The 288,358-nt window shown below is 40.4% G+C and overlaps 5 protein-coding genes, 1 long non-coding RNA gene and 1 other non-coding gene across 27 annotated transcripts; 5 read left to right on the top strand and 2 right to left on the bottom strand.

Annotated features, from left to right (window-relative positions):
- Positions 1 to 11,192: 11,192 nt before the first annotated feature.
- Positions 11,193 to 67,725, top strand: ESRP1 (epithelial splicing regulatory protein 1). 6 transcript variants are annotated; one of them, XM_004768554.3, is made up of 16 exons: positions 11,193 to 11,651; positions 12,165 to 12,293; positions 13,544 to 13,657; positions 17,059 to 17,173; positions 30,957 to 31,055; positions 31,193 to 31,247; positions 32,548 to 32,658; positions 32,774 to 32,906; positions 33,001 to 33,043; positions 35,244 to 35,545; positions 39,189 to 39,407; positions 41,547 to 41,745; positions 45,325 to 45,493; positions 57,155 to 57,305; positions 61,667 to 61,776; positions 66,257 to 67,725. In XM_004768554.3, the coding sequence occupies exons 1-15, from the start codon at positions 11,520 to 11,522 to the stop codon at positions 61,739 to 61,741; spliced, it is 2,046 nt and encodes a 681-aa protein (XP_004768611.1). In that variant the 5' UTR covers positions 11,193 to 11,519; the 3' UTR covers positions 61,742 to 61,776; positions 66,257 to 67,725. The 6 variants fall into 6 exon arrangements, with proteins under 6 accessions (XP_004768611.1, XP_004768607.1, XP_004768608.1 ...); XM_004768550.3 differs by having other exon boundaries at positions 11,296 to 11,651; positions 41,547 to 41,733; XM_004768551.3 differs by lacking the exon at positions 61,667 to 61,776 and having other exon boundaries at positions 11,296 to 11,651.
- Positions 67,726 to 71,255: 3,530 nt separating this feature from the next.
- On the top strand, positions 71,256 to 71,441 carry LOC123391494. Its single transcript, XR_006606212.1, has one exon. It is a non-coding gene; the product is annotated as a U2 spliceosomal RNA (small nuclear RNA).
- Positions 71,442 to 80,005: 8,564 nt separating this feature from the next.
- DPY19L4 (dpy-19 like 4) lies at positions 80,006 to 149,196 on the top strand. 9 transcript variants are annotated; one of them, XR_006606117.1, is made up of 21 exons: positions 80,006 to 80,183; positions 86,951 to 87,061; positions 95,366 to 95,476; positions 95,685 to 95,809; positions 99,105 to 99,195; positions 100,002 to 100,123; positions 100,228 to 100,373; positions 110,095 to 110,218; positions 112,593 to 112,727; positions 116,358 to 116,489; positions 116,585 to 116,683; positions 117,229 to 117,302; positions 121,494 to 121,652; positions 122,801 to 122,920; positions 125,118 to 125,238; positions 127,058 to 127,114; positions 131,443 to 131,525; positions 134,665 to 134,797; positions 141,787 to 141,945; positions 144,837 to 146,606; positions 146,650 to 149,196. XR_006606117.1 is itself a non-coding variant. In XM_045077945.1 (20 exons), exons 1-20 carry the CDS (start codon positions 80,168 to 80,170, stop codon positions 144,999 to 145,001), a joined length of 2,244 nt encoding a protein of 747 aa, XP_044933880.1. In that variant the 5' UTR covers positions 80,006 to 80,167; the 3' UTR covers positions 145,002 to 149,196. The 9 variants fall into 9 exon arrangements, 6 of the variants coding, with proteins under 6 accessions (XP_044933880.1, XP_044933879.1, XP_044933883.1 ...); XM_045077945.1 differs by lacking the exon at positions 95,366 to 95,476 and adding an exon at positions 87,678 to 87,749 and having other exon boundaries at positions 144,837 to 149,196; XM_045077944.1 differs by having other exon boundaries at positions 144,837 to 149,196.
- Positions 149,197 to 166,748: 17,552 nt separating this feature from the next.
- INTS8 (integrator complex subunit 8) lies at positions 166,749 to 220,781 on the top strand. Of its 3 annotated transcripts, XM_004768544.3 has the most exons (27): positions 166,749 to 167,051; positions 168,350 to 168,524; positions 170,738 to 170,878; positions 171,394 to 171,465; positions 172,411 to 172,462; positions 173,324 to 173,506; positions 174,983 to 175,090; positions 176,419 to 176,574; positions 179,991 to 180,091; positions 180,509 to 180,650; positions 186,411 to 186,481; positions 186,844 to 187,019; positions 188,144 to 188,277; positions 190,140 to 190,250; positions 192,199 to 192,400; positions 196,431 to 196,552; positions 201,626 to 201,810; positions 202,227 to 202,260; positions 203,144 to 203,200; positions 203,290 to 203,351; positions 206,042 to 206,160; positions 208,361 to 208,464; positions 209,201 to 209,251; positions 210,771 to 210,844; positions 210,920 to 210,984; positions 211,139 to 211,182; positions 214,919 to 215,110. In XM_004768544.3, exons 1-27 carry the CDS (start codon positions 166,922 to 166,924, stop codon positions 215,033 to 215,035), a joined length of 2,988 nt encoding a protein of 995 aa, XP_004768601.1. In that variant the 5' UTR covers positions 166,749 to 166,921; the 3' UTR covers positions 215,036 to 215,110. The 3 variants fall into 3 exon arrangements, with proteins under 3 accessions (XP_004768601.1, XP_012920000.1, XP_012920001.1); XM_013064546.2 differs by lacking the exons at positions 211,139 to 211,182; positions 214,919 to 215,110 and adding an exon at positions 220,763 to 220,781; XM_013064547.2 differs by lacking the exons at positions 210,920 to 210,984; positions 211,139 to 211,182.
- CCNE2 (cyclin E2) lies at positions 215,106 to 229,561 on the bottom strand. Of its 4 annotated transcripts, none has more exons than XM_004768545.3 (12): positions 229,281 to 229,561; positions 227,048 to 227,087; positions 226,865 to 226,961; positions 226,733 to 226,786; positions 225,643 to 225,794; positions 224,625 to 224,760; positions 222,268 to 222,414; positions 220,990 to 221,085; positions 219,569 to 219,703; positions 217,789 to 217,900; positions 216,869 to 217,026; positions 215,106 to 216,507 (listed from the first exon to the last, which is right to left on the bottom strand). In XM_004768545.3, the coding sequence occupies exons 2-12, from the start codon at positions 227,059 to 227,061 to the stop codon at positions 216,394 to 216,396; spliced, it is 1,215 nt and encodes a 404-aa protein (XP_004768602.1). In that variant the 5' UTR covers positions 227,062 to 227,087; positions 229,281 to 229,561; the 3' UTR covers positions 215,106 to 216,393. The 4 variants fall into 4 exon arrangements, with proteins under 4 accessions (XP_004768602.1, XP_004768604.1, XP_004768603.1 ...); XM_004768547.3 differs by lacking the exon at positions 229,281 to 229,561 and adding an exon at positions 228,271 to 228,405 and having other exon boundaries at positions 215,107 to 216,507; XM_004768546.3 differs by lacking the exon at positions 229,281 to 229,561 and adding an exon at positions 228,023 to 228,108 and having other exon boundaries at positions 215,107 to 216,507.
- An 18,900-nt stretch (positions 229,562 to 248,461) lies between these two features.
- Positions 248,462 to 251,851, top strand: LOC123391484. Its single transcript, XR_006606200.1, has 2 exons — positions 248,462 to 249,165; positions 251,598 to 251,851. It is a non-coding gene; the product is annotated as an uncharacterized LOC123391484 (long non-coding RNA).
- A 7,955-nt stretch (positions 251,852 to 259,806) lies between these two features.
- TP53INP1 (tumor protein p53 inducible nuclear protein 1) lies at positions 259,807 to 278,795 on the bottom strand. 3 transcript variants are annotated; one of them, XM_045077951.1, is made up of 5 exons: positions 278,567 to 278,795; positions 270,171 to 270,429; positions 269,244 to 269,601; positions 265,869 to 265,906; positions 264,591 to 264,725 (listed from the first exon to the last, which is right to left on the bottom strand). In XM_045077951.1, exons 2-4 carry the CDS (start codon positions 270,280 to 270,282, stop codon positions 265,885 to 265,887), a joined length of 492 nt encoding a protein of 163 aa, XP_044933886.1. In that variant the 5' UTR covers positions 270,283 to 270,429; positions 278,567 to 278,795; the 3' UTR covers positions 264,591 to 264,725; positions 265,869 to 265,884. The 3 variants fall into 3 exon arrangements, with proteins under 3 accessions (XP_044933885.1, XP_004768597.1, XP_044933886.1); XM_045077950.1 differs by lacking the exon at positions 265,869 to 265,906 and having other exon boundaries at positions 259,807 to 264,725; positions 278,567 to 278,794; XM_004768540.3 differs by lacking the exons at positions 265,869 to 265,906; positions 278,567 to 278,795 and adding an exon at positions 278,037 to 278,431 and having other exon boundaries at positions 259,807 to 264,725.
- Positions 278,796 to 288,358: the final 9,563 nt, after the last annotated feature.

Raw genomic sequence — 288,358 nt, forward strand, 5'->3', positions numbered from 1 at the left:
AACCTGAGCTAAGACCAAGAATCGGATGCTCAACCAATGGAGTCACCCAGGTACCCCAATTTGATGTATATAATCTGCTTTTTCTTCTATGTGGTAGTTGCTGCTATCATTTTGAGAATAGCAAAGGTAAAGAAGGGCTTTATGCCAAAGAATAACAGAGCCACTGACCGCACCATGGACGAAATTTTGCTAGCCAACTCTCGGTCAATAAAGATGACACTTCAGGGTGAAGAATGTAGCCGAAACCTATGTGTCCAATAAGGAAGGTGGGGAGCTGATGGAGTAGGTACAACAAGTTGGAAGAGATAACAAAGCATAGAAAATGGGCTAGCCATATTGGTGACCCAGGGGTTTAGAAAAGCATTCTAAATGCTCTTAAGTTAAATTCTAAAAGCTCCTGGGGGAACATCTGGATGGCTCATTCAGCTAGGCGTCCAACTATTGATTTCAATTCAAGTCATGATCCCAGGGTCATGACACTGAGCTCCAAGTCAGGCTCCCCAGGGAGTTTGCTGGAGATTCTCTCCCTCTGACCCTCCTTCTGCTCACTCTCTCTCTCTCTCTCCCTCCCAATAAATAAATAAATAAATAAATAAATAGATAAATTTTTAAAAATTTAAAAAGGAAAGAAAGTAAAGCATTCCTGGGGCACCTGGCTGGCTCCATGGGTGGAGCATGCAACTTTTGATCTTGGGGTCATAAGTTCAAGCCCCACGTTGGGGGCAGAGATTAAAAATAAATTCTTTAGGGGCACCCGTGTGGCTCCGTGGGTTAAAGCCTCTGCCTTCAGATCAGGTAATGATCCCAGGGTCCTGGGATCGAGCCCTGCATCAGGCTCTCTGCTCAGCAGGGAGACTGCTTCCTCTTCTCTCTCTGCCTGCGTCTCTGCCTACAAATGATCTCTGTCTATCAAGTAAATAAAATCTTTTTAAAAATTAAATCTTTAAAAAGAAAAAGGAGGGGTGCCTGGGTGGCCCGGTTGGTCTACATTTAGCTCAGGCCATAATCCCCGGGTGCTGAGATAGAGCCTCAAGTCAGGCTCCCTGCTCAGTGGAGTCTGCTTCTTCCTCTCCCTCTGTGATCTCTCTCGCTTTTATTCTCTCTCAAGTAAATAATAAAATCTTAAAAATAAACAAACAAACAAACAAACAAATAAATAGAAAGAGAAAGAAAAACACTCCTGCCTAGTCTATTTCCATATCATTTTTCTTATGTTTGCTCTGGGTCAAAGCCATGCTCTTAATAGGTCCACACCACAGCAGTCCGCTGAGCTGTTGGAGCTCTGCCTCTGTCATCACAGTTCAAGCTCCTTAACAGCAGAGTTCGTGTCCTGTGTATCCGCATATCCCACAGACAGATTTACCAGTATCAAAAGCATACCTCCATTAAAATTTCTTTGGACAGTTTTAAGAATGACTCATCCAAATTCCACACCCCACCTGCTGCCTCCATACCAACTCTTCTGAGTTCTCAGTGCGTCAGGCAGTAGCTCTGGAGTCAGACTCCAGGATAGCAAGAAGAAATGGGTTAGCATTGGAGGGGGGCGCTCACGTACTCTTTCTGTCCTGTACATTGCATGAGGAAGAGCTCTCAGCCAAGATGTCTTTTCCCTACCTAAACCTTAACGAGAGGTCATTTTCACTAAAACCAGCCATCCGGGCATCTCTGAGTCCCATGTAGGAAGGCTGTCACACTCTCAGAGGGAGCACACTTTCTGCGTAGTCATGGACACAACAGGGAAAGAGCATTGGACTAGGAGCCAGGAGACCAGAGCTCTGAGAACAGCCCTGCTGCTAATTAGCCAGGGCACCTGGTTTGGGCAAGTCACTTATTTCTTTGGCCTCTTGTGAAAAGAAGGAGCTGGAATAAAATGTGCAAAATTCTTTACCAAATATGAACATCATAATCTTTAATGACAGATGTAATGTTTATTTTTTGACTGCCATGTTATTTACGGTATGTTGTAGAATCTTATATCCTTCACGGGTCTCAAGGATACCTCATAATTCATGGTTATCTTGTAAGCAAACTGCGGTATAAAATGCAGGCTACTTGATAAAATTTAAGGTGTGCTATTACTACAACTATTAAATCAGCTTACTGCAGCCTGCTTTTGTGGCTTATTATTGGTCATGTGTATGTGTTGCAACCCACCTCTCACTGGGAGATAGGTTTTGCTTTGTGACAGTCTGCCCTGTTTTCGTTTATTAGTAAGATTTCTAGAGTCTAAACGTGGTTCATGTTAAGTACAGCATAGTGGCTGCATGGTCTCTGGAGTCGGACTCCCTAGGTATAAAGCCCTGCTCTGCCGGTGCCTCCGCTGCTGTTGTCACCAAGTTATTCTTAACCTCTGGTTTCATCAGTTAGTAAAGTGGGGGTTAAAATATTTTTACCTGATTTGGTTGTTGTGAGAATCACATGAGATATGTATAGTGTCAGTTTAATAAAGCAAGCTACTTTATTATTGTTATTTATGTTTATAAAGAGAAAGATCTCCCTTCTGCTCTCTCTCTCATCAACTCGATGGGCCACACCATAGAGGAAGTGCCAATGGTTTTGGGGGGATGCCTTTCAGAATGAGTAAAAATATTGTTTGCAGAAACGGATGCTGATTCAAATTAGATTCTAAAGCAGGGATACAGACTCGAACCAGAAAGGGATGTCCTATTACCGGGAGCAGTTCTATTTTGGAAATGTTATTCTTCCCTCTAACGTCAGTGTAATTGATGGATACCCTCACCGAACCTCTTTCCCAAGCTCTAAGCATGAGTAAGTACTACTGGTTGTCAAAGTTCAACAAGGGTGAACTGGTTGACTCCGTGACTGGAGTCACGGACGTGACTGGGCTGGCTCTGTTGGAAGAGCTTGTGACTCTTGATCTCTGGGTCCTAAGTTTGAGTCTCACATTGGGTGTAGAGATTACTGCAAAAAATAAATAAACTTAAAAAAATAATAATAAAGTGCACACAGTATTAACAAAAGCAACCATAAAGTGACCATTAATCGAGAGTCTAGGAATTTAAAAAAAGAAAGCTGTTGCCTATTTGAAATAAATAATACAGGGAAGCATTTTAAGTACATAATCTATAGTGGTAATCACCGAGGCTCTGGGAAACATCATAGATGTATTTGAGATTTCAGCTAAAGAATATATAATTTATTGCATCCTTCCAATTCAATTTGAAAAAAGGAACAAGACTAAAGTAGGCTTGGACCTTTGGCCGTGTGAGTCAGGGCAGCCTTAGTTGGTGGTGCTGTGCTGAGATGCCTCAAAGCCTTATTAAAAGTGTTTGGATCCCCATGAAACCCCACTATACCCAAGTTTAGCATGAGATTTGGGTAAGAATGGGGCTGATGGGCTTCAAGGTTTATAAAATGAGGAGTGCTGATTAAAAAAAATCAAGCTTTGAAAACTTCGAGTCCTGCTCTTGTGCACGGTGACTTTTTTTTTTTTTTTATTATTTGACAGAGAGAGACACAGTGGGAGAGGGATCACAAGCAGGGGGAGTGGGAGAGGTAGAAGACAACTCCCTGCTGAGCAGGGAGCCCATTGAAGGGCTCCATTCCAGAACCCTGGGATCATGATCTGAGCCGAAGGCAGACGCCCAACAACTGAGCCCCTGCACAGTGATCTTTAACCAGCTTTACTTGGAGTGCACACCCGATGGAATGTCAGCCTGGCTGGAAATTTCAGCAAGTTCTGTTGGATGGGGACATGGAGCATCGCTGCAGCCTTGTAGAAGTGTTGTTTCCTTTGTGGTACAGATACATGTACCTGTGAGATGCACTTTCACCAAAGAAAAAAGATTGAGGTAGGCAATATTAGTAAATGCATGTTAGTTGCAAATGAGGTTATAAGAACAGAAAATAGCAGAAAGTGGGTAGATGCCTCTAGGAAGCAGGAATCAGAATTCAGGGGAGAGACAGGTAACTACAGTTTTTTATTATAAAACATGTAGAATAATTAGACTTATAAGATGACATACTTATACTACTTTAAGTAAATATATATTAATTTTATTTTTAAGATTTATTTATTTGAGAGAGCATGCACAAGAGCATGAGTGGGGGGAGGGGCAGAGGGGCAGAATCTCAAGCAGAGTCCCTGTTGAGAGCAGAGCCCAATCCCATTACCTATAAGATCACGACCTAAGCTAAAATCAGGAGTCAATGGCCCAACTGATGGAGCCACCCAGGTACCCAAATACATATGAATTTTAAAAATACAAGTGAGTCTCAGGGAAATCAATTTGTTAATAATTTTTGGAAGGGATCAAGGCAGTGGCTTCAAAATTCTGATATATTTTTTTTTCCAATGGGAGACTGAATGAGACAAAAAAAGGACAATGTGGAGGGGTGCCTGCCTGGCTCAGTCAGTGGAGTGTATGACTCTTGATCACAGGGTTTTAAGTTCAAGCCCCAGTTGGGTGTAGAGATTACTAAAAAATAAAACCTTTAAACACCACTCCTGTTAACAACCCTTGACTGAAAAGATAAGGTTTGTTGCTGTGCTTCCCTCTCTAACTGGATTTTGGGTTAGGCAGGGATGTACTCTTGGGCAAAGAGCAGGAGGCCAGGAATAAGGAAGGGGGAATTCTCTGGGTGGAATCATTTCCTGTATGCCAAATGAAGTACATCTGTAGTTCTCAAGGAGAAGGTGTATCTTGTCCGATTCATGGAGCATTTCTCTATATGTAATTTTTCTGTATATTTCCCTATGACATGATAGTAAAGTCTTGATTAAATGTTTCAGCCTGCCTTGATGGTGTCTTTAGTCTAAGCTAACTAAGGTCAGAGGGTTAGGCCTTTGTGGTTGTCTGAAGAGACCCCCTCCCCACCTGGAGACTGCTCTAGAATAGTAAACTTTCTAGTTCTCAGGTTTGTTTTCTTTAAGGAAGATACTTCTTTATGCATTTCTTCTCCCCTGAAAACCAATGACATATACATTGTCATCACACCCATTTTTACAGGTGAAAAACTGAATTCTTATGAAGTTAAGGGACGCATTCAAGGCCATGAGGTAGCAAATGACAAGACTGATTAATAAATCCATACTTTATCCAGACCATCCATAATAATTGCTATAATAAAGGTTCAGACCAGCAATTTGTTTAAATATGTGGTGCACACAGTAATCCACAGAAAATTATGATGCATTTAGTTATCTTGACCATCACCTCCCCTTACCTTCAGAGAGGTTGGATTTGTCCAGGGAGTAGAAAATGTGATCTCTTTGGCAACCACATCTAAAACAACGAACAAGAAATATCAATGGCTTGTGGCAGCCTCAGAACACAGGATTTTACGCTGATTAGCTTTTTTTTTTTTTTTTAAGATTTTATTTATTTATTTGACAGAGAGAGAGGGCACAAGCAAGCAGAGGGAGAGAGAGAAGCAGGCTCCCCACCAAGCAAGGAGTCCCATGGGGGACTCAATCCCAGGACCCCAGGATCATGACCTGAGCTAAAGGCAGCTGCTTAACCAACTGAATCATCCAGGCGTCCCCATTCATTCGCTTTAAAAAAAAAAAAGTTGATCACAGGGCGCCTGGGTGGCTCAGTGGGTTAAGCTGCTGCCTTCAGCTCAGGTCATGATCTCAGGGTCCTGGGATCGAGTCCCGCATCGGGCTCTCTGCTCGGTGGAGAGCCTGCTTCCCTCTCTCTCTCTCTGCCTGCCTCTCTGTCTACTTGTGATCTCTCTCTCTGTCAAATAAATAAATAAATAAATAAAATTTAAAAAAAAAAAGTTGATCTAATTCTCATTCACCTTTTTCAAGTGTACGATTCATCCTTTTCAAGTGTACGATTCAGTGGTTTTTAGTATATTCACCACTAACCATCTCCACTCTAATTCAAGAACATTCAATTCACTTTATTACTAAAGTTGATTTAACAAAAAAGTTCAATATTAAAAGGGCACATGACCTGGTTTTATTTTTGCAGTAAAACGGGTGCTATGTAGAGGGGACTTGTAGCAGCAGCTGATTTCTTCCAATGAACACACCTATTGCTTATACCTGTTCCAAGGCTTCTAATACAATAATATTATTTCATTGTATTACCACTATTCCAATATTCTTGTTCCCCCATGAGTTGCCATTGCCACACTTACATCACAAGATTTATAAAGAGGTCAAATCCCCACAATATTCATTGGACATGTCTACCGCCATTTAATCTCAATGATAATTTCTTATCCATAAATTTTTTTCAACTTCGGAAGGTGAGCTTTGCTCATGATGACTATTCAGAATTCAAAGACCCATACTTCGATTTACTTTTTAAATCTTTTTTAAAGAGATTTATTTGTCAGAGACAGAAGGCACAAGCAGGGGGAGCAGTAGACAAGAGGGAGAAGCAGGCTCCCTACTGAGCAGGGAGCGTGACATGTGGCTTGATCCTAGGACCCTGGGATTATGACCCTAGCAGAAGGCAGATGCTTAATGAGCGAGGCATCCCTTGAAAACTCTTTTCTTACGTGTATAAGAGAATAGCTGGGTATGTGTGTGCAATTGAGAACTCCAAGAAAGATCTAGAGATCTCAAACAAAACTGGAGCCAACAAATGTAGTGCTACTACTATAGTCTTTAAAAAGGAAACTGCAGGGCGCCTGGGTGGCTCAGTGGGTTAAGCCGCTGCCTTCGGCTCAGGTCATGATCCCAGGGTCCTGGGATCGAGTCCCGCATCGGGCTCTCTGCTCAGCGGGGAGCCTGCTTCCCTCTCTCTCTCTGCCTGCCTCTCTGCCTACTTGTGATCTCTGTCTGTCAAATAAATAAATAAAATCTTTAAAAAAAAAAAAAAAAAGGAAACTGCATAACTTATAAGAAAGTGCCATAGAGCAGTGCCTGGGTGCTTGGTCAGTTAGGTATCTGAATCTTGGTTTCAGTTGAGGTCATAATCTCACTATTGTGAGATCAAGCCCCACTTTGGGCTCCACAGTTGGCAGAGTTGGCTTCAGATTCTATCTCTCCCTCTGCTTCTCCGCGCCCACCCCACCCCTGCACCTGCACCCCCTCTCTCTTTAAAACAAACAAACAAATATCTTTTAAAAAAAAAATTGACATAGAGATACCATTGTGTTAATGGTCAGCCATGGTAGAGACATCTGAATTTTGTCCAGTTCAAGAGCTGTTCTCTAAAAGTGACAAAAAGAAAAGGGTCCAAGGAGTGTAATGAAGATAATTAAAAGTAGAAAAGGTTCACAACAAAAGCTTCAGGATCTTGCAGTAATTTAGTCTAGGAAAGTTATTTAAGTACAACTTTAAAGGACTCAAGAGGATTGTTATACCAAAAAATGTGATGACCTTTATTTATTTCCTTCTTTCAGCAAGGAAAAGACAAAGAAAATTGATTCATTCTAAAGGAAGAAGGGTTAGATTAGCATAGAAAATCACCAGCCAAAGCCTTGTTAAAAACCAAATGGTGGTGGCAGCAAAAAGTCCTCTAAAATTTTTTAAAAAGCTTCTAAAAGTTGCAAAGATCAGTTTAAAAAATTTCTTCACTCAGATTCACCAATGTTAACATTTTGCCACATTTGCTTTATTTTCTCTCATATATATATGCATTTATATATTTATAATCATTTGAGAGCAGAATTATATACATAATTTCCTTTATTTCTAAACAGTGGGTATTTCCTAACACAAAGGATATTCTCCTGCCAAACCACAGTAATATAAAAATCAGGAAATTAACACTAAGACAATGCTATTATTTAATCTACAGACCTTACTCAAATTTTTTAAAAAAGATTTTATTTATTTATTTGACAGAGAGAAATCACAAGTAGATGGAGAGGCAGGCAGAGAGGAGAGAGAGAGGGAAGCAGGCTCCCTGCTGAGCAGAGAGCCCAATGCTGGACTCGATCCCAGGACCCTGAGATCCTGACCTGAGCCGAAGACAGCGGCTTAACCCACTGAGCCACCCAGGCACCCTCAAATTTTCCTATTATCTCAACAATGCCCATTTTTTAAAAAAAGATCTTATTTATTTATTTGAGAGAGAGAGAGTGCGTACAAGCAGGGTGAGGGGCAGAGGGAGAAGCAGACTCCCCACTGAGCAGGGTTCCGAATTAGGGGCTCCATCCCAGGGCCCTGGGATGAAGACCTGAGCAAAAGGCAAAGGCTGCACCCACTGAGCCACCAAGGCGTGCCTCAATAATGTCCATTAAAGGGGGGGGGGGATAAAAGTTCCAGGTCCAGGATTCATGCATGCTGCATTTAGGGGTCAGGTCTCATAAAGTCCTTTCCTATAGAACAGTTCTTCAGTCTTTGTCCTTCATAACCTTAATTTTCATGAATACAGGCCAGATATTCTAGGTCTCAGCTGCTAAGCACGCCCACACACACCACAAAAAGATTCTCATTTGTTAGGGGAGTTTTATGTGTGATCTTGAGTGAAGACCATAGGTAGAGTGACTCACACCCTTCAAAGTCCCTCCCAGAATTATTACTGTGTGCATCACATATTTAAATGTTAGAATTATTCTAAATGGTGGGACAGACAATAAATCATTTTTGTATTCAGAACTGCAGTGTTGCATAGATCCCCCCTTGGCATTCTTGCATTTTACGAGTTTATTTAACAAAAGTAGGTTTATCCGTCGAAGAATTAGCACCTCTCTTTTTAAACACTTGAAACTTAAATTACCTGTAGACTCCCATTTTCAGAATTTCGCCTTCTCAGTGATGAACTCTGCCCTCGCTAGGAAACAAGAGCTGCAAAAATGGGTGGGTGTTACTCATTAAAATCTTTCAACAAATATTTGTTGAGTGCCTAGTGTACGTCCGGCTCTGTTCCAACCCTGGGAATACGTTACGGAACAAAACAAAATCCCAGTCCTTGTAACCTAGTTGCACACATTCAAATTTAAATGAAAAACCTCAGAACCCGGGGATCCGACTTCCTTAAACAGGAAGACGAATCTCTGAAAAGGAGCGGCTCTGGGATTGGATTCTCACATGGACAGCGCCGCGGGATCCCTGATAAACGAGCGGAAAATAAAGTTCTCGGTTGATCCAAACGCACTACGCAAATGATTAATCCAAGTACCAGAGGCCACAGAGGACCGGCGACGCAGGACTTCCCGAGCGGCTGTAACCACTTTCTCAGCCACCGTCGGCCGCCGGGCGTGGGCCCTCCTCGCAGTCGTCGCGAGCGCTCAACCTGCCGGGCGTGGGCCACCACGTAGCCGAGCCCCGCGTCCCCGCCAGGCGGAACCTCCCGGCCCAGGCAAATCCAAGCACCTGGGAACCGCGCTCCGCGAACGCCCCGCGGGGAGGCGGCTCCGGGGAACCGGCTCCTCCGGGCGGCCTCGCCCACTGCAATGCAATCTGGGTGGTTTTTCCAGGTCCCTCCCAACCTCACTCCGCGCCCAGTCCCTGCCCCCGCGGCGCCTGCGGGCGGGGGAGCGTCGCACGCGGACCGGGGGTGGGGGACGAGGCGGCCGCTGGACCGCGGGGGGCCCCTTTCCCACCCTGCATCCCGAAGCCCGGGTGCGGAAAGCACGCGCCGCTGGAGCTCGAGCTGCAGACGGGGATGGTACCGAGCACCCTCGTGGTACCTTGAGCGCTGCCCGGCCCCGCCAGAGCCCTGCCTCCGCCCGCTCTCCCGGGACGCGAGCTGCTACCTGCGCCGCCGGCCGCAGCGCCTCCGCCCGCACGGTCCTGCCGGGAAGCGCCGCGGCTCGGCCCTGGGCTCCTCCAACTCCGCCCCGCCCCCTCCCGCCGCCCGAATCCTCGGCGGCTGCCCGCTCCGCCGGCGCTCGCTCCTGGTGGGGCAAGCGCGATCCTCATCCTCCCCAGACGCGCATCCCGACAGGTTCTCAAGATCCGCACCCGGCTGGGTTCCTTGCGGGGTGTGTGCTTGCCTGATTTCACACCATGAATATAAAGGGTGGATACCTGGGGCCCGACTAGTAATACCTCAGACGGATTTCGGTTTCCGAGAGTAGATAAGTTTGAAACCTAAAACTCGAGGAAACGTCACCTCTGGAGCTTTTCTCACACACGTCTAAAGGCCCTAACACGTCACCTTCCGACCTGGTGGCTGGGGGGGGGGGCGGTCATGGTGGGCGTCTAAGCCTCGGTGCAGACATAGCTTAGCTAGAGGAGGGGGAGTGCTTGCGGGTTGGCCAAATAGACATAGAAGTACAAAGGAAAAGGTGTGAGTAGGGGGCGTGGGGTCAGAGCGGGAACTGAGGAAAACATTGGCTTTGGCCAGTTGAGGAAAGCGTTAGTGTGTACGTTTTCTTTAGAGCCTCGGGCAAACCAAAGGAAGTGGGCCCAGCCATGGAGAAGGTTCTAGTCCCCAACTAGCAGCCAGGACCGAACAAGACATAGCAATGTTAAGGGAGTAGTTGGGAGACAAGGAAGTGGGGTCCATTGTGCCTCAATCTCCTCGTAGCGCGCCGCACCTGCGTCTTTGAGCGAAAGTTGGCGGCTGAGTGGGATCCCCGGGCGCCCGGCTCTGTCTCCTGAACGTGGGCAGCGTCCCGGGGTTTGGAGCAGCGAGCGTGCGCCTGGGCTCCGGCCCGGCGAGGGGGAGGGCCCACGGGGTTTCGCTTACAGTTTGCACTTAAAGGTGTGCTGGGGTCGGGAGCGGTTTTTCCGGTGTTTGGCAACGGCCCCCGCCACCGCCCGGCTGCCGTTGGCCGGTAGCTACCCCCGCGATTCGCCCTCCCCGGGCGCCGCGCCCTGAGTAGCTCCGCACCCAGGGCTTCACCTCTGGCCTCCTTTCGCTTCCCGGCGCCAGGCCTTTTCCCTTGACCCTTTAAAAGAACCTTCGGCGTCGCTCCCCACAGCAGGCGTTTTTCCCTGCCCCTCCATCCCTCTCCATTACCTTCAAAGAAGGGGTGCCCCCCCCCAGCCCACCACCACCAGCGACTCCCTCACTGCCCTCCGCGCCTTTCACCCCTCACCCTTTCCCCGTCCGGCCTGGGCTACCCTTCAGGTGGCAACCGCCTCTTCCCCGCCCCTCACGTCTCCCCCTCCTTCTTTCTCGCCCTCTCCTCTCCATTCATCCAGCCATTGTCTCCCGCCCCCTCCTCCCCTTTCCCCAGGCGGCCTCCTCCCCCACCGCTGCCACGTCGTGGTTTGAAGGAGCCAATGGGCCGGCGCCGCCAGGTGTCTCTTACCTGCACCACGTGGGGGAGGGGGAAGGGGCGGGCAGGTAGAGCCACATCCCAAAACAGAAAAGCTTTCAGCCATTGCGCGCTCCACCCGGGGTGCAGCCCTGCTCCTGGCTTTTTGCATAGACGCACCGGCCATTGAATACAAAAAGGGCAGGCCTCCGGCGCCCTCCTTCCCACCCCCCCTTGCAGCCCAGGGTGGGGAGCACCGGCCAGGTGTGGGCTTGGGTGGTAGGTTGCCGCCTTTTGCAGCAGCCGCGGCGAGGAGGGGGGGGTGGTGGGCACCCTTTCTTTTTCTCTTAGAAGAGATTTTTAGCACAGGTTTTCTCGTTCTCACTTCCACCCCACTTCACCGCCTCCCAACCCCCCTCTCCCCCTCCCCACCTTTCGTCATGACGGCGTCTCCGGATTACTTGGTGGTGCTTTTTGGGATCACTGCTGGGGCCACCGGGGCCAAGCTGGGCTCGGATGAGAAGGAGCTGATCCTGCTGTTGTGGAAAGTCGTGGATCTGGCCAACAAGAAGGTATTTCTCCAGGTTCCTGTCCAAATGATAGGAATGGGGCAAGAAGTTTGTTGTAGAAGTTTGGGGAGTCGGTAAACAAGTGTTCTTGTTTGGCCACTTGTGAGGCTGGACCCGAGGCCTACGGAATCCAGAGTAAAACCAAACGCGGTGGCCACCGGCTTTGGAACCGTTTCACTAATCCGAAATCTGGCTCAGGTGGGGAGGCCCGGCGCAGCCCAGCCAGGTTCTCTGCCCGTCCGGGGACGCCCGGCGGAGCCGGAGTGGAATCCCTGGAGCCCGGGTTCCCACTTCCAGGGCCTTTCTGACCTGATCCGGGTGGGGGTGGGGCCGGAGGCTGGGCCGTGCCGACCTCTCTGCCACTGGAGCCGCTCGCGACATGTGAGCTTTGATTCTGCGGCCAGACCCCACGAGGGGCGCCGGCCGCCGGGGCAGGGAGCGAGGGAGGAGGGTGAATATGGAGGCTTCCAAATTGAGGAAGGGGAAAACTGACCCCAGCTTCTTTCCCCTCTGGAGGTGGGACAGTTGCATGAAGTACTAGTTAGACCGGATCAGTTGGAGCTGACGGAGGATTGTAAAGAAGAAACTAAGATCGACGCGGAAAGTCTGTCCTCCGCTCCGCAGCTGGACCAAGCCCTCCGACAGGTGACAGCCCTGGGCCGTGCCGCCCACCCTTATGCAGGCCGCTCAGGTGTCCCCTACCCCACCCCACAAGGCAGCCGTACCAGGTCCCACGCCCTTGCCGGCGGGTCCACGAGCATCCCTGGGCAGGGTGGTGAGACGCGCGGCCGCGTGGGTGGAAACCCGGCCTTGAGGCCCGGGTGGACCTTTTGGGAGGCGGTCGCTGCTTCTCCAAGCTTCCCAGCGCCTAGTTCGTGGGCCTAAAGTTCCTAGTTCTCGAGATATTCCTGGGGTCTCGGAATCAGTCGGGTTTTACCAATTGAATGATAAGCGGAGTTTGAATCCTAGCGCCCCAATCCCCAGGGCTAGACCCCAGACGCTCCTGTTCTTTGAGGGGGTTTGGGTCTGTGGTTCAGCCTTAGGACAGAGGGCGCTGTGGCTGCGGTGTAGAGGAGCGGGTGGTCCCCGCGCGGCGTACCAGAGGTGGCCCAGTTTGGTGGGGGACCTGAGGGAGTCTACTTGGTTTCAGGCTTCTGGACTCGGACAAGCCGGGTTCTGGTTGCCTTCTTTGTTCTTCAGTGGCCTTGGTCGTAGCGCCGGGGAGGGTTTGCAGGCCGGAACATGTAGAACTGCTCGTTGGGTCACTGTGAAACTGGTGGAATCCACTTAATGGAATTGAGGTGACCCCAAAACCGGCTGCTTCGTGGTTCTGACGGGTACTGGATCAGGGGTAGAGCGAGGCGCTACACACCTGTGCAGGTGAGAGTCAGAGCTCGCAAGGCCCTGCCCTAGCAGGCAAAGTGCGAATTAATAGGGGTAAGTTACCATTTGGGGGGTTCTGTTCCAGGAAACGTGTTGCCAGACTTTCCAGAGGTCCTTATACCCATTAACCACATTTGTTTATCATAAACTGGCATCTTTCTTAATCTCAACACATCCAAACATAAAGTAACACCAGGGAATGATGTAATCTGAAGGCAACCTGCTGATGAAATGAGACCCGACTTAAAAAGTCTTGAATGTGGATTTATTGCAAAAATAGAAGAGGGGATGGAAGGAAGAATGTATATACTAAATTCTCCTGTCTGTGAAATGTGGGTTGATTGGAAAGCTTTCCTGTATAAAGGAGTCTAGATAGGAGCCTTTCTAACATTGCTCCAGCACTGGTGTCCCTTTATATGGCCTTTTGGTTTTACATGGTTATCAACACGTGGGGCCACTTTGCCAGAGTTTGGAATTCCTGCATCAGTTGCCTCCCTGTGTCTTGTTTTCAGTTTAACCAGTCAGTAAGCAATGAACTGAATATTGGGGTTGGAACCTCCTTCTGTCTCTGTACTGATGGGCAGCTGCATGTCAGGCAAATCCTGCATCCTGAGGCTTCCAAGAAGGTAAGAGTGCTGGCTTCTCGGAGAATGATTGGACCTTTGGTGGTGACTGGAGGCTGCCCTTTTTTTTTTTTCCTTTTTTTAATGGTTTATCCAAGTTTCTCCATTTTTAAAAAAGATGCCTGTCGGGAGTTACTATTTGATGGCAGAGTTTCAGCTTGAGAAGATGACAAAGAATGGGTGGTGATGGTTTCACAACAATGTGAAAGTACTTAATGCCACTGAACTGTACACTTACTGTTAAAATGGTAAATACCATGCTATGTGTATTTTACCACAAAAAAGAAAATTCATGACCCTTCAGTAGAGGTGTTTGACATAGCAGTAATTTTATAGGTACTCTCTGATGACTTAATAAAAGTTTCTCTTTTTGTTTAAGTTTTTGAGATGGTTAACATTCTTACTTTTCCAAAGTATATTAGCTGAATTTTTGACTTTTAAATGAATAGCAGTAAGCAGGAGAAAACATTTACTTTTAAATTTTAAGACATTGTGGTATTTTCATCTGTGTGGAAAATGCTTTATCTTAGAAAGGAAGGAGCAAAGAATAAGGTTGAATTAAACCCTTTTAATTGTAACTGATTTCACTTAAGAGCTTTGTACTGTGTAAAGAGAGCCATATAACTAGTGAAACATTAATTACAGCATACTGCACTTTGACTTAAAGTAAATGTTCAAAACTGATTAAATTTTGTATCATAACAGTAGGTTCAGCCTCATCTTTTATCTTTGCTGGTCTTTCTGCTACGGAAAAGCATATGGGGGTGAGAAAAATATAGCCTAACTATAGATACGTGATTTCTCTCCCTGGGAAGAATACTGAGGGGCTGAGGGAAAATGGAGAGTATAGAGGGCAGACCCAATGTAGCCAATCATTGCTAATATAGTTGATCTTATCAACCTAATTAGTTTGAGCTGTAACTTTTTATTGTGGTAGGCAAATACTGAACTTGAAAAGATGAAGTGAAATATTTTTTTAAAGAAAGTAGATGGGGCAAGTTTTCAAAGAAAGATTTAGACTGATATTGATGTCACAAGTATAGTGGCTAGGCAGTGCAAATTTTTCTTTTTACCTCACTAGGGAAGAAATGGAAAGATACAGATTAAATATGTAATGACAGTTTCAAAAGTCTGAAAGAGAAATTCAAGTTCCTCTATCAGTCGAGAAACCACTCCTTTTGTAGCAACTTTAGTAATTATTCAATTAAAAAGGGGCAGTGGTTTTCATTAATAGATGCTAGACCAATTGCTACACCCTTGATCCAGAAATAGATATATGAGGATATTTTTCTTCCCCTCAAACTCCTATAGAGAGGGATAAAACTTAATCCTTTTTCTGTTGTGCTGAGGGAAAACAGCTGTTTTATTTCAGATAGACTGCTGTAAATGTGGGAAAACCTCCAGAGAATAATTGAGACATTTTTCTGAGTCATTTCTGCTAGGATTTAGATAGAAACCTAAAAACAATTAATATTCTTAAACTAATTTAGTATCATAAGGTAATTCTATTTATTAAGAAAAAATAGAGAAAATCATAAAATAATCTTGCCATTCAGAAAACTATATTGAAGTGTTTTTCTCTAATATGAATATATTTGAAAATATTCTTCCAGGTACTTGTAGAAAAGCCCATTTTTACAAAGAGCACTCATACCACACTTTATAGCCTACTTTATAGTTTAGTATAACAACAGTATCTTTTTTTAAATTTTTTATTTTTTATAAACATATATTTTTATCCCCAGGGGTACAGGTCTGTGAATCGCCAGGTTTACACACTTCACAGCACTCACCATAGCACATACCCTCCCCAGTGTCCATAACCCCACCCCCCTCTCCCAACCCCCTTCCCAGCAGCCCTCAGCTTGTTTTGTGAGATTAAGAGTCACTTATGGTTTGTCTCCCTCCAATCCCATCTTACAACAGTATCTTTTTTAAGACTTAAATGTTCTGTATTTTAAGTGAATACAACTATTAAATCTTTTATTTTTGAACATGTAAGTTATTCTCATCATAATTAGCTTTTAAATGAACATTCTTGTAGGTAATCTTGATTCACCATTTTCTTAGTAACTGTCTAAAAAACTGACCATGTACAATGATACCTATTTTATTTATTTATTTTTGAAAGATTTTGTAGTAATTCCTACACACAACGTGGGGCTAGAACTCAACAACCCTGAGATCAAGAGTCACATGCTTTACTGACTGAGCCAGCTGGTGCCCTGATACCTATTCTAAATACAGGAGGAGCAGGTCTCTATCTAGTAGAATCCAGTTAGGAAATCAGGATAGAAAGAGTTATCATTGCATAAATGTTAAATAGGTTGCAAACATTAAAAAGTCTTTATTTCCTTGACTTTCTAATGTGTAAATGAGTAGAAATTCCCAGTGAGTGAAGAGAAACTATTTTGAGATTGTAAGAAAAATCTAAGTTCAGTTTTTTTTTTTTAAAGTTTTTATTTATTTGACAGATCACAAGTAGGCAGAGAGGCAGGCAGAGAGTAGGGGAAGCAGGCTCCCTGCTGAGCAGAGAGCCCGATGTGGGGCTCAATCCTTGGATCATGACCCAAGCGGAAAGCAGAGGCTTTAACCCGCTGAGCCACCCAGGCGCCCCCCTAAGTTCAGTTTTTAAAAAAATCATCTTTCAAAGCTATTCAATGTGGGTTTCCCTGCCCCAGGGGAAACGAAAACATAATAGTGTATACTATTTTCCCAGACCATTGAACTAGCTTAATAACCACAAGAGTGGTGCTAGTAGCTAAGAACAGCAGGTAACTTTCTCCTGTGCTCTTGAGATTTGTGATTTTTCTTTTCTTTCCTTTAAAAAAAAAAAGTCTAATTTGAGTTCTCAGGTATAGTCAGAATCTTGGCCAGGAAAACTAATGTGGCACTATAACTTGGCACAAAAATCATCCTTTTTAGGCAGTCAGGAATTTATTATCTTACTCTGATTTCAATACAGAAAATATTTATTATATGAAACCAGTATTTAAAAATACTGTGTTTTGTAGCTGAGTCCTATGTCTAGGTAGATATTGTAAAAGGGCTAATACTGCTGCCTGAAAATACGGGTGGTCTGAAATGATTATGGTTGAAAAGAGTGTAGTTTTATCACTCAGAAAATACATGACAGCCTGAATGTACTATAACTTCAAAGGTGTTTTAAATGAGCGCATATGGAACACAAATGTAATCTGTTACCTTAAAATAAGGTATTTTTTCCATGACACTTGTCTATAGGATGTAATACTGTACCAGAAAATAAAGTCACTCTTATATTTGATTTAAAAAATTCAGTTGTGGTAAAATATACTGCCATTAAGTTCTTAGGTTTCTAGTTATTAGAGAAGCATTAAACTAAATTCATCTAGTTAACAGTGTCTACTTTTGTCCTTCCTCAGAATGTATTATTGCCTGAATGCTTCTATTCCTTTTTTGACCTTCGAAAAGAATTCAAGAAGTGTTGTCCTGGTTCACCTGATATTGATAAACTGGATGTTGCAGCAATGACAGAATGTATCCTTTAAGTGATTACCCAAGAATCATTTGAAAAGGTAGCTCTAGATAAAATGGCAATTCAAGAAAGTATAAAGTATTTTTAAAAAGATTTACTTACTTGAGAGCAAGAGCTTGCGAGCATGGGAGTGGGGGGAGGGGCAGAGGGAGAGAATCTTCAGCAGACTACCTACAGAGCAGGGAGCCTACAAGGCTTAATTCCATGACCATGACATGAACTACACCGAAACCAGGAGTTGGAGGTTCAACCAACTGAGCCACTCAGGCACATCTAAATTTTTTTTTTTTAAGATTTATTTTTAATTAAAAGACATTTATTTGAGAGAGCGTGTGTGAGCAGCGGTAGGAGCAGAGAAAGAAGGCAAGAGAGGATCTCAGGCCGACTCCAGACTGAGTGCAGAGCCAGATGTAGGGCTGCATCTCACAACCCTGAGATGATGACCTAAGTTGAGATCAAGAGTCATTCGCTTAACCGACTGAGCCACCCAGGCACCCCATCCCTAAAATACTTCTAACTTTGTTAGTGTATGAATGAAATTTATTTTTCCAAAATTTGTTTATTTTACTAGAAAGACCTAATCGTATAATTAGAGGCAACTTTCTTGAAGTTATGATTTACTGAATTTGAGTACTGATTTAGTTAGATGGACCTAGAATTGGATTTTTATGAGCTGAGCACATCTAAAATAGAATTCAGGTTCACATTATTGGAAGTGTCTGGATTTTTTTGGTTGAAGAATTGTAAGACTACCTTTTTAATTTATTTATTTGGCAGTATGTGTGAAAGAGAGCACAAGCAGTGGGGAGGGTTAGAGGGAAAAGCAGGCTCCCTGCAGAGCAGGGAGTCTGATGGGGGACTCAGTCCAGGACCCTGGGATCATGACCTGACCCGAAGGCAGATGCTTAACTGCTCGAGCCACCCAGATACCCCTTTACAAACATTGGTACCCCTTTTAACCCTCTTGGGTTTCTCAAATACATCTGAGATTGTGGTGATGATAGTAAGTCATCTTTTGAGATGATAAAATGATGTTGGGACTTTACCCCCCAAATTCTTTCATTACCAAGATTGTATCCTTGATGCACTATGTATTGTAAAAGTTTTATAATCACAAATCTTGTAGTCATGACTGACCCATCATTTTCATCCAGTAAGACTTTAAAGTGCTAACTAATAAGTAGTCATGTGCTAACATCAGATGTGAAATTGAGTAATAGAAGAGTTGGGCAACTGACCCAAAGTCACTATGAGAGCCAACTTGAAGTCAGATTTAAGTTACTTTCAGGAACTTAATGGGCCGTAGATGTTTATTCTTTTTCTTTTCTCATTCTTTTCAAGAGCTAAAGCCTGATTCTTGTTTTATTTCAAAATTTCCCTTCCAGGGTTCCTGGGTGGCTCAGTGGGTTAAGCGGCTGCCTTCAGCTCAGGTCATGATCTCTGGGTCCTGGGATCGAGTCCCGCATCGGGCTCTCTGCTCAGCAGGGAGCCTGCTTCTCTCTTTATCTCTCTGCCTGCCTCTATGCCTACTTGTGATCTCTCTTGGTCAAATAAATAAAATCTTTAAAAAAGGAAAAAAAATTTCCCTTCCAGATTGGAAAATGTTTGCATGTTTTTCCTAACCCCTTATAAGCAGGGAAAACCCATTGTATCTCCCTTCTTTCTAGAAGTAGTTAGCTAGAAATTTGCTTTCATGTTCCCACTAGTACTGGGAGGTAGGCGTGCAGTAAGTTTATTTGGAGGGAATTCTTGGAAGAATTAAAAAATTGGGACAGCAGAAAAATTGTTACTAATTGTTCTGTTGGTTTGAAAGTGGTATTAGTCTGCTAGGACTACCATAACAAATATATTAGACTATGTGGCTTAAACAACAGAATATAACTTGTTCATAGATAGGGAGTCTGGGAAGTCTAAGGTAGACAAAAGAGAAAACCAAAGAAATCTGGAGGAAAAAAAAAAGATGAGGGAAAGTCTAATTTAAAGTTACCTAATTTAGAAAAAGACAATGTGAGTAAAAAAGGCAGTATATTAAGAACTGTTTATTTTTGACTATTCAGTATCCTCTTTTGGCAAAGACAATCTTCCCCTAGTGATGATAGGTCACATGCTAGTAAAAGTTTCCCTAGATACAAGCAACAGGTTCTTATGTTTGGGTTTTTCAGTTTTCTCAATGTATTGACAGTTTAGAGAGAACTTCCTAGAAATTCACATTTTCTTTTTTCCCGTTGGTTTCTTCTTGAGACTTCATGTATATAAAATTTGGGGTTATTAGTAAACATTATCAGTGTAGTAATCTGGACTTTATACTCGGTTTGTACTTTTTTTTTTAAGATTTTAATTTATTTGACAGAAATCACAAGTAGGCAGAGAGGCAGGCAGAGAAAGGAGGGAAGCAGGCTCCCTGCTAAGCACAGAGCCCGAAGCGGGGCTCGATTGGTTTGTACTTTATTACCTACATACCAGTATACAGTAATTTTTTAAAATAACAAATTGAACTATCTGGCATTTAAGTGAAGAAATAGGATGCTTTGCTGATTATTTTTTGTCATTCAGTTTAATCCTAGCTCTAAAATTTATTTATTTGAGAGAGAGAGAGCGCGCGCATGAGCAGGGAGTAAGGGCAGAGGAAGGGAGAGGATCAGGCTCCCTGGGAGCCTGACGTGGGGCTCAATCCCAGGACCCGGGGACCATGATCCAAGCCGAAGGCAGACGCCTAACGAGTGAGCCACCCAAGTGCCCCTTGGTGGTGGTTCTTTTTTCAAGTTCCATGAAGATGAAAATCAGAAATATTTGACTATAGTAAACAAATGAATTGTGAATAAAGCTAACTTGGGCTCCATTTCAGACACAGGGCACTTGAAATATGAAGAAATTCATGGCCATTTAGTAATGCTTCATTGGAATAACTAGGGTATTTTCTATTTCTTGAAAATTTTGATTATAAAAAAAATTTTTAAAAATCTTGATTATATCCTACATTCTTTGGGTTTATATTGGAAGAGTCTTAGGTTTGTAGTTTTCTTCCCAGTTAGAAAGTAGAATTTTAATCTTTTTTTTTTTTTAAATATTTTATTTATTTGTCAGAGACCGAGGGAGAGCGAGCTAGCGAGCAAGCACAGGCAGACAGAGAGGCAGACAGAGGCAGAGGAAGAAGCAGGCTCCCTGCCGAGCAAGGAGCCCGATGTGGGACTCAATCCCAGGACCCTGGGATCATGATCTGAGCCGAAGGCAGCTGCTCAACCAACTGAGCCACCCAGGCGTCCCTAGAATTTTAATCTTAACTGTTCTTATTAATGTTCTATCTGCATATTTCCTTACCGTTTAATAGGTAAGAAATCTCGTGCGCCTGGGTGGCTCAGTTGGTTAAGCGACTGCCTCTGGCTCAGGTCATGATCCCAGGGTCCTGGGATTGAGCCCCACAGTGGGCTCAAGTTGCTCAGCTGGGAGCCTGCTTCTCCCTCTTCCTCTACCTGCTACTCCACCTGCTTGTGCTCTCTCTCTCTCTGTCAAATAAATACAATTTCAAAAAATAACAATAGGTAAGAAATCTTAAGTTTTCCCGACAGTGGTTTTTTTTTTTTTTTAATTCTATTTATTTATTTTACAGAGAGAGTCACAAATAGACAGGCAGAGAGAGAGGGGGGGGGGAAGCAGACTCCCTGCTTGAGCAGAGAGCCTGATGTGGGACTCGATCCCAGGACCCTGAGATCATGACCTGAGCCGAAGGCAGCAGCTTAACCCACTGAGCCACCCAGGCACCCCCGACAGTGGTTTTTTACACTGAAGCTGTGATCGGTTATTTTATGACTCCAATTGGGAGGAAACATTATTGGCTTTACTGGGCCACCTAAGTCCTCAGGTCAAAAACAGTCATACCAGATTTGAGTATGTACTTGTCCTTATCTATACAGAGGCTTTCCACGATCTCTGAAGAGTTGTGTTCTTTCAGATCACTAAGTATTTCCCTTTCTCGTATGGAAATGACACTGAATTTGGAAACGGTAAAGATGGTCATTACACATCCTTGATGGTTTTGCCAAGTAGATGGGGAGTCATTTGCTCCTGAGGGATTACCTGTCCAACCAGGTAAACGAGGGGAGGGAGAGGCTCTTGCCAACCCTTGGAAAGGAACAAGTAAGGGAATACCCAGCTTCACTTTCCTGGGAAAGTTACTTGAGTTTTCTAAGCCTCACCTTTTATCTCAGGTGTTCTACATGAAAGCTTTGTAAAGTACCAGGAGCAGTGTAAATGAAAAAGTAAGACTACTCTGATAAAATAAAGGGTTTAGGAATTCTTGAACACAGTGCTGGTCCTTATTTTAGCACTTACTTCCCTCTTTTGTCTTTGCGTTGGTTCTAAGACCACTTCTGGTGTTACTGTTGAACCTTTCTGAGTTCTTCAAGTTGTAGTTTTGTTACCTGCCTTTTATAGTATGCAGTCTCCGAAGAGAAGGCCTCATTTTGCAGGTGAACTGTGGGTAAGCATTTTGTAAGCTTTTTATTTAATCAGGTGAGGTGGTAAGAGTGTGAAAATAGGAATCGGGTCCTCTGATTTTTGGGGGGTGCAGTGGGGGGGGGAGATTATCTTAGATATTTAGAGGAAATTAATATAAGCTTTCTCCTGTGAAAAAGATATTTTGATTGTGGGACTGTTTGTATAAATGACTTCTTTTATCCATTTTTAAAAAGAGCAACCCTATTTTTTCCCCAATGGTGGATGGAATTACTTCCTCCCAGTTTCTTAACCTGTGTTTTCTTAGCTTTGTTATTCATGAACTAACTTATTCTCATTAACCAAGACCTTGTCCATTGTGTTTACTTTGCCAAGCCTTTAATAAGAACTTCTTTTTTTTTTTAAGATTTTATTTATTTGAGAGAGAGACAGTGAGAGAGGAAACATAAGCAGGGGGAGTGGGAAAGGAAGAAGCAGGCCTTCCACTGAATAGGGAGTCTGATGTGGGGCTTGAACCCAGGACCCTGGGATGGTGACCTGAGCCCAAAGCAGACGCTTAATGACTTAGCCACCCGGGCATCCCTAATAAGAGCTTTTTAATAAAGTCTGGCCTTGTAGGCAAGCAGGTAAAAGGTTTGTGAATAAGTGCTTATGTGTATGCTCCAGCAGCCCCCTCACAACCAGTGGAGGAGTGTCACCCCCTTTTTACAGCTGGGGAGACTGAGACAGGTTTTAGCTAGAGGTGCCAGCACTTTAGCCAGAGTCATTCTCATATAAAAATTGTGCTCCTTAACTAGGAGATAATACTCTAGAATTTATAAAGCCATTTGAGGGTGAGATTGGCTATTTATAATAGATTATGTCCCTTCTAGGTTTACGTTCCCATTTCCTGAGCACATACTTGAACTGTTCAGCAAGAAAGAGGAATTAACTTCGTAAAATTTCTTATCCAGTTCCATCCATATGTGCTGTTTATTATTAGCAAATACCATTTCACTAGTGCAGTTTTCCACTGTCAGGATGAAAACAATAATCGCTAAACCACTCCTGTCCGCCCGTCCAAGGGTTAGTAGGAGTGTGTGTGTCTGTCTCACCACTTCTTGATGGGGTGAAGGATTTATGTGTGTGCATGTGCTAATACAGTGACATTTGCCTATTTTTTCCCATATATTAAAGATGGAGATGGGTGCCTGGGTGGCTCAGTGGGTTAAGCATCTGCCTTCAGTGCAGGTTGTGTGTCCCAGGGTCCTGGGATTGAGCCCTGCCTTGGGTTCCCTGCTCAGCGGGGAGCCTGCTTCTGCCTCTGCCTTTCTCTCTCACTCTCATGAATAAATAAAATCTTAAAAAAAAGAGAGACAAAAACCTTAACAGCAGAGTGGTTAAGAACAGGAGCTTTGGAGTCAGATTTATTGGGGGTGAATTTAGTGTATCCCTCAGCTTCAGTTTCTCTATCTTAAAATGGGCATGCCTATTGTAAGGAATAATAAGATACTCTATGCAACCACTTGGCCAGTACCTGGCCGGCCATACACTTTCCTGTGATGACTATGATCCTTTGAGCTTTACCAGGTTGGGGGTGGGGGTGGGGGTCCTCAGATGAAGAAAAATAGCTTCCAAGGACTTAAAAAGGACTTGATTACTGATTTAGGAACTTATTTAAACTATTTTACACTTAAGATTTTTTTTTTTTAACTTTGAGTGAGATTGGATATAGACCTTTTAAACATCGAGTGTGTTAGCTGTGTTAGTACAGCTAATCTTCAAGGTTAATTTTGCTTTCCATTTGTAAAATTGTATGTGTGGTTAATTCTGCACTTCCGTCCTTCTTCTGATAAACTGAACGGGGCCTTGACAATTGCATAAATCTTCATTGCCTTGCTTAAAAAGGGGAGGGAAGTGCTGAATCCTCCTTGGTACCTTTCTGCGTATGAAAGGGATTTTAAATATCTTCAGGTGTACAGTTAAGCTAGGTTAGTAGTTGACCTTGTTAGCTAGTGGGGGGAAGAAATTATCTTTGGCATCAGGTTGGCATGATATGAGCCAAATCCGTAAATACTCTGGTTTGTGGTCTGTAATAGGTGACTAGAAATACTGTATATTTTTGGCCAGCACTCAGTTATGTTAATTTTTTTTTTTTTTTAAAGATTTTATTTATTTATTTGTCAGAGAGAAAGCGAGCGAGATCGAGCACAGGCAGACAGAGTGGAAGGCAGAGTCAGAGAGAGAAGCAGGCTCCCTGCGGAGCAAGGAGCCCGATGTGGGACTCGATCCCAGGACGCTGGGATCATGACCTGAGCCGAAGGCAGCTGCTTAACCAACTGAGCCACCCAGGCGTCCCAGTTATGTTAATTTTTTGTGGTTTATTTTAATTATAAAATAATTTTTAAAAAAATATTTATTTGACAGATCAGAAGTAGGCAGAGTTAGGCGGGGTGGGGGAGGAAGCAGACTCCCTGCTGAGCAGAGAGCCCAGTGTGGGGCCTGATCCCAGGACCCCAAGATCATGACCTGAGCCAAAGGCAGAGGCTTAACCCACTGAGTTATAAAATAATTTCAAAATGTGCGTTTGGGAATTTCAGGGTAATTTTTTGGTTTGTTTTAGAAGGACTGAGAAGACAGTCTCCCTTTCCTATTTTGCTTACCCCACCCAAGTGTCTTTTCCTAAAATAAAAATACTCACTTTCACTCTTTTATTGAATTACTGAAGTCTGTCTTATTTCTTTGACAGTATAATTGATTTGTCAGTTCTGATTTTTGTTAAAATAATATCTCCTGAGGTAATATTTGTTAGGATGGGTCTTACTGTTTTCCCTGTTGGAAGGAGTAAGCCCTCTTGGAAGAGTTAAAACTGTGGTTTTGGATTTTTTTTTTTTTTTTACCAGCGTTTTATTCTAGTATGAAAAAGTTGTTGCCTTGACTCCTAGTTGTATTTTATAGTGGCCTTCTTGATTTGTTTATTTCAGAGCTTACTTTAAAATATAAAAGGTTATTTAGAGAATCTATTTTTTAAATTATGCAAGTCATTTAAGGGTGGTTTATCACTTCTTTCCCTTCTTTCCTTCACATACTTGTAGGAAACTTGAATTCTTACTTGGGGTACTAATTCCACTTCTCTTTCCATATTCTGTTGGTTATCCCTTTGTTCATTAGCATAGGCATTTTGTTGTAGTATGTCTGGCCATTAAGCCATTGTGTTCTAGATAAAGGAGCGGAGTAGAAGTGAAGGAAACAGACTTGTCTGCTGAAGGGTCTGTGGCAGGGAAGAATGGCTTGGAGTTAGAATTTTTAATTGGGATACAGTTATAGTGGAGCTTAAACTTAATCATTCCACTATGTATTTGTTTTATATATGTAATTCTCCTAATATAAACTACAAATTTAGTTTAAAAAAGATGTTACTTACAAGTGAAAATTTATAATCAAATGTGTCCATTTTTAGGCAGTCAGAAAAGGTAACTTTTTTAAGTGGATGAGCTAATACTGGCGAGCTTTGTTTAAAGGTATTTATTTATTTGTTTGTTTGTTTATTTTTGAGATGGTGAGTTCATATAGCTGGACTCTGTAAAATCTTGCTCTCTAAATTTCACCCTCTGCTAATACACATTTTGGGCTAAATCCTGAAATCCGTTTCACTGAAGGAAGCACTAAGGAAATGTTCCTCCTATTCAAATAATGGCAAAGTCTGGACTTCTGAGCTTGGCATAAATGTGGCACTTTGCTCAATTGTAGCTTCAGATGTTAGTGTTGTTCCCACCATGTCTGGCTTTACCCTTTCTCATTTCCTCATGGCATTTCTCACTGTAAAGCTGGCTAAGCCTGTTCGTGCTGTTGTGGCTGCCTCGAGGGTAGAATGAGTAAGTTGCGTGATGAGCCATAAATCAGGAGGCATAGACTCATCTTTCCTTCCCTCAAGATCAGACGTGCAGCAAGCCATTCAATATGTAATTAAAATTGATAGGGGAAAGAATTGGTACTAAACTTTTTTTTTTAACCCTCCTTTGTTACTCATGTTAAATTCTGGTAAGGATTATGAATTGAACATGCCTTCTGAAGAGGGTGTGTGTGTGTGTGTGTGTGTGTTTGTGTGTGTGTGTGTGTGTGTGTGTGTAAGTAAATGTGTGTAAGTTTTGGTTTTGGTTTGGGCATGCAGGAGGTTGGGTGACTTGAAAGTTGTCAGGAGCTCAGAGCTGCTGATCCTTAGTGTGTGATGTCTTGAAGGGAAACGTGTTGGGACGTGTCCTGTGGAACCAAGTTAGCCAAATGTCTAGAACATATTCCTACTTTAAAAGCAGAGTTCAGTAAATAATTCTTCATCTACTAATCCATGTCTGTCTTTTATTTTTTATTTTTTTAAGATTTTATTTATTTATTTGACAGAGATCACAAGTAGGCAGAGAGGCCAGCAGAGAGAGAGAGGAGGAAGCAGTTTCCCTGCTGAGCAGAGAGCCTGATGCAGGGCTCGATCCCAGGACCCTGAGATCATGACCTGAGCCAAAGGCAGAGGCTTTAATCCACTGAGCCACCCAGGTGCCCCACTTTCAGTCTTTTCCACTTGACTTTTATATATACATTTAGAAATCTTCTGATAAAGTATTCTCAGAATGAATTAAGCAAAGCTTCTTATCTTGGTGCAGGGAATTATATACACATAGTCAAATCAGAGATGTATTGTAATTCCGGTTCTTACCTACCAGCTGGGAGCCTGGGTGAGTTAGGGAACTTACTAAATCTTGGTTTCTTCATCCATTTGGTTTTACCATTATCTGCCTGGTGGGGCTGCTGTGAAAATAGAAGGAAACAGATGGTGTTTGGCATGAAATGGTGTTTAATGCCATCGTTTATGTCAATAGATTCTGAGAAATGATAGGTGCTGTCGTAGATAGCAGAGGTATCTACATGCTTAGGAAATGTCTAGTACTGTTGAGAGAGTATTTTATAGGAGTAGTAATATCTAATCAATTCTTAAATTGATGGTTGCAGCCTAGAGCAGCCAGAAAGGTATTGGTGATGGATGGGTAGGAGTTACCTATGGTCTCATTTGGTTAGGGGATTATGAAGATAAACTTCATAGAGGAATTACCTGAGCAAAGGTGAGAAAGCTCGACACCTTATGTGTAGAGGAGAGAAAACAGTGGTTAGAATGGAATATCCTTTTTCCCTCCTACTCCTCCAAAGCTTAATTTCCCTCCAATATTCCGTTTGGGGACAGGACGGTAAACATACATTCCTGTGTGGCATTCTGGTTTTGGCCATCTCCAACCGATCTCTCTTCCTTTAGGCCAGAGGTCAGCAAACTTTGAGTAAGGGGCCAGGTGGTCAATAATTTAGATTGTGTGTGTGTGTCTGTTGATACGGGTTTTGACAAGCACTGAACTGGGTTCATCAGTGGTGTTTCTTTGGCCGGTTTTCTTGAAAATCTGTTCCATAATGGTCTCGTATATAAGAGCTTTTTCTGATGGTTCAGTAGATAGTTAGGGGTGAAGTTGGAACAATTGGGAACTCTTAGCCTATGCTGGTGGTTCTCAACCTGGGTTGATTTTTTCCCATTCGGAGACATTTGGCATTGCCCAGAGATACTTTAAGTCAGAACTGAGGTGGATAGAGGCCAGTATGCTAGTAAAAATCCTATAGTATGCAGGACTACCACTTCCATCCTCACCCTCAACAAAGAATTATCTGGCCTATTGGTCAGTAGTGGCAAGGTTGAAAAACAGTGATTTATACAATGGGATTGGTTTCCACTTCTTAATGCCTTTCTCTTGACTCCATTGCACCTAGCCCCTGACGAGGCTAAAAGCGTTACTAGAATTGCAGCGTTCCAGAGGACTGTTTACTGGCAGAGTTTGTGTGATCGACTATGGCTAGTCATAGCTAATCCTTCTTAGTTCTGTAAGGATTCTTAAAGTCCTCCCACCTCCACCCCTGCCTTCCCAGAAAATTTAGGGCAGTTGTCTTCCCAAAGTATTTTCATCATTTGACTCTTGTTTTTCTGTCCTGTCATCATATTCCTTGAAAACAACACTCGAGGGGCGCCTGGGTGGCGCAGTGGGTTAAAGTCTCTGCCTTCAACTCAGGTCATGATCCCAGAGTCCTGGGATCAAGCCTCGAGGCTGCTGAGGACACTCTCTGCCGGGCAGGGAGCCTGCTTCCCTTTCTCTCTCTCTGCCTGCCTCTCCGCCTACTTGTGATCTCTTTCAAATAAATAAATAAAATCTTAAAAAAAAAAAAGATTAAAAAAACCCCACTCAATTAATACTTTATTGTGTACTTTCCATGGATAATCATTTCATTTTATTTATCTTTTTAAAGACTTTTTTTTTTTTTTTTTTTTGAGATTGATGCGGGGCTCCATCCCAGGACACTGGGATCATGACCTGAAGGCAGACACTTAACTGACTGAGCCACCCAGGCATCCCTAAGACTATTTTTGAGTAATCTCTACACCCACTGTAAGACTTGAATTTATAACCCTGAGATTGAGTCACATGCTCTACTGACTGAGCCAGCAATGCCCCCCAATAATCATTGCTCTTGTTGCTTGAGCATCTCCTGGGACTGTTTCTCTAATCTCTTAGTGGGCAGGGCATTTATTTCATCACTAGATGATGTAAAGGGTTGGACTGGGGGTTGGGGAAGTGCAGAAATTATCTGTCATTTCAGTTTGATTATTATCCTGTTAGTATACAAATTAGCATATGGTGAATGACCCTCAAAGTGATTATCATGGGTTATGAAAGTTGGCCACCCCAGGGCTCTAGGAAGAAGGGGAGGACATCACTTTTTATAATGCCTGCTTTGTGCCCTGGACTTGTTTTATCTCCTTTAATCTTCACAAAAATGCCCAGGGAGGCAGAGATTATCACAGCTTTGGCTTTTCAGATAAGCTGAAGTTCAGTGCGGTTGAGTAATTTGCCAAGGAACATATGGCTGCATTTCTACATGTGGTATGTTTAAAGGGCTGAGAAATGTAGCTGGGTGAGGGACAGCAGGAAGTGAAGGAAGTGAAATTGTCCAGCATAGTGAAAAACAGTAGCTCCTTATGGAGAAAGAACGGGGAGGGGAGGGTGTGTAGGAATGAAATGCAAAAGGATTTTGGATTGAATGGAGAAGGTTATTGCTCATTGAAGTAGCTCTTCAGATTATTGGTTTTTGTTTTGTTTTGTTTTAAAGATTTTATTTATTTGACAGAGAGAGAGATCACAAGTAGACAGAGAGGCAGGCAGAGAGAGAGGAGGAAGCAGGCTCTCCACAGAGCAGAGAGCCAGATGTGGGGCTCAATCCCAATACCCTGGGATCATGACCTGAGCCGAAGGCGGAGGCTTTAACCCACTGAGCCACCCAGGTGCCCCAGATTATTGGTTTTGATGCTTTGTAGACCGAGCTCTCTGAACTGTTTTAACATTTTATCCTCTTTGATTGCCGTGAAGTAGTGCCTTGAACTTAATGTCTGTCTTCATTTTTCACCCTTATAACAAAATACCAGTTAGAAAACTAAAGGCAGGGGCGCCTGGGTGGCTCAGTGGGTTAAGCCGCTGCCTTCGGCTCAGGTCATGATCTCAGGGTCCTGGGATCGAGTCCCGCATCGGGCTCTCTGCTCAGCAGGGAGCCTGCTTCCTTCTCTCTCTCTCTGCCTGCCTCTCAGTGTACTTGTAATTTCTCTCTGTCAAATAAATAAATAAAATCTTTAAAAAAAAAAAAAAAAAGAAAAGAAAACTAAAGGCAAACATTCTAATAACCACCCACCAGATGGCTGTTTTCGTTTTAAGCTCCAGAAAAGACAGAGTAGTGTAATGTTATCTATTATACGCATCACACTGCATTATGAAATCTGCAAATTTATACATAATACCTAGTGTGACTATAGTATTGAAACTTAAAAATAACAGAATTAACCATTGTAGTAGCTGTTAACTTCTTGACAAAGATAAAAGTTTATTTTAGAAAGATAGTAAATGGGGTGCCTGAGTGGCTCAATGGGTTAAAGCCTCTGCCTTCAGCTTAGGTCATGATCCCAAGGTCCTGGGATCGAGCCCCACATCGGGGCGTTCTGCTCGCAGGGAGCCTGCTTCCTCCTCTCTCTCTGCCTGCCTTTCTGCTTCTTTGTGATTTCTGTCTGTCAAATAAATAAATAAAATCTTAAAATAAAAGAAAGATGGTAAGTCTGTAAAACTTGATGGAAATCTTTTCTGGTCTCACCCTGTATCACAGTTTAAGGCACTGTTTCTTTCTTTCTTTTTTTTTAAGATTTTATTTATTTATTTGACAGAGAGATCACAAGTAGGCAGAGAGGCAGGCAGAGAGAGAGAGATGAGGGGAAGCAGGCTCCCCGCTGACCAGAGAGCCTGATGTGGGGCTTGATCCCAGGACCCTGGGATCATGACCTGAGCTAAAGGCAGAGGCTTTAGCCCACTGAGCCACCCAGGTACCCCATAAGGCACTATTTCTTAAAAGCCCTGTTTCCTGGCTTACCCAAAGCATGTATTCACTTGATCCAGAGCCACATTGGCCATTGTTAGCTCTGAGCATTTGAATTGTTTCTACAAATTGACTCTAAAAGGACAAGCATTTGCTGACATCTAAGACAGCTATACTACAGGGTCTCCAAAAATCTCCTAGTAGGGAAGTTCCCCTTAAAAGTGGCATCGTAGAAATAGTGTTATCAGTAATATGAAGTGTCTTTTTCAAACAGCCTAAAAAAGCCATTTGATAGATACCTCATGGTCTTGACTATATGTCTTTCAGTCCCCATATTCATTGCCTTGCATATGCTGTAAAGGTAATAGGGTGAAGGAATTCACTAATTCTGGTGTATACTTCATGGTTTGACACTAAATGGAAGTGTTTAGTATTCATGCATTTGCTACTACTCAATAAATTTTATTACTGGTAGTGCCTCAGGACAGGATTGTTTGGGCCATTTTACTATATATTTACCCAAGAGGGTAATTAGAGACTCCAGGAAGTATGGGTGAAGTCCAGAGTGACAGGAAGCAACTATTCTGTGATTTCAAATAATTTGCAACCTTAGATGCATTTTACCTGGCTTTTTGGCTCTGTGGGAGTTTAATCTTGGGCTAGAAGCACCTCATTTTACTTCCTCAAAGTGTTTCCTTAAGGGGCGCCTGGGTGGCTCAGTGGGTTAAAGCCTCTGCCTTCAGCTCGGGTCATGATCTCAGGGTTCTGGGATGGAGTCCCACATCCGGCTCTCTGCTCAGCAGGGAGCCTGCTTCCTCCTCTCTTTGCCTTCCTCTCTGCCTACTTCTGATATGTCTCTGTCAAAGAAATAAATAAAAAAATCTTTAAAAAAAGTGTTTCCTTAACTTAATATCCCAGGCTTAAACTTTGAGAAGACTGGTTCAGTCTCCCGGTATGGAGCCTCTCAAGTTGAAGATATGGGGAATATAATTCTAGCAATGATTTCTGAGCCTTATAGTAAGTATTGCTGTGGTAACAGTTGTGGACCTAGAATTTGGTCTTGCCGTGTTTACCTCATACACACTTTTGAATGTCCTCCCATAGCTTTCTCTCCCTAATAGCTAAAATGATGACTTCTGTGTTCTTATTTTTAGATCACAGGTTTTCAGATCCAGAGAGAGTAAATTACAAATTTGAAAGTGGCACTTGGTAAGTCATAGAGTGGTATTCCATTTGAGTCTTTTGATATGTTTTATTCATATTGTGATACTTAACACCCTTTGTGTTTCAGTAACTTCACTAAACCTTTTGGCTATCCATTTTTTAAATATTAGGTTATTTATAAAAGAAGGTTATATCTTAAAGTGAGCTTGGACGTTGGGGGTTAAACTTAATGAAACTTAATACTTGCAACTTCAGTCACTGTGACCCTTAGGTATCCTGTCTGTGCTTCTTTTTGCCTCTCTGAACTATTCATCCTCTCACAGGAAAACTTACAAAGGAAGAATCATAGGCTTTAAGAGTTCACAAGATTTTTACTGAGATAATTTAAAGTATGTTCTATCAGCTTCTACTTTAAAGCAAAGGAAATAAGTGGTAAGAAGTATGAAATGGTGGTATCTCTGTGATCACAGGCAGACCTGTTTGCTTGTAATCACTGCAGTGAATTCCTGAGACTGCCTGGTGCCTGAAGTGAGCAGAAACTTCTGAGTTCATTGCCCATAGAGAGACTTTGGATCTGTTTAGTTGGGGAGAAAGTGATTCATTTAGGAAGTGTCCTAGGACTTCTGGAAATAAGAATATGGGAGGAACAGAACATCAAAATATATAATATTAAATATTAAACAGTATGTTATATAAATACATATAAATATTATATAAATAATATTTATATACATATAAATGTATAATGACGTCAAAATATATACTAGGTGATTTGCAAGTGACTCATTAAGGTGTGGGAACTCCTGTGCATTTCCATAAACACTCTGTGATGGCTCCCCTGTTTGATGGAGGAGATATTTTAATGTCAGAGTTCTGACTGCATGTATATATTCCTGACGTGGGTTAATTGCCAGCTTTATGCATATCTTAAGTTTTGCTGTCAAACTGGATTTCAGCTCCACTGGTAATACTGGCCGGATCTGAGAGTAAATATAAACCTCTCCTTCTTAGTTCTGGGGGAATTTACTGGCCTTCAGGATATTGGGAGAACTTTGCTTCCTATGAGCTGAATGGGTCCTTTTGCGTGTATGCCCAGCAGGCAGCAGCTCAGCTGATGGATGGTTTGCTGAGTGACCTCAGCTTGGCTTTCTATAGTGAACTAGCTAAAGAATAATTTGAACTGTGCCTAGGTAATCTTTGAGGTTATGAAATAAATCAGGCAGTATTACAAGTCTGTCTGGATACCAAATAATACCTTATATGTAACTAGGAAAGTGGTAACTTGGAATAGGTCAGATCCTCTAGAGCTAATTAGGCAACATGAAGTTTTTTGCTTGACCCACAGCAGCAAGATGGAGCTTATTGATGACAACACCATAGTCCGTGCGCGGGGTTTACCGTGGCAGTCTTCAGATCAAGATATTGCAAGATTCTTCAAAGGACTCAACATTGCCAAGTTGGTTTTCTTTAATCTCTATTTTACTTAGTAATCCCAAAGAGATAATGGGTGTCCTATCATTTTTCCTCACTGTGCCTTTTTTCCCCCCCACTGCTATCTGTCCTTTTCAAAGGGGAGGTGCAGCACTTTGTCTGAATGCCCAGGGTCGAAGGAATGGAGAAGCTCTGGTTAGGTTTGTAAGCGAGGAACACAGGGATCTAGCATTACAGAGGCACAAACATCACATGGGGACCCGGTACATAGAGGTATGTCCTCACAACTTGAGATCCTTGACATCTTGAATTAGTATTCATGTTGGAAGGCTCAGAACCTGTACTTACTTCTTCTTTCTTTTTTTAGGTTTACAAAGCAACAGGTGAAGATTTTCTTAAAATTGCTGGTGGTGAGTGCTTTTTATATAATACATCTATAAGAAGAATCTGAAATGTATTTATATAACCAGGGTAGATAAGTGGGGTATGAATAGTTTTTATTACCTAAAGAAACATAGGAGTTGACTTTTTAATTAAAAAAAAAAGTGTGTGTGTATATATATATATATACACACACACACACACACACACATACATATATATGAAACCATACAAAGGTGAAAGGGTCCTTTAAAGTCATGTACAGTGGGAGAGAGTAGTTCTTGAAAGAAGTTAGTCTGAAAACTACTTTTTTTTTTTTTAAGATTTTATTTATATACTTGACAGAGAGAAATCACAAGTAGATGGAGAGGCAGGCAGAGAGAGAGAGAGAGAGGGAAGCAGGCTCCCTGCTGAGCAGAGAGCCTGATGCGGGCCTTGATCCCAGGACCCTGAGATCATGACCCGAGCCGAAGGCAGCGGTTTAACCCACTGAGCCACCCAGGCGCCCTGAAAACTACTTTCAAACAGCCACACCAGAGTACCTGGAATTGTTGGCTATGTGCTTGTAGGTTTGCTCTCAAGCTTCTGTAACTCCTCATTCAATGGCCAGGAACACAGTAGTTTTCTGGCTCTAACATGTTTGAGTACATAGTGTTTGCAGTAATAAGGTCAGAAAAAAAATGGGACCAGATACTGTTTTTATCTCATTATTGAGTGATTTGTTACTTTAAAACCTATAAGGAACAGATGCATAATAAATGTTGATTATGGTTTGAAAGGTTTTTTTTTTTTCCTATACATAAAACTATCTTGTAAGTTTCTATTGCTGTTACACAGCTTTATAACTATCTCCTTTTAGTATATTGTGAATATTTTCCCATGTAACCAAATTTTCCTAAATGTTAATTAATATACAGTATTATGTATCATACATTTTTTAAACACCCTGCTGGACATTTATAACTCATTTCCAATTTTTCACCCTAAATATGTTTCAGTGAATATTCTTGTATCTCTGTAAGTGCCACTTATTAGGATAACTATAAAATTAGGATAGCTAAATCTAAGAATGCAGGTAGACCTTTTAAGAGACTTTTGAAAATACTCTGTTGCCAAATATATGCTAGGGTGACTTTCAACTTAACTGTAGAGAACATTTGTATCTTGGTAATACATAGCCCAGGTTAAAATCCCTGGAACTGTTGAACTTGTAACAAAAACATCTTGTTTGCACAATTTGCTGGTATATTTCCGTTTTGACACTTAATTCGTTAGATATGAAGGCTTCCAAATTTGTACAGCTTCAAGATTGCTTCCAAAATCATAAAGTGATGTTTGATATTGTTTGAGGATGAAATATATTTGGAGTTGCTATGGTTCTGAGGTTCCATGATAGATGGCAAAGTTAACTCCTGCATTAATCCTGGGATCTCATAGTATGTGGGTAGTATGAGAGTTTGCTTCTTGAAGGAAAATGTTATGGGGGCATCTGGCTGGCTCAGTAGGTAAAACATGCAACTCTTGATCTAGGGTTTGTGAGTTCAAGCCCCATGTTAGCAATAGAGCTACTTAAAAATAATAAAATGTTGAGTATATGAGCTTGAAGGATATGCTTCTAAATATTTGCTACATGGCAATATTATACAAAAAGCTTGATGATAGAATGGTAATGAATCTCAAAACTGGCTGCTGTGTTCATTATACTCCTCTTACATTTGAAACTTTCTTAATAAAAAGTAATCAGGAAAATAATAAATTGCCAAAGTGAGTGCTTTGTGTGTAGACTTATTATCGTAAGTCTATGAGGTAGGTAGTTTTACTCCCATTTTACAGATGAAGACACTAAAATAATAGAGGTTAAACTTGATTAAAGTCATAGCCTAGTAAATGGCAAAGTCAAGATTGGACCCAGGCATTCTAGGTTCTTGACCTGTGCTCTTACCTAGCATGATGATTTACTGCCTCTCCATGAGAAGAGTACAGTGATTGGTCCATGATTTGATTGTCTGGCCACCTTCCCAAGTTAGGTGTTTTATGAAATTGTGGGGGCCCAGGGTTTGAATTTGTGGGGAGAGAAATCCGATTCCTGGAATGTTGTCAAGAATTCAGTGGGAGAATGAGTTTTAATGATAAACACAAGACATTGCCAAGAATTTTACCATTTTAAGCTGGGTGAAGTCGATGTCTTAACCATTTCTCCCCATGCTTCCTGGTATTTGTGTTCCCTAGGTACATCCAATGAGGTAGCCCAATTTCTCTCCAAGGAAAATCAAGTCATTGTCCGCATGCGGGGGCTCCCTTTCACAGCCACAGCAGATGAAGTGGTGGCCTTCTTTGGACAGCATTGCCCCATCACTGGGGGGAAGGAAGGCATCCTCTTTGTTACCTACCCAGATGGTAGGCCAACAGGGGATGCTTTTGTCCTCTTTGCCTGTGAAGAATATGCACAGAATGCATTGAGGAAGCATAAAGACTTGTTGGGTAAAAGATACATTGAACTCTTCAGGAGCACAGCAGCTGAAGTACAGCAGGTTGGTTTTTAAGCCCGTTTTGGTGGCTCTGGGTGATTTTCTATTTATTTCCAGGAACAACTCTACATTATTGTGTTAAAACTTAAAGAATACAAAAAGTATAGGTGCATTTTAAAAAATTTCATTCTGTGATTAGAAGATAGCCACTGTTATTTTCTATGCATCCAGAGAAAATGTGTTTGTTTTTATGTAATTAGACTGTTACTATAGATACATTTTATATATTTTTTAAAACTATGTATCTTGCAAGTTTAACCATGTCTAAAAAATTTCATTTTTAATGTTACGTACATAATTTACTGCGAAATTCTATTACACATTTAAATTGGCCTTTTTTCATCTATAAGAAATTTCTAGATAAACATGCTTATGAGACTCTCAATTCCTGATTGAGTCTTTAGAACTGGATGGAGTGAGCTTTTAAGGTTTGTTTGTTTTTTTAAAGATTTTATTTATTTATTTGATAGACAGAGATTACAAGTAGGCAGAGAGGCAGTCAGAGAGAGGAGGAAGCAGGCTCCATGCTGAGTGGAAAGCCCGATGTGGAGCTGGATCCCAGGATCCTGGGATCATGACCTGAGCGAAGGCAGAGGCTTTAACCCACTGAGCCTTCCAGATGCCCCAAGGTTTTTTATATTTTACCAATATCTTAATATCCCAAAAGGCCTGATCAGTTCTATACTGCTGGTAATGGTATAAGGTGTCCTTTTGTCCTGTTACTCTCCCAGAATTCAAAAATGTTTTTGAGGCACAGGTGGACAATCATTTGGCCCAAAATGATCCAGACATGAAGCCATCTGTAGGGTTTCAAACCTTTTGGCTATTCTTGACTTACCAGCTGAAGGGTCTTTAAGGGTCTACATTTTTCTTTTGTATCTGAAATCATGCAGTCTGCTTCACATGTGGCTCTTCCAACTTAATCTGTTTGGGTCCCCTAGTAGAATAGAGCAACTTTAATGATACATTCCATTTTTTAAAAGTAGTTTAGGACACTGACTTGACTATCATTCCTATGAGTTCATAAAATGATTTTGTCTAGCTTCTTTTCTGCAAAGCCCATTGTGTATTGTGATTTGAAACAATTGCTCAGAGTTGAAAAGAACCTCTCACCTGGTAGGATACTGACATGATTTTTATATCTTGAATAAACATACATGATATTTTAAGCTAGTTCTGCATCCTGATGTACTAGTGCTCTTGAACCCTAAACTGTGAACATCCTTAGAATTTAAACAATTCTGTACCTTGTTGAAAAGGAGTATCATATAGGTACCTGGGTGGCTGAGTTGGTTGGACGACTGCCTTCAGCTCAGGTCATGATCCTGGAGTCCCGGGATAGAGTCCCACATCAGGTTCCCTGCTCAGTGGGGAGTCTGCTTCTCCCTCTGACCTTCTCCCCTCTCATGCTTTCTCTCTTACTATTGCTCTCTGAAATAAATAAAATCTTTTTAAAAAATGAGTATATAAATTCTGAATTTCTAAAATATGCTAAACATGCTTGAGGCTTCAAACATTAAACACATCAGTGCCAAACCAGAGGAGGGGAAAATAAAATCTTAGATCTTTAACTGGAAGAACAGTTTTATGGAAACTTGGCCTAGAAGAGACTACTTCAGGGCCTTGGCTACTGTGTTTTGATTTGGTTTAGGTATACTGTATGCTGCCGCTATGTGACTTCACCTCAGTGAGGTTTGGGTGATAGATGAACTCCCGTTCCAGCCCCCATCCTACTGATTTATTTAAGAAATGCTGAATCAGGGGCGCCTGGGTGGCTCAGTGGGTTAAAGTCTCTGCCTTCAGCTCAGGTCATGATCCCAGGGTTCTGGGATCGAGCCACACATGGGGCTCTCTGCTCAGGGAGCCTGCTTCCCCCTCTCTCTGCCTGCCTCTCTGCCTACCTGTGATCTTTGTCAAATAAATAAATAAAATCTTTAAAAGAAAATGCTGAATCACATGCTCTGCACTGTCATCTTTTCATTTCTAATAATCATTTCATTCAGTAACTCCCTGCTCATCTCCTATTTGGCAGGTATCGGAAGGTGCTCGACCATTTCTGTGCTGTTTGTCTACAGCAACACTTACTTTGCGTTCATGTTCATTCCATAATGTTTGTGCTGTTTATATAATTTAAAAAAAAAATCCTGCTGTCTCTTAGGTTTCTTTGGCTGTTTTGTATTTGTTCTTTGATTTCAGTTACCTCTTAACAACTGAACAGGGTGGGAGTGAGGAAATTAGGGCATTTTGGGGGAGGGTTTTGATTCTGTATTTTCAGTTTATGGCATGATGAAGGTTACAGAAGTAAGTTCAGAAAACAGGGTTGTCATATATGCTGTTTGCACAAGGACCTCCTAGTAGTATAAACTGGTAGGTATGTTCTAAGCTAAGGCAAGAGTAAACAAGAACCTTATATGTATTTTTTAAAGATTTACTTATTTGAGAGAAAGAATGAGTATGAATGAGGGCGGGGGGTTGGGGGCAAAGGAAAAGGGAGAAGGAGAACCCTCCCTCACCCCCCATGGAGGGCTCAATCCCAGGACTCTCGGATCATGACCTGAGCCAAAGGCAGACACTTAACCAGTTGAGCCACCCAGGTGCCCCTTTATAATTTTTTCAATTTTTTATTTTTTATAAAAATAGACCAGAACTTTATAATAGAGTTTTGCCTGGGAGTAATCCTTTCTCCGAAGTATACCGAGCCTCTCATTCATTTTCAAGATAGTGGAATTCCAGGACTTATTTATTTATTTATTTTTTTAAAGATTTTATTTATTTATTTGACAGAGAGAGATCACAAGTAGGCAGAGAGGCAGCCAGAGAGAGAGAGGAGGAGGAAGCAGACTCCCTGCCTAGCAGAGAGCCCGATGCGGGACTCGATCCCAGGACCTCGAGATCACGACCTGAGCCGAAGGCAGCGGCCCAACCCACTGAGCCACCCAGGCGCCCTCCAGGACTTTTTTTAAAAAAATTAAAAAAGAGCAACTTGACTGTCTTTCCACTATCTCAAATTCACATCAAGACTGATTATTCTGTGGTCACCAAATAGTTTTTTTCATTCTTACATTACCAACCATTCAGTCTTGGGCTTTATACATTGTTATAAATGTAGCATTGTATTCTAGTATAATACAGAGTCACTGTTTGACCTGTGGTTCCTTTACGGTGTCATTCTCTTGCTTGGGTTTGGAGGTAGAATGTGATAACAATATTAAGGGGAACACCGTGCTTCATGAGATGAAATCTAATAGATTGCTACAGAAGTTCACATTTAGCCATATATCCGGAGGGTTACCCAAGCAGCATACTTCTCAGGATATTTGTCCTGAGACCGTGAGATGCTTGTCCAGTAGACCAGTCCTTGATCAGAGCTCATTGTATTGTGTGTGGCAAAAGCCGGGGGGAGGGGGGATGTCTCCTGCTTCCTCCGCTGAACAGTAGGAAACCCTTTCCCCATTGGAGCGTCTCAAACTTGAATATGCTTATGAATTACCTGGGGCTCTTGTTAAAATGCAGGTTCATGTTTCCTAGGTCTGGGACAGAACTGAGACACTGCATGTCTAACAAACTCCACAGTGCTGTGTTCTGGTTTGCAGATTGCATTGGAGGAGCAGGGCTCTAAATCACTTCTCTTTTGCTTTGAGTACAGGTGCTGAATCGGTTCTCCTCGGCCCCTCTTATTCCACTTCCAACCCCTCCCATGATTCCAGTACTACCTCAGCAATTTGTGCCCCCTACAAATGTTAGAGACTGTATACGCCTTCGAGGTCTTCCCTATGCGGCCACAATTGAGGACATCCTGGACTTTCTGGGGGAGTTTTCCACAGATATTCGAACTCATGGGGTTCACATGGTATTGAATCACCAGGTAAGGAGCAACTTACTAGAAAACTGATTTGCTTGTTCTGAGGGGCAAAGGTCCTCTTCCAGTTTAAAAAAGAGGAAAAAAATGTACAGGTGTTCGTCAGTGGTATCCTAAGCCTTTAAGGAAAGCTTTAACCGTAGATGCCTGAGGTCTTTCAGATGAATGCTGAAAGAAAAGAGTGCTGTCATCGGCATGGTAATTTAAATTCAGCTCTGATTGCACCATCACTTGTATCCACCAGGTTATCCGTACTCTCAGGAATGATGCAAACACATTATCTGTCTAATACGACATTTTTACTATCGCACCCACTGAGCTTCGCTATTGTAGCTTGAAACCAAAGAGCGTGTCTGTGCTTCAGAGTCTTTTTTACTTATAGATTGGTTAGAACTCGCTTATTTTATATATATGACATTTCGTGATATTTAGTAGAGTACAGACTTAGTAAGGATTTTTATCTGTGCCACCTGAAACGAAGTGATCATAACAGGCGCTCAAACGTGTTAATGAATTGTTGGGAAGCCTCCATCAAAGGATAACCGAATTCTAATGGTACACAAGTATATATTCTAGGCATATAAAAAGTAGTTCTGTCTTGGTGTCTCCTGATTTTTGGTTAAATGAAATCAATCCTATTACTTGCTAAATAAGTCACCAGCATTGTATGCTGTGGTGAGCGGAGAAAAATTTTTAAAAACCTGTAAACCACAGGGAGTCCCATTAAAATTTTGGAATTCTTAAAAGCAAGGCTGCATTGGTTTTTAAAAGTGTTCTCTGAGCATTATGGGTTGGATATAGGCGTGTACTGGAAATACCAACATTTTTCTAAATTCCTAGTCTTGGTATGAGGAACCAACAAACCTGCTGGGTCCCTGGCTTGGTTTTCCACACCAGCACATGCTAGTTCTAACTCTTGTGTCAGTATTAAACTCTGCAACTTTTAATCTATGTACCCTCTCAGCATGCTTCACTGGTGGGAGTCCTTTTGAATAAAACTTCCCTACAATTCAGCATTGCCAGGAAATTGTTTGGTTTCTCTTTGAGCACCATTTCTAATAATCTAGGGGCTATTTTTGTTCTTTGATTAACCACAGTGGACATATTTGCCTGTTATTGACCCACGTGACCTGTTGTGATTGCATTTGGGAGAAATGCTTCTCGAATGATGGCCGAGCTTTTAGCTACCTTGAAGATGTTAGGTTTCCATCTTGGATTGGGTTTCCCTGGTATCCCTGATTTCCCTGGTATGGTAACTCTTATGGTAACTTGCATGGTTATAATTTGCACAAAATAGTCCCGTAGAGACTTTTAATTAAAGAAATCCATAAGAAAAGGAAGGGAGTCTTAAAAGCTGATGATGTCTTTTTCTCCCCCATAAAATGTCCATGTTAAAGAAAACCAACATGTTCTGATTCTGTGAAATAGAGGTCAGCTTGGTTTTAAACAGGATTTTTAGCAAGCAGTTAGTAATAGAGGAAATGTCTATAAACACCTGTCTGGCTAAGGTTTAAGGTGGAGGTGCCAGGGAAGAGGTGAGAGGAAGACTCCTAAGCAAGGCTGATGATACAGCTTTCACCTACCTTCCCTGTGCTTTGCAGTTCCCATTTCCTTCTCCCCCTTCTCTGTTCCTATACCCACATCCCAACCTAGGCTTCAGGGAGAAGGGAAAGGGATCTTGCAGGTCAGTGACGGACAGCTGAGAGCCAACACAGAACACTGGTTTATTCAGCTTCATGTAGGAGCATACATAAAACTCTTAACCTGGTGTTCCTACTTGTCAATCAAATAAAATTTAATTGGATTTTTCAGAAAGTCAAAACCCAATCTATAGTCCTATACTTTGAAACCAGTTCTAAGGAGACCCTTTCAAAACCCTGTAAATCTGATACTAATTAGCGGAAATGAGAAATGATTGTTTTCAGCTATGAGCTCTCAAAACTCTCTCCAGAGTTTTGTGGGCTGTTCTGGTGATTAGGTGATAAAATGCAAGTTAGATTTCCGTAGACTACACTTGTCACCCAGATTTTGTGGCTAAAATGTCTGTACTGTGGGTGATTGTCACTTTGCATGTTTTGTAAGCAACCATTTCCTTGTTGAAGGAGACAGTCTCCTTTTGTTTTTATTCTTCCCCCACACGCTCAGGGCCGCCCATCAGGAGATGCCTTTATCCAGATGAAGTCTGCGGACAGAGCATTTATGGCTGCACAGAAGTGTCATAAAAAAACCATGAAGGACAGATATGTTGAAGTCTTTCAGTGTTCAGCTGAGGAGATGAACTTTGTGTTAATGGGGGGCACTTTAAATCGAAATGGCTTATCCCCACCGCCATGTAAGTTACCATGTAAGTTTTTCTTGGGTCTTGGCGCTCTTCTACGCTGTATGCTGGTAGGTGCTTAAGCTGCTTTCATAACTTTCTGTGCCCCTGGTTCTTTTCTCAGGCAGGTGAGGGGTTATATAAGGCTTTCCCATCTGAAATCGGTAGTATCTGGTAATCATTTAAGACCTTGGTTGTGGACACCCATAATTAGAGATGCTACGAATACCTCCTTTCAAATTATATTCTTGCTTTTCCAGTGATAAGCACTTGATTTCTGAAGCTTAGTGTGCTCAAGATAAGCACTGACTCTGGGAGGCAACCTGGCTATGTAGATATTTTAATACGCATTTAAAGGTAAAATAAGTATGGCTAGATCATTTTTCTTTTCTTTTCTTTTCTTTTTTTTTTTTGGAAGGGTGATTTGCTATCCATTTTGCATTTTTAATTTTTCGAGCATTAAGTATTGCTTTGGAGAGGACAATCTGGGGAGCACGTCTCTTGTCCTCCAGGATATCTTGAAAGAGCTAGTTAGTAATAAAATACAAATGCGTAAATAAATTAGCCAAAGTTTCCATTGGGTCGCAGGATCAGTGCTTAATTTCAAGCCATGCTCTTGCTCATTGGCACCTGGGTGCAAGCCATCTGGAATCCTGTGTGAGAGGAATAAGCCCTTTAGTCTGGACACCATGTTGTGGTTCGTGACTAAGGAACATTTGTGGATCTGATGTTAAAACTTCAATCTTTTTGACACAATATTCACTTTTGAGTAAGACATACCTTGTTAGGAGCAATGCTGGGTATGTTTAAAGAATGTAGCACTTGGGATATAGTCCAAAGATAATGGAGAAAGCTAACTGGATTATGTATTTGATCCCAATAAAATGGAGTGTGTTAGGACATCACTTTCTGTAAAGAGGGATCTATCGCAATAAAACTATTTGATAAAGTATTTTTCATATAGAACATTCAGTGGGGCTTAATCCTTTTTTTTCCCCCTTGGACTTCCTAAATGCTAATAATTCCATTCATCTGCTGCTTGCTGTTGGTGAATATCTAAGAGTTTATGACTAATGAATGTCAAGTTCTGGAAACTTAGGATTGGGTTTAAGTGGTGTCTTAGAGTGATCTTAGTCCTATGTATTCTGTCCATAAACAACTGATATTATCAGTAACATTTATGATTTCCTTGAGTGATAATCTTATCAAGCATTGTGAGATAAGGGAATTTCTTCATGCTGTATAACCCAATTTATTCTGCTATAGTATTCTTTTACCTCTGTCTCTTCCTGGTGAAAACTGATCATTACAGACTTTCTTCACAAAACTTTGATTTTTTTTTTTACCCCTTTCCTCTCACAAACCCTAAGGTAATAGAAGAAACTTAAAATGGTTTTCCATACAAAAATAGATGTCCATGTATTTTAATATCCCCAAAAAATCTTAACCAAAATTGACTGCTTGCTACTTTAGCAGAATTCACTCATTAAAAAAAAAAAAGTCAGAATTCCAATTGACACATGCTAATATTATACATATTCAACTGGACTTTTTTTTTTTTTTTTAACCTACAAACTCACTTGAGGTGATTTTCCATTTTTACGGCAACCAAAAAACTTAGAGAAATTGCATATTTTTTTTTTATTTGCTCTCAACAACTAAAAAAGTTAGAAGAGTTAAAAGTTAAAACGCCCCTGAGGAGTTTCTTATTAAATCTGGGAAAGAAATGCTGCTGTAGTCTCAGTGTTTTTCAAAGTTTTAAACTTTGTTTATTGAAATTTTAACTTTTTCAAAAAGTTGAACATTTGAAGGTAAACTCTACTTTTCTAAAGTAATCTATAAATATACACATCTGATTCTTTAAGAGTATAAGAATAGCTGTCCTTTCATTTGAGGAATATCCAAACATGGGCAGCCTAATCTATATCAAAAATTTCAACCTTTTTTTATATTGTCCTGTAACAAATTACTTGATAGTTTTGAAAGCAAGGTACAGGCAGAGGCTTCATAATTTTCTCTATTACTTAGATGCCTCAGTTTTCTCTGTTTGCCCTTTTGTGGAGTCTTTAAGCTCAGGAATCTTCATTTTAAAACTTATCTACATTAAGTATCGAAAATGCAGCACAGTTTTGGGTAGATTATGAAGGAGATACCTAAAAGTTGAATATGAGATTGCTGTGTTGGTCTTTGGTTTATGTAGCCCTGTGCAGCAGACTGTCTTCCTTATCTCCATACATATGTAGAAACTCCTAAGAAACACACGAGACAGTAGAGATTTTCCTGTGAAAAGGTATCCCTTGGGCCTCTGCTATTTGCAAAATATATTAGATGGTTCTAGGTAAAAAAAAAAAAATTGAAGAATTCTAACTTCAGGCAACCATTCCATGACCTGTTCTGTTCTGTTGAACACGATGGCCTGGAAAGTTGTGTTCATCCCACGTGTTACAGCTATTGAGCAGTAACTAGTATGACTTAAAGAGTTATGGGGCTTGGAAGATGTTGAATAGAAGATAATAGAATTTCATCCTTTCTGTTTTCTCTTCAACCACAGTCAGCTTTTTTTTTTTTTTAATGATTTTATTTATTTCTTTGACAGACAGAGATCACAAGTAGGCAGAGTAGCAGGCAGAGAGAGACGAGGAAGCAGGTTCACTGCCAAGCAGAGAGCCCGATGCGGGGCTTGATCCCAGGACGCTGGGACCATGACCCGAGCGAAGGCAGAGGCTTTAACCCACTGAGCCACCCAGGTGCCCCCGCAGTCAGCTTTTTATCAGCCGACTCTCAGGAAGGCTTGAACCTGTTTTTCTTGAGTTATTTTTCAGGCTGGGTAGTGGGGTTTTTTGGGTGGTTGTTTCTTTTTTAGAACAGGTCCAGAGATGGAGCTAAGCTTCAGAGCCCATCTTCTGGGGTTCATTTAGGTGGAAATAATGCAGAGTTAATCTACTCTTAGGTCAGTTCACTCTGGCACCCATTTATGCCTTGGCATAGGACTCGTGAAATCATTTTTATCCTAAGCATTTTCATCTTAATTGTACTACAGAGTAGATAACAAGGTGAAAGAGAAGCATAGCTCTCATAAAAGCAACAAACTACCCAGCTTTTATTGTGAAGTTATACTAAATGTCAGTCCTGTGTTTCTTTCCTCAAAGGGTTAGTTTGTGGTAACTGGCACTTAGGAGTAGAAAACAAAAAATCACATGTCACAAAATGGTTTTTTCACCAATTTCTATGTCTTCAGGTTTTGAGATTATATTTAGGTGTTAATCTATATAATCAAAGGATGTTGCTTGGAAATTTTAATCAAATATCTCATGGAAGATTAGGATTCAATGATTGATGAATTGAAAATTTACCAAAAAATTACCCACTATTAAAAAAAATTGTTTTCAAACTTTTAAGAAGATTACATTTGAGAAATTCCACATTGTTACAAAAATTTCAGAAAATATGAATTATGTACAATAAAGAGAAGTTGTTTGGGATGATAAAGAACTGGTGTCTTTAAAATGTATGTATGTGTGGAGCAGTGACATCATGACTTGAGAGCTAGCAAAAATTGTCCTTTGGGAACAATATATCTCAAAGTCTCTCTCTTTGCTTATTTAGGCCTGTCTCCTCCCTCCTACACATTTCCAGCTCCTGCAGCAGTAATTCCTACCGAAGCTGCCATATATCAGCCCTCTGTGCTTTTGAATCCACGAGCACTGCAGCCCACCACAGCCTACTACCCAGCGGGCACTCAGCTCTTCATGAACTACACTGCCTACTATCCCAGGTAAGGCTCTGATGGAAGTGGAAATGAGGGACAGAAACAAAGGACTCCTTTGATAGGCAGTAGCTGAGTTCACAAAAGAATACTGTTTGCCACGGAAGATTCGGATGGCAATCTTGCTTCTGTCCTACCTCTCTGACCAAGAAGGCTGTTTCAGGACCAAAATAAGTTTGTTTTTTAACCATATCTGGACAGCAGAATCTCTTAGGTTACATATGTATACAGCTTTCTTTTTTTCCTTCTCCTGTCACAGGGCCATAAGTAGGCATTGTAACAGTGTGGCAATATCCTGTGAACAGATTATAAAACAGGAAAATCCATAAGATCAATTATAGTCTAAAGTCACATCAATTCACATATTCACCCATAATAAATAGTTTTAAATTTTACAGAACTTCCATGCTTCCCCCCCAAATCAGTTCTAACATATCCAAGATGAGATTATTCAGTACTTTGTTAGAATCAATGTATTTTCAATCTGATTTATTCTTTCTGGTTATGCTCAATTTCTGGAAAGCAACAGGTATGATGGAGAGAAAGCTGTTGGTCTGAAAGTTGGGAGACTTGAGATTTACTCTCAGCTCTTAGTCTAACTGGGACAAGTCACTTAACCTTTCTGGTTCTTATAAAATGAGGAGATGGGCCAAATTTTTGGAAGTCCCTTCTAGGTCTGATTGCTTATAAGTCTAACTTGGATGTAGAATGCCCTCATTTTCAAATTTGCTTTTCAAAAAGATTTGTTTAGCCAGTGACTGGCTCATTATTAAAATAAAAACTTATTTTATTTTATTAAAATTCAAACTTTATTAAGATGCATTTTTATTAAAACACAATTTTACTTTGGTGCAAGCCGTATTGCTCAAAATTTTAAAAATTATACCAGGCCTGGGGCGCCTGGGTGGCTCAGTGGGTTAAAGCCTCTGCCTTTGGCTCAGGTCATGATCCCAGGGTCCTGGGATCGAGCCCCACATCGGGCTCTCTGCTCTACGGGGAGCTTGCTTCCTCCTCTCTTTCTCTGCCTCCCTCTCAGCCTACTTGTGATCTCTGTCAAATAAATAAATAAAATCTTTTTTAAAAAATAAATAAATAAAATAAAAAATAAAAATTACACCAGGTCTTATTTTTCCTTCCCCAGCTATTTTGACTACATGTTTTGAGTACATCCACCAATATGCAAGTGAGGTTTTGGGGTTTTTTTTTTGTTTTTTTTTAAAGATTTTATTTATTTATTTGACAGAGAGAGATCACAAGTAGACAGAGAGGCAGGCAGAGAGAGAGGGAAGCAGACTCCCCGATGAGCAGAGAGCCCGATGCGGGACTCGATCCCAGGACCCTGAGATCATGACCTGAGCCAAAGGCAGCGGCTTAACCCACTGACCCACCCAGGTGCCCGGAAGTGAGGTTTTTTGATGAATGATCTGGAAGTAATCTATCCAGTCACCACAGTTGCTATATCACATTGTAGCTTTTCTCCCCCTCTCCATTTAGTTTTCTAGAAGGGAGCAGAAACTGTAAAATCTCAGTAGCAGTGAAGCTTGTGGCCTCTGTTAATTACATTTGTTACTTTGTTATGTATTTTTAAAACATTCATAAATGCTGTTGTACATAGTCTTTTTTTTTTTTTTTTAAGATTTTACTTATTTATTTGACAGATAGAGATCACAAGTAGGCTGAGAGGCAGGCAGAGAGAGAGGGGGAAGCAGGCTCCCTGCTGAGCAGAGAGCCCGATGTGGGGCTCTATCCCAGGGCCTTGGGATCATGACCTGAGCCAAAGGCAGAGGCTTTAACCCACTGAGCCATGCCGGTGCCCCTGTTGTACATATTCTTTATTCTCCTGGGGAATAATAGGAAGAAGGCCATAATAATTGTCAGTTGGCCAATTTTGAAGGTTTATAAAGGCTCAGAAGCATGAATCATTTTTCATGATTGAGCACTCTGTCAAGCATCTGGACCAGTCCCAGTCTATCACCTACTCTGGAACCTGTGACAGTCACTTGCTACTTGTGGGCTCTGGTTTAAGAAAGATCTTTGATTACCCTTATACCTCACAATGTCAGGAGTGAAATGGCATTGATCCTCTGGGTGCCTAGTGCTTTTTTCCACTCAAGAATACATTTTCTGAATATCCAGCTCCATCACTGCCTTGTAATACAGACCCTATGAAAAGAAGGAATCCCTTGGGGGTTCCTGGGTGGCTCAGCAGGTTAAAGCCTGTGCCTTCCGCCCAGGTCATGATCCCAGGACTCTGGGATTGAGCCCCTCATTGGGCTCTCTTTGGGGAGCCTGCTTCCCCCTCTCTCTCTCTGCCTACCTCTCTGCCTACATGTGATCTCTGTCTGTCAAATAAATAAAATCTTAAAAAAAAAAAGAAAAGAAAAAAAGAAGGAATCCCTTAGAAATAGCCAGCTAACATGGTAAGATGGGAATTTGAGTCTTGAAGCCCCAAAGTCAAGAGGAACTGACATTTATGGTTTAACAGCTCCTATCATTTTGGGCCCTTGGCTAAATATTTTCTAGTAGTTTTAAAGTTTTTAAGGTCATCGCTGTTCCATATAAGAGTATAGAAGCATAGTGAAGGGTGGCTGAGTGGCTCAGTCATTAGGCATCTGCCTTTCTCTCAGGTCATGATCCCAGGGTCCTAGGATTAAGCCCCACAGCTGGCTACTTCCTCGGGTAGTCTGCTTCTCCCTCTCCCACTCCCCTTCTTGTGTTCTCTCTCCCACTGTGTCTCTGTCAAATAAATAAATTTGAAAAAAGAAAAAGTATAGTGAGTAAAAGCAGATTACCATTTTATACACCTCTGAGTCTAGAAGCAGTCGCTATTACTGGTTTGGTAATAAAGACATACATGTGTACTTCTGAATAATGTGGCATACTTAACATGTACTGCTCACTTGTCCCTTTTGTTTTGTGTTTTCTTTTTTTTTCATTGACATCTTCCCTAATGAATATATATTCACCTCATTCTTGCAACTTCCACATGATGTCACAAGGGTGAAAATACATCAGAATTTAACAATTCCTTTATTTTTAGACCTCTAATATTTAAAAAGTTTTTTTCTACTAAACAAAGCTCATATTGATCTTTATGTACTTATATTTCTGTGGACAATTTCACAGAAAGGGATTTTTAAAAAAATGCTTATTTTTAGAGAGTACAAGTAGGGGGAGGGAGATGCAGAGTCCCCGATGAGTATGGAGCCCAATATGGCGCTCAGTCTCATGACCCTGAGATCATGACCTGACCCAGAATCCAGAGTCAGGTTACTTAGCCGACAGAGCCACCCAGGTGCCCCAGAAATGAAAATTTTAATTGGAGGTTATGTGTATTAAATTAAAATTAATACTTTCAAATAACCCCTAACATATTTCATTATTTTAATTGACATTTCCCTAATTGTAGTGAGATTATCCACACAAAGTGTTTAAACACGGGAATGTCTTCTTATACTGCAAAATCTAGAATAATTTAAAAACAAATTCCAAACTGTAAAATAGCAGAATACCACTAATTTTCTAACCTGACCTGACTAACAGGCATTTGAGGCTATTGAAAAATTCCTGTGTAAGTTTTCAAGTATATTTTGACCATATTCCCTCATAATGGGGAAGACTTAAGAGAGTGTCTGTGAGGCAAAAAGGGATATTAATCAGACACTCTAGAGTTCTTGTCTCTTCTAAGATTAAAGGTTTTAAAATTTCCTCCTTTTTAATGAAATATGTCATTAAGAAAGATCTTTGGTTACCCTTATACCTCAGGATGTCAGAAGATTAAACTTGAGATTAATTCAGTGTGTTCTTTAAGAGGTTAAGATGTTAATGTATTTTACAGATATTTTTTTGAAAGATTTTATTTATTTGATAAAGAGCAAGAGCACTAGTAGGGGGGAGGGGCCAAGGGGAAGGGAGACAGACTCCCTGCTGAGTGCAGAGCCCTAGGATGCAGGTCTCCATCCCAGGACCCTGAGGTAGATCATAAGCTGAGCTGAATGCTGCCGCTTAACTGACCGAGCCCTCCAGGTGTCCCTATTTTGCAGTTTTGTTTGTTTGTTTGTTTTTGGTTTTTAGATTTACTTATTTATTGGACAGAGAGAGTGAGAGAGCACAAGCAGGGGGAGCAGCAGAGGGAGAAGGAGAAGCAGGCTCCCCAGCAAACAGGGAACCCAATGTGGGGTTTCATCCTAGGACTCTGAGATCATAACCTGAGCTGAAGGCCGGTGCTTAACCATCTGAGCTACCCAGACACCCTCCCCTCTTTTTTTTTAAAAGCATGTCACCTCACAAAGAAGTGATTAACTTTTTTTTTTTTTTTAAGATTTTATTTATTATTTATTTATTTATTAAAAAGTAATCTCTATCCCCAGCATGGGGCTTAAACCCACCACCCTGAGGTCAAGAGTCACATGCGCTACTGACTGAACCAGCCAGGCACCCCAGTTTTAACTGTTTTGTTTTTTTTTTTTTTTAAGATTTTATTCATTTATTTGACAGAGAGAAATCACAAGTAGATGGAGAGGCAGGCAGAGAGAGAGAGAGAGGGAAGCAGGCTCCCTGCTGAGCAGAGAGCCCGATTCGGGACTCGATCCCAGGACCCTGAGATCATGACCTGAGCCGAAGGCAGCGGCTTAACCCACTGAGCCACCCAGGCGCCCAGTTTTAACTGTTTTTAACTTCCAGTTTAACTGAGCAAATGTGAGATCTATTGGGAATACGATTCATAAAACATAGACTCTTCCTAGTATAGAGTGGCTGACAGAATGCATGTGACCCTGTGCTAAGTCAGTGACATCAGAGGACTTCTTCAGCTGGAGGGCATTTGTCCTTATTTTATCTCTAATTTGGTCTGTTTAAAAATTTGAAGATAAACTCTCCAGTGGCTGCTGCTCTGAGATAACAGTATTTTTTATCATAAGGATTTGGGTTACTTGAGGAACATTTAAGGAGAAAACGTGAACCTTTTTTTTTTTTTTTGAACCTTTAAAGTAGTTTTTAGCAACCTGAATGTGTGGCTGTGAAAATGACATTTTGAAGAATGAGTGAAATAAAAGCATATGTGGTTTCATTTTCTGCTTATGGACTTTCCTCTCCCATTTGGAAGACAGTTTCAATTACCCAGTATCCTAGCGCTTAGCCAAGGATACAAAGGAATTAGAAGGGCAGATACATCTCTGCCTATCCTGCTTATCACTGAGAACTCCATTTTATCTATCACACCTTTTCTCTTCAAAAGGAGAGTCCTGCCTTTTATCCTCCCCTTTCATTTTTCCTAGAAAAGTAAATTCTCCTTTGCACCAAACCTGTGGCATAGGTGAAACACGTTGATTTTTCAGTTCTGTGCCATCCAATTTAAGGAAAGCCAGATTCACCTACATGTCTTTATATGCATCACCTTACCTTTGGTAGGACACTTAAATAAGTAACATACCACTTTGAATCAAGAGAGAGGGCAAGGGATATTTTATTCATGATTGTGCTTCGTTTCCTTTCATTATTCAATCAGCTTATTCTACTTAAGCAATGAATATGTATATGTAATAATATTGAGGCATTCTGTGCTGTTTGGTTTGTTGTATAACATTTCTGTATTCTATTTTGAAATTCTTCACAATTGAACCAAAAAAATACCAACCCTCTGAGAGATGCCTATATTTTGTATTTTCAGTGGTTAGCTTTTGAATTAAGTATAATTTCATTCCTGTGCAATTGTAACAAATAGTGGGGAGAGATCTCCTATACACTTCACCAGGTTTGTCCCAATAGTAACATTTGGCAGCCAGTTTATTTGGTGAAAGTTTTCCAAAAGACTAGGAAGAAAAGATAAAATGTATCTTTAGTATGGTGTTATATTTTTCTTGGTTATTAAAATAATTTTTTTAAAAATTTATTTATTTGACAGATCACAAATAGGCAGAGAGGCAGACAGAGAGAGGGGGGGGAGCAGGCTCCCCGCCAAGCAGAGAGCTCGATGTGGGGCTTGATGCCAGCATCCTGGGATCATGACGTGAGCCGAAGGCAGAGGCTTTAACCCACTGAGCCACCCAGGCGCCCCTAAAATAATATTTTATGACTTAAATATTTAGTGCTACAAATACAAGCTGGAATTCAGCATACAATGAAGTGATACCAGAATACTGTAGTAATAGAGTAGTATCAAGCAATGTTGTGATAATGGAGAAGCGTCAGATAATTTTTGTTGGTGAGAATGATTATAACTGAAGTTTTTCAGTTTGGATGACAGTTCTAAATCACATAAGCAAGAACTGCTGTGGGCAGTTAACTCTACTGCCCGTGACAATTCAGTATAGCTTTCATAGTAATAAAGTCAAAGTAGTAATCAGCTAGGCTGAAGACTTGATTCATGTAATGAGTAGTTCAGGGATTTAAAATGCAAATGTGCTTAACAATCTTTTTAGCATGGCAGAAAATTATAGTGTGGTGAATATCAAGGAAAAATAACCATTCAAAACACCTGATACAATTTGTTCTGATTTGTAAACTTGTTTTTCTAAGAATTTTTCCTTTAAAAATTTATATCATGTTACTTTTAAGCATAACATTAAGAAAACTCTATTACAGAAATTTTCAAAGTCAAGAGATCATCTTCTACCTACTTGTGACAATATTATTTCATCTGTTTCAGTTTACCCTGCTCTACTCCTGTCCTAGAATTTTTAAAAAATATTTTTTCTTTGGGACACCTGGGTGGCTCAGTGGGTTAAGCTTCTGTCTTCAGCTCAGGTCATGGTCTCAGAGTCCTGGGATGGAGCCCCGCATTGGGGCTCTGCTCAGCAGGGAGCCTGCTTCCCTTCCTCTCTCTCTCTCTCTGCCTGCCTTTCTGCCTTTCTGATCTCTCTGTCAAATAAATGAAATATTAAAATATATATATTTTTTTTTCTTTAAGTAGGTTGCACACTCTGCCCACTGAGCTGGCCAGTCACATGCTCCAACCTTCCCCGCGCCACCCCCCCAAGCATTTTAAAGTAGAAAACCTAGAGGACATTTCTTTCACCTGCTACTATTTGTGTGCCAAATATCTTTAAGCACCTTATTCTCAAAATGTTACTCACTGTAAAGCAGGAGAATTTAATATTTAATCAGTGTTGATAAAATAACCCTCTTTTACCTTTATTGCCTTAAACATTTCTTTGGTATATGTTTGAGAGATTACCCTCAAGGAGGCCTAAAGGAAGAAATGACATTTGTCTATGAATTTTAACGTTTTAGGTTAGTGACTTAGTTTGACTTTCCTTATGAGTTCTTTTATTTATTTAAATATTTTTATTTTAAGTAATCTCTTTACCCACCATGGGGCTCAAACTCAAAACCCTGAGATCAGGGGTCACATGCTCTGACAGATGTACCTCAGCAAGTCACCCTTCAAATTTTTTTCTTCTGGAGTGCCTGGGTAGGTCAATCATTAAGTATCTACCTTGAGCTCAGGTCATGATCCCAGAGTACTAGGATACAGCCCCCAGTTGGACTCCTGCTCTGTGAGAACCTACTTCTGCCCCTCCCTCTGCCCCTCTCCCCTCTACAACCCGTCCTACTCCCCAGTCACCCTGTGCTTTCTCTTGCACACACACACTCTCAAAAATCTTTAAAAAAAAAAAAAAGTTTTTCTTTTAAACATCTAAGAGGATCAGTTATGTTGTTATTTTGTGCTTTCAATTAAGCAACAAGATTACTTTCAAAATAGTTTCTAATGGCACCCGAGTGGCTTATTTGTTAAGCACTGACTCTTGATTACAGGGTCATGTGTTCATGCCCCATGTTGAGCCCCTGAGCTTAGGAAAAAAAAAAATTCAAGGCACCTGGGTGGCTCAGTGGGTTAAGCCTCTGCCTTCGGCTCAGGTCATGATCTCAGGGTCCTGGGATCAGAGTCTCGCATCGGGCTCTCTGCTCAGCAGGGAGCCTGCTTCCCCATCTCCCTCTGCCTGCCTCTTTGCCCACTTGTGATCTCTGTCAAATTAATAAATAAAATCTTTTAAAAATTTTTATTTATTAATTTGACAGAGAGAGATCACAAGTACGCAGAGCAACAGGTAGGGGGCAGGAGGAAGCAGGGTCCCTGCTGTGCAGAGAGCCTCATGTGAGACTCAATCCCAGAACCCTGAGATCATGACCTGAGCCGAGGCTTAACCCACTGAGCCAGCCAGAGGCCCCAATAAAAAAAATCTTTTAAAAAAAGTTCCTACATGAAAATTGACTCCAGCCTTTACACTTTACTGGGATTCAAACAGTGTTTTTCCAGTCACTTTCCAAACACATAGTCTTTGTAACACTATGATGTTACGAATGTTAATACAGTCTGCAATAATTTTGCAGGGCAGTGTTTCCTAAGTTAATGTGTTGTAACTCATTAGAGGGGAGAATGTAGTTCTCTAATCTTTTCACCTAACCTATTTCTTTAGCTTAGGTAAAATATTGATTCTCTCTTTCCCAGAGAAATAATGGTAAGTCTTCAAATTATGAATATTGTCACACTACCACTACCTCTGTGTTGAATGTCATTGATAACATTAATTAGTATTACCAATGTTTAGTAGTTTGTAATTAATACATGAAGGAAGTATATTACAAGGCATGTTTTCAATAATGTGTATAATGAGTGGTCTGATATGGTAGGCACCTTGGCCCCCAGTATTATCATATATCTTTCTTTGTTTGGCAAATTTTTTTTTTTTTGAAGAATGAGAGAGAGAGTGAGAGAGTTGGGCTTGGGAGGGGTGTAGAGAGAATCCCAAGCAGGCTCTCTGTCCTGCTTGGAACGTGAGGGTCTCTTAACTCTGAGATCATGACCTCAGCTGAAGCCAAGAGTCACACTCACTCAGCTGACTGAGCCACCAGGTGCCTCTTGAAGATTTTTATTTTTAAGCAATCTCTACACCCAGCGTGGGGCTGGAATCCACAACCCAGAGACCAAGAGTCACATGTTCTACTGACTTGAGCAAGCTAGGCACCCCTCCATTTTACATTTCTAACCAACAATGAGATAGAAGTCTAAATTCATTCTTTTGGCATTTGTATATTATCCTAGCATTATTTATGGAAAAGATAACAGGCATACCTTGTTTTATTGTGCTTTGCTTTACTGCACTTTGTAGATACTGGGTTTTGTTTTTTGTTTGTTTGTTTGTTTCAAATGGAAGGTTTATGGCAATCCTACAGCATCTTTTTCACAGCGTTTACTTATTTCTTTTCTTTTTTTTTTTTAAAGATTTTATTTATTTATTTGACAGATAGAAATCACAAGTAGGCAGAGTGGCAGGCAGAGAGAGAGAGGGAAGCAGGCTCCCTGCTGAGCAGAGAGTCCGATGCGGGGCTTGATCCTAGGACTCTGGGATCATGACCTGAGCTGAAGGCAGAGGCTTTAACCCATTGAGCCACCCAGGCACCCCAGAATTCCTTTCTTAATGTCATATTTGTATTTTCACTGTAGTGTATAAAAATGAAATTGATCTATTTTATGTATGGACCTTATAAATTATACTTAACTGGTTTTTTGATTTTAGCTTTTTTTTTGGTAATTTCTTTATTTTCTACTTAGAGGTTTACCTCGCCTACATCTTGTCACTTTTATTTTATAAATTCTTTTTGTTGTTTCCTATTTCAATAATCTGAAAGACTTTGGCATTTGGGTTTAGAAAATTCTTATTCTTGTGTCCTGTCAGGTAGATACACAATTGTTTAATTTTCCTTAAGATGCCTTGTGTATAGCAGGAAGTCTGGTGCAAAAAAACAAGGATATGATTCCATGTTTAGGCTTCATGAGAATAGGTGCTACCTTACAGATGCCGAACATAATTGTCACTTAAAACCTTACATTTCCAGTAGGTAACTTTCATTTTTCTGTTTTGTCTTGTTTATATTTTGAATGTACTAGACACCTAGATTTAATTTGTAAGAGATCTTTAGCCGAAGGACTAGAATGTGCCAGGACAGAATCATGGTAGTAAGGTCTATACTGTGGAAACAATCTGAGGCTCATAGTCAGTATGGAAACCTAGTAACAGATACACAGAGAAAGCTTGGTGGTTCTTGAGAATTAGAGTATCTACCAGGCATTTGACATGAGCAAAATATGGTCCCTGAATGATGAATGGTGGCTGAAACATCTGGGTGGTTCTGGTTTGGTGAAGAACTAACTGGTTGTAAGACCTTTGGGAAATTATTTAACTCTTAGTTTCTCTTTCTACCTCTGTAAAATGAGGTGTGTCTGAGTGATGGCTGAATTTCTCCTCAGGTGTAAAGTTCAGCATTCCCTTGGTCTCTGCTCTCCTAGTTGCACATAGGTTGACTGTTAGTCTCTAAATAGGTTCTAATCATACAGAGTAGTAAACATCTCGTGTGTGACTCTACTATGCAAACAAGTTGAGGATCCCTGCTTTATACACACCTAAAAGGTTAAGGGCAGCTTGATGTCAAGTAATATTTTCAGGCTCTGATATTTTAAAAATGATAAAATGGAATGATGGTTATGGAAATAATATAATATAAATTACTTCATTGTATGATTTATGGGATTATTTGTTATGTTGTATCATTGAACTGAAGAACAATTCTGTGAAACTAAAAGGTGCTATTATGCCCATTTTGCAAATGATGAAATTGAAGTTCCGAGAAATTAAGTGACTTACACAAAGTTACTATGCTAATTAAAAAAAAAAAAAAAAAGGAACCTGGAACTGTTTGTACATCTGGCACCATTCCCATTAACCTATCAGTTAGGATTATATAGGATAAATAATTTCAAAGATTTTTAGTCCCTTCCATTATGTGTTTATTGGTCTTTGAAATCAGATAATTACCTATATTTGTAAGGTTTAATAATCTATAACTGTGGGTCTTTATTTCTCTTTAAGCTAATAAGGTCCTTTAAAATTTTCCACCTATGTATTTTCAAGTATGAGTATCTGGCCACTAATTGTGATAAAAAACCAACTGTGTGGGAGACAGGGTGAAACCAATTTCACAATATGGTAATCACTTGAGCTGCCACATGAAGAATGATTATGTATTCAGTTGGCTTCCTCCTTGGAGGTAATTGCTGCAGATGAACAAGAGGACACAAGCATCAATTTTCCCCTTGTGTTAATGGTGATTGATTTAATTTATTATGTGTGCCTTCTTTTTCTTCTCTAGTCAGGTTGGAAGAACTAACTCATGAGTGCTATGGTACTTTGTGTTTTGTGCTGTACAGTTGCTTGTACATATGGGTGGAACAGTGTATTCTTTGGAGCAATAACTTTGGATATTTTTGGTCACTGTGGCTGTGGTTCCTAGAAGTCCTTTGAATTTCATGCCTTACTATTCTGGCAACTAGCCAGTTAATCATCAGTGAGCTGGGCTTTGGAAGTGGTGCTTTGTGGTTATGTGACTATGAAGCTTTAATTCTCTCCTGACTGTCCCTTTAAGAATCTCAGAACTGGATCTCTGGGGAAGCCTTGCACTTAACTCTATATTAACTGTTCTACTTTTCAACTTTTGACTTTCCTGGAAGTGTGGGACAGATCAGCTATGGTGTTCTTCTTTGTCTTGGGAGAGATGAGTGAGAATTCTAAGATCATCTTAAGAAAGTCAGTTTCCTTAAATAACTAATGTTTTTAGAGTAAATATTGGACATTGTCTCTTCCTGTTGGTTCACTGTGCTTTCTCTCCCTTTAGCCCCCCAGGTTCGCCCAATAGTCTTGGCTACTTCCCTACAGCTGCTAATCTTAGCGGTGTCCCTCCACAGCCTGGCACGGTGGTCAGAATGCAGGGCCTGGCCTACAATACTGGAGTTAAGGAAATTCTTAACTTCTTCCAAGGTTACCAGGTCAGTAGCTTGAAGAAGAAAAATACACAGTGCCCTTATTACTTAAGTTGATTTTCTTGAAAAATGCAGCAGCCAGGAAAGAAGCAGAGTCTCAGAACCTGTCGTGTGTACCTGTGCTGAAAGATTTGCTTACAGAGGCCAAAAGAACCCGAGGCAAAGTCAGAGGGACTAGTTATGTGAGTGCTCACTTCAGACTCACCCCTTTGACAAGATGAGCGCTTTTCCGTGCTGTTGTAATTGTCTCAACATAATCTGTTGGTGCTCTTTTTTGAAAATTGGGCTACTTTGGGAAAGCTCTTTAGAGCACACAGCATTGTGGGTCTTTCACGTAGAATAGGCTTGGCTATTGAGTAGTTTTCCTCAAATTCTTGATGAACAAGAAAAGAAAAAGTTCTTAAACATGAAGTTGAGTATTTAAAAAAGTGAGGCCTCTCTGCCTAACCTGGGAAAAAACAAAGGAGACTCAAGGAATCTTTAGAGGCTAACTTATTAAAATGAGCTGTAGGATAATTTGCTTTTTATGAAATAATCTGCTATAATTATTGTAAAATGAACATTCAGTCTTACTGGATTTTTCTACCACTGCTGATGTCCATCAGATGTCTTCTGACTCAAGCTGAAAAATGACAAATTTCTTGATACGAGCTCTTTAGCAGGAAGCAAAGTCTCCTCAATGACATCACATCTGAGCAACCTTTCCTTCCACAAATGACATAATTACCTAGAACCCAAATTCCTTTCCTGTGTTGTCTAAAAATCAATATCCTGAAGCTGCTTAATTGCATCAATAGCAAAAATTATCTTTCTTCTTGGAGCTGAGCTTTGCTTGATTCTCCAGAGTTGAAAAGCGTTTATAGACATAATTGTCAAATCTTAAAATAGGCCTTGAACATTTACGGTACAGTGTTGTACAGGTTGTGCCTGCAGAGGCTGTTTCGCTCTTAGAATGGGTTTATGAGCTTGGCATCCATGAATCATGGAGGATTGTGGAGCTCAGCTAAAATAATCTCGGTGGAGATACCACAAACCCACCAAGTTACTCTAATGGTCTTAAGGGCTTTTAACATAGAGTATTTTCTGACAAATGAAGAAAATCTAAGGAAGGTTGGACAGAGTTGTTTTTTGTTGCTGCCTGGTTTAATATATACTTACTAGAGGTAAGATACTTTTCAGAAATCAGTGAGTCATCCCCCATTATCTATGGGAGAAACATTTTTTTTTAAACTTTATTTTCTTTTTCAGTGTTCCAAGATTCATTGTTTATGTACCATACCCAGTGCTCCATGCAACATATGCCCACCTTAATACCTACCACCAGGCTCACCCAACCCCCCCCCCCCCCCCCACCGTCATCCTCCCCTCCAAAACCCTCAGTTTGTTTCTCAGAGTCCACAGTCTTTCATGTGTCATCTCCCCCTTATGGGAGAAACAGTCTGAGACCCCCAGTGGATGCCTGAAATTGCAGATAGTATCAAACCCTATATATGCTTTTTTTTCTTATTCCTGCGTGCCTGTGTTAATTTATAAGTTAGGCACAGTGAGAGATTATCAACAATAATAAAGTACAACTGTAATGAAAGACATATAAATGTGGTCATTCTCTCCCTAAGTATCTTACTGTATTATACTCACCCTTGTTGTGATGAGATGGTGTGAGAAGACAAAATGCCTGTGTGGTGAGAGGAAGTGAGGGGAAAGATTTAAGGGTGGCGATGTTGCATTAGGACCCTCTGCTTCCTGTGGAGGATAACTGAAACTCCTGGTAAGGGGGACTATTGGAGATGCTTTGCTTCTTTCGTAAGCCATTATACTACCTATTGGGAGCTCTTGCAGGGCTAAACAAAGTTATTTTCTAAACTTCATAGTGAGATTCATGAGGTTATGAAAGGAATAGAGACTTTCAGTGAAAGCTATTGAAGAAATTATTTAATGTGACCAAGATAAACATTTTTTTAATTTTTCTCCCAATGTTCCCCAGTTCTAGAAAGCTACAAGCAAAGTGTCAGGTTTTAGGGGTCACCTGAATTAGTTTAATTTTTTGTTTTGACTAATCAACTTTACACCTTCACACTGAATAGAATTAACTGGTCATATACATAGAAACTGGATATGACATGAAGCAAAATTGCTCTTTTGTTTTTCCTTTAAGATTTTATTTGAGAGAGAGAGACAGAGAACACAAGCAGAGGGAGCTGCAGACAGGAGAAGCAGGCTCCCCATTAAGAAGCCTGACGCAGGACTTGATCCCAGGACCCTGGGATCATGACCTGAGCCAAAGTCAAACACTCATCCGACTGAGCCACTTAGGCGTCCCAAGCAAATTTGCTCTTATTATGAAGAGTTCTATGGCTGACTTTTGTAGGTATTTATTCTACCAGTAACAAATAAAAGCATTTATTTTTAGATTGATAGCTAAAAGATTGACCTGCTTTAGAGTTGAGATCAAAGAAGTTTGTAGTAGTTTATTTTCTGTTAGCTTCTTGGGAATCATTAAAGGTTAGAGTTACCTGATATAATCAGAAGTAAGAAGATTGTGCAAATTACTTCATCTCAAGGCATTTGACCTTCACTGCTGAAGTACTTGACGTGTATGAATTAGATCAATGAATTGGGATTATGTAGGAACCTGGGGCACTTGGCTGGCTCAGTCGGGAGACCATGCAACTCTTGATCTCAGAGTGTGAGTTCAAGCCTCATGTTGGGCCTAAAGCTTATACTTAAAGATTACATAGGAACCTCACTTACCCAATTTTGAGTATATCAGATTATTCCAGTGTCTTCAGTAATTTTAGCTTTAAGGCAGTTACATGCATGCATCCGAAATTTTTTGTATCACTCTTTCATAAAGGCTCATGTTTTCTGGCTTTGAGAGTCCATATCATCTTTTTCCCCGCGACCCCATACTCCATTATTTTGATAATAAGCCACTCACAGCATTTCAGATTGTTTAAGTATAGCTTTACCATAAGACAAAATCAGTGAAGGATGATTAAAAACTGTAAATTCTGTGTTTGTCTTTATTTATGGTGTATTTCTTGCTATTTTTTATTTAATGGGAGGTTTTCATTTATTTTTCTGATTATCTATGATTATTATATGGTTATGTAATATAGTCATGTAATTAAGCAAATATGTGGTAATAATTGGTTGGGCGAAGGAAATTGCTTGGTAGTTTCTGATTCTGCCTTTAAAAAATGTCGAGGTAATAATGGCCTGTGTCATTTTCTATAAACATTATATTTAAATATAATTTTTAGATGTATGTTTCTCCTACCATTAGTAAAACTCCTTGTACTTTTAAATTTTTCTATACTTTATATTTGGAGAGGGGGTGTGAAGCCGAAAGGGCAAGGATTATAAAAAGGGAAGAATTCTTGTGGCTAAAAGACAATGCAGGAAATGTTTTCTGCTATCAAATCTTTAATTTGTAGGGGTACTTGGCTGGCTTAGTTGGAAGATCATGTGACTCTTGATCTTGGGGTCATGAGTTTGAGTCCCACATAGGGTGCAGAGATTAAAAAATATACATAAGAAAAATTCAGTAATTTTACAAAGTTAAAGTGCCTGGGTTGGGCCTATTTTGATGAATGAGATTAATAGAATGAGAACTGATTATATGAAGACAAGCTACCATGAAAATATTTGGTCAGAAGAATGTCCTTCTGGTTGTGAAAATAAACCCATATCTATATTTTAGTTGATGGGCCTCTTATTCTGGACTCTCTGGTATTCTTACATAATTCCTTTAACTGTATTTGCTCTGTGCTTTACCCTTTACTATTAAAGGCTTTGCAGTTTCCATAGTGCTAGTTTTTGTTTCCTCTAAAAATACTGGCTTTAATCAGTATCTCTTTGGGCCTCTCATGGCTGATATTTTTACTTGTCCTCCTGAAGAATTAGGCTGATGTTCCAAATAACAGCTAATATTTAAAGTTCACAGAGTTGTTTGCAGATGCTGGGCTTATTGTACAGTACCTTGCAAATAGTTGATACTCAATTCCTTTGTATCTAGTCGCGCCTGTGGTATCATGGATACTGTACCGTTAGCAAGATCTGAAAGGTTTGGTGTTGACTGTGTCACAGTATTCTTTTCTTCTCCCTGTGTTCAATTAAACTTCCTTCCTAAGGAAGGAAGGAAGTTTCCTAAAAAGGAAGTTTTATGGTATTTAGACATACTAAATAAGATGTAGCGACTTGGGATTTGTGGTTATGTATGTGGCTTATACCAAGAGTTTTAACTTGTTTCCTCTGGTCTAAATAGAGTGTAATACTGTTGGTAGATCTAGTCAGTTGAAATACTAATAATCCATAGTGGCAGTTTGTCCATCTTTTGATCCTGTTTGTTCTAACTTGCATTTTAGTATGCAGCCGATGATGGACTTGTACACACAAATGACCAGGCCAGGACTCTACCCAAAGAATGGGTTTGTATTTAAGGGCCCCAGCAGTTAGACCATCCTCAGAAAAGAAGGTAAGGCACTACAGTGTGAAAGCTTAATCATAAAGGGCCCAAACAAATAGAGATCAAGAATTCGAAAGCGTTTCTTATGAGTTGGGTGAGAGATTTCCCCTTTTCTTCGGTGTGATGTAGGAGGGTCAGAAATCCTGGAAGAAATGGGAGACTGGAATTCAGTGTGTCATTCAAAAAGACAGTATCTAAGCAACATTTATGGATAATAGTTGTATGTTATTTTGAGCTAAGGGAAAACTTTTCTATTTGGGAATCCATTTGCTGTATTTCGTGTGGAATGCAGGTTGGGTGTGCTTTTTTTTGGTTTTGCTTTAACTGCAGTAAAAGTCACATAACAAAATTCATTGCTTTTAAGTCTATAATTCAGTGTATTCACAACATGCGCAACCATCTCTATCTAGTTCCAAAACCTCTTAATAACGCCAAAAGGAAACCTCATGCCTTTTAAGCAGTATCTCCTTATTTTGCTTCCCAAATGACCCTGGCAACCAGTATGCTTCCTCTCTGCATACATTTGCCTATACTGGATATTTCATATGAATGGGATCCTACAACATGTGACTCTTTCGTGTCTGGCTGCTTTTCACTTCACTTGTCTTTGAAGTTCATCCTTGACATGGCATGTCTCAGTACTTTGTTCCTGTTTGTGGCTGAACTACCCCATTGTATGCATATACCACATCTATTCATTTCTCTACTGATGTTTGGGTTGTTTCCACCTTCTTGCTATTTAAATAGTGCTGATATGAATATTTATGAGTACCTGTTTTTAATTTCTCTTCGGCATGTTTCTAGGAGTGGAATCACTGAGTCCTATGGTAATTCTGTTGAGTTGGGTATACTTCTTTCAATTTCCTTTTTTTTTTTTAATGGTGGTAACTATGCATAACATAGAATATTTTTAGGTGTACGGTTTAGTGGCATTAAATACATTCACATGATTATGTAACCATTACCACTATCTAGCTTTATCTTCTCCAACTGGATCTCCCCATTTCTCTCTTCCCTCAGGCCCTGGCAACTACCTTTCTACTTCCTATTTCTACTCATTTGACTGTTCTCAGTACCTCATAAATAACACATTATTTGTCTCTCATAATTAGCTTATTTCTGTTAACATAATGTTTTTAAGTTTCATTGTCTACGTCTGGAGGGAAGGAACCCTGATAGTTTTTGAAAATAGTTTTTAATTGATAACCTTTTCTTTTCTTTTTAAGATTTTTATTTATTTATTTGACAGACAGAGAATACAAGTAGGCAGAGAGGCAGGCAGAGAGAGAGGGGGAAGCAGGCTTCCTGCCGAACAGAGAGCCTGATGTGGGACTCGATCCCAGGACCCCTGAGATCATGACCTGAGCCGAAGGCAGAGGCTTAACCCACTGAGCCACCCAGGTGCCCCCGATAACCTTTTCTTAAGGGATATTGACTTTCTTTGTGAGACTGAAGAGAATATATTTTGGGGACATGATCAGGAATTGGTGTGGCTTAATTTCTTCATTATTTTATTATTGAGTTTGCTGAAATTGGTTTTCCTGGCATACCATCTTCAGATTTTGTTACCATTTTTATGGCTGGGGAGCCTATGGCCCGTAAACATATGGATTCTGAATTGGAAAATACGGTTATCAGTAGTATACTGTTGTCCATGAAAAATGACAGTTGGGTTCTTAGTTCTCCTTCTGATTTTAGAAACCTCAGTTTTGGGGTGGAGGTGATGATTCTCTGCCATTTTCTGTGAGGTTTTAAGATCTCTTGGGTATCAAAGAGTATCATGCCCAGATACTTTGCAGTGGGAGGTGGGGTCTTTTCTAGTTTAGTTCACAATGATGGGAGACATTAATTTAATTTTCTGATACTCTTTTTGGTCCATACTTTGTAATTTGAAATGTTCTTTGTTCAACCTCTAAATGCTGTTTATGAACTTAATAAAGATCTATATAGAAAAAGGAACATATTAAATTAGAAATGAAACTTTCTGCTATTACATGAGAAATATCCTAAATTGACTATAGCCATTACTCAGCTTTGATTCTATCTTATGCTTGGAGTCAGGATAGAATAGCAAATCAGTTGCTCTGTCAAAACCCAGATTTTTGCATTTTATTATAATATCAGATTAATACGCTTTTTATATTGAGAATTTTTTAAAAAGTCACGTGGAGTTACTGTGTGAAACACTTGGCCTAAGTTATAAGATATTTAATGATCTCAGCAACCCTGGGAGATGAGGATCACAAAAGTATTATGTGCTCATTTTAGAGAATTTGGAACATATAGACAGGTACAAAGAAGTCTCCAATAATTCCACCCTCCAGAAATAACCACAACGAATGTCTCCTTTCAGCTTCTTTTGTGTATGCCCTCATGCAATTTGGACCTAGTTTCTTTCCCCCTTAACCTTCTATTGTGACTATATATTGTTTTCAACTCCTCTATACTACTAGTCGGATTTACCATCACCAGTCCTCTCTTACACCAGTAGAGGACCTTATGCTGTTTAAGCATTTTATACCTCCAATGCCATGTGAGTCTTCTCACAGCACTGTGAGGCATTGGGGTGGGTGCCCCCACGGCTCCATCTGACAGACAAGGAAAGGAAACCCAGGAAGCTGGGTAATTTTCAGAGTCCTACAGCTTATGACTAGGCTGAACAAAAGAGCCATCACTTCTAGTTTTCGTCTTCATACTCTTTTCCGTTGAGCATGGCAGAGTAAGTACTTGTAGCAGGATGAATGGTGGTCGGAAATACGTGTCCCAATCCCTAGAACTGGTGACTATTACCTTATCTGGCCAAAAATGTAAATTAAGGATTTTGGGAGAAGGAGTTTATCCTGGATTATCTGGGTGGACCCTTACAATAGTTACAAAAGAGGCAGAAGGAGAGGGGGCAGTACAGGCATGGAGGCAGAGACTGGAATGATGCCAGCATAAGCCAAGGAGCACTTGCAGCCATCAGGAGCTGGAAGAGGCCAAGAGTGTTCCCAAGAGCCTCTGGAGAGTATGCATCCTGGATGATAAGTTGATTTCTGACTTGTGGCTGCTAGAATTGTGAGAGAATAAGTTTCTGTTGTTTTTTTGTTTGTTTGTTTTTTTTGTTTGTTTTTTAAAGATTTTATTTATTTGACAGAGATCACAAGTTGGCAGAGAGGCAGGCAGAGAGAGGAGGAAGCAGAGAGCCCGGTGTGGGGCTCAATCCCAGGCCTTGGGATCATGATCTGAGCCAAAGGCAGAGGCTTTAACCCACTGAGCCACCTAGGCACCCCAAGTTTCTGTTGTTTTAAGCCACCAAATTGTAAATTTTTTTTATATAGTTGTAATTTTTTTTCAAATTGTAATTTTTTTTTTAAAGATTTTATTTACTTATTTGTCAGAGAGAGAGCACAAGCAGAGGGAAAGGCAGATAGAGAAGCAAGCTCCATACTGAGCAAAGAGCCCAATGCAGGACTTGATCCCAGGAACGTGAAACCATGACCTGAGCCAAAAGTAGATATTTAACCAACTGAGCCACCCAGGCATCCCATAGTAATTTTTTAAGTTTTATTTATTTATTTAAGAGCGAGTGAGAAAAGACTCCTGGGAGCATGAGCAGGGGAAGTGGGAGGCATCCTGTAGTAATTTTTTTGAAGTTTTATTTATATAAGAGAGAGTGAACGTGCTTTGCGTAGGGGAAGCAGGAGAGGGAGAATCTCAAGCAGACTTACCACTGAGCATGGAGCCCAAGTGTGGTGTATAAGTGAAATTAAGTGAAATAGCATAGTAGAACCAATCTGTGTTCAAATTTTGGACTAGTTTAAATAGCTTTAAATAGGACAAATTTACTAGTTTAATAGCTCTATGCCTCAATTTCCCCATCTGTATAATGGGGATAACATGGTAATCTTACAGGATGGTTGTGTGGATAAATGAATCAATCCACATCAAGGTTGTTCATCAGCTAGTCACTGACATGTAGGGTTCATGTTTCCTATAATGTCATGCCTCATAGCTTCTTACTTGGATATTTTTGCTTCACCTTATTTGAAATTTCTTACATTAGAATTTAATTTTTAAAAATTGTCTTCATGGTTTTAACAATGGTATTGAGCCTCTACTATCAGAAGAATGCTGTGGTAACTCAGGAACCCAGACTAAGGAATGTCAGTGTGCTTATTGACATTGTAAAATGGACTCTCCACAAGGGAGCTGAGTGAAGTGTGGAGGTGACAGCATGCACATGATCATGCATGGTAATACACAGGGCAGGGAGTTGTGGAAATGCCAGTTATCACAGAAACTTCATTTGCCAGCATTGTGTTCCCTGAAAACTTGCCATGTAAAAGCCAGCTTTTTTGGTGTAAAATAAAAATTTGGACTACCTTAAGGCTTTTTTAAAATTTAAGACCTTGTGTCATTCAAAATAATTTTTTTTATAGCTGCCAATAATTGAAAAATTTGGAGACTATAATATTTCCTTTCATTGTTTGTTTTTTGTTTTTTTCAGTGTTTAAAAGATGTATGGTGATCCTGAAGCCGTCAGATAATGACAACTTCTAGCAACTTCAGGGGAAGTTTGTCTACGCTCAGGCTGCAGTATTTTCAGCAAACATGATTGGACGGTGGGCTTTTGCCCAATCTTTTGGTAGAATAAAAAAAAACTTGAGCCAGTGAAGCCAAATCCTTATAGCAAGCAGCACGCCTGGCTCCTTGCTGATTGCAAATAGGCATTTAAAATGTGAATTTGAAATCAGGTGACTCCATTACTTCCAGCTAATGTGGCATCGTAGGTGTTTCCTAAGTTTTAAGTCTTGGACAAAAAATACTAGTGTCTACCATCTCCATCAGGAACCGTGTCATGGAAGCTGTTTCTATTTTTCATTCTCTTTCTCCATGTCTTCTGCACAAGCGTGCCCTCTTACTAATTCAAGAATAAGGTCTTGGAATCCTTAAGTCTTACAGTTAAACCACGCAACTGCCTTTTTAAACACCTTGGGATAAATCAGAAGACCTCTGGCACCCACCACCAAACACTCCTAGCTTCAAAGTTTCCTTTTTTTCTCAGCAGGTACCAGTTGTAAATAAGAATGAACTAGGGGCCAAAATGCGAAACCAAAAATGAAGCAGCTATCTGTAGTTAGTAATTTCTAGTTTAAACTGTAACTGAACATTGTGGCTTCATATGTATTATTTTATATTGTACTTTGCCCATTACTGATGGTTTGGACTTTAATAAGAGAAATTCCATAGTTTTTAATATCGTAAAATGAGAATATTTGAACAGTGTATTCTAGAAAGCAATATACTAACTGAAGTGAATGCTTGTATATATTAAGATAGAGCCTTAAAACTTTCTCTCTAATGCCTTAACTGTCAAATAATTAAAACTTTTTAAAAGCCTAGGATTATAGTCAGCATGTTGGACTGAGAGGTAAACACTGAAGCCCACTAGAGCAGGTACTGATGCTGTCAGTGTTTAGCACTGTGTGTTTAGCTGTGTTTATGCTAAAAAGTGCAATATTAGACACTAGCTAGCTAGTACTGCTGCCTTGTGCAACTCCAAAGAGAAAACAGGATTTGATTAAGTGCTCATGTGTCTTTAAGTTACTCCTATTGTCCTTAGTTCGGATGCAATGCCCTGCAGGCTTCTGTGGCTGCTATTTTTATTTCCTTTGCATTATTTTTGATTAACACCTTGAATGGAGAGCCAAACATTCCCTCTTCACCTGACCAGCAATGGCCCTCTAACTGCAATAGGAAAAAAACAAAACAAAACAAAACACAACATTTGGTCTGAAAATTGGTGACAACTGGCACTTAAGATCAGAAGAAGAGTTGTTTATACTTGATGCCTTAAGATGCTGTCAGCCCAAAGCTCTGAGAGACTTTAAGATAGAAAGTAATACTTAACCACGGTACTGGAGTTTTCGTAGAATTGTTACATTTGATAATAAAACCCGCCTGTTTAATCTCAAAGCATGTGTGCTTTTTTTATCCCTGGAAGAGTTAGGGTCATGGTGGGAGAGCATGGGTAAGCCATGTTTTCCCAAAGTGGTAAGGTTTTCCCCCTGGTTGTCATAAGGGTTTGTAAAAGCCACCAAGGATAAGTGCACTCCAGGTACAGGTCAAACAACCCTACCCCTTTTTAAAAATAATGATTGATTGATTTGATTTGGCAACAGGGAAAGGGAGAGGGAGGGAGAAGCAGGCTCCATCCCAGAACCCTGGGATCATAACCTGAGCTGAAGGCAGCTGCTTAACTGATTGAGCCACCCAGGTGCCTCCCAAACAGCCATCCTTTAAAGCATAAATCACTGAAACTTTCGTTCTGAAATGTTTAACTGTGACAGCAGTGAGATCATTTTGTCCTTGTGTTTTATTACTGGTGCTCTATTTGACAATCTAAAAACCTACATAAGCCACAGAAAACTGAGAAAATGGAGCACTCTGTTTCTGAATTCCACACAGTCTTCTATTCCAATTGCTCTTTGCCCATATGGATTTCCACAATATTCTCAAATCTGAATTCTATCTGTTCCTCAGGAGTACAGTCAAGGCTTGGCTGAGTTCTATTTCAGAGCTGTCCTATATTGTCGGGACCCCTTGGCATACATAATCTTGTTACAGAGCTTGAGTATGTCAATTCAGAATTTGGATTATAATATCATGGGTAAGAAGTATACCTGTATTTTCTCTGTACAGCACATTTGCATTCACTCAGCCCTTGTGAAGCATTCATGGGATAGGAAGTTTAATTTACCTGGGAAATTCAGTCCCAGTCCTCAGAGTTATTTACAGAAATGGAGTCCATCCTTTCAGGTTTGTACTTCACCTTAGGGTGTCTGCTGTCATCTGCAAGGAGTTGGCAGAGATCTTCGGCAAGCTGAGATTCTGACCCCCATTCTGTCCCTGGCAGGCTTTCAATATTACCCGGGCTATTCCTTGCTGTAACCAAGAAGTTGCCCGTGCTAAACTTGTTTTTCTATTTACCTCCCTGAGATAGTGCTCATGTAGCTGATCTGGCAGAAAAAAAAAAAACAAAAAACAAAAAACTGGGTGTGGAGTAAAGGAAGGAAAAAATATGAGCACAAAGAGGACCACAATATGTGTAAGACCTTAAGTTCCGTCTCAGGCTTATAGCTGATTGCACAATTTCTCTTCGCCCTACTTTCCCCAGCTATTGGGGACATGAAAGTAGAATGATGAACACTTTGCACCCTTTACGTAGCTTCAACAATGATGAACTCCAGGCCCATCTTGCTTTATATCTCTTTTCATTTTGCCCATTGGATTATTTTGAACCAAATCCTTTGGGTCAAGTCTAAAATGGATCCTCCGGTGCTTGGCTGGCTCAGTCGGAAGAGTGTGGGACACTCCATCTCGGTCGTGAGTTTGAGCCTTGTGTTAGGTGTAGAAATTACTAAATAAAACAAATAAAGAGATCTCCAAGTTTAAAATTAAGCCACTAGGGCGCCTGGGTGGCTCAGTCATTAAGCGTCTGCCTTCAGCTCAGGTCATGATCCCAGGGTGTTGGGATTGAGCCCCACATCAGGCTGCCTGCTCAGCAGGAAGCCTGCTTCTCCCTCTTTCATTCCCCTTGCTTCTGTTCCCTCTCTTGGTGTCTGTCAAATAAATAAAATCTTAAAAAAAAATGAAGCCACTAAAGTAGGTGATGTTCTTGAGAAGAGTAGAAGAATAAAACTAAATTGGTAAGGGTGCTTGGGTGGCACAGTTGGTTAAGCCCCTGCCTTCTGTTGAGGTCATGATCCCAGGGTCCTGGGATTGAGTCCCGAGTAAAAAAAAAATTGAACTATTGGAAATTCTGTTTATGAATGCTTTTAGTTCAAGGTTAAATCTGACTTGTTCATGCTGTAGTCTTATGTGCTAATGCAAGGAAGCACAGAGTAGGCAGGAGATGATCCGAACTTTGAAGACCAGGGACGCCTGGGTGACTCAATTAGCTAAGCATCTGCCTTTCATTCAGGTCATGATTCTGGGACCCTGGAATCAAGTCCTGCATTGGACTTCTTTCTCAGTGGGGAGCTTGCTTCTCCCTCTGCCTGCTGCTCCCCCTGCTTGTGCGCGCTCTCTTTATCACTCTCTGTTTCTAACAAATAAGAAAACTTTGAAAACCAAAGGCCATGATGATGATGATGAAATTCAAGAATAAGTGCACTACGTGGGTGCCTTAGGGAGAAAACTTTTTTCTACACGTTTACTGCTTCCTTTGTGTTGAATGACATAGGAAAAGCCAATACTCCAATGTGTGGGCCTAGGGAAAAAAGGTTCAGAAGCAAACTACTTGACTTGCCCCTATCTTAGATTTATATTTTGTCCTAATTTCATTGTAGTCCAACACAATACCATTAGGTGGAATGTGGAGAGATATGTGGAGCCAAAAACCAAGCTGGAACTCATTATATGGGAAGAATATACCGTGACTGACAACACCACTACCGAGAACGTGTATGTCCAACAGTAATAAGTATTATATTGGTTAAATGAATCTTCACAACAACCTATTATATAGTAGGTACTGCCATTATGACAGACTAGAAAATGGAAGCATCGGTCAAGTAAAACCTCACAGCTTCACAGAAAGTAAAGGGAGGGACCTGGAAAATAAGATTTGGAGACTGGGTGATGTGGTTGATACTCTCCTAGCTGCTCCTTTATCCACTTGGCTCTTTTTCTGAGCACAGCACAAATACTGTTTGTTGTTTACAATGTCACAAAGTAGGGCTTCAGAGTGTTCTTGGGTCTGCCTTTCTACGTTATTGCCAGCATGCCTCTAATTCAGTCCCTTAATTATTGAGTAGCTGCATATTGTTTCTGTTCTAAAAGTGAATGTAGATAAATGGGTAACAAAGCTTCTGGCTACACATTTGAATTTGAGACAATGTTTTATAACCCCAACCTGTATGATGGTAGAATTAAACATCAAAAACACATTTTAAAAAATTTATGTAGGGGCTCCTGTTTGGCTCAGTTAGTGGAGTGTGCAAGTTTGAACTTGCAAGTTCAAACTCCACCCAGAGGAGTTCAAGCCTCTGGGTGCAGAGATTACTTAAATAAATAAACTTAAAAAAAAAAATCAATGTGGGGCCACCTGGGTGGCTCAGTTGGTTGTGTCCAAGTCTTGATTTTGGCTCAGGTCATGATCTCATGGGTCGTGAGATCGAGCCCCGCTGATTGGGCTCTGCACTCAGCGTAGAGTCTGCTTGAGATTCTCTCTCCCTCTCTCTCTCCCTCTCCTCCCTCTCTCTCAAATAACTAAATAAAATCTTTAAAAAATTACCGAGGAGCACCTGGGTGGCTCAGTAGGTTAAACCTCTGCCTTCGTCTCAGGTCATGATCTCAGGGTCCTGGGATCAAGCCCTGCATCGGGCTCTCTGCTTCTCGGGGAGCCTGCTCTCCGTCTCTCTCTGCCTACCTCTCTGGCTACTTGTGATCTCTCTCTGTCAAATAAATAATAAATCTTTTTTAAAAAATTAAAATCAGTGTGAACCGCTTCTCAGCCTTTTGGCTAAGATCAAGCATAGTATCTGTTCCTATCAATTTAATATCTGCTGTCTTTGTCCAAGGACAATGTTAAATGGACTTTCAGAGAAGGCACCTGGAATAGGAGTTTGTTCCCTCCACTCCACACATCAGTCTGGTACTGCAGCACTTCTAAGAACGGTACACCCCCTCTAGGGTGACAGTAGGAAAAAAAAAATCCATGTGAAATTCTCAGCTTGTTCTGCTTCTAGCCTCCCTGGTGAGTCATCTTCCCCATTTGATGTTATTTCTCCCAGTTCCTTCTTCAGCTACCTTTTCCTTCTTTTCAGTCTCTAGACAAACTCATTTCCTTCCACACTCCTCTGCTGGAGCTACAGACTTCTGTACCTAACACTAAAATGGTCATTTCCAACTGGACATATCCCCTGGCAATTCAAATTCAACATGCTTAAAATGGAACTACTCTCTCTATGATCTCTGTGATCTGCTACTCCTTGTGTTCCGTTTACTTCAGGAAGCAGTGCCACAAACCCCTGGGTGCCAAAGTTAAGAAAGTCATTCTTTCACTTCCTCTTTCACATGTTTTTGCCTCAATACTGGACTCTTTATCAAATTCCGCTTTCTTTTGCCAAAATGCTTTTTAAAAACCCTTTTTTAATTACCACAGATCTGATTACATGGTCTTTAAAGATTTTATTTATTTATTTTAGAGAGAGAGAGTGCAAGCTGTGCAGAGTGGGGGGACGATAGGGAGGGATAGAGGGAGAAACAGAAGATTTCAAGCAGACTTGTACTGTTCATGGAACCAGACGCGGGGCTCAATTCCATGACCATGAAATCATGACCTAAATCGAAAGCAAGAGTCAGACACCTAACCGACTGAGCCACCCAGGAGCCCCCAATTATGTTCTTTCTTTTTTTATTTTTTTTTTAAGAATTTATTTATTTATTTGACAGAGTGAGAGACAGCGAGAGAGGGAGCACAGCAGGGAGAGTGGGGAAGGGAGAAGCAGGCTTCCCGCTGAGCAAGGAGCCCAATGTGGGACGCAATCCCAGGACCCTGGGATCACGACCTGAGCCCAAGGCAGACACTCAACAACTGAGCCACCCAGGTGCCCTGTTCTTTTTTAAAAAATGATTTTATTTATTTATTTATTTATTTATTTATTTATTTATTTATTTGACAGCGAGAGACAGCGAGGAGGGGGAGTGGGAGTGGGAGAAGCAGGCTTCCTGCTCAGCTGGCAGCCCAAAGCAGGGCTCGATCCTAGGCTTGACCTGAGCCAAAGGCAGATGCTCAACTGAGCCACCCAGGCACCCTGTATGTTCTTTAAAAAAAAAAGTTATTGAGGTCTGACTGAAATACAAAAAGGGGCACATATTTAACATATACATCTCAGTAAGTTTGAGTTAAGTTTACATAGGTAAAAACCATCACCACAATCAATGCCACAAACATTCATCCCCTCCAAAAGTTTCCTCCTGGCCTCTTTGTTTTTCATATGTGTGCGATAATAATACACATAATGATTACATGTTCTTAAAAATCTTTTGAAGGAAAAATAAATCTTTTGAAGGTTCCCATTTGCTGCAGGAAAAACCCCTCCCATATATGGCCGTGTGATACTGCATGGGCTGCCTCCCGCTACTTGCTGAGCTTTTTCCAAGACACTCATCTCATATGCTACATTTTGTTGTACTTTTTCTAGTCCTTTGCCATCTTTGACTGAAACAACTTTTTTTCCCCTCTTATTCCTCTCTTCACTGACCAATTGCTACACCGAAATAATTGCCTGAGGAAGGTCTTTCCTGATTCCCTAGATCTCCCTATAATCAGCTTCCTAGCTATTGTGACTTTCATCAGAGCAATGTGTAACTTCTTCCCCCACTGTATCCTTAGTGACTAGCCCCTGCTTGGGATATTTATACATAATACCTGTTTGTTGAATGAACAAGTTTATGTTCATTCCTGAAGGGGAATGAAAAAAAAAAAAGTAGTTACATACAGCTTTCAAAATTTTCATAAATTTTAATGTTGCTAAACAGAAAAAATTGTTTTTCTTTAACACCATTAAAAATATTAAAATGAGGGGCGCCTGGGTGGCTCAGTGGGTTAAAGCCTCTGCCTTCGGCTCAGGTCATGATCCCAGGGTCCTGGGATCGAGCCCCTCTGCTGAGCAGAGAGCCCGCTTCCTCCTCTCTCTCTGCCTGCCTCTCAGCCTACTTGTAATCTCTGCCTGTCAAATAAATAAATAAAACCTTAAAAAAAATTAAAATGAGGGGCGCCTGGGTGGCTAAGGTGGTTAAGCGTCTGCCTTTGGCTAGGGTCATGATCTCAGGGTAGTGGAGCCCTGCATTGGGCTCCGTGCTCATTGGGAAGTCTGCTTCCACCTTGTGCTCGCTCTCTCTCTCTCAAATAAATAAAAATCTTTTAAAGATGTTAAAATGCATTAGTCCAGTTATTAATGGTATACTTTTTACATTGAAATACACATCCAGGGGCGCCTGGGTGGCTCAGTGGGTTAAAGCCTCTGCCTTCGGCTCAGGTCATGATCCCAGGGTCATGGGATCGAGCCCCGCATCGGGCTCTCTGCTCAGCGGGTAGCCTGCTTCCTCATCTCTCTCTGCCTGCTTCTCTGCCTACTTGTGATCTCTGTCTGTCAAATAAATAAATAAAATCTTTAAAAAAAAAAAAAAAGAAAAAAAAAAGAAAAAAGAAATACACATCCAAGGAGACAGTTTGGTATAAAATTTACCTACGCGTGATGATTTTGGCTGCTTCTGCCATCTACTGGACATGTAGTGCTACTGGCTCATCAGGGTCCTATTCTAAGATTCCAGCTTAGATTAGATATCTAAGATTCCAATAGGATTTTAATAGGATTTATCTAAGTCATGTCATAATTGATTTTTTTACTGTATTTTAAAAATATATGTTATGCCAATTCCCCTATTACACATAAATTGTTACATTGCTAAGTCACAATTTTGGTAGGAAACAATCCCCCCCCCCCCAAATCATTATGCTCTTTTGGTTTTAAGATCCCTATAATTTGCAAGTGTGATTACTTCTCAACATGGCAGGTCTAGATATGTCTGATAAATTATTATTATTAAAGATTTTATTTATTTCTTTGACAGACGGAGATCACAAGTAGGCAGAGAAGCAGGAAGAGAGAGAGGAGGAAGCAGGCTCCCTGCTGAGCAGAGAGCTAGCTTGATGTGGGGCTCAATCCCAGGACCCTGGGATCATGACCTTGCCAATGGCAAAGGCTTTAACCCACTGAGCCACCCAGGTGCCCCTGTCTGATAAATTATGATTTGAGAAGTGATTCAGCGGTCACTCCAAGGCTGCACTGGGCCAATCCAGGTCTGGCCTGAGCCCTTTACAGCATGGCAAAACAGCAGAAACAACTTCATACATTAGGGTTTTAGAAATGACAGATTTTGTTCCTGAATTTGTGCAACTGATGTACTCAGAGTCTGCCTGCGATCTAACAGCCTTCCCTCTATCGTAAAAAAGAATTTAATGTGTTTATTACACGTTCCCAGAAGGCTTGAAAGAAAGCAATCAGTGTTGGGTGGCTTTGAATGGGGCAGTCTGAATTCATATAAATAGAGCTGCCAGAGTTAGCAAAAATGAAGAAAACACTAAGCCAAACTGAAGAATAAACCAAATACTCAATTAAATGGAAATTTCAGAAAAACAACAGATAATTTTTAGTATTAAATATGGCTGAATATTATATGGGACATAGTTATACTAACGCGTCCTGTATTTTATCTGGCAACTCTAATATAATTCAAATCAATTCAACTTCACAAATATTTTGAGGGCTTACTATCTGAAAGAAGAGAGGAAACAATCTTGGGACAAAGTCAGCAACCTGTGTCTTTACTAAAATCGCTTTGCTGGGAAAATCTCGATAATAGACCATTAAGTTCCAATAAAGTTTTGCTTTTATTTTTTTTAAGATTTTACTTGGGGGTGGGGGAGTGGGAAGAGGTAGATGGAGAAGAAGTAGGCTCTCCACGGAGCAGGGAGCCACACGCCGGGCTTCATCCTAGGACCCCAAGGATCATGACCTCAACTGAAGGCAGCCACTCAACCAGTGTAGCCACCCAGACACCCATTTTGATTTTATTAATGGGTATTGTCTCACATGACCGATTCGGTCAAACATCTCTTTCTAGAGGAATTTTAACTCTAGAAAAGAATTGAACTTTAGAAAATCTCCTAGGGGATAAAATCTTTAAAGAAAAAAAAAAAAGAAAGAAAATCTCCTAAGATGCCTAATATGTTCAATTTAAAAATATTTAAATCGGGACGCCTGGGTGGCTCAGTTGGTTAAGCAGCTGCCTTCAGCTCAGGTCATGATCCCAGGGTTCTGAGATCGAGTCCCGTATCAGGCTCCTTGCTCGGCAGGGAGCCTGCTTCTCCCTCTGCCTGCCTCTCTGTCTGTCTGTGCTCACTCGCTCTTTCTCCCTCTGTTTCTGACAAATAAGTAAATTTAAAAAAATATTTAAATAGAACACATTTTTTAAAAAGATTTTATTTATTTATTTGACAGAGAGAGATCACAAGCAGGCAGAGAAGCCGGCAGAGAGAGAGGAGGAAGCAGTCTCCCTGCTGAGCAGAGAGCCCAATGCGGGGCTTGATCCCAGGACCCTGAGATCATGACCTGAGCCGAAGGCAGAGGCTTTAACCTACTGAGCCACCCAGGTGCCCCAGAACACATTAAAAAAAAAAATTGTATCTATTAGAGAGAGAGGGAGAGAGCACAAACAGGTGGAGGGGGAGAGGGAGAAGCAGGCTTCCTGCTAAGCAGGGAGGCCCCAACATGGAGCTCAACTGTGGGGCTTGATCTCAGGACCCTGTGATCATGGTCTGAGCCAAAGACAGATGCTTAACTGAGCCACCCAGGCGCCCCTAACTAGAACACACATTGTTTAATCTATCCCGCTTGGGAGGATTATACATTTCACAATTTGACCTTGTTGATTTGTATGATTGTCGCTCTCCCAGTCAGTGGAAAAGGACAGTAAGTCCCTACGATGAGTGACGATAGGGAAAATGTATTCAGTAGGCATGGAAGCTCAACTTCAAACAATGCGGAACAGTGAGGAACAAGTTGAGAAGCAACTGCAGTCACAACTGACAGTCTAAACCTTGATTCCTCTTTTAAAGAAAAGGTAAAGGGAAGAAAATCCCACATTAATCCAAAATCACAACCAGAATTAGTGAACAAAATAGCTTCAAATCAAGGGATGGTTCTGATGGTAGTACAGAATATAAGCTTTATGTTGGTCTTCTAAGTCCCACCCACAGCTAACACTTGCTATTATCATCAGCTTTTAAGTCAATTCTCAAAATACTTGTCTACAATGTTTGTCTGTTTTCAAAGACTTGAAAGTGTGAGGATCAAACATGACCAAAATACAAGCCAGAATATAATGGCAGTAAGTGTGTCACCTGTTTTCAAAAACAAATTGATCATATATGGTTCGGATTTCACAAAGGAGATGGCGTTTGAGAATAATATAAATATGTTTATTTATTACATAATAAAGATAAAAAAATTCCCTACCTTTAGGGGGACCTAGGTGGCTGAGTGGGTTAAGCCTCTGCCTTCAGCCCAGGTCATGATCTCAGGATCCTGGGACTGAGCCCCACATTGGGCTCTCTGTTCAGCAGGGGGCCAGCTTCTCCCCTCTCTCTGTTGCTCTGCTTACTTGTGATCTCTCTCTGTCAAATAAATTTAAAAAATAAGTAAATCACTTTTTAAAAATTCCCTATATTTAATAGACGAAAAGCTGAACTGATGCAAAGATTTACTAATTCTGTTCTGTTACTAATAATAAGATGAAGGATTTGATGGAATTTTTAAAAAATAGACGTTGCCTGCATTTTATTTCAAGTAGGTAAGTCATCAGGGGCTTTTATCTTCTATTCTTCTCATACCTTGGCAGCATATACTATACTTGGCATATAAAAAGCACAAGATTAATTTCAAGATAGAAATCTCAGGAATCATCTTCAGCTCATCATGTATCATATCCAATTTGTCACCAGGGGCTATAGATTTTCTCTCCAGCATCCTTTGAGTCCATTCTTCTTGAACATTTTTATTTCCATGCCCTTATTCCAAGTCTTTATTCCTTACCCAGTTTACTACTGTAGCCTCCTAAGCTCCATTTCCATGACTTAACTTCTTAAAACAAAGAAGATTTTATATCACTTCCTAAAAACATCCATTGCATACAGAAGAGATCCTCAAACTTCCAGAGGTGGCAAAAAATCATACCGTTTCTTTGAGAGCATATCGTAAGTAAAAGACCATTTAAGAGGGGTGCCTAGGTGGCTCAGTGGATTAAAGCCTCTGCCTTCGGCTCAGGTCATGATCTCAGGGTCCTGGGATGGAGCTCCACATCAGGCTCTCTGCTAGGCAGGGAACCTGCTTCCCTTGCTCTCTCTCTGCCTGCCTCTATGCCTACTTGTGATCTCTCTCTGTCAAATAAATAAATAAAATCTTAAAAAAAAAAAAAAGACCATTTAAAAAAATAAGAGGTCTTTAGGTCGAGGTGAGGCAAACGACGATGAAACAAACCTTCACATTTTGGACTGGAAACTAGCAGTCCATGACTGCAGTGGTAAAATAATCAAGTTATCATCAGAAGTGATCTTTGGACCATGCATTTGGACCATCATTAGAAAATTATGGATTGACCTACTGAAAACTCAGGTATAATGCCTGCTGCAAGGCAACATCTTGAGCACTTAGGATTCTATCTTTTGGGATCATGTATACATTTGGGGGGGGAAGGCCTATTTCTCTCAGAGCAAAATGAGAGATTGAGGGTAAATAAAGTGTTCCACTCTCATTTTTATGTGGAGGTTTCAGGTTTCCAGAGAAGAAGTATGTTTCTACTATGGAACACAATCATGATTCCATTGATTTCTATGTAAAGATTGAATAATGATCTTTCTCCTTTCATGATTCCCTTTACAGTTTAAGAGGCTGTTTTTCTTCTCTGCCCATTAGAGCAGGCACATTGGCAATTAAGCCCTTCAGTCACCTTGAGGTGATTATGAAGGAACTATAGGAGGAGTGGGCATCACCTTAAGACTCTTGAGTTGAAAAACAGTGGGCCTCAATGGCCACTGTATTGTTTCCCAGGAGGTGGAGCTCTTGCAGTAAGGGTCATCTGATAAGGATACTCTGCTATCTGCTGCCCATTACACTGGGTCCTCGCATATCTTGTGGTTTTCAAGGTCCACACATTCTGTTCCTGCTCTGCGTTGATCCGGGTCTTTTCTGGTCTACTGGCAACCTCCACTGTTTCTAACTCCCGGTGCAGTGCTGTTTAAGGGTGAGACATATTTACAGGCAACCAAAGGCATAAAAAGTGTTCCTGGAACTGTTTTGTTTTGTTTTAAATTTTTATTTATTTATTTGACAGAGAGAAATCACAAGTAGTTGGAGAGGCAGGCAGAGAGAGAGAGAGAGAGGGAAGCAGGCTCCCTGCTAAGCAGAGAGCCCTATGCGGGACTCAATCCCAGGACCCTGAGATCATGACCTGAGCCAAAGGCAGCGGCTTAACCCACTGAGCCACCCAGGCGCCCTCCTGGAACTGTTTTTTGCACAGCCCTGAAAAGCGATAGCTTCTCTCCAAATATCCTAACTTGACAAAAGGGCTATTAGGAGAATCTTGCTGCCCGCTAAGAATGGGAAGTCCAGAATTACCCGGTGACTTCAGCGAGTTCTGGTGCTCTTTTTCTCTCTCTCTAAAATGAGCATTTTGTCAGTTCCTAAACCTACTTCCGAATACTGTTGGGGGAAAGTTCTGGTGTTTGTCGGAGAATGCCCGACGTAGTAACAAGATCGGGGACACATAGCGCAGTAAGTTGAAACTGTGGTCGGCCGCCGGGGAATATCTAAATGCATCCCGCTCCCCGCATTGACCATGGTATTACTTTTTTTTTTTTTTTTTAAGATTTTGTTTATTTATTTGACAGAGAGAGCGATCACAAGTAAGCAGAGCAGCAGGCAGAGGGAGAGGGAGAAGCAGACTCTTCACTGAGCAGGGAGCCCGATGTGGGACTCGATCCCAGGACCCGGGGGTCCCGACCTGAGCCGAAGGCAGCCACTCAACCGACTGAGCCACCCAGGCGCCCCTTACTCTTTCTTTAAATTGTACCAGGAAATGCGACTGTATGTGTTTAACCAGTCCGGGACGTTATAAACACGGAGTGCCCAGTAGAAGCTTCCTTCGTGGAACGCTCGTGTCGTCGAAAGTGGCCCACTAAACCCCAGCGCCAACCGCGAGCAAGCAGTCCGCCGCCCCGGGGAGCCGCCGAGCGCGCCGGCACCGAGGGCAGCCGCGAGCCGTGCGCTCCGGCGCTAGCTCGCGCCAGCTTTGTGCCTGACACCTCGCCCGACCTCCGCTTCCTCTCGGTCAAACGGGGCGCGGATGCGGTCTGAGTCTGGAAGATGAAACGGATGATTTTGTCTGTGTCGAACGACAAACGCCGTGGAACCCCAGCTAGGCTGTCCAGCCTTCGGAAGGGCGGGGGGGAAGGGGGAGGGTGCGGGCAGCCGGGAGGAGGAGGCGGGGAAGAGGAGGCGGAGAGCGCCGGCCGTGGGCGGGGCCACCCGCGCGGTCGAGTCGTCTTCCTGCCCGCGCAGGCCTGGGCGCGCCAGCAAAACGCTCCGGCCGCCCTCCGCTCCCGGCTCTCTGGTTCCTGGGCCGCCGGGCGGGACGCGGTTGGCCGCGACACCGGAGGGGGGCGGGTCAGGAAGTGGGGGCGCGGCGGCCGGGAGCGGTCTTGGGGCTGCCCAGGGGTTCGGCGACGCGGAGGGCCGGAGACTCCGGGCCGCGCGGGACCCGGAGGGTCACCCGGGCCTCCGCGGAGACCATGGCGGACGAAGAAGGTGAGGGCTCCCGGGTCCAGCGCGCCAGCTGTCGCTCGTGGTCTCGGGAAAGGGAGGCGGGGGCGCGAGGGGCCCAGAGGCCTGGGCTGCGGGCGGTCAGTGGCCGCGGCTGCGCGAGGGGTGGCTGCGTGGGGGGCCGCGAAGGAGCGGGGCGGCGGCGGCGCGGGGACATTTGGGAGCGGAGTGAATGGCCCGAAGTTCTGTCCGCCTCAGTGGGAAGCAAAGGTGGAACTTAAAGTTGGGAGTGAGGTAGGGAGGGAAGAAGCTGTGTTTGTGTGTTGCGGAGGGAGGGGGGACTCCCCGAGGGGGAGGGCTCCTGGCGGACAGTTAATGGGGTGGGAGGCGCAGTTTGGGTTAGAAGATGGAGGCTTAGGTGCTGGAGTGCATATTTTGAAAGTGATAGTGTTTAACCAAATGCCCTCACTCTGGAGTGCCTTCAGGGGTCTGTGGATCCTGACCAATACAAGGTCCGGGGGTGGGGGGAGCAGCCTCACGCCGAAGGTATGGAAAGAGGCAGGAATTTGGGGTTAACGAGGTAAGATGAATTGGGAGGGGAAACTGAAGAAGGCCAGTTCGTTTATAGGTTAGGGGGAGATGGCAAAGGGCTGAGCGATGTAGGAAGTTTGGGAGGATTAGGAAGCCAGGAGTGCTTTGAGCGTGAAAGTCGCTGGAGAAAGCTTCCCGTGCCCGCACACGGCCCGTGCTAAGAAAATTAATCTCTTCAGTAATATTTATTCATAGAAAATGATGGGTATGAGAGAAAAATGGGGGAGTTGGAGAACTTATCAGCTAATGGTAGATATTACAGGAAACATTCATGGCATAATAACTTCATCATTGATACCGTGCTAGTTTTAGGAACAGATATATATGGTAGTGTGGCTTGACAGAGCAGTTAGATTTTGAATTCTGGGGGAAAAATAACTTTTTACCTTCTTGAGTGCAGTTGTAAATGTGATCTCATTTAGATTTAAACCATATATATATATATTTTTTTTTTAAGATTTTATTTATTTGACAGAGAGAGACACAGTGAGAGAGGGAACACAAGAGGCCGAGTGGGAGAGGGAGAAGTAGGCTTCCTGCCAACCTGTGAGCCCCGATGGGGGTGGGGCTCCAGCCCAGGAACCAGGGACCATGACCTGAGCTGAAGGCAGATGCTTAAGGACTGAGCCACCATGGCGACCCTAGATTTAAATCTTATTGAACCAAGAATGCAAAGAGGGAATTTCAAGAATGCAGTGGAAAGCAATTTTTTTAAAAAGTGTTGTCTGCTCTTTGGTTTGCTGCCTTGTCCCTATGCTCACACTGGTTTCATATTTGACTCCTCTTTCTTGAGTTTTCAGAGTGTTAAAACCTATCTAAAGACACTCTACCTAAAAAGGTCAAAACCAACGCTCTTTTTAGTTGGTAAGGAAGAGTGTAATTCCGTTTGTTACCTTGGTTTTATCTTCTGTTGCAGTAGTTTAAGACATTTCTTTATATTTTTTCTTTTTCTGAGTAGTTGCAAATCTGTGGAGTAAGTTGATAAACTAGCTTGTGTGTTTGCATGAACACTTTTCACGCTTAAGTGAAAGCATGAAAAATTAATAACGCAATACTAAAAGTCTTTAATATTATACATCATGCAAAATGAGAGATTGTTTTAGGAGATTATTGTTACACTTAATTAAATTAGTGTGATGTGGAACTAATTAAAAAGGCCATACCAGGGGCACCTGGGTGGCTCAGTGGGTTAAGCCTCTGCCTTCGGCTCAGGTCATGATCTCAGAGTCCTGGGATCAAGCCCCGCATCGGGCTCTCTGCTCAGCAGGGAGCCTGCTTCCTCCTCTCTCTCTGCCTGCCTCCCTGCCTGCTTGTGATCTCTCTCTGTCAAATAAATAAATAAATTAATTAAAAAGGCCATACCAGGGGTGCCTGGGTGGCTCAGTGGGTTAAGCCTCTGCCTTTGGGTCCTGGGATTCCAGGGTCCTGGGATCGAGCCCTGCATCGGGCTCTCTGCTCAGCGGGGAGCCTGCTTCCTCCTCTCTCTCTGCCTGCTTCTCTGCCTACTTGTGATCTCTGTCTGTCAAATAAAATCTTTAAAAAAAAAAAAAAAAGCCATACCATTTTGTAAAATTTATTGATGGGATATAAAATGAAAAGTGATTTTTGGTTGTAGAATTACTGATAATCCAAAAGCAAATATATCCTAATATGGAACAATTAATGTATTGAAGTTTTGTTGAAATATAGTTTCATTTGGCAGCTTTTTAATTCCATAAACATTTGGGTGCCTGCTGTGTTAGGTGCTGGGATATAATAATCAACAATAAATGAGTAATTATAGTCTTATTTATTATAATAATGCTAGTAATAATATTTATAGCAAACATATCTGTGTACTAGGCATGATTCTGAGTGCTTTACACTTATTTGGCACTCTATAAATTTTTTTCAAAATACATATTATCTGGGGCACCTGGGTGGCTCAGTCAGTTAAGCGTCTGCCTTTGGCTCAGGTCACCATTCCAGGGTCCTGGAAGACAGCCCTGCATCAGGCTCATTGCTCAGCGGGAAGCCTGCTTCTCCCTCTCCCTCTGCCTGCTGTTCCCCCCGCCTGTACACATGTGCTCTCTCCCTCTGTCAAATAAATAAATAAAAGCTTAAAAAAAAACCCCACAAAATTCATATTATCTTAAAATCAGACTAAATGGTCTATTTTACTTGTATCTAGATATTCCCTATACCCTTTTGCTGATCATTCACATTCACTTGGGTCCTTTTCATTGTCCTGCTGTTACTCCAGGTAAATGATTTTTTGAGAATCTCATCTTGCAAAAAATGTCTTCATTGTTGCAGCAGAGGGTCAGGTTTTTCATACTTACGCTTCTTGAAATAAATGTTAGAGCAGAGAGAAGTGACAGCTTTGAGTAGAGCAGTATTAACACTTCATTTGGAAATTGCTGTGTGTTGTCTGGATGGATATTTGCAGGCCTGTTTGTAGCTCTCCTATGTCATGTGAAGATCACTGGACCAGAGCCTGAAATGGCAGATTATTTTTGTGGCTATGTTATCATTTTCAGTTAGTTTGACTTTTTCTTTATAATGCTAAAAATGTAAGAAAGAAAAGGAAACTTAAATTCTATTCTAGAGTTTTCCTATCACACTGGACATGGATCCTACTTAAAAAAACAAATGGTGCCTGGGTGGCTTAGTTCACTGAGGTGTTGCCTTCTGCTCAGGTCATGATCTCAGGGTTCTAGGATCAAGCAGGGAGTCTGCTTCTTCCTCTCCCTCTGCCCTCCCTTCCTGCTTGTTCTCTCTCTCTCAAATAAAAAAAATCTTTAAAAACAAACAAACAAACAAACCAAAACCCCCAAGATACCTGCTCGGTATCTTAAAACGTATACCATCTTAGAACCAAGAATTTATAGTGTTATAGATCCTTTATAGATAATTCATTTGTATGGCCCTTTGTTGTTCCTAATACAGATTCTTAAAAAATGACTTTGTGCATCATTTGGGAAGCTGTGCAAAATTTTTGTATGAGCTCTACTGTAAATAGAATCCATTTATATGTACTAAGAATAATTTAATGTCTCTGTAAAGTGATTATTTATGAGGAAAATTTTTAAAAAGGAAAATGATAACTTTTTATAAAGGTTACTTTTTGTGTGATACCCCCTTCCCAGTCTATCTTTATCTTAAATGTGTGCTTTTAGTCTTCCTCTAATAAAAAAGACCTACCTAACCCATTTGTAAACTACTTTAATAGATTTGTTAGCTTATTTTCTGAAATTATCCATTTAAATTTTCAGAAAAATTTTAATACTGTCAATGTGTTTCTCTTGCAAGTGTAATAACTAAGTAATCTTGGAGTTATATCACCCAGTTACTGTATCCTTCCTCCCATCTCCCATCTCTGATTTCATCTTATTTTTTCCTTCCATTCCCCTGTGTTCATCTCTTTTTTGTTTCTTAAATTCCACATACAAGTGAAATCATATGATATTTGTCTTTCCCTGACTGACTTATTTTGCTTAGCATAATACCCTGTCATTCCATTCACATCATTGCAAATGGCAAGATTTCATTCTTTTAATGGTTGAATGATATTATTCCATTGTGTGTGTATATATATACCGCATCTTCTTTATCCATCCATCAGTGGGTATCTGGGCTTTTTCCATATTTTGGCTATTGTAGACATTGCTGTGATAATTATTGGGGTCCATGTGCCCCTAAATCTTCATTTTTGTTGGGTACTTTTAACTTTTGCTTTATTCCAGAGCAGAGAAAAGTTAAAAAGTGTCATGAAAAAGAAATATAGTAATGTCTATTAATTGACCCAGATTTATGTGTAGAAATACTGAAAATCTGGGGCATTTGGGTGGCACAGTCAGTTGGGCATTCACCTCTTGGTTTCGGCTGGGGTTGTGATCTAAGGGTCATGGAATTGTGTCATGTTCAACATGGAGTCTGCTTGAGATTCACTGCCAGTCCCCCAATGTGTGTGCACATGTGCTCGCCCTTTCTCTCTCTCTCTCTCTCTCTGAAATTTAAAAAAAAAAAACCTCGAAATCTGAGGTATGGCTCTTCTAATAATAATGTCGTTTTTCTAATCTGTTCCCTGGCTTTAGTACTTAAGTACAAAATAAATGAAAGTATAGAAATGGATGGAATCCACTAAATATACAGTTTATTTTTTAAAATCATGATTCCAGTTTTAAAGACACTTTAGCAAACTTGAATTTGCTTTGAAGCTATTTAAAAATATATACTTTTTGGTGGGGGGGCACCTGGCTGGCTCAGTTGGAAGAACATGTGACTCTTGTTCTCCACAGTCATGAGTTTGAGCCCCACACTGGGTGTAGACATTCTAAAAAATTTAAAAAATATATATATTTGTTTTTCATTTTCCACAATAAACCTAGAATCGTTCATATGATCATCAGCAGCAGGTTTATTCTCCTTTATTGACTCTTCTTTTTAGACTCAATTCATAGCCTAAGGTCATCCCTAAGATAAAAAAGAAAACTCTCCACCACTCTAGTAAGGAGGAAATAAATTCTTGAACCATTTTATAAGCTTGGTAGGACAGTTTGTATCAACAAGACAGTCATAGTCTACCTTATAAAATAATTCTGGGGGCACCTGGGTTGCTCAGTTGGTTAAGCATCTGACTCTTGATCTTAGCTCAGGTATTAATTTCAGGGTCATGAATTCAGCCCCTGTATTGGGCTTCATGATGGGTGTGGAACCTACTTAAAAATAAAAAGAGGGGGCACTTGGGTGGCTCAGTTGGTTAAGCATTTGCCTTTGGCTCAGGTTATGATCCTGGGGTCCTGGGATTGAGCCCCCCATTGGGCTTCCTGCTTAGTGGGGAGCCTGCTTCTCCCTCTGCTGCTCTCCCTGATTCTGCTTTTTCTCTTTGTCAAATAAATAAATAAAATATTTTTTTTAAAAAAGGATAATTAACTCTAGGAAGGAAAAGTAGTTAGGTTGAATATATAATTTTTAAAAATATTTTTATTTATTTATTTGACACACAGAGAAATCACAGTTAGACAGAGAGGTGGGCAGAGAGAGAGGGGGAAGCAGGCTCTCCGCTGAGCAGAGAGCCTGTTGGGGGACTCAATCCCAGCACCCTGAGATCATGACCTGAGCTGAAGGCAGAGGCTTAACCCACTGAGCCACCTGGGTGCCCATATATATAAATTTTTGTTTCATTTGGAATTTAGTTTACTGGTTTGGAGCTACTTTCTGCTTTTTATTTTTTATCAGACATAAAACAATAGTCTAATATTGGGAGATTTTCTGACAGTTTTCTGCATATAGGGATATGCCTATTTCAAATATCTAAATCTATAAGACTACAGTGATAAAACTATATAGCACTGTGAAATTCTGCAGAATTTGCAAGACTTTTTTTTTTCATTTTTTCATTTTACTTTATTTATTTTTTTAAGATTTTGTTTATCTGACACAGAGAGACACAGTGAGAGAGGGAACACAAGTACCGGGAGTGGAAGAGGGAGAAGCAGGCTTCCTGCATGCGGACTCAATCCCAGGATCCTGGGATCATGACCTGAGCCAAGGGCAGATGCCCAACGACTGAGCAGCCCTGGCACCCCTTTGCAGGATTGTTTTAAAAATGAAGTATAATTTTATGATCAGTGTATTTGTTATATTCAGATTAAAAAAAATTGTTAATCCTTGAATGATGAGTGTGATACTCAGGTAATTAGAATAATATGCTAATATATTTTTTCAAAATATTTTATTTATTTATTTGATAGACAGACGGAGAGGGAATACAAGTAGGGGGAGTGGGAGAGGGAAAAGCAGGCACCCCGCCAAGCAGGGATTCTGATTTGGGTCTTGATCCCAGGATCCTTGGATCACAACCTGAGCCCAAGGCAGATGCTTAACAACTGAGCCACCCTGGCACCCCTCTGTTAATATGTTAAATAACATCTTGTTCCCTAGTCATTCTGGAAGGAGGTTTACTTATTTTGGAATATTTTGAAAATAACATTATTAGAGCTTGTTGATTTATCAGTAGGACTCTGAAGGCACAGGTGGAAGGCAGAACCTAAATTTCTGTCTGTATGAAAGACAGACTGTCTAAATGAATAATTTATTTAATTGTGAAGAAAGTTAATCTTTGATACTAAAAGGTCTCTGTGTGACTTTTGCCTTAGTATAATAAAAGTGGATTAGTTTGGGTTATAGATTAGAACAACGTGGTACACATTTTGCAATAACACATTAAATTTTTTAAGGACCAACAGTAGAACTGCGCCAAAGAAAAAAGCTGAAGTCTTCAGAAAATAAGGAATCTGTCAAAGAAGAGAAAATCAGTGACACTCCAATTCCTGAAAGAGCTCCAAAACGTAAGTTAGATAAATTTGGAGTTTTTGTGCTACCATAAAAATGGCTTTTTGTATACTAGGTATTATATTTTATATTAATATTTTAAATGCGTATACCTGTTTTGAGATTAATTACATGGTATTATCAGTCAGCTTTGGTTTTGCTGTAGAACAAACCCTAAATCTCACTGGTTTACAAAAAATGCTTATTTCTGACTAATGTTTCATGTTGTGGCTTCAGGTTGGTTGGTGTAGCTTCATGTGTCGTGAAGGAACAGCCCCTAGTTGGAATTTTTTTTTTAAGACAGAGGAAAAGAACAGGAGAATAGGCAGAGTCATGCAATGTCTCTTAAATTTTCTGCTGAACTGACACTCAGTCACTTGTACTCAGATTCTATCTGTGACCCAAGGAAGCATATAAACAATCCAGACAGTGAAATTGAGAAGTATACCCTGATTACAGGGAGGCATTGCAAGTCACATGGTAGTGGGGAGAGAGATCAATAATCTTTTTGTAAGAAAGGACAAAATAAGTGGGAATAATAATATAACTCTCTACCACATTCTTTCCTTTTGGTCATAAATATTTACTTTTCTCCCTCAACCAAAGTACACTCACTACCTCTCTGACCCCAAGGAAGATACTCAGTCTTACTAGTTCTGGAAGCAGTCTTGAGGCCAAAGGTCGTCCTATCTACATCAGGGCCAGGTATGAATCATTCTGGTCCATATATCTATGAATTAAAAAGGTAAGTTATGTGCTCTGTGAGGGGTTTCCAAGACCACCCCTATGTTTGGTGATTAGTGAGAAGGACTCATAGGTCTCAGAATAGTTATAGCTATGATTTATTATAGTAAACAGCTAAAAGAAAATCAGCAAAAGGAAAAGGCCTAGGGCTAAAGTCTGTAAGAACTAGGCTTAAGCTTCACTGATTATTTTACTAATGGATTCACACAGGTTGTGCTTAACTACTTCAGCGTCAAATTGGGACATTTGTCAAGTTTTGTCTACCAGGAAAGCTTATTAATGACTGCATGGAGTTTTTTGTTTTTTTTTTTTAAGATTTTATTTATACATTTAGTGAGAGAGCATGAGCAGGCGGAGATGCAGAGGGAGAGGGAGACTGAGAAGTAGACTCCCCACTGAGTCTACGCCCCAATGCAGGGCTTGATCCTAGGATGCTGAGATCATGACATGAGCTGAAGGCAGAGACTGAACCTTCTGAGCCACCCAGGCACCCCTGCACAGAGTTGTTTGTTTATTTTTTTTCTTAAGATTTTATTTATTTATTTGACAGACAGAGATCACAAGTAGGCAGAGAGGCTGGCAGAGAGAGAGGAGGAAGCAGGCTCCCTGCTCAGCAGAGAGCCTGATGCGGGGTTTGATCCCAGGACCCTGAGATCATGACCTGAGCTGAAGGCAGAGGCTTTAACCCGCTGAGCGACCTAGGCACCCCCTGCACAGAGTTTTTATTGGTGGCTGGTCATGTACCCTTTACCTACCACAAACCAAAACTGGATTTCCAGAAGGAAAGTAGCGAGCATAAACCACATCATTTGTACAAATAGGTCAGATACAGTAAACTAACTGGTAAGAGAATGGTGGGAACCTTTCTGAAGTCCAAATTTACAGATTCCAATAAAGGTCCTACCTTGCAAGCAGGCCTTTCTCCATAAGGCAGTTGCAGGGCTGTTATGTTAGCTTTTCTGCACATGTCCCCCTCCCAGGATATATTGTTGGACAGGATATATCCTGTCCCTCCCAGGGACAGGATAAGCAAAATAAAGGCATTCCATGCTTCCATTCAGAAAGAAGAAGAGTGAGAGAGAGATCAGTCACTGGTCCATAGCAGTTACGAAATTTCATAACTGCTATGGATAAATATGAGGGCTCCTTATCCCGGGTAGGGATGTTTCTTTATTAAGCCCTAGTTGTTTTCCTTGGAAGTAACTTCCCAGTTCAGTGTTCTCTGTGGTCCTTGACTCCACCCTCTGGAGGTCCTTCCTTTTCTATTAAACTACTGAACTGTGTATGAAGATGGCTCTGGAGAACATGCTGTCCTTAGAGGCTGAAAGCCTTCTCATGCTTCCCGCTGAGTAGAGAGTTGAAGGCCTATTTTAAAAAAAAAAAAAGTTTTAAATTTTTTGAGGATTTTATTTTTTAGAGAGAGAAAAAGAGGACAGACAAGTAGGGGGAGCGGCAGGCAGAGGGAGAAGCAGGCTCTTGCTGAGCAAAGAGCATGATGTTGGACTTGATGCCAGAATCCTGGGCCAAAGGTAGATACTTAACTGACTGAGCCAACCAGACGCCCCTGAAGGCCCATTTATATATATATTTCTCAAGTAAGATAAAGGCAGTAGATCATCTGTAGAGCTAGTTCAGGGGCTAGCAGCAAGGAAATTTTTTTGGAAGCTAGAAAAACAATAATCCATATTATGCAGTGATAAAACATTTTATGAAACCATTTCTTATGAATTTGTTGCAATTTTTATACTACTTTTTTTTTTATTATTTTAGGTAACAAGATTGTAAAATAGGATGTTACTAGAGTGCCTTGGTTATCAGCTACATTTGATTACATCTCTTTGATTAAAGAAATGAATTTAGAACAGAATTATCCTGTTTGCAAGCAGGAAAATAGAGGATCCAGAATTTCTGGGACTTGTAGTGTTGAGTTAGAACTGTCTATTTTAGCTAGCAAAATCCAGAAAATTGAGAAATACCTTGAGCAATAAAGGTGAATGACTAGGATGAATCCTCAGGGCAAGGCTGTCGCAGAGTTTGTTAAAATATATGGATGGATGAAGATATTTCCTAGTAAATCTTTTCAGTTGGACAAAGTATTCAGGGAAAATAACACAGCGTGTGGTTCCACAGTAGCCTAATAAGCTCAAAATACATGTATTTAAACCTTTTCCGAGACTCATCTAGGAAAAAAATTATAAGTACAATAGTCCTTCCTATCCAGTAGTTTCACTTTCCATTATTTCAGTTTTCTGTGTTCACCACAGTTTAGAAGCAGATAATCCCACGTTCTGACGTGTTGTCAGAAAGTTAATAGTAGTGTAACACTACCTCAGGATACCTATGCCATTTTCCTCACTTCATCTCATCACGTGGGTGTTTATCATGTCCCATCATCACAAGGTAGGGTGAGTACAATACAATAAGATATTTTGAGAGCCAGAGACCATGTTCCCGTGACTTTTATTACAGCATATTGTTATAGTTGTATTTTATTATTAGTTATTGTTAATCTCACTGTGTCTAACTTTATAAATTAAACTTTATCTCAGTTACATATGCATCAGAAAAGCATAATATAACTAGGGTTCAGTACTATCCACAGTTCCAGTCACCCATTAAGGATTTTGGAACGTTATGCCTTGCACACAAGGCAGGGGAGGACTTCTGTATAGTTGTTGGAACAAAGAGCTGACTAGAATCAAGTAGGTAAAAAGCTGACAAGATTGTTCTTTACAAAAACAAGTGATTTGCTTTTTAAAAATTAAGGTACAGGCATACCTCCTTTTATTGTGCTTCACTTTATTGTGCTTTGCAGATATCTTTTTTTTTTTTTAAGATTTTATTTATTTATTTACTTAACAGAGAGAGAGTGCATGTGTGTGTACCACAAGCAGGGAGAGTGGGAAAGGCAGAAGCAGGCTTCCCACCTAGCAGAGAGCCAGTTGTAGGGCTTGATCCGAGGACACTGGGATCATGATCTGAGCTGAAGGCAGACGCTTAACAACTGAGCCACCCAGGCACCCTTCTTTTTTTTTTTTTTTTTTTTAATGAGTTGTAGGTTAGTGGCAACACTATGTTGAGCAAGTCTGACAGCACCATTTCCAACCCCATTTGCTCATTTCCTGTTTCTGTGTCATATTTTGGTAATTCTCGTAGTAGTTCACACTTTATCATTATATCTTGTAGTGATCTGTGGTCAGTAATTATGACTTAATGATAGCTCAGGTGATGGTTAGTATATTTTAGCAATGAACTATTTATTAAGATATGTATTTTTTTTTAAAGACATAATGCTACAGTATAGTGTAAACTTAACATTTATATAATTAGGAAACCAAAAAATTCACTTAGTACGGTTATGGCAATATCTGCTTGATTGCAGTAGTCTGGAACTGAGCCTGTACCATCTCTGAGGTATACTTCTATAATTAGCTTATAGTAAAAATGCACAGACTCTTAGGCATTTCATTAAATGAGTTTTGACACAGGAGTACAGTTGAAACATGATACAGAACATTTCCATTAACCTGGAAAGTTTCTTTGTACCCCCTTCCAGATTTTCCCTATTCCTCCCCACCCCTGAAGACAATCACTCTTTTTTCTTTTTTTAAAGATTTATTTATTTATTTATTTGACAGACAGAGACCACAGACATATTTATTTATTTGACAGACAGAGATGACAGAGAGGCAGGCAGAGAGAGGGGAAGGGAAGCAGGTTCCTTGCTGAGCAGAGAGCCCAATGTGGGGTTCAGTCCCAGGACCCTGAGATCATGACCTGAGCTGAAGGCAGAGGCTTTAACCCACTGAGCCACCCAGGTGCCCCAACCACTCTTTTTTTAAAAAGACTTTATTTATTCATTTATGCAAGAGAAGGAGCAGCAGCAGGCAGAGGGAGAAGCAGGCTCCCCACTGAACAGGATGTGGGATTCAATCCCATACTGTGGGATCTGAAAGCAGCCACTTAACCTACTGAGCCACCCAGGTGTCCCAGTAACCACTCTTCTTATTAATTAGTTTTGCATGTTGTAGAATTTCCGGTAAATGGAATTGTATAACATGTATGCTTTTGTGTCTGGATTTTTTCACTTAGCTCGGCTAAGTGAATCATTTTGAGATTCATTCATGTTGGTATAATTTTTTATCTATTCTGTTCTTGTTGGACATTTGAGTAATTTTCAGTATTTATTTATTTATTTTTATTTTATTTTAAGATTTTATTTATTTAATTGACAGAGAGACAGTGGGAGAGGCAACATAAGCAGGGGGTATGGGAGAGGGAGAAGCAGGCTCTTTGCTGAGCAGGGAGCCTGGTGTGGGACTTGTTCCCAGGACCCTGGAATCATGACCTGAGCTGAAGGCAGACGCTTAATGACTGAGCCACCCAGGTGCCCTAATTTTCAGTATTTAGCTATTAAGAATAAGGCTTCTGTGAACACAGTTCTACAGATCTTTTTGTGGGCATTTGTTTTTTTATTTCTGTTAAGTGAATATCGAAGAGAATTGCCTGCTAAGCTTTTAGGAGAGATGTACCGTTAAAAGAACTATCAGCCTAGATTAAAAAGGATTTAACTATCCAGGTCTTAAAATGATACATACATGCAGGAAACAAGCTAAATAAGCTGTTCCTAAGGTGTCTTTCTTGAGAAGGAGTGAGTGGTTTGCCTTTGGAGTGAAGTGAATATTTGTGACAAATGGGACAGACCCTGATAGACTCTTTTATTTGCAAGTATTTTCTCCTTTCCCTAAAGTGAATTATCCATTTATTCCCATTGCCATGTCATTTGGAGTGCATCTCTGAGGCAGTGTATACTTTGTTCCCTCATTGTCAGGCTTACTGATGTGACTCGCCTGGACCAATGGACTGTCTGTGGAAGTAGCATGTTCTAGTTTTGACCAGAAACTGTAAGAGGCATTATATTCTCTGCCTGTTTTCCTGCCTTTTAAAAAAAAATTTTTTTTTAAGATTTTATTTATTCAGGGGATGCCTGGGTGGCTCAGTGGGTTAAAGCCTCTGCCTTCGGCTCAGGTCATGATCCCAGGGTCCTGGGATTAAGCCCCACATCAGGCTTTCTGCTCCCCAGGGAGCCTGCTTCCCTTCTCTCTCTGTCTGCCTCTCTGCCTACTTGAGATCTCTGTCTGTCAAATAAATAAATAAAATCTTAAAAAAAAAAAAAAGATTTTATTCATTCATTTGACTGAAAGAGAGAGAGAGAGAGAGCCGAAGCAAGGGGAGTGGCAGGCAGAGGGAGAGAGAGAAGCAGGCTCCCCACAGAGCAGGGAGCCTGATGTGGGGCTCCATCCCAGGACCCTGGGATTATGACCTAAGCTGAAGGCAGATGCTTAAATGAATGACTGGGCCATCCAGGCGTCCAGTTCTCCTGCTCTTACCCTCTTTCATGAGAATAGCTACTGACCCCAATCTGGGACTCTGAAGAAAATACAAAAAGAGCCACAGCTAATCTAAAGTGTGGAATTGGGTGAAGAGTCACTATGGGCCCCAAACCCACAAGTAGCATAAGTGAGAAATAAACCTGTATTTTGTAAGCCACTAGTGGTTTGGGGTAATTTTTTTTTTTTTAATCATAGAAAAGCTTACTAATAGAGTGGTCATTTAAAACATTTTGGAAAATACAAGAAAGATAATTAAACAATCTAGAGCTAACTACTATAAAATAGTATTTTCCCCCTGAATACAAAAACATATTTTTTTTATTTCTAGAGATGTGGAAAATAGAGAAATGTGTTATAAAATAAAATGTATAAATAATTCCAGTAGATCGAACAAAAGTTTTGGCAAGTTTTACTTACATTTTTTTCAGTGCCCTTATACTTTTCTTTTCTTTTTTTTTTTCCTTTTTGTGAAATGGAATCCTACATTTCTTTTCCTAATATGTCCTTAACTTTTTCCTTTGCTTTAAATGTTACCTAACTATGCCCTGTATTGTTGATACTGATATTTATTTAGTGCTCTTTTTTTCTTATTCCATATTTGACTCTTCACAATAAACTTTGAAAACACCATATTTAGTATTAAGGTAAGGCATTTATATGTAGGATTTGATTTACATACTTTTTGTAATAACCCCTGACAATTAGGATTAACTTGCCATTATCTAAAGAATTAATGAGCAAAAAATTATTCCAGAGAATTAATGGGGAAAAAAACCCAAACAAACCAGGACACATGTTCGGAAACTTTGAAGCACCTTTGCCAAACTGCCACCATTGATGTTTTTTACCAGCTTTTTATAGCTCATATTGTGTTAACATTGCTTTAATTAACTATCTTATATATTTTTGCATGTATACTTCTATATCTCAACAATAGTAGTATTTGCTGAGCTCTTACTATGTGCCAGGCCATGCTTTTGAAAGCAGTAATTTTAAAACAATTGTATCATACTGATACTAATATTTGATTTATTGGGTAGTGTTTTTCAAGCATTTTCAATGTAATTCTTACTGACAGTCATATCTAACTGCTTTGTCTACTAATGTCTCTAAGTGTTCCATGAAAACTAATATTTATTAAATAATATTTTGAAAATGGCTTAGATTTTAGTTTAGCTAACCTCATAAATCAGCAAGTTGAGTTTTACAGATCATTCAGTAATCAAACATTGGGCTTTGGGGCCTTAGGCCTGTGCTTGTTATACCTAATAGCTAGAGTAGAGCAGGATTAAATCATCCTGTGTGTAGAAAATTCACATGTGTCTTATGTTATTCATCAAGAAATAGTTACATATATATAATAGTTGCATATGATGTTTTAAATATATAAACAATTAAAAATGATTGAATTACATATATTTTAAATGGCTGTAATCTATAGTATGTAAATTATTCCTCAGTAAAGAAAAAAATTCCTTGATAGGAAATGCTATTGATAGTAACCCACTGAGCCACCCAGGCGCCCGAGTAGTAGGCTTTAACTTTTGAAATCTTTTTTGGTTTATAGAACTGGACAGATAGTGCAGAGTTCCCTTTTTACACCCTCCTTCTGCCCACACATAGAATTTCCCCTTTTATTAACATTTTGTATTAGTATGGTATTTTTGGTACACTTAAGGAACCAGCATTAATACACTATTTTTATTTTTTATTTTTTTTATTAACATATACTATATTATTTTCCCAGGGGTTCAGGTCTATGAATCATCAGGCTTACACAGCACTCACCATAGCACATACCCTCCCCAATGTCCACATACCCTCCCCAAGGTCCCTACCCCGCTACCCTCCAGCAACCCTCAGTTTGTTTCGTGAGATTAAGAGTCTCTTATGGATTGTCTCCCTCGCAACCCATGTATTTTCATTTTTTCCCTCCCTAACCCCCATGACCCCCCACCCTGCCTCTCAAATTCCTCATATCAGAGAGATGATATGATAGTTGTCTTTTTCTGATTGACTTATTTCACTTAGCATAATACCCTCTAGTTCTATCCATGTAATTGCAAATGGCAAGATTTTGTATCTCTTGATGGCTGCATAGTATTCCATAATACACTATTTTTAAAAAAGATCCATACTTTATTCAGATTTGCTTAATTACCAAATGTCCTTTTGCTGTTCCAGGATCCCACATGACATTTAGTCAGCATGTCTCCTTAGACTCTTTTGGGTGTGGCAGTTTTAAGGTTTTCCTTGTTTTCAGTGACCTTGACAGTTCAGAGGAATACTGGTCAGGTATATTTAGCATGTCTTTCTTTTGAAATTTGTCTGCTGTTTTTCTCATTAGACTGGGGATATAGGTTTTGGGGAGGAAGAACACAGAGTTAGAATGCCATTTTCCTCACATCAAGGGTATATACTACCTTTTAATTACTTTTTAAAAATAGAAGTGGATTAATATAAATATCATCTACATCTGATTACTTTTAATATGCTTTTTCAGATGTATTATTTCAGCGCTTTGCAAAGATTTTCATTGGCTGTCTTGCAGCAGTTACTAGTGGTATGATGTATGCTCTCTATTTATCAGCATACCATGAACGGAAATTCTGGTTTTCCAACAGGCAGGTAAGAAGAAAGAATTTTGAGCATATGGAAGTTGTTTGAGTATTTAACTTTAATCTAAATAATGTATTTTTCAGGGAGCCAAACTGTATGTGTAAGTATGACAAGTGCTTTCTTATGTACAGTCATTAGACACAAAATGGTGTAGGAGCTATTTTGAGAACACAGTCAAAACATCAACCTTGAAAAATGTAATACAATGTATTTCCAGGCCATGGAATAAAAACTATGAGGATGCTTTTTATTTATTGTGCTACTAATCTATCAGGGGCTTTTAATGACAGTGAAATGTTACCAAGTTTAGTCATACTTTTACTAGTTTTGGTAGTTTACATTTCAAAACCATTTCAGTAGTAAAATATTTTAATTTTTAGATTACATGATTAGAATGTTTTGGGGGTATGGAAATGATTAACATACATGACAGTATTTATTAAGATGTCTCTACATATTAGTATGTTTAATGTCTGGTTTTAAATCATGTGTATTCCACAGACCCTTTAGTCACTGTAGTTACTTACATAACTCATAATTTAGCCTTTGAGTAAATTTGTTCTCAGACTTTCCTTCACAATCAGATATACTTTTCATGGATTGATAAGGTTCACAGAGTTACCACTTGACTCTAAAGAGTTTTGTTTTCCTTTTTAGTCCAAACTGTTTTGTTGTTGTTCTTATTTTTGAGCAGCCATTGATTGACCTCATCCCACCAAAACATTTAGCTGAATAATTGCCTGTATTGATTTGACAAAAGCTATTACTGTAGCATATCCTATTTCCTTGATAATACTGGATGTACAATAGAACCATCTGATGAGCTTTTAAAAAGTTCACATATTCTTAGGTGGGGTAGCGGGAAGTATCTAGGATCAGTGTTTTAAAATATGTCCAAGCAATTCTGTTGGGTAAGCAGTATTGAGAACAACCAAAGATTTGAAAATATAGAAGGCATGCATCAAAAAATACTGTGTTTTTTATAAGACTGTATGATTTAGGAACATTGACTTTACCTGGGAGCTTTTTTAGATTTGCAGATTCTCGGGGCACCTGGGTGGCTCAGTGGGTTAAAACCTCTGCTTTCGGCTCAGGTCATGATCCCAGGGTCCTGGGATCGAGCCCCACATCGGGCTCTCTGCTTTGCAGGGAGCCTGCTTCCTCCTCTCTCTCTCTGCCTGCCTTTCTGCCTACTTGTGATCTCTGTCTGCCAGATAAATAAATAAAATCTTTAAAAAAAAAAAAAAGATTTGCAAATTCTCAGGCCCCACTTTAGAATCAAAATCTAATCGGAGATCTTTTTTTTTTTTTAAGATTTTTTTATTTAGCAGAAAGGTAGTGACAGAGCACAAGCATGCAGAGTGGTGAGGGAGAGGGAGAAGCAGGTTTTCCACTGAGCAGGGAGCCCGATGTAGTGCTCGATTCCAGGACCCCAGGATCATGACCCAAGCCGAAGGCAGCCACTTAACCCACAGAGCCACCCAGTTGCCGCTAATTAGAGATCTTTTAATAAGATGTCTGAAACTCATATGCACATTAAATTTGAGAAGCAGTGATCCAAAGTTCATATCTTTGAAATCTTAGAAACAAATCTGTTTCCATTCATAAAGAATCATTTTAAGGAAATTTACCTGATTTTTGTTGTTAAGGAAATTTATTTTGATCAATAAGTTCTAAATGGGGAAAAAAGTCACTGGTCAAATAGATCTAGAAAAAGTCTCCTCCTAGAGATTCACAGTTGCATAAGACATACTGATACTCTAAGAAGTCTTAAAGAAACCCGTTTTCTTGAATGCTGCCTTTGCACAACTTATTTAACTATAGAACTCTTTATGTGGGTAAGAACTCTTTAAATGGGTAATACCCATTTATATCTCAGGAAATTCTGTTAGCCAAACTTAGGAAAAACTGCTCTGATACCTTTTACATTAATTGATAAATGTTATGCATGAAAATAAAGGAGTTTCATTTTCAGAGACTATAGATTTACAAAAGCTTGATTTATCATGAAATGTGCAAGGTTTTTCATGGTTTTTGAATTACCTATATTGCCCAATTTTTTAATAATAAATTTTTAAAAGGTTTATTTATTTTTAGAGAGCAAGAGAGAACATGAGTTGGGTGGTGGGGCAAGGGTGAGAATCACAGACTCCCTACTGAGCGTGGAGTCTGATGTGGAGCTGGGCTTAGTCTCACGACCCTAATAGGTCATGAGCCTTCTCATGAACCCTTAGGTCATGATCTCTCAGGAGATTATCTCATGACCCCTCAGGTCATGCTCAGGACCTGGGCTGAAATCGAGAGTCAGACGCTTAACTGACCAAGCCACTCAGGCACACTGTATAACTCTATTTTAGGAACTTAAGATTTGCCTCTGTGTCTGGAATTTCTTTTGAAAAGCACTGATTAGGTGTTCTTGCTATAGAAAAGAGTTAAGGGCTTATTGTTCTAGATATTTAAGGAAGTAGAAAAGCAATAGAAAATACTGATTTCTTCTTAAAAATTTTTTTTTTATTATGGACTTTAACACTTCAACCATTTTTTTTTTAGGATTTTATTTATTTGATAGACAGAGATCTCAAGTAGGCAGAGAGGCAGGCAGAGAGAGAGACAGGAGGAAGCAGGCTCTCTGCCGAGCAGAGAGCCCGATGCGGGGCTCGATCCCAGGACCCCAGGACCATGACTTGAGCCGAAGGCAGAGGGTCCAACCGACTGAGCCACCCAGGCGCCCCTCAACCATCATTTTTTATTACCTGCCTTACTATTCTTGCTGTCCTTAGAGCATTTTTTCTGGCTTTCCTTCTAGATTTTCCTTATATATAATAAGGTAAATGCCTTATGAGCTACAATCCATTTTAAACCTTAGGTGTTTCTTTCTTTCTTTCTTTCTTTCTTTCTTTCTTTCTTTCTTTTTTTTTAAAGATTGGTTTATTTGAGAGAGAGCATGTGAGCAGGGAGAAGGGCAAAGAGAGCAGAAGAGAATCTCAAGCAGACTCTGCAGCAGAGCCTGATGCAGGGCTTAGTCTCAGGATTCTGAGATCATGACGCAAGCCCAAATCAAGAGTTGGACACTTAACTGACTGAGTTACTCAGGTGCCCCAAACCTTAGGTGTTTAATTAAAATAATTGTCAGATTATTGAAAAGTTTAACTCCTTAATGTGGCCACTAGTGATTAAAGAAAAATTCAAGCATGTTTCTTTGAATAAAAGGATAAATAGCATTAATTTAGAAGATGAAGAGAAAGAAGATTGCAGGTGAAATTTAGGATACTGGTATTTAAGTAATCATTTCATTTTCTTTTAGGAACTTGAACGAGAAATCACATTTCAAGGTGACAGTGCCATTTATTACTCTTATTATAAAGATATGTTAAAAGCGCCCTCATTTGAAAGAGGTATGATAACCACATTTGTTTTTTTGTTTGTTTGTTTGTTTTTTAAACTGTACCAACATGGGGCTTAAGCTCAGGACCCTGAGGTCAAAAGTCGCATGTTCTACCGATTGAATCGTACCCCCCACATTTGTTTGTTTGTTTGTTTGTTTTTAAGATTTTATTTTATTTGAGAGAGAGAGAGCACAGGATGGGAGTGGGTCGGAGGGAGAGGCAGACTTCCCTGCTGAGCAGGGGGTACGATTTCTGGACTCCATCCTGGGACTCCAGGGCCATGACCTGAGCTGAAGGCAGTCACTTAACCAGCTGAGCCACTCAGGTGCATATATATATATATATAAATTTTTTTTTTAAGATTTTATTTATTTATTTGACAGAAAATCACAAGTAGACGGAGAGGCAGGCAGAGAGAGAGAGAGAAAGAAGCAGGCTCCCTGCTGAGCAGAGAGCCCGGTGCGGGACTTGATCCCAGGACCCTGAGATCACGACCTGAGCCGAAGGCAGCAGCTTAACCCACTGAGCCACCCAGGCGCCCCACATTTATATTTTTAATAACAATGCTTCTCTAAAATAAAACATTGTTCTACTATGTGGGAATCCTTGAATTTGGAGATTTGTCTTAGAGTACAAGTATTACTCTCTTATACTTAATAAAAGCATTGGAAAAATGAGGCACACTCAGTGTATTTTACTTTGAGATTTTTCTTGGTAATTAGTAAATATTTAAAATATTTAATGATCTCTGAATGACATGTTTAATTATTGTAAAGCAGAATAAATAATCTGGAGAAAAATTTTTCTGTCTTTAGGTGTTTATGAATTGACACACAATAACAAAACTGTATCTCTGAAGACTATAAATGCAGTGCAGCAAATGTCTCTGTATCCAGAACTTATTGCCAGTGTTTTATATCAAGCAACTGGTAGCAATGTATGTTTTCTTTTGACTTTAATATTTATTTTCTTACATATTTGTAAATAATTAAAATTATGTAATGTCACTATATTATCTCCTCTTTTTTCCCCCCCAATTAGGAGATTATTGAGCCAGTTTATTTCTATATTGGCATTGTTTTTGGATTGCAAGGAATATATGTTACTGCTTTATTTGTTACAAGTTGGCTTATGAGTGGAACATGGCTAGCAGGAATGCTTACTGTTGCATGGTTCATTATTAACAGGTAAGACATGGTTTTTATTTTTTTTATTTTTTATTTTTTTTAAGATTTTTATTTATTTATTTGTAAGAGAGAGAGAGTGAGAGCGAGCACAGGCAGACAGAGTGGAAGGCAGAGTCAGAGGGAGAAGCAGGCTCCCTGCCGAGCAAGGAGCCCGATGTGGGACTCGATCCCAGGACGCTGGGATCATGACCTGAGCCGAAGGCAGCTGCTCAACCAACTGAGCCACCCAGGCGTCCCAAGAAATGGTTTTTAAATTTGAGTTTTACAGTTTTATTTTTTTATGGCTGTGGTATTTGGTTCTAAAAATGCCACCCCCCCAAATATTCCACACCCTAATCCCCACCTGTGCATAAGATGAGATATCATTCCTGTGATTGTTATGTTAAATGGCACAGTTGATATTAAGGTAGGAAGATTTCCTAGTGGACCTGATCTAATCAACCATATGAGCCCTTAAAGGTGGAGATCTTTTTACATCTGGTGCAGAAGGGCAAGTCAGAGATATTTGAAGCATGAGATGGATTGCTGCGCCGTTGCTGTGAAGTGAGGAGGAAATGAATTTTGCCAATAACCAGTGACCCTGGGAAGGACCACGAGCCCTGGGATGAGAACAGCAACCCTGGCTGATGTTTTGATTTTAGCTTAGGGAGACCCTGAGCAGAATATTCAGAAATACTGGGGTAGGTTTGTGAGCTAATAAATTTATGTTGTTTTAAGTCTATACTTGTGTGGTCATTTGTCATGCAACACAAAGTATATGAAGTATAATACATCTACCTTATATCTCTCTTTTATCAGACATAGTAACATTGGTATACATGGTTGTGCCCTTTCTTTCCTCTTTTATTTAAAACTGAAGACATTATTTTGTGAAAAGGAAAGGCATCACATATATCACTATTAAGTTAATCACCACAGATAAGGAGTCTATATTAATCTATCACAGAGTGCTCTGAATGAATAAACCCATCCCTTTTGGTAATCAAAGCATCCCCCTTTCTTTAATTGTGAGTAAAAAGAGGGTAGGCAGTGGGTCTTTAGAAATGGAGGGCTGATTTGAGACCTAAAAATTTTCTTGGCATTGGTCAGTGTCTAAAGTTTAGTTTTAAAGGATGGATATTCTTTCTTTCCATTATACTTTTCTCCCCTAACACTTATCATGACTAAGTTTTTAAAAATGAAACATTCTGTCACAACATTTTCTTTTGGCAATTGCTAAATAAAAAATACACTACTTTCAAATTATTGAGACTCAGCATTAAGATCTATAGCTCTTACTGGGCTTTGTTTATATTTAGAGTCACATGTTGCCAGTAATTTGATAAAAAGGATTTTTAAAAAATCTTCTTTAAGGGCACCGGGGTGGCTCAGTCGGTTAAGCATCTGGTTAAGGGTATGACTCTTGATTTCAGCTCAGGTCGTAATTTTAGGGTCATGAGATTGAGCCCTGCTTCAGACTCTGTGCTCCTGCCCAATTTTTTTTTAAATAAGCTCTATGCCCAATGTGAGACTTGAACTTAAGACGTGTGATCAAGAATCCAGTGCTCTATTGACTGAGCCAGCAGGTGCCCCTCCTTAATTCTGTTTAAGCCCTCCATAATCCCTTTTTTTTTTTTAATTGAAGAGACCAGTTAGTTGTCCTACAGAATGTCCCACCTTATGGATTTATTTCTCTTTTTGCTTTCTTGTGGTGTCATCTAGCTCTTTCCTCTTTGTGTTTCTGTAATCTGGAAGTTATATCAAAGGCTTGATGAATTCAAGAGAACAATTCTAGTTAGAATGTATCATAGATAAAAAAAAAAAAATCTTAGATGATGGGTTTTTCATGTTCCAAGATATTAAAAGTTACATGGTGTTTATGTGGCCTACCTCTACTGAGTCTGAGATTGACTGTTGGTTTGGGGGACGACAGATCTCTTCATTGACTAGTATGACTAGAATATAATTTGTGTGGTGTTTGGGGTACCACATGAATGTCCATTTTAACATTAACCATTTACCTAAGGGTTGTAACTCCAGTTGCTAATCTTTGCTGAAATTAGTGATTACATCAGGGTTTATTAAATTATATTTTTCTTTTTTTAAAGATTTATTTATTTTAGAGAGAGAGAGTGCAAATAAGAGGGGGAGAGGCAGGGGGAGAGAGAGGAAGCAAGGGAGCCCAACTTAGGGCTCAATTCCAGGACTCCAAGATCATGACCTGAGCCAAAAACAAGAGTTGGATGCTTAACCAACTGAGCCAACCAGGTGCCCCTTAAATTACATTTTTCTGTTTTCATTAGCTATATTCTTCATTCTTAAAAGGTAGAGTTTTTCTTTATTTTCTTTATTGTTTTTTTTTTTTTAAGGAGGCTCCATCCCCAAAACACAGGGTATGAACTTAAAATCCCAAGATCAAGAGTTGGATGCTCTACTGACTGAGCCACCCGGGCATCCCTAGAGTATTCATCCCTAGAGTATTTCTTAGTTAACCAGGGTTCTTTGGTTACCTTTAAATTCAGTTACTATTAGAAAGTCAGAAAAATGCTTAATTTCACTTTACCCATTTCTAGGAAATTATTTAATGGCTGCTTCATATAGTGATAAGCTTTTTGATATTCTTAAAAAATATATTTTTAGTATAGTTATATATTTAATAAGTTATATATATATATATACACATGTATATATGTATATGTGTGTGTGTATTTATTTATTTATAGTAGGCTCTACCCTTACGTGTGGCTTGAACTCAAAACCTTGAGATTTAGAGTTGTGTGCTCCATTGACTGAGTCAGTATGTCTTCTTTTTTTTTTAAACATTGGTATTCTCTTTTCTAAGCATGTTTTTCTAAGTTGGGATTTTCATTGATTGATTAGTGCTAAATCTATTACCACCGTTGTTTTTGTTGTTCAAGTTGTTACAACTTTGGTTAATACAAGTCCTTTCAGGCTAACTGCTGTTCTTTTAACACATCTTCATTAATTTTTTAAAGCTCTGTTGTTTTCTGGCTCAACAAGGTGAGCAGGATCAGCTTATACATTCCTTGTGAAAGATTTGGAATTAGCTACCTCTCAATGGAGCTTTAGTTCCTTTTAGTATAGACTAATATTAGAGAATCTAGTGTAGATGCTACAAGGATAAGATGATTTCTTGTTATATCAGAAAAGTGCTTGTTAGAGAGTATTTTGGGTTGCCGTGCACTTTTCTAAAATTCTATTAGGATTCATTGTTAGAAATTTAATAGTCCACTCCAAGTATTTCAGAACTCATAGACTAGGTCTAGGAAGTCTTGCTTTTTAGAATGAAATTTATTTAGTACAAAACTGGCATTTACAATAATTGAAGGATTGCTTTCTTGATTATGTGATGTGTTAGTTATTGCTGCATATCAAATCAGCCTTAAACTTAACAGCTTAAAGCAATAACCATTATGGCAGTTTCTAATGGTCAGGAATCTACAGCGGCTTAACTGGGTGGTCCTGTTTCAGGACCCGTTTTTGAAGTTACAGTCAAGAGTTGGTTAGGGTGGGGCACCTGGGTGGCTCAGATGTCCTGGGATCAAGCCCCACAGAGGGCTCTCTGCTCAACTGGGAGCCTGCTTCTCCCTCTTCCTCTGCTGTTCCCTCTGTGCTCTTCTGCTCTCTGCCAAAAAAGTAAATAAAATCTTAAAAAAAAAAAAAAAGTTGTTTAGGGTTATAGTCATCTGAAGGCTTGACTGGCCTGAGCTGTCTACTTCTAAGTTCATTCATGTGACTTTTTTACAAGAAGCCTCAGTAACAGGGACGCCTGGGTGGCTCAGTTGGTTAAGCAGCTGCCTTCGGCTCAGGTCATGATCCCAGCGTCCTGGGATCGAGTCCCATATCGGGCTCCTTGCTCCACAGGGAGCCTGCTTCTCCGTCTGACTCTGCCTTCCACTCTGTCTGCCTGTGCTCGCTCTCGCTTGCTCTCTCTGACAAATAAAGAAGCCTCAGTAACTTGCTGATTGTTGACCTGGAAGGCCTTAGTTTCTCATCACATGAGCCTCACCATAGAGCTGCTCACAATTTGGCTACTGGCTTTCTTTAGCATGAGTGATCCAAGAGTGTGGAGTGAATGTGCCATCATGGAAGTGAGATCTCTTTTATAACCTAATACCAGAAATGTTAGGACATTACTCTGCCATGTTCTATTGATCATGCACTGACTTTGGTGCATTGTGGGAAGTAACTACACAGGATTTTAATACATTGCAGACCATCTTGGAAACTGGCTACTACAGGCAGAAGACTTTCTTTTTCTTTAAGTGGGCTTCATGTCCTCCATGAGGGGCTTAACCTGAGGACCCTGAGATCAAGAGTCACATGCTCTTCCAACGGAGCCAGCCAGGCACCCTAGTTGTGAATTTTTAATGTTCATTTTGTTTAATTTCTAGACTTATCTTTATCTTTATCAGAAGCTTGAAGAGGAAGCCCAGGCAACTTTTTCGTGTAAGAATAATAGCATTAAAGAATAATAGGAGTCCTTGCCAAATAGAGTATTTAGAGACACTTAGAATTAGAAGGAAATTGCCTTATTTCATTGTACAGTGTGTATCCTGGGGAGCTGGAGCTAGAGTTAGGTAGAAAAATTAACCTGATATGTCCTACTAAAATGTATCCTTTGGCAATTAAAACATTCTTAGCAAGTAGTTTTTTTTTTTTTTTTTTTTTTTTTTTTTTTTTTTTTAAAGATTTTATTTATTTATTTGACAGAGAGAGATCACAAGTAGGTAGAGAGGCAGGCAGAGAGAGAGAGGAGGAGGAAACAGGCTCCCTGCCGAGCAGAGAGCCCGATGCGGGACTCGATCCCAGGACCCTGAGATCATGACCTGAGCCGAAGGCAGCGGCTTAACCCACTGAGCCACCCAGGCGCCCTTAGCAAGTAGTTTTTATTTGTTTTGCTCTTTGTTCATTTTTCATTGGTATATATTTTATGCTGCAAAATATATTTTGATGCTGTGAAAGAGAATATGCTTTTTCTATTCACCAGCTTTTGTTTAAGATTATTTATTTATTTATTTGAGAGAGACAGTGCGTGCATGTGAGTGAGGTTGGGGGATGGTGCAGAGGGAGAGGAACAGAGTCCCAAGCAGACTCCACACTAAGTGTGGAGCCCAATACAGGATTTGATCTCAAACCCAGAGGTCACGACCTGAGCTGAGCCACCCAGGCACCCCTATGCACCAGCTTTAGAGTTTATATATGAATGTCTAAAAAAGTATAAAAAGATATTAGTCATTCTGTCATGTTATTGGTGTTGGTAATTATATTTTGTGTTACATGTTCCTTAATACCAGAAGGGGAAAGCAGGATTATAAAACCAAAAGATGTAGACATACTAGAAAATTAAGAGGAAATTTTAGGAAACCACACTGTATAGACAGTAATGGGGGAAAAAAATCAGGGGCAACTTACTCCCTTGTAACATGTATCACAAAAATGGGCTAACCTGAGACCCGGCTTCACATATAAACAATATGGAACAGTCCCTACTGATCTCCTAATCTACAAATATATATCTGGGTATCATTTCAGTGGAAACATCTTTGTATTTGAAGGGCAAAGAAAAAAGTGTGTGATTAAAAGTGTATATTAAAGTTAGTCTTTGGGGGCGCCTGGGTGGCTGAGTCAGTGAAGAGTCTGCCTTCTGGTCAGGTCATGATCTCAGAGTCCTGGGGTCAGACCCCACATCAGGCACCCTGTTCAGTGGGGAGCCTACTTTCCCTCTCCCTCTACCCCCTCCTCCTGCCTCTGTTTTCTCTCAAATAAATAAAATCTTAAAAAAAAAAAGTTAGTCTTTGCCCCCCCCCAAAATAATTTTCATTAGTAATAATAAAGAGGTAAGATGCGAGGAAATGCACATGTTCTAAAGGTATAGCTAACAAAATAATGGTGACATACCATGCTGGTTCTGTTGTGATTCTATTGGTATACTCAGAATACTCACGCATGTGTAAGCTTTTTCAATATAGGTGATAGTCTTTCCCAGGAATTCTACTTTGTTGCAAGGCAGTAATCCAGAAAAGGACAATAATATAAAAAATTAGAAAGTCATCTAAATAGAAGAGAATGATTAGGTAATTTGTGATATATCAGTGCAAGGCAATATGCTGCCATCAGAAGTTATACTGATACTGTGTAGATTTTTTTTTTTAAGATTTTTATTTATTTATTTGACATAGAGAGAGAAATCACAAGTAGGCAGAGAGGCAGGCAGAAAGAGGGGGAAGCAGGCTTCCTCCTGAGCAGAGAACGTGATGCAGGGCTCTATCCCAGGACCCTGAGATCATGACCTGAGCTGAAGGCAGAGGCTTAACCCACTAAGCCATCGAGGCGCCCCTATGTAAATGTTTTTTAACTTCCACACATTATGCATTGATATGCCAAACTGTTTTATATGTTATCCAACTCAACATTTCTCAAACTTTAGTTCTGTATTTTCATGGGTTCCATGTATTTACTTAAATAATTTGAATTATAATGCTGTTTATATATAAAACTAGGTAATGCTCTGACTGCTTACGCTGCTTATGGTATTATAAAACTGAAACCAATATACTAATGAAATAATCAACCAGAAAAATAATAACTGAAAAGATTAATTTAATGTGAAAATGATATTTTGCTAGAACCAGATTTCTGCTCTCAGCATAAATAAGCTACCCTTCCAGGAGGTTCTTTTGAGTGTGGCAAGCCTGCACAGGTGGGTACTGTGAGAGGACTCACTTTTCATCCTGTAGTGCTCTCCTCAGTCCACTATAAAATCTTTTTTTACCACAGTGATCAAGACATCATTTTGTTTTTATTTGGCAATACATCATTTAGTATTATAATCATCTCTTTATTTTTCCTGATTAACTCAAGCCAATTGAAGTAGTCCTGCCTTGCCAGCTAGATTGTTAACACAAACATGGAAGTGAACACTGAAATCTTTTGGCAATAGTGAATTACAAGTAGTCATCCAGATGATCCAGATTATGCTTATACTATGATGTGTCTAAAATGAAAACTCAGGGGGCTCCTGGCTGCTCAGTCTTGATCTTGGGGTCGTGAGTTCAAGCCCCATGTTGGGTGTAGAGATTACTTTAAAACAAAACAAAAAAAACAAAACTCAAAATTAAACTCAGAGTTTGCTAATCTCTGTGAATGTATCTATAGGCCTATGAACCCTAGGTGATTTTAGTTACTTGAACTGCTGGTTTGTGCTGCTGTTAGACTCTGCTACTGGGGAGAAAAATTGGGTCTCATTTGACCCAATTTGACTTGCTTCCTACTGTTAGCCTTCTGGTCCTCACAGTCGTCAAGCATGGTGAAGGCAAGAGAGTAGCTCAGGTGTTCAGAAAGTAGCAATGGGAAGGCCTGTCCAGGTGAAGAGAATAACTGACAGAGATCTTACTCAGTTTTTGTTGCAATGACTTCCTTTCTCCAGTGCAGAGTTTTAAAGGTTTCCCTGCAGTGATCTGTGATCTGGACAAGGGTAGTGAGTGAACCTTTGAAGAGAGGTGAGTGCCAGGTCTATTTTCCCAGTTCTGGGCTGATGGAGTAGCTTGTGGAATCCTGATTGAAAATAGATATCCTCTCCTTCCTCCCTACTTCCTGCCTCATGCCACGTGAAATCTCCTATTTGTCTGTAGAGAGTTAACCTTCATAAATTTTTCAAGGATGTTATATGAAAATAGATGGTCTTTAGGATAAATGATGTTCAGTTGATAGTATTGGAACAATCATCTGGAAAATACAGATACTAAAATAAGCTCCAAACAGTGAAACCAATAATTACTATACAAAAACATTGGCTCATGTTTTTTGTGGTGTTTTTGGTGCAAAAGGTGTTTTTATAGGGGCGCCTGGGTGGCTCAGTTGTTAACCAGCTGCCTTCAGCTCAGGTCATGATCCGGGGGTCCTGGGATCGAACCCTGCATTGGGCTCCCTGCTCAGCAGGAAGCCTGCTTCTCCCTGTCCCACTCCCCCTGCTTGTGTTCCCTCTCTGTAAATAAACAAATAAAATCTTTTTTAAAAAAGTGTTTTTATTAAAGCACAGGGACAGGACCTGTGGGTGGAAGGAGCTGCCAACATTGGTTCATGTTTTGAAAATCTTTGTAAAATGTAGTATCAGAAACAGTATAAGTATATAACAATAGAAGTTGGTTAGATTATCATTAATCTATATAATGATGTGTCATGACCATTAAATATTCTTTAAATGTATTTAATGATACATAAGTTATGGAAAGATGATCATAATATATTAAGTGAAAGTAGTTATTACAGAATTATAAAAGAGCCAGTCTAATTTCACTTACTAGGTTGTAGGCACACTGCTAAGTTCTTTATAGCTTTTATTTCATTTGATCTTCACATATGATCCTGTTTTTTCATTATATTCAATCACATATACAAGACAAGTTTTCTTAAAATACTTTTTAACAGTTTTATTGAGGTATAACTGACATAAAATGTATATTTAAAGTGTATGGTTTGATCAGTTCGGGCATTTAGACACACTCATGAAACCATCAAGAAAATCAGTACAATAAACATCTGTCATCCCAAAAGTTTCTTTGTTCCCCCCTGGTAATGCTTCCTTCTTTACCTCTCTTACCCCACCTCTACTAACTGTCCTGTTGTCTTCAGGAAACGAATGATCTAGTTTCTATCATTATAATTAGTTTGCATTTCCTAGAATTTTATGTAATGGAGTCATACAGCATATGCTTTTTTTTTTTTTTCCCACTCAACATAATTACTTCGAGATTCATGTATATTGGGCATATCAATAGTTTATTCATTTTCATTGTTATGTAATATCCTATACCATAATTCAGTTGAACTAAATTGTATGCTAATATATCCCCCTCCATTGTTTAGGAAAGTTATACAGTAATTTTCATAAAATTTTTAAAACAGTCTTTGTTTCAGTGTGGAAAAGAGCCGTTGGGTGTATGAATTCCAAATTTAATGATTATTGGAAGGGTCTTTTGAGGGTATATACAGGAGACAACCTGCTGTCAGTAAAAATTGAGGAGAAACTTAGGAAAAGCATGGAAAGACATGCTGTATTTGTGGTTGTGGGAATTTTTAAAAGTTTCTGGTTATATCACATGAAGGACTACTGTAATGGTAATTCCAGGTAACCTGCTGATTGAATAGATTATTAAACAAGAGATCAGAAGATATGCACTGTAATCCCAGTTGCGTCACCTATTAGCTGTATGACCTTGATTAGGTCATATCACCTCTCTGAGCTTCATATTCTTTAAATAAGGGAGGATAAGAACTTTGGGTTTGTCAGGCCTGCTAATTATGTAATGCAGATTGTACTCTAGAGAAGGGTAGCTATCTCATTAAGAGAGAGTGGGAGCTGAAATCCAGTGTCTTCTGCTCAAGCTATGTTGCCTTAGCATGAGGCCTATCTGCTCAGAGCAGGGGTGCCTTTTCAATTTTTCAATTGAAAATTGCTTTTTCAGTTTTTCTAGAGGCCCATCTCTCCACCAAGCAGTACATGGCAGCACTGAGTCTTCCTGGAAGGGAGAGTATGGGGGCTGGATGAGATGCTTAATTTGTTCAAAGATGCTGTATAAGACAGTGGTGGCTTTGTCTATTCCTAACTCCCAGGATTGGTATAGAGAACAATGAGATTGTGTGAAAGTGCTTTGAATAGTTCTGTGTTACACAAATATAATATCTTGCTATCTTGCTCTTCATTTATGGCTTACTTTAGGGTAGATACAACAAGAATTGAATACTCCATTCCTTTAAGAGAAAACTGGGCACTACCATATTTCGCATGCCAAATTGCTGCACTTACAGGCTATTTAAAAAGCAACTTAAATACTTATGGAGAGGTAAGGTACAAATTTATTTGTCACAATTAATTTTGGTGTATTGCAAATATATAAAATGTTATTTTATTTTATTAAAAAGATTTTATTATTTGATGGAGAGTGATCACAAGTAGGCAGAGAGGCAGGCAGAGCGAGTGAGGGAAGCAGGCTCCCTGCCAAGCAGAGAGCCTGATACAGAACTCGATTCCAGGACCCTGAGATCATGACCTGAGTGGAAGGCAGAGGCTTAACCCACTGAGCCACCCAGATGCCCCTGTGGGGTAAAATTTTAAAGTTAATCATATTAACAGTTAAGTTATAATCATTAGTGAAGCCTAATTACTACATAATAAAGAATATATTTAGGTAGTCCTATTATATAATGCTGTTAGTCTAGTCAGATAGATGGTAAATTATTTTAAGGAAAAAGGAGATGATACATTGTTTTGGTACAGTTATTTGACAAATACATGAAGCATATATTATTTTGAAAATTAATTTGTCTTATTAATTTACCATTTTCTATAATATTGATGGCTTTTAGTCTTTGCAAGTTAAGGAAATATTAATGAAGATACAAAGAGTGACTGTAGGGGCGCCTGAGTGGCTCAGTCATTAGGTGTCTGCCTTCGGCTCAGGTCATGATCTCAGGGTCCTGGGATCAAGCCCCGCATCAGGCTCCCAGTTCAGCGGGAGGCCTGCTTCTCCCTCCCCCACTCACCCCACTTGTGTTCCCTCTTTTGCTTTCTCTGTGTCAAAATAAATAAATAAATAAATAAAATCTTAAAAAAAAAAAAAACCATGAGTGACTACAAATGGCTGTAATGTTAACTTTTATGGTAGCACTTCCTATTTTCTATTTTTCTGGTAAAAATAGAATTGCTCTCTTCTCTATCACTATGATTTTGTCATTTTGAAAGTTTATACAAGTGGAATTATATAGTATGTTTTCCTTCAAGACTGGCTTTTTTCATTTAGCCTAATGCCCTTGACATCCATGTGAGTTGTTCATTCTGTCAGTAGTTTGCTTGTTTTCATTACCAAGTAGGATTAGAATAGTTTGAGAATAAACCCTTGGAATTAGCAATTTGCTTCATTATACTGTAGTTTTTTCCTATTATGCTTGAAGTAACACCCACATGTCTACTAGATTAATTAGGCTGGATCTAGATCTGAGCCTTCATTGATTTCTGGAACTGGTTTCTCTGGGGATGATGATTTCAGGCCTTGTTATTACAGTTCTGGTTGTTCTACATTAGAAGTTTCCAGAACACTTTCTCTTATAGCTGTGGTGATATGAAGAGCAGATGCTTATGTGTTCTGTCAGTGCTAAGCTTTTCTGGGCCTGGCAGTTGGTATTTATTCTTTGACTAACTGGTAGACTTCTTCCATCTCTTATATTTTGTTCTCTGGTCTGAATCTTATTCAGGATGCTCGAAAATCCTTATATCTGCTGATGGCCTGAGGTATTTCTGACTCCAAAATTTATCATTGAGTATAGTCAGCTGAGTCTGAAAGATTAAGTTCTAGAGAGTATGGTTGTTTTCTCAGGTTTGACTAGACCCTTATTACCCTTCTCCTTTGCTGTTCTTATCAGAACCAAGTCATTTGACACCATGGCTGGTGGGGAAATTGGGAATAAAAATGTAGGTCCCTGGAGCAAGTAGAGGTTGTTAGAAATATGCTGAGAAACAGTGGATTTGTCAGACTTGGTTTCCCACTAAGGGATCATTTGAGAGATGACATTTGGAAGGACAGAAATTATTTTACCCAGGTATTTTTCAGGCTAGGGCAAGAAATCCTTCTGTTTAGTACCATAGCAAAGGAAAAGAGAGTTTTATGTGGTTGACAGTACAAGCACTGGGGAAGGGGAAGGGCATACTTTTATTGCTAAGAAGCAATAAAAAAAAGCAATGGACTTTTTTCCATGACTATGTAATAGGCTGAGATGTAAACAGACTATTTAAATGGAAACTCTTAGGGAAATATGAAGCACTACAGAAGTAAAAATATTTTCTAGGGTGAGTGGAGTTACCTTCACAGTAACAAAAGCCCATCAGCCAAGACTAGTAAAGCCACCATTATCTTAGATTTATTACTTTACCTCTTTTGAGTTGAAAGTGTACTGAAATTTTTTCCCTTTGTCATCTTGAAATTCTCAATATGATGTTGAACTTTGAAGGACAAGTCATTGATTTCTGTGTGCTCTATTTAAGATCTTACTGTTTATATAAGGATTTAGTAATACTTACATAACTTTTAAAAACAAAGTTTCTAGAATTAAATAGCTTAAAAGTATAACCAGTGATAGAGCTGCAACTTTGAGGTAAGAACCTCATAGATTTTTATAGTAATAAGGCTACTGATACTTAGTTTCTTTCTTTGTTTTCCCTAGAGATTTTGCTACTTATTGATGAGTGCTTCAACTTACACATTTATGATGATGTGGGAGTACAGCCACTATCTCTTATTTCTTCAAGCAATATCTCTTTTCTTGCTAGATAGTTTTTCACTGGAGCAAAGTGACAAGGTATTTTGAATTTTGAAATTGTGATTTTAAATCCAGAGAATAAATGTTTTTATAGTGCTGTATCTTAAGATCATTAAGCTTCTAAGTTTTATTTTGAAATGTTTTAATAGGCTCTGATTTATAACTCTACTCAAAAGATTGCTAAACTCATTCTTCCCACCCTTTTAGAAGCACTATGAAATTCCCTTAAATGAGGTCTACTTAACCAGTCAACCATGTGCTGCTTCTCCAGTTCCAGCCCTTTTGCCTTCCCTTTATATTTCTTTGAAAAAGAAAAAGAGTGGCATATAGAACATGCATAAAAGAGTATACGTATGCAGTGTACATATACTGTATAGAATAAAATATGAGTATTTGACCATCCAGGCCAAGAAATGGAACACTGAAATACCCAGAAGTCCCTCTCTTCATGTTTCCAGTCACATCCTGCTCCCTCCCTAACAGAGGCTCACTGTCCTGAATTTTGTTAATCCTTTCCCCTGTTTCCTTATGGGTTTTACCACCTATCTAGCTGATCCTTTAAAAATACACTGTAAACAATGTATTGTTTAGTTTTATCTGATTTGCTTTTGAGATTCACCTGTGATGGTGTGCAGAGCTAGATTTCATTCATTTTTATTTATTTATACATTTTATTGTTGATAGACATTTCATTTTTTACAGTTTATCGTCCATATAACCAGTGTTGCAGTAAACGTTTTTACCTGGCACATAAGTGCAAGATTTTTCTCGAGTATATACCTCATAGTGGAATTACAAGTCAAAGGATATGTGAATATTCAACCTAACTAAATACTAAATAAGCCTTTGTCCAGAATGGGTTATAGCAGTTTATGTAAGTGCCTGCCATGGTTAAATGTTCCCATCAGCATTTGGTTCCTTTCTTTATCTTTTTCTTTTTCACCCCCTCTCATCTTTCTTTTATTTATAAACATTTATTAAGTATTTAATATGTTATCCAAGCCAGTAATTTGGGGATCTTCTTGCTCTTTCTTTCTTTTTTTAAAGATTTTATTTATTTATTTGACAGAGAGAGATCACAAGTAGGCAGAGAGACAGAGAGAGGGGGAATCAGGCCCCCTGCCAAGCAGAGAGCCCGATGCAGGATCCTGGGATCATGACTTGAGCCAAAGGCAGAGGCTTAACCTACTGAGCCAACCAGGCGCCCTGCTCTTTCTTTTCTTAATCCTATATGTTTAGATGATCCAGAATCCTGATGAATACAAACGTAGGTTAACTGAATAGAAGGAATTTAAGATAAAGAATCATTAATAAGGGGCGCCTGGGTGGCTCAGTGGGTTAAGCCACTGCCTTCGGCTCAGGTCATGATCTCAAGGTCCTGGGATCGAGTCCCGCATCGGGCTCTCTGCTCAGCAGGGAGCCTGCTTCCTCCTCTCTCTCTCTCTGCCTGCCTCTCTGCCTACTTGTGATCTCTGTCTGTCAAATAAATAAATAAAATCTTTAAAAAAAAAAAGAATCATTAATATAATGTCATTATCTTGTTAATTACATAAAATATAATGTCATTATCTTGTTAATTGTAAGGGGGTAGTAAGAACCTAAAAGTATCATGGAGGTAGCAGTGTGTAGGAAGCAGGTACCACTACCAGAGCTGAGGAAGCAAAGGGGAGAATTTGGAATTAATTAAGACTTCAAAACTTAGAGGAGGGACATCTGTGGAGCTGAAACTCAGGCTGCTAATGAGGGGCCACTGCCTGGCTTTGCTGGTGTCTCTAAACTGGAAAGAAGGACCCCATGGAAATGCAACGCAGACCTCTGTGAATGGGGCTCTGGCTAACTGGCCCTGGGATCTCGGGGGCAAGAGAATGTGATACAGCTGGTTCTTCAAGTGCTGGACAGACTGCACCTGCATTCAGCTGCTTCCGCTAGAAGGAATGGCTCTGTTGGAGTGAAGAATTACTGCCAATAGGATATTCACAGGAGCTGCAAAGCAGACAGGAAGCCGCTAGCTCCCGAATTCTCCTCCAGCCTTGTAATCTGTTTCAAGCGTTTCACATGGGCAGAGTTTAATAGGGAGCCAGCTGGAAAAGCAGAAACATAGATTGCAGAGTCTCCAGCCTCTGCATTACAAAGCAGGTGGTGGAGGGATAAATTGGGAGCTAAGAGACAGTCATTCATTAACTGGCACATATGTGTATCCACAGAGCCAGCCTCCAAAATCAGAAAGTAGAAGAATTTCAGGGACATCTGGGTGGCTCAGTCGGTTAAGCTTCTGTCTTCCGCTCGGGTCATGATCCTGGGGTCCTGGCATCAAGTCCTGCTTTGGGCTACTTAAACTTGCTCAGTGGGGAACCTGCTTCTCCCTCTGCCTCTGCTCCCCCTGCTTGTGTGTGCTTTCGCTCTCTTTCTCTTTCTCTCTCTGAAAAAAAATCTTTAAAAGAAGAAAAATTTTCAGCACTCAGAAGATCCCATTGTGGCCTCTCCCAGTCATTGCTTCAGCCTTCTAGCAGTAAGGTATTACTTTTCTTTTCTTTTCTTTTCTTTTTTTTTTAAGATTTTTATTTATTTATTTGATAGAGAGAGATCACAAGTAGGCAGAGAGGCAGGCAGAGAGAGAGGGGGAAGCAGGCTCCCTGCTGAGCAGAGAGCCCAATGTGGGGCTGGATCCCACGACCCTGAGATCATGACCCAAGCCGAAGGCAGAGGCTTAAACCACTGAGCCACCCAGGCGCCCCAAGGTATTTCTTTTCTTAATGGCTCTGGCCTCTTAGGGATATTGTTCATTCTGTTTTCCTTTTCTTTCTTTTCTTTTTTTTTTTTTTAAAGGTTTTATTTATATTTATTTGACGACAGAGGTCACAAGAAGGCTGAGAGAGAGAGAGAGGAGGAAGCAGGCTCCCCCTGAGCAGAGAGCCCGATGCAGGGCTCAATCCCAGGATCCCGGGATCATGACCGGAGCCGAAGGCAGAGGCTTAAACCAACTGAGCCACCCAGGCGCCCCTCTTTTTTTTTTTTTTTTTTCCTTACCTTCAGCACTCTGCCTTCAATTCCACCTCCCCCCAACTAATGCCTATATTTTGTCTTAGTTTTCCTTTTCCAAAAGGAATTAATCTTATGATAGGTTAAATTACTATATTACTGAATTTTAGAAAAGATATTTTCTAAGACATGTGACTTTCCTGGGAGATCTTCTATTAGGACATTGAGTTTAGCTTCCTTATGCTTATTGTTAAATGGACCAAATCTAAAAATACTTGTCTCTGGTGTTAGATTTCATGGCAGTAGGTTTTCATTAGGTAGGTTTTTGGAACTGCTTCTAAAGATTGTGACTTTTGATTTTTGCAGTTTGATGTTGTATAGATGGATTTTAATAACAGGGTAAGCAAAGTAAAATTAAATCAAGGTGAAAGCAGGTTCATTCAGGATGATTAAGATGTCCGTGGTTTTAAAGCTTTTTACTTTGTTTATGAGAGTTTTTTCTGAGAAAGTAATAAATTCATTATATACTATAACATTAAAAATACAGGTTGAACGTTTGTAGGATACTATCCTAAATTATAGTTGAGCATTGATTTTATAATTGGAATCAAATCTATTCTAACTGAAACTAATGAGAAGATGTACAATAAAATTCATTTTATTCTCATTTATCTTATTTTGTCCCAACAGGTTCATGAAGTTTATAAAATCTATATATTTTCTCTCTTTCTGGGATATTTACTGCAGTTTGAGAATTCTGCTTTATTGGTGTCTCCTTTATTGAGTTTAGTAGTAGCCTTAATGCTTGCTAAGTGCCTTCAGGTAAAGAGAATTGCCTTTTTATCATTCTTGCAGTGAATCTTTTAATTGTTAATTTTTCATACCTCACTTCTTTGTTTATGATTTCTCCCCCACAGCTGAATGTGAAGAAAGGAACTTTTATAGCTAAAATAATGAAAGTGATTAATTTTTACTTGGTGTGTACTCTGACAGTGACACTGAACATTATAATGAAGGTAAATAACTGCATGTGAGATTCATGTAGTAGGTCAAGTTGAATAATGAAATATTCTGGGCTAAATTGTAATAAGAATAATGAGATAGCATAATAATAGAGTTTATACAATAAAATTTTGAGTTGAACAATGATCATATTTATAGGAAAAATAGGATTCTAATTCTTTTCTAGATATACTTAAAAGATACACTTTATTTTCCTTTTAATTTAAAATGTCACCATTATCTAATTAACTAACAGTAATTAAGTAAATTGAGATGAATAAAAGTTTTGAAAAGAGTGGGTAAGTGACTTAAGTCATGCAGGATAAGTGGAAATCTTACTACCCTACCCCATTATAGTTTTACCATTAACTGTAAAGTAATTCGATTGACTTAGGTCACTAGATCTCCTGGCTTAGTTGTTATACCAAGTATTATTTAATTCATTTTTAGTTTGTAGTTTTTATTTTATAGTCTTGCTGTGTTTTCTATTTTAGGTAGAAACATGTTGCTGTGAACCTAGCTAATAGTTTTTTGTTGTAACTGTCCTTCTTTCTTCCAGATGTTTGTCCCACACAGAGAAAATGGGCACATGCTGAAATTCCTTGAAGTAAAATTTGGACTAAATATGACTAAGTAAGTTTTAGATTATATATAAATTTACCTAACTCTGTATGACATAGAGGATAAAGAGCAGGGTGCCTGGGTGCCTCAGTGGGTTAAGCCTCTGCCTTTGGCTTAGGTCATGATCTCAGGGTCCTGGGATCGAGTCCAGCATCGGGCTGTCTGCTCAGCAGGGAGCCTGCTTCCCCTCCCTCTCTCTCTCTGTCTGCCTCTCTGCCTACTTGTGATCTCTCTCTGTCAAGTAAATAAATAAAATCTTAAAAAAGATAAGGAACAAAAAAAATCCAAGGAGTAGTAAACACCTAATTACCTACCACTTAGAAAATAAATAATTTAGCATATTACAATATCTAGAAGAAATATAGCATTAATATGTTTTCTCTTTTTAAGAAAATTTCATTTAGGGGTACCTGGGTGGCTCAGTTGGGTCAGCAACTGCCTTTGGCTCAGGTCATGATCCTTCAGTCCCGGGACTGAGTCCCGCATTGGGCTCCCAGCTCCATGGGGAGTCTGCTTCTTCCTCTGACCTTCTCCCCTCTCAAGCTCTGTCTCATTCTCTCTCTCAAATAAATAAATAAAATCTCATTTAGGTGTTTTATAAGTTAGATGTACTTAAGCCTTAATAGTATCACAGTGTTTTAAGGCTACTTTCTCCCTTGATGTGGAACAATGATACAGTCTGAAATCAGAATAAATTAAAGATTTAAATGAATTTAAAAACCAATGTAATTTTTTAAAAAAGATTTTACTTATTTATTTGAGAGTGAGCGGAAGTGAGAGATCACAGGAAGAGAGGGAGAAGCAGACTTGCTGCAGAGTGGAGAGCTCAATGTGGGACTCAATCCCAGGACCCTGAGCCCAAGGCAAATGCTTAGCTGACTGAGCCACCCACACACCCCAAAACCAATGTAATTTTAACCACTACATCAGCAAAATGCTTGCATTAAAAAGGGGTGGGCAGTAAGATATCTATTTCATAGTAAAGAATCTCATTTTGGGATCATATTAGTGGATTACATTGGAAGCTGACTTTTTAACCAACTGATCCACTCAGGCACCCCTAGAAGCTGACTTTTGAAATTCGAGTAATGTGCTTTTTGTTAGTTAAATGCACTTTTTAAATTGGAAGTGAGGGGCCCCTGGGTGGCTCAATCAGTTAAGCATTTGCCTTCAGCCTGGGTCCTGATCCCAGGGTACTGGGGTCAAGCCCCATATCAGGCTCCTGCTCAGTGGAGAATCTGTTTCTCCCTCTCTGCCTGTGTGTGCTCTCTCTCACTCACTCAGTCACTCTCTGTCAAATAAATAAATATCTTAAAAAATAATAATTAAATCTAAAGTGATATGTGTGATAGTGTCCACTTGCATAACAAAATATATATTTAAATACACATTTTTCTGGTTCACATAATATACCTTAGAACCTTATTGTCATTTGCTGTGATTACATGGGATTTTAGATGCTGTGCATGGAATTTCATGTTGTGGTGTATCACAACAATGTGTTGAAACACTGGAGAAATCTTCTGAAGTATAAGTCATATATAGGTCTCTATTGGGGTAAAAGGATCCTTTAGGAGGCCACGTGTTCCAAAAGGACAGGGAGGGACTATGTCTTTTTTGGGTGTGTATATATAGGCCTGATATTTACCAGGCAAGTAGGAAAAATTGGTACTAGAACTCCATAATTGATGGCCTTTCCCCTGACTTTCTCTTTAATCTTTAAGACTCTAGAATGCACATAGGAGTAAGGGCTGCTTTTTTCTCGCATTTCTTAGTTGATGTTATGTTGTGCCTCTTTGCTCAGCATGTCAGGTACTAGATTTGCCTCACAGTGTAATACACTAGGTGTTTTAAGAATAAGGCATGTCTGTCCTTAAGAATATTGACATCTCATTAGTTAGTTTTGTTTTTTTTTTTTTAAAGATTTCATTTATTTATTTGACACACAGATAAATCACAAGTAGGCAAACAGGCAGGCAGAGAGAGGGGGGAAGCAGGCTCTCCACTGAGCAGAGAACCTGATGCAGGACTCGATCCCAGGACCCTGAGATCTAACCCTAGCCAAAGGCAGAGGCCCAACCCACTGAGCCATCCAGGTGCCCTGATTAGTTAGTTTTTATACTGTTAATGGCATGCGTGGTATAAACAGTTAATGCCTTATGCTTAAATGTGCCCACTGGTTATTAGGATTTGTAGTTCACCAGAATTTCAGGAAACATTTCTGTTGAGACAGACTTTCTTTTTTTTTTTTTTTTTTTTAAAGATTTTTATTTATTTATTTGATAGAGAGAGATCACAAGTAGGCAGAGAGGCAGGCAGAGAGAGAGGGGGAAGCAGGCTCCCCACTGAGCAGAGAGCCCGATGTGGGGCTCGATCCCAGGACCCTGAGATCATGACCTGAGCTGAAGGCAGAGGCTTAAACCACTGAGCCACCCAGGTGCCCCGAGACAGACTTTCAAGAACCACTAAAGAAATGTTAGTACGTATTTATTGGATGTGCAGAATACTAGGCCAGGTATTCTGGGAGATACAAAAATGACTATAATTTTAAACTAGCAAGTTGCATTAAGCACTATAACAGAGGGATAAGTAAAGTGCCATGGGGATATGGGAAGGAACGATTGAGACTGGGGGATATGGGAAGAATATTCACTAAATTGGGATTTGAATTGGATCTTTTTTTTTTCTTTTAAAGATTTTATTTATTTATTTGACAAAGAGTAGGCAGAAAGGCAGGCAGAGAGAGAGAGAGGAGGAAGCAGGCTCCTGCTGAGCAGAGAGCCCGATGTGGGACTCAATCCCAGGACCCTGAGATCATGACCTGAGCCGAAGGCAGCAGCTTAACCCACTGAGCCACCCAGGCGCCCTTGAATTGGATCTTATAGAACTGGTAACTTTAGTAGGTAGACAAAAAAGATGTGATTCATCATATGATAATATGTACAAAACATTTTAAAGGCAGCTTCTTTGATATAGCTGTATTACTGCTTGACACATGGTGAAACTAACTTTTTTCTAAACCCAGTGATCTGGGATGCAGGCATTCACAGTCATCCAAGAGCTCTTCTGGAGATCATTCCTTATCTAATCTCCCTTCTCCGGCTAGGGATTAAGGATAAAATGGATGTTGGAGATGGATCAGGTGTGAGAATGCAGATAAATTCACATATAACTAAGAGTCTTGTTGATCACCTTTAGCTTAGGGTCAAAAAAGTGTATCCTGAGTCTTATAACTCAAAATGTTTATGTCTAGAATTTTATGATTTCTGTCTTAATAATTAAATTACTCTTCAAAATGGGTCCTAGTTGAATTACTTTCATCCATATAAAACAGGACTGTTTAGTAATAATATAACATGAGTCACATGTGTAATTTTCTAGTAGCCACATTTATAAAAGTAAAAAGAAACAAAGGAATTTAATTTAAATCATATATTTTATTTAATCCAATATATTAAAATATTATTTTAATATATAAGCAGTATAAAATTTATTAATGAGCTATTTTATATTCTTTAGTCCATTTCATTCTTTTTTATGTTAGAAATCCAGGGTGTATTTTGTATTTAAAGTATATCCATTTGTACTGGCCACATTTCAAGTGCTAATAGCTACATTGTACCTAGTAGCTATCGTATTGGACACTGCAGATATGGAGGTTGGACAGCTGAATTTTTTGTTGTCTTGCAGATAAAAATAGAAAGTTAAACTTACTGAAACCATTTTGGGTTCTAGAGATGATCATATTACTGGGTAATAAGAAGTAGCAGTTTTGCATTTATTGGGGCAATTTGTTGAGGAGCATTGCTGATGCTATTATCTTTATATATAGAGAGTCACACTTTGCTGTTACAAGTGAATAGATTAAGAAATGTGTCTTTTGGGGACGCCTGGGTGGCTCAGTTGGTTAAGCAGCTGCCTTCGGCTCAGGTCATGATCCCAGCGTCCTGGGATCGAGTCCCACATCGGGCTCCTTGCTCCGCGGGGAGCCTGCTTCTCCCTCTGACTCTGCCTTCCACTCTGTCTGCTTGTGCTCACTCTTGTTCTCTCTCTCTCTGACAAATAAATAAATAAAATCTTTAAAAAAAAAAAAAAAAAGAAATGTGTCTTTTGTCTTAGTTTTTATTGAGATAAAAAATACTTTTATGTACAATAGGGTATACCATCTATGATTTTTAATACCATGCTTTTTGTTTTCTGTAGGAATTTTACAATGAATTGGCTCCTATGTCAAGAATCCCTGCAGGCACCATCTCAGGACTTTTTTTTGCGATTGACACAGTCTTCTTTATTACCTTTCTATATTTTAGTGTTAATTATTTGTTTTCTTTCTATGATGCAAGTTATTTTTAGGAGAATTGGGTAAGTACCAATGAGAATCAGTCACATTGCTAACTAATACATTATGGGAATAAATTATTTTTAATATCCTTCCAATATTTGTATCTGTTTTAGAAGTTCTAGATTCATTCTCTTGGTATCAATATCTAAAATATCATCCAGATAAAATTCAAATTTATATATACATCTAAATATATAATGTCCAAATTTAATGTAGGATTAATACTCAGTTAAATTGTTACAGACTTATTTACTAATTTAGTCATAGTTTTACTTAATGTAAGAATAATTTTCTTGTGTATAACTTAAATGAAGCTAGTAGTATAAGTGATTTTAATTTTAAATTAGGAAGAATTCCATAATATTTCTGTCATGTTTAAAAGTAGGTTGTGTGTAGTATTTTAATTTTGAGAACTTAGCTATTCAAATTATGATTTAAATATTTTGATTTAGTAACCACTAGTTGAGTGATAATTGATCTTGGAAAAGAAACCTAAAAAATTTTTTTTTTTTTTTTTTTTTTTTTTAAGATTTATTATTTGAGGGACACCTGGCTCAGTTGCTGGGCGTCTGCCTTTGGCTCAGGTTGTGATCCCAGGGTCCTGGGATGGAGCCCTGTGCTGGGCTTCCTGCTCCCTGCTTTGTGTGAAGCCCACTTCTCCCTCTCCCACTCCCCTTGTTTCTGTTCCCTCTCTTGCTGTCTCTCTCTCTCTCCAATAAATAGATAAAGTCTTAAAAAAATAAAAGGATTTATTTATTTGAGAAAGAGAGCATAAATGAGCGGGGGTAGAGGGAGATAGAGTCTTAAAACAGACTCCCCTCTGAGCATGGAGCCCTAGGCTGGGCTTGATCCCAAGACCTGAGATCATGACATGAGTTGAAATCAAGAGTCGGCTGCTTAATTGACAGAGCCACCCAGGAGCCCCCTAAAAATCATTTTTGTCATATTTCCTGAACTTTTCATGTTTAGTCTTCACAGAGTCCATTATCTTCGTGTTCTAGAAACCATTTCAGAGACTTGGAGCTGTGTAAGTTAGATATTTGACTAAAAGAATATACTTTGAAATTCCAAGGACCACCTGTATTTTTTTTTATGAAGAAACTTAAGATCTTTGATTTTTCAAATATATATTTTCAGAATAATAAAAAAACATATTTCCTTTGTGTAGTGGTAAGTCCTTGAAAGAAACTATTACTCTTGAAGATGGACGAATTGGAGGAAGGCCAGAAATAATTTATCATGTGATTCACACCATTTTATTGGGCTCTCTTGCAATGGTTATAGAAGGGTAAGTGTACTTTATTGGGTCTATTTGTTTTTACAACATTTTATTCTTTCTAATGCTACTAAGTTGAACTTTCAAGAATTTATTTATGAAACTATAAAAACTCAAAATCTACAGACTTTCTTAAGCTAACTGGAGTTTATGGAGGTTGTTGTAGTACAATGAACATTTACTTATTCACTCATTTGTTCAAAAACTATTGAATGTCTTCCAAGGGCCAGGCATTGTACTAGGCACTGGAGGTACTGTGGTGACCCTTATGTGACTTATGGCCTAATGAAAGCAACAAATACTAATCACACAAAAATAAAAATACAACTTGGATAAGTGAAGTAGAATAAATGATGCTGTGAGGCTAAGGGTTCAATAAATGATACCCTTTTCTTTGAAGTTTGGACTCAGATGAAAAATAAGACATGAGTATAAAATGATTTTGAGCACCCAGTTTCAGTTAGAGAAAGGGCTTTCCCCACACCAACAACAAGCCATTGTTCAGGCACCAACTGAGTGTCCTACAGTTTGACTTAATTCTGGCACTCTCCGCCTGGACATAGCATCAGATTCCACAGTCCAAGGGTTCAGTACTACAAGATTCTATACCCCACCTTCAGGTTCCAGTTGCAAACCCAGGTTATTACCTGTGCTTCAGACCAAATCAGAACTTCCCAAGACCCTCTCCTTGGGTTCAATTAATTTGCTAGAGTGACTCACAGAACTCAAAGAAATATTTTATTTACTAGTAAGATCACCAATTTATTATAAAAAGATAGAACTCAGGAACAGCCAGATGGAAGATAGGCATAGGGCAAGGTTTGTAGGAAGGGGTACGGAGCTCCCTTTACCTCTCTACGCATGCCACTCTGTCCTGGTCTCCATGTGGTCACCAACCCAGAAGTTCTCCGAACGCTGTCCTTTTGGATTTTTATGGAAGCCTCATTACATAGGCACGATTGATTAAATCATTGACCATTGGTGATTGAACTCAAACTTTAGGCCCTCTTCCCTCCCCAGAGGTTTGGGATGGGACTGAGAGTTTCAACCCCCTAATCACATGGTTGGCTCCACTGGCAACTGACCCCATCCTTTGGTATCTTCCAAAAGTTACCATTAATGACAAAAGCCATCTTCCCAATTTCATCACTTAGGAATTCCAAGAGTTTGGGGAGCTGTGAGCCAGAAGCCTTACAAAGACCAGATATATGTGAGAAATATATTTGATCATCTGCATGATTCTGATTTTGATAAAGGTTGCATTGGCCAACACTTCATGTGTGACCAAGGGCTCTACTATTCCCCACCCCAAACTGAGCTTAGTCCTCAAACTTCAGGCCATCTCTTTTCAATGGGCAGAGCCTTGGTAAGTTTATGCCCCTATCTACACCCACCTTGCAAAAAGAAGAAGAATTTTATTACACCTATATCATTACATCTACCTCAGTGTTCTTATTTCATTCTCATTTTAGTAACCTACCTTTTTTTTTTTAAGATTTTATTTATTTATTTGACAGAAATCACAAGTAGGCAGAGAGAGGGAGAAGCAGGCTCCCTGTGAAGCAGAGATCCTGATGCAGGGCTCGATCCCAGGACCCTGAGATCATGACCTGAGCCAAAGGCAGAGGGGCAGAGGCTTAACCCTTTGAGCCACCCAGGCGCCCCCTACCCCCATATGTCTTCTTAATTATTTAAGAAATGAATAACAATTTGTTGCTGAAACTTGGAGGCTAAGATTTTCATTTTCCTTTAACATTGTGGTATTTTCACAGGTAGCAGGAAAGAACTCAGAAAAGAGAAATTGGGGGCACATGGCTGGCTCAGTTGGTGGAGCATGTGGCTCTTGATCTTGGGGGGTGAGGGTTTGAGCCCATTGTTGGGTGTAGAAATTAATTCAAAATATAAAATCTCTAAAAAAAAAGAAATGAGGGCGCCTGGGTGGCTCAGTGGGTTAAACCGCTGCCTTCGGCTCAGGTCATGATCTCGGCGTCCTGGGATCGAGTCCCGCATCAGGCTCTCTGCTCGGCAGGGAGCCTGCTTCCCTCCCTCTCTCTCTCTGCTTGCTTCTCCATCTACTTGTGGTTTCTCTCTGTCAAATAAATAAATAAAATCTTTAAAAAAAAAAATAAATTAAAAAAAAAAAAAAAGAAATGAGATAGTAATGACGTTCACAGGATATTTCATATGTTACTCCTTTTGTCTTTTCTAGTTTGAAATACCTCTGGACTCCATATGTGTGCATGTTAGCAGCATTTGGTGTATGTTCTCCTGAACTTTGGATGACACTTTTCAAGTGGCTTCGATTACGAACTGTACACCCAGTATTGTTGGTGAGTCATTGTTACTTTGGGTTAAATACTTGCTTCTCTTTCAGTTATATAAATGGAAAGCACATTGAATATAATTGAAATAGCATGAGTAAATCATATTATGACTTGAGGTTAAAAGATGTTGTGAAAAACTTTTTTTTAATATAATTTCTGATTATAAAGTAAATGCATTTAAATGCAGACAGGTAAAATACATCTCTCTCATGAGAGAGTCAGACTTAGATTTTCTCTCAGTTCATGCTTTTAGTTCTTGAAGGATAGACTTAAGGGTGACAAACAGGCCAAGAAGAAGGCTGTTGTCCAGGTACTGGACGTGGTGGATGGAAGTGATAAAAACTTCAATATATTGAGTGTTCACTCAATGAAATAAAACATTTCATGTGCTATTCGATGCTTACAAAGACCCTAATGGCCAAGTTTTATTATCTGTATTTTGTAGATGAAAAAATTAAAGCTTAAACTGGTTAAATAACTTGCCTAAGACCACATGACTTATAAATGTGGAAACCATGATTTATACCTAGGTTTTTCTGACTCCAGAGACCGTTTACTTAATACTATGCTATACTGGAGTGAAAAAAATAGTAAAAGAAGGTTAATAAGACTTGGTGCTTCATTAAGTATGGAGACTAAAGAAGAAGGAGAAATCATAGATATTTCCTAGGTCTCTAGTTTGTGAGACTACGGATTGTGGGGTTGTCATGAGACAATGGAAGAAGAACAAGTTTTGACAAGGAGGTGATAGATAATAATCTTCTGTAATAGTCATATTGTGTTTTGCCAGTCTTTTTCCAGAGAAATTTATATTTTCTTATTTTATTTATTTTTTTAAAGGTTTTATTTATTTATTTGACAGCGAGAGATCACAAGCAGGCAGAGAGGGAAGCAGAGATGGGGTGGGGGGGGGAGCAGACTCCCCGCTGAGCAGAGAGCCCAATGCTGGGCTCAATCCCAGGATCCTGGGATCATGACCTGAGCTGAAGGTAGAGGCTTTAACCCGCTGAGTCACCCAGGTGCCCCTGTATGTTCTTATTTTAGCATAATTATTGATATATACTGGCTATTTTTTCTGTGTTAATTCATTATCTCTTTGTTGATAGCTGTTTAGGTAGCACAGTTCAGTGTCCTTTGTAAACTCTTAAATTCCTGTGTCAAATACTGATTTTTTTTTTTTTTTTAAAGATTTTATTTATTTATTTGAGAGAGAGACAGTGAGAGAGAGCATGAGAGGCGAGAAGGTCAGAGGGAGAAGCAGACTCCCCATGGAGCTGGGAGCCTGATGCGGGACTCGATCCGGTGACTCCGGGACCGTGACCTGAGCCGAAGGCAGTTGCTTAACCAACTGAGCCACCCAGGCACCCCTGATTTTTTTAAAAGATTTTATTTATTTATTTGACAGACAAAGATCACAGGTAGGCAGAGGGGCAGGCAGAGAAAGAGAGGGGTAAGCAGGCTCCCTGCTGAGCAGAAAGCCCAATGCGGGGCTCGATCCCAGGACTCTGGGATCATGATCTGAGCTGAAGGCAGAGGCTTTAATCACTGAGCCTCCCAGGCGCCCCTTGATTTGTTATTTGAAATATAGTATAAATGTTATCCTTTTTTATGTTCTGCCTTTATATAGTAAACATGTATGTCTCACTTTATGTCTTAAATTCATTAGTCTTCACTATTCTCACTCTGTGAACTAGGTTCCACACTGACTTCAGTTTCTCTGACTGAAATTTTTACAACTGTAAGAATCTATCATTGGTCATAGAGTCAATGTCTAAGACTTCCTGAAATGTATTTATCCATAATCATTTTTCTTTCAATGTTTTAGGCTCTTATTCTGAGTATGGCTGTTCCCACTATAATAGGTCTCAGCTTATGGAAAGAGGTAAGAAAATCAGATTTTTGTATTATTAATATGTACTTCAAGGTATTGATAAGTTTATGTCTGTGTAGCATATTTATATTGAGACACTACTCTCACAACATAAAATGTGCTATTAGTATGCTTAATTTTTTATCAGTAGGAACATTAAAAAAAGAGCTAAGACTTTTTTTTTTTTAAGATTTTATTTATTTATTAGACAGAGGTCACAAGTAGGCAGAGAGGCAGACAGAGAGAGAGGAGGAAGCAGGCCTCCCACCGAGCCAAGAGCCTGATTGGGGCTCGATCCCAGGACCCTGGGATCATGACCCGAGCTGAAGGCAGAGGCTTTAACCCATTGAGCCACCCAGGTGCCCTGCTGAGACATTTTTAGAATGCCATGTAATGCATGTAGTCTAATGCTTTTAAAATTCAGTTTATAATTGTCAAAGGAAATTATTGAATAAATAGGTGATATTATTAAGAAGTATTTTGGCATGAAAAACCCACAGCTAATATCATACTCAATGATGAAAAACTGAGAGGTTTTCCTCTAAAATCAGGAAAAAGATAAGGGTGTCTACTCTCTCTACTTACATTCAACATAGTCCTGGAAGTTAGAAGTTGTAACCATAGCAGTCAGACCAGAGGAAGGAATTAAAAAAACATCCAAATTGGTAAGGAAGAAGTAAAATTTTTACCATTTGCAGATGACATGATATTATATATAGAAAACTCTAAAAACTCCACCAAAAAACTACTAGAACTGGGGTGCCTGGGTGGCTTAGTTGGTTAAGCCTCTGCCTTCAGCTCAGGACATGATCCCAGGGTCCTGGGATTGAGTCCTGTGTATGACTTTGTGTTCAGCAGGGAGTCTGCTTTCCCTCCCTCTCCACTTTACCCTTCCCCTGCTCATGCTTGCTCTCTCTCTGTCTCAGATAAATAAATAAAATCTTAAAAAACCGAAAAAACCTGCTAGAACCGGTAATTGAATTCAATAAGATCATGGACTACAAAATCTCTATACAGAAATCCATTGCGTTTCTATACACCAATAATGAATGAAGCAGCAGAAAGAGAAATTAAGAAAACAGTCCCATGTGCAATTACACCAAAAATAACAAGATACCTAGGAATAAGCCTAACCAAAGAGCTGAAAGACCTGTACTCTGAAAACTATAAAACAATGACGAAAGAAATTGAAGATGACGCAACGAAATGGAAAAACATTCCTTGCTCATGGGTTGGAAAAACAAATATTGTTAAAATGTTTATACTACCCAAAATAATCTACACATTTAGTGCAATCTCTGTCAAATTACCAACAGCATTTTTCCAAGATACCAACAGAATTAGAACAAACAATCCTAAAATTTATATGGAACTGCAAATGACCCCAAATAGCCAAAGCAATCTTATAAAACAAGATTGGAGGTCTTACAATTCCAGACTTCATGTTATGTTACAAAGCTGTAGTAGTCAAAACAGTATGGCAGTGGCACAAAAAGAGACCCATAGACCAATGGAACAGAATAGGAAGCCCAAAAATAAACCCACAATTATAAATTATATGGTCAGTTAATCTTCAACAAAAGAAGTAAAAGGATGCAGTGGAAAAAAGTCTCTTCAACAAATGATGTTGAGGGGCACCGGGGTGGCTCAGTGGGTTAAACCTCTGCCTTCAGCTCCAGTCATGATACCGGGGTCCCGGGATCGAGCCCCACATCGGGCTCTCTGCTCCGCAGGGAGCCTGCTTCCTCCTCTCTCTCTCTGCCTGCCTCTCAGCCTACTTGTGATCTCTATGTGTCATATAAATAAATAAAATCTTTTAAAAAAAAAAAATGATGTTGAGAAAACTGGCCAGCTAAAAGAATGAATGTGGAGCACCTTCTTATACCATACACAAAAATAAGCACAAAATGGATTAAGGACCTAAATGTGAGACCTGAAATCATAAAAATCCTAGAAGAGAACACAAACAGTAATTTCTCTGACATTAGCCATAGCAGCTTTTTTCTAGATATGTCTCCTGAGAGAAGGGAAACAAAACCAAAAATAAACTATTGGGACTACATCAAAATAAAAAGCTCTGAACAGCAAAGGAAACAGTCAACAAAACAAAAAGAGAGCCTGCTGAATGGGAGAAGATGTTTGCAAATGATGTACCTGATAAGGGGTTAGTATCTAAAATGTATATAGAACTGGGGCACCTGGGTGGCTCACTTGGTTAAGCATCTGACTCTTGATTTCAGTTCAGGTCATGATCTCGGTCCTGGGATTGAGTCTGTGTCAGGCTCCAAGCTCTGTAGGGAGTCTGCTTGAGAGTCTCTCTCTCCCTCTGCCCCTCCCCCGCTGTACTTTTGCTCACTCAATCTCTAAAAAAACAAGTCTTTAAAAAAAAAAAGATATGGGGCGCATGGGTGGCTCAGTGGGTTAAAACCTCTGCCCTCGGCTTAGGTCATGATCTCAGGGTCCTGGGATCGAGCCCTGCATTGAGCTCTCTGCTCAGCAGGGAGCCTGCTTCCACCTCTCTGTGCCTGCCTCTCTGCCTACTTGCGATCTCTCTCCCTGTCAAATAAATAAATAAAATCTTTAAAATAAAAAATTAAAAATTACAAAAAAATAAAGATAGGCAGAAGACATAATTGTCCAAAGAGGATGTACAGATAGCCAACAGACCCATGAAAAGATGCTCAACATCACTCATCATCAGGGAAATGCAAATCAAAACCATAAGGAGATATCACCTCACACCTGTCAGAAGAGCTGAAATCAGAAACACAGGAAATAAGTGTTGGCAAGTATGTGGAAAAATAGAATCCCTCAATAGAATCCCTTGTACACTGTTAGTAGAAATGCAGACTGGTGGGGCATCTGGGTGGCTCAGTTGTTGAGCATCTACTTTTGACTGGGGCCCTGATCCCAGGATTGAGGCATTGGGCCCCACATTGGGCTCCCTTCTCAGTGGGGAGCCTGATTCTCCCTGTCCTGCCTGCTCTTCCCCCTGCTTGTGTTCTCTTTCTCTCTCTCAAATAAATAAATAAATAAATAAAATAAAAATCTTTAAAAAAAAAAAAAAGAAAGAAAAGAAATGCAAACAGGTACAGCCATTGTGGAAGACAGTATGGAGCTTCCTCAAAAAATTAAAAATGGAACTATGTTATGATCCATCAGTTGGACTACTGGGTATTTACCCAAAGAATACAAAAACACTAATTCAAAGGGGTACATGCACTCCTATGTTTATTGCTGCATTATTTACAATAGCCAAATTATGGAAACAGCCCAAGGGTCCATTGACAGATGAATGGATAAAGAAAATGTGGTGCATATATGTATATACATACACACACATACATATACATATACACATACACATACATTTACAATGGAATATTATGTAGCCATAAAAAAGAATGGAATCATGCCATTTTCAACAACATTGTTGGATCTTGAGAGTATAATGGTAAGTGAAATAAGTCAACCAGAGAAAGACAAATACCATATGATTTCATTCATACGTGGAATTTAAGAAATAAGACAAAGGAAAGAGAAAAGAGAGAAACCAGAACAAATCAGATTCTCAACTATAGAGGACAAATGAACAGTTGCCAGAGGGGAGGTGGGTGAGGGAATGGTTGAAATAGGTGAAAGGGATTAAGAATACACTTAACTTGATGAGCACTGAGTAATATATGAAATTGCTGAATCACTATATTGTACATCTGAAATGAATATAACACTGTATGTTAACTACACTGGAATTTTTAAACAATTATTTTGGCAACTCCAAAATTTAAATATTTGTAAAATAGTTTATTGTAATGTAACATGAAGCTAATTGAAATTAATTGTGTGTGCATGAAATATACAGCTGATAATTGGTAATGAGAAAATTATTTATTGAGTCTAGGCATTAAATTAAACATAAAATAGATTACTTTGAAGAATTTATTTATTTGAGAGAGAGCAAGCCTGAGTTGGGGGGCAGGGGTAGAGGAGAGGGAGGCGGAGGAGCAGACTCCTCACTGAAGAGGGAGCCAGATGCGGGGCTCGATCCCAGGACCCTGAGATCATGACCTGAGCCGAAGGCAGATGCTTAACCTACTGAACTACCCAGATGCCCCTAAAATAGATTATTTAGATTATTTGTAACTGAGAGGGAAGAGCAGCTCACTGGAAGGAAGTAAAAAGATCCATGACATTTTTCCCCTGGGAAAAATGTTTAAATACTGTTTGTCTTATGTTAGTCTCTTAGTCTTTTGAAATACTGTGTAACGGTTTTAAACTTTCTGGATATATACATGATTATATACATTTATACATTTTGGAAATTTTGTTTTGCATTTTAGTTTTTTCCAAGATTAATGACAGAATTAATGGAACTACAAGAATTTTATGACCCAGATACAGTGGAACTTATGACCTGGATAAAGTAAGAATTGAACTGCTTTTAAGACTGTTGTTAAATTGTTGCATGCTATCTAATTGATTCGGAGGAAATAATAAATTAATGCTTTTCCATTCTCATAAAACTCAGAATTTTACCTCCATGCTTTTAGGGATATTTAGTTTTTGATTGACCTATAATTCAAATTTTCTAATTGAATTCTTCACTGAAAATACAGCATTGTGAGGCACCTGACTGACTCAGTCAGAAGAGCATGCAAATTTTGATCTCTTGGTGGTGAGTTCAACCCTCATGTTGGGTATAGAGATTACTTAAATAAATAAAAAACTTAAGAAAATATAGCATTGTAAGTTTGAAATTTGAGATCTTGCCATCAAACACCTAGAAATGTGGAGTATAAATGAACAAATATTCCTTTGAATAGTCAAGATGATGCTTCTTTTGCCCTGTGTTGGAAGTGGATGAGTGGTGGATTGCTAGTCTTGGTAACCAACTTTACCAAAACTTAAAATTTTAGTTTTAATACCCATGCACATTTTAATGCTCACCTAGGACCAGAGATGTGGTCTTGGGCCAGTGGATGCAGGGAACCATAACTGAGACACCTTTTCCCTCTCCCAACACATGCACATAACTAAGAGACCCTCAGAGGGTTACAGTATCAGGGAAAGGATAGACTAACAACCTAACAGGAGTGCTAGAAGCAGATGTTAAGAAGGCTTGTATTCCTTGGCTTCAGCTTTTGGTCAAAAAAAGTTTTTCCTTTGAATTTGTAGCACTGGATCTGAATTCACATGGGTTTGCAGTTTGAAGTTATACTTGTTTAATCCAGGAAACCCCCAGTCAAGAAAGTATCATAAAAAGTGGTCCTGGGGTGCTTTGGAGTATCTGTTAATATTCTCAACCCAGGCTACACAGGTTCCTACAAATAAGACTTCGTGAAGATGAGCTCTCAAATTACAAAACACATGAGGAAACAGTCTAATACAGTAAGAATTAGCTGTTGTTTGAGATCAACAGCAGAATTAGACCTCTAGCAATTTTTTTTGTTTATTTATGTATTTACTTGAGTAATCTCTACACCCAATGAGACCCTGAGATCAAGAGTTGCATGCTCTTCTGACTGCACCAGCCAGATCCCCCAGACCTGTAGCAATTTCTGATAATAAAACTTGTTTATGTCAGTTTTTTTTTTTTAATATTTTATTTATTTATTTGAGAGAGAGACAGTGAGAGAGAGCATGAGCAAGGAGAAGGTCAGAGGGAGAAGCAGACTCCCCGTGGAGTTGGGAGCCCGATGCGGGACTCGATCCCGGGACTCTGGGATCATGACCTGAGCCGAAGGCAGTCGTCCAACCAACTGAGCCACCCAGGCGTCCCTGTTTATGTCAGTTTTTGATGCATAATAGACTATCACAAAATTTAGTGGCTATAAACGATAAACGTTTGTAATTTTGCACCATTTTGACCATCAGCTGAGTCAGGGAAGTGGGGAGGATTCTTCTGGTCTGGGCCAGCTGATCTAGGACTGGGTAGCCTGGCATGGCCTCTCATATGTCTAAAGGTATCAGCTGAAGGGATGGAATTGACTTGGTCATGGGTCTCTCATCATACAGCCAGGTAGCCTGGGTTCATTCACAAGGTAGTGGTTGTAAAGTTACCAAGAGAGCAGCAGGAGAACACAGATGCCAATGTCAAGCATTTTCTTTTTAAATTTTATTTATTTATTTGACAGACAGAGATCACAAGTAGGCAGAGAGAGAGAGGGAGAAGCAGGCTCCCTGCTGAGCAGAGAGCCCGGTGGTGGGGCTCGATCCCAGGACCCTGGGATCATGACCTGAGCCAAAGGCAGACGCTTTAACCCACTGAGCCACCCAGGCGCCCCAATGTCAAGCATTTTTAAAGTCTCTGCTCACTTTATGTTGTTCTGTTGGCCAAAGCAGGTCACATGACCAAGACCAGCATTTGCTCCGAGAGCATAGGTATGGGAGAAGAATCATTGCAGGCGTTTTGTGACTAGAATACCCCACGGATAGACATTATAAAATGAACTACATTGGAAATTATTTAACATAGAAGAAGAAACTAAAACATGAAAAAGAAATGAAACACTATCAAAAATAGCCAAGAAAATATGGGGGGGAAGACAAAAATGTTTCTAGAATGAGGAATAGATTTATAGAAATGAGAATTGGTCTTATCATAAAGTCTTGTTGCTGTAAATATACCCTTCATATGTCTAAAAATTGTTTTCTTTTGATCACTCTTAACTATTGCCTGTTAATATTTTCTGTGAATTGTATTTACCATTGTGGAACACTGACTGTATAGCTTTGCATTGTTATTAACAAAAGAGGAAATTGATTCTGGGTTTGTGATTTATCACAATATTTTCAAAACCAGCACAGGGTCCTGAACATTGAACATTGTGCATCAGGCAGTCAGACATATATATTATCCGGTTTGTTTCCCTATTACTGGGTGTGCCCTGAGGACAGTGGTTATATGCTGCCTTTTATTTCCAGAGCTTGGCATTGTTCCTAGACCGTGTAGGTTAATGTTGAACACAGGAAGTGATTAAATAAGTAAAGACATTGGAGCAATCCTTCAGGATCTGCTTTTAGTTTTGTAAGTGGCATCTGTCTGGGACTTTGGATCGTGGTTCAAAGTGGAGAACTACATGTGTTATCTGAAGACAGGTATATGGTAAAGTTAGGGAAGAAGCAGGAAGGTGGATGAATTGGGAAGAATTTGGGCTGTGGTAGTTAATATTCGCAGAACGATAAATTTGAGAATTCACATTATCACCAGTGAATTGACCACACTAAATAAAGTAGTGAATTCCTGTCATTATCTATACCCTGCATATTTTTTAGTGGTATTATTACCACCTGACCTATATGTTTATTGTCCTTACAGTCTCTCTCAAAAACAGGGACCTCATCTTCATCCCTGCTTTAAAAAAATTTCTGTATTTTCAGCATTCAGAATAGTTCCTGGCACATAGTAAGTGCGCAGTTTTTTTTTTTTTAAGGAATTTGTAAATGAAGTGAAAGCTGACATTGAAACTCAAATGTACAATACATTGTTGAGTTTGTGCTATATCAGAGTTGGTATAAATCAGTGATCTAAATAGTGTGTAAATCTGTATGTCTCTTTACAGAAGACAAGCTCCAGTTGCAGCTGTGTTTGCAGGGAGTCCACAGTTAATGGGCGCCATTAAATTATGCACTGGATGGATGGTGACCAGCTTGCCCCTTTACAATGATGATGATCTTCTCAAGAGAAATGAAAACGTAAGGCATTTTAGATTACACGTTTGTATCTTTCTAACATTGCTCTTTATTTTCAGTGTAGCTCTGTAATGATGTATATGTTCTTGATTAGTTAGGAATATCCAAACAATTTTAGAAAGAGTTAATTTGGGCACCTGGGTGGCTCAGTGGGTTAAGCCGCTGCCTTCGGCTCAGGTCATGATCTCAGGGTCGCACATCGGGCTCTCTGCTCGGCAGGGAGCCTGCTTCCTCCTCTCTCTCTCTCTCTGCCTCCCTCTCTGCCTACTTGTGATCTCTCTTTGTCAAATAAATAAATTAAAAAAAAGAAAGAAAGAGTTAATTTGCTTTAGTTTTTAAAAAGCTGTATGTTTAAGCAAGGGGAGAACCAAAATTCAAATAATAATTTCTTTATTTTATGAATAGTATTGATGTTTCTAGGAGAAACCTTTAATTTTCCACAAAGTTTCAAGAGGACACTGATATGTCCTCTTTGGAAAATATCATTGTTCTCAACCAAATTATTGAAGGAAGTCAGGCTGTCAGTTAATATCTTGATGCATTTTGTATTTCCAAGCTAAAATTGTATCTCACTGTGGTTCATGTTTTGGTATGGGCTGTTACTGATAACTTAGTATAATATTAGGATGATAATCTAATTTTTTACTATTCAGAGAATATATTTGAATGTTTAGTCTGGATATAAATGGTAACTTCATATCTGAGAGCAGTGACTAACTGAACCTGAATTCCAAATATTCTGTTTTTCAGTTAGAGAGAATTTCATAATGGTTTTTAATCAAGCTCTAAGCTAAGGAGATAGTATAGCAATATAGAATTTAGACTGTAAGAATGCAGACTATGGAATTAGAATACCTGGACTCAGATGCTACTTCTGCCATGTGCTAGCTCTGTGACTTTGAACAAGTTTCTTTTTTTTTAAAGTTTTTATTTAAATTCACTTAATTAACATATAGTGTAATACCAGTTTCAGGTGTACAATATAGTGATTGAGCACTTCTAATATCTACACCCAACATGGGGCTCAAATTTACAACCCCGAGATCAAGAAATCAAAAATCACAGGCTCTACTGACTGAGCCAGCCAGGATGCCTCTTTTCTTTTCTTTCTTTCTTTCTTCTTTTTTTTTTTTTTTTTTTTTTGCATTTCCACAATAGTTCTTTTTTTTTTTTTAAATGGAGGTATAATTGACATGTAACAGTATATTAGTTTCATGTGTACAATGTAATGATTTGATATCTATCTATATTACAAAGTGGTTACCACAACAAGTCTAGTTAATATTCATTACCATACAGTTATAAAAAATGTTTTTTAGGGGCACCTGGGTGGCTCAGTGGGTTAAGCCGCTGCCTTCGGCTCAGGTCATGATCTCAGGGTCCTGGGATCGAGTCCCGCATCGGGCTCTCTGCTCAGCGGGGAGCCTGCCTCTCTGCCTACTTGTGATCTCTCTCTGTCAAATAAGTAAATAAAATCTTTAAAAAAAAGAATGTTTTTTATTATAATGAGAACTTTTAAGATACATTCCCTTAGCGACTTTTAAATGAGCAATACAGTGTTATTAGCTATAGTCATTATGCTTTACATTTATTTTGTAACTGGACGTTTGTAGACTCCCTTCACCCATTTAATCCCTTATCTCTGCAACCACCAGTTTGTTCTCTGTATCTGTGAGCTTGGATGTTTTTGTTTTTGTTTATAAATTCCACATATAAGTGAGATTATATTGTATTTGTCTTTCTCTGACTTACTTCACTTAGCATAATACCCTCAAGGTACATCCGTATTGTTGTAAATGGCAAAATTTTTTTCTTTTTTGTGGCTGAATAATTTCCTATTTATAAATACACACACATATATACTACATTTTCTTTATTCATTCATTGATGGACATTTAGGTTGTTTCTATATCTTGGCTATTGTAAATAATGCTGCAGTGAACATGGGTTTGCATGTATCTTTTTGGATTAGTGTTTTCATTTCTTTTGGATAAATACCCAGAAGTGGAATTGTTAGATGATATGGCAGTTCTATTTTAATTTTTTTGAGGAGACTTCATACTGTTTTCCATTAGTGGCTGCATTACTTTACCTTCCCACAGTGCAAGGGTTCCCTTTTCTCCACATTCTCACCAACACTTCTTATTTCTTGCCTTCTTGATACTTGGCCATTCTGACAGATGTGAGGTAGTATCTCATTATGGTTTGATTTGTGTATCTCTGATGATAAATGATGTTGAGCCCCCTTTCGTGTACCTGTTTGCCATCCGTATGTCTTCTTTGGAAAAATGTCTACTTAGGTCTTCTGTCTATTTTTTAATGAGATTTTTAAAAGTTTTTATTTATTTTTTGGGGGGGGTATGAACATTGGGGAGGGAGAGAGGGAGAGGGAAAAGCATGACACAGGGCTCGATCCCAGAACCCCGGAATCATGACCCGAGCCGAAGGCAGGTGCCCAACCAACTGAGCCACCCCACAGATTTTTTTTTTAATTGAGCTGTATGAGTTCTTTATATATTTTAGGTATTAATCTCTGATCACATATATGATTTGTAGATCTTTTCTCCCATTCATTAGGATGCCTTTCATTTTGTTGATGGTTTTCTTTGCTATGCAGAAGCTTTTTAGTTTGATGTAGTCCCAGTTGTTTATTTTTGCTTTTGTTGCCTTTACTTTTACTGTCAAATCCGAAAAAAATCATCGCCAAGAATAATGTCAAAGAGCTTACCACCTGGAGTACCTGGGCAGCTCAGTCATTTGAGCGTCTGGCTCCTGGTTTAGGCTGGGGTTGTGATTTCAGGGTCCTGGGATTGAGCCCTGCAGTGGGTTCTGAGCTCAGTGGGGACTTCTCCCTCTCCTTCTGCCTCTTTCCCTCCTCTTTCTCTTTCTCTCTCAAATAAATAAATCTTTAAAAAAAAGAGAGAACTTGCCACCTACGTTTGCTTGTAGATGTTTTTTGGTTTCAGGTCTTACATTCAAGACTTTAATCCATTTGAGTTAATTTTTGTGTATTGTGTATGATAGGGGTTCAGTTCCATTCTTTTTGCATGTGGCTTTGCAGTTTTCCCAGCGTTGTTTATTCAAGAGATTGTCCTTTTCGAAGTGTATTTTTTGACTCCTCTGTTGTAAATTGATTTACCATGTATTTTGCATACATGTATATGTAAGTTTATTTCTGGGCGCTCTGTTTTGTTTCATTGATCTTTGTGTCTGTTTATCCTAAAACCCTACTGTTTGGATTAATATAGCTTTGTAATATAGTGTGCAGTTAGCATGATTCCTCCAGCTTTGTTCTTTCTCAAGATTGCTCTCTCTTCAGGGTCTTTTGTGGTTCCATACAACATTAGGATTGTTTGTTGTGAAAAATGCCATTGGAATTTTGATAGGGATTGCATTGAATCTGTAGATTGCTTTAGGTAGTATGTACATTTAAACAGTATTGATTCTTTGAATCCATGAGCATAGAATATCTTTCCTTTTATCCGTGTCTTCTTTAATTTTTTTTTAAAGATTTTACTTACGTAATTGACAGAGACACAGCGAGTGAGGGAACACAAGCAGGGGGAGTGGGAGAGGGAAAAGCAGGCTTCCTGTTAGGCAGGGAACCTGATGCAGGTCTCAGTCCCAGGACCCTGGGATCATGACCTGAGCCAATGGCAGACACTCAACGACTGAGCCACCCAGGCGCCCCTATTTCTTTAATTTTGAGAAGTTTCTGAATCTGAATCTAGGAAGTTCTTATGTCTTAGTTGTGAGAATTACAGATAATACACCATGCCTAAAACATAGTAGACCTTAGATAATAGTTATTTAAATACTAAATATTGTACATACACACACACATACACACACACACACACACACACACACACACACACAGAAACATAGAATATACAAAGGAATGCCCAAAAGGAGGAACAGTCAATTCTGGCTACAAAAATCCAAATCTTCATAAAGGGCATTCCATTGATCTGGGCTTTGAAGGACTAGTAGAAACTTGTTTGGAAAAAGAATGCATATGATTATGATTCCAGGCTGAAAAAGTAACATGAGCTATGAAATTTGTATAGCCATGAAACTAGAAAATACAATGAGGCCAAATTCTGAAGGACCTGCTAAAGAATTTAGACTCACCCTTGAGGCATTTGGGAATTATCAAAGACCTTTAATAAGCCTGGGAATGGAATGCTTAGATCTGTTTGAGAGAGTTAATTATGGTCAGAGCAGAAAACAGATTGAAGCAGGGAGAGGTCAGAGATGAAGAGATCTACCTGGCAGTGATTTACCTTAGAGACAACAGCTGCCTTTGACTAGTATTTGCTGTACTTTGAAAGGGTGGAGTCGCTTAAACAGAATGGATATAGCATATTTCTGAACTTTATTTTTTGTGGATTTCTTTGTTATCTTATGATTAGTCTTTTCCTAATATAGAATTTCAGAATCACCTATAATTAGGTCAGACTTTTAATTGGGTTCTAATTAAATTTAAACATTTTAGAGTTTATGTTTTATGTGACTTGACTATGAGGATAGGAACCATGTTTTTTTTTTCAAATCTTTGTCTTTCTCTATGGTGTCTAGTACATAGTAAGTGCTGAATAAATTTGTTGTTAAATTAAAATTCAAATCAAACTCCATAAATAAGACCATATAATTTGAATTAGATGCTATCTATAATTCATGACATATGACTAATCTTTGTATAATCTCCTAGGCCAGTGATTCTCAAACCTGGGACTTTTATGCCCCTGGGGGACATTCAGCAATGTCTAGAGACATTTTGATTGTCAAAAGTATAGAAGGAATTCTGTAGCCTTCTAGTGAATCAGGGATACTGCTGAACATCCAGCAATACACAGAACTGTTTTCCTCTGTGCCAGCAATGAATTATCTAGTGTAAAATGTCAGTAGTGCTGAGATCGAGAAACCCTGTCTATCAGTAATATTATTGCCATTGCAGAGAGGTGGTGTTTTTTTTTTTTTAATGTGCCACAGTTTCTCAAAATTTAAAAATAAATAAAAATGTATGTGAAAAACAATAAACAGATATAGACTGGATATTCCCATTGGAATGTATGTAAAAGTAAAATGAGGGAGAAACTTCCTCTTGGTTCATTAGCCTTCTGTTTATCACAGAATATTCAGTTGAGTATTTCTCTCATGTTGGTGGACATCAGACTTCAAGGTGCTGGGTGGACGGCAACCATAACATGGAGTAGGTGGCTGCTGAGTATCAAATTAGGTTGGGATGTTGTCCAGTCTAGATTTCAAATCTCAGTATTTCTAGGGCATATAGTATGTGGTACTTTGGGCTTAACATTTGTGATTTTATTATTTTCTTCAGGGTAGCAAGAGCTAGTCCAATGTTAGCATTTCAGAAAAACTGAAAAACCTTATTATGTAATAAGATCTAGAACTTAACAATCATACAAGAGCAGCAGAATTATCATGAGAAACACCAGGGGACCAAGACATGAATATTTTATTTTATGTATTTTAAAGATTTTATTTGTTTTTGTGACGGAGAGAAAGAGAGCACAAACAGTGGGCATGGCAGGCAGGAGAAGGAGAAGCAGGCTTCCTGAGGAGCAGGGAACCCAGTGCAGGGCCTGATCCTAGGATGGTGGGATCACCAGCCGAGCCGAAAGCAGACACTTAACCAACTAAGCAACCCAGGCACCCTGATTATTTAATTGTTTTTAATAAAGATTTTATTTACTTATTTGACAGAGAGAGCACAAGCAGGGAGAGCAGCAGAGGAAGAGAGAGAGAAGCAGGCTCTCTACTGAGCAGGAAGCTGGATATGGGACTGGGTCCCAGGACCCCGGGATCATGACCTGAGCCAAAGGCAGACACTTAACTGACTGAGCCACCCAGGTGCCCCAAGACATGAGTTTTAAGCATTCTTGTTCACTCAGTATTTTGTGACAGTGGTCAAATAATGTTTTAACCTTGCTGATTTTATCTCATGTATAAATGAGTATAAAATACTCTGTACATGGTAGTAAAACTCGTATGAACTGTTATAACTCAATAATAAAAAGACAGGCCAATTAGGAATTGAGCAAAGCACATTTGCAGCAATGTGGATGAATCTTGAAGGCATTATGCTAAGTGAAAGAAGTCAGATAAAGACAAATAAGTATATGATACCCTTATATATGGAAGATATAAAAAAGGTATGAAGAAGCCAAACTCATAGAAACAGAGAATAGAGTGGTGATTACCAGGGGCTGGAGGGTAGGGAAATGGGGAGATATTAATCAAAGCATACAAACTTCAAGGTATCAGATGAATAAGTTCTGGGGATAATGTTAGTATGGTGATTATAGTTAACAGTACTGTATTATATACTTGAAAGTTGCTAAGAGAGTAAATCTTAAATGTTTTTATTTAAAAAAAAAAAAGAAATGGCAGTTATGTGACACAAAGGAGGTGCCCGCTAATGATATGGTGGTAATCATTTTGCAACATTGAAGTGTGCCGGGACACCTCGGTGGCTCGGGTTAGGCCTCTGCCTTTGGCTCAGGTCACGATCTCAGGGTCTTGGGATCAAGCCCCACATCGGGCTCTGTGCTCAGTGGAGAGCCTGCTTCCCCCTCTCTCTCTCTGCCTACCTCTCTGCCTATTTGTGATGTCTCTCCCTCTGTCAAGTAAATAAATAAAATCTTTAAAAAAAAAAAAAACCACACATTTAAGTGTGTCAAATCAATACATTGTATACCTTAAACTTGCAAAATGTTATATGTCGATTATATCTCAACAAATCTGGGAAGGAAATGGCCAAAGGACTTAAATGACATTTCTCCAAAGAAGATACAGAGTGGACAATGAATGAATTATGACCATAAGCTTCTTAAGGGCAGGAATCAAGTCTTAGTGGTTATCTTTATTTTCCAGAGATAGTGCCGAATACTAAGTCATAGTAAATGCTCAATATATAGTTTCAAATAACAAGTTTTAAAATTACTGTTTTAATTATATTCTTTCAGATCTATCAAATCTATTCAAAGCGATCTGCTGAGGATATTTATAAAATACTGACATCCTACAAGGCTAATTACCTAATTGTAGAGGATGCTATCTGCAATGAGGTGGGAACCACGAGAGGCTGTAGGGTTAAAGATTTATTAGACATTGCAAATGGCCACGTAAGTAATCATTTGAGAAGTTAAATCTTTTTGAGAAAAATGACTTTTTTAAACTTTTACTCATCAAACTTTATTTCTAGACAAGTAAGAATATAATTAGAAGTTCTTTAACAGGGGTGCCTGGGTGGCTCAGTTGGTTAAGCAACTGCCTTTGGCTCGGGTCATGATCCCGGAGTTCCGGGATCAAGTCCCTCATTGGGCTTCCAGCTCCATGGGGAGTCTGCTTCTCCCTCTAACCTTCTCCCTTTTCATGTTCTCTCTCACTGTCTCTCAAATAATAAATAAAATATTTTTTTTTTAACTTTTTTTTTTTTAAGATTTTATTTATCTATTTGACAGAGAGAGAGATAGATCACAAGTAGGCAGAGAGGCAGACAGAGAGAGAGGGGAAGCAGGCTCCCTGCTGAGCAGAGAGCCTGATGCGGGGCTGGATCCCACGACCTTGGGATCGTGACCCGAGCCGAAGGCAGAAGCTTTAACCCACTGAGCCACCCAGGTGCCCCAATAAATAAAATCTTTTAAAAAAAGAGAAAAGTTCTTTAACAGTGGGGGAGTACATTAAAAGTACTTTGAAGTGTTTGGGGTTTTTTAAGATTTTATTTTTGTGAGAGAGAGAGCAGAGGGAGGGGCAAAGAGAGAAGCAGACTCCCCACTGAGCAGGGAGCTCCTCAAGCAACTTGATCCCAGGACCCTGGGATCATGACCTGAGCCGAAGGCAGACGCCTAATGACTGAGCCGCCCAGGTGCCCCATTTTTTCCAATGTACAAAAGAAAATTTGGGCAGTTTGCAGAAAAAAATAATTTTACCAATACCTGGATTCCTTATTCATTGCCTGTATTTGTTTCTGTTTTACATTTATGTACAAAAGATGGCATAATTTGGGGCACCTGGGTGGCTTAGTCGTTAAGCATCTGCCTTCAGCTCAGGTCATGATCCCAGGACCCTGGGATCAGGCCCTGCATTGGGCTCCCTGCTCAGTGGGAAGTCTGCTTCTCCCTCTTCTACTCCCCGGCTTGTGTTCCCTCTCTCGCTATCTCTCTCGCTCTGTCAAATAAATAAATAAAATCTTAAAAAAAAAAAGATGGCATAATTTGATTTGAATGATGATTTTATTTTAACTTATAATCTAAAGAGCAGCTGGTTGTGTTGTTACATTATTATGTTGAGAATTTTCTGATAATTTGACTCATAGCTAGAAAAATCGCTTGCTAAATTATCACAGTCCCTGATATCCACAAAAATTAGTGTATTCAGAGCTACCTTGGTTTTTTTTTTTTTTTTTTTTTTTTTTTTTTTTTTTTTTAAAGATTTTATTTATTTATTTGACAGAGAGAGATCACAAGCAGACAGAGAGGCAGGCAGAGAGAGAGAGAGAGGGAAGCAGGCTCCCCGCTGAGCAGAGAGCCGGATGCGGGACTTGATCCCAAGACCCTGAGATCATGACCTGAGCCGAAGGCAGCGGCCCAATCCACTGAGCCACCCAGACGCCCCGTGAGCTACCTTGGTTTTAAGGATTTAGCTATAGCTGTATTTTAATTTTTCATTGGTTTTGGCTGTTTTACCAAGCTTTCTTACTTCTCAGCCTGCAGTGTGTACCTTATATATATGACAACTAAAAGAAAGATGGGAGTTTGTCTATCTGGTAATTAGTGTTGTCTGGAATGGGTGTCTTTACTCCTTGGAAAGTTGGGTTTGAGGGACCTTAGAAGAATTTCAGTTGCCAATTCTGAATTGACATGCGTGTTCTATATGGGTTGCAGCCAAGATTTTTTCTGTCTTTTCATAAATGATAAATTCTTTCTCTTATTGTCCCAGACCAGTTTGGAGGTGAGAAATTAGTTTTTATGATTTCCACTTTTGTCTTTCATCATGACCTCATAAACCTGTAATATAAATGTATTCTGTGTTCTGCTGCATGTATTTTGAATTTTCTCTGTTGGTAGTTGATATCCGTGATCTTCGGCTTAATTGGAGACAAAATGGGATTTTATTAAACATCAGGTATTCAGTAATTACTGCTGTGTTGCTGGCTGTTATCTGGAGCCTGTTAATTCTGATCTTGGCCATCTTTCTGCTCCATTTTGAAGATCAGATTATTTCTTCTTTCATGTAATAACCAGGCATGGACTTAAAGCTACTCCATCCTTTCACTCTAAAAGTTGGTTCTCTGACATCTTTCCAAGCATTAGAAGAATATTTAATGTTTTAGTGTAGAAAACCCTTCAAGCTAGTTAAGCTATCTTAGTGAACATCATTAAGATGAGAATGTAAAGGTTTGCACTGGATAAGTCACAAAAACTTGCTTACTAGATAATTGTGAGTCATTTCTATATAAGGAAAAGAGTTTGAACATATATTAAAAATATGTCAATTTCTCAGTAGATAAGTCAGAGGAATGATAATTAACTGAGGAGACAGTCTTCTATATTTGAGGATTTTAAAATCTTTCTGAAAATCAGAAACAGTGCCTGGGTGGTTCATACCGAAGGTTCATACCTTCGGCTTAGGGTATGATCCCAGGGTGCTGGTACCAAGCCCTGTGTGGGGCTCTCTGCTTGGCAGGAAGCCTATTTCTCCCTCTGCCACTCCCCCTGCTTATGTTCCCTCAATTGCTAGGTCTCTCTCTGAAATAAAATCTTTTAAAATAAAATAAAATCTTTTAAAAAAGAAAAGAAAAGGAACACTTTATACTAGTCTCAATCTCTAGGAGAAGCTGAAGAGCTTAATGGAGATGGTGATTCTCTTCTAAAGAGGGTTCTAGATTTACTAATCAGTGTGAGATAGTCCTTGTGTAGCAATAATGTATTTTTTATATAAATAGTCACTTGTACATTGTATTTCTCCTATAAACTTCATAACCTTTTGAATATTGTTTCTTATCTTTTGATAGGTGGTTTGCGAAGAAGGTGACAAGTTAACCTACTCAAAATATGGGCGATTTTGTCATGAGGTCAAAATTAACTATTCTCCATATGTGAATTATTTCACTAGAGTATACTGGAACAGATCCTACTTTGTATATAAAATCAACACTGTGATATCCTTTCAGTCTTGAAAGATAGCGGAGCCTTCATTTCAAAGACTTATATCACTTGAAGGAAAATGTGATTTTCTTCTTACCTACACAGTGTCTTTTAGAAATCAGAGTATGGACATTTGAAATGCTGCTGCTTTTTCCCTCCTGCTGTTAACTGGATTCAGAGTTCTGCAGGGAATAGAACATCAAACATTACCGTCCTTTGGTAAAATGTCAAATCTACCAGTCTGTCATATTCTTGTCAGGTGTTTTCCTTATCATTACATGGTCTTTATAGACTTTATCTTCTCAACTATTATAAAATTGTCCTCATAAATCTTCATTCTGTCTTAACATAGGTCTTGAATTTGAATATGTTCAAGGTGAGAATATATTTCTCAAATAGAACATTTAATAAATATTTCATTTAATGTCATATAATTATAGACTCAAAAGAAGGGAATTCTTCTTACCCTCACGGCAGTTTCTGAAGGTATTTCATGGTTTATAATAGAATTGAAATAGTACAGTAAAAACTAATTTAAATGTTAGCTGATAATATGTGACATTTAAATTAAAATTTGTAAATTGTATAAAGGAATGTGATTTTGAAGGATATACATAGAGATATATCCAGATGTTCCATTATACGGCTCTCATCATCTGCTGCTTGTATAACTGTGCACTTTCTTAGTAAAATACATACATGATGTTGCATTTTATTATTTTACACTATTAAGTGGTTAACATTTTTTACTTGTGCCTGTAAATTTAATACCAGTTTAATCATGATAAAACAGTCACTCTTGTTACCTAAATATTTTTTAAAACAGATACTTAAAAAGAATGTTGTTCAGGTTTTTAAAAGATAAGGAATGGGGTATACAGTGTATTCACATATTTTCTACTGAAGTATTAAGTAAAAAATTAAATCTTTATCAGCACAAGAATATTCTAACATTAATGACTAAAATGACGTAACACTAAAATGAACAATTTCCGGAGATGGGGGCAGATGCTATTAAAAACAATTCTGTATACAGGTATGTTTATTATAAAACACAAATGCTGTTATTTATGAAACTATGGTATATAGTCTTCAACGTTAAGAACAAAATGACAATTCTTATTAAATTCACAACACAGTTTCACAACCTAAATGCTACGCTCCTTTAGGTTAAGTGTTTTCATATTTTTAATCATTTATGAAAAGATGTTCTTAAATGATTAGTTGGGCTATATAAAGAGATTTGGGATAGATGTATCATTTTAATAAGACAGGATGCATGTTTAGTTTTACCTTACACATATTTAGTGAACAGATCTTTAAAATTTTCACTTATTAGAGTGCTATAAAAAGTACAATTTCAGTACTCTGAATTACTATGTTAGAAGGGAACATCTTTTTGTTAACTTTATTTTCTGTTTTATATATATATGGTTTGAGTTTTTTTTGTTGTTTTTTTTTTTTTAAGTACAAAAGCACATGCATTCTTATACTAGCTCTAGGTTTTTTGGAGCTTCAGAATAATTGTTTGATGGCAGTGTCCTATATTTGATGCACTAGTTTTATTGGTTCTCATTTTATGCTTTTTATATAGTTTTAACAATTATATTAACATAGTTAAAGACAGGGCATTTCAGGTTCTCTATACATCTTAATCTACTGAGCCACCCAGGTGCCCAGGTTCTCTATACATCTTAATTAGTGAATCACTAGTATTTAGCTTCAAGCCTTAAGAAAATATTACTGTGGGAGCACCTGGGTGGTTAAACGTCTGCCTTCGGCTCAGGTCCCAGGGTCTTGGGATCAAGCTGTTCATTGGTCTCCTTGCTCAGCGGGGAGTATGTTCTGTCTCCCTGTGCCTCTCCCCCTGCTTGTGCTCTCTCTCAAATAAATAAATAAAATCTTAAAACAATATATTACTGTGGTTACCTAAGTATACAACAAATAGTCACCTGGTAGTCCTTGTGATCAGAGCATGTAAAAACAATGCAATTTCAAAGTCAGCTTGCATATTTTGAAAGGAAAATAGAATAATCTGTGTAGCATGAAATATTTAATTCACTTTTTACTGATTTATGTTATCACATATGCTGAATTAGTTTTGATGTGTCTTTTGTTTTTAGCTTTTGACATATATGTATTAGTAAGTTACTTTTGCTTCTGTCAGCTTATTTCTTAAATAGATTTGGAGAAACTTTTAATTCTTTAAATGATAAATTTTTCAGTCAGCATGAGTTAAAAAGGAAAATGTAAGCTTTATTACAGAAGTAGTAATATTGGATATGAAAGATTAGCTTACTTGCTTCTGTTTTAACTATAGTTAATACAGAAGTAGTTGAAAACTTTGAGTGAGGAGCAATTAATTTTATTGCTTATTTGTAGAAAAACAAGTGATTAAAAATTCTGTAAGTAATTCCATTTGGGTAACTTACAGTTGTTAGATTTGATAATAAAAATCTATGAAAGGAGCAAAGATATGGTTTTAGGATGGAAGGAATTTCTCAAAGAAATACAAAACATACTTTGCCCTTGATGTTGCAGAACCATTGAAATAAGTGCCTTAACTTCCATTTACTTTTTACTTTTCAAAAAATATTATGGACCTTTTTCCTTTCTGTAAGATGATTTTGGTATCTTTCCACATCATTAAGCACAGAGGAAGACTCCTCACGATGCTGTTTTCAGTATTAACTTTTAATTCGTTAATAAGCAAATCTTTGGCAAGAGTACTAATGGGATTTCTAGCCTGCTAAATTATTTAGCTTTCCAAATGCCAAACAGGCCAATAAATAAAACTTAATTGATAAGGTATATGATAATGTCTCTGTGCTGGTATCTATTTTTTTCCAACTTTGGCGCCTATAACTTGGTGCTTTTTGTTAGACTAGTAGGGTTTTACAGCCTAGGGAATAGGTGTTGTACTTCAGAACTAACTTTTTTTTTTCATTACTTTTTGTGTACATACCATGTTTTTTCAGGACATTAACCTAAACCGCCAGTAGCCTCACTGTTGTGGCCCTCTTCCAGGTACTCCAGATCGATTCAAGGAGAAGCAGAAATGGTGGTCAAAGTGTATCACAAGTTGGGGCTGGAAAATATGCTTTATAAAAGTAGATTATGAATTTCTTGAAGAGCACAGTGAATAGCCATCTTACTAAACTGTTTTGTTTTTGAAAAATCACTTTTTTGGCCCTATTTTTGAACTGTTTTAAAACATTTTATTGCCTTTAGTGAATAGATAAAAGTAGTGCCTCTCTTTATAAATTCGTGGGGTTTCTAAAAGTTGTAAGTTGATCTTTCTGCTAAGTTTATTTTAAATGCATGAATACTTAAAGATCATGTGCTATGAATTACTGTGTATATTTAGAACCTTTTGTAAAGCAAATAACTAATTCCTAATTTACATCCCAATATATTCTCTCTTCATTTGTCCACTTTTTAAAATATATAGTCTCTATTGTTGCTATTTGCTAGTTGTTTTAGATCCCAATATGTATTTAAAGTTGCAGGTAAAATTGGACAATTTCTTATTAAAATAATAACTCATTAACTTTTTAAATGTTCAGAGGTAACACTTTAAGTAAAATTAGATGTGGAACTTGCAGAGAACATATTTGACTCAACTGTTTTCCATCCATTAAGGTTTCTAAACATTAGACTTCCTTGTTTTCTGTAATAAAAAGGGACATTTAAGCACCAGATTTGCCAAATTTACCATAAAATCATCTTTGATTATTTACTTATGTCCCTTAAAATTTGCAACATTTTACCTGACTTCAGTAATTTTACGTGCAGTTCTATGAGAGATACACTGAACATCTGGCCACGGTAGTTAGTGGATTAATGGTATCAGATAGAAACATGCATTCCAAACTTCTAGTTTGAAATATCTCATGAACAACTTTTTTTATATTGTAAGTTAATAGCTTTGTACAACTATTTAGCAAAAATGAATAATATAGCTGCTTTTATGTATGTTGACTTCTGAGTTGTATCTGTAACAATGTGTAACAAATTAAATGTGTTTCTCCTGTACTAAAGTTACATCTTTACAAAAGAATAAAAGTTAATTTCAAGAAATAGAAATCCTTTAAGAGTTGGGTTATAAACTAGTTTACTTCAGATTTTGTAACATTAAATGTACTTTTATCAAGAATGAAATTATTTATTTCATGCTTAATGACACTCCTTGTTTTGTTTCTATAATAAAACTTTTTAGAATTTTAAGTTGTCTTTTATTTATATATGTATCTTTTTTGTTAATGAGACATAATTTCTATACATTCAGTTCACCCATTTAAAGTGTACAGTTTGACAGTTTTTAGTATTTTGAGTTATGCAGTTATCACATTTTAGATTAATTTTAGAAAATTTTTATCACCCCAGAAAGAAACCCTATACCTGGGTTGCCTAGAGGGCTCAGTCATTAAGTGTCTGCCTTTGGCTCAGGTCATGATCCCAGGGTCCAGGCATGGAGCCCCGCATCAGGCTCCCTGCTCAGCAGGAAACCTCCTGCTTCCTCTCCCACTCCCTCTGCTTGTGTTCCCTCCCTCTCTCTCTCACTCTGTAAAATAAATAAATAAAATATAAAAAAGGGGAAAAAGAAACCATACCTTTTGGCTGTCATCCATAACCACTATACCCTTAGGCAACTCTTACTAATACAGTTCTGTGTCTCTATTTGCTTATTCTGGACATTTCACATAGATGGAATCATGACATCTGATCTTTTGTGACTGTTTTTTTTCATTTAGCATGATGCTTTTAAAGTTCATTCATGTTGTATGTATCTTTTTTTATTGCAAATAATATTCCATTGTATGGATAGACCACATTTTCTTTATCCATTCATCAGCTGGTGGATGTTTGGGTTTCCACTTTTTGGCTATTATGAACAATGCTGCTATGAACACTTGTGTACAAATTTTTGGGTGGCTATAGTTTTTTCATTATTCTTGAATATATGTCTAAGAGTAGAATTTTGGGGTTATATGATAACTAAGGAACTACCAGACTGGTTTTCAAAATGTCTGTACCACTTTAACAATTCGTGCAACAGTGTATGAGGTTTCCAATTTCTTCCTGTCCTTGTCAGCACTTGCTTATTACCTTGCTTCTTGATTGTAGCCATCCTAGTGGATGTGAGTGGTATATTATTGTGGTTTTAATCCACATTTCCATTATGGCTAATGATGTGGAACATCTTTTTTTTTTTTTTTTTAAGATTTTATTTATTTATTTGTCAGAGACAGAGGGAGAGAGAGCGAGCGAGCACAGGCAGACAGAGAGGCAGGCAGAGGGAGAAGCAGGCTCCCTGCCGAGCAAGGAGCCCGATGTGGGACTCGATCCCAGGACCCTGGGATCATGACCTGAGCCGAAGGCAGCTCCTTAACCAACTGAGCCACCCAGGCATCCCGATATGGAACATCTTTTTATGTGTATTTTATTTGTGTATTTTCTTTGGAGTAATGTTCGTTCAAATTCTTTGCCTATTTTTTAAAAAATTGGGTTGTCTTTTTACTATTGAATTGTAAAGGTCTTTGTATATTCTAGATATTAGATTCTAGATATAAGTTACTCATAAGATATATGATTTGGAAATATTTCCTTCCATTCTTTGGGTTTGCTTCACTTCCTTGTTAGTGTCCTTTGAAGCACAAATGCTTTTAATTTTGATTGTACTTGATGTTATTGATGTAAAAAAAATTTAGTTTAAAAAAATATATTTATTTTAGAGAGCAGAGGAGGAGGGCCAAGAGAGAGGGAGAGAGAGGATCTCGTGCAGACTCTCTGCTGAGCACAGCCCAATGCAGGGCTCGACCTCAGGACCCTGAGATAATGACCTGAGCTGAAATCAAGAGTTGGATGCTCAACTGACTGAGCCACCCAGGCGCCCCGATACAGCATTTTGACTATGATGTGTTTGAAGTAGATTGACATGTATCCTACTTGGAGTTTGCTGAGCTGCCTAGTTATACACATTAAGAATTTTCTTTAAATCAAATTTGCAACTCCTTATATTCCTATCCACACCTATATGTTGGTGTGTTTAATGGTGACCCACATTTCTCTGAGGCTCTGTAATTTTCTTCATTTTTTTTTCTTTGTTCTTTGAATTGCATAATCTCAGTCTGTCTTCAAGTTTGCTAATTTTGTCAGTCCAAATCTACTTTTGAGCCTTTCTGAATTTCCATTTGTGTGTGTATGTGCCTGTACCATTCTTATCTCTATTGATACTGTTTATAGTAACTGTAGGTATTGGTCTCCTTCCCATCCCCTGGAGCTTGTTATTATAGTTGGCTTGTTTATTTCCTTAGTTTTGTCTGGACTATTTTAGTGATGTCTGTTTTCTCCACATTATGGAGCCTCTGATGTTGGTCCTCAGACATCACTCCCTTGAGCATGTATACAGACACCCTGGGGTGACAGTGGGTTTTAGCAGGGCCCCTTACTGTCTCTTTCCTTGATCTTACTCAGCTGTGAAACTCTACTAGTCAGCAATCCCCTGAGCATAAATTGCTCCACAACCTGATCCAATTAAATTCTGTCTACTTTGAAGGGGTATTGGTGTGGGGGGGGGGCAATGATTGTGGTTTGTTCCAGTGCCAAGAGGGCTCTTTTGCTGTCTCTTTCCCAGCTTGCCTCTGGTACTATGTGGGGTATCATTTAGCTTGTATCTTCTGTGAAGTTACCAGCTTCTTCATAATTGCTTTCCACCAAAAATCTTTGTTTTTTGAGTACCCTTAAGCTTGAACTTCCTTACACTCTGTTTCAAATGACGGCAATTCTTTTGGAGATAGCTGTGGAGCTCTTTGTTTTACATCCTGGTTTTCTCTGTAGCCAGAAATCACTGAGCCACAGCTCTGGAGCTGGGAGTAGAGGCAGAGTTATGTGTGTAAGTGGCCCTTCGGTGTTAGGAGCAGGCTTCTGGGTAGAGATGAGAGCCTCTCTGGTCTTGCCATGGCTCTCCCAATTTGCCACCTTCACCCTACAAATTAGCTACGATAAGAATGACCCATGTGCCATGCCTGAGATAGTCTCTCCTCTTTTTTTTTTTTTTTAATTTTGTTGTTGTTGTTTAATTGCCAGACAATGTTACATTATTTTTAGGTGTACAGTGTAGTGATGCAACTTCTCCATACATCATGCTATGCTAGTTATAAACACAGCTATCATCTATCACCAAACGATGCTATTATATTATCATTGACTGTATTCCCTATGCTGGGCCTTTATTCCTGTGACTGAATCATTCCATACCTGGAAGCCTGTACCTCCCAATCTCCTTTATTCATTTGGCCCCTTCTTCTTTCCTCTGGCAACCATGAGAGTCTCTCCTCTTAATAGTGGAAGCTGGTTGTGATGAGAGAAAAACTCTTTAAAGGCCTAGTACCCACGGGAAATGATTTCAGATTTCTTTCTAAGTCAACGTGACTGTATATAAACTTTGTTCAAACCAAAAGCCTGATTTGTCACCCAGTACATATGCATTATACATCCGCTTTGTGAATGAGTAGCATAAAGGAAAACCACCTTGTTCTTGGGAAAATCTACAGATCAATGTTTGTAGTCCCTGCACTCCTTTATGATAAAACTTGTGATTCCTGACCATACAGGAATCTATCATCTTTTTAGCTTTTACAAGATGTAAAGAAGTGTATAACCCTGTGGAAATTGTTCATTTCAAGAACACTTTTTTTTTTTTTTTAAGAATTTAAGTAATTTCTACACCCACGCTGGGTGTAGAATCCACAACCTGGATGATCAAGAGTTGCACATTCCACTGACTGAGCAGCCAGGTGCCCCCCAGCACACAATTTTTCTCTGTGAAGAGTAATTCCTGGGCAGCTGTCCTAACTTGGGCTCTAATAGAACTCTCTTTTTTCCTGTTAGAGATTCTGAAAGGTTTGTTCAAATTGTGTTGACAGGTGAAAAAAGGTAACCCCTCACCTCTTGGCCGCACTTGCTTGGAATTTAGCCTTTGCAACAGATGGCTAGGAGAAATGGGAAATTCTGGTGGCCCGCCTCTCCAAGGAAGGTACATTCCTCAACAGCTACATTCATGGCTGTACCCACCTGGAGTGGATTTGCCTTCATGCTGAGCTGGGGTGGGGAGCAACGGGGTGGATAGTGGTTCCAATGCCACATGGGTTCAAGTGCTATAGAATAGACTATGGCTGTTCTCACCGAGTTTTAGTAGATTTCTTTGAATAAATATTTCTTCACTCACCATATGGCCTTAGGTCAATTCTCAGATATTTTTAAATGGTGTTTTTTTTTTTTTAAATAATTGTCACCAGTTAGGCTTGTTTCATGGGAGCTTCTCACACTGCCGTTCCAGATGTGGGACTGCGTACACGAACTTCACGGCTATTGATGACTGGAGAAAAATGTAGCAGCTCATTTACAATAGTTACTAATTGACTTTCTTTTTGCTAGTATCATTGGTAAGGAAATAAAATTAATCAACAGTTATTACGTGAAAAATTATGACTAGGGCTATCAAAATGAAGGACTGGCTATTTGTCAACCTAATAAACTAAATGTCAAAGCAATGAAAAATAGGCTCAAGAAACTGCTGCAAATATTGTTATAATCCTGTTTTGTGTTTTTTATAACCACAGTGATAAAATACAGTGAAATTAAGATAATGCTTAACCCATAGTGTAATTGGTGCTAAGTAAAACATTTTCAATTTGATACTAAGTAAATTTGATACTAAGTAAAACATTTTCAATTCCTACCAGGAAGCAAGTGTTTTGTAAAGTGAAGCTTTTATTATCCAAATATCAAGTTCTGGTCTGGTGCCTGGTACATAGCAATGTTAGCACTTTCACAGCTCCTATCAAGTGTTATCTTCTAAAACCACTAATGGTGCCTGGGTGGCTCAGTGGGTTAAGTGTCTGCCTTTGGCTCAGGTCATGATCTCCGGGTCCTAGGATTGAGCCTCATGTCGGGCTCCTGGCTTGGGTGGCAGCGGGGGGAGTCTGCTTCTCCCTTTGCCCCTTCCCCTGCTCATCCTCTCTCTCAAATAAATAAAATCTTTTTAAAAATAAAATAAGATAATTGACTATTACATTAGAAATTAATTCTGCAAAAGAACTACCCAAGGGTCGGCTTATTAAGTGAAATCTAAGTATATTGGACAAAATAGCAATAATAGTCCATCAAAGACATTCTCCATTTTTGTTACAGTATTTTTTTTTTAATTTTTTATTTTTGATAAACATATATTTTTATCCCCAGGGGTACAGGTCTGTGAATCAACAGGTTTACACACTTCATAGCACTCACCAAATCACATACCCTCCCCAATGTCCATAATCCCACCCCCTTCTCCCAAACCCCCTCCCCCCGGCAACCCTCAGTTTGTTTTGTGAGATTAAGAGTCACTTATGGTTTGTCTCCCTCCCAATCCCATCTTGTTTCATTTATTCTTCTTCTACCCACTTAAGCCTCCATGTTGTATCACCACTTCCTCATATCAGGGAGATCATATGATAGTTGTCTTTCTCTGCTTGACTTATTTCGCTAAGCATGATACGCTCTAGTTCCATCCACGTTGTTGCAAATGGCAAGATTTCATTTCTTTTGATGGCTGCATAGTATTCCATTGTGTATATATACCACATTGTTACAGTATTTTTTATCTCTGGTATTTCTTTTGTTTTTTTTTTTTCCTTAGGATTTCCATCTCTCTGCTTACATAGCTCATCTTTTCTTGCATGTGATCTATCCATTAGAGCCCTTAGCCTATTAATCATAGTTGTTTCAAATTCCTTTAAATTATAGATAGTTCCAATATCCCTGCTATGTCTGGTTCTGATGCTTGCTCTGTCTCTTCAAATTGTGTCGTTTGCCTTTTAGTATGTAATTTTTTCTTGATAGGCAGGCATACTCTGAGTTAAAGGAATTGCTATAAATGGGCTTTTAGTAATGTAGTGGTAAGGTGTGGAGGAAGGGGAAACATGCTATCGTGCTGTGGTCGGGGCCTACACTCTTAGCCCATACCTCTAGACTGTGAACTTCACAAGTCTCATTCTTCTCCCTATAGGTGGGACAGGATGGCTAGCATGGGCTAGGGTTGAATATTTACCTTCTCCTAGGTAGTTAGGCTCTGATGAAGCCCTAGCTGTTAAGCTCTAGTTAGTTTCTCTTTAGGGCAGAATGTTTTGTATAATGTTGGATAACAGTGCTTCATCCAACAAAACTTTTGCAAATATTTTCTCCCAGTCTGTGGCTTGTCTTCTCATTTTCTTGGCATTGCCTTTCACAGAAACATTTTTAATTTCGGTGAAGTTCACCTTATCAGCTATTACTTTCATGGATCATGCCTTTGGTATTTTATCTAAAAAGTCATACCCAAGGTCATCTAGATAGTATCCTATGTTATCTTCTAGATGTTTTATAATTTTGTGTTTTACACGTGGGCCTATGATCCATTTCAAGTTAATTTTTGTGACGTATGTAAGGTCAATGTGTAGACTTGGGTTTTTGTTTGTTGCATGGGAATGTTCCAGCACCATTTGTTGAACTGACTGTCTCTGCTCTGTTGAATTGTCTTTGCTCCTTTGTAAAAGATCAGTTGACTGTATATATGTGGGTCTCCATTCTATCCCATTGATCTATTCGTCTATTCTTTCATCAATACCAATCTCTCTTAACTACTGTAGCTTTATAACCGTAAGGGGCTTTCAGGAAGACTGAGAAAAATAGCTAGGAAAAACAAGAATCACACCCTGAACCTACTTAGAACAAATCTTACTACCTTAAGTCACATGCAGAGCCCTAGATGGGAATCGGAGAATGTAGACTTCAGCTTTCCTGCAGAAAAGAAGCCACTGGGATGAGTGGTGATAAGCCAGTTTATTATATATGCCGCAAGGATGATCCAGTTTTTAAAAATTATGCAGACGGTTGAATAGAAAAAAGACCGGAAGGGTATGTAGGCTTTCCTTGCTTCGACATACACTGATGTCAGCTACCATGGTTTAGTTAACAGCAGTCCTCCAGCAGCACAGTTCAAATTTCAGTTACCATCGTACAGTAACTGTACTCACAGAAAGTACAAACTTCACTGTCAGCTCTTCAGTGCACATGGAACAATATTAACAGTTTCTATAGATGATTGAGATCATTTTTGCATCATTTCAGCTTGCATGGTCATGTCTATGGTTCTTCACTACTATACAAAGCAAAGAATGCTTATATACCAAAATATTGATAATGGTAGGGTGGTAGAATTATTGGCAATTTGTAATTTATTCTTTTTGTATTTCCTAAGTTTAATTTCATAAACATGGATTGATTATGTAATTTAAAAAGCAACAAAACAGTATAAACATTTTAGAAGAATAAAACTGTACAATTTGCTATAGTTATAAATATTTGAAAATGCCCATTAAGGACACCTAGGTGGCTCAGTCGTTAACCTGCCTTCAGCTCAGGTCATGATCCCAGGGTCCTGGGATTGAGCCCCACATTGGACTCCATGCTTAGCGGGGAGTCTGGTTCTCCTTCTCACCACCCTGTCCTCACCACCCCCCTACTTGTGCTCTCTCTTCCTCTTTCTCTCGCAAATAATTTTTTTTTCTCAAATAAATCCTTTAAAAAATATATGTCTTTCTCTTTCTATGGTAGAATTGTAAATTGTACTGTGAATTTTCTTTTCTTTTTTTTTTTTTAAAGATTTTATTTATTTATTTGACAGAGAGAGATCACAAGTAGGCAGAGAGGCAGGCAGAGAGAGAGAGGAGGAAACAGGCTCCCTGCTGAGCAGAGAGCCCGATGTGGGACTCGATCCCAGGACCCTGAGATCATGACCTGAGCCGAAGGCAGCGGCTTAACCCACTGAGCCACCCAGGCGCCCTGTACTGTGAATATTCACTTGGTCAAGATTAGGCACTCCTTGGGGCACCTGGATGGCTCAGTGGGTTAGGCTGCTGCCTTTGGCTTAGGTTGTGATCTCAGGGTCCTGGGGTCAAGTCCCGCATCAGGCTCTCTGCTCAGGAGGGAGCCTGCTTCCCCCCTCTCTCTCTGCCAGCTGCTCTGCCTACTTATGATCTCTCTCCCTCCGTCAAATAAATAAATAAAAGCTTTAATAAAAAAAAAATTAGGCACTTCACTATGTTGTTCTAGGAATTTCTACAGGAATTTTGTTGTTGTAATGTTAATACTATCTAATTAAGTTCAACATATAATCATTTAGAAACCGAAATTATGTTGTGGCAATAAGACGAGCCTTGTGTTCAGTGAAAAAATAGACTCTCGAAAGCCAGAAATGTTTCTTTTCAGTCCTCAGAGGCAAGACCATCCAGCCCATGGGCTGGGACATGTTGTGCTGAGGGGCACTGTGGCGTGCAGCATTGTGCAATGAACCCCTTGTGGAAATGGATGACTGACATATTACAGGGACAAAGTGTTCTTGTGAGGCAGTTTCCCATGCTGGCGGTTGGCAACAGTGAGGTACGCCAAGTTTTAGGGATTATAAAGAACAGAAATGGTCATGGTCATGGACAGAAACAAATCTCCAGGAATCTGAAAACAGGAAACTTGGGATAGGAACAATGCTGCTTAGAATCTCTAATTCTGTGCTCAGCAACAGGCCTGAAACAGATACTAAAAAAATCTTCAAGGGGCTCCTGGCTGGGTCACTTGGAAGAGAAGGTGATTCTTGATCCTGGGATCATGAGTTCAAGCCCCATGTTGGGTGTAGACATTATTTAAATAAACTTAAAAAAAAAAATCTTCGAGCAGTTAGCCACTCTGTCTCACTGGAGCTAAACTTGGTCCCTGCTTCTCTTAGCGTGTCTGCTCCTTTCTTTTACCTCTGTGGACCCGCTTCTTCTGTCTACAGATGACTGCTTCCAAGCCCTACTCCTTACGATCCATCAGGTTCAATGCCCTCCACAAGCTGGCATTAGTCTCTGAGCCTCGTAGGGTGTCCATGGAAGGCAGGTGGCAGAAGTCATCGCCTTCGGGCAGAGCCAGTGGGCTGTCTGCCTTTGAGGAGCCCATGGTTCCTGCTCTCCTGGGAGCTCTCGGGAGGCAGTCCACCACTGCAGCTGTCCCAGTAGAGGCATCCCAGAAATGACCCCTTCCCTTCTCAGCACAGATGAAGCCACCAAAAGAGCGAGGGCTTCATTCCTAGTTGGAGCCAAGAGCTGGGCTCCCTGCATGTTTGCCCAGGGCACGTGGCTCTTGGTGATAGTGCCACTGGGCTGGCGTCATTCTAGCATGTAGGTTTCCCGTTCCCTGTGACAGGCTGGCTGGTGGCTCCTCCTCTCTAGTCCCATGTTTTTCTCCTGTCACCTAGGTTGCAGGATTGGTGGGCAGCTCCATGGAAGAATTTGAGGTTTGCTGTCGCCATGGGCGGGCGGACGTCACACAAGCTGCTGTGCCTCAGTGGGCCCCACCAAATCCCCTTCCCCGTGCGGCCTTGTGGAGAAAGCTCCAGCTTCAGGCGCAGAGGTCTCTTCTTTCCCACTGCCCTGCTAACCCTGCCTCCAGCCCCAGGCAATGTGGCTCCCAAAGAAGTGGTCGAAAGAGCAGAGCTTGCTTTAAAAAGTAGAAAAATCGGGGCACCTGGGTGGCTCAGTGCTCTCTGCTCAGTGGCGAGCCTTCCCGCCACCCCCCTCGCCTGCCTCTCTGTCAACTTGTGATCTCTCTCTGTCAAATAAATATTTTAAAAAATTAAAAAATTGAAAATATTAGTAAAATATTTTTTTTAAGATTTTTTTTTTTTTTTAATTTGACAGAGAGAGAGAGGGATGACAAGTAGGCAGAGAGGCAGGCAGAGAGACAGAGGGGAAAGCAGGCTCCCTGCTTCCGAGCAGAGAGCCCGATGCGGGACTCGATCCCAGGCCCTGAGATCATGACCTGATCTGAAGGCAGAGGCTTAACCCACTGAGCCGCTCAGGCGTCCCAGTAAAATATTTTTTTAAAAAGTAGAAAGACCATACGTAGAGAAGTGTCTGAAGGAACAGTGTCCGTTCTAGGTTGGCCGGAATAACAAACTGAATTACTTTTCTTCCATAGAGGTCCTTTGTGGATTTTGTTGTTTATTGGCCACAGCTGAACCTCGAGCTTGTTAACTGTGGCCGAGAATACCTTTCATGTGAGCTGGCACAGTGCTTCTCAAACCATCTGCAGTGAAGGACTGGTTTTGTTGTTGTTTTTTAAAAGATTTTATTTGTTTATTTGACAGAGACACAGCGAGAGAAGGAACACAAGCAGGGGGAGTGGGAGAGGGAGAAGCAGGCCAGGTGAAGGCAGAAAGACCTTGGGGACTCAGCTCTGGCTTCGTTGTGGCCAGCAGCATATGCCTGTTCCCTTTCTTAAGTAAACAGGGCCCACAGGCAGCTATCCATTCGACTAGAAATTACGTAGGAGTAATACAAAGACAGAAGTTTATGACATGAACACCGCCATATATGAGCTTTAAGTTCATTGCTGGTTGTAAAGCCTAGAACACATCAGTGCATTGTTTTAGGAGCAATTTAGCAAAGGTGTAGGTCAGATAAAGGAGAGATTAAGGTTTGTAGCTCTGGTTTCTACTGTTTGCATGTAGGTACTACATGTTCAATCAAACAATTTATTGAGTTAGCAAATATTTATTGGGTGCCTCTTATGTACCAAGGACTGTACTAGGTAAACAATACAACCACTATCCTGCTCCTCCCCACCACACACCTAAGAGCTTAGAGTCTAGCAGGGAAGTTAGGCTGCTAATTAATTGCAAGCAGATGAGGTGAGGGCCTGGATGCTGATGCTGAGTGCTATGGCATAATATAACAGGGTGCCTACCAGTTCAAGGAGTCAAGGGAAGGCCCTGGAGAAATGAAATATATGTGTAAGGAAGTAATTTTTTTTTAAAGGTTGGAAGTATCTTTATTGTTATTATTATTATTTTTCAGTAAACTCTACACCCAACATGAAGCTCAAACTCATGACCCTGAGATCAGGAGTTAGCATGCTTTACTGGCTTGAGCCAGCCAGATGCCCCAGGAAGTTAAGTCTGATAGCTACAGGAGTCATTATCTTTCTTGAAAGATCTGTTTTGTTTTTAAAATCTTATTTATTTATTTGTGAGAGAGAGGAGCAGCAGGGAGAGGGTGACGGAGATAGGAGAAGCAAGCTCCCACTCAGCGAGAAGCCAGATGTGGAACTCGATTTGTGGACCCTGGTATCATGACCTGAGCCAAAGGCAGACGCTCAACCGTCTGAGCCACCCAGGTGTCCTGAAAGATCTGTTTTTGGAATTCCCTGTGAAGATGTGATTCAGTTAGATGTAGCTGGATAGCTTATGTAAAGAATAGGTAACTTCCAATCATAAGCCTCATGTCATAGTCCTTCTTCCAACTGGTAGATATGGACACTACCGGCCATGGCCACAAGATGGCAGTGTAACATCAATATAGTACTTAACCCCGCCAATGTTAATAATAATAATTATTAGTAATTATAAATAAATAATAATAATCATTTTCTTTCATTAATTTTAATTTATTAATCAACTTACCAATTCGTTGAAATAATATTACTATTTTATTTTATTAATATTTTAATATAGTAATTATTATTATTATTATTATTATTATTTTAAGTAAGCTCTATGCCCAGCTTGGGGCTGGAACTCACAACCCAGAGATCAAAAGTCGCATGCTCCATGGACTGAGGCTGCGAGGGACCTCACTCCTAAAATACTTACTGAAAAAAGTTTTAAATTATCTATTCATAATTGAATAGTAATGAATTTACTTAAAAAACAAAACAAAACAGGGGCGCCTGGGTGGCTCAGTGGGTTAAAGCCTCTTCCTTCAGCTCAGGTCATGATCTCAGGGTCCTGGGATCGAGTTCCACATCGGGCTCTCTGCTCAGCGTGGAGCCTGATTCCCCCTCTCTCTCTCTGCCTGCCTCTCTGCCTACTTGTGATCTCTGTCTGTCAAATAAACAAATAAAATCTTAAAAAAAAAAAAAAAAAACCAACAACACCTTGGGGCTCCTGGGTGGCTCAGTCATTAAGCGTCTGCCTTGGGCTCAGGTCATGATCCGAGTCCTGGGATCAAGCTCCAGGTCATGTTCCCTGCTCTGCAGGAAGCCGGCTTCTCTTTCTCCCACTCTCCCTGCCTGTGGTCCCCTCTCTCACTATGTCTCTGTCAAATAAATAAATAAAATCTTTAAATAGAAAAACAGTAATAATATGTTGAGGCTCTCGGGTGGCTCAGTCGGTTGAGCATCTGACTCTAGTCAGTTTCTGCTCAGGTCCTGATCTCGGGATGGTGGGATCCAGCCTCATTTTGGGCTCTTAGTCCGCTTGAGATTCTTTCCCCTTATCCTTCCCCCTCTGCTTCTTCTCCTGGTCTCTCTCTCTCTCAAATAAATAAATAAAATCTTTAAAATATTAAAAAACAGTAATAATACTTCTTTGCATTTTTTCCACTGTAGCTTGAATAATTGTTGCACATACACGGCATATGAACCTTGCAAGATGTTCTGTTAATTACATATCGCCATTGTAAAAATGTTTGCTAGAATTTCACTTATTCTTATGATAGTATTAAATCTGGAATCACCTAATCTGTGATTTTCCCTCATTCTAAAGTTTAGCACTCTGGCACCTTCCAGGCCACTTGATGAATTAATAATTGACTACAGTCTTCTCTTCCTATCTTCCTTTCACTTCCCATCTACTTTCTCCAAGTAGAGATGACAGCCGCCAGCACCCAAACAACTGGGAGCAAAATGAGGGGTTGCTGTTGCATGGGCAGCGTGCCTGAGGTTAGGGTTTGCCCAGAAGGGGAATAGGGAGGTGCTGGGGCCTGGCCATACCCGGATGAGTTGGTGACCCTGTTGGCATCTAAAGAAGCAGAATGATACATAGAGAGTTGCAGAGAGAGGGCGATGGAGGAAATGCGGTGAAGTATTAACAATCGAGACATCTGGGTGAAGTGGTTGTAAGAGTTCTTTATATGGCGACACCTGGATGGCTCAGTCCGTTGAGTGACTGCCTTCAGCTCAGGTCATGATCCTCAGGGTCCTGGGATCGAGCCCTGAGTCAGGATCCCTGCTCAGTGGGGAGGCTGCATCTCCTTCTCCCTCTGCCCTTCTCGCTGCTCATTCACTTCTCTCTTTCTCTCAAATAAATAAAATCTTAAAAAAAAAAAGTTCCTTATATGATTCTTACAACCTTTTTTGTAGGTTTATCACTATTTAAAAAGCAAACTAAAAAATCAACAGCAAGGTATCTTCTTGGTGGAGTGGTGAGTTTGGGCTCTGGCATCAAACAGACTCAACTCCCTATTTTCTACTAACTAGGTGTGTGATACTGGGCAAGTCACTTAACTCCCCTGAGAGTCAGATTTCTCATCTATAAGATGGCATAATACAGCGAATGGTACCTATTTATTGTGGGGTTGTTATGAGGCTTAACTCATGGCGTGTGTAATAAAATACTCTGCACTGTTCTGTGCATAAATAGTATATAAATATATATTATATAATATATATTATATAATATATATAAATATATGTATTATATATATAATATATAAATAAATAAAATACTCTGCCTGGTTAGTAAGTAATAAATAAGGTCTTTATTTGCTATTTATGTTTATTGATATTTACCATATTAAAAATTAAAACAGAAATTTAAAAAAATATTTAATTCATTTAAAAACTTCATGAATCTAGGCAACAAGGCTGGGCTTAGAACATTCTAGAAATCCATACAATCTAAAATGGTGGAGTGGCCCAGTGGAGCTGGGGATACTAAACTCATTTAAAAATAAAAATCTGGGTTGGGCGCCTGGGTGGCTCAGTTGGTTGGACGACTGCCTTCAGCTCAGGTCATGATCCTGGAGTCCCGGGATCGAGTCCCACATCGGGCTCCCAGCTCGATGGGGAGTCTGCTTCTCCCTCTGACCTCCTCGCTCATGTTCTCTCTCACTGTCTCTCTCTCAAATAAATAAATAAAATCTTAAAAAAAAAAATAAAATAAAAATCTGGGCAATCGTTAAGTATCTGTCTGCCTTCCACTGGGGTAATGATCCCGAGGTCCTGGGATCCAGCCCTGCATGGGGCTCCCTGCTGGGCGATTGGGGAGCCTGCTTCTCTCTCTCCCACTCCCCCAGCTTGTGTTTCCTCTCGCTGTGTCTCTCTCTGTCAAATAAATTAAAATCTTAACCAAAAAAAAAATTAAATAAGATTTTAAAAATCTGTTGAATCACTACATTGCATGCCTGAAACTAATATAACACTGTATGTTAACTGGAATTAAATAAATAAAAATAATACAAATCACAAGCCTGTTATATGTTGACATAATTTTTATGTGAAATGACTTATTTTCATTTAAAACTGATAAGGAGATGGCTTTGTTTTACATTCTTGCAAATCTCTTTCATGTATAACTAACAGAAGACAGTGGGTTCTCATATCTGCTTCTGTTTTCGAATACTATACATCCTTTTGGTAAAAATATACAAAGAAAATCCAGCTTCACATAGATACGTAGTTGTAAAAAGGATTATTTTGGGGTGCTTTTGTTGTCTTTGTTGGTATAACATGTAAATTCAAGACCCATGTTGGATTCAGAGCTTAAAGAAAAGAAAAAGAAAAAGAAGTATTTTAAGTCTTTTTAGATAATTGTGGATTTTTTCTTTGATACTACACCAAAACTCAAAGAAAGTTTTTTTTTTTTTAAAGGTTAGTTACAATTTGGAATCTGCAGTCCTGTTAATTGTACTTTTCAAACCCTGCTCATTGTTTATTGAGCCTAATATTTTCTTCAGTGTTTTACTTGGATTCAGATATCTTCTTTTGTAGATTGTATTTTCTTGACAGCCCAGTTTTCTATTGGACTGTTTTGTTTTGTTTGGTCCTTTCTTATTAAAGAGACACATAGTGCATAGGGTAAGATTTTAATCTCTGCCATGATGCTGCTTAAATTCATGCTTAGCATCTGGCACTTAATAGTTGTTTTAAAAATTTCTCTGTGCCCGTTTTAACACCTGAAAATGAAGATAATAGTGAAACCCACCTCATAGGGCTTGAATGAGATAATATGCATGTTATGGATTGAATGCTTGTGCTCATCGGATTTATATGTTGAAATGTTGAAACTCTACCACCTAACCTGATGGTATTAATAGGCAGGACCTTTGGGAAGTAATTAGGACTAGAGGAGTTCATAATGGTGGAGACTTCTTGGATAGGATTAATGTCCTTAGGAAAGAATTGGCTTCCTTTCTGCATTGTCAGTTGAGGAGACAATGAGAAGTTGGCAGTCTGCCCCCCAGAAGAGCTGTTACTAGAATGCAACCATGTTAGCAACCCTGATCTTGGACTCTGAGCCTCTAGAACCGTGAGAAATACATTTCTGTTGTTTAAAAGGCCTTCAGTTTATGATATCTTTTTATTTTTAATTTTTATTTTTTTTATTTTTTAAGATTTTATTTATTTGACAGAGAGAGACACAGCGAGAGAGGGAACAGAAGCAGAGGGAGTGGGAGAGGGAGAAGCAGGCTTCCCACTGAAGGGGGGGCCAGATGCAGGGCTCTATCCCAGGAACCCTAGGGTCATGACCTGAGCTGAAAGCAGCAGCTTAACGACTGAGCCCGCCAGGCGCCCCACAGTTTATGGTATCTTGTTTAGCAGCCTGAATGGACTAAGACAATGCATGAATCCATGTGCTTAAATCCACGCCACAGTGAGTTCACAAATGAGCATTGGCTACTATTATTAAATTTTTTTTTCCTGCATACAAATCATGTGTCCAAAAGTTAGCACCGTCTGGACATTTCCATTCTGACACCTAATGGGAGGTGCATAGTCAAACATTTTCAGCATGAATTTCAAACTTTCTCTTAGCTATTCACTATACTGATAAAGGATGAAGACACAGGTCAGCTACCATTATCAATGGAGTCAGGAATATGGGATCTGTCCTTTCTTGCCTGACCTTTTTATGCCTAACTGGTGAGTAAAACATGCCAAATTTTCCATGAAAATGACTGTTTAATCTCCCTGCTTGTATTTTATTAATTTAGTCCTCATGGTTTTATTAGTCTAATACATGAATGATTTCTTTAGAGCCTGGAATAGAATTGCACTATTTGAGGGATAGTGACCCAGTGATGGTTTTTATAGTGAGAAGAGGACAAGGAATGGGACCCCAGGGATCACTAAAATGAAAGAGGAGAAGCAGCACAGAGCTGCTTTCCCAGAAAGATTGGGAAGGAAGAAAAGAAAAGGGCAAGGATTGCCACTGAAGTATTTGATTCACTTTCACTTACGAAGGAGTTACTTCCATTTATTTTTCTTAAAACTTATGAATGCCCTCCTTCTTCATTCTGGAAAAGACCATAAGCAACTGATCTTTGTTTATCCCATGTTGGAAGCAGCCTGGATCCAGCTGAAAGTTCACCAAAGTCATGGCTCAGCCCCTTCTTTGTTGGGAAATCTTGGGCAAATAACTCTGGAACCTCAGTTTCTTTATTGGTTAAAAGGTGTATAATGAGTTTGTTAATAGGAGAAAATTAGACTCATGTGTATGAAAATAATATGCAAAAAAAAAAGCACTATATGAGATCAGGTAACATGCACGTTCTAAATGTCAGGCCTTGTTCAAAAAACCTAACTGGGGGCACCAGGATAGCTTAGTTGGTTAAGCTTGTGCCTTGGACTCAGGGCATGATCCATCCTGGGATGGAGACCCTTGCGGGGATCCCTGCTCATTGGAGAGGCTGCTTCTCCCTCTGTCCTTCCCCTCCTTGTGTTCTCTCTCTCATAAATAAAATCTTAAAAAGCTCACCTGCATTATCTCATTTACCTGATTATCGAGCTTACCTGTGTTATCTCAAGCTCTGCTTTGAATTCTCTTATCAACCCTAAGATTAGGTACAAATATGGTAACTAAAGTTCAGAGAGGTTAAACAGCTTAACCTAGACGAGTTTGCACTCTTGACACAGAGCGTGTGCATGATCTATGAATACACTTTCCCAGATTTTAATTACTAATTAAAAAACACATTACAGGGACGCCTGGGTGGCTCAGTTGGTTGGACGACTGCCTTCGGCCCAGGTCATGATCCTGGAGTCCCGGGATCGAGTCCCACATCAGGCTCCCAGCTCCATGGGGAGTCTGCTTCTCTCTCTGACCTTCTCCTCATTAATGCTCTCTCTCACTGTCTCTCTCTCTCAAGTAAATAAATAAAATCTTTAAAAAAAAAAAAAACACATTACAGAATGGCGGTAAATGTAAAATGGGATTAACAATACCTCTAGCTGGGATATCAAAAGGATTAATTGAGCGCTAAATATTGAGAGCTAGTCCTGAGAAGTAACAGAAAAGCTGGATCTCACTGTGGGGCATCATTCTGTTATCTTTCGGGGAAGGGTGGTCAGGGACGCTAGTGCCCAAGCCAGGAGGGCGCCTCCACTGAGCGCACCTAAGTGGGAGGAAATCTAGGAAATGGAAAAGGGGAAATTGAAGGCACCGAAGACAAGATTTGCCTGGATCACAGTTTACACGCGTAGTCTTCGCTGTCTTTTGAGGACATTGACGCCCGCTGAAATCCTGAATGAGGCTGTTCCATTTTCTTGCTGGTCATCTCCCAAGAAAGGGGAAAAGCCCACCTGCGACCCAGCTTCTTTGCCAGTCGTCTTCTATGGCAACCGGGGAGGAGGCGTGATCTAAGGGCTGGCCCCGCCCCATCTCGACAAGTCGAACAGCGATTGGCCCGATGGCGCGGCGGTGGCGCAAGGAGGCGGGCTTAAGCGCCTCAGCTCCTGCTGGGCCGCGTCGCCATTTTGAGTTGTGTGGGTTTCCAGGACGTAGTGAGTGTGGCCTCGCCCCGGGACGTTCCGTAGATCACAGGCCAGAGGCACGCGTCCGAGTGTCAGGTTGGAGCCGGGAAGCGTCCCTGGGGGTAGCGGCGGCGGGGGCAGGATGAGCGCGGAGGCGGCGGACCGGGAAGCGGCCACCTCCAGCCGGCCCTGCACCCCGCCGCAGACCAGCTGGTTCGAGTTCCTGCTGGAGGAGTCGCTGTTGGAGAAACATCTGCGCAAGCCCTGCCCGGGTAAGCGCGGCGCCTGCACCCCGAGGGCACGGGGACCCGCCCGCGGCCGCCGCCCGCCTGGCTCTCAGGACCCGCCTCTCCTCGGCCACGAAGCTGCGGGCCCGGGAGGCGCGAACCCGTGTGGAGCTGTGGCCCGGCCCCCTCGCCAAGCATTCAGCATCCCAGAGCCGGGGCGCTGCCGTGGGGGGCTTGGAAACGCAAAACCGAGGCCCTCCTGCCTCTCGCGCCCTTGGCCCTTTTACTGTTTGCGGTTTTAGCATCTTCGACCTGGTCGTGTAGGATTGCGTGGGCTGGGGAGGCTGGCTCTGACACCCCCCTGCGGAACGCCGGCCTGGCATCAGTCTGGAGCGGGCGAGAAATTGCTGTTCGGGTGCTGCTCCTGACGCTGATTCGTTGTATTTTAGGTCCCTATTCAAATGTTTTGTTTCTCAACGAGGGGATTTTACCGATTATGTATACATCTACACACACACACACACACACATACAATATAGATACCCATATATTTGTATATTCCGCAGTTGGGCTGTGAAGTAAAATGAGAAAATCTCCCAAGAGTAGGAAATGCTGTACAGTTGTAACATGGTTGTTTAATGATGATGATCAGGATTAATATCCCAGTTAATGAGTGCTGTTAGGGAAGGAGGAAACCCTCCAGGCGTGTCTGGAAAAAGGTACTGGCGTGAAAAGGAAAGTTTCTTGAATAGTATTTGGCTCCTAAAGTTCGTAAAGATGTAACTTGCTCAGTCTACATCAGCTTCATTATAGAGACAACTCTGCCAGAAGTTAGTGGTTTCACTCCGGCAGTTTTACTGCCTGTGTCATATTTTAATTTTTTGCTTTTCATACACTTACTGAGTGCTTTCTGGGTGCCAGGCTTAATGCTTCTCACTTGTTATCTTATGTAATTCAGCCTTCATAATCTCAGGTGTCTTCTGTTTTGCATTGATGGAAACAGGTGCAGAGAGGTAACCTGATGCAGGTCGCACTAATTGTTAAAACAGTTCTAAAGATGACATGGCTTTCCTGTAATTAACACTGGAGACCTATAACCATTATGTTCTTACTCTGCAGGTGTTTTCTTCTGCACTAGTCTCCTACACTTTCTCCTTACCGCCCTTTCTGATCTCCGCTGTAATCCCCAAGCATACTTCTTAGAAATCATATTCCTTAGTTATTATAAGTACACAGCTGTTGAGGTTCTTTTTGTAGCCAAAAGCTAGTACAGGGAAACCATTTGCATCTTCATAATTAAAACTTAAATATAAGATTTTTTTTTTTTTTTTTTTACATCCTAGATCCTGCACCAGTTCAACTTATTGTTCAGTTTTTGGAACAGGCTTCCAAACCTTCAGTGAATGAGCAAAACCAGGTGCAACCTCCACCCGATAACAAGAGAAATCGCATTTTAAAACTGCTTGCTCTTAAAGTTGCTGCACATTTGAAGTGGGATTTAGACATATTAGAGAAAAGGTATACAATATTTAAAAGGAATCTGTTTTTGAAGTACTATTTAGATATTTTGGGTTATTTCTGTGTATGCTTATGATAACCAGCCCTTAAAATGCATATTATTTTTCTGTATTTTCTTGGTAAAATATGCAACTTTTTTTCAAAAGGTATAAAATATTTGAATGTTAGATGAATTTAAATCACTTTTGAAGTATAAACTTACCCATAGTGACTTAGTTTATCCTTATTATTTGATACGATGACTAGGGAAAATCCACACCTAAACGGTTTTAAATGTTTCAGTCTATTTTTACGTATCTGAAGAAAATTAATGAAAATTAATGATAGTCATTCTGTGATATAGATGATTTGCTTTTAAATAAATCAGTTATTTTTTACTGGTCATAAATCACTCACTAGGTCCCAAACTATTAAAATATCTTCGAGTCAATGCCTGTATTTTAACAATAAGTACTGTTAAGGCTATGCTTAGAAAACAACTTGTTTTCGTCCTCTTTTTCTCACAATTTAAAGAGAAAGTACTTTGTAAAATTCAAAAACTAGTGGAGGGGAGACAAGTACTTCTAACATTTTTGTGTAACTTTTGTTGTTTTTCTCCCAATTTTTTTTAAGTAATTTTTATACCCAACATGGGGCTCAAACTCATGACTCCCAAGATCAAGAGTTGGCTCTTCTACTGACTGAACCAGCCAGGCACCCCTCTCCATATACATATACATGTATGTATGTGTGTGTATATATATATATATATACATATATTTATTGTTTATTTAAAGATTTTTTTTTTTAATTTAAAGATTTATTTTAGGGGTGCCTGGGTGGCTCAGTTGGTTAAGTGGCTGCCTTTGGCTCAGGTCATGATCCCAGAGTTGTAGGATCCAGCCCCGAACTGGGCTCCTTGCTCAGTGGAGAACCTGCTTCTTCTCTCCCTCTGCCACTCTGCCTACTTGTGCTCTCTGTCAAATCAATAAATAAAATCTTTAAAATATATGTGTGTATCTATATGTTTATTTATTTTAGAGAGGGAATTAGTGGGCAGGAGGGAGAGAATCTCAAGCAGACTCCCCGTTGAGCTCGGAGCCAGATCCCACAACCCTGAGATCATGACCTGAGCTGAAAACCAAGAGTCAGATGCCCAACTGACTCTGCCACTCCAGTGCCCCTTCTTTTTTCCCCAAATAACAGTATCATGAACATTTCCCCATTTTGGTTTGTTGGAGATAATTCCAATCATGTGGAGAATTTATTAACTGTTCTTCTGTTGATACTTAGTTTATTTCTACATTTTCACTCTAATAAGTCAGAGCCTTAAATATCTTTGTCCTTAAATTTTATCTGAGTTTTTGGTTATGTCCTTAGTACAGATTATTAAATTGCTGACTAAGGTGGTATAAACATTTTTAAATCCCATGATGGGTAGTGGCGGGTTGCATTTCAAAAGAGTTGTACTAGTTTATGCTCTCATTGGTAGTCTTTAAACACTTTTTCACCACCCTTCTGCAGCATTAAGCATTAGAATTAAAGGAAAGAATTCTTTAATCTGAGGAAGAGCCTGTCCATTAATAGGCTGGAGGTGTATCAAGAGATAGTGATGTGTTCAAAGAAAGTATGATGTATATGATACAGGTGGAAATTGAACACTGATGGAATATTTGATAAGCAACTGAATTCTTTTTAGATGTGAAATTAATACTGTGGCTATGTTAATTTTTTGAAGTTTTATTTAAGTCCTCTCTGCATAAAGGTGGGGCTCAAACTCATGAACCCAAGACCAAGAGTCACATGCTCTTCTAACTAAGCCAGCCAGGCACCGCCTAACCCCCCCCCCCCCCCCGTTCAGTTAGTTTTTTGGAGATCTGTTCTGAAACACTCGTGGAAGACATGATTTAATGTTAAAAATTTGCTTCACAATAGTGAAGGGAAGTAGGAATAGAGATGAGACCAGATTAGCCATCAGCTGATAATTGTTGAAACTGGATGATGGCACATATTGGTTCGTTATATTCTTATACTTTTGTGTATGTTTAAATTGCTTTCATAATGAGATTTTAAAAATATTTTGAAATTTAGTATTTCTGTGTTGTTGAGACAGGTGAATAAAATGGCCCTGTGGATTTAGTCCTTTAGCATTTTGATTATGTTCTGTGAAAATACTGAATTGTGCATTTTATGCCTCTTATGCAAACATTAACCTTTTACTTCTTTCTTTTAAGTTTGTCTGTTCCGGTATTGAATATGCTACTAAATGAATTGCTGTGCATCAGTAAAGTTCCTCCTGGGACAAAGCATGTGGACATGGATCTGGCCACTTTACCTCCAACCACAGCCATGGCTATCCTTCTCTACAACAGATGGTAAATTTTTTCATAGACCTAAAATATGTTGGACAGCCTCTTTTTAATTGCACTCTGGCCTTCAAGGGTATGCCTTTTTTTATTTTTTTAAGATTTTTTTTATTTATCAGAGAGAGCACAGGCTGAGGAGTGGGGAGGCGGCAGAGGAAGTAACAGACTCCCCACTGAGCAGGGAGCCTGAATTGGGGTTCGACTCCAAGACCCTGGCCCAGATCATGGCATGAGCCAAAGGCAGACCCTCAACTGACTAAGCCACTGAAGTGCCCCTCGGGTATGCTTTTAAGGGTCCCCTATAACCTAGAGGTCTCTCAGAGGATCTTGTAAACTGTGAGTCTGGTGGTGGAGAAAATTGATGACTGCATAGTTGAGCATTCTGATAAAAATATGGATGATTTATGAAATTTTTATCTGAATTAAAACAGGATAATTTATAATACAAATGTTCTAAGGAGTACTTGAAATAATAAATGACATTTATAACGTATTAAATTTTCTTTTTTTTGTCTTTTCTTCAGGGCAATTAGGACAATTGTTCAAAGTAGTTTTCCTGTCAAACAGGCAAAACCTGGACCTCCTCAGTTAAGTGTGTAAGTTGGCAGATATGACCCTTTGTTGGTACTTTTTTCATCAGAGTTAAAAAAAATTTTTTCTTGCAAATTTTTAAAAACCCGTGGTACAGAAGGTGTAGAGTAGAACCAGAGGGCAGAAGGCTTGCATCCAGGTAGGTTTGAAGGAGTTGGAAGGGTAAGAGAATCAGGTAGGGTTCTGGACATCTAGAATAGAGAGCTCTAGAAAGATGGTAGGGGAGGGCGCTTTGTGAATTGTGCCTTTCATCTTTGGTGTTAGCTCATCTGCTCCAGAGTATTAAGATTTCTTTATATAATTAAATTTATGTGAAGGTGTATTTGTTCTGTACATAGAGAAATTATCTTAATATGTAAAATTGATAGGAGTTCACATGCTGCTTATAACCTGAATTTATCTGTATGTTTTAAACCTAATACTTAAAATTTAGGTAGTTTACCCAAATTTGTGGCTCGAGAGCATAGTTTCTAAGTTGATATAAATGAGCTTTTGCTGGCCAGTAAGTTTTAGTTTTAAATTGAGAATTATTATTTTTTTAAACACAAAGCACATGGGAAAATAATGGTTAAATTAGCATCATAATTGAGTTTTTATGGGTTTTTTTGTTTAATTTTTTAAAAGATTTATTTATTTTAGAGTGTGCAGGTGGGGGTAGGGGCGGAGGTAGAGATTCTTCAGACTCCCTGCTTAGCCCTGAGCTTGACTCAGGGACAGATCCCAGGACCCTGAGATCATGACTTGAACAGAAATCAAGTTGTTGGATGCTTAACCAACTGACTGCCCAGGCGCCCAAGTTTTTATTTATTTAGTTATCTTTAAGCATGAAAAGAAACAGCATTAAAAACATTTTTATTTCAATTCCAGCTCACGTTGAATAACGCTCTGACGCTTCGACTTTATAGTCCTTTGAGTAACATTTGATTCTTTTCAATCATTTTCTCTTTCAGTATGAATCAGATGCAACAGGAGAAAGAGCTAACAGAAAATATTTTGAAAGTAGTAAGTATTGGCATCAGTTATACTTTTATATTTCCGGGTTGCATGGCAGAGTATGTTCACATGCTGCTTATAACCTTAAGTATATGAGAATTGGCAAGGTCTAGAAGCAATGACATTTAGGTTTTTACTGTTAGAACATAGTTTGGTAATAATTGTAAATTGTATAGCTTTTCAGTGTTAATGGTGGTGCTTTACCATTTTTTTGTCAAATTGTCATGATACTTGAGATTATCACTCCTTAAGTGATATTTTTATATTTAATATTTCCCAGAATTCTATAATAAGCACATATTACTTACATTTTAAAATTACTTCTACAGTCAGGAAAATGTAGCTGTTACTTTTAAATCTAGTTAATATAAAAGTAGAAATATGGGAGTTACCATAATTTAAAAGTGATCTCTATAATTCTTTAGCACTTACAATGTGCCAGAGATACTCAGGGAGGATAAGATACCTTCTGTATCTATATCTGTATAAAATTAACATGCTCTGTAATATTTTGAATGTGGAAGAAGAAAACTGCATTATTTTATTTTTGTTACTAGTGCCTACTAAATGGATATCAGTGATGCATACAAATATTTCTGGAATAAATCAGTGGAAACAAAACTTTTAAAGCATTTTTCTTTCAATTTTCTATTAAAAAAATCTTTTCGATTTCATGTTTTCTAATTTCAAAATAGGAACTTCTGTATTTTTAAAAATTTAAGATAATCTCAACAGATCTAATTGCACTCCTGTGTTAAAAAAATTTTTTAATAGCTTAGTACAACAAGCTACTGAGTATCCTGTAAATATATTTTGGTTAATTTTCTGTGATTTATGTATTTTAATAGTTCTTTTATTGAATTCTTGTAGCTAAAAGAGCAAGCTTCTGATTCTATTTTGGTGCTAGAGGCAGCCCTTAAATTAAACAAGGATCTTTATGTCCATACGATGAGAACACTAGATTTATTGGCAGTGGAGCCAGGTATGGTAAATGGAGAAACAGAGAGTTCTACCGCTGGATTGAAAATCAGAACCGAGGAAATGCAGTGCCAGGTATTTATAGCTGTGTTTAATCAATGCGTGGCAAATTTTTGGGAGACCTTAAGTGAGATCATTCTAGCATTATTAATTTCTGCCTTTGTCTCTCTGATTTTGACTTAAGATGTTGTTTAAAACTTTGCATCATATGTATTTTTTGAAAGATTTTATTAGAGAGAGCATGAACACATGCACAACTGGGGAGCCTTGGGGAGATGGGAGAGGCAGAGGGCAAAGCAGATTTCCCGATGAGCAGGGAGCCCAGTTCTGGGCTCCATCCCAGGACCCTGGGATCATGACCTGAGCTGAAGGCAGAGGCTTAAACCACTGAGCCACCCAGGTGCCCCATTTGAAGACTTTTTAAAGAAAGATCTGTCTGGGTGCCTGAGTGGTTCAGTTGGTTGAGTGTCTGACCTACGGTTTCTGCTTGGGTCATGATCTCCAGGTTGTGGGTTGAGCCCCACAGCATGCTCAGCCCAGAGTCTGCTTGAGATTCCCTCTCCCTCCTTCAAATAAACCTTAAAAAAAAATCAGATTTGTCAGTGATGTGTAGAATAAACTTGAAACAGGATATAAGGAGCTGTAGGGATCTGGATTTGAGCCTGGCCTCTGCCAGTACTTGGTTATATGCCTGTAACCAGACATTGTCACTTTCTGGGTCTTGTTCCTGTTCAGAAAATGTTCAGGTTGGGTTAAATAATCTGAGTCTTTGAGTTTTGCATTTGGTGAATCTAGGCATAAATTTTTAAAGGTTCTTGAAGAAATAAACAGATTCTATTAGTACTTTCCCTGTTGGTTTTTTTTTCTATTTTTTATAGTTGAAATTTCTTATTATTTCACTCTGGCCATTTAGTTGCTCTTCCCCACTTTAAAGAGAGTGGAAATTGGGCCGCCTGGGTGGCTCAGTTAAGAGTCAAACTCTTGGTTTTGACTTAGGTCATTCTCTCCCTCTGCCCCTTCCCCCACTTGTGCACACTCCTGGCGTGCTCTAAAATAAGGTCTTAAAAAAATAAAAGAAGTAGAGATGGTAGAGAATTCATTATGATGGTGGATGCAGCAACGGTGATAGTAACATCTAGTTTCCAGTGGCAGCCCTAGCAAGAGTATAGCTCCTTGCTGCTCTCTGTGTAGTGCTGGTGGCCACATGTGGTAAGAGCTTTGGAGTCTAGTGTTGAGATGGCTGCAGTGCTCACTAGGTCACTTTGGGCTCTCATCTGGCTTCTTGCCTCCCTTGCCCCTTTTGTTTTCCAAGCCTGATTCTTTGGCCCAGTAATTCGAAAGGTCATCTGAAATCTTAAGAGTTAAATCTATTTTCTGCTTAAATCAGTCCACTGGATTCTGTTGCTTGTGACTAAGAACATTGTTTCATTGCTCACTGAAATTTTTTTTTTCTTAATATATGTACCTGTGTTTTGCTGAGATAAACATAATTTTGTGTTTTGTTAGCTCTTAAAAATGAAAATTACTAAACAAATTTCATCACCATTTTAGGTGTGTTATGATTTGGGTGCAGCATACTTCCAGCAGGGCTCTACGAATTCAGCTGTCTATGAAAATGCCAGAGAGAAGTTTTTTAGAACCAAAGAACTAATTGCAGAGGTAAGTATAGTGATAACAGGCACAAGATAATCAGTCCTTAAAAAGTCCATCTATTTTTTGGCTTTTTCTGATGATAATAAAAACAAGTGTTCATTGTAGTACATTTGGTAAGTTTTAAAAAATACTGAAAACATTTTGAAAATCTGTAATACTACTGCTTAGAAATTACCCCTATTGTCATTTTAGTTTATTTTCTTCCTATTTTCATTCTTTGTTTTTATACAGATAAGCTTAGACTGACTATATTTACCATATTTTTACCATGCCCAAGTCTTTGGATAGATACTTAAATGTATTCTCTTCTGCTGTATAGATGAGCTGTGATTTACTTCATTTCCCTAATGTTTGGGCATTTATGTTTGCTACTTTTATTTACTGTAAAGCTATGATACTTCTGTCTCCAGGCATAAGTTTTTGTTTGGTTTAATGTCAAGTCAGTGGTTACTAAATTTGTAAAGGCTGTGAAACATAAAACCAAGTTGCTTTCCAGGTACATTTCTTTCAGGGTACTCTCATCTGCAGTGCAGTGTGTTTTTCCTTTTTCTTCCCCTTCCAGTTGCTAATTTGGTTGGGTGAGAAATAACAGTAACTTTAAAACATTTGCATTTCCGTAATTCTTAGTAAGGGTGAACTTTTTCATGTTTATCACTTGCATTTTTATTTGTATGATTCTGGCAACTGCATTATGAAGTATATAACTAGGTTTTTATGTGCTTGGTGCCTAGAAAAATTCCTATTTCAGTCTCTCGTCATCAGAGAAATTGATTAAATGTTCAAGAGATTTACTTTAAATCTATTCTAGATCTGTTGGGAATTCCCATTTTCCTTTGTCCAGGCATTCATCAGATTTGTTCTCCTTTTATGTTTTCTTAAGTATCTTAAGTTGTTTTTTAACAGTATTAGCTTTTTGTTAATGTCTTAATTGTCATATCTACTTAGAGTAAAGACGTCTGCCTTTTGTATGTTGGTCTGAAAACTAAACCAGGAGTCAGCAAACATTTGCAAAAGGCCAAATAATAGATACTTTAGCCTTTGGGCTATATTCAGTTTATGTTGCATATACTCATTTTTTTGTTGTGTTTTTTGTTTTTGTTTTTTTCCTTTACAACCTTAAATGTGGTTCTTAAGTCAAGGGCTCTACAGAAATTGACCACAGGCCAGACTTGGCCTGTGAACACTAGTTTGCTAACTCGTGCTAATTTTTTATGGTTCCTCCATCCCTGAATTTTCCATTACATTTTCTTGTACTGTTAAAATGCATTGAGTGGGTACTAGACTGTTGTTTTTATAACATTGATGGATAATGATGTATACTTCTTACTTTGCAGATAGGTTCATTATCTCTTCATTGTACCATAGATGAGAAGCGGTTAGCGGGCTATTGTCAAGCATGTGATGTTCTTGTACCTTCTTCTGATAGTACATCTCAACAATTGACTCCATATAGTCAAGTCCATATTTGTTTGAGATCTGGCAACTATCAGGTAAGATGTATGATAGGGATGTAATAGTAGTTGAAAAGTTTTGGAAACCAGGCAGAACTGAGTTAAAAATCTGGCATCGCCATTTACCAGTTGTGTGATTTGGGGCAAGTAAAACAGATTGACCTCTAAAATGGTGGTAATAGTTAACTCATTTCATAGGCTCCCTATGAGAATCAAGTGAGAAGTTATAGTTTATAAACTAAGCAGTGCCTCGTACAAATATTGACTCATTTTGATAATATCCTTTTTTTTTAAATTTATTTATTTGACAGAGAGAGATCACAAGTAGAGAGGCAGGCAGAGAGAGAGATAGAGGGAAGCAGGCTCCCTGCTGAGCAGAGAGCCCGATGCGGGACTCGATCCCAGGACCCTGAGATCATGACCCGAGCCGAAGGCAGCGGCTTAACCCACTGAGCCACTCAGGCACCCGATAATGTCCTTTCTTAAAGGTCAAGAATTTGCCCATATTAAGTAATTTTTTTTTTTTAAGATTTTATTTATTTGACAGAGAAAGAGAGCTCACAAGTAGGTAGAGAGGCAGGCAGAGAGAGAGGAGGAAGCAGGCTCCCTGCTGAGCAGAGAGCTGGGTGCAAGGCTTCATTCCAGGACCCTGAGATCATGACCTGAGCTGAAGGCAGAGGCTTAATCTGCTAAGCCACCCAGACGCCCCTTAAGTAAATTTTTAAAGAAACTCTGTAAGCAGAACTTTTAATTTTTTAAATTAAAAGTAGAGAATTTTTAGTTTTGTGGACCCTTAAGTCTTGTGTCTGACTTAAAAGTATGGCCTTATAGCCCATCCTTGTTAGTCACTGTAGATATTAAGACTGAAGAAGAAAGTGACCAAAGTGGTGTTGGTAGTTTTGGATGGTCTCTTACACAGCTTGCTTTACCAATGAGTGTGGTTGTTACCTCAGTTTTATCCATGCAAAGGGCTTAAATTAGTCTTGAGATTTTTATTGCCTCCTTTGGGTATATATTTTTAGTTTTATAATGAAAATCACTGGGAATTAGCATTTGTAGTTTTAAAATCTTTATTGGAAAGCTTTCTTTTTAGAAAATGAATAGTGCCTTCATGTTAGCTCAAAGCTGGAGTCATGAAATGACAAAGCTATAGCCTATCTTTAGTTTTGTCTCTACAAATAGGCTTTTAATCGAGCTTGTTATTTATTTTTAAATGAAATTAATTTTTATTTATTTATTTATTTATTTTTTTTTTAAAGATTTTATTTATTTATTTGACAGAGAGAAATCACAAGTAGGCAGAGAGGCAGGCAGAGAGAGAGAGAGAGGAGGAAGCAGGCTCCCTGCTGAGCAGAGAGCCCGATGCGGGACTCGATCCCAGGACCCTGAGATCATGACCTGAGCCGAAGGCAGCGGCTTAACCACTGAGCCACCCAGGCGCCCCTGAAATTAATTTTTTAAAAAAGATTTTATTTATTTGAGAGAGAATGAGAGAGTACAAGCAAAGGAGAGAGGGAGAAGCAGGCTCCCTACTAAGCAAGGAGCCTGATGAGACCTTTGATCCCAGGACCCTGGGATCCTGAGCCAAAGGCAGATGCTTAACCAACTGAGCTACCCAGTGCCCCTTAGCCAAGCTTTTTAGTTCACTCTTAAATAGAATTGATACCCCCCCCCCCGCAGAAAATAAGAGTAGGGATAGTACTTCCTCCCCCACCTCTGCCCCCTTTTTAAATTCTGCTTTGCCTTGGGGAAGAAAACTAAACTTTCTTAAAGACAGATTAGATACAGATGGATTTATATAGACATCTTTTAGTTATTATATATCCCTAGTACAGGCTCTATAAAGAGAGTGGAAATCAGTTACAGTAAGATTCAGAATCTTAGGAGACTCTCTGGGGTGGTAAACCTTTGTAAACAGACCTTAGAAATATTACTCATGGATAGGCAAATGTTAACTGTGAATATAATGAAAAGCCAACATTTATAAATCAGAAGGTATTGTAATGAGTAGCTGGGAAGAAAAAAATCACAATTTTATTACAACTCTGAAATTTATCATTTCAGTTATGTATACAGGAGTATTGTAGAAATCCTATTTAGCCTGGTTTTAAAAATAGGGTTCTATTTATATAAACTCTGTAGTTTTTGTGCTGATTGTGTGGTTACTTGGTGGCGCCTGGGTGGCTTACTTAAGCTCAGTTAAGTCCAACTTCTGATTTCTGCTCAGGTCATGACCCTGGGCTGGTGGGATTTGAGCTGCTATTCCATGTTTCGACTGCCCTGGGAGTGAGCTTAAGTGAGCCTACGTGGGATTCTCTCTCTCCCTCTCCCCACCCTACCCCCAATGAGTGAATGATGAATGAATATAGTTATTTGAACAGCTATAACAAATGTGTCTTCTTGCATGTGGGAAAAGTCTGTCTTGCCTGTGTGTAGGCCTACTCTGTTCATGTTTTGCTGTGGACAGTGCTTGCTCCCGAGTTGTGAAACCACCTTTGTCACTACTTTTTTTTTTTTTTTTTTTTTTTAAGATTTTATTTATTCATTTGACAGAGGTCACAAGTAGGCAGAAAGGCAGGCAGAGAGAGAGGAGGAAGCAGGCTCCCTGCTGAGCAGAGAGCCCGATGTGGGACTCGATCCCAGGACCCTGGGATCACGACCTGAGCCAAAGGCAGAGGCTTTAACCCACTGAGCCACCCAGGTGCCCCAGTCACTACTTTTTTGATGGTGACAGTTGATTAGCTTTAAATGTTTCCAGAAATCCTCTTCCCTATCTCCATGTGTTAACACTCCTTTCAACCCTTCTCTTAAATTGCTTGATATCACTCCTTTCTCCTCCTCTTCAATTGCTTGATTAAGAGCTGACGCAAAGTCTGTATGGAGTGATATAGGTATTTTCTGTAATTCATTAATGACTATATTTTAAACCATTTAAATTTATTATAATTGTTTCTTTGTGTGCTTTTTCCAGCTCAGTTTTAATATTTTTAAAAGTTTGTTGTATGAACCTATGTTTAAAGTAGATGAGTATTTGAAGGAGAAAGTGAGTGAGCACAGAGGGAGAGGGAGAAACAGACTCCCCACTGAGCAGGGCTTGATCCGAGGACCCCAGGATCGTGACTTGAGTCACCCAGCACCCTGAATTTTTACAACTTCTAATAATGTACCTGGGTTGCTTTTGATTGATTCTTCCTTTACATCTTATTTTTGGCTCATTATCTTCAGTTTGAAAGGGCAGGGTTTAGGGAGTGGTAGGTGGCTGTTTTTATCCTCAATCTAATTTTAAAGTTTTAGAAAAGATTTTCCTAGTAAGATGATTTTCTTTCCTAGTTTCATGATTTTCTTCAATATATATTTTCCATTATAGAAAGACTTTTTTCTTCTTTTTGGAAAGACTGTTAAAGAAACTTTGCCAGGATTTTTGAACTGGATGCAATTTTATGTCTGTGTTCTAGGATGTAGTAAAGATTTTCATTGAAGATAACTTAACCTTCAGTTTACCTATCCAGTTCCGGCAGTCAGTACTAAGGGAACTCTTCCAGAAAGCTCAACAGGGGTAAGTAAGTAAATTGAAGAATTACTTTCTTATTTTTGGATAAAAGAGCAAGTGCATTTTGGGTTTATCAAAAATAACCTCCAAATTACCTATAAACTGTGACAGTAGTTTCACCTTTATTAATAAATGGGAAACTAACACAGTCAGAGCAGCCACTTTAATGTTCATCTAATCCATTTTAAAAGCACTTGGGAAAAATTAGCAGAATTTGGTTCTGTTACCTAAGCTGTAACTAAATCATCCCTTGACAGATTTAAAACTTTTCTGTTCTGCTCTATCCCCACCCTTGACATGTGCCTGAATAACCTAAACTCTGACCTCTCAAGGATAAATAACTCATTCTTGTCAGTTTGGTTTTGTAATATATACCTTTTATTAAGAAGAATGTATTAGTGGATCTACTTTTGTATTCTACAGAAATGAAGCTCTAGATGAAATCTGTTTTAAAGTCTGTGCCTGTAACACAGTCCGTGATATATTGGAAGGTAGAGCGATTAGTGTTCAATTTAACCAGCTATTTCTTAGACCTAATAAAGAGAAAATAGACTTTCTTCTTGAGGTAAGATACTTTTTCCCTTTTTGATGTGTAATTTTGCTATAAACATAACCAGTGACCTCTTAGTTGTCAAATCCAGTGCCCTCTTTTCTCTCTTCATCTGACTTGCCGGTGTTGGATACTCCTGACAGACGGTGCTTTCCGTCCTTATCTTCTGCTAGAGCTCTTTGCTGATTCCCCAGTACTAAGTTGTCCTTGGTCGTTCCTTGACGTCTCTTTTGCTCTCCCTTTAGTGTTTCTGTTTACAGTAGTTTTGGTTTTGGCTCAGTTATTTCATACCATTTTTGAATTCTTATTTAAAGCTTCAGTCACATGTTGACTAAACATTCCCAAATCATAACTCTAACCTCTTCTGTGAGCTCCAGAATTCGTGTTTTTGTTGGATCTTTCTACCTCTTTAACTGTCTTAATATAACAGACATTGAGAGAAATATAGAAAGCACAGTTAATACCAACTTAGTTCCAAAAATACAACATTGCCAACACTCTAGAAGTCCTTTTTATTTTTATTTTTTTTAAAGATTTTGTTTATATGTTTAACAGAGAGACTGTGAGAGAGGGAACACAAGCAGGGGGAATGGGAAAGGGAGAGCAGTCTTCCTGCTGAGCAGGGAGCCCGATGTGGGGCTTGGGGCTTGGTCCCACGATCCTGGGATCATGACCTGAGCTAAAGGCAGACGTTTAATGGCTTTAATGGCTTTAATGGCTCCAGGTGCCCCTAGAAGTCCTTTTTATGCCCCTTACCAAACCCTCTCCATCTCCCCTTGAGGAACCACTATCCTGCCTTTTGTGATAATTTTTTTTCTTTTCTTTATAGTTATGTCACCTTTATATGTACCCTAGAGAATATTCTTTAATTTGCCTTTTTCAAACTTTATAGAAATGAAATCATACAAAATGTATTTCTTTTCCTTCATTAAAGAATATGTTTAACAGATTTTTTTCTAAGTCGTATGCATTTATAGTTGACTTTTTTGTTGCTGTAAGATGTTAGCCGCTTAATATATTGTTTGTAACTATTTTCTATCTTTTCATCTTGTTGATGGCTTTCTTTGCTATGCAGAAGCAGATGTAGGCACAATTTTTTTGTTTTTTGTTGCCCTTGCCTTTGGAGTCCACTCCAAAAAAAAAAAAATCATTAAGACTGAGGTCAAGGAGCTTACCGCCTATGTTTTCTCCTAGTTTTATAGTTTCAAGTCCATTATTCAAGTCTTTGTCCATTTTGAGTTAATTTTTATATGTGGTGTACAGCAGTGGTCTACTTTCATTCTTTGCATGTTGCTCTCCAGTTTTTCCAGCACCATTTGTTGAAGAGGATTGTCTTTTTCCCCATTATTTTCCTGCTTTGCCAAATATTTCTAGGCTTTCTGTTCTGTTCCGTTAATATGTGTCTGTTTTTGTGCCAATACCATACTGTTTTGATTACTATAGCTTTTGATTACTGTAGCTTTTTTTTTTTTTTTAAGATTTTATTTATTTATTTGACAGAGATCACAAGTAGGCAGAGAGGCAGGCAGAGAGAGAGGGGGAAGCAGGCTCCCTGCTGAGCAGAGAGCCTGATGCGGGGCTCCTTCCCAGGACCCTGGGATCATGACCCAAGCCGAAGGCAGAGGCTTTAACCCACTGAGCCACCCAGGTGCCCCTGATTACTGTAGCTTTGTGTTTTTTGTTTGTTTGTTTGTTTTGAGATTTTATTTATTTGACAGAGAGGGTGAGAGAGGGAACACAAGCAGGGTGAGTGGGAGAGGAAAGAAGGAGGCTTCCCACTGAGCAGAGAACCCGCTGCGGGGGCTCTATCTCAGAACCCTGGGATCATGACCTGAGCCGAAGGCAGCGGCTTAATGACTGACCCACCCTGGGGCCCTGGTTACGATAGCTTTGTAATAGAAGTTGAAATCTGGAATTGTGATGCTTTTCTTTTCTTTTTTTAAGACTGCTTTGGCTTTTCAGGGTTGTGTGTGTGTGTGTGTGTGTGTGTGAGATTCCATACAAATCTTAGGATTGTTTGTTCTAGTTGTGTGAAAAATGCTGTTGGTATCATGATAGGAATTGCAGTAAATGCGTAGATTGCTTTGGGTAGTATAAACATTTCGATAGTACTTGTTTTTCTGATCCATGAACATTTCTTTCCATTTCTTTGTGTCATCTTCGTCTGTCCCAGGACCCTGAGATCATGACCTGAGCCAAAGGCAGATGCTTAACCACTCTGAGCCACCCAGGCACCCCAAATTTTTAATTTTTAAAAAATTTTAATTCTAGTTAACATACAGTGTTACTTATATTCGTTTCAGGTGTACAATATAGTAATACAACAGTTCCATGTATTATTCATTGCTCATCAAGATAAATGTACTCTTAATCCCTCTCCCCTTTTTCATCTGTCTTCCCACCCACCTCTCCTCTGGTAGTCCTCAAGATATTCTCTGTAGGTAAGAGTCGGTTTTGGTTTGTCTCTCTTTTTTCATTTGTTTCTTAAACTCCACATATAAGTGAAATCATATGCTATTTATCTTTCTCTGAAGCTTAGCTTTATACTCCCATTTCATCTACATTGTTACAAATGGCAAGGTTTCATTCTTTTTTAATGGCTGAGCAATATTCTGTTGTATCTATACACATCTTATCCATTCATCTATCATAGGACATTTAGGCTGCTTCCATAGTTTGGCTATTGTAAATAATGCTTAAGTAAACATGGGGTTTATCTATCCTTTTGAATTTAGTGTTTTTGTATTTTTGGAGTAAATACCCAGTAGTGCAATTACTGACTTACATGGTAGTTCAGTTTTTAATTTTTTGAGGAATCTCTATCCTGTCTTCTGTGGTAGCTGCAGAAACATGTTAATTTTAAGGGTTAAACTACCTTGGCTTGCTTGTAGTAAATTCAGCTAAATCATGACTTTTTAAAAAATTGAGATATATTGGGGCACCTGGGTGGCCCAGTGGATTAAGCCGCTGCCTTCGGCTCAGGTCATGATCTCAGGGTCCTGGGATCGAGCCTCGCATCGGGCTCTCTGCTCAGCAGGGAGCCTGCTTCCCCCTCTCTCTCTGCCTGCCTCTCTGCCTACTTGTGATCTTTCTGTCAAATAAATAAATAAAATCTTAAAAAAAAATTGAGATATAATTGACATGTAACATACTAGTTTTAGGTATATGTTCACTTTTTGAAACATATTGCAGAATTTAGTTTGTGATATATTAAGGTGTTTTACATTTGTGTATGAGGTTGATATAGCTATTTTTTTGTTCATGTCCTTCCTTTGATTTTGGTACCAAGGTCATACATACCTCATAAATAAATTGAGGGATCTTTTTCCCTTGCCTGGAAAAGTTCTCCTAAAAGTAAACTCATTGCTTCTTTAACTGTTTGGTAGAATTTACCAATGAAATATTTGGACCTGGAGATATTTTGTGTGAGGAAAGATTTCTGGCATTGCTTCAGTTTCATCAGTGGATATAGAGTTAGTGTATTTTTCCTGATTATCTTTAAGAGGTTTTTTTTGTTGTTTTTTTGTGTTTTTTTTAAAGAATTTATCCACTTAACCTGAATTTTTTTTTAAGAAGTCTCCATGCCCAGTGTGGACCCACTTGAACTCAAACCCTGAGATCAAGATCTGAGCCTGTGACCAAGAGTCAGACATTTAACCAGCTGAGCCACCCAGGTGCCCCCACTTCACCTACATTTTTAAGTTTATTATGTTTTTAAAATGGGTGGCTCATTCGGTTAAATGTCTGCCCTTGGCTCAGGTCATGATCTCGGAGTCTTGGGATTGAGCCCCATATTGGGTTCCTGCTCATCCGGGGAGTCTGCTTCTCCTACTACCCCTGCCCTCAACATGCACCCCCCACTCCTCTGCTTGGGCTCGCTTGCTCTCAAATAAATAAATAAAATCTTTAAAGAAAATAAAATGTTTACAGCATTTATAGAGATGCCCCCATTTCATGTTTTAAGAACTGAGCTTAATTAACACATTTGTTATATTGCTTATCAGAAGTTAACACCCATTCCCTAAGTTTCTTGATAGGTGTACAATGTATCACTTTGTTCGAATAAGCTATTGTGAAAGCATATTCAGGTATTACCTATAATAAAATCATTAGTATTTATAGTGTGGAGCAAAGTTATTGCTACGTATTTTGTACATCAAGATGTTCAGATGTGCAGTATGCTGATAATCTATTCATCTGTGCATAGTTCTTTTACAAGGCTGTTTCTGAGCATGGTACTTGAAAAATTACTGTTTTTTTCCTTTTTTAAAGAGGGAGGGAGAGAGGTGGGAGAGAATCATAAGGCGGCTCCACACCCAGCCTGGAGCCTGAAGTGGGGCTCAGTCTCCCAATCCTGAGATCATGACCTGAACCTAAATGAAGAGTCTTGGACGTTTAACCAACTGCGCCACCGAGGTGCTCCCTTTTGCCCCCCTTTTAATAACAGCCTTATTGAGGTACAATCACATATCCTACTGTTCACCCATTTAAAAACTACAATCCAGTGATTTTTTTTTAAGTATGTTCATAGATTACGCAACTTACCACCTCAATTTCAGAACTTTTCATCCTCCCTCTTCTACCTCACAACGAAACTCCATATCTGTTAGTAGTCATCCCTTGTATTCCCTCAGTGGCCTTTGCCCCAGGCAACTACTAATCTAATTTTATCTCTGGATTTGCCTGTTCTGAGCCTTTCATATAAAAGGAAATCATATGTTCCCCCCCTTTTCTTAAAAATTTTACTCATTTTAGAGGGAGAGTGTATGAGTGTGAGTGGGGGAGGGGCAGAGGGAGTGAGAAAATCCCAAGCAGACTCCACACTGAATGCAGAGCCCAATACAGGGCCCTAATCCAGCACCCTGGGTCATGACCTGAGCCAAAACCAAGAGTCATAACAAAATGTACTGACCCACCCAGGTGCCCCTTTGTGGCCCTTTTTTTTCTTTCTTTTTTTTTTTTTTAAACCGACTTCTTTACTAAATGTTTTCAAGGTTCACCCATATTGTAGCATGTATCAGTGCTTTATTAGTTTTTGTGGCTGAGTAATACTCCATAGAAGGGATACATTTTTCATTGTTCATTTTATGTCTCCATTAGTTGATGGACTTTAGGGTTCTTGGCTATTATGAGTTCTTGGCTTTTAGTAATGCTGCTGTGAACATTCTGTTTTTTTGTTAACATATTAGGGAATATTTGAAAATTTCCACCACTTAGGGACTTTTATACTGATGGCGTTGTTTTGGTTTATTGTAAGTAATAAATAAATAAATCTGATGAATAAACTCAGAATATTATGAGACTGTTATGTGTAATAACTAACATTTCCATAGTTTTCCTTAATTTCAGTCTTTATTTTTAAAACCTTGGTTATCTTCTTAATCATTGGTTCTGTATACTTTAGCTGTTACTGATCATTCAGCTATTTCAGATTAATCTTCTTTCACTTTTCTGACTGGAGCTACTGTAGAGTTTACCACCTCATAGAATTGGTTAACGTACTTTATATATTCTGGGAAAGCTTTATACCATGCTAGGTATGTTATTTTTTATATCATATAAATACCTGCAGTTGTTGAAATGATCACATTCCACTCTCTCTCCCCATAATGATTCTTATTTCACAGTCTCATTTTTTAAGTTACTTAGGTAAATCTGTGATTGATAAGTGTCTGAAGAAGGAGAACTTTGTTGTTTTTAAATGTAAACTTTTCAAACTGCAGGGTATATTTTTTAAAGTGCCAATATTCAAATAAAAATTACTCAAATTCCTAGGTATGTTCAAGATCAATAAATTTAGAAAAAGCTTCCGATTCTTTGAAAGGAAACATGGCTGCTTTTCTAAAGTAAGTGCTTTTTTTTCCCCTTCACTTTCAAGTTAGTCCTGTGAGAAAAATAACATTATTTTTTGTATATAACCTGCATGTTTTATAGCCAGGCAGTCCATTGAGAGCCAGTTAAGTTCAGATTTGTATAGTGACACAAAATTTAGGATTTATATTAGTTACTCCTTTTGTATATTTTGACACTGACTTCACAATTTTAAGTAAGGACCAAAAATATTTTTAAATATATTTCAAATATAATTATACAGTCTATGAAGTGGTAGCTTGTTAAATGGTTTATGAGTAAAGATTGGTTAATATGATTGCTTTTCCCAAACTAAATTATAAACTTCTTTTGTTTTACAATATTTTTACTGATCTAGGAATGTGTGTCTGGGGTTGGAAGATCTGCAGTATGTTTTCATGATTTCTTCACATGAGCTTTTCATTACATTGTTGAAAGATGAAGAACGAAAGCTACTTGTTGATCAGATGAGGAAGCGATCCCCTAGAGTAAATCTGTGCATTAAACCTGTAACTTCATTTTATGATATCCCAGGTTAGCTCTCTAGTCTGCTAGCGAAAATGTTGGCACATTTTGCCCCTCTATTATATTTGCCCCTCAGTGTATTTGAGGATGCCCTCTTATTTGTTTTAATTTATACTTATGTCAGTAATTAATTAGAAATTTACCAGTCTTCTGTAGTCGTATTTCTGTCTAAGCATTAAGTGCCGAACTCTGCTGAGTCTATGGTTAATGGAAATTGAGGCCTAGTTACATACAAGATTCTAGCTGGGAAAATAGAGTGATTCTGCTGCTGCTGCTGTGTTCTTGGAGGTAAAAATGAAAGCTGGGAGGGAGTGGTAAAGGGTCCTGAAACTAAAAAAAAAAAAAAAATACAGGTTCTCATGCGTTTCAGTCTGCAGTGCTGTGTGACACTATCTGCTGACTATGCATTCCTCTTTGGCAACATTGCTATGTTTGCCTTATTTACTTGATGATTTTCTTCCATTTTTGCTTTTATATTATGGCTACAAGTAGAAAATACTATGCTCTTATTAAGAAACGTAATATTTAGAGCTTAATATATAGGTGAGTCAGGATGCATTTGATTTAACAAAACAAAATTGTAGCTGCTTTGAACCTTACTAGGAAAATGACATTAAGACCTAAAATGCTGGGAATGGATTAATGAAGACTGTATCTGAATGTCGAGTTGTAATTGGGGATTTTAATGAACTTCTTGGTTTTCTGGGAAGATAGTGCCTCCACCTTCTCTTACTCTCCCTTTAAAAACCACATTTTTAGTATTTACTAAAACAAAAATTTATTTATACATGCCTTTGTTAACACATTATGTTTGAAAGTAGGAAACTGTCTACATAAGTTAATTTTTCCGTATATCCCACCTAGTTCTTTGAATCAGTTACTGGTTTTTATCTTTGTTTATATTTTCGTTGTATTTATTTATTAAATGCAGACTTAATACAAACTGTTAGGTTTTCTGTATGAGGATAGAATATGTAATTTATGATGAATGAGTTCTGAAGATGAGAGCTGTTTCTCATACTTATAATACTTAACATACAATTTCTCTCAATGAATTATCATTCTTATATTTGTAGGATTAAGGATTTCTTTGAATTAAGTCATTATTGAAATGGAAATCTCTTCTTTCTTAGCTTCAGCAAGTGTCAACATTGGTCAGTTGGAGCATCAGTTGATACTGTCAGTGGATCCCTGGAGGATTCGACAGATTTTAATTGAATTACATGGTATGACTTCAGAGCGCCAGTTCTGGACAGTGTCTAACAAGGTTAGAAACCCTTTGTCAAGAACACATAAGAAAATCATACTTATTTTCTGATGTAATTTATTTATTTTAGAAAAAATTTTATTTGTTAGAGCGCATATACACCAGTGGGGGAAGAGGCTCCCTCCATAACTTCTAAAAATAAGTTTATGTCTTATTTATTGTCATAGCATTTCTATATACTTTAAATAAAGCTGTAAGTGTCTGTATAAGGAATGTTCTTTCTTTCTTTTTTTTTTTTTTTTTTGTCAGAGAGAGTGAGCATAGGCAGAAAGAGTGGCAGGCAGAGGCAGAGGGAGAAGCAGGCTTCCTGCTGAGCAAGGAGCCCAATGTGGGACTCAATCCCAGGACGCTGGGATCATGACCTGAGCCAAAGGCAGCCGCTTAACCAACTGAGCCACCCAGGCGTCCCTGTATAAGGAATATTCTTTATGCATTAGGTAGCTGCTCCTTGCTATGTGCTTCTAGAGTATTTTTGTTTTTATGAATACCCTCTTGAAGTCTAAAGCCTGAAGGTTGAAACTGATTCATTAAAACTTCTTTATGGGGCGCCTGGGTGGCTCAGTGGGTTAAGCCGCTGCCTTCGGCTCGGGTCATGATCTCGGGGTCCTGGGATCGAGTCCCGCATCGGGCTGTCTGCTCAGCAGGAACCTGCTTCCTCCTCTCTCTCTCTGCCTGCCTCTCTGCCTACTCGTGATCTCTGTCAGATAAATAAATAAAATCTTTAAAAAAAAAAACAAACAAACAAAAAAAAAACTTCTTTATGGGACATTTTTTGCTTTATATGTTCATTTAAAAATGCCCAGCCAATGGATTTACCTGTTTCTGAGTTACCTATTTAAAAGCTTTCCTGCATGCAAAGTGCGCATGAAAATAACTTTTAGAACACCATTTCAGTGGAATGTAGCTAAAGATACAAAGGTTACAGGAGAAATAAAAGTAGTATGGCAGTACTTCTAACTCACTGCGTACTTCTCTGCTAGAAATGTAGTAAAAAAGCAGCCAGAAGTTTATGTATATTTTATGGGATTTGAACATGTAAGTGCAGTGAAATGAAAGATTTCTCTGAACATTAGTGCTAGGCTTCATTAGTGTTGATGTTTCTGTTCATGCTCATTCTTAGAGATGAACAAGGGTAGCATAGTGAAGAGGGAGTTCTGATCTGACTGCCTGAGTTTGAATCCTGGCCTCTATCCATACTAGCTGTATAATCAATCTTGGGCAAGTTATTTGACATTTGTGTGTTTTGCTTTTCTTATCTGTAAAATGAGGATAATAGTACCTACTTAATAGTATTTTGGTGAGGATCACATAAATTAATAGATATACGCCTAGAGCTTTTATTTTCTTCTTTTTGTCTATAGATTATCCTTTAGAAAGTTCCAGTCCATTTAATTTATTACTGGGTGATAGTGAATATGTTCATTTTGATTAGTATTACATTATGGCTATCATTTTCCTTTCACTACAGAAGTGACCCTTGCCAATCCCTTTAAAATATGATTAAAGATAGGGAGGGCACGTATTGCATGGAGCACTGGGTGTGGTGCAAAAACAGTGAATACTGTTACGCTGAAAAGAAATTCTAAAAAAATATTTTTAATCACCAGTTCTTCAGTTTTTATAATTGCATTGTTTTGCCTTTAAATCCTGTATACCACACTATATACCCATTTTATTTTTAAATTTTCTGAAGTTTAATTCCAGTTAGCGTACAATTTTATATTAGTTTCCACTGGACAAGCATCTTTAATTAAAAGACTTTTTCTTGAAAAAAAAATGATTAAAGATTATTGAAAGATTCTTCCCTAGATTTGCCTTTCTGTGTGTGTGTATGTGTATTTATGTATTTTTATCTCTTCTAGTGGGAAGTGCCTTCCGTGTATAGTGGGGTTATCCTGGGAATTAAAGACAATTTAACAAGAGATTTGGTTTACATTCTCATGGCCAAAGGTTTACACTGCAGTACTGTTAAGGTAAGTAAAAGCGTACATCAACTACTGGTTAAGAATGTGCTTTATTTCAGGGTCTGACCTAAAAATTGATGGCAATATTATGTCCTTTAGTTATGAACTTAGTATATGTCTTCAATTATTTGGGTCTCCAATTTATTTATGTCTTTATCTCTTTTAATGTGTGTGCTAGGTTTTCACTCAAAATCTAGTATTTTACACTCAAAGACACTTCCTAATTTGGACTAGTCACAATTCACGTGGTCAGTAGACACGTACAGCTAGTGACTACCATATTGGACCATACAGCTCTAGGTAATTGTGGAGCTCTTGACAAGTTTATAATAGGGGGCATGTCATTGGCAGCTTTTCTCTTTCCATCCCTAAAGTAAGTAACATTTATTGGGCACGGAGAGACTCTAATGCCGTTTTCATATATATTTATTCTTTAACTTATTACACACACACACACACACACACACTGTGTAGAAGGTGTTATCTCAGTTTTCTAGGTGAGAAATCAGTCAAAGGTATTAAATTAACGTCACTCAGCTAGTAAGTGGCACAAGTCTTAGAACGGATAAAAGAGAACAGAGGGAAACATTTAGGAGGTAAAATCTAGAATTGAGGGCGCCTAGATGGCTCAGTGGGTTAAAGCCTCTGCCTTCAGTTCAGGTCGTGGTCTCAGGGTCCTGGGATCGAGCCCCACATCGGGCTCTCTGCTTAGTGGGGAGCCTGCTTCTCCCTCTCTCTGCCTGCCTCTCTACTTGTGATCTCTCTCTGTCAAAAAAAAAAAAAAATCTAGAATTGATTGCTTACTGATGTGCTATGGAAGGCAGAAAAGAATGGGGAGCAATGCTCAGCTTTTTGCTTTGGATGCCAGCAAGTGAATATTCAGAAGAACATTTTTGAAGGATTGATTATTCATTTTTACAATGGTTAATTTGGGCCTGCAATGAGAAACAGTCTAAAGCCTGGGGAATGGTCTGGGCTACAGATAGAGATTTGGTAGGCCTGAGGGATGACCCAGGGAGAATATACAGAATCGAGGGGATACAACATTGGGTCCAAGAAACAGTGGCATGATGGGTATGAGGACCAAGACAGAGATGGAGTCCTAATAGCCAAGCGACCAGACAGACTATCAAGAACAAGGGAGTGGGCAGCACTTGGATGCAGTCCTTAAGTCCTGTAAGATAACTAAAAAGTGTTGAGTAGTTTGCACAATTAGAGTATCTTTGTTTAGTAAGAACTGTTTTTTCATTGTGATGGGGGTAGGGGCCAGATTGTAGGAGTCAAGGAGGCACGTGGGAGGAGAGAGAGAAAGAATGAATGAAGACTACTCTTTGAAAAAATTAGAAGCAGATATGTAAAGAAAAGGGTTGGACTTAGTGAATTTATTTGATTTATTAGCCAGTTATATGAACTAGTAAGCTCGTATGCAAAGATTGTAGAATGTAAAACCTTACTGAAGAGTGTAAGAATGTAAAACCTTACAATTACAGAATTGTAATTCCAATTCTGAATAATCTAGGTGTGTAGTAGGGTACTTGTCATAGAAAGTGTATGCATTCTCTATATACATAAAAGTATGTGACGTGTATAATTTATGTGTGTGTATATAACATGTATAGCATATGTATATAAAATATATGTATATGATACGTATATAAATTATGGAAAAATTTTTTTGTTTTATATTTTATGTAAAACTTGTTTTCTATAGCATGTTTTTATACTGTTTATTGGCTTTTTAAAATTGTATACTGTAAATTGGATTTTTTAAAAGAAGTAAGTATTGGAATAAATCAGTGACACAGATGATAAAAAGATACTCTAGCCTCACTCTCTGAGACAACTGTTGTTAACCATCTAAATTAGTTCTTCTCTTTGCTCTGTACTTAGAAAAAATGCACAACTTTTTTTATTCCGGAGGAAAAGTAATCCAGTGATCTGTTTTTTCTTTCTGTAGGACTTTTCCCATGCCAAACAGCTGTTTGCTGCTTGTTTGGAGTTGGTAACAGAGTTCTCACCGAAACTTCGTCAGGTCATGCTGAATGAGATGCTGCTTTTGGATATTCATACACATGAAGCTGGAACCGGGCAGTCAGGAGAGAGGCCTCCTTCTGATCTTATTAGTAGGGTGCGGGGATATCTGGAAATGAGGCTTCCTGGTAAGATGTTCACAAAGTCGAGTTTCAGAAATGCAGTGCTCAACTAATCGTAGGGAAGAACCTTAAACACTTGCTTGGCTTTTTGCCATTCTTCAAAAAGTTACTGCTCTCCTAAAACAGAATTCAGATGTGTTCTCTTGAGAGCATCAGAGATAATGGAGGAAACTATTCATTTCCTAGGATTCCCATAACAAAGTATCATAAGCTAGATGATTTAAAACTGCAGAAATTTATTCTCTACATTTTTGGAGACGAGATATCTGAAATCAAGGTGTCTGCGAGGCTGTGCTCCCTCTGAAGGCTCTGGGAAAGAATCTTTCCTTGGCTTTTTCTAGCTTCAGGTGGCTGCCAGCAATCTATGGCATTCCTTAGCCTGTAGCTTCACACTGCAGTCTCTGCCTCCTTTGTTACATGGCTTTCCCATGTGTGTGTCCTCTTTTAAGGCAGCAGTCATTGGGTTTAGGGTGTGTCCTAATCTGTGTGATCTCATCTTAACTAAGTATATCTGTGAAGACCCTGTTGTCCAAGCGAGGAAACTTAGGTCTCAGGTGGAAATGAATTTTGAGGGAACACTGTTCAGCATACTATAAAACTATATTGCAATGTTAAGATATTCTGTTAACAAAGAATTAAAAATGTCCTTGTAAGTATAGGTTGAACATTTAATTCCTCATTACCATCATAGAAATTATGAAAATCATTGCCAGGGGGTTAGGAACTCACTTGTCACTTTAGGAACAGACCTTCTGTGTCCAGTTATAAGTGTAAATATGTTATGATAAGGAGCTTACATATATAAATGATCTCTGTTGTATGTAAATCTTGCTTAGTTAAAGCAATTTTACATGTTTAAGTGATAATTTAGAGCAATTAAATCATACGGTACACATTAAAGCTATAAAAGTGAAGTATAAAGGAAGGTGCTTAGTAATGTGCAAAAACAGAAATGGCTCTGGCCCTCTGGGGCTTTTGGGTGAATTTGTTACTACATTCTGATTTCTAGCAGATATTACAACTTTTTGGCACTCTGCTGATAGAGTACCTTTGAGCTTTAATGCATCAGTGCCCTTTAATGTCTTAAAAATGGATCCAGTAATATATTGGCACTATCAGCTGACACATGCTACTGTGTGTGTTTTCTTTTTAAAGGTGGAAGTTTGGTTTTTTATTTATAATTTCTCTAAAATGTAAAGTAAAAGGAATTTTTAAATTTTTAATTTTAACATTTGTTGAGTGTTAGCTGCATGTCAGATGTTGTTGGAGCAGCTTTAGGTGCAGAACTCATTTAGTCCTTCTGGCAGCTCGGTGAAGTAGGTACTTTAATTATTACTGTTCATAAATCAGGAAACAGGTACAGAGAGATGAAGGAATTTGGCCAAAGTCATGTAGTAAGAGACTGAAGAGTGATTTGAATCCATCAGTCCTGGCTAAGCCTCTTTTTTTTCACTCTTTGAAATAGATGGGAATGCCTTTAAATAAGCACAGGTCACTTTATACCACCTTTTTGACCTTTAAGTAGTTTGGAATTCACATCACTTTTTTTTTTTTTTTTTTTTTAAGATTTTATTTATTTGACAGAGATCACAAGTAGCAGAGAGGCAGGGATAGAGAGAGGAGGAAGCAAGCTCCCCGCCAAGCAGAGAGGCCGATGCGGGACCTGATCCCAGGATCCCGGGACCATGACCTGAGCCACCCAGGCGCCCCATATCACTTTTTTGTTTGTTTGTTTTTGATCCAAGACTCCTAGCACTGCATGTAATTTATATAAATTCTTACCTTGCTGGATGTTCAGCTGCTTGTCCCATAGTTGGTGTTACATTTAGTGTTTAAAATGGAACTGCAAGGATGTCATGTATTGTTAGGAGAAAGAGGCATAGGCCTAGTGCCTTGCTTCAAGCCTCAGTTACAGACTAAGGTCCCTGAGTTCAGACACCTGGCAGTTGTGCACCCCACTGCCACTGTGAGAGTCGGGGTGGGTAGGATGATCTCTCCAGCAGGGGGAGGGGTGCACACGAAAGGTGACATCTCTTTCATAATCCTCCCTCTTTTTTTTTTTTTTTTTTTTTTTTTTTTTTTTAAGATTTATTCATTTGGGAGAGTGGGGAGCATAGGGAGAGGAAGAAAGAGAAAAGCAGGCTCCACACCCAGTGCAGAGCCCAGCAAAGGCTCAATCCCACCAGCTAAAGCAGAAATTTCCCAATTTTAATACCTTTGTATTAGCTTACTTTCTATTAAGACGTGTCTTTGTTATGTTCCTAGGATTTCAACAAAATTGAATTCTAGGTCTGTCCTGGGTGCCTGTTATATCATAGGACTCTACATTTAGAAATAATGATTAATTGTATTGCAGATGCTCAAAGGGAAGTTTAATCTCCAAATCATTGCTTTTCAGGCTGTATCAGGATTCTCCCTAGATTCTGATTTATCTTTAAGAACCATTGCTCTATTATTATTGGGGAGTGCTGGGTGAATAAAGGAAACCTTGGAGCCAAATGCTGTGTGATCTGCCTTTGGCAAAACGTAAAGAACTCAGTGACATGCATGCATTGGGGATACTAATTTCACTTCTGTCTTTGTTCTTTCTTGACGATGTTGCAAATAATGTATATTTTGCTGTGTTCCTATGACTCTCTTTGTCCTGTCAAATCCTTTTTTCGGCAAAGTGAGATATAAACTAATAGCCACAGTCTTTTCTAGAAAGACTACACTATTAATACAGTACTCAAGGAGTTTAATAGCTCTCCCTATTTTAAGTTAACATTGTTATTTAGTATTCTTTGGGATTTTTCTTTTTGCTGAAGTACATTAAAACATGAATATTGGAGCACCTGGGTGGCTCAGCCTCACATCTGGCTCTCTGCTCAACTGGGAGCCTGCTTCTCCTTTTCCTTTTTTCTGCCTCTCTGCCTACTTGTGCTTTTCGCTCTCTGTCAAATAAATACATAAAAATCTTAAAAAAAAAAACCCTGAATATTCTATACTTTGAGCTATGAAAATTTGCAGCATATTTAAATAGTTAAGGTATATTATTTAATCTCAAAGGAAATTATGTGCAAAAGTTTTTTTTTTTTTTTGGTCCAAAACAGTTGAATTCTGGGTGATTTTTTATTTTTCCCCCTCATCACTTTTTTTTTTTTTTTTTTTTTTGACACAGAGAGATCACAAGTAGGCAGAGAGGCAGGTAGAGAGAGGAGGAAGCAGGCTCCCTGCTGAGCAGAGAGCCCAATGCGGGACTCGATCCCAGGACCCCTGAGATGATCTGAGCCGAAGGCAGAGGCTTAACCCTCTGAGCCACCCAGGCGCCCCCTTTTTTTTTTTTTTTTTAAAGATTTTATTTATTTATTTGACAGAGATCACAAGTAGGCAGAGAGGCAGGCAGAGAGAGAGAGAGAGGGAAGCAGGCTCCCTGCCGAGCAGAGAGCCCGATTCGGGGCTTGATCCCAGGACCCTGAGATCATGACCTGAGCCGGAGGCAGTGGCTTTAATCCACTGAGCCACCCAGGTGCCCCCCCCCCATCACTTTTTAATTTAAAATTGGCTTTGGTGCAGTAAATATTTTTTTGAAAGTAAAAGTCTTATTTCTGAGGAGTATTTATTACATTTTAATCCAAAAAAATATTTTAAATGGTATATTTACTCAGATTTATTACAATTTTATTATGTTTTAGTTCTTTCTGTGCTCTGAGTTTGCTACAAGTTTATGTGGTACTATTGTACTTTGTGTGTTTACTCTCTGCTTGTTTGAATTACAAATTTCTAGAAGACAGGTACTGTAGACTTTCTCAGGGTATTGGCCATGTAACATATTCCTAGTAGATGGTTGTGTTGATTAGTAGTGGGGACCATGCAGTCTGTTTGTTATTGGGAAACCTTAGTTATCTAGGGAAAAATGTAAAATGTTGGAATTTTTCTATTTTTTCACCTGTAACTGTTGTTTTTAATTTGTTCAACTGAAATCTTAGTACATGTTTGCTTTGTTCTCATTTTAATGTTATGTGGTAATTCCAACTGTTTTCTTTTGGCTTTTTAGATATTCCTCTTCGTCAGGTGATTGCTGAGGAGTGTGTTGCTTTTATGTTAAACTGGAGGGAAAATGAATACCTTACACTGCAAGTTCCCGCGTTTCTGCTTCAGAATAATCCATATGTAAAGGTAACTTGTGTTTAATCTAAACAAAGGGGTTATTAGGTTGGGATTATTATACCTGTTTCTTTAGATCTATCTTTATGTATTTATTTTTAAGGTTTATTTATTAGAGAGAGAGTGAGCATGAGCAGGGGGAGAGGCAGAGGGAGAGAGAAAGGGAGAAGCCGACTGTCGGCTGAGCAGGGGCCTGATGTGGACTCCATCCCAGACCTCGAGTGTCATGACCTGAGCTGAAGGCAGATTGAGCCACTCAGGGGCTCCTGTTTTCTTTAGATTTGTACTACTTAGGGAACTTATCCATTTTCTATAATACAGTGGAAGATTGGACAAATGTTTGTGGTTAAAAGTATAGTTTTGCGTTCATGAGAAGGCAAGCAAAAATTAGTAACAGACAACATTTTGGTATAACTCTAAATTAGTGAAATGTTAGCTTTTCTTGCTTTGATCAAAATAATCAAACTCTAGTTTTAAGGTCGGGAATACATGAGCTTACCTGTGTATGAACTGGTGGAGTTGTGAGGGGTACATTTCCAGCTGTTTCTATCTGTGCACCTTACCTTCTTTGGAACCTATTTCCTCCTTTAGATTTGGGCGTGATTCTTGTTAATGTTTATGTAATTACACCCCAGTGAAAGAATTCCTTCAGCGAATTGGTGCTTAGTTCTCCTTTCTTAATTTTAGCTGTCCTGTGCAACTGAAATGTTTCTGGGTGGAGAAAACAAAAAAAGAGACTGGAGTTTTCCCTAAGACTGTGTCTGTTTTGTGCTGTGTATACTGTGAATAAGCAGTGGACTATTCTCGCTTCCTGGTCTTATTGTTAAGATAACATTTAGTGGGGGCACCTGGGTGGCTCAGTAGGTTAAAGCCTCTGCCTTCCGCTCAGGTCATGATCTCAGGGTCCTGGGATTGAGCCCTGCATCGGGTTCTCTGCTCAGTGGGGAGCCTGCTTCCTCCTCTCTGCCTGCCTCTCCACTTACTTGTGATCCCTGTCTGTCAAATAAATAAAATCTTAAAAAAAAAAAGATAACATTTCGTGATTTAACATTTTTCTGTGTGTACTTTTAGTTTTTTAGATTTCCTTCTTATTGTTTGTATGCTTTTTGCTCTTTATCTGCTCTCAAATTTAGTACATAATCTCTTAAATCAGTGGTTATCTGGGAACTCTTGCAAGACTCTTGTCACTTTTTTACATTTGTCTTTGGTTGTTTTTTCCTCCTAATTTCATGTATGTCCTTTTAAAAACTGAGCTCATTTCAACTCTTTGAAGATTTACTGCTATTTTTTGGTGAAGGTTTTCCTCCTTTTTGTCTTCTCTACAATTGTTTCTAAAATTTATTGTCATAATTTGAATCATTTTTGTCTTTGGAATTTTAGACATTGGATTATATCTGGTTTTTGTTTGTGTGTGTGTGTGGGGGGGTTGTTTGTTTGTTTGTAACCTTTGTGATAGGAGTTCCTCATATCTAGAGTAGTTGTCTGATTATGCCCCATAATCTTGGTCTTTACTAAACTCTCAGGTGAGAGAAGCATTTTGTTCCAAGAGATTTCCACTTAGGATTGTCGCTTGTGGCTCAGGACAATACAGTAGCTTTTCTGTTCTTCTCTCCAATGAGTTCTGTGGAACTGTGCAGAGGCACATGGTTAAGGGCCTCCTGTGTGCAGGATATTGTGCCTCAAGTTCCCTGCCCTTGGGCTGGGTGATCTCCCTGCTTCCTGCAGTCCCCCTGATCACACCCAAAAGGAGGGGTGACCTTGCTGAAGAGTCACTGAGGCATCTCATTATCTCCTCTAGTTAGGGTTTGTGTGTCCCCTTCCCTCGTTGGCCACTTGCTGCCTTGTTTATGTGAAGAAAAGGGAATCCGATAAGTCTAGAGTAAGGGATGTTTTGAAAATCCCTTTCAAAAATCCCTTCATTTGGAGCAGTTTCCAAACTTGGAATTTGGCATGGAATATGTATACATATGCATAGGGAAAAATCTGGAAGGGTATTGACACTCATTATCTCTGGATAGTGGAATATTTGGTGATTTTAATCAGTTTTATTTTCCATATTTTCTTATTTATTTGGATATTCTGTAATCACAAAAAAGAAAGGGAAAAAATCTTAAGCATGTAACTAAATTGTGCCCTTTTGAAATAATACAAAACTGTGCCGTCTCCCCCTTGGATCAGGAGAGGAGGCAGCGTAGTATATTGGAAAGTGCACAGGATTTATGGACTCTTGGGTTATAAGAGACTAGCTGCTAGGAGGAGGAGGAGGGCTTGGTGGTTATAGTAATAACGTAAGACCAGGGTTTTTAATGTGGCCTATAAGGCTTTTTAAGGTGCAGGTGATTCTTCCCCAGTTGGCTCTCTGCTGCTCCTCTGTCATGCCAGCTCTGTGCTGGTGGTACCAGACTTCTCCGAGTACTCACATGTCTCTGTGTGCAGGATACTTTCTCCGCTTCTACACTTAAGCACGTGCTGTTTGGTCATTTAGCTGGGTTACCCTTCTTGCTTCTGCCTGTTGGTGTGGTTTCTTTTCTTTTTTAAGATGTTTGTTTGTTTGTTTGTTTGTTTATTAAAGATTTTATTTATCCACTTGACAGAGATCGTAAGTAGGCAGAGAGGCAGGCAGAGAGAGAGGAGAAAGCAGGCTCCCTGCTGAGCAGAGAGCCCAATGTGGGGCTCGATCCCAGGACTCTGGGATCATGACCTGAGCCAAAGGCAGAGGCTTTAACCCACTGAGCCACCCAGGCACCCCAAGATGTTTGTTTATTTGACAGAGACAGGGCACTAGCAGGAGAAGCAGCAAGCACAGGGAGAAACAGGGTCTGTGCTGAGCAAGGAACCTCATGCAGGGCTCAATCCCAGGACTCTGGGATCATGACATGAGTCAAAGGCAGATGCTTAATGACTGAGCCACCTAGTGCCCCCTTGTGTGGTTTCTTTGAAGCTTTGCCTTATTCCTTTCTCCTCACCTTACCTTTGAAATTTGCTACTGGTCCTGTTACTTTTGAATCATAGACATAGATTTTTGTTGGAGTTATACAGTGTAATCTTGATAGTTACTTTTTATACTCTCAGTGTTTTTTTTTTACCTGGTGCCCACACATAGTAGATGTTTAAGAATGTTTGTGGAATTCAATTGACTTGGGGCCTTAGACTTTTTTTTGTTTTGTTTTGTTTTTAAGTAATCTCAGTACCCAGTGTGGGGCTTGAACTCCCCACCCCAAGATGAAGAGTCATATGTTCTTCCGACTGAGCCAGCCAGGTGCCCATGGGGTCCAAGATTTCTGAAAATTTTTACTTTGAAGTAAAGTAGTCTAGTGAGGTTCAACTAAGCGTGTGATTCTTGACAATAGAAAATGAATTAAGACCAGGAGCTATAAGGGGCCCTCATTGCACTGCCTGTCAGTAGCTGCATGTATGGTGGGCCTCGTTGTCGGAGCCGACTTGGGTTCAGTAGGCATGCAGGAGGAAATGTTCTGCTAGACTATGGACTCTTGATTTCCTTTCACGTAGCACAGCTAGAGTTGTTGGAGAGTGCAAGCAGTCGTGGGTGTGGAAGGGACAGTGAGAGCGAGAGAGGGAGAGAATCCTAAGTGGGCTCACGCCCATCACTGAGCCCGATTCAGTGCTCCGTCATGTGCCCCTGAGATCATGACCTGAGCGGAAATCGAGTTGAATGCTTAACTGACTGAGCCACCCAGGTGCCCCACAGCAGGGGTTTTTACATCATTTTTACTACTAGGAAGCACCAGGGTTCTAAATTTTCTTAGGTGTGATCACGGAGTAGTGGTTATGAGTTGTGATTACGTAGGAGAATGTTCTTGCCTTAGAAGATACATACTGAAGTATTTAAGGATGAGGTGTAGTGTCTGCAGCTCACTAGCTGACAAGCAGTATAGGTAGACATGTAAAGTAATTGTGGCAGAATATTCACAGTAAGTCAAGTGTATGGGTATTGAACTATTCAGATTTTTTTATTTTTGAAATTTTTTATTATAAATTGAGAGAAGTATCAGTTTTCATCTTTGTCATAATATGGCCACTTTCTTGAAGAAACTGCCTTAAGCAGTGGGGACCCCATTATGAATATTTTCTAGGTCCAGTAAGGGATCTGGGGTTTCCTGATAGACTTGAAATTATCCTTGCCATTTTACCCTCTTAAAGAACAATTAGTTACCAGATTTAGTAAGAATGAAGGATGGGGGGGCTCTCATTTTGAAATTACAGAGGGAAAGAAATGCTGAATTTGACTTAATCCATTTTTTTCCTCTACGTTTGAGGCCTATCTTTTCTCTGTCTTCTGCTTTCAGCCCTTCTACTCTTCATGGGTTTCTCCTGCATTTTTGGTCATTAAGGCTTCCTCTATTTAGATCATTCACTTTGAGTAATCTGTTCTTCCTTCTGTCTCCTCACATCTGCAATAGCTCCAGTCAGTGGCTGCCGTTTTTCTTAGACAAAGGTTGTCCTTAAATCTTACTACTTTATCTTGCCAACTTCAATTTCCAGATTTCTCCTCTCATTTTTTCACTAAAAGTTTGTTTTGAGTGATTAAAGCATGTGTGAAGTTAAAGCACTGTTTTAATTGCTTCTCTGGGCTTTACCACAGTTAACATTATGTATATGTTCCATTACACACACACACACACACACACACGCACGCACACACCCACGTCCCCCACCCCTTTTAAAGTGGGATCATACTATTTACCAGCTTGGTGTGCCTCCTCCTCCCCCGCTCTGCCAACACAACTTTTAATGAAGCATCTACCTCTTTGCTTTGTCTCAGTTTTGTTCTTACTAGACTATACTTGTTTGTCCTCATTAAACTTTAATTGTGTAGAAAAAATGAGCTTTATAGTGTGGCAGAACCAGAGCATCCTCTTTCCCATTCAGATTTCTGATCTACTAACAGTAGACAATGAGCTCTAAATTCCTCAGCGGTTGGATGGAAGGTACAGTATAAAATAACTGGTATATTTGGATAGTTATCTTTCTTTCTTCAAGTGTGCCTTAATAATAGAACTTACATCTGTGGTTCTGTTGTTACAAATTATTTTTTGTGAATTTTTTGTTTTTTGTGTGTTATAGCTTGGACAGCTTTTAGCAGCTACATGCAAAGAACTTCCTGGCCCGAAAGAAAGTAGACGGACTGCTAAAGACCTTTGGGAAGTTGTTGTTCAGATCTGTAGTGTGTCCAGTCAACACAAACGTGGAAATGATGGCAGAGTTAGTTTAATAAAGCAAAGGGAATCTACATTAGGTATAATGTATCGGTATGTTTCTATCAGTTTATTTTTTGAGTTATGTGTACTGTGTACTGTTTCAAGAACATCAGCCTTTTATCTTTGTATATCATAAAGATAGACACTATTAGAGTTCTCTGGTACTGATTTCTGGTCTGACATGGCCACCTTTGGAGGTATCTTATGCTTATATGCTATTTTAAGAGATTGCTAATCATTTAATATCTGTTGGAATTCAGAATCAGTGAAGCCTATGATTGCATTGTACTGAAGAAGTCACATAATGATAAAACAGACAAGTTGTTTTATTAGGTTAGTGTGACAATAGAACATTATTCTCTTTTATATGTGCAGAACTGGAGAGTTAGAAGTAAACCATCTATAATTTGCTTTCTTTTTAATTCTGATAATAAATGTAAATACAAAATTTGTGTTTTTTTTTGTAGGAGCGAACTACTTTCTTTTATCAAAAAATTACGGGTAAGTTTTATTAAAAGTTGATCTAATTACTGCTGATTTTCATACAACAGGACTGAAAAAGAGTGTTTAAATGCTGATTATTTAAATACTCTGTATAATGTGCTTATTATCTTCAGTGATCATTCCTGAAGATGGGTTGGTCTAAATGCAGAGGTTTATTTTGCATTTACCTTAACATGTTTTAGTGAATAGAACAGGTATTTTTTAAATTTTAAAGAAGTTTTCCTAATATAGAGCTGGTTGTGTGAAGCCTGGTTTTAATTTTTGTTAGCATTAATATTACCTCTATATATTGGACATAACCTAGATTCCATTCCATTCTTTATTATTGTAGGGAATAAAAAGTTTAATTTTTTAGAGATAGCTGGAAGTACTAATTGGAAAGAGATTTTTTTTTACTCAATTTTAAAAGTCATCTGAGGACTGGAGCACCATAGGCTTGTCACCTCAGTATGGTAATTTTTATTTTAAGATTTATTTAATGTAGAGAGAGGGCGTACATGCATACATATGGGTGCACATGCATGGGGGGCGGGTAGAGGCAAAGGGAGAAAATCTCAGGCAGACAACATGCTGAGTGTGGAACGCAGCTCAGGGCTTAATCCCATGACCATGAGATCATGACCTGAGACAAAACCAAGAGTTGGATGTTCAACTGACTGAGCCACCCAGGTGCCCCTAAATAGAGTAATTTTTGTGTAAATTGTATGCTTGATTTCTTTTATGAGATTAAAAATAAACAACCTGTAGTGTGTGATCTAAAGAAGATGGTATATTTCAAAAGTGAAAGAATTTTTTGAGAGCAAATCCTTCGTGTCCCTGAGGTTGACAGGAATATTAAATATATATATTTAAGGATTCTTTCTTCTTTTCTTTCTTGTAGGAGCCATTGGTTTTGACTATTATTTTGTCACTCTTTGTGAAACTTCACAATGTTCGGGTCAGTATTTCATAATCTCATTAAAAAAATCCTCAAAAGAAATTTTTAAAAAATCACACTTTTAAAAATATATATTTTTTTCTTATTAGGAGGACATTGTCAATGATATTACAGCTGAGCACATTTCTATTTGGCCATCTTCCATCCCCAAGTAAGATGTATTATAGCTTTATATTTATTACTTTTATATTTAGAAACCATCCTGATATAGGTAACCTTGAGTAATTTGACTAAAAGGCTTCTCTTAGGCTTCTCCAGCTAAGTTTGTTTCTTTGTTGCAGTCATTATGTTTCTATAAATGAATGTAACCTAACTCTAAGAGCTAAGTTATACCAGCCTTCAGTTGAACAGAAAGATCCCTAAGTGATCCTGACAATTTGTCAATGGGTAGAAATAGAAAATCGAGGCAAAAAAATTGATTTCCTGTTAGATTTCCAGGATTTTGCATCTTTTACAGGTATCTATTTGAAAATGACTTTTTAATCATTCTTTGTAGGTCAGCTCTAATACTGTGATTGTCAGAGGCTCCCCAACCCCTTTTAGTTACTAAGAAGTTCTTCGGTACTTTAAGAAATGTTCTTTCTTTTATCTCCTGAGAACCACAATAAGATGATGGGGGAATTTTGGAGAGAGAGAAGAAAATGTTCTTTTTCTATTTTATTTTATTTTAAAGATTTTATTATTTATATGATAGAGAGCACAAGCAGAGGGAGGGGCAGAGGGAGAAGTAGAAGTAGGCTCATAGCCGAGCAGAGAGCCCAATGTGGGACTTGATCCCAGGACCCTAGCTAGGATCATGACCTGAGCAGAAGGGAGGCACTTTAACTGACTGAGCCACCCAGGTACCCAAAAATGTTCTTTTTCTGAAAGAAGAAACCATTTACACATTGCTTTTCCTACCCATAGCAACTTCTCATTCAGGAGTCCCATTTCTTTTCTCACGAAAGTTACTTTTTCTTCCTTCCCCACTCCCCAATTTTTTCTTTGCCTTTTTTTTTTTTTTTTTTTTTTTTTTTAACTTATGCCTGAAGGGCAGGACTAAGCCCTATTTTATTGCTCTTAGTGGCATCTTTGAAGAAGGAAAGATTTTGGTAGGTAGGTAAGTGGTCTATAGAATGAGAGTAATTTGCTTTCATCTCAGTCTTAGAGATGGAAAGTAGTTGTGCATCTTGAGTAGAGGTTTGGAGGGTCAAAAATGGGTGGGTGACCCTTTCCTCCACTTACAGAGGCTTGTTTCCCGAAGAATCACCCTGCTTCATGAAGCCAGTGTTTATACTACACAACGTTACAACTGCAGATTTGTTTTTTCAAGATTTTTAAGTAATTCTGTACCCATCATGGGACTTGAATTTATAACCTGGAGAGCAAAAGTCGCATGCTTTACTGACTGAGCCAGCCAGGCATCCTGTAACTGCATTTTTTATATGAATTTTTAAAAAAGATTTATTCATTTATTTGATAGAGTACAAGCAGAGGGAGAGGGAGAAGCAGGCTTCCTGCTGGGCAGGGAGCCCAATGCGGGACTCGATCCCAGAACCTTGGGATCATGACCTAAGCTAAAGTCAGATGTGCAACAGACTGAGCCATCCAGGCACCCCTGAAAATTTTTTTTTTTCCTAGCTTACCTGCATGAACCAGGTTGGGCGGGGAGGGGCAAAGGGAGAGGGAGGGAGGGAATCTTGCAGGCACCAGATGTGGGGTTTAGTCTCACAACCCTGAGATCATGACCGCAGCTGAAATCAAGAGTCTTGATGCTTAACCAAATGAGCCACCCAGGGGCGCCTTATGTAAAATTCTGTATGTAAGATAGTAGTCCATAAGTCAGGTAGAAATACTTCTGCTTTTTTTAATTGATATTCGCTAGCATCATAATTTAATGATTGATTTTCAGTGTACGTTTATAAATGAAGCAAAAGAATAGTTTACCATAGAGACTTTGAGCTAGATTGGTAGGGTTTGAGTCTGAGCCTCTTTTTCAGTTACCTGGTGGATGACCTTGGATAAGTTGCTTTCTTTGCCAGTTCTTCATTTATTAATTGGGTGAAAGAATAGTACCTACCTCAGATTTGTGAGGATTAAATAAGTTAATACATTTTCTAAACTAGGTGTTTAGAATAAGGACTGGCACATAATAGGCTTAATAACCATTATCTTCATGATAAAGGCACTCTAATGTAAATTGACCCAGAGAAAATAAAATGTGACTAAATGACCAAGAAAGCATTTTTCTTGAGCAAGAGTCTTTATTGACTCCAAAAATAGTGTGAGAATGGCCTGGATTAAACATTACTATTTTAATGTCAGTTGTTTTGATTTGTAGATAGAATTCTTATTAACATTTTATAAATTTCTTGTATCACAAACCTGTTTAACTCATTTAGTTGTAAATGTCTGATCAAGTATTTGCCAACAATACCTTAGTTTCTTTCCCTCTGTACTGGGATGCTGGTGAACTATGGTTAGCTCTTGACCCTCTTGTGTGTCTGAATCCAGAGCCTATGTTCTCTCCCACTGTCCCGTACTGTTTCTGGGAGGTGGGCACTATCAGCTGTATTTCTTGGATGCTGGGCTGGCTTTTATCCCCACAGTTCCATCTTGTATTTTTGTGTCAAAGGACTTCCAGGTTTAACTAGGCTCAGAGCAGCTGACTTCCTTCCTTCCCTTTACTCCTTTTTTAGACTTAGTTGCTCTGATCATTTTAATATATTTACTCTTAGTAATACTTAGCATTGTATTTATGGTCACCTAAATTTTGGCTAAGTCTTTGTTTTTAGTGTGTCTGGAATTTGAAGTTGAAAAATAAAGATTAATGTTCATTGTCTTTTTTTTTTTTTTTTAAAGCCTCCAGTCGGTGGACTTTGAAGCCGTGGCGATCACAGTGAAAGAGCTAGTTCGGTACGCCCTCAGTATAAACCCCAACACCCATTCCTGGCTAATTATTCAGGCAGACATTTATTTTGGTAAGTGAGATGTATGGTTGCTTTGTGTTTTTGCTTTTTTGTAGCACTTTCGGAAGTGAAAATAAATAATGACACATTTTTCCCCCAATACTTTAAGTCTTGTTTTTGATCTCTGACTCTTCTTCCTAGATAGACTTAAATATTCATTTTTCCGTATTGAGCATTTGGTTTGCATACTTTTAATTTTTTTATATTGACTATCTTTTTTCTGTTTTTTAAAAAAAAGTTTGAATGTTCATCTACTAAGTTGGTTAAAACATTCTTTTTTTTTTTTTTTTTTTAAAGATTTTATTTATTTATTTGACAGAGATCACAAGTAGGCAGAGAGGCAGGCAGGGGGGGAAGCAGGCTCCCTGCTGAGCAGAGAGCCGGGTGCAAGGCTTCATCCCAGGACCCTGGGATCATGACCTGAGCCGAAGGCAGAGGCTTTAACCCCAGTTAAAACATTCTTAGGAGGGACGCCTGGGTGGCTCAGTTGGTTGGACGACTGCCTTCTGCTCAGGTCATGATCCTGGAGTCCCAGGATCGAGTCCCGCATCGGACTCCCAGCTCCATGGGGAGTCTGCTTCTCTCTCTGACCTTCTCCTCATTCATGCTCTCTCTCACTGTCTCTCTCTCAAGTAAATAAATAAAATCTTTAAAAAAAAAAAATTTCTTAGGAAAAGAAGTTAAAGGTAGGTAGTTTGTAAAATTGCTTTTTTTTTTTTTAATTTATTTTTAGAGAGAGACTGAGAGAAAGCACAAGCAGGAGAGGGGGAGACAAAGGGAGGAGAGAATCCACAAGCAGACTCCTCCCTGAGCTGGGAGCATGATGTGGGGGCCTGATCCCAGGACTCTGAGATCATAACCTGAGCCAGAACCAAGAGTCAAACACTTAACTGACTGAGCACCCAGGTGCCCCTTTAAAATTGCTGTTTTAAAATATTCTATCCCAGAGGTACCTGGGTGGCTCAGTTGGTTAAGCAGCTGCCATTTGCTCAGGTCCTGATCTCAGGGTCCTGGAACGGAGCCCTGCCTCAGGCTCCCTGCTCAGTCGGGAGTTTGCTTCTCCTTCTCCCTTTGTCCCTCCTCCTGCTTGTGCTTGCTGTCTCTCAAATAAATAAATAAAAATCTTTAATAAAGAAATTTGGGGCACCTGGGTGGCTCAGTGGGTTAATGCCTCTGCCTTTGTCTCAGGTCATGATCCTAGGGTCCTGGGATTAAGCCCCGCATTGGGCTCTCTGCTCAACAGGGAGCCTGCTTCCTCCTCCATCTCTCTGCCTGCCTCTCTGCCTACTTGTGATCTCTGTCAAGTAAATAAATAAAATCTTTAAAAAACAAACAACAGCAAGAACAACAAAATCACCTTTTAAAAAGAAACTTAAAATATTCTATTCTGAATATGCTGTTCTAAAAATCTGTCTCGGCACTCTTGATAATTATTTGTGTTCTTGGAAGTAGATTCCTGACTCCTCCCCCACCCCATTATATGTGATAGATACTTGATATGAAAGTTTCGATATTTCTGTTACTGTATCGATAAAATCAAATTTCTGACTGATAGTGGTTCAGGATCAATTTTCTTTAGGAATTGAATTTTTTAAAGAGAAAGTTCAAAATAAAAGAGAGGGTAAAGGCTAGTATAATGAACCCCCATGTATCTGTCATCCAGCTTTAACAGTCATTAACTTATGCCCAGCTTTATTTTATCTGTACCCTCACCTGCATCATCCCCCCTCTCCTGGATTCTTTTTGAAGCAAATAATTACTAGTTTCAATGCTCATTTTTACCATAAATCCTCAAAGAACTTACTCTCAAGATCTTAATATCCATGTTCAAAATAGATTTATCAATTATAAACTTCCTCAGAAAATTCAGGTTATGTTTCTAGTATGGGTGTTTGGGAAACAGATACCTCCAATACTAAATTCTAGTAATGTGCTAGTAAGGTTGACAGGAGATCTGAGCTAAATTTTTGGCTAATCGGTTTTAGAAAGCAAGGAACATATTATATTGCTTCTTTAAAGTAGTTCTTTAAAATGTGTTGTGTGTGTGTATGTGCTGTCCTGGATAAGTCTTATCCCTACTCCTGTGGTTTGAATCTGCTTTTATCAACTCATGAAGTAATAATACCCGACTCTTCACAAAAGAGGCCTTGTCTATTTTTTCACCTATTATGTCTAATTATCAGTAATTCTTTACTTCTGTTTTCTACTTTAGCAACAAATCAGTATTCAGCAGCTCTCCACTATTACCTGCAGGCAGGAGCTGTGTGTTCTGATTTCTTCAATAAGGCTGTGCCCCCTGATGTATATACAGACCAGGTAAACTATTTTTGTGGGCTCTCTTTCTTTCCTACCTTTACAGTGGTTTTTTTTTTGGCTCCTTTTTGGGTAAATTTATTTCTTTCCGTGTATGTAGGGATAACTCCAAATTGAACCCTCTAGCTGCAATTCCACTGTATATTTCCAGGGCCCACAGATCACTGCTGCTTTGATTTCCCAAAACACTTAAAACTCAACCTGTCCAAAACTGATTTCAGTATCTGACCTTACATTCTCCCTCCTCATGACCTTTTCCCACAAAAAGAACAAAACACCAAAATACCAAACACCTTTGTTCGACCATTTGAGTTGACCAAGCCCAAATCCTGATGTCCTCTTCTTTACTGACACTCCGCCTGAAATCCAGTCAGCCTTCAGGACATACTGATTCTCTCTTCAATCTCAAATTTATTTCATTTTCTTCTCATATGTATTGCTCTTTCCTCTGGTTTAGGCCACCGTTATCAAAACGTACTGAATGGGATTTTTTCAGTACTTTAGTAATAAATGGTTTTTAAAATGAGATCTTAAATTTTGTAGTAACTAGCTACTTTTAATTAAAAATTGTTTTTTTTAGAGCAGTTTTAGATTCACAGCAAAACTGAGCAAAAAATAGGGTTCTCATATACCCACCATTTCCACATACACAAAATTTTCACCACTGTTGACATTCTACATCGAGTCAGTTGGTTACCATTGATGTTGACTCGTTTTTGAAAATAATCTATTTTTGTAGGTTATAAAACGAATGATAAAATGCTGTTCCTTGCTGAATTGCCATACACAGGTTAGTTCATGATACCATGTTGTTGATTTGTTTTCATGTACTGAGTTTACTTTAAATATAAAGCATTGAACTGGGAAGTAGCCTTTCTTTTCTGTATCATAAAGTTTATGGTGCTTAAGATTTTGGCATATTCTTTCAAATTTTTTAGTAAATTTTAACTGAAATGAAAGTATGAATTAGAAAACATTGGTCTTTGCGTTTTCAAGTATTTTTTTTTTAATATGTAAGAGCGGGTATATACATTAGTCAGCAAGGGACCTATAAAATCAATATGGCAGTGAGATACTCCTTCATATTCACTAGGATGGCTGTAATTGAAAGACAGTAACTAGTGTTGGTGAAGGTGTGGAGAAATTGTAACCCTCATACATTGCTGGTAGGAATATAGAACGGGGCATCTCCTTTGGAAAACAACTTGGCAGTTCCTCAAAAACTTTAGGCATAAAATCACCATGTAAGCCAGCAGTTCAATTCCTAGATTTGTAACCAGAGAAATTGAAAACCAGTCCACAGAAAAATTGGTACATAAAAGTGCACAGTAACATTATTCATAACAGCCAAAAAGTAGAAACAACCTAGAGGTACATCAGTTGGTGAATGGATAAATGAAATTTGGTAGATCCTATGGTAGAATGTTATTTAGCCATAAGAGCAGGTAAAAGGCTGATATGTGCTACAACAGGGATGAATCTTAGAGGTATTTTGTTGAATGAAAAAAAGCCACATAAACATGGCTTTGTATTAATGATTTTATTCATATGAAATGTCCAGAGTAGGCGAATCTATAGTCCAAATGTAGATAAGTGGTTGCCAGAGACTGAGGGTGTGGAGGAGTGGACTAGCTGTGACAGGTCTAATTGCATGTTCTGTATGTCCTTGAAAGTCATTATGTAATACTTTTGTTTGGCAGTTTTCCATTCCTTTCAGTTTTCTGAACTGGCTTTTTGCCAGTTTCTCAAATAAAACTAAACTATGATTTAGTTCATTGATTAAAAAATATTGGGCAGATTTTTTAAAAGATTTTATTTGAGAGCACGAAAGAGCATGCGTACTAGAGTGCACACATGCACATACAAGCAGAGGGAGGGGCCGAGGAAGAGGGAAAAGCAGACTGAGCAGGGAGCGCGATGAGGGGCTCCATCCGAGGACCCTGACACTTAACACCCCGAGCCAGTAGGCGCCCTGGGCAGACAGATTCTTGTGTAAAGGTTTTTCATAGTTAAAATTAGATGTAGGCGTCCATAAATACAAGCTGATCTACTCAGTACGATCTGCAAGCCCTCTTGAATATATTCTTAATGTAAGAATCATTAAAAGTTAACCCTCCCAGGGGCACCTGGCTGGCTCAGTTGGAGGAGCATGCCACTCTTGATCTTGGGTTTGTGAATTCAAACCGCCCATTGGGTGTGGAGATTATTTAAAAAAAAAAAATTTAATAAATTAAAAAATTTACCCCGCCCACGGGAGTCATTGTTGACACTGGTTATGTGAAACCATTTTCAAATCTTTGTTTATGTAGGTGGCAATTTTATGTCAGTTCCTCAGAGAAATTGACTACAAGACAGCCTTTAAATCATTGCAGGAACAAAACAGGTACGAATCATTTTTTAAATGAAGTTGAAATTTTTTGGCTTAAGAAACAGGAAGTAACTAAATTCTATTTTTCAGTCATGATGCTATGGACTCCTACTATGACTACATATGGGATGTTACCATTTTGGAATATTTGACTTGTATCCTTTCATCAGCATATGTGTTACTGGAACAGTTCATTTCTGTAAATTGAAAAAATACTGTGTATTTCCTAAATTAAAGTTGAGGAACAATTGAGATTACGTCATGGTATTTAATAGTATCAGATTTATTATTCTTAACTGATTTGTTTAGATCTTCACCATAAAAGAGGAGAAACAGATAAAAGACAAATTGCAGTAAGTTACTTTATATGCCTTTCTTCAGTGATCTACTTAATTTCCATGGTATTAAACCATTGTTAACATTTGGACCAACAAAAAAAGATTTCATGTGCCTGGTTATTGCCAGAATTTAGTTATCTGTGTTTACTTTTAATAGGTCTTATTTTTATCTTAGAGCTTTTACCTCTAGTTTATTTTATATTAAAATGTTAGATCATATCCCTCTCTGCTCCAAACCTTTAAATGGTTTTGCATTTCCTGCAATGCCAGAGTCCTTAATAATGACCCACAAGGCTGCAGATGACTTGACCACTATCCATTCCACTTTCTCTGTTGCTAACTTCTGCTACACCATTACCTGTTCTTTGAGCATGCTGAAAACATTCATCACTGAAGGGCCTTTGAAATTTTATTTTCTAGAAACATTTCGTAACTTCCCTCAGGTCTCCTCAACGGTCTTCTTAGTGATCATCATTTCTTGGGCATCTTATAAAATAGGCAGTCTTTCCCCCACCCTTTACCCTTTAACACTTCTCCTTTCTCTTTTGAAATTTTCCTTCATTACACTTATTACATCTGATACACTGTATATTTACTTATTGGTTACTTCCCCACAAGGTAGGGACTTGGTTTTGTTACAGCTGATACCTAGAATGTTTCCTGGCTCATAATAGATACTTAGTAGTTATTAAATAGATTATTTAAAGATTTGACTTATAAGCCAAAGCATTATAAATTTATGGCCATTTTTACTTGCCTAACATTTTTGCATCATTATCACTAAAGATATTTTCTCTTTCCTCTTTCACCCACATTAACAAAATTACATATTATTAGCATATTTTAAAACTCTCTACTTGGACTAAATTGTAGGACCATTATTTAGAGGAAAACTATAATAGTATCTTTTTTAAAAATGAAAGGATAAAAACGTGAAACTAGCTGCACTTGACTGGAGGCCACTGTCCCTGCATTTCCAGCTTATCCAGGGCTGGAAGGCAGTACTGAAATTGTTACTTCCAAATTGCCTTTACTTGTAATCATCTTACACGCTTTCTCTTTAAAGCTTACATTGGTCTCCACATGAGCTCATCTAAACCAACCTACTGGGTGTTCCTCTACATACATCAAAATGCATGGTCTGTTAACGCAGTACCCCTAGCTTTGCAGGTTCCATTGTTACCTTTACTCTGAATTAGCCACCCACACCCATAGCCAGGCCTTATTGTCAGTTGTTCTACGTAAGGTCTTTCTGCCAGTAATCTATCCCTCTCTTATTTCCTGGCTCCCATGTTCATTATCAGTGAGATGTTCAGGTTCAAGACCAGTTTTTCCTCAGTCTGTCAGTGCCTCCCCAGCTTCCCGTCCTTCCCTACTCACCAGTATAGCTAATAACCAACCTGTGTGCTGTCGGAGATACTGATTCAGTTGGTCTGAGACGAGGTTCTGGAATCCACATTTTAATTTTGGCAGGTCGTTCTGATGACAAACCACATTTGGAAACCCCTGCTTGTCTATGGCTGACTGTCAGAACTACCCTTTGATCAATATTATAGCATCTTTGCTTTTTTTGGTCCTTCACTTCACCTGGAAAAATCCCTTTTCAAAAATGTAAGCTTTTTATTCTGAGCCAGAGTCCAACTGGAAAAACTCCTGCAACCTTAGAAGCTGGTGCCACTACCAAACCCTGGTCTCCAACCTTCATTGGCCCTTCATCTCTTGTGTTATGGCCAGCAGTCAGGGGTCTGCTTTTTCACGGACTAATTTAGACTTGCCTTCTGTTTAGCCCCCCTGTCCTTTCTCTCCCTATTCTGTACTTCATTGCCTGTGTTCAGACCAGAAAAAAGACTGACCAGCTCCTATCCATATAGGAATTGTAGTTTTGGGAATTGTGGCCATATGAGTTCAGCTTCAGATCCCTCCTTCCCACCTTTAAAATCTAACTGTGCTCACCACTAGGCGCCCTCTTAGTAAGAGGTTCTGTTACTCCTTGATGAAGGCACGTTTTTAGGCTTTGATTCTCTCTTCAGTGACCTTTAACTAGTTGTCTCCTCTCCTCTACTGTCAATCTGCCCCATAGCTTATGAACTATTTGATCCTTGACTGTGCCTCTACCTCCCTCTTCCCTTTCTCTGCCTAGTTTTTTGAAGCTCTTTGGTCCAGTGTAACTCACCACTCCTGTTATCTCAAGGTTCATTCAGTCAGTGGCTGTTCTTCAGTCCTTATCCTTTTGTTTATCTCTCACTTCTTAAAATTCTTTCCCTGACATCATTTTTACTGTTCTTTTCACTGACTGTTAGGACTTTTCTTCTCTGTGGGTATCTCCCTGTCTGCCCCTTAACTTTGATTTCCCCCAAAAGTTGGTCCTTCCATTATTCCGCTTGCTCTGCGTCCTCCCTCGGTAGCTCCATCCACTTAGAGTTTTGACTGCTACCCAGAGTACATTGTTTCTCTCAAATCTCTGGGCTGTTCCAATTTCTGTCTTCTACTTTGGACTTTTATAGCCAGTTATCTTTGTGACATTTGGTTTGTTTGAAATTACTCTGTAGTTATACCTTGGGACCATGTTTTTCCCTGTGTATTCCTTCATATGGAAATGGTATTATCCAGCAAGTCTTCCTACTCTCTGATCCTAGTCTTGCTATCCCCCTTCAAGCTACATATCAGAACAGTCTTTGTTGTTTAAAGATGTTCTAATTGGGTTTCTTTTTTTAATTTGTAGATTACTTTAAAGGTAATTCAAAGATACTAACATGTTCTCACAAAATGCTCCTTGGCAGAATACTGTCGATTTTTAGTAGGCTGAGGTATTTCTTTCTAATCATGGAAGAAGTGCAGTACTATGTGCTGTTACAGTGCTGAACAGCTAGCTATTTTTGCACATTAAAAAAGTGAAGCCTTTCCTGAAACATGAATTTTGACTTATAAACTTTTGTTGGAGCCCTAATTTAACTGTAACAAATGTGTCAAATGACATGTAGGGGTTATTTACTGGTATTTTTAGTCAAACTTATATGAATTAATGTTACTGTAGCTAGAGTTGTCTCCCCCCTTTTCCACAGGGGTAAGTTCTAAGACCTCTCTGGTGGATGCCTGAAATCATGGCTAGTACTAAATGCTACATGTACATACCTACCTATAAGAGCAGTTATAACAATATACTGTAATAAGCTATGTGAATATAGTCTCTCAAGAGTATCATCACCCTTCTTCTGATGTGAGGTGAATGATGTAAGCATTGTGGTACAGTATTAGATTACTGTTAACTTTTTGTTTTTTTTTTAAGATTTTATTTGAGAGGGGGAGAGAGAGCAAGCAAGAGCACAAGAGCAGGTGGAGGCTTTGATCAGCACTCAACCAGGCAGAGGGAGCAGCAGACTCCCTGCTGAACAGGGATCCAAAGATGCTGAGATTATGACCTGAGCCTAAGATAGATGCGTAACTGCCTGAACCACTTAGGCCCCCCTACTCTTGACTTTCTAAGATATGTCAGGAGGAGGATCATCTGCTTCCGGACCCTAGACCTTCAGATAAGGGGGACCTATACTATAATTCCATAAAAAGTGGCTTAGCATATCCTTTTTAAGAGTGGCTCTAGTCTGTTTTTATTAATTTCTTCCATCTCTCTCATCATTTACAATTAGAGGTTAACTAATCATTAAGCTGAGTGTTAGTATGTAGGTAGTTTTATATTATGTTTACTAGTATTTTTTACCACACCTGTAATAATGTCACTTTCTTGTTTTGGAAGATCAAAGCCATCGGCCAGACAGAACTGAATGCAAGCAACCCAGAAGAAGTGTTACAGCTGGCAGCGCAGAGAAGGAAAAAAAAGTTTCTCCAAGCAATGGCAAAACTTTACTTTTAAGCAGTTAGTTAAAATTTTTTAACTTTTATTTTTTAAACAATGGGCTAAAAATAAACAGTATTAGATTATATAATACATATGTACACATTTAGTGGTGTTTTCTTTTCAGACAATACTGAAAAAATTTAAAAACTATACAGAAGACTTCATACCATAACCATAGCTTAAATTTATAATTTCTTCAAAGGAAGAGATTCACATGTCCAGTAACAGAATAAACTAGCAACTTAGTATAATTTGTTTTCTATTTAGACTCCCTCTTGAGGCTGAAATTTCATTTTTTTAAAAAACTAAAATATGTATAAGTAGCTAGTCTATATACAGCAAGTTCTTATGTCAGGTTTTTTTTGTTTGTTTTCAATAAATAATCTAGCAGTCAGTATACATTTACTACGTTTCTGCCTTATGAAAATAAGTTTAGGTCAAGTGTTAAGCTTTATCACTTTGACACTGTCCTTAACTCATAATGTAGGAATTTAAAAAGGACCTTAATAATTTTGCAAACATAAATAGTCTTAGTCACACTAAATTAAGAAAAAGTCCTTGGGGATATCTTGGAGTTAGTAAAGTGACTTTCTCATATAAATAGGTTGAAAGGGTACTTCTCCACTTAAATTGTGATGTACAAAAAGTTATTATAAAGCAACCTCTGTGTCAAAGCCCAAAGTAGGAGCTACAACATTTATCTTGTTTAAAATTTCTTTGGTATTCCCCCTTTTTAGAGCACAGTTTAAGCACCATGTTCATCTAAGCCTTATTGGTTAAAAAATGTTATGGCAAGGCAAATGTATCAGTTAAAAAACAGATTAAAGTTCATTTGTAAAAATTCAAGTTTTATAATAGCTTGCTACAGCAGCTATAGATAAATTAGTCACCTTATTATAAAACTAAACCTTTGTAAACAAGTTTAAATTTTATTTTCAGAGACCAAATTGCACTAGTCAAGAATATGAATTTTGCGAATCTAGAAACTAGATTCAAAGTATTGTATTACTCATGTCCCCTTTAAGGTAGCACTTGTCTAGTCTAAAACTCCAATGATAAAATTCTTAATTTATCAAGATAAACATAGTAACACTGGATCAAAAAAATTCTTACGGCATAAATTGTGGCTGGCTTCTATCCAGTCATGCTGGGAATGAAGTCATCTTTGTAAACAAGTCCAGCTGTTTAAACAGCTAACCTAGGAATTTCTTCCTTAATGCCAATTTTAAGTGTTTTTTCTTAAAATCAAAGAATGGCAGTGAAACTTCTGAATTGGCTAGGACAGTCATAGCACTACTTTCCTGAAAACTTTAGTAGTTCAGTTCTATGAAATTCTACCCAATATTCAATTCCAACTTGTTTGCCAGTTCACTTTAGTGTTTTCCTGGTGGTTTTTCAGTGCTCTTCGGTGGTGTCATAATACCTCCACTGCACACTGGTGACAACTGTCCACCCTTTCTGAAAGTGTTTACATAATTTACTTCATCCTGTACATGTGAAGAAATCATGCAGAGATTAATAGGTAAGCACTGACAGTAAAACAAAACCCAGATTTTTTGGGTATTAACCTGAGACTACTTAGGCCTCATGTAGGTTTCTGTCTTTGAAAGCATGACTAATCACGTTTTAGAGATACAACGGTTTGAACTGCCTACTTTAAAAACTCTTATCTGGAATACTGGCATTGATCTTGAGACACTCCACAAATCTTGCTGTGACATTAGTGTGCCCATAAGAACTTTCTAGCCCCTAGTAGCCTAAACCATTGCCCTAAAGTATTTCTAGTATCCTTACTATCAGTTTCAGTGACTTACTAGATAAAACCCAGAAGCCCCACTAGAAACATACCAGCATAGCCAGATAATTCGTATGTGTCTGGATATTGTGTCTATCTTCCATAGAAATCTTCTTGAAAATCTTCAGCTTCACGGGGCTAGAACTTTTTACTACGCTGACAAAAGGCACCATCCAGTCTACACATTCAGATATGTTGTCCCATTCCAAACCTAGACAGAGGAAAGTTTAGGAAAATGTGAAGGTTCCATCAGAAACGGTCTTTAAACTTAGTTTGAGAGTGCTAAACTGCTTTAACTTGTTGGAACTTGATTCTGGCCTTTTATTTTTTAAACTTATTTATTAAAGAACACATGTTAGCAGCAGAGGGAGAGGGATAGACTCCACAAAGAGTGTGGAGCCCACCATGGGGCTCGATCCCATGACCCAAGATCATAACCTGAGCTGAAATCAAGAGTCAGACAACCCACGAGCTATCCAGATGCCCTGATTTTGGCCTTTTAATAATGTGACCAATCAACTTAGAGCCTTTTTTTCTTTTAAAGGATGTATTCATTTGAGAGCACTTGAGCAAGGAGAAGGGAGGGGCAGAGGAGCAGACTCCCCAGAGTGCAGAACCAAAAACAGGATTTGATCCCCAAAACCTGAGCCAAAACCAAGAGTTGGACATTTAACCAACTGAGCCACCGAGACTTAGAGCTTCTTAATCAGTACCTTCTATATATGAAACAAATTGTCAAAACCCAAAGAACTCTTAGAGCTTTATCCATGTTGACTAACTTGAAATGGATGTAATTTACATTTGATCTTTTTGTTTATGGATATATATTGACAATTAGAAAGTACTTCTAACAAAAGGGAACATAATGGCTAAACTAATTTTCTTCCATTTTAATAGAAAGCTAAAGTTGATAAAAGCCCCTTTAATATTTAGTTGTAAACATATAAGAAGATAACAAAATACAGTGCCTTACCTGAGGCTTTCTTCACCACTTCAATAGAGGTAAAGTGGCATAAGGCAGCGGCAGCCAATATTCTGTACTGGAACTCTAATGAATCGATGGCTAGAATACACAGATCTAAAAGCTAACCAAGGGAAAAGCAAAAGTACACATATTTAAGAGGAGAAAGGATGAGTGATACATGTTGCTACTAAAGATGAGTCAGGTACAATTTTAGAGTACTTAAGAAGTGGATCCATATGCCAAGAATTGCTAAACTAAGGGATCCAAAGGTAATTTCCTTGAGAGTGGTGGCTTGAGTTAGGAAGTGAACAGACAAGGATTGTTAGGATGTGGTGTGCTCTGTAATAGGAGGGGCACCTAATCCAGGGTGGGGAAGACTTGTGCTGTTTAAATCCTTTTTTTTTTAAGATTTTATTTCAGAGAGAGAGATAGAGGGAATATAAGCATAGGGAGTGGGAGAGGGAGAACAGGCCTCCCAAAGAGCAGGGAGCCTGATGCAAGGCTTGATCCCAGGACCCTGGGATCATGACCTGAGCCAAAGGCAGACACTTAAGATTGGGCCACCCAGGTGTCCCTGTGCTGCTTAAATCTTAAAAAAACAGGATAGCTAAGAAGATTGGAAGGTGTATTTTACATATAGGGAACAGCATTTGCAAATGAGAAATGAGACAAATGAGAAAGTATTCCTTGCCCTTAGAACTCCTAGTTCAGAACAAAGGAATTCCTTTCCTTCATTCCTTATTTAAAGTGGGGGGGGGGCAGTGGCTGGAGAGGGATAGATTAGATCATAGATTAGCCTAGGTTAGATCATAAAAGGTCCTTAAGAATTCTAGTTCTGATTACTGAAATTACTGGAGGACTTTAAATCAGGAAAGCTACATTTTAAGAATGATCCTTTAGAAACGTGTTCCCCCTGTATCTGCTTCACTGTAGTCTAAACAGTGAGATTATTTAAAAGGCGGTATAATGGAGAAGAATGGTGTAAAACGGCTAGATTTCAGAGGCCTAAGGTGAATACCTGTGCAATGAAATAAACTGAGCAGAAGACTTAGAAATAAACAATACAGATACAGTAATTACCAGTTTATCAAATGTTTGTTCTCGTTTGTTACAAAATGTTATAAAATGAACCAATTCTAATATTTTACTGGTAATTCAGTGTTAGTGTTCATAATTGTGTTGACTAGATTTAAAATAAAACTAAGTTTCACCCTAGGTTATTTAAAACCCATCCCAGTATGCCACAGTTCCTTCAATTCCATATGTAAGCTTTTCATATCCTACATAGAATTAGAACACAGAACAGTTACAGTGGCCTTTAAGATACTTAGGAGAAGCAGGCAGGAAAGAACATTTGTTACGATGGCCTAGGAAAGCATAATTTGAACCTAATTTAAAACAAAAAAATCTTAATTCTAAAGTACAAAGTAGGCACTCTTTGTATTCAAATAAGAATAAGATAATCATATAGAATAATTTCACATCAAACTAAAGGCAACTGGCTATATGTCTTTTTCCATTTTATATATCAAAAAGAGGTATTTAACTCTACTTTGAACTCAAAGAATGGAAAGTATTCATAATACATTTAAACTCTAAGTTTAAAAAGTTTGTTTTCTAGAATTACTAAGCAATATAAGTATTGGGAACAGAATTTTATGCATCAGTTTTGTTCTTGTCAATTAAGGAGTGGATTTAATTCATTATGCTTTTTATTATATAAGTTAGTTAAGACTTTAAATGCACTGAACAGCTATAATAAACATTAGCATATATTCATTAAAAATACCTGAGCTATTTGAATGAACTTTTCCTGAGAATACTGAGGTAGAAGAACTTTAGGAGCATCCTTAAGAGCATCAACTTGGAGGAAGAGATTTAGCCAGGAGATGACTGTTACAGGACAGAGTTCCCATTTTAAAGCCTGTTAATGGAATTAAAATACCTGTTAATAAATGGAGATATGTACACACTATAATACATAGTTACTTTATTAGTCATTTAAAAACTTTCTGCTTTAGGTTTATTTCTTCCTAGGAATTTTATTGACCCTTATTTTTATTAAAAATATTTATAGGTACCTCAGGATGTAAAGGTGCTTATATTTTACAGTCTACTAATAGAGGCCCCTTTATAATTCTCTAGTTGTCTTTCTTTAAAAAGCTTACTACGTCTGGTATTCATTCATCCTCTTATTTCTTGCAGCGCCCCTGGTCTTCCACATCTATTATTATTTATTGAAACTGCCTTTGTAAAATTGTATTCAGTGACCAGAGCTAATTCCATGTAGATCTTTTCATGATCTTTGATGGCTTCTTGTCAAATTTAAAAGTTTAGAACAAAAAAGACAAATCCCGATTTATGATATACTCTCCTCCATGAGGCCCTAGGACTTTACCATTTACAAGCAGTCTAAAATAATTAGGTGAGAACCGTGTTACAGAAAACTCCATCTCCTCTTTACCTACTCCTTATAGTGTACTTCAAGCCTGAATAAGGTTATTGTTAGAATGGCATCTTTCTGGTAAGCTGATATTTAACAGAGCTATGAATATGAATAGATTGTAAACATAATTTACAAAATATAAATTTATAATTTATAATAAATATAGTTTAGATAATCTATAAAAAGTCCTTGTTTTCTGGTGTGTCCTATATATAAACTCAGGGTGTTCAAATTTAATAACATACTTTCTAGTTGCTAACATTCAGCGTTTACTTTAATTCAGGGCCTGATTAAACACCTTTATGCTTCTCTTCTCCATGCTTGTTAATAGTCCTTTTTTGCATATAGAAAGAAAAAAGACAAATAATTTTCATTCTGTATCTACTGGAAGAAGGGGGGGGCAGTATCAGAACTAAGATTTGAATTATCAGAATAAAATGTCAGAACTAAGATTTGAATTGTTGGAATTCATTTGTATACACAAATGAATTAGGCTATGTTAATTATACTTTTCAAAGTGTTTTCCTTAACTTTAAGAAAATAATATATTCTCAATAGAAACAAAGACACAGAAAATGAAGAATCTACAGGTTATGTAAATTCCACTCTGTCTATATACCATTGTCAGTATTTTGATACATTAACCTCTTTGAACTGATCCTAATGCTGAGTGAAACCTGTTTTCACTATTTACATTGTGGTCTTTCAGATTCAGTAGTAACTACTAACTTAGTAAATAGCAAAATAGACAATAAATTTATTACCTTTAATATAATAAGTTCCATTCTTAAGATATCCTCTTCACTGCAGGCACCATCAGTAACATAAGCAAACTCTTGTAGTTTAGGAGCATATATTTCCTTTAAAGTGGATTTTTAAAAAATTAAGCACAGTTGAGATTGAGATTAAAACAAAAGGTTATATAGAAACCACATACAGGCTTCATTTTTAAGGACAGCTTCATAAAGTGATTATGTGTCTTAGTAACAAGATTTTTCACAGATGTAGGAGTCTGAATCAGCCAACTACATTGACACTTATTTTCATAGACTTGATCTTGAATTTCAATTAATAAACAGAGTATCTTAAAATATTTCAGTTAAAAAACAAAAAGCCATATTTTAAGACTCCTTATTTATATTGGCCACACCAAAACAAGACACTTCAACAAGGTTTAGAAACTACTGAAAACAGTTCCTTTATAAAGGTGTGGTACATCAAGAAATATGTTGTGCAGTTTGGCTGACAGGTCTGTCTTAACAGCCCAGAGGAAAACAAAATGATCAGAGTAGAAACGAGGCCTGCTACAGATGAGAACAGGTTAAACATCAAGAGTTCAGTCTAGAAAGATACCTGAAGCACACAGTAAGGATAGACCGAACACAAAATTATTTACCAAATATGTCAGAATTGGGAGATAGCTCTTGGTGCTCAAAAGACAAATTTGGAAGAAAAACACACTTAGATTAAGGCCTGATTCACAGTCCCTCTCCAACTCTCAAAATGATGACAAGTTTCAAAACTTTCAGAAGAAAGTATGATATCCAAAATGGATTAAGAAAAACAAGATTATGTGAAAGAAAACCTCAGGCAAAAAAGGGTTGCCTTCCATCCTGGCAGCACCACCCAAAAACAGAATATAGACCATTCAGTATATACAGACCATTATTTTAACCCAGCATAGTATTTATTTCATTTGATTGGTCAGTTAGTTTTCAAAGGCCATTCTATTGAAATCAAGTGCTGTATATGTATACAGACCACACTTTTGGTGTATTTTGTCCAGCAGAATGGACCATAGGATATTTCACCTAGATGCTTCCAGAATCTAATAAACCAGATGCTTATAATAGGCTCAGATACTAACAAAGGGAACTGTACTTATCTATCCAAATAAGTAATATCCAGAAAATGTTCTGGGGGAAAAAAACCCATTCAGCTTTCCTATAGAGTTAATGTCAAAAGCTGTATTTGCTGGGATTATTAATGTGTTGATTTAAAAAAGTGAGATATATGATCATGGATAAAGCTTGAGAACTCACCTCCAGTTTGGAAGCAATGAATAATGAGGTAATTCCAATGAGTTGAAGCATATTTTTATTTATATCCTTTTGTGTCAACATAAATCTATCAAAAAAGTCTTGCGCAAGGTAAAATGTTTCTCTATGAAGTGTGTATACCTCACATACCTAGAGAAGAATTCGAACATTTATAAATATTCTATGCATTTCTCCAAATTAGAAAGTTCTCACCTAAAATACCAGTCCTTAGAATACTTTCTTTTTTTTTCTCTTTTTTTTTTTTCTTTCGAATACTTTCAAGACCAAAATTGCTTTTTTAGGATAACAGAGCTAAGATTGGGCAGGGATATGGAGGGGGGTACTAATTATATACAAATACTAACATATACTAGGATATAGGATAAAAGAATCTATTACTATCCTCATTTACTTACTAGATTTTTTTTAAGTTATTTAAAGGTTTTATTTATGTATATGTCAGATGGAGCACAAGCAGGGGGAGCGGCAGGCAGAGGAAGAAGCAGATTCCCCACTGAGCAAACAGAACTTGATCCCAGGACCCTGGGAACATGACCTGAGCTGAAGGCAGATGCTTAACTGACCGTGGCACCCAGGTGTCCCTACTGTTACTAGTTTTATATATGTATTTTTTTCATATGGACTTAACTTATTCTCAGATATATTTATACTTTTGCTGACTGTGAGTGGAAACTTTTTTCCATTAGTTTCCTAATTGTTTATTACTGGTAAGTGGTTACGTTTTCATGCTTAGTTTATAATTTTAACAGCTCGAGATGATTCTCTTCACTGTTCTAGGTAGACATTTAACTACAAAATAACATTTTTTTCAGTGTTTTTAAACTTCACTTTTTTCAAGTTTTACTGTGTTGGCTAAGAATTTTTATAGAAGACAACTGAATGAACAACATTGGTGATAGACAAAGTCTTGATCTCATCCCTTGTTTCTTACTGTAATGGGAATTTCCCTAATGTTTCACTATTGTTAATAAACAGTATCTGTCATTTCCATACTTAGTATAGGGAAAACTTCAAATTCTGAACTCCAGGAAGTAGCAGCTTTATCGCCATTTTGAAGATGAGGAAACAGGGACGGAAGTACATGAGTTTCTAGTAAATTATGTGTTAAGGAACTCTTAGTTTACTACATATTTTGAAATGAGGAACAGAAACTGATTTTCAAAAAATGTCTTTCAAGTCTATCGACACTTTATGTTTCTCTTTTAAACTGTTAAGATAATATTGAACCATCTTTGCATTCATAGACTAAAAGGATATATACTAAGAAAAACTAGAGTTTAACACTGCTGGATTGATTATATTCTATAGTTTTGCATATAATCCTATTTAAGGGAAGATAGCAATAAATTTGATGGGCAACTACTGGATAAAGTCAGCGTAACCATAAAAAGGAAAAAAAAATCTATTTAATTGTGCTTAGGTTGCTTCCATGGTCACTAGGCACTCCAAAAGTAAAAATTCAGCCACCTTCTTGTACCCACATGACTGAAATATCTCCCCTGCTAGTCAGAATAAGAACTGATAACCTAACTCAAAAGGACAGTGTTTTATAATCTTAAAAACTTTTCTGATAGCTTCTGAGATCTACTCTGCCATGTATTATTCCACTGAAAAGCCTATAGTGTCATCTCTATCAAACACAGGGAAACTACAGAGTAAACATCCAAGGGCTGGAGAAAAATCAGTTTGTCATTTACACAAGTAATTTTCTCAATTTTAGAGACTCTTGGAATTATTATCCAGAGAAAAAGAATGGGCCTAAACAGAACATTCTGTCACAGATCTTTAGAGATTTGGAGAACACGCTTACTTCTTTAGATTAAGGTACAGTGTGTTTCAAAAAGGAATAAAGGTGTGTAATAAAGGGAAACTACATGAAGCCCAGAGGGCTTAGGGCCTCTGGATATTCAAAGCCTCATTATTTAGGACCTAGAAATCAGGATTCCAAATCATAATTTGATTTTGGTGATGTAGAAAAAGGACTTCTGAGGGCCAAAGCCTAGTCCTGGTTCTTCACTTTGCATAGCAGAATTCAAAATCTTTTCAACTATGTATATATTCTGTTTATCTTGATTATCCTCAGCATCTAGTGCCTGGTACACAGCAATTCCCACAGACACTAGGAGTTCTGAATTAAGTTTAGGTTGTATGGGATGCAGTGCCTGTGTTACTTTATTCTCACAAAGCGGACATTTTCCATTTTGGTACTGTTAACTGCAGTATGTATCCCCCAAAAGATGGCTACTGAAAATATAGCAAGGGCACATGGAAAGCACATATACATCTAAATACTTTTCCATTATACAGAGATAAAGAAAATTTGTATTGGTGGAACATACCTCTAAAAGCCAGTCTAGAAGTATTGACCTCATCTGTGGTTCCAAGTCAGAATGCAGAACTTCAAAATGTTTGTCATGAACATACCTGGTCTCCTTTTTTAGCATGTTTAGCCAAACATCCTTTGAACATCCCCAGCTATAGAAGGGGAGAAAAGAATATGTAACCTACTTAATATTCAAGCTACCTGTTGTACAAAGAATCAACTTCAGGTATTGAAAAACAACTTTGAGTTAGAATTTGGAAGGAGGAGCTCTTAAAGTAAATTAGGAAAAAATTGCTACTTTAACTTTTAGAAACCATTTCTTTAGCATAAAAAAGCAGAAGCCTGAAATTGTACAGCAAGAACTTAGACTATGGCTTTCAAGAGTGCTTCCCCCATTTATAAATTAAAAGGCTTCCATTTAAGATAACAATATTTTCTCAAGAGCAACACTGCAAATTTAAATATTTAAGCATATAATCCCAGTAGAGACAAGTTCCAGTCATCTCTAAATAAATCAATAGTAAACTCACCTAAAGTGGTGGTGACTGGGGCAGAGTATAGTAAAGGGGAGGGATGGTGAGTTTAAATGTCTGCCCATTAATTTGTATATTAGAGCCAAATATACTACATTACATGCTTTGTATAAGCTGTACCTCTTAGTCATATTAACTAGAGAAAAGAATATAGGTATTTCTAAACTTGGTAAGAAATAGGGTTGATCTATCAAATGAAAATGTCTTACCTGTTAAAGTGCTTCCTTATTAAAATTTAGAAAAATGACTTAAACCTCATTTAAAAAGCCTCTAATGAGGCTTAGAGTATTCAACAAGTAAATGAAAAGCACTTCATAAAATCAGTATTTTAAATACCCATATCCTTTGCAAACATCACCATTCTCAGTACATGCATAAATATTAGTAAAGCAATTTTTGGATGTTTTTCGGTCTTCTAATGAAGGCAAAATAGGATTCAAGATAGTGTAATATACTAAGTAGTTTTAATCTTTGATATTAAATTATAAAAAATGTTCTTACCTTAAATCAGGCAAAGGTGAAGGATTAATAAAAAGATTTTTAAATCTGTAATTTGTAAATCGGGAGAAGTCACTTGTTCCTATTTCTTTGTGGGGTGTTTCAATGATAATACAAGGACTGATCCCCCCAGATAATACAGGTGGCCAACAGTTCTGTCATATAAAACAAAAATTTGTGCGAAAGAAAATCAGCTTTTGTCTTGGATGGAAGCTAGTATCTCTAAACATCTATAGTTTCCCCCAACACCACTGTTAGTTAACCACTGCTGACAATCTAGTTGACATTCATATTTTAGAATTCAGACACCGTTCATACGGATCTTCATACATAAAGAGTAACAGGTGGGGATGTTTTAGAGAACAAAATACAATTCTGGAAATATACAAGACATTAGATATTGGGGAAGGGAGTAATAACAAAATGCATCTGTAGTCAAACACTAATAATCACTTTCAAGATCATAAAACGGAAATTCTCCCTCTTTTCAATAGTGGTAAGGGCACCTTGTTTTATAAAAAGCTCCTCCCCCCACACCAGTTAAGTCTGCTTTCATACTTCAGAATATTATAAAGCAAAACCTTAAAAGTGGAATCAACTGATGTCAATTACTTAAATAGCTTTTAAAGGACCCTCTCCCCAACCAATGCTGGTTTCAAAGAGAACCATTGTCTCTAGTGTTCTCTGCACCACACATAGGGAGAATAGGTGGCAAAGGGCTATGTGCCAGTCTGTCAGTGACTTCTATCCTATTTTTGCCCCAAGGAACAGCTATTAGGACCCTCCACTATAGTCAGAGAGGGAACAAAGAGCAGTACATTGGACAGATTAGGCGGGCCCTGGTGCACCAGGCGATTCCAAGAGGGAGGGATTTACAAAGAGGAACCAGCTGCTTCAAGGCAAACTTGATCTGCAGCTGTAGTAGGATTCAGGCACGTAAAAACCACCCAAAGATATGGGCCTTCTGCTGACCTCTAGGGGCATTCGAAGTAAAAGTGTCAGAGGTATCTTCCTATTGCATAGCAATAACACAATTTTATCATTTGTCCTGCATTTGTTTCCCCCAAGCCCACCCAGCCCAGTTCTGCATTACCCTAATCTCGTACTGCTGTTTCTTGGCGACCTCCTCTTTTCTTTTTTTGACATCCTGGAAAATAAAAAAGACCATTATTAACCTGAAGTCCCAGCAAAGAATTTCTTCTCTCTCCTCTCTCTCTCAACTCACCTGAGCTGTTTTTCTCCTCTTGGCCTGAATTATCTGGGCTTCCTGGGGGGAATCCGTCTGGCTGGGCTGGGGCTGTTGCTTAGCTTGTAAACGGCTACTACGGTGACATTTTTAAAAGAAAGTTTAATCAGGAGTTTAAAGCGCAGCAGCGAATTTTTAAACATATCTACAAGACAGTGTTACCTGCGTCTTGACATTCTCTTCTTTCAAGTGTGTGAAATCTCTGGAGGGGACAGGAAAAACGAGAGTCAAATATTGTCACCCATATTCTCCCAAGTGCCAATCAGACGCTCCTTCAGGGGTTTCGGCTAAGTCCCTCAGGAGATGGCCTGAGCCATTTGACCATGCTGTCTCACGCACTACAATGGTTATCTCACGGTATTAATTTTGGACACATGCCTGCGTCTCCTCAATTGAATAGACAGCCGGGACGCGAGTGTCTTCAAGAATTTACAAAGCACCCCAGCAAGGAGGCAGGTCTCCCCCAAAATGGGTCTTTTCTGCGCCCTCCATCCTCTCTCCCGGAACCCCGACGGGGGCTTGGGCAGCGCCCCCACATCCCCCCTTCCATCCTGGACGAGTCCCGGAGAGAGAGGGGGTTGTGGAGGCGAAACGCTGTAGAGAAGCCGGTTCCGCGCCAATTTGGAGAGCGGCGGTGGCGGGGAAGCAGGGGGCGGAGGGAACGGAGACTTGTGTCACGTCCTTCAGTCTCCGTTCCCTCCTTCCCAGCCCCACCGGGCCCTGCCTGTTGCTTGAAGGGGCACCGGGACCCCGACTCCAGATGGCGGTGGGAGTGAAAGGAAAGAGAGTTAAAGGGGAAACTGGGGTGGTCAGGGAGCTCTTCGCCCGTGAAGGGAACCCAGACCCCTATCCTCCCTCCCGCGGGAGAGCTCCCCTAACGAGTGTGGGCGAGAGAAGCCCCTAGAATGAGGGCATTTTCCGTGGCCTCCCCCTTCGGGGCAGTCTTCCACCCCCCGCCGCCTCCCCGGCTCCCTGCCAGAGATCCTGACAGGGACGCAACGCGGGAAGCCATCCGCCCCAGCCGCCTATTTCTCAGCCTTCCCATTTTTCCTCCTCTAGGCTCCCGCCCGCGGGAAGAATCGGCCCCGTAGGCTTTCTTTCCTCCCGCACTCCGCCCTACGCCCGGCACCTTCTCACCGCTGGACCCGCTACCGCTCCGCTCTCAGCTGGCGCCGGCGCCAACCCAATATATAGGCCGGGCCGGGCCCGCCCCGCACGCATGCGCCTCACACTGACACCTCCGGACTGCGCGCTCCCCTCTCCCGCGCGCCCGCCCCGCAGGCCCGCGCGCCGCGCCCTGATCTCAGTCCGCGCCCACCCACCCCGAGGGGCCGGGGCCAGCTTGCCCAGGCCCTCAGTCCGCGTTCACCTGCTCTCCCCCTCACCTGCCTGCGCGGCCCGGAGGCGGGAGGGAGTCTCTCAGAGGCTCCTCCTCCGAGGATTGGTTCCCGGCCGCTCTGCTTCCGCATCTCCCGCCAGTACTTTCAATTTCCCTCCCGCCCTCAACTCCCAGGTCCCGTCCACGTCAGGCCGCGGCTCAGTCCCGGCCTACGGCCAGGTGGAGGCGTCACGGGCGAGCATAGAGTACTGAGGTAGTGGCCCTCCTGCGGCGCACCGTGGCGGTCCCGCTAAGGCCTCAAGGAACCCGATTCTGTCGGGAAAGACGCCAGGGCCGGGAGGGCCCGCCCCTGCGGGAGGAGCGCCGCTTCGGCTGGCGAGCTGGCCAATGGGAGGCGACGACGGCGGCACAACGTGGAGCTGCTGCAGAATGTAAACACAGCCCGGCGCGCGGCGGGCCACGTGGGTCCCCGCGCGCCCCCCGTCGGGTCCGGGACCACCGGGGCCGGCCGCGGCACCCGAGGGCAGCCATTCTCTGCAATGCCGGTCTTGCACTTTGCTCCAGCCCGCCGACGGAGGTTCGTATCAACCCTCTTCCCGCTCCCCGCTCCGCCGACCGGTTACCTCCCATGGATGGGTCCCTCCGCACCCCGCCGCCTTTCCCCGGCCCGGCGCCTTCCCACTCCGAAGTCCCCGCGCTCAGAGAACGCTCGCGCCAGGCCGCACCCTCCCTTCCTGTCCTCCGGACCTGAAGTTCCGGGGCCCCCCACGAGTAAAACGTCTCTTCAGAGCGGGTCCGGGGGCAGCATCCCGTCTTCCCCTGAGAGCGGTGGCTCTCCCGGGTTGGGCCGGGAGAACTGCCCCCACCACGTGCAGCCCGCGGGCCGACCCGCCGCGCCCCGCCCCGCCCCGCCGCCGCCAGCGCGCCCTGCGGAGCCCGCGCGAGTTGCCCGCGCTGGAGGGAGCCGCCCGCCTCCGAGCTATAATAGCAGGAGGCGGGCCCGACGCGTTTCCTTCTCTTTCCCCCCCTAGCCAGACACAGGGGTGCCCTCGCTACCTCTATCACCGCCCCTCTCGTGCGCGCCCCGGACTGGCCATCTCCAAGTAGGACAAGCCGTTGATAGTCCGCCAACAGGTTTGGCGGCGGGAGAGGTGGGGCGGGGACGCCTACGGGAACAAAGACCCCCGCGGCGGAGGAGCCGAGCGCAGGCTCCCGGGAACTCGCGGCTGGTCGGGCCGGCCGCGGGCTGGTGGCTTCGGCGCTTTGCCTGGCCCGGCGCGAGCCGCTGGGGTAGGGCCAGGGATACGAAGGCGCTCGGGCCGGCGCGGTGGCGCGGCCCGGGCGGGAGCCCTTCCCGAGATGCACCAGGAGGCGGCAGCGGGATCGACCCGCGCCCCCGCCCGGCGCCCTTTGTGCGGCTGGGTCCGGGCGGCCCTGGGAGCCTAGAAATAGCCGCAGCTCTTCGGGATTTCGGGCCCGCAAGGCCAACTGTTTTTCATGCTCCCTCTCTCGATTCTTTTAACGACAGTCTCGTGCCTCCCGCAAAATCATTGTTTCTCCCCGGTATTAACGCAGGAGAAAATAGGAAGAGCCTTGCCTCAGGTGGCATAGAATCAGGAGAGGCCCAGAATCTAGTGGGTCCCAAGAAGCTTGATATCGTTATAATGCTTAGGATGGCGCTCTCGTTCCGGAAGGAGTTGCCTCCGTTTGCAGTCAGCTCAGAACACTTGGCGGTAAAAAGCTTAGAGATGTCACAGCATGATGGTAAGAAAAGGGAGGTCTACCAACAAGTGTCTGTTACCTTGACGGACGCAAAACGGGCGGCCTAAATGAGTGACGGTGATAATCAAAATGTACTGAAAACTAGGGATGTCCATGAACATTTGTAGGATTAATCTTGGAGTATGTATGTATTGTATGCCCAGCACTGGGCTAATTAATAAATTACTTGTAAACAAGACATGTAATTAGAAATGTTCTTTGCTCAGTGCCCTTGGCTATGAAGTGAATACGGTGCAGTCGTAGTAAGAAAGAAATCAGAAGCAATCTCAAGACTGCTTTGTCTGGAACCAACAGGGTGAATTCTGCCATATTACAAACAGCTGGATGGTTAAATGGGACTAAAAAGGACATGGGTTTACTCTCAGATGGACCCTGGTTCCAGTCTTGTTCTGCTGCAAGATACTGAGTTCCTCTGAGTAGGGGTTTTCTCCCGAAAACACAGAAGATACTCATTTCAAGGCTCTTTCTAAAGATTACATTTGATAATACATAGAGAGACCCTCTCTTGTGTATGTTACCTGTCACAGAGAGATGCTCAGTCCTTGCTCTTCGCTCCTCCGTCCCCCTGCCTCCCCCGTTACTAGTTCACACCCATGGAATTTGAGTTGTTTGAAAGATCTGCAATAGGGCGCCTGGGTGGCTCAGTGGTTAAGCCACTGCCTTCGGCTCAGGTCATGATCTCAGGGTCCTGGGATCGAGTCCCGCATCGGGCTCTCTGCTCAGCAGAGAGCCTGCTTCCTCCTCTCTCTCTCTGCCTGCCTCTCTGCCTACTTGTGATTTCTCTCTGTCAAATAAATAAATAAAATCTTTAAAAAAAAAAAAAAAAAAGAAAGATCTGCAATAAAATGAAGCAGAATTAGGAAATTGCTGTTTCCCAGAATTTTGTTCATGTAGTCATCCTTTTGGATACTTACTTCAGACTTCTTTTTTTTCTTAAGATATATTTGTTTGTCAGAGAGAGACAGAGATCACAAGTAGGCAGAGAGGTAGGTAGAGAGAGAGGGGGAAGCAGGCTTCCTACTGAGCAGAGAGCCCCATGTAGGGCTGGATCCCAGGACCCTGAGACCATGACCTGAGCCAAAGGCAGAGGCTTAACCCACTAAGCCATCCAAGTGCCCCCAGACAAAATTTTTTTTTTAAAGTTTTTAAAAGTTTTTTAATTCCAGTAATCTCTGTAACCAACATGGGGCTTGAACTCATGAACCCCCTCCCCAAGATCAAAAGTCATAGACTCTTCCAACTGTCTAGAGGCCAGCTAGATGCCTCTAGACATCATCTTTCAATATGTTATCTTTGTTTCACATTTTAGTCCCCTCATTTCCTACTGATCTCGCTTTTACAATTCACTTATTTTGCGTGACCTCAGGGTTATGTGATTCAGCCCGGAGTTGTGCTTTGTGCTCAGCAAGGAGTCTGCTTGAGATTTTTTTCTCCCTCTCCCCTTTATTCTCTCTCTCTCTCAAATAAATAAATCTTTGAAAATTCACTTTGAAATGTATATTCTTTCATGCTTGTGATAATTTTAGAAATTTTGGCATTTTCTAAAGTATACTTTTTCCATTGTTCATGTAAAGTTAAAACACCATGTTAAATAAAGTATTGGCCTCTACAGTGCTTTTATTTTCAGGGAAAAGGACAGGGAGAAAAACAAGACTTTTAGAGGAATACCTTTAAAAAAGGCTCAGTTCACTTATTTCTTGCTTCTGTACCTTTTCCTCTCCATGCCTCCTCTGCAAAACCTTCCTAAACCCCTTTATCTCTGCTCTTCAGTTCTGCTCACCTCACAGTACTGTAATTACCTATTAAAAATGTCCTTTATCTCCAACTAGGCCTTGGATCTTGTTCATTTTTTTTTTTATAGTCAGTACCCAGCAGTTCAAAGGCCTTCAGAGTAGGACCTTGGTAAATACTGAATTGAATTATGCATGGGATATCCCATTATAGAACTTCAGTTCTCAAAGGCTAGAGTGATGGATTGTAGAATTATTCACCAATTAATAATAAGGTTTTTTAAAATCCTATTTTTTAGAAAATTTTAGATATACAGAAGAATTGAGAGGGTAGAACAAAGCTTCCATATATTCCTTTACCCTCCCTGACCACCTCACAGTTTTTCCTATTATTGACACATTAGTGGGGTACATTTATTACCATACGAATAATGTCAATGCATTATTTTGAACTAAAACCCATGCTTTATTCAGATTTCATCAGTTTTACCCTAATGTCTTCTTATTGCTCCTGGATCCAAACCCATCACATTTAGAACTCATGTCTCCTTGAGGTTCCTCTTGGCTGTGACAGTTTCTCACATTTTCCTTTTTTTTTTTTTTTTTTTAAGATTGTATTTATTTATTTGACAGACAGAGATCACAAGCAGGCAGAGAGGCAGGCAGAGAGAGGAGGAAGCAGGCTCCCTGCTGAGCAGAGAGCCCGATGCGGGACTCGATCCCAGGACCCTGAGATCATGACCTGAGCCAAAGGCAGCGGCTTAACCCACTGAGCCACCCAGGCGCCCCCATTTTCCTTATTTTTTTACGTCTGACAGTTTTGAGGGGTGCTGGCCAAGTATTTTGTAGGATGCCTTTTTTTTTTTTAAGATTTTATTTATTTATTTGAGAGAGAGAGAGCAGGAGTGGGGGGGGGGGCTGCGCAGAGCAGAGGGAGCCAGATGTGGGGCTCTATCCCAGGATCATGATGGGAGCTAAAGGCAGCCACTCAACTCACTGAGCCACCCAGGTGGCCCTGTAGGATAACTTTCTAGTGAAATTTGTCTTATGTTTTTCTAATGGTTAAATTGAGGTTATAGGTTTGGAGGAAGAATATCATAGAGGCAAAGTGCCATTTTCATCATATCATATCAAGAGTACATATTATCATCGTGGTTTATGACTGTTGATGTTGACCTTGATTACCTAATAGTGTTTGTCTGGCTTTTGCATTGTAGACTTACTTCCCCCATCCCCACCCTCAAATACTATACTGCTTGGGAAAAAATCACCATGTCCAGCCCACAGGGAAGGAGTGGGGAGCTATGCCTCTCGTCTTCAAGATAAAATATCTACGTTATTTATTTGGAGTTCTGCTACATTTGTCTCTTCTCTCCCATTTACTATCTCATTCAGTGATTTATTTATATTAGTATACACTCATAGATATTTACACTTTTTGTTTTGTTTGTGTATTTTGAAGTATTATTCAGTATTACTTTATCTTATTGCTCAAATTGTTCTAGCCTTGGCCAGGGTATTTTTAATACTTTTTTTGGTCATAGAGTTGATTTGAAATTAATCAAAAATGAGTATGACTAAATGATAACCAGTATATCTCCTATGAAGAGGGAACTAAAACTTTGTAACATTAAACGTGTTTATTCATCTTAGTCAAAACTCATCAACAGAAAAAAAAAGTCCTTTCATATTTTAATACTGAATTGCCCATTAGACTATTCCTTTAATTGCCTCATCAAGGACATTTTCCAGTGAACCTGTTTTTTCCCTTTTTTTGTACTGCTGAGTGCTGGTACCATGACTACTAGTATAGTTTTGATGAAGTCCCAGAACCTAAGTCAGGTTCGGTGGGGTGAGGAGGTTCGGAGCCGACGACTAAAGAATTCTTAAGACGTCGTTGGTGCAAAAGGTGATTTATTAGAGCACGGGGACAGGGCCCGTGGGCAGCCACCGTCTTCATTTATGCTAGGACACCAGCCATTTTCACCCCCACTGCCATTTGCATCATCACAGCAAACATTAACACCAGGAAAACAGTTTTGACCTTGTGATCTCCTTGAAGGGGGCTTTGGGACTCCAGAGGTCCCCAGATCACACACTGAGAACTGCAGATCTAGTTTCCAAAGCAGAATGCTAGGAGTCATCTTAGTTATTCCTTTCTTCTTTTTTCTGAGCCTCATAATTATAACTAGTACTTCCTGAGCGGAGCTAAGCTCTACTTTAAGCTTTTCCATTGTATTAACTCCTTGTAGTCCTGCACCAGCACAACGAGGCAGGTGCTGTTACTGTCATCCCCACTTCAGAGATGAGACACAAACGTAGTTTCCCTGGGACCGGTGGCAGGGTCTGACTTCAGCACTCGTGCGCTGTGCTGCTTCCAGGTACTACCGGGTCGTTTCCAAATTAATCCTTTTTCCCCTCCACCTTAGTTCAGTACGACTCCAGTCTCTCCTCAGTTAGTGCAGTGATCTCCTAACTGGTTCTCCTGACATGTGTTACCCCCTCTAATCTGCTTTCCGATGTATTGCCAACGCTTTTTTCTTTCTTTTCAAGATTTTATTTATTTGAGAGAGAGAGAACATGGAGAGGGAGAGGCAGATTCCCTACTGAGTGGGGAACCTGATGCAGGACTCGATTCCAGGACCCTGGAATCCTGGGATCCCGACCAGAGCTGAAGGCTGACGCTTAACCCGCTGAGCCACCCAGGTCTCCCCTAAGCTCTTTCTCAAGCACAGATTTGCCCACACCACCACCATCCTGCTATCGATTGCCCTGGGGTAAAGGCCAGAGCCCTTAACACACAAAGCCTCTTGCACCTGGGAAATTCAACTGCAGAGCTGTGCTACACACCCCCTGCCCTTCTCCATTGGACCTTTGTACCTGCACCTCCCAGTCTCCTCTCCCCCTCTGCTGCCTTCCCTCAACTAATTCCCACAAGTCCATTAATACTCAAACGCCACCTCCTCCGGAAAGCTGTCCTGCTCTGAGGTGGGGCTCTTCACACTCTTTTCTTCCCACTTCCTCCTTTTCCACCATACCAGCTGGCCTCTACTAGGCAGCAGGGAGCTCCCTGGGGGCAGGAACTGCCTCTTTCATACCTGACACCCACGTGCTTGGCCAACCGCAGTCCCCTTTGTGAAATGAATGGAAGGGGCAGCCAAAATGGGCCCTCCTAAACCAGACTCCAGGGACCAACCACTCCCTTTGCAGCAGGCAGTTGGACTCAGCAGGGTCATGGCTGAGTGCTGCCCTCTAGAGGCAGAGCTGTTTCTGGCATCTGGGATTCCAGAAGCACCTAGGAGTCTAGGCCCAGAGAGCCTGGCTCTCTGCTTTCTCCCTCTTTGACTCCCCCTTGCTTGTGTTACCTCTCTTGCTGTGTCTCTCTCTGTCAAATAAATAAAATCTTAAAAAAAAAAAAAAAAGCAATAGAGAAAAGAAAAAAACTAATATAGAGGGAACTATTAAGTTGTAGGAGGTGGGGAGTGGATTGGGAAGGACTCACGGAGGTGGTGACATTTTGTCTACCTCATTCATTAATTCAACAAACACTAGGACACAGTAGTAAAAGCAAACAAAATTCCTGCCTCCTTGGAGCTTAATTCTAGTTAAGGGGTATAGAAAGCAAGCAAACATAAGTCAGATAGCAATAAGAAGAAAAATAAAAGCAGTATAATATGCTGTGAGGTGCTATATTGGATAGATTTCAGGGAATCTGAACAAGTCAAGTGAGAGAACAAGCCATGCAGATGAGGAGGAAGAACATTCCAGGCAGGGGAACAGGAGGTCCTGAAGACCTTGGCTTACTTAATGGACAACAAGGAGGTCAGTATGGCTGGAATGTAGGGAGGGAGGAACAGAGGGGAGGCAGCAGGAGGGAGCGTTTACAAATGACCCGTGGGACTGCTGGGTGGAAAACAGACTCCGCAGGGAGGTCCCCCAGTAGACTAGGGTGATCCAGGTGGGAGAGGATGGTGACTTGGGACAGGCTCGGGTGGTGGGGTTGATGAGAGCTGGGTGCATCCGGAACGGATGTTGGAAGTAGAGCTGAAAGGATATGCTGATGGATTCCTTGTGCGGGTCAGGGACAGTGCAGAGGTGAACAACTGGCTGAACGGCTGTCATTTATTGGAATTGGGAAGTTGAAGGGAGGAGTGGCTTTAAGGCAGAATGAAATCAAGAGTGGGTTCTGGACAGATTAAATATTAAAACCTTTCCCTACATTTTATTATGAAAATTTTAAAGATTTATTTATGTATTTTAGAGAGAAAGACAGAGCATAGGGGAGGGAAGGGGAGAGGAGGAGAGGTTCTTAAGCAGATTCTGCACTGAGTGCAGAGCCTGACATGACACAGGGCTGGATCTCACGACCCAGAGGTCATGACCTAAGTCGAAACTCACTGCACCACCCAAGCGCCCCTATTACGAAAATTTTAAATGCCCAATAAAGCTGAAAGAATTTATAATGAGTACCTGTATATCCAGCACCTAAATTCCATCAATGTTTTGTTATTCCTACTTTATCATGGTTCTCTCCATCTATCCCTCCCTCTGTCCATCCACTATTTCATCTTATTTTCCAGTGCATTTCCAACAAAGTGAGACACCAGTGTATTTTCCCCTCAATACTTTAGCATGCCTAGCATTAACAGAGTTCGATATCGGTTTAGTTGTGTGTGTGTGTGGTAAAACTTATTTAAAATGAAAAGTACAAACACTACATTTACATTCTCAATGGACACACTTTTGTAACCCAAACTCCTGTCAAGTTTTAAAACATTACCATCACCCCCAGAAAGTTCCCTTTCCCTGGCAATACCCTCTTCCACCTTCCACCATCAGGGAGCCACGGTTCTGGGTTTTTCCCACCATAGACTGGTTTTACCAGTTCGACGCTAGAACTTCGTATTACATACAAACTGCATTATGCATGTGTACACATGTGCTCATGGAATCACAGTGGCTTTTTTTAAGATTTTATTTATTTATTTGACAGATATCACAAGTAGGCAGAGAGACAGGCAGAGAGAGAGGAGGAAGTAGGCTCCCTGCCGAGCAGAGAACCCAATGCAGGGCTCAATCCCAGGACCCTGGGATCATGACCTGAGCCGAAGGCAGAGGCCCAACTCACTGAGCCACCCAGGTGCCCCTCACAGTGGCTTCTTAACGCGTTTTTGACTCTCACCTGTGCTGCTGCATAGACCTGTACTTTGTTCCTTCTTATTGCTTAGTATTCCATTGTATCAGTACACTTGTTTATTTTTTTAGTTCTTGGCTATTTTAAGAAAAGGTGCTGTGGACATTCTTGTATGTGAACATTCCTGCTGTGAACACTTCCGGACAAACATATTCGTTCCTTTTAGGTAGTTACCTAACAGTAGAATTTCTGGATGATAGAGTAGGAATATGTTTCAGTTTTATTAAACACACACACACACACACAACCACCATCACCAACTTGTTGTGATGAGCACGAGGTATTGTGTGGAAGTGTTGAATCACTAAATTCTACACATGAAACCAATATCACTCTGTATGTTAACTAACTGGAATTTGAGTGAAAACTTGAAAAAAAAAAACCTGAAACAAAACAAAACCTATCAGATCTTTTTTTCAAAGGTCCATCAACAAAAGAATGGGTAAATACATGGTGGTCTAGTCACACTGAGGAATACTGGGCTAGTGTTAAAACGAAGTAGAGCCACTTGTATCAACATGGATGCTTTTCAAAAATATGGGGAAAAAAGCAAATTTTAGATAGAAGCACTCAGTATGATATCATTTATATATAAAGTTGGAAAGTGTGTGAAACATATTACATACAGTTATTGATACATACTTAACAGCATAAAGGCATGTTTTGCAAAAATAATCCTTGATTTCAGGGTAGTAGTATCTTGGGCTGGGGGCAGAAAGCCAAATGGGATCAGAGGGGTCTGTAATAGGCTTCACCTGTATCCTTAAAGTTGTATTTCCTTAAAATCTTCTGACGCAAACACGGTAAAAATATTAAGATTTTATAAAGCTGAATGATGTAGTCACGTTCATTTTATCTTTATACTTTCTGGTTCTCTGACTTCTGACTTGTGTCTAAGGAGCTCCTCCTGCAGTATTTATCTCATTTACTCCTTCGGTCCTGGCCTCTCCTTCTGTAGGTAGTTGAGACTCCGGGCAGAGCCAGGCTTCAGGGGACAGAGCTGCTCATCCCGTTGCTGAGCTCCCTCAGGGGCCGGGCAGCCACAGCCTGGGAAGAGCTCCTGGGAGACCCCTGGGTGTGTTCGCGTGAGGGGTTGAGGGTTGTCCTGAATGGCAGAGGCCCTGGGACCTGGGAGGCCACCACCACCCGCAGAGGACTTCCAGCCTTTCCTTCCTGCCTGCTTCCTAAATTGAGGTCTGTGATCCGGGCCAAACTTCCCATCCAATCCCAGGTCCAAACCCTACCTAAAATCGAATGATAACTTAAATTACTTGTTTTGTTCCATTATTCAGGGCTTTTTCTTCGGGGACTCTAAACTTTACATGTGTGCAATTTCCTTTGCCTGCCTATCTTCCCTATTGTGCCTTCTCTAATGATTTTTATTTATTTCTACATGATCTTCTTCACTTTTCTTCTCTGTTTTCCACAGCGTCCTCTGGAGTGGTGCCTCTTTTTGCTTGTATTTCTTGTAATTTGGTTTCTGAAACACTGCTGTGTTTTTCTTACACTTATTTTCTAACTTCACACCCCCTCCCCCGTTCCTCTTTCCTGTCTTCCTGTTGTCTGCGGCCTTCTGCGGCCTGACCACCCCTTCCTTGAGTGATTTCTGCCCCATCAGCCTCTAGCTCCGTTGCCGCTGCCTGGTGACACTTTTTAACTGTTATAATAGGATGCTGATTAAGTTTTTCTCCTGCCCTAAGAGTTTTCATGGTCTGCAGGGCAGTTCTCTTCCTCCTTTTCCGATTTTTTTCTGGCAGTGCCTTTGTACGGGTATTTTTCTAACGTGCTTCTGATTGGAGGTGGAGACGCATCGTTTCATCATTGATTTTTGCATGAGTTGGATTTTTCAAAACCAGCGGTTTGCAAGACAATCCTGTGATGGGAGTGGGGAAGCTTTCCTTCTCAGCTCAAGGGCTCCCTCCTCTGTTGCTGCAGGGGTGCAGACTTCCTTTACTTGACGGAGCCCCGTCTGATTTTAGGTTCCCCGCCTGGCTTAGGAGGGCTCCCAGGACCAGCAGGAAGCTTCCCTGGTTCCTTCTCCGGACCAAGCCGCTGGCCCCAGGGTCCTGTCCCTCCTGCCAGAGTGCTCCTCGCTCCTTCCCTCTCCTGTCCCTCCGAGTCCTCCAGGCACGTGGGTGACTTCTTTCTTTCTCTTCCCAGTCCTGCTCACAGCAGTTCCCAGCCAGGCTGAGTCCTCTCCTGCCGGGGTGGAATTTTCCCTGGGGATTGCTGGGACCTGCATCCCCCTCCCATCAGGCCCCTGGGCAGTTTCTGGTCTCCCCTGTGGCAGCTGGCAAACTGCACTTTGGATCTGCCCCACGCTGGTGCAGGGGTGAATCCGCACACAGTATGAAGCTTGTGACCTTTCTCACATCCTCATTTCACTGAAGATCTAAGTGTGTAGTGGTCTCAAACCTTCCTTCTCGTGGCTCTGAATGATTTTCGGGAGGACTGCAGAGAATCTGCACAAAGCTGCCAGCATGCTCCCCTCAGGCTGCTCCGGAGTCCTTCCTCTGGCATTCAGAGCCCCCCACAGTCTGGTTTTCCTTCCAGCTCTTACCTGCGACCACGGTTCCAGCCAGAACTCCGCATGCAAACTTCTTTCTCTGGGTTCCTGCTTTTTCCATGACTGCAACGCTTCCTCCAGGGAGGGGCCTCTTTAGGGTAGCTGTTGTTTTGGGTGAATCAGCAGGCGGGCATTTCTCCCTCTCCCTTTCTTCTGCTTTCAGAACCTACCTGCCATCCGCCAGAACCTACCTATCCCAACAGGGATAGGTGTGCAAACGGAGCTTGTTAAATCCTGGTGGCCCATTGGTGGGCACTACGACTCTTTCAGGGAAAAAAGCCGAGAGGTCCAAGCAGGGCCAGAGTTCCTCCCTGAATATTCCTTCCCTGAGAGCTAGCTAAGAAGCCTGGGCCGTGCTACAAGGTCACCGTTTCAACCGATGTTCCTCTGGAAAAACGTTGCACCTGCAGCATGAAAGCCTATGGTGACACAGAGAGCGGAGAGAGAGGGTTTCCTTAAGTCCTGATTCTGCCCTGAGGTTCCTAATAGCACGAGCCAGTCTGTTTCAGTTTAGCTTAAGAAACTGGAGTCAGGGGGCGCCTGGGTGGCTCAGTGGGTTAAGCCGCTGCCTTCGGCTCAGGTCATGATCTCAGGGTCCTGGGATCAAGTCCCGCATCGGGCTCTCTGCTCAGCGGGGAGCCTGCTTCCCTCTCTCTCTCTCTCTCTGCCTGCCTCTCCATCTACTTGTGATTTCTCTCTGTCAAATAAATAAATAAAATCTTAAAAAAAAAAAAAGAAAGAAAGAAACTGGAGTCAGTTTTGCCGGGGGCAACCGAAAGCCCCTTCCCTGGTCTCCTGTCGCCCCCATGCTGTTCCCTGCTGTAACACACCACACACTGCGTGGTCCTGGTCCTTGTCTGGTTATCGTATGGGTCTGTATCCCCCCCTGAAAGCGCTCTCCTGCAGGACCCACACTTGTTCACCGTGGGTGCCCAGGACCTGGCATTGTGCCCGGCCAGCCTTGGGCAGTCAGGGCATATTCATCTGAAAGTACATTTCTGCCTTTCCTCATTCCTCCTATCACTCAAGGTCTTAGAGTCCAAGCCTGTCACGGAGCTTTCCACATCCAGTGAGAGAACACAAGTAAAATGTCCAGCACTGGAGGCAACGCAAAGCAGACTCTCAGACTTGTCCAGACTCTTCACTTGTCCAGGCTCTGAGGACTTGGAATTAGAAACGAGGCATGAGGCGTCAGAGTTTATAATGCCTGTGGTTCTGATAAGGGAAAACACTGTTGCCAAGCGGTCAGAAGCTCCAGGTCCAGAACTAGGTTTTTGACCTCTCAAAATCACCCTCGTACCTTCCTTTGGCTGTATCTTCCATATAGGATTTGGATCGTCTAACCGATTCGATCTTATGAATGTGAGCTCCAGAAGGCCAGGAACTTGGTCTACGTCAATCTCCTAACGTCTACAACAGTGCCTGATCACTATGGAGCCCTAAGAAGAGCTTTGTACACATTTATGGAATTCATCTCTCTACTGGAGATACACACTGGATACCGCTTATTTATCATCGACATACCTTGCTGAAATATTTATGTGCCCAGATTCCCTTATCTGATCCAGATACTAGAAGAACTGTCAAGTCCAAGTCCTATGAAATTAGTAATTTCCAAAATCCTGTTCACTAAGGTAACTCTAGTGCCCCCAAACACTCGGTCAACATTTTTTGAACTAATGGCTGACTTATTTGATGAGTGAAGTTTAAATGCAGCAAAGCAATGGAAGCGAGTGGTTCGGATTTAGTAAGAATACTGTACTACATTTGTTTTAACACTGTTAGAGGTTGTAAGTTTTCTCACAAATGCCCCCTTCACATGAGTCCTGCCACAGCCCTACAAGGTTGATTTGGTAAGTTTTATAGATGAGGGGGAAAGGCTCAGAGGAATCAAAGGGCTTGTCTGAGACTGTGTAGCTTGCAGGTTGCAACTTGAACCCAGGACATGATTCCAAGTTTTATGATCGTTCTCCTTTTTCATGGATACCAATAGAAAGTGAGACAAAAGTAATAGGAAACATCAACATTTTATAATTCGAACTGTAGAACCTTGGAGTTGGAGGAGGCCTCGCACATCAAAAATTTCAACCCCCTCCCTCATTTTCTGAAATAGGACAGTGAGATTCGGAGGCATTCTGTGATGTATCTCAAGGCGCATCTCCAGCCGAAGATACAGTTACACTGAAGCTGGCTCCTCCACTTACCGCCTCTGGTTTGTCCTCAGGCTTCACTCACAGCTGGAGAGATTGGACTGAAGTTGCAGGAGAGCAAGCCGCCCTCTGCTTTCCTGCATCGGAGCCTCTGGAAGCCCCTGGAAGCCCAGTCCCCCCAAAACCTCCAGCTCTGGCAGGAACATGGCCCCAGCTGAAGGAAGCTTGGTTTCTCTCTCTCCCTCTTTCTGTCATTTCTTTTTCCTTCTTTCTTATTTAGCTTGCAGGTGAGGGGCAAGGTTTGCGGAAGAGGCATCCAGCCAAGGTTCCCTATTCGCTTGCTTCCCTGTGAGATCTCGTTTTTATAAAGGTCACGGAGTCTGAAAGTTAGTAAAAGTAACCTCATTTCCCTCTGCATTTATGCACTGCTTTTGAACTGGTCACAGCTCAGAACCTTTCTGAGGTTTTTCTGCCTTTCTCTCATGCCCCCTGTGTAGACCCTGCTGGCCCACCAAGGGTTCATGGTGCAGGGAATCTTGCCCCCGCCCCGGAGGAATGACTCTACCAGACCTTCGAGAAGATCGTGCCATCGACTGGCCTTGCACATCACTCTGTCTCTATGAGTCGAGCCTGACCAACGAGAGCACAGACCTCAACCTTAAGCGTAATCAGAGAAATGCAGTGACATGCCACTTTTCAACCATCCCCTAGGCAGGGAGAGAGAGAGATCACTAATATTTTGTGCCGGCAAGAGGGTGAGAAAACGAGCGCTCATACGTTGCTGCTATAAATATGAATTAGTTACATCTTGGGAATGCAGCCTACTATCTATTAAAATAAAAAAATGCAGAGATTACATTCAGTTACATTATTCTTGTCCATTCATCCTGTGGAAATCAAAGTTCCAGTTTGTAAAGTCGTGTGTTCAAGAAAGTTTACCACAGTATTATTTGTAATGGCAAAAGCCTAAAAACAATTTGAATTTCTGTCAGGAGGTGTTGAATAAATTGTGGTTTGTCTGTAGTACAGAACATACCGTGCAGTTACTTTTTTAAAAACCTAGTTAGGGGGGCACCTGGGTGGCTCAGTGGGTTAAAGCCTCTGCCTTCAGCTCAGGTCATAATCCCAGGGTCCTGGAATCGAGCCCCGAATCTGGCTCTCTGCTCGGCAGGGAGCCTGTTTCCTCCTCTCTCTCTGCCTGCCTCACTGCCTACTTGTGATCTTTCTGTCAAATAAATAAATAAAACCTTTAAAAAAAATAAAAAAGATTAAAAAATTAAAAATAACCGAGTTAGGGTTACATGTGTAGACTGAGAAACTCTGAATGTTATCAGTTAAGTATAGTAGGAAAGGTTACAGATTAACATTAATGAAAGGGAGAAAATAAAGAAATGTTTAAATGTGTGTCTGTGTAATTACGTGAGGTTGGGGAGCGAAGTGGCAAGATACCATCCTAGCTAGTAAAGTCTGTAAAGTCTGTACTCTTGAGTTGGGATGGGGATGAAGACATCAACCCACCTCTTTCATTGAACTTGTTACAACAAGCCTGCACTGCTTTTGTGATTTTTTAAATAAAGTGATAATGGGTTTGAGAGTTAGACAGCTGGGTTATAATCTAGTTTCTGTCACTTACTAGTTGTAAGAGGTTTGGTTAATTGACCTAACCTTAGTCCTCACCTGTAAAAGGGGAATAACAGTTAATTCCCTGCGTTTAACTCAAGGAAATATACAAAACATGTCTTACATTGTAATCCTTCTGTTTCTTTTTCCTTCTATGCAATTCACAGAATATTTGAACATACACAAAACTTGTTGTCAATGAGATGAGAAGGAGGAAGGGCTAACAAGGGACTCTGAGTATCCAAAGCAGATGTTGTAGAGTGCAAGCTCTTACTAGATCATTTCTTCTTATTTTAGACACCCAAATAAGCTTTTCCAGCCCTGGCGCGTTAGTGAGGATGCTAGGACGGGCAGCACCTGACAGCAGCCAGGAGGGACAGCTGGCCTGAGCCTAGGGGTGGCTGGAAGACACAAGTGGCTGGAAGGCCTGGAGCCAAGGCCCTGTTTTCACAGTGACTAACTCACCTTCATAATGGCAATGCTGAATTATTAGGGAGAAATTAACTCATTCTTTACATAATATTTTAAAAGTTATTTACTGGGGCACCTGGGTGGCTCAGTGGGTTAAGCCTCTGCCTTTGGCTCAGGTCATGATCTCAGGGTCCTGGGATTGAGCCCCGCATCGGGCTTTGTTCTCAGCAAGGAGCCTGCTTACCCCCTGTCTCTTCCTGCCTCTCTGCCTACTAGTGATCCCTCTCTCTGTCAAATAAATAAATAAAATCTTAAAAAAAAAAAAAAGTTATTTATTTAAGTAATCTCTACACCCAACAAGGGATTGAACTCATGACCCCAAGGTCAAGAGTTGCCTGTTCTTCCAAGTGAACCAGCCTGCCGTCCCTCATGCTTTATTTAATCTTATAAATGCCCCTAATTAGAGTGTAACGCAGTCTAGAAGTATTACTACCAGAGAGGATTAAACTTTTTCGGTGTTGTTGCTTAAAAACTAAGTATTGGTTTCATATTAGTGCCAGAATGTAACAGAGGACTTTATCCAATGAGGGGAAGATAGAAATCTGCATAGCCCAGAGTGACAGGTATTAGAAATTGTTCCAAAAAGATATTAACCTGGAATAATGGAACAATCTCCTACAAGTGTGTTATTTGCGTTTTTGCTAAAATAAGGTCTACAATCTATACTCCAAAATCTTTGGGGGCCTGGTGAATTTTGGAACTCAGAATTTTTCAGATATCCTTAAAGGTAGTGTGTATAGGGGCCCCTGGGTGGCTCAGTCATTAAGCATCTGCCTTTAGCTTATGATCATGATCCCAGTGTCCTGGGATCGAGCCTTGCGTTGGGCTCCCTGCTTCTCAGGAAGCCTGCTTCTCCCTCTCCCCCTCCCCCTGCTCGTGTTTCCTCTCTTGCTGTCTCTCTCTCTGTCAAATAAATAAATAAAATCTTTAAAAAAAAAAAAAAAAAGGTAGTGTATATAATGTTGTATGTTTCAGGACAGATCCAGCAAGGTCCAAGGCAGCAAATCAGAATCAAACATACTAAAACTCTTACAGTGAAATACTCATTAGGACAAACAGTGTGTAGTTTATTTAAATAATAATAAAACACTAAGTGAAATAATAGCATAAAATAGATTATAAATACTCTAATACTCTTATTTCTAGGAAGACATTTTATGAATCTTTAAATACACACAGGTTCATGGGGCGCCTGGGTGGCTCAGTGGTTTGGGCTGCTGCCTTCGGCTCAGGTCATGATCTCAGGGTCCTGGGATCGAGCCCCGCATCGGGCTCTCTGCTCCGCAGGAAGCATGCTTCCCTCTCTCTCTCTCTCTCTCTCTCTGCCTGCCTCTCTGCCTACTTGTGATCTCTGTCTGTCAAATAAATAAATAAAATCTTTAAAAATAAATAAATAAATAAATACACACAGGTTCAAATTTAGCTAAATATGCCTGTGCATTTGTAAACCGAGTGTCCCCGTGACCATAGGAGCTGGATTGAGGGAAGCATTCTAATAGGGGCCTCTTTAAGACCTTCTCCTCAGGCCCAGTAGTTCATTAATTTAGGTTTCCTTCTAAGCAGTTCCTCTTTAGTTACCAAAACCCTCATAAACTCACATACATTGATAAATGTGTGTGTTTTATGTGTTTCAAGGCCAGCTGTTGACTCTTCACACATTTTCACCATATCATCTAAGTTTTTTTCCACCTGTTTACAATTTCATCTTCATCAGCGCTATTACCCTCATGATCATCTATATTTAAAAACCTCTTCACACCCATTGAGTTAGCTGCTGTAAAAAAGAACAAGTGCTGGCGAGGAGGGAGAGAAATGGGAGCCCTTGTGCACTATTGGTGGGAATGTTAAAATGGTACCGTCACTGTGGAGAACATAAGCCATTTCCTCAAGAAAATAGAATTATCGTATAATCAGCAATTCTGTACAGCCAGACTTCTGATTACTCAGAAGAATTTGAAGCAGGGTCTCAGATATAATGTGCGTCCATTTTCATAGCAGCAACCCAAGTGTCCAGTGACTGATGAATGGATAAGCAAAATGTAAAACACACAATGGAATTTTTTTTTAAACATTTTGTTTTTAAGTAATCTTCACACCCAATGTGGGGCTTGAACTCCCAACCCAGGCATCACGAGCCACATACTCTACCCCTACAGATGAACCCAGCCTGGTGCCCCTATACAATGGAATATTATTTAGCCTTAAAAAAGAAGGAAGTCCTGCATTTTGGCACAATATGGATGAACCTTGGAGGTCACTATGCAGTGTAAAAGAGGCCAGTTACAATAAAGATAAATATTGTCTGATTCCACTCCTATAAGGTACTTCAAGTAGTCAGAATCATCAAGAGAGGAGTTGTAATGGTGGTTGCCAGGGACTGGGGAGGCGGGGGAGAGAATAGGGAGTTGTTTATAGGTAGAGAGTTCCCGTTTTACAAGATGCAAAGAGTAATGGGAATGCTTAGTGGTGAAGGTTGCTATGCAATGTGAGTGTATTTAATGCTACTGAACTGTGCACTTAAAAAATGGTTAAAATGACAATTTTTTGTGTGTATTTTATCAAAATTTTAAAAAATTTTGTGCACCCAAAATTCTAAAACAAAACAAAAACAAAAACAAAACCAAAATCACTTGAGCAGTGTTCTTATTCAAGACACGCACAACAGGAGGGTCACTGTTGATGTGGAGCATTTCTTTGTTGTTGGCTTTGTATTCTGGCTGATGAATTTTTGCATCAGTTGTCTTCTCATTAGTGCTAAAATCCTTCAAAGTCTGCATAGATTTGGTTTCAAACATCAGTGTAAGTCCAAGTCCACGCCAAGCATTTTTAAAAATAAATTTCTAAATTTGAGGTAATCTTTGAAATAAAGATGAGTTGCAAAGATAGGGCAGCTTTCCTGTGTGCTCTACACCCATCTTCCACTAACATTAGATAACCACGGTACATTCGTCAAAACTAAGAAATTCAGAATGGTATAGTAGTATTAACTAACATCTGCATTTTGTCAGATTTCACCAATTTCCCCACTAATGGCCTTTTTTTCCTGTTCTAGGATCCAATGGCAGATACTTCAGTGCATTCAACCGTCCTGTCTCCAGAGCTCCTGCTAGTCTGTAGTACTTTCTCAGTCTTCCCTTGTCTTCCACAACCTTGAAACTTTTGAGGAGTGCTGCTCAAGTATTTTGTACAATGTGTCTCAATTTGAGTCTAATTTTTCTCATAATCAATGTGTGGTTATGCATCACATCAAGGCCAAGCGTTTTTTTTTTTTTTAAGATTTTTATTTATTTATTTGATAGAGAGAGATCACAAGTAGGCAGAGAGGCAGGCAGAGGGAGAGGGGGAAGCAGGCTCCCCGCTAAGCAGAGAGCCCGATGTGGGGCTCGATCCCAGGACCCTGAGATCATGACCTGAGCTGAAGGCAGAGGCTTAAACCACTGAGCCACCCAGGTGCCCCAAGGCCAAGCGTTTTTTTAAAGATTTTATTTTTAAGTAATCTCTACACCCAACTTGAGACTCGAACCCATGACCCTGAGATCAAGAGTCACATGCTCTACTGACTGAGCCAGCCAGGCGCCCCACCAAACATTTTTATTATTTTTTTTGAAGGTTTATTTATTTGAGAGAGAGAGGGAGAGTGAGCACAAGCAGGAGGAGCAGCAGGCAGAGGGAGAAGCAGGCTCCCTGCAGAGCAGGGAGCTGCACACAGGACTTGTTCCCAGGACCCTGAGATCATAACCTGAGCTGAAGGTAGATGCTTAACCGACTGAGCCACCCAGGCATTCCACCCAATCTTTGTTTGCATGGAAAAGCCCAGGGAAACTATATAGAGCTTTTGAATACCTTGCCTGATGCTCTGTCTGGTTCCCTACTCACCCACCAGTGCCGCTGAGGTTTTCCCCAGTATGTAGCTCCAGGAAAGAGCGGTTTCGTCAGCACTCTCAGTATGCTCAAGAAAAATGTTTTCAGGGCGCCCGCTGAGCAGAGAGCCCGCTTCTCCCCCTCTCTCTCTGCCTGCCTCTCTGCCTACTTGTGATCTCTGTCAAATAAATAAATAAAATCTTCAAAAAATTAAAATTGGATTTCATCAGTTTAAAAAAGAAAGGAAAGAAAAACATTTTCATCAAATATGATTTTATCAAATTCATCAACTTTCCGATGCTTGCTGATCATTAGGAGCTGTCCTCACCTGGTGTGCAGGCTGTTTTACCCAATGATGCTTCTTCAATTTCTGGGATCACCGTGATGAATGTTCAGACACATCTTCAAGGTTCAGTTCTTCCTGGGAGATTCTAGCAGTGTTCTAGTTAGAGAGCCACTTCTTGTTGAATGCACTCAGCCAAAATGTGGTCGAGATCTTAGGTTTTGGGGGGGCGGCTGGCTGGCTCAGCTGGTAGAGCCTGTGACTTGATCTCAGGGTTATAAGTTTGAGTCCCACATTGGGGTAGAGATTATTTAAAAATAAATTTTTAAAAAATATTTTATCTGTCAGAGAGAGAGAGAGAGAGAAATAGAGAGTGAACACAAGCAGAGGGAGCAGCAGGCGAAGGAGAAGCAGGCTCCCTGTGGAGTAGGGAGCCCCACGTGGGACTCGATCCCAGGACCCTGGGATCATGACCTGAGCCAAAGGCAGATGCTTAACTCACTGAGCCACCCAGGCATCCCTAGATTACTTAAACTTTTAAATAAATAAATAAATAAATAAATAATCTGTAATTTTTGTCTTATGCAATGTTTTCTTATTTTTATTAATTCTTGTTCATCATCACTATAAAACTTAAACGACTTCTGTTTCTTTGTCATAGGAAGTAATGATTCTGCTTCATAATCTTGAGTAAAATATCTCGAAAACACACCAGGACTAAGCTTCTGTAATGACTTCATTCTCTGTGCTACATTGTTAATGAGAGATGCTTCTTTTCTTCTATCTTCTCACTTTTACCAGAAGGGTATCTTTGACCCTGATGTTTTCATAGTTATAAAAGAACAACAACAAAAAAAGGCAACAAAATACCAGCATTCAGCAGATATTTTGAGAGGGATGTTGTGACAGCTGAGTCTTTGGTCAGTTCAAGCCCATTTTGCTGCAAAATAAGTTTCGGTGCCAAATTTATGGAATCACTTTTGGTTTTAAGGGCTTTTCAGATCAGGATTGCAGACAATGAGTTGTGGATCTAATTCTTTTGTAGAGAATTATTTTGTGCAGTGGAAGAAATATCAGTTTCTTGCTGTATGAAGAAAAGCTTCCTGAGCACCTAGGACAGGAACTCACCCCCCCCTTTTTTTAATCAGAGCCCCCGCTTTAGTCTTGGAACAAAGTACGTCTGATGACCAAACAAGGATTCTGATTGCCGCGGATCACCAGCCTGAGTACACGGAAATGCTGTCATTTGTAGAGAGAAGCATTTTGACTGGCACACCAATCCAGGTTATACATAAAACTTATTGGCTTTATAATGTAGTTTAAATACATATTGAAAGGAGCACAGATGGCTTCTACTAGTTTTATCAGAAGTCCAACGGTATTACACAGCAAACTTCCTCGTAGGTCTTAGGCTCTGCACGCAGAAGTACAAAAGTGAGTAACACACGGATTTCGCGTACAGAGGTGAGCCGTAGGTGTCCATGGTTCAGGACTTAAGATTTAGATGGAGACCTGAAGAGAACACAGGTCATGTTATCGCAGGGCAAAGAGCAAGCAGAAAGAAAAGGCGGACCTGAAGGGCACCTGGGTGGCTCAGCGGGTTAAAGCCTCTGCCTTTGGCCCAGGTCATGATCCCAGGACCCTGGGATCGAGCCCCGCATCGGGCTCTCTGCTCAGTGCAGAGCCTGCTTCTCTCTCTCTCTGCCTGCCTCTCTGCCTACTTGTGTTCTCTGTCAAATAAATAAATAAAATATTTAAAAAAAAAAAAAAAAGGCGGACCTGAGAGCAACGAAGGATGAAGAGTCTGCCTGGAAGAATCAGGGAAGGGGCAGGAAGACCCTGTTAGAAGTGATGCCCGTATGAGACCTTGTAGGACCAGTGGGCTGTGCGGGGGTGGAAGCGACTGCTGGGGGTCCCCTCCCCGACAGATCTCCCAGTCCAGCTGCAAGAAAAACGATGTGTCCCCTTCTCCCTTGCGGCGAGGAGAGGCCGCTGACTGAATTCTGGTTAGCGGAATGTCAGCAGAAATGGGGTATACAGCTGAGGCAGTGGGGCATAAAAGTGTGCCTCGTTTGAGGTCACAAAGTGGCTGAGGGAAGTAGCAGGATGGGTATAGAAAAGAGAAGAAATAAAGCCTCGTGCAATTTCTTTGAGCCCGATGCAATGCTTTTCTCTCCGTTGTTTCTCAATAGCAATTCACCGCTGCATCTGAGGTGGTCCCTAGCACAACAAACAACGTGGGGCCAGCCAGGCCCTTGTCCCGTGGGATCAGCACCACCCAACAACAAGAGGCTTCCTTAATAGAGCCATTGTCCCCCAGTCCACCCGTCTGAGGGGAAAGGCCAGTGCCCTGCTTCCCAAATGACCCAGTCCCTTTTATAACCCAGCTGTCACCCTGTCAGCCACTTAGGTTTACTTAGTATTTACATTTAAAGGAATTACTACAGAGTCAGCCAAATATCAGTTTACACTACCGACTGAAAAACAAAAACAGCCACAAAGAATAAATGCAGACCACAAGTCGCTAGACGATGTAGTATCCACTTACAAGTTCCTATAGTAAAAATTAGCCCCACCACACTAATCTAAGGATGGCAGCCCTCTGGTTTCTACCCATGCCGGAGTATCCTCACACAAGGGTGTTGGAGACATTTACTAACATCTTGGCATTGGCCTTACATCCTCTGGGAACTTTCACACACTTCCTGGAATTTCAGCTAAACACAGGTCCTGCTGGGGGATGCAAACAGAACCCATATCTCCCAGCAGCCAGACTAGTATATTTTCCTCCTATTTAACAATAGAGAGAGGCGTCTGGGTGGCTGAGTCTGTTAAACATCTGCCTTCAGCTCAGATCATGAACTCGGGGTCCTGGGATCGAATCCTGCATCGCGTTCCTTGCTCATTGGGGAGCCTGCTTCTCCCTCTGCCCCTCACCCCACTCGTGTTCTCTCGCTCTGTCTCTCTCAAATAAATAAGATCTCTAAACAACAACAGAGAGAAGTAAAAGTAAGCTCTGTCAAAATTGGCAAATTATATAAAGCTTTGAGTCTGAAATGGATTATATGACAAGATGGTTGAATTACTACTCAGTGTATTGCCAATGGCATCTCCGCAAACTGGTTTTAAAATAGAAAATGTGGGGAAAAAAAACAAAACAAAACCCACAACACACACACACACAAAAACCCCCCAAAACCAAACCCAAGTGCAACCACAAAGAATCTCTAAGAAGCAATTTTGTGTGTCAACACTATAGAGATTCTAGAAATCACCAATAAATGTACAAATTCTATTAAAAAGTGAGGCAAAAATTTCACCCACTCTTTGTCAAATCTTCCTCTAAACATTATAACCTTGTGGGTAAGTGGTTTGCCAATCCAGTTTTATAACAAGGTAGACAAGAAGTCATTCTTGAGTTTATTCACTTTCCTTTAAGAAACACACATCAGTCTTTTCCTCAGGTCTGCTACTGAAATACAAGATATTAAGAGCAGCCTCCCTGGGCTAGTAGTCTCTCAGGAATTTCTGCAGACCCCTAGGGCTGCAAAGGAACATTCTCTAGCCCGTGTTGTCAGATGCTTTTTGGGTCAAAAGTTTTAGGATCAGTGCAAAACTTTCTCTTTGTTTAAGTTGCTCTTTAGTTCCAAAGTTTTCTAACTTGCCTTAGATTTCTCTATAGATATTTATAATCTTTTTTTTTTTTTCCTCCCTAGAAAAGATACTGTAGAGCTCAAGAACTTCTAAGTGTGTTGACCTCACAACTTCGCCGGTTGGACTCCCTTCCTGATCAGGGCTATCAGCACGACACAGGCTCATCACAGAGAAGCCATTGCTCTTCATGTCCCCTGAGGCCGGGGCTGGGTTTGAAGCAGGAAGCCCTGGCCTGGGCCTCTCAGGGTTTCTGAGGCAATGGTGACAGGGGAGGTCCTGGGAGGCTGGCCAAGAAATAAATTGTTCGTTGAAGCCACCACATCTGCCTCTATAATTGTTATTCCAGAGGCTTTATCGCAGATAAAGCCTGGTCAGCTCTTTAATTACTAACCCATTTTTTACTTTTTTTTAAAAAAGATTTTATTATTAATTTGACAGAGAGAGATCACAAGTAGGTAGAGAGGCAGGCAGAGAGAGAGAGAGGAGGAAGCAGGCCCCCCGCTGAGCAGAGAGCCCAATGCAGGGCTCGATCTCAGGACCCCGAGATCATGACCTGAGCTGAAGGCAGAGGCTTAACCCACGGAGTCACCCAGGTGCCCCCATTTTTCACTTTTATAAACTTCTCTAGAGGCTATTTTTAGCCTATGAGAGAGCTGTATAAAATATCACTTCACTGACTTTCGTACTTTGACTTTTTTTTTTTTTAATATAGGTTCCTTGCCCAGCATGAGGCCCAAAGTGAGTTTTAAACTCACAACCCTGAGATCTAGACCTGAGCTGAGATCTAGAGTTGGACACTTAACTGACTGAGCCACCCAGTGCCTCTACTGTGACCTACTCTTGAATATAGTTGTCAAATGTTTCTCTGACATGAATAATTTTATTCCTTTAATCACATTAAGAGTGCCCCACGTGAAAGTCCAGGGCACTTTAACCCCCAATTTTACCCCCAATTTTTCTGTTGGCAAGCGTGAGGATTTCCCAGTATCTACCTCTAAGATCTTTTTAGATAACTTACTAGGTCCCTGAACTGACTAGACCCCTCTCAGGCTTTAGTTCCCCAACCATTCCCCTCAGTGAGGGACAGTTAGATAGAAGGTCTTCGCCATAACATTATCTCCAGCGAAATAGGTAGCAACCATGGCTGTTTTTTCTTGCCTACAACAGGTTTACAACAAGGAGGAATGGGCTGTAAAAATTAAATTAAAAAAAAAAAAAGTGCCCCACGTGGGAGTCCGTAGACTAGAGTGAGTTCTTTTTCCTCAGCCTTGCCCAAACTCAAAATCTTCTTTTCCTCTCCTCTTCATCCCCACTTCACACATCTCAGTTCTGTGACAGGATCTTCAACCACCCCTTCTCCAACTCGTTCTCCACATTTTGCCCTGGGGAGGTGTTCAGTAAATCCTGAGCAACTGATAACATCCATCTCCCTTTTCATCCCTTATATCTCGATAGGAGATTAATTTTAATTTAGTTAAATGTTACATTTTGTATGAAACCATCAGGCCAGGGTGTATTGAAGCAACTTTGGGACACATTCTCTTTAGGGAAATCATTCAACAGAAAAAAAAAAATCGAAGTTAATTTTTCTTCATCTTTTAGAGGAAATAAATCCTGCACTTCTCTTAGGAATCCCTTTGCTTCCTACTCCTTCGAATACACGGTTTTAGCTTATAGAACTTAAAAATAAACTATCATCCCACTAGAGGCACCAGTGTTATTATTTGATAAAAGCACTTAAAAATGACTATTACTTCACTCCTTAATTAAAGGTACCCCATAATCATTAATTGTGATGTATTCTCAAGTAAAAAATCAGACATTTTGGACTGTTATTCATTTTGTGCAGTCCCCATGATTTGCTTCATTATTTTCAGAGACCAAGAAATTCATAGGTTTGAGTCTACCACCTGCTTTTGGCTACCCTTCTATCCTGGTGGCAGAGAGGATCCTGTAAGCTCTTTAGGGAATGATGTCCCCTCTGCCTAGGCCACAAGGACCCCCTCTGACAGGACACTGTTCTACTTCTGCAGCTGTCCTGAGTTCCAGAAGGTTTGTCCTATCTGAATTCGTTATCCACAATGGATATTATAAACGAATCAAGTTAGCAACAAAGTCTAAACTGGAGCAGTGAATTTAAAAATAAATAAAATAAAATATGACAGAGAGACATTGAGAATCTATGCTTGGACCAAAGGTTTCTAAATAAAGCAGAGCTGATTTTGTTCCTGTTTCAAAGAAAATCTTGAGGTAAGTTCCCACATTGAGCGTCTGCTGTATGCAAGACAATAATGCTCCAGTGAAGGGCGCCTTCCGTGGCCAAGGGCCGAGAGCCCCTAAGTGAAGCAGGAGCGGCCCTGCTGGGAGTGAGGCAGCGTGCCACCCGGAGAAGGAGAGAGAGCTCTGGAGTACATCATCACACCCAAGATGCCACCAGCTGTAAGAAAGCCCTCTGTGTGTGTCACTAAGAAAGATCAAACACTGTCCCTTACACTAGGATATGCCATTGGAGTATAAGACACGTGTGGATATCACAGGTGTTAAAGTGAGAATAAACAGGTTAAGTGAGAGTAGACAGTTGGTTAAGTGTCTGCCTTCCTCTGGGGTCATGATCCCAGGGTCCTGAGATCGAACCCAGCACAGCTTCGCCCCCACGGCTGGCCTGCACGCCCCACGGCCGCTGCAAGCAGCCCCAGCAACCCCCCATCTGGGGCGCTACACGTGGCGCGGCTGGACCTTTGTGAACAAAGCTCTTTCATTCCTGTCCCTGCTCCAGGTCTCGGCCACACTGGGCCCGGCTCCACACGCAAAGTACCGGCTTGCATCCTCTCCAGCCTACCCGGCTTAACCCTGGTCGCTGAGGCTAACGGAAAAGCTCTTCGAGCCTCTACTGGAAGCCAACAGGGCGTGAAGAGAGCCCAGCCCAAACCAGTCTAAGCAATAAGAGAAACCTCAGCTCACCTAACACAGGAGTCCCAGGGTTGAGCGAGATCAAGGCATTATCAGTAGGCAGGGCTGTCTCTCCTTCCCTTCTTCCCAGACGCGGGCCCAGATTCTCCAAGCATCACCCCCGACCACCCCCTGCCACCCCCGCCTCTGTGGGCTGAGGTCCGGGCTGGAGCTCTAGGTTCAGGTGCTCCTTGACTGCAGTCAGGTGGAAATGGGTCTCAGGCTCTCTCTGCAAGCCCTGAAAGAGCCTCAAATGCATCTCATTCACTTTGATGGGGGCAACAGTCCAATCCAGGGGCTAATCCCCCCACCCCGCTGCGGCCAGGGGCATGCTTTTCGGGGGGGGCCGCTCATTCCGGTGCCTCCTCCCGGAGCAGGGACTAAGGAATGCCACCTGCCCGGAAGAGCAGATCCCTAGAAGAAAATCGGGGCGCTCCTGTCGAAGGACAATGGTTACAGAGTGTCCACAAAACAATACATTGCTGCTTCCCTCCATGCTTTTCTTAATAACCGGTGTATTCTTCCTCTTAATAACCCCCTTCAGTCCCGCGCTGACCCCCGCAGGCGCCCACCCGGGCTCCTCGACTGCTGGCCTCAGCCGCCTCTGTCCACGCCAGTCATCTGCTGGGAGACAAGGCCTGCCGTGGGTTGGGGGGTTGGTCTCAAAGCCGTGGGTTGGTCTCAGAGCAGGGTCCCTGGACCAACAGCCACACCTGCGAATTTACTAGAAATACATACAATCGGCCCCACCCCAGAGTTACTGATCATGTTTTCGCATTTCTTTTCCTTTAGTGCCCGCGGGTCTTGGTCCCGCCGCTTGGGAGAATGAAGAGGTAGAGCGGGCGAAGAGTGGGGGACAGCAGGGCCAGGTTTATTGAGCGGTGTTAGGAGGGTCCAGAAGAGCGAGGGGACCCGAGAGGGTTGCTGTGGGAGTTTCTAAATTGAGGAGCTATAACGGGCTGGTCGGTGGCCGTTTTAATCTGATTAACCTTCCCTGCACCTGTCGCACAATCAAGTTTTTGTCCACTTTGCACGGGTCTACCTTCAGGGAGCTGTCCGTGTGGGAAAGTGTGGTGTAGAATAACAGGAAGAGGCTCCCCCCCTTTTTTCTTGTTTTGAAGATTTTATGTATTTATTTATTTATTTGACAGAGATCACAAGTAGGTAGAGGCAGAGAGAGAGAGAGAGAGAGAGAGGGAGAGAGAGAGGAGGAAGCAGGCTCCTTGCCGAGCAGAGAGCCCGATGTGGGGCTAGAGTCCAAGACCCTGAGATCATGACCTGAGCCAAGGCAGAGGCTTAACCCACTGAGCCACCCAAATGCCCTGGGGCTTTTTTCTTTTAAGAGTAGTTGTCTTTGTGGGCAGGGGGCCTCTTGCTCCTGCCTGCTCTTCTTCCCACTACCCTCCTCCATTAATTAGACACTCTGGAGGTGGGACCCAGTGGATTTGAACAAGCCCTCTAGGGAATTCTTTTTTTTTTCCCCCTCGAAGTTTTAATTTAAATTCCAGTTAGTTAACATATAATGTCATATTAGTTTCAGGTGTAGGATTTAGTGATTCATCACTTACACACAACACTGGGTGCTCGTCACAAGTGCTCCTCTTAATACCCATCACCCATTTAACCCATCCCGCCACACAACTCCCTTCCAGCAACCCTCAGTTTGTTCTCTGTAGTTTGTTTCTTGGTTTTCCTCTCTTTTCCCCCTGGTGTTCATGGGTTTCTTAAATTCCACATACGGTATCTGTTTTTCTCTGACTGACTTACTTCACTTGGCTTAATAGTCTCTAGATCCAGCCATGTCATTGCAAATGGCAAGATTTCATTCTTTTTGATGGCTGAGTAATATTCCTCTCTCTCTCTCTCTCTCTCTCTCTCTCTCTCTCTGTGTGTGTGTGTGTGTGTGTGTGTGTGTTCGTGTATATACCACCTCTTCTTTATTAATTCATCGGTCATTGGATATTTGAACTCTCCATAATTTGGCTATTGTTGATAATGCTGCAACCAACTTTGGGGTGCATGTATCCCTTCAAATTAGTATTTTTGCACCCTTTGGGTAAATACCAAGTAGTACAATTCCAAGGACTGGAGCTCGAGCATGGAAACAAAGTCCTGGACTGAGGTTGACTTGATGTTGGAGATTAGCAGAGCAGGCATGTTGGAAAGATAAGAGATTCAGTTGAACCTGCCATCATCAGGATGGCCAAATTGCAGAAGAGGGGCCTGGGCTGAATGGGGGGGGAAGGGTGGCTGTGAAGAAAGAAGTGGCAGCCCAAATGTTTCCAGTAACTTGAAGCAGGTAAAGTGGGAGAAAGAGCTATGTGGCAAAGTAGTGGTACAGGCTTGATGGAGGAAGGATCTTCCTTCATGCTCTCTGGGTCCCTAGCAGATGGATTTTTTGGTAACTGTGGAATTCACAGCAGCTGGCTTTTTCAAATCCAGCAATGGGAAGAGAGTCTCTGTTTTGTCAAGTCCTCAACCTCTAGACTCTTTCAAAGGATTTGTCTGACTGGTCAGTCCCATCCAGGAGAATGTCTTTTTTTTTTTATCTTAAGAGCAACTGAGTAAGACTGTGATTATATCTACAAAATCCCTACCTTTGCCATAGAATGTAACCTAATCTGGGAGCAACATCCCATCACCTTTGTCCTATTCTGTCTGTGAGAGGAAGTAACAGGTTCAGCAATCCCTGAAGGAGCAGGGGTTGGTTGTGGAAGTTGTGACTTAACAGGGGTCACCTGGGGGGTTGTTCACCACGTACTGTGAGAAAGCTGGCTCTCGGTTTCTGTCATACTTTCACTGTTCAGTCCTGGTAGACACATAAAATAATGACAGAATTGCTAACTGCTACATCTGTGCCAAACAGATTCACCAATTAGAGCAGTGTGTTTGTGAGGTTGTGTCCTCGCTTTCCAATGCAGTGGAAATACTGATTCCCAGTTGACTTGGTTCTTTCCTTCCCCTTCCCTTTCACTGTGGTTCTGTACTCCTCTCTAATAGGTTCAGTTGCTCTTGCTTCCTATTTGGAGTCTCTCCCCTTCCCCCCCACCAACACCCTGGTTGGTTTTCATTTTTTGTTGAAGGTGCTGGGGGGATTTCTATGGTTCTAAGAGTCAGAGATGTGCAGACGGGGATGCCTGGAGAAATCTACTGATTTCTGATTTCTGATTACTGAAATCTACTGAATCAGTGGTTCATCAGTTGCGTCTAACACCCAGTGCTCATTACATCACGTGCCCTCCTTATAATGTCCATCACCCAGTGACCCCATCCCCCCACCCACTGCCCCTCTAGCAACCTCAGTTTGTTCCCTAGAGTTAAGAGTCTCTCATGGTTTGTCTCTCTTTGATTTCATCGAATTTTATTTTTCCCTCCCTACCCCCATGATCTACTTAAATTCCACATGAATGAATTCATATAATTTTCTGATTGACTTATTTCGCTTAGCATTATACCCTCTAGTTCCACCCATGTCATAGCAAATGGTAAGATTTTTTTGATGACTAATATTTCATTACATATATATACCACATATTCTTTATCCATTCACCTGTCAATGGACACCAAGGCTCTTTCCATAGTTTTTTCATAGTTTTATTTGAGAGAGAGAGAGAGCATGGGTAGCAGGGTGTAGGGGCAGAGGGAGAAGCACACTCCCCGCCCAAGCAGGGGCCCAACATGGGGCTCAATCCCCATGATTTGAGCCAAAAGCAGATGCCAAAAGCAGATGCAAAAGCACACCTCACTTACCTACTTTTAGACTCCCTCGAGTCACTGCCCTCGAGATGTGAAGCAGCTGCTAGATTCCCTCAGCAACCCCTTTACCTTGTAGTAGGCCTGGTAAACATTTCTCAACAGTGACCATTCAGCTGCTATTTTGAGGAGGTGCTTTCATTTCACATGTTCTTCCCATCTTTGGGGTGACCATCCCCCCATGCCTATCCTCAGTCTTTACGTCTCACCATGGAATCTCAGGATAAAAATCTGTCTTGAAATAGTCTAGTTCTAGAATGCAGACATTCCTCAAGGATTCATTAACATGGGAGATATTCTTTGGGCTCTCTGAATGTTTACTGGCTTAATTAAACTAGAGCTCCACAATAAGGGCAATAATGGACATCAGAAATGTCCATATTGGGGCGCCTGGGTGGCTCAATGGATTAAGCCTCTGCCTTCTGCTCAGGTCATGATCTCAGGGTCCTGAGATCAAGCCCCACATTCAACTCTCTGCTCTCTGCTCCCCCCAACACCCACCCACCGTGTGCTGCTCTGCTTACTTGTGATCTCTGTGTCAAATAAAATCTTTAAAAATCTTTAAAAAAAAAAAAGAAATGTCCATATTGCCCTAAAATGTTTAAATAAGATTGTGCCTGCACTTATCTGGGAAAGAGCCATTGGGAATTCAGCAACCTAGCTTTAAAATAGCTAAGAACCAGGGGCACCTTGGTGGCTCAGTTGGTTAAGCGTTTGACTTCGGCTCAGGCCGTGATCTTGGAGTCCTAGGATTGAGCCCCATATCAGGCTCTCTGTTTAAAGGGGGGTCTGCTTCTCCCACTACCTCTGCCCCTTCCCCCTGCTCTTGCTCTCGCTAATAAAATCTTAAAAAAACAAACAAACAAAAAGGTTAAGAACCAGTGTATTTAATTCTGCATTTGTGGGGTGCCTGGGTGGTTCAGATGATTAAGCATCTGCCTTAGGCTCAGGTCATAATCTCCAGGTCCTGGGATAGAGCGCATGTCAGGCTCCCAGCTCATCAGGGCCAGCTCAGCGGGGAGTCTGCTTCTCCTTCTGCCACACCCTCTGCTTGTGCCCTGTCTCTCTATCTCTCTCAAATGAATTAAAAAAAAAAAAAATCTCGGGGCGCCTGGGTGGCTCAGTGGGTTAAGCCGCTGCCTTTGGCTCAGGTCATGATCTCAGGGTCCTGGGATCGAGTCCCACATCGGGCTCTCTGCTCGGCAGGGAGCCTGCTTCCTTCTCTCTCTCTCTCTGCCTGCCTCTCAGTGTACTTGTAATTTCTCTCTGTCAAATAAATAAATAAAATCTTTAAAAAAAAAAAAAAAAATCTGTATTTGTTTAACAATTATAGGTTGCAGGGAAAAGGTACTGGCTAGGAGTCATCCTCAAATTCATGTTCACTTAAATGATTATTCATTTCAGGTGAAAAATTTTAACATACTAATTTTATATAAACTTTAAAAACAATATTTAAAGTGCATATTAAATATTTTGGATAAGTAAAACTAAACAGCAAGTAATTTAATTAAGTTGTATCTAGTTTTAAGACTGTGGCCATAAAGATAAAATAAGAGAATCTGACGAGTGTGAAGTTAAAGAACATTTTATTTATTGACAGATTAAAAACCACAACTTAAGTAGTGCAAAATGCACCACTGAACCCAAATACAAAGAACTGGTGTTAATACACAACGTTTAAGCCATGCTACACTTATTTTTGGCAAAGTGCTGTATTGTTTAGTCTGTGTAAAAAACTGACCATCTATGAACCAATCAGTATAAAAAATTCTATAAAAACAGAAAAAAATTTAGATAGTGGCTCAAGAAAACAAGCTGCCATTTATGCATAGATGATGTACAGTATATAATCCAACCAAATGTCCCTTTTGAGTTTTCAAGTTGAAAAAAATTTTATGTCCAGAAATACATCGAGAAGGCACATAGTACAATCTACAATACTCTTCAGTCTCTAAAACTGATGCCCTGCCCTTGTAAAGCAAGTGTATTCACAATTATACTTGAGAAGAAACCCCACGCCACTTAAAAACACACACACACACACACACACACACACACACACAAAATTATTGATTAAAATTCCAAACCTCTGGAGGAAAACAACCAAAAAGCAAGCAAAACCACTCATACACATCAAGCCTGGATACACACACATCGAACTCCCCAAGTCCTGATTTGGTTTTTAAGAAGACCACCTAGAAAACAAATATTAAAACTTCGGGCAAATACAGAGCTAAATGGAGCATTTAATAATCATACAATTAAAAAAATATGTTGTAAGGAAAATTCTAAATGATATACAAAACATCCACTTAAGCTGCCTTCCTTTGAATAGTAACATCTCTTCCCACAGAAAGGATACTGTTGCAAACAGAAAAAGAGGTCTTTATCTGTATGCTTTCTAGTACCTCTTTCTCCACCGCCAAACCACTGTAACTGGGGTCATATTTCAAGTGAAAGTGGTATATGGCAAGGCTGACACCACTGGATTAGGCAGGTTTTCTAAATAAAGCATTTCATATAAAATTTTAAGCATTACAATAAGTAGATAAGGATGCCATTTATAATGCATCAACACAGCTGATGGCAGTGAAGCCATCCGAGAGTAGCTGGACTTCTAAAAGAATTTAACCAGTATGAATGGGCCTGATAAAATAAAAGATAACTTCAAGGTAACATTACAAGCATATGCTAGTATCTCCAGTATCAGGAGCAGTCTTTTTACTGATTCTAAAAACAAAACTACCTGGAAACTCTTAAACATTCTCCACTAATCCATTTAAACTTAAATGTCTATCTTCCAGTTGGAATCCTTCATTTTTAAATTTTTGCTTTCTTTTGTTTCCAATTAAAAGAAAATGAGAATAAGAAAGATACTCTCTTCTGCTCTTTTTATCGAAGAGTATAGAAAGACAGTATCTTTCCTTGAGGAGGAAGAGAAATAGCAAAGACACTCAGATTCAGTGAAGGTGTACAGATGACAAACCAGTGCACTGCACAGATCTTAGAAGTAAAATCAATAGGCGATGCTGAACGGCCCTCTCAAGTTTTAAGGAAACTGTCTTCTCACTAGAATCAACGTTCTGATACACAGACTACCTGGGAACTGGGAAAATGTCCAGGAAATTAATGTAGAAAAAGCTCACCGGAGTAGAAAGTCAAAAATTCAATCACTGTGCACCTTCTGCAAAAAATTCCCCACCCACCCAACCATATAAATGCATTGCCACAGATGATAAATAATGGATGGTTTGTGTTCACCTTACAGTGCAATACATAGTTAGTTGAGAAAGAAAAAGTAAAACATGGAAAATACATTATAAAATGTTTTATTAACAAAAACACAAACTTTGAGAAACATGGTGCATTTTTAAAAACTAAGAAGCTCATTCATGAAGCACTGCTTGTGTGCACCATACAGTCCAAACTTTTTCCAAGTAACATTCCATATTATCAGTCTAGAAATCATCAGAACACTAAATTCAGAGGGGCCTGATTTCTCATTGCTTAAAGTTTTAATAAATATGCACAAAAGCATATTGTAAACCACTAATATTTACAACAACAGAAATAATAATTACCTTATAATAAATTGCATTTTGGCCATGTTTCAAAGAATATTTAGCAGGTCAACATCCTTCTGTTATTATTGGTCTTGTGTCTCACACAGAGATGCCTAACAAACATCTAATGATCAAGAACTTCAAATGAATTGTGTAACCACTTTCTTCAGTTCTAACATGTGCCAATTTCAGGCAGAAACCTTAGATACTGATATAAAAACCACAGTCTGATAGGACAGATGGCTTGGTTAGCCTAAGAAAACATCCCCAAGACTGAAAGTGTTGCTTCCCAGGTATAAACCATAAAAAACTAGGTCTCGATAAGGCAAACAAAAAAGTCAGTAACAGATAGAGACGTATTTTCAGGTATCAGGAAATTTGAAAAAATAATAGTAAAAAAAACCCCAAAAAACCATTGCTATTTTATATACAAATCTGTTCACGCTGCCAAACATATTCTCATGGCTGAACTTCGGTAGCTTGTGAGGTACTAACAAATTGCATGTAATATATGAAAAAAAGAGACCCCCCATGTATTCAGAGGCTTACATCCAGAAAACATTTAGCTGGTCTATTTTCAAGTTACCGACATATAGCCCTATAACAGATGCGGTGTAAAACGTACACACCTTCATGAAAACTTTATCTTAACCACTCAGCTCTCGTAAACACAAATAGTAACAAAGTAACTTCTAGCTCAGTTTGACAAAACTTTACAGACTTGGCCCCTCATTAGAAAACAAATAAATAAAGGGGTAGTCGAAATGGAACGGGAGTAAGGAGAGAAGGCAGATGTAAGACATTCCTGGCACTTCATCACGGCCAGTGGAAGGACCAGCTACTACCACCATCTCATGAAGCTATTTAACCTCTTCTGACCCCAAACATCCCAGTCTAGGCAGAAAAGAGCACAACTCTTCACGTAGGTTAAAAAAAAAGAAAAAGAAAAAGAAAAAGTCTCCCATAGCTCCCTGCACCGAACTGTTACAGGGTTACTGAAAAATATAATACTTCACATAACTATATGCTTTTTCCCTTGAAAACCTTATATAGACATGTACTTATTAAGGTTGCAGAAGAGATGGAAAAATAAGCTATTTGATTGCAAAGGTGATACTACTGATCTGACAGTAGAATATGCTTTGGGTTGTGTATGTTTAATTTAGTTACAGAGGAAACTGGTGAATGTGGATGGCTCAGCAAAACCCATCACAACTGCTAAGAAATAAAGTGACTGGCTGGAGGTACAAAACAGAGTTTCTGTGTGTTAACTGGCCTCGTGTGAATCGAGCCCTGAACGCCGGCCTCGTTAGCACCAACACTCTGAAGAACAGCTGTGGCAGAACACGGCCACAGGCCCCCTCCCCCCATCCCTATCATTAGATTCAGTAGAGAGGCCCTTGGAATTTCACACAAGATTCAGCTCTGGACAGCCCCGTTCCCATCAGTACACAGTCCGCACGACAACGGTGAGGAAGGTAAATACTACTACTAACCCCATTGGTGGAGGAAATAGAGGCCAAAGTGGTTAAAGATTCTGCCTGTAGCCCCAGTTACAAAAACAAAAAGTGGAAACTCAAGGGCTCCAACCCGTCACTCTTCATTTGGATGCGAGGACAGGATGTCCCCGGGAATCCCTCCTCGGCCTCACAGGACAGGTCCATGGCAGAGGATGGATCACTGCATCAGAAATACAAAATCTATTTCTTTTCCCTTGGACAGTCATAAATAAGAAGTCACTAAAGTGCCTGGACGAGTACTTCTGAGTCGACGGATGACAGGAGGTGGCAAGTGGGCAGAGCTGACAGGAAAGACTCCACACAAGTTAAATAGTGGACTAACGGGTATGTTGTAGATGTACATTTCTCCAAAAACAATTTCACAGGTCTAACTGAATCCCGCTGCGTGGGAGACAAGTGCTTTTGTCCCATGATCTCTGTACCACGTCACACAGTCACATCAGAATTACTGAATGCACTGTTCACTAATACTTAATGTACCTGAATTCCAAAATGAACTGCATGGCTAATCTGGAAAACAAAACAAAATAAAACAAAACAACCAACCAACCAACCAAACAAACAAAAAAACCCACAAACCTATACACACAGAAATGTATCAAGTTTTCTTTCAAGAGAAAGTTCAGCCATAATTCCATTATATCTATGGCAACTATCACCTGTTAATGCTCATGTTAGTGTGTAAAAATGTATTCGTTATATACAGAAAAGATTATCAAGTACTGGTCAATAAAGTGTATGGCTGACCCTGAGAATAAATTCTTGCTTACTCAAAATATTGATTAAGTAATACAAAATAAAATGAAATTGAAAGATGCCTATTCTCATACTTGGGAAGAAATGTCTTTAGAATGCGAACTCATGTACACCTTAATAGATTTAAAGACATCCCCAAACACCAAACACTGTAACTGTATTGATATGTTTCCAAAAATATTCTGAAAAAATTTACAAAAAAGTAAGTGTTAAAAGCAAGGCATTATGTGATATACAGCATGTAAATCTGGTTTTCAAGATAGTGTCTAAACACATCGATAAAACTATGTGATTGGTCATTAGTTGGCTGTAAAGAAACAGCATCTTCATTGTCCGTCCACACGCGTCCGTCCACACTCATATAAACAAACCAAGAGAATCCAACCAATCTTGAAATTCTTAGTAATTGTACTGACGGGGGCAGGGCTGATGGACAGCCCAGCCATTGTGCTTGACTTGCCTAGAGTGGCAATCCCTGGTAAGATTTTGGCGACGAAGGCTATTTCTGTTCAAAGACTGTCTTTCACTATGTTCTTTTATCCACTGGGAAGGGCGAAAGCTCTTGGGTTGTTCCAGAAAAGCTGTATGCGCAGCAAGAGCTGCAACGTAGCAATGGATGTGCTGCCCCATTTCATTTCGACTTTCCACTCTGAAACAGAAGAAAACGGGACTGTATTAAGTAACAGAGTATGTTATTAATGAACTTGAAAAAGGTACTTAGTGATTCAATTTGCCCCACTAATTTGTTTATGGTTGAATGAGAGCTTAGTGTCTCATAGCTGACAGACAAGTTTACCTTTCGTGACCACACTAACTGACAATGACAGAAAGGAGAGGACGGTTTTTCATAGAAGTATGTCATATAATCCACGGATGGTTAATTAGGTAGACTGTATTTTTCTAAAAAGTGCTTCACATTTTGAGTGAATTTCAATCAGGCAGCAAATGCATTTAGATAAGATTTTCTGTGAGGGGGACGAACATTTATTGATTATCTGGATTGGCCAACTGTTTTGCAAATGTAGTGTATTTAATTCTCACCATAATCTTAAAAGGAAAATGTTTTAATTGCCAAATTTTACTGACCAGAAAGCTAAGGCTCAGTGACGTTAATTAAGGTCACTATTATTACCTCATGCAACCAAGATTCTAATACAGGTTTTACTCCAAAGTCTGTGGTTAGGAAGGGGGTTGGTACTGATGCCCTAGGCTGGCTGCACCTTCATACACGTTTTCTGTCTGTAAGTAAATATTCCAGGAAACAAGCTTTAAACCCACATTTAATAGAAATATGCATAAGAAAATTCTACTCATTTAACACTTTCTGGATAAAAAGCTACCTGCTTATTATAAAAAAGTTTTTCATTGATATCGCAACAGGGCACATTTTGGAATGGCCTTTGCATAGTAATGTTGCAAAGACCTGTGGAGAACACGTCTTGAAATATGGCTACAGATCACATGATTATTCTATGTTTTCTACATTAAAAGCTATCTAACAGGATAGATATAAGTTATATCAACACATGACAGGAAGAGTTTTAAGAGTTCTAAGGGTTATTTTATACAACAAGGGCAATTATAGATTATATCTGTAATCACTAGAGGAAAACACTATAGTTTTTAAAGATTTTTTAAAAAATAGAATTAAAGGGGGTCACATTAAGAAGCTAATAGGAAGAAGTTAATATAAAGAAAGCAGTTTGTAAAAGGTGGGCATTTTGATACTTTGGGCTTTCTGCTCAGACTGATTTTAACACATATTACACAGTCTCAAAAGGAATGTACTTACTCTGCGCCAGTGAGTCTTATAAGCAGCTTTTCCTGGCCCTACAAATGTTAAATGGTGAACTATTAAATCACTAGTAAGATTTAAAATGCTATTTAATTTTACTATTAGGACATGGTGCATTTTCTGTAATTAAAACTGGTTTACTATGGGTCATTAAAGGCACATGTATTATTTAAGATTATGATAGCACACAGACCTCATAAACAATACTTTACAAAGGCCAAAATACAATAAAACATACACTCTGAAGCCCATCTGTAATTATGAAGCACCTTCTTGTTACATACTTTACGATAATATCCCTAAGGATAGAAAGGATAGAGGCAATCTAACTTTTGAAGATACCATGTTTAGGAAACATAGATATTTACTACATAGCCATCCAAAGTTTGGTAACACCTGATCTATCTTGATTTAGTGTTTTGTTTTTTTTTTTAAATAAGGATTTGAAATCCAGAAATAAAATGTTAAATTACTAAACATTAAAAATGTTTAGTTACTATAAAACTATGATAATTTGCAGTACTTTTGAAGGAATTCCTAGAAAGTGAAGTGTGTTCTTTTGATTCTATATATGGAAAAGTATCTATTTGTTTAACTTTCCTGTATGTTACATCAAAACATATAACAAGATTGGGGCGCCTGGGTGGCTCAGTGGGTTAAAGCTTCTCTGCCTTCAGCTCAGGTCATGATTTCAGGGTCTTGGGATCGAGTTCCTCGTCGGGCTCTCTGCTTGGCAGGGAGCCTGCATCCCCCCCCCCCCCCCGCTCTCTGCTTGCCTCTCTGCCTACTTGTGATCTTTCTGAGTCAAATAAATAAATAAAATCTTTTAAAAATATATAACAAGATAAAGAAACAAACAAAATACAAAAAAAAAAAAAAGATCATTCTGACTGCATCAAAACAGCAAACACATAACTAGATGCAGAGTATGATCTTGGATGGGATGCTGGTCTGGACAAATGAGATGAACTATTCTGGGCTCCAATGAAGAAAGCTGAGTATGATGTGGATAGTAGATGAAGTGAAATTTTACTGAAAAGAAAAAGGTTCAGATCATTGCCTAAAGAAGCAGATTATAAACAGTATATACAGCTTGATCCCATTTAGGTTACAAACGTGTGCGTGTATGCGCGCGTGTGTGTATGTGTGTGTGTATGTGTTTGTGAAAAACAAGTTGGAAGAATGTGCCCTGGGGTGTTAACAGTGTGCATCTCCGGGGCGTGCAAATGTCTTTTAAAACTTTTTAATTTTTACATATTTGCATTTTCTAATTTTATGCAAATGCATATATGCTGTTTCTGGAATAATAATATTATTTACAAAGCTGTTGTACATATACACACACACTTTAAACACTGAGAAGTAAATATACAAACATCAGTGTTTGTATTTAAAGTGAATTTTTTAAACATTTAAAGTGACTATTAATCGTGCTAAACTCTTGAGTGGAATTTTACAGAAGTGAAATCAGAATCAGGTGGGAAGCATTTCTGAGAAATGAAGAAATTAATTTGAATCAATCATACGGCAATTTAATCAATACCATGGTCCTAGAAATTTTGATTTTTTGTTGGAATGCCTGAAACACTGATCTCTCAATAAACTTGAAGCGCTGAATCAGGTGCCAGTTAAAGTAACATTTCCCACCAAAGATCTTACCCAGTATAAAGCCAGGCAAGTGTATAAGCAAATTGTTTCTCAGCTGGGTAAAGGATATGTTTATCCTTATAGAAGATCACAAGATTACTTAGAGTATTCAGACTTGCGAGTGCAGCAAACAACTCTGGTAAAGTTAAATTAATGAGCTGCCTGGGTTTTGTTTGTATCTGGCAAACAGGAAATGGTAGAAGATATATACAATGATCCAGTTAGTGGAGTTAGAGCCCCAATAATCTAAGAAGAGGCTCTTTGGGTTATAGGACCAACTATGGGAACATTCTGAACGGTTCCAAACATTCCATGTCACCTGAAGTGTATGGTATGTAGTGTAGGTATGTAGGAAATTAGGGTCAGCATCCCCCAAATACTGTTTAACACCACAGCACATTCCACTACCATGCACTGTGAACAGCCAGACTTTGGGCTGATGAACATGACCATGGGCTTTCTTTCAGCAGGTGCAAGCATCTTGAATATACTCACGGGATAAAGGCCATAGGACGCCTATAAGTTTGCTTTGAAACATATCAGTCTTTACTGACCAGGCCCTCAGCCTATCTGTCACTCAAACAGAGCCTTTCAGACCTATTAGGACTTCCATATAACAAGAAAATATTGTTTGGGTATGAAATCATTCCTCTGTAAGGCAGAAAACAACTCTCTGGGGAACACATTTTGGTAAAATTGCCATTCTACTTCATGTTTACGATTTGTCAAGTTTTTGAGGTTAAGTGCCATTTGATGTGACCCAGCTAAGACTACCTGGAAGAAAATAAGAGTTTTAAGATATACTACTCTTGGGGTGCCTGGGTGGCTCGGTCGGTTGAGTGTCTGACTCCTGATTTCGGCTCAGGTCATGATCTCGGGGTTGTGAGATCAAGCCCCACGTCGGGCTCTTCGCTGAGTGGGGAGACTGACTCTGCTTAAGAGTCTCTCTCCTTCTCCCCTTGCCCCGCCCTGCTCGCGCGCTCTCTCTAAAGAAAAAAAAAAAAAAACAAACAAAAAAAAAGAAAGATATACGATTTTTGTTGAATTTGATAGCCCAAATAATTCAGTGTATAAAGTGCCAGTTACACTGAGACAGGTAGCAGAAATGCCAGTCTTTTCTTCTCTGTCACCATCAGAGTACTATAAATCCAACAGCTCTTCCTTATATAATCAGAGCCATGTTCTAATGGACTTTTTTTGAAAATCTAAAATGAACATGTTTTTCACACCATCCACTACCTTGTGCACCATGCACACGCTTTCACAAATCTCTAACGAGATTACTTTGCATCTTCTAAAAAATCAGCTTTGAATTGTAGTAGAAATAAATAAACTGCATGTGAAACAGATTGCTTGTGGACAGAGTAAAATACAGTCAACCCCTCAACAGCTCAGGGGTTAGGGGCGCCAACCCGTGTGCAGTGGAAAATCCACGTGTAAATTATGACTCGCCCGAAGCGTAACTGCTAATAGCCTACTGCTGACTGGGAAGTTTACCAATAACATCAACAATCAATGAACACATATTTTGCATGTTAGAGGTATTATCTACTGTATTCTCACAATAAAATAAGCCAGACAAAAGAAACTGTTATTAAGGAAATCCTAAGGAACACAAAATACATTTATAGTCCTGTATTGTTTATCAAAAAAAATTCTCTATACAGGCAGACTCATGCAGTTCAAACCCAGGATGCTCAAGGGTCAACTGTACTCACAACGTACCTGGGGCTACTTGGGTCAGGACATTCATTGGTCCCACAACTGGCCTCACTGACGCCAGGGCAGGAATTATGCACAGCATAGACAGACATGCTGGGATGTTCAATGAGAAGGTTTTCCAAAGGACTGGTTTCCACCTTGAGAGTGGTTAATTCACCTGCAGTAAAACATGGGGGAGGGGTGATAAACCAGCTCTCCTCCATCGGACAGGACTCAAACTGGAGAAAGCAGGAGTCACCGGTATCAGCCAAGCACTCAAGAGATGCAGGTAAACAGGAAAAGACTGGTGGGTGCTCAGTATGTGACTCTTCACTGATGGCTTCGGCTTTGGCTTCTGCTGCTGAGAAACCAGGGCAGGCATCTACATCGTGGTCCATGTTCGTTGGTGAAGTCCCACGGGAACATGAGCATCCCGATGGTATCACATTCAGGGCACAGAAAAAGAAGAGAGGATACTATAAGCTGATGTTCACATTCTCTCTTCATTTAGGTGAGACACAAACCCACTTATGTTCATTCGTAATGACAGGAAATGATTTCTGAGCACCCAGTGTGTGTGTAGGGTGGTGTAGCACTGCATAGGATGGGTCATGGTGGTTTCGTGGGAATGGGTTTGAAGACTGCGTCTATCCTGCTGAATAAACGTGATGAGCAGCGTGGGTCACTGTTCGTCTAGCACAGGATTTCCTATTAAAGCGCATCAGATGTGAACAGACTATGAGAGTTGCAAAACTGGAAGATCTGACGTCAGTCAGTTTCACTGACTGATCATCTGGCACGGGATGTTTCACGCAATTTTTTTTTAGACAATTCTTGCTTATTTACTCTTAAGGCTTCCAAACCTTCAGAGTTACTGGTTTACTTATGCAAAAACTGAGAAGGAAGAGTTTCCACTTTTGCTGGGATGATTAACAGCTAAGAATACCTTACCTATGAAGTCAACGAGAATCCATTCTTCATCTTCTTTCTCACTGAATTCCGGTTCTTGGTTGGAAGAACTATTGACTTCACCCACAAACATTTTATTCAGTCTCTGGAACATGGTTAAGGCAAGATTGAGACTTTGGCGGGATGTCTTTACAGCTGAGATCTCAAAACACTGTCTTCAGTCTGCCTGATGGCACGACAGGAGATTAAAGTGCACAGGGTGCTTATTCAACTTAGGCGAGAGCAAGGAGAGTCGTTATCCCTAAAATAAAATAGGAAGAGAAGGTCATTTCAAATCAGCACATATTTATACAATATGTGTGTGGTTTCGAAAGCATGTGCCCACACACATGCACACACCCCTTTAGAAGAAAGCTCATGCCTTGGCCTGTAGCTACAGCCATTCTCTTCCTATAGGGTCAAACACAAGAAATGTCAAATACAAGAGATCTAGCACCTCTTATTTATAAACCATTATGAAATGAATACTCAAAAGCAACCTGTACATAAATGTGAGATGAAAGGGAAGGAGCTGGTTCTTTTTCACATCTGTGCTTTCCTAAGGGATAAATCTGACTCATGTAGTTCAAGCTGAAATACTACTTTTCTGTAAAAAAAGCAAACGCCAGATACTAAGTCTTGCTGTATGACATTCAGTGCCCAGAAGCTGCCAAAGGAAGCCTGCAGCAGGACTGGACGGCCACCAGCTTTCCTCGGCTCACCTTCTCTTCTGTTCTGTTCTTCTGTAGGACTGTAAGCATACCTAATTCCACTTAAAAATCAGCAAGCATAATTTGACCTTCAAAACAATTCCTACAGCTGGCACAGAGAAATTTACACTGCAGAAAACTGAGGAGGACAGCAGCGAGCCACGGAAATCGTTGACTGCAGGCGAGCAGGAAGGTAATGTGGCCCGCACACCTGGGTTTAAATGCTGGCTCTGCTGCTTTTGGAGTTAGGAAGTTATACTACTTCAGTGGGCAATAGTTCTACTTCATAGAGTTCTGGTGAGTTTTTATTTTTTTGTTTTTAAAGGGTGAGCACGTGGGAACAGGGGAGCAACGAGGGGCAGAGGGAGGAGAGAGAATCTTTAGGCAGGTTCCATGGTAAGCCCAGTGTGGGGCTTGAGCTCACGACCCTGAGATCACAACCTGAGCTGAAATTGGGTGGCTCAGTGGGTTAAAGCCTCTGGCTTCGGCTCGGGTCATGATCTCAGGGTCCTGTGATAGAGCCCTGCATCGGGCTCTCTGCTCAGCAGGGAGCCTGCTGCTCCCCCCCCCCCCTGCCTGCCTCTCTGCCTACTTGTGATCTCTCTATCAAATAAATAAATAAAATCTTAAAAAAAAAAAAAGAGTAGAACACTCAACCAGCTGAGTCCCCCAGGAGCCCCTCTGGTGAGTTCTAAGTGAGGAACTCTGGCCTTGTCTGATCTTCCAGAATTCCAAATACATATATATATATATAAAATATACACACATACACACACACACATATAGAATTTATAAATAATATAAACATAATATTTATATAATATATAAATAATATAATTTATAATTATAAATTATATATTTATTATATATGTGTATATTTTATATGTGTGTGTGTGTGTATAACCATTTCTCCCTGTTTACCTGATAGTCATATCAAACCTAACACAAACCAAAGAGAACTTTTAATTTCCACCCTCCACAAACTTACATGCACTGTCATCCTTCCCTTTCCCAGCAGCAGCACCCAGCAGTTATTCAGGCCATAATCCTAGCAGTTGCTCCTTCTGCTCCCCACCCAACCTCTCAACCAAACTTTCACCAGGTCCTGTTGACTCTAGCTGCACATGTGCCCTACATCTGCCCACTTCTTGCCACCACTTTCATCCTAGTTGAAGCCAATCTAGTGGGTGTCCCTCTGGACTCTGCCAATCACTACCTCCCTGATGGGTCTCCCTGATCCTACTCTTGTGAAATGGCATAATGCAGGCAACCACTTAGCAAGGCACTTGGCACAAAGTTCTCAGTCAACGTCAACTATTATTCTACAAATATTAACTGAGTACCTATTATGCATCAGGCAGAGTGCTGAGCACAGGGGAGGCAGCAGTGAATACGGGCCCTCCCGTGGCAACCATTAACAACCCAATGTGATGAATGCCATGGAAAAAGTACGGGGTGTTCCTCCAATCCAGGCAGGCAAAGGTCAGGAAGGACTACTGTAGTAAATGACTTTGGTCTTGAGAGGTCAAGAAGATCAAGAATGGAGGAAGTCTACAGATGAGTGAGAATGTGGCAACCTTCTATGGGACTCAAGATCCAGACGGATGGTCATGAGCGCAGGCTGGGGGGGCTAAGCAAGAACCAGATCTTTTAGGACCTTCTAAACCAGAAGTTACAGAAAGGGAAAAGCCAAAGATGACCCTCTACCAGAAGCCAATGGGGGGGGATGATGGGACCATTTGGCGGAAAACGTATACTGCAGAAGGTGCTGGTTGGGCATTTTGGACATGCTGAATTTGGGACTCTGCAAGTCACGTGCTTGGTGTTGTCTAGTGGGCAGCGGAACATTTCCAGGGCTTTGGAGCGCAAGGGCATGGTCTCAGCTGGGGGCACGGATTTGGGAAGTTGTCAACACAACAGGGCTAACAGAAATCATGAATAAATGAGACCAGCCAGGGATGGCGAAAAGCCTCTGACACTCTTTCTCATGAGCATCAGCCTTGAATCCGTAACTTGACTCTTGAACCTTTGCTTTCAAAACAGTCATCATTTTTAGCTGGAAACGTAGTTACAGTCTGTAGTGAAGGAGATTCTTGGTTGACGTCTTTATGTGCAAACAGGACTGCTACAACTGTTTGGCATGCTACTACGAATGTGTAGTACTACAAATGTGTGTTCAAATAAATGACATTTGAACACTTTTGTGGTCACAATCCGTCATCATCGTCCATTAATTATTAAAAGAGAGTAAACAGGAAACATTATTTGCATAACCAGTCTGCCAGAAACCCTTCTGGAAAGCAGCGGGGCCAAATCATGAAGGCTGGGGCTTTAGTATAGAATTCAAATTCAGCTTTATATTCCATGTAAGAGACGTTAGATGAAAAGTGAGCTTGTGTAGTTTGCTTGTGTAGTGTCATAGCTATATCCTAAAAGATGAGCTATGACAAGGTCTGGTGTAAATAAAGGTTTTGGCATATAAGCTATGAGGGAAAAAAGACACTTAAAGAATCTTCCCCCCTTGGGCGCCTGGGTGGCTCAGTGGGTTAAAGCCTCGGCCTTTGGCTCAGGTCATGGTCCCAGGGTCCTGGGATCGGGGCCCGCATCGGGCTCTCTGCTCGGCAGGGAGCCTGCTTCCTCTCTCTCTCTGACTGCCTCTCTGCCTACTTGTGATCTCTTTCTCTGTCAAACAAATAAATAAAATCTTAAAAAAAAAATCTTCCCCCCATTTCTCTTAAATTATGAAGGCATATATTGGCCCCAAGTACAATCCTGTGTCTGCTGAACTAGTTGAGAGAATAATCTTAATTATCTCTAGAGTACAGGGCTGGCCTCAAGCACTGCATCAGCTAGGAAGCTGGAGTTGCTGGGTGTAAAGCAGAGCACCCCACAAGAGAACCCCTGCTCATCCTGAATGAGCACCTTGTCCCCCAACATGAGGGTAACTTACTGGGGCCCAGGCCTATAAAGTGGAAGCTACAAGGCAGAAAACAATGCTGGTGCCATTGTGGTTGGACAGCTGTGGTTCCCAGCTGCCAACTGCCTCCCCCCACCCCCGCCCCAGCTACAGCTCCAAATCCATGAGACAGAAGCCAGCAAATGCCTAGAACAAATACAACTCTGCCACAGGAAAGGTGCCTTTGGAGGAATTTTCCACGGGGCAGCACAGTCAATCTTCTTTTGGTCTCCTGAAGTCCAAGGCTACCTTGAGATATCCCAAATGTCCTGCAAGGGCAACCAACCTTGGGTGGCCCGAGTATTCAGGAGCCCAACCAGGCAAGGGAAGAGCTCATTTTCATCTGTCCTGAGTCATGGCTCAGATTTAAATGACACACCTGTGGAGGCCCCTGGGAAGGAAAAAGACCAGTTTGGGGACAGGTGGAAGGAGGGCTGGCCTGGGGACAAGCAGGAGAGGGTTCTGGTGCTCTCCCTAACATAAGTGGCTGGAGCTAAACGATCTAACCCTTCTGAGCCTCAGTCTCACCACTGGAAAAACGGGGAGACTGTGTTGGATCACCTCTTCACTCTCCCGATAGACCTCTAGCACAATGAAGAAGTAGGGTTAGACTAACTATGCAAAGTTCCTTTGGCCTTGTTTTCTGTAGGAGTCAGAAAGAACAAGGAGCTGCTGGAGAGCCCCAATATGCTGAAGCTGTTCAGTGGGTGGCCACAAGGCACATCAGGCAAACGAGCACTTGAAATGACTTGTATGACCAAAAATCTGAATTTTAAATTTTATTTACTTTTAATACATTTCAAACTCAAATTTGAAAGCTGATAATTGAGCCAATTTTTGGAAACTTCCAAGTATGTTCTGAACAACCGATTAACTATTTCCAATGAAAATTGTACATCTGAATCAAGACGTGATATGTTTAAAAATATACACCAGAGTGTATGTGCAAGGAAGACTTAGTGCCTCCTTGAAAATACTGTAAAATATCTCAAAAATTTTTATATTAATTGTATGTTGAACTATAGTAATTTTGGAATATGTTAGGATAAGTAAAATATGTTAATAAAATTAATTTTACCTATTTTTCTTTTTTAACGTGGCTACCAGAAATTTAAACATACATATAACTCACATTACATATCTCTATTGGACAATGTAGTTCCAGAAAAATCTCTCTAAAATACTGAGAGCCTCACCTCCTAACTGCCCAGGAACTGGCCCTACCTGGTCACTGCCATGCTTCACCTTCGCTCCTGCCCAGGAATGGAGGCTCCTAATGAGGCTGGTTCTATGCGGAGCTGGAAATCCAAGCACAGCCTCAGACTTCACTTTTCATTACATGTCACAGACATTTTTTTTTAATTTAATTTTTTTTTAAAGATTTTATTTATTTATTTGACAGAGAGAAATCACAAGTAGATGGAGAGACAGGCAGAGAGAGAGAGAGAGGGAAGCAGGCTCTCTGCCGAGCAGAGAGCCCGATGCGGGACCCGATCCCAGGACCCTGAGATCATGACCTGAGCCGAAGGCAGCGGCTTAAACCACTGAGCCACCCAGGCGCCCCTAATTTAATTTTTTTTTGAAGTAAACTCTACCCGCAATGTGGGGCCCGACCTCCTCACCCGGAGATCAAGAGTCTCTCACTCCACTGACTGAGCCAGCCAGGTGCCCCGGTCATGGACTTTTTTATATTTACAACTCTAGGGCAATGATAAAACTAAAGTGAAAATTCCAGAGAAAGCATGTGTCCTAAGAGGACAAATTTACAAATACAATTCTGGAATTTAGCAAAGAGGTAGGGTCAAAGAAGGCTAGGTAAGGTAGCACTGCTATTTTTGGGGGCATCTGCAAACTTTCCACAGTAACTAACCAACCTTAGCCAATCTACCAGGGAAGTCTCATCCCAGTGGAGAAAAGAAACAAAGTATCTGGGCCCCAGCATTTCAAGAAGTTAGCTTTGTCCATGTTTTTCTGGCTCAAAATACCTTCCTCCCTCACCGATAAACAAATAAATAAATAAATAAATAAATAAAATTTTAAAGATTCATTATAAAATTAAATAAAACTACATTATAAACAGTTTAGAAGATAGGGAGAATAACTATTTCACTGCCTTGTTGCAATACTGTTAGCATTTTATGCATTTTCTTTTCCACATAAGGTTTCTTTTTATCAGGAAGTCTAGTGAATGCAAAATACTGTATCCTGCTTTGTTACTTAACATTTCATCATTAATGTTTTTCCTATTATTACAGGAGTTAGAAATGCTCTGTGGGCAGAGAAAGGTGGCTAAGTTTAATACTTATGGGGAAGAGCATTCTAGTTTGTGAACTTAGAAAAGGCGTTGCTAGTCGCTAAGAGCTTGTTAGAATGATTTATTTTCTTATTTTTGAGACAGGCAAACAACCAACAGGCACTGTGGCTCTGGAGGTACCCTGCTGTGTTTGAAATCTTGGCTTTGCTACCTGCAACTTGTGTGAACTTAAGGTATTGAGTAACCTTTTGGTGCCTCAGTTTTCTCATCCCTAAAATGGGGAGGATAGTGCGCAGATTATGCGTGGATGTGAGGATTAAGTGCGTATCCCTCAGAATAGTGCCTGACAACAGAGCAGGCAGCCAGTAAATATTAACTCAGAATATTAAATATAACTTGGAAAACTTAAGTCCATTCCAAGCCAGCAGCATGAATGTAAGCCACTTAGCATCTTTGGCTCTGAATGTCTTCCTCTGCAAAATGTTTATATAATAATCAGAACTACAACCTACTGAATACTTATTGTATGTGGCAGTGAGTTGAGGTACTTGTCACATGTTACTAACAGGAAACTGAGGCTCAGAAATTAAGTAACTTGCTCGAAAGTGACAGAGCTGGTCAGGTGTGGAGCGGGCATTAGAACATAAATCTGTGCAGTTCCAAGTATCTTGCTTTTCCCTGCACATGATTGCCCAGCCTCCTTTTGGCCTCAACTCTGGTTCTATGAACTTCATAGAACAGTACTTTTCAGCTGGTTTTGGCTGCCAGTAGGCGGCTCCAAAAACAAGATTTTTAAATTAAAAAAAAACAAACCCAAAACAAAAACAAAACCACAACTTTGATGATCTAACTTTGCGAACTATGTGTACAGTTGTGGCTTCTTGACAGTTTCGAAATATCAGGTGGCCAACCTAACACATCTTCACTGAAAAGCAGCCTCAAAATGATTTTTGTCTTTATATCCCACCCTATTTTAGAACAATAAACATGCCGGTTCAAGTAATTTAGAATTGATTTTAAACTGCAGAAAAACCAAGCCAGGAAAGCTGTCTTTGCTTGTTCCGCTTCTAATCAGCCTATTCAGCTGGTCATAGTGGATTACTCTCCTCCCAGAGACCCACCACTGTCTGCCCTGAAGGGTGAATGACAGCGGACAAAGACAGCAGTGAGTGGTTATTCCCAGCCTGTTAACCTTCAGTTTTTAAGGTAGGGCCATTCCCAAGAGAAATAGGAGGGAACAACAGAGTGAGCAGGCAGTCACAGAAAAGAACAAAAACAGGAAGAAAAAAAACAAAACAGCCCTCGCTCATATAAGTTAATGAGGTCCTGGAACCAGGTAGCGGCCTTTAAAAATTATGCTCCCAGTTCAGAATTATAGGGTCTGTGACTTAAAATCAAATGCTTCCCAGAGATTTTCACATCTGCAATGAACAGTGCGTTTCAATTACCAAGCAAATGATTTCAGGATCTTGGGGGTACCTCTTTATTACCTCTGTTCAATGACCTCATGGGTCACACTCTCTCCTCCCCTTTTCCAAAACTACTCTGCATTTAGAAAAGGCTCTTTTAGCAACAAATGCCCAAATACTTGGACGTTCCGGACGGAAAGAGGCTCTTCCTTAACCTCTCCTCAACTGGAAGTCAACACAGAAGATGATGAGAAGAGGCAGTTAGGAAATGTAACACAAAACGAGGAATGCCCACGTAAAATGCACCTGCAACTTTGAAAGGGAAAACACCATTTCCTTTTAATTGGTTGTGTGGCCTCGAGTCAAATAACTTCATCTCTCTGGGCCTCGGGTTTCCTATCCACAAGATAATGAAGCCGACATCAGAGGGTCTCCGTGAGGAGCAACTGAGACAACTGATGCACGCTAAGCCCTCCGCATAGTCTAGACACTGAGGAAGCGCTCAAACGGCGTCCGGGAGCAAAGCGAGGAGGATTTTACCGGTGGCGGCCAAGTACAGGGCCCCTTCCGCAGGTGCAGCGTCAAAGATCAGGTGGAAGATCGAGCAGGGTCAGGGGACTCGCAGCGGACCCGCGGACACCCAGGGCGCTTAGGCGGCGGCGGCCGCGGAAGAGAGGAGGGTCCCCCGCGCCGCAGGACCCTCGGTGCTAGGGGCGCGACCCGGGGCGGCGAGGGCTGGCGCGGGGGGCGAGGAGCGAGAGGGGCGCCCGGGCGGTCCTCCCGGAGTCCCCGACGCCAGTCCAACGGCCGAGGGCAGGAGGAGGAGTGGAGGGGAGTCAGGGGGAGGTCCTGCCGCGGCCAAGAAAACAGGCCACGCTCGCGGGAGGAGGCAGAAACCGAACACCCACCGCCGCCCCGCGCCCGGCTCGTCCGCCTCCGTCCGCACCCCGGGGCCTCGGGCCGGCCGCCGCCGGGGGCGGGAGGCGGGAGGCGCGGAAGGCGGCCGGCGGGAGGCCCGCGCGGGCCGGCCGGAGCCAGCGGCCCCGGGGGCCGGCCCCGCCCGCACTTACGTGGGCCCGAGCGGCAGCGGAGACGGGCGGCGCAGGCAGCGGGCGCGTCGCTCGGCGGGGTCGGCGGGGAGCGGCGCGCACGGGCGCGGGGCTGCTGAGGTAGCTGCGGCTCCCCGGACGGCGGGCGCGGGGCGCGGGGCCGGGCCGCCTGTCCCGTTGCTGGACCACTGGCCGCCGGCCGCCCGTCTCGCTCCTTTTGTTGTTGTGCTGCGCTCGGAACAGCTGATCGGCCGCCCAGCCCGCCCGTCGGGCCGCCCCGCCCCGGGGCCGCGCCAGGCCCGACCCCACCAATCGGCGGCGCGGGGGCCCCGGGGCCGCCCTGCGAGAGGTTGTCACTAACGCACGTGACCTGGCGGCGAGCCGGGCGACGCTCTCAAGTTAGAAACAAGCCCGGGCAACAAAAGCCGGGGCGCCGTGGGACGAGAAGAGGGGCGAGCGGAAGGAGAGCGAGGAGCGTGTGTGGGGGGCACCAGCGCTGGGGCGACCGGGGAGGGGAGCAGGGGAGGGCCGGGGCGAGCAGAAGTGGGAACCCGCAGGAGTGTGGGGGCAGAACGGGAAGGGTGAGAGGAAGAGCCCCGACCCCAGCGACCCTTTGCCTGAGTAAGGGCCCGAGGGTTTGAGGGCACTGAGGGATGGAGGGCCATGTTTGTGGGAGAGGAAAATTAAGGGCGTTGAGAGTGATGGAGGCCAAAGACCCCAAGGGCCCCGTTCGGCCCATTGTAGGGGTAGAACCTTAGACGTGACCCTGTAACGGCAGGTCCACTTCTTGGCCTTTTTGGGGAAGAAAGTCTGGCTCCAGATGCGGGGGATGATGCCCCACTTAACCTCCTTTTTAAGCCAGGCCTCATCACCCTGTGGGAACTGACACTGGGAGCTGACTGAACTTGCCTACAGCCTCAGGATTCAACCTACAGCAGACAAGGCAGAAGGGGCCGTGAGACCAGGGCCCAAGGCAGAGAGGTCCGTGACCTGGAGAGGTCTGCTCCAGCAGACCTGGAGGAGAACCTGGAGGAAGGAGAGTGGAGAGCTGCTTCTTCCCCAGTCTCTGCATCCAGGCTCCCATGTGACCCGGGGAGGTTATGACCTCGGCCTGACTGTTGACATACCTGCAGACCGTTGGCATTCACACGGGCCGGCCTGCTCACTGGTTATTCATAGTGAGAAGAAGATGAGATAGTGGGCTGGAAGACGCTTTCCAAGCCTAAGCTCTGTATGCAGATGGGTGGATTAACTGTCTGATAGAGGCAGGGGAGTCACATAGATGCACCTCTGCTCTCATGTGGATCCTGTGTGGACTGAGATGCAATTCTCCCACGCAGGGTGAAATTTATGGCAACCACTGACAGGTATATCATACAGTATCTGAAGGCCTCTCACATTCTGACATTCCCAAGAATCCTGTGGTCAGCCCATTTCCAACAATACTGGTTTTAAAGGACGAAAATCAAAGTGCAGGGATTTGTTACTTTTTTTTTGTTTTGATTTTTTTTTAATTTTAATTTTTTTGTTGTTGTTGTTCTGATACCCAGAAGTAATAACCAAAATATGGTGGCCATTGGACTTTTTCTCAGGAGGTAGACTGGGGCTATAAGTTGGACTGGATAACCTCATGGAATTGAGTGTGCTTTAGATTTTAGGTTTTAGCAAATCAGGCACACTTATGTTTTCTCTCAAATGTTATTGCTACCCTTGGAGCTCCATAATCTCTTCCTTCTTCTTAGGAATCCCTGAAGAGACCATTTTCCCGTTAAAGGCATGATGATTAAAAAGTCAAGTTGAGACCTACTTTTTCTAATGTGATAAGGTTTATCAACTGTTAAAGGCAAAATGTGAAAGCATACAGTACTTTGTTATGATAGTGGAAACAGTGTGAGGTAGCTGATGCTTCCAAAGACAGTCACAACAGTATTTCTTTCATCATAAAGTGGAGACTATTTTTCTTCCCCTTGAATCTGGGCTGACCCTGGGACTGCTTTGATTAATAGAATGTGGCAGTGATAGTATTCTAGGATATCTAGGACGAGACATTAAGAAAGCCTGACAACCTCTGCTTTGCACTCTGTGGAAGGCTGGCTGCCACAGAAGAAGAGATCACCATGCTCTGGGGAAGCCCAAGGTAGCTATGTGGAGAGGCCACATGGAAGGAGACACATGCCTGGCCAGCCCCTCTATTTAGCTCACCTCAGCTGAGGTACCAAACATGTGTGTGAAAAAGTGGTCTAGGGAGTTCCAATCCCAGCAGACACCACGTGGAACAGAGGTGAGCCAGCCTTACTGAGCCCTGTCAAAACTGCAGAATCACAAGCAAATAAAAGATCATTGTTTTAAGGCACTAAATGTTGATGTGGCTTGAAAAGCTGCAATGGATAACCAAAACACAAAGTTAAGCAAGGAAAGGACCACAGCAGACAGATCAACCTGCTCTAAATTCCACAAAGTGGAATTTGGGGGGATAAAAAAACTTCTTCTTATCTTATCTCAAGTGTTATTTGCTTTCTGTTTACTCTTTCAGTGATTTGTAATCTTCCCACCTGGTGCTTGTTTATCCCAAGAGTGTACCAAGGGGATGGGGGAGGGGGCGTGGGAGAAGTCTGCCCCTATGAGGGAGAAGTATTCTGTCACCGTACATTGTTTGGAACTGTTGGAGCATGAAAATAATAAAAAGCAAACTGACTTTTAATTAGTTTTGTTATCGTATTAAAAATTTCTATAGACGCGTACACATACAGAAATTCACTGCTTTTCGCCCGCACCGGGAGTGGGTTGCGCCCACTGCCTCCCTCCTCGCTGTGCCACTGGTTTACATACACACATGCAGTGAGACTTGGAATAAGCATAGAGCTGTCTGAGCGCAACCGAACTGTCAAATCACACAGCTGCAAGCCAGCCTCTCGTCTGTCAGCTGACAAAGACCCAGCCAGGTTCCCTGCCTTGGCAGACCCAGTGAATCCAACCATCCTTTAATTCGAAGGATAATTCTCAGTGGGTTGCTATAGTACCCACGTCCAGGCTGACTCCCTGCTGAGGGGGTGACCCTTTCCCCATCTGTCAGAGTCCTCCTGTCCGTTTTCCATGGAGCTCAATACACTCCCTTATCTCCCCCAACAAAAGGGATTCAACCTCAAGTTTTGTTCTGAAGGACTACAGGGCAGGACCACATTTATACCAACCTCCAGAAACAATGCAGTTAATGCCCGTGTGTCCTGCTTACAAAGGCAGGCTGTGGCCATTGCCCTGCCAGTTGCGTCAGGGCTGCTAAAGAATGTTGTTTCCTACCAAGCCACAGATGGGGAACCCCACTGGCTGGCTATTCAGGGCAACCTCAGAACAACAAAGCAACAAGTTGTCCAGTCTATCCTGAGAAGAATCTGAAAATGAAATCTACTCAGGTAACTTACGATCTGTCCTTCAGCAAATCCAGTCTTCCTGTCCTTCTGGCATGTGAAATGTCTGGAAAAGAAGCAATTTTGTTTAGTTGCACTTTAGAAGAACAATTACTTGGAATTCCAGTGAAACGTATTGTCTAGACAAAGAAAGAAAGGGTCTCTCTTGGTCTCCAGAAAGCCTGGAACAGAAGGGAAGCAAGAGGTTTGGTGACCTCTACTTTTTGAAATAAAAACAGAAAACAGAAATCTAACTGGGCTGCCATTACCATCTTAGGAAGAAGTCAGAAAGGATACTGGGGCTACAGGTGTAACAGCTTTCCAAGACCCTGGAACCTGGCAACTTGCATATTCATTTTTTAAACCCTCTATCCACATGGTGATTAGAAACAAAATCCTTACAATGAAGAGTCTGTGTTCTGACTGAGGAACCAGAAAGGAGAAGTGGGGTGGGTCTACCCCCTTTCAGCAGCCAGCAGCTAGGGAGAAGAGTCCTGAGGGCTGTAGTGGCGTAGGCCAGATAGTGAGTGATCAATGACCGTCTCCCAGACTCACAGTGCTTTCTTCAGCTCCTATAAAGTCCTGACCTTAAAGGATTTTAGTTTCTAGGTGGATGCACAAATAACTGTCCAATTATCTAAAATTATATTAACACTTAACTGTACAGCCGAGAGAGAGGAAAGTGAGTCATCCCTTAATACATGTGGCCTGGATACACGATACAGAATGTCCCTCCATACACCTTCCCAGCCCCAGGCAGCCACAAAGCTTGAAGGGACTGGCAGATGCGGCAGACCCAACCCAGGCCTCGGGCAGCTGCGGCAGTCACCTGAAGTCTGTGAGCAAAGATCCTTATGCCTCCTGCTGCCAACATACTTCTTCACTCACACGGCTACTTCTGGGTCACTGCCCAACAGTCGTCATGGGCCAGAGACAGCCTGAGGTGGGGGTCTGTAACCATGAATTGCTCTATTATGGGGACAGCTCCAATAGAACGGTTTTTTTTCCTGCTCTTCTCAAAAGGATGACTCAGACAATACGATCAGTACTTACGTAAGCTCACAATGTCTTCCTATTTAAGGAAAACTTATTTATTGGGTTATTCTTTTTGCCGGAATTAAGCACCTTAAATATCTATTACATTTCGCAAGATTAATTTGTGTTCTTCAATGTCCAGATTGTTTGTGGCTTTGGCCAAAGGCCTAAGCATGTTGATAATCTGAGGTGGGAGGGTTTTTGATTATTATTCTTTTGGGGCCTCTTCTCCTGCTTGACTCCTCTTGGGAGTAGTCATTTCTTTCCCTTCGTAGGGCGGACAGAGGGAGGACAAGAGTATGTAGATCTGTAAACGTTGACCACTACTCACCCATTCATCCAGGCCTGTGGTGTTCACAGCACGCATCCAGACATCCACTAATTATTTAATGAGTATCTGCTCTGTGCGGGGCACCAGAGGCACAGCAGCGAACGAAACAAAGTCTCAGCCCTCAAGGAGCTTCCATCTAGTGGAGGAGATACAATAAGCAAGTAAACATGTAATGTAATGAGGGCTGTGAAGAAAAACAAAGCTAGGTAAAGAGTTAGAGAGAGGCTGCTGGGGAGAGAGGATGGTCAGGAGGTGACCCTTGAGCAGCAAGAACAGAAGGCACGAGGGGAAAAGGTAACCCAGGCAGCCAGAAAAGCCTGTGCAAAGACTGGAGGCAGAAGAGGTTTTGTGCTGGAGGAAGAGCTCTGTTCCTGAACTAAACATAGTGTCACTGAGAATTGGGTGTGACCTGATATCTGCTGGTTACCTGAGCTGACCCACAGATCTATGAATTAAAGAGGACTGGCCACAGCACTTTTTAAAAAATTTTACTTTAAAAATATTTATTTTAAATATTAACTTATCTAAGGGAGACAGCACACATGAATGGAAGTTGGGAAGCGCAGAGGGAGAGCGAGAGAGAGCCTCCAGCAGACTCCACAATGAGCACAGAGCCTGGCTCGATCCCAGGACCCTGAGATCATGACCTGAGCTCAAGTCATGCACTTAACCCTCTCAGCCACCCAGGCATCCCAGAACTTTAAAGTCCTTTGCAGTCTTTTGGATTTCTGTAATACTTCCTGAAAAGCATATAGGTCCCTGAAAAGTAACTTTCTATGTTTAGCCTAACATGGAACAAAATTTCAGAGCCCTGAGAACAGGTCTCACAGAATGGGCCTCAGGTAATCAATTGTGTTGCATGCTGGGAAGGCAAAACCACTTTGGAGAATGTGGTATCTGGTACGGAAGGGACAGGAAATTGTGGAGTTCCGGTTCTGTATCAGGACAGTCACTTACCTTCTGAGTCCCACAGTGTCCTCAACTATAAAAGAGAGGAAAATTTCAACTCAGGGAGACAATGCCATCAGAAAAGTGTCTGGGATATTAGGTATTCAATAAATGTTTATTTTCACCAGCACGCGGACCTTTTTCTGAGGATTTTATTTAAATGGTTTTGTTTCTAATCGCCTTTGTGGAAATAGGATTTTTTTAAAAAAGCAAAAACCTAAAGCTTAAGAGCTTTAATAGCTTCTCAGAACTTGAGCCTGAAAAACCAACAAAGTTAAGGACAAAACACTCTCATCTTCTTTAATAAGTCTATAAAAGCAAGAACCACAGAGGCATAGACCCATGTTTAAATTTTTCTCTACCTAACTTATGTTTTATATCATCTGAATGTTTAAAGGCAGAATTTGGAAAATAAGCCCTTCCCTACACACACTGATAAACCCAAGTAACTTTATCTGCCCAAACACAAGTGCAAGTGAAACCAAATGTTGAGGCTGTAGCGTTCATAATTAAGAATAGTATCTAGGGGGCACCTGGCTCAGTGGGTTAAAGCCTCTGCCTTCGACTCAGGTCATGATCCCAGGGTCCTGGGATCAAGCCCCACGTCGGGCTCTCTGCTCCTCAAGGAGCCTGCTTCCTCTTCTCTCTCTCTGCCTGCCTCTCTGCCTACTTGTGATCTCTGTCAAACTAATAAATAAAGTCTTTAAAAAAATAGCATTTAAAGTGAAAAGCAGCTTTATCTAATGGTTTAGAGCACTAGTTCTGGACTCAGACCTTAGTGCAGGCTATCTGACCTTGGATTCGACCTCTCTTAGCCTTAGTTTCCTCATCTGTAAATGGGGATGGTAAGATTGTCTCTTTTAGGAGGTTCTGAGGATTAAATGAGATCATGCATATAAAGTGCTTAGTATAATGCCTGACACCATAATATGAGCTTATTAAAATGTTGTAAGTGTAACCCGAGAGGACTGAGTTCTGCAACCTTCAGGAGAGTGATATGTGAGACAGTGGGTCAAGAAAGGCCTCTCAAGAGGGTGAATTTTGAGCCAAACCCTGAATGATAATAAAGGAGCAAGAAAGCTCTGTGAAGTTCTAGCCAGTGACTCGTCATAGAGGCAGAAGGAACAGTGAGTGTAAAGGCCCATCATAGGTGTGCAGAGAGTTCCAGCAGCAGTGGTTGGAGAGTGGGGAGGGAGGTGGGCAGTGGAAAGACATGAGGTCAGGAAGGTCATGAGGAAACTTGCAAGCAGGGATGACAAGTCTGGATTTCATTCTAAAAGTGATGGGACATGGGGCGCCTGGGTGGCTCAGTTGGTTGGACGACTGCCTTCGGTTGTCCTGGAGTCCTGGGATCGAGTCCCGCATCAGGGTCCCAGCTCCATGGGGAGTCTGCTTCTCCCTCTGACCTTCTCCTCACTCATGCTCTCTCTCACCGTCTCTCTCTCAAATAAATAAATAAAATCTTAAAAAAAAAAAAAAGTGATGGAACATGAGAGCTGGTACCCTGGGGTTTCAGACATGTGAGTTTGAAATGCTCTTTGGATACCATGGGGGAAGTTTGGGCCCAGAGCTAAAGAGATAGGTGGGTGCTGGTGACATAAATGTGTAACTTACCCACTTGTTCATGTTTAAGACACAGAACTAAATGGATTGGGCAAGGACAGACTATGAACAGAGAAGAGGGCCAAGGCCTAGACCTGGGGCTCTAAACTTTAGTAGTAAGATTGGGGATCCTGGGTGGCTCAGTTGGTTAAGTGTCTGACTCTTGATTTTGGCTCAGATCATGATCTTAGGGTCCTGGGATAGAGCCCCGAGTTGGGTTCTGTGCTGGGAGGGCAGTTTGCTTGAGATTCTCCCTCTTCCTCTGGACTCTCCCCTCCCCACCCCCGCACTCTCTCTCTCAAATAAGTACTTTTTTTTTTTTTTTTTTTTTTTTTTTTAAGGATAAGGAACTAAAGTCAGCCAAGAAGACTGAGAAGTAGCGGCCAGTTAGGTGAGTGAAAAATTAGAGTGAGTGACCTGGAATCTAAGTGCTTCAGAAAGAAATTGTGACCAAGGGCAGAAAATCTGATTAAGGACAGCAAAATGGTCTCTGGATCTGGCACGGTGGCAGCTGGTGGGGCGGTCAGGTTAGGGATAAGCTGGAATGAGCAGTTCTGGTTTATTGGTGGCTACGGAATTCTGATGACGAAAGGGAAGGTCCCAAGAAAGCGAGACTATGGGAAGAGGAAGCGGAGACCGATCCTCAGTGTCTTAGTTTGCGAGGGCCACCATGACAGAGTGCTGCACACTCGAGGCTTGAACACCGGACGTTCATTTCCTCACAGTTCTGGAGGCTGGAAGTCCAAGATCAAGGTGTTGACAGGATTGGTTTCTCCTGAGGCCTCTTTGCGTAGCTTGCAGATGGCTGCCTTCTCCTTGTGTCCTCACATGGACTTCCTCTGTGCTGTCTGTGTCCTAGTCTCCTCTTCAGACTGGGACTGGGGTCCACTCAGCCTTCCTTGGTTTAACGAAACCCCTTTAAAGGCTCCATCTCCAAATACAGTCGCCTCCTGAGGTGCTGGGGCGGTAGGGCTTCCACATACGAATTTTGGGGGTTGGGCGGGGGACACACAGTTCCATCCGCAACACTGAGCAATGCTTTTTTAAGGAATTTTATTGTGAAGGAGAACAGAGCAAAGGATTGGGGTGGAACTAAAGACCGTCTCTCTGAGTGGGGAGACAGGGAGGTTTGGGGTGTGTTTTGGATTTTTTACAATGGGAGAAGTTCCAGCCGCTGGTATTGCTGGTGAGAATGGCACAGTAGAGAATGTGAGACTACAGCTGCCGGGGAGAGGAGGTTATTTCAGAAGCAAAGTCCTGGAATACCAGAGAAGGGATGAGATCTAGAGGTGTCTGGTGACTTACCCAGGTCCCTGACTTGTGAGTGGTAGGGCTGGCACTTGACCCCAGAAATCCTAACCTTGAAACACACTGTCCACTGGCTACATTTCCTTCCCTGTTCTTGGGAGCAGCTGGAACCAGAACAATCCCTTAAGAAGGCAGGAGAGGAATGCAGCAGAGGGAGCATGTTCATACACGGAATTATGGCCATCCTGGCTACCTACTACCACCTGCAGGGGTGAGGGAGGCTGTGCGCGTTTCACAGAAGGGGAAGGAGGAGAAACAGGTGAGGCTCCACTTGGCTGACTGATGAACTAAAATACGCAGGAAGTCCAGGTCCGAAAGTGGCGGAGTATTTCCGACCCACACCCCAGCCTGGGCCTATTTATTTGACCCGAGCTTGGCTATGGAGCGCCGTAGCCAGGGCATGGTTTCAGAAAGTTACACCATCAGCGTTTCATAGGCAGATCGCCACGGCAGGTGGCTTTGCGATTTTGCTTCTACAAACTCTCTTATCATAGCACTTGCATGTTGGGGCCTAGACATTAAACAAATCAATCAATAAATAAACCTTGGCTTCACATTTTGTACAGACACATTTAACGGACAACTACACACACACACACAATGTGTCTTTGCTGCTGTGCCGTCTCTGGGTCTTGGGGTCTCCTGCAAACACTTCCTCCTTTTTTGGGTTTTGTTTTAAGGTTTTATTTATTTATTTATGAGAGAGAGAGAGAGAGAGAGAGCACACACATGAGAGAACATGGGGACAGGGAGTGGGAGAGAGAGGAGCAGACTCCCTGCTAAGCAGGGAGCCTGAAGTGGGACTTGATCCCAGGACCCCGAATCATGACCTGAGCTGAAGGCAGACACTTTACCATCTGAGCCACCCAGGAGCCGCCCCCTTTTGGGTTTACAGCTTTACTGAGATACAATTCACACGTCACAGAACCCACCTGTTTGAAGTGTACCATTCATTGTTTTTTAGGGTATTTAGAGTTGTCTACACTTCCTTCTTGATTCTGGGCTTCTCACTTGAGTGGACGGGCCAGTCTCCTGATGTCGGCGAGGCTGTGCCATTGTGGTCAAAGTGATTTCCTTACCGGAGAAGCTCACTTGAAGGCAGGTGTCCATCTGACTGTGACTTCCCCGGTGGCCTTGGGAGCAGCTGGGGACCTGTCCAAATTCACCAGTGAAAACCACTCAGTG

This window comes from Mustela putorius, unplaced genomic scaffold (assembly GCF_011764305.1).
Source record: "Mustela putorius furo isolate JIRA1106 unplaced genomic scaffold, ASM1176430v1.1 tig00000228_pilon_pilon_pilon, whole genome shotgun sequence".
NCBI lineage: Eukaryota > Metazoa > Chordata > Mammalia > Carnivora > Mustelidae > Mustela > Mustela putorius.

Bases quoted from the DNA above. Each gene is read 5' to 3' on its own strand.
- ESRP1 (XM_004768554.3), top strand. From the start codon at position 11,520: ATGACGGCGTCTCCGGATTACTTGGTGGTGCTTTTTGGGATCACTGCT. The intron at 11,652-12,164 runs GTATTTCTCCAG...TCCCCTCTGGAG, and splicing joins TGGATCTGGCCAACAAGAAG to GTGGGACAGTTGCATGAAGT. The intron at 57,306-61,666 runs GTCAGTAGCTTG...CTTGCATTTTAG, and splicing joins ACTTCTTCCAAGGTTACCAG to TATGCAGCCGATGATGGACT.
- DPY19L4 (XM_045077944.1), top strand. The intron at 116,490-116,584 runs GTAAAGAGAATT...TCTCCCCCACAG, and splicing joins TGCTTGCTAAGTGCCTTCAG to CTGAATGTGAAGAAAGGAAC. The intron at 125,239-127,057 runs GTGAGTCATTGT...TCAATGTTTTAG, and splicing joins CTGTACACCCAGTATTGTTG to GCTCTTATTCTGAGTATGGC.
- INTS8 (XM_004768544.3), top strand. From the start codon at position 166,922: ATGAGCGCGGAGGCGGCGGACCGGGAAGCGGCCACCTCCAGCCGGCCC. The intron at 186,482-186,843 runs GTAAGTGCTTTT...TTACTGATCTAG, and splicing joins AACATGGCTGCTTTTCTAAA to GAATGTGTGTCTGGGGTTGG. The intron at 206,161-208,360 runs GTAAGTGAGATG...TTTCTACTTTAG, and splicing joins TCAGGCAGACATTTATTTTG to CAACAAATCAGTATTCAGCA.
- CCNE2 (XM_004768545.3), bottom strand. The intron at 226,787-226,864 runs GTGAGTTGAGAG...TTTATTTTCCAG, and splicing joins AGAGGAGAAAAACAGCTCAG to GATGTCAAAAAAAGAAAAGA. The intron at 224,761-225,642 runs GTAAGAACATTT...CCCCTTCTATAG, and splicing joins TCACCTTTGCCTGATTTAAG to CTGGGGATGTTCAAAGGATG.
- TP53INP1 (XM_045077950.1), bottom strand. From the start codon at position 270,282: ATGTTCCAGAGACTGAATAAAATGTTTGTGGGTGAAGTCAATAGTTCT. The intron at 269,602-270,170 runs GTAAGGTATTCT...ACCACGATGTAG, and splicing joins GATTCTCGTTGACTTCATAG to ATGCCTGCCCTGGTTTCTCA. The intron at 264,726-269,243 runs GTACGTTGTGAG...CTTCTGTTTCAG, and splicing joins CCTGACCCAAGTAGCCCCAG to AGTGGAAAGTCGAAATGAAA.